This window comes from Gasterosteus aculeatus, chromosome 8 (assembly GCF_964276395.1).
Source record: "Gasterosteus aculeatus chromosome 8, fGasAcu3.hap1.1, whole genome shotgun sequence".
In the NCBI taxonomy this organism is placed as follows: Eukaryota; Metazoa; Chordata; class Actinopteri; order Perciformes; family Gasterosteidae; genus Gasterosteus; species Gasterosteus aculeatus.
In genome coordinates, this window is record NC_135695.1 from 14,901,303 (window position 1) to 15,188,163 (window position 286,861).

At 41.5% G+C, this 286,861-nt stretch overlaps 5 protein-coding genes across 6 annotated transcripts; all 5 read right to left on the bottom strand.

The window, feature by feature from the left end:
* Positions 1 to 22,581: 22,581 nt before the first annotated feature.
* On the bottom strand, positions 22,582 to 27,437 carry ptger3 (prostaglandin E receptor 3 (subtype EP3)). The gene is made up of 2 exons (XM_040184289.2): positions 25,803 to 27,437; positions 22,582 to 25,364 (listed from the first exon to the last, which is right to left on the bottom strand). The coding sequence occupies exons 1-2, from the start codon at positions 26,655 to 26,657 to the stop codon at positions 25,044 to 25,046; spliced, it is 1,176 nt and encodes a 391-aa protein (XP_040040223.2). The 5' UTR covers positions 26,658 to 27,437; the 3' UTR covers positions 22,582 to 25,043.
* zranb2 (zinc finger, RAN-binding domain containing 2) lies at positions 27,437 to 31,770 on the bottom strand. The gene is made up of 10 exons (XM_040184290.2): positions 31,531 to 31,770; positions 30,843 to 30,895; positions 30,638 to 30,746; positions 30,388 to 30,470; positions 30,213 to 30,289; positions 29,901 to 30,044; positions 29,644 to 29,810; positions 29,137 to 29,196; positions 28,441 to 28,590; positions 27,437 to 28,264 (listed from the first exon to the last, which is right to left on the bottom strand). Exons 1-10 carry the CDS (start codon positions 31,584 to 31,586, stop codon positions 28,207 to 28,209), a joined length of 957 nt encoding a protein of 318 aa, XP_040040224.2. The 5' UTR covers positions 31,587 to 31,770; the 3' UTR covers positions 27,437 to 28,206.
* Positions 31,771 to 77,006: 45,236 nt separating this feature from the next.
* Positions 77,007 to 191,067, bottom strand: negr1 (neuronal growth regulator 1). 2 transcript variants are annotated; one of them, XM_040184260.2, is made up of 8 exons: positions 190,420 to 191,042; positions 156,409 to 156,647; positions 138,415 to 138,540; positions 123,185 to 123,316; positions 111,201 to 111,321; positions 108,852 to 109,000; positions 101,973 to 102,014; positions 77,007 to 80,085 (listed from the first exon to the last, which is right to left on the bottom strand). In XM_040184260.2, the coding sequence occupies exons 1-8, from the start codon at positions 190,587 to 190,589 to the stop codon at positions 79,985 to 79,987; spliced, it is 1,080 nt and encodes a 359-aa protein (XP_040040194.2). In that variant the 5' UTR covers positions 190,590 to 191,042; the 3' UTR covers positions 77,007 to 79,984. The 2 variants fall into 2 exon arrangements, with proteins under 2 accessions (XP_040040194.2, XP_040040195.2); XM_040184261.2 differs by lacking the exon at positions 101,973 to 102,014 and having other exon boundaries at positions 190,420 to 191,067.
* Positions 191,068 to 224,310: 33,243 nt separating this feature from the next.
* Positions 224,311 to 233,513, bottom strand: vtg3 (vitellogenin 3, phosvitinless). Its single transcript, XM_040185348.2, has 27 exons — positions 233,397 to 233,513; positions 232,942 to 232,962; positions 232,688 to 232,839; positions 231,989 to 232,240; positions 231,744 to 231,905; positions 231,511 to 231,659; positions 231,277 to 231,427; positions 230,879 to 231,036; positions 230,096 to 230,261; positions 229,789 to 229,914; positions 229,460 to 229,678; positions 228,845 to 229,062; positions 228,643 to 228,740; positions 228,443 to 228,567; positions 228,262 to 228,363; positions 228,057 to 228,176; positions 227,785 to 227,974; positions 227,596 to 227,683; positions 227,315 to 227,500; positions 226,778 to 226,907; positions 226,503 to 226,671; positions 226,064 to 226,164; positions 225,725 to 225,928; positions 225,388 to 225,533; positions 225,056 to 225,194; positions 224,847 to 224,955; positions 224,311 to 224,661 (listed from the first exon to the last, which is right to left on the bottom strand). Exons 1-26 carry the CDS (start codon positions 233,434 to 233,436, stop codon positions 224,854 to 224,856), a joined length of 3,714 nt encoding a protein of 1,237 aa, XP_040041282.2. The 5' UTR covers positions 233,437 to 233,513; the 3' UTR covers positions 224,311 to 224,661; positions 224,847 to 224,853.
* A 2,493-nt stretch (positions 233,514 to 236,006) lies between these two features.
* On the bottom strand, positions 236,007 to 248,480 carry adgrl4 (adhesion G protein-coupled receptor L4). Its single transcript, XM_040184431.2, has 16 exons — positions 248,098 to 248,480; positions 247,560 to 247,709; positions 244,650 to 244,799; positions 243,923 to 244,072; positions 243,501 to 243,571; positions 242,180 to 242,359; positions 241,654 to 241,837; positions 241,372 to 241,485; positions 240,819 to 241,018; positions 239,525 to 239,704; positions 238,718 to 238,921; positions 238,188 to 238,408; positions 237,577 to 237,643; positions 237,371 to 237,462; positions 237,029 to 237,197; positions 236,007 to 236,813 (listed from the first exon to the last, which is right to left on the bottom strand). Exons 1-16 carry the CDS (start codon positions 248,141 to 248,143, stop codon positions 236,751 to 236,753), a joined length of 2,241 nt encoding a protein of 746 aa, XP_040040365.2. The 5' UTR covers positions 248,144 to 248,480; the 3' UTR covers positions 236,007 to 236,750.
* Between the last annotated feature and the right edge of the window lie 38,381 nt (positions 248,481 to 286,861).

The following is a 286,861-nucleotide window of genomic DNA, read 5'->3' on the forward strand; positions in this document are numbered from 1 at the left end:
TTTCAAATTTTGGATGTTTTCCTGTAGTATTGTATGACTCAGTCAGTAGATGTCTGCTGAAATACTGCTGCCATTAAAAATAATGATGTTAAGACCGGAAAGGGAAAAACCATTAAGCGCCAGCAGAACAAAAAATATAATCAAATGTACCCAACAACACTGAAAATAAACGCTTTAATGTTTGAAAAACACCCCATTTCATCAAAAATAAAATTAGGTTAAAATGCCAGACAGATTGACTATCATCAGAAGAGGGCTGACAACCTTTCACTTTCTATCCTTGCTCCAGTAGGTATTGATCCCCGTAGCTTTCAATGTTGAAGCTCATGGAGCATGCTGGGGGGAGGCGGACCCTCAAGGGCAATGAAATTGTGCTTACGTACGCACTTGGAGGACTATGTCTGTATAGTGTATGAGTTCATTAATACTTGCCATGAGATGAATTTGCATTCAAAAGCAGCGGCAACTCAGGGAAAGTTGCCTTGTTTAATTTCCGCCTCCTCTCGCATTTTAGAACATCAGTGTATGACGTGAACAGAAGAATTGCCCTTAACACGTCATAAAAAGATTGTTCCACTGGACTCGTGCCATGAACACAGTAAACTAACCCACCTGAAGGCACCATATGCATAAGAAAACCAACAGACTGTGTTTTCTGCTGCAAGTCGACAATATGTTCTGAGCAGCGACGCACATGCGTCTGACCGCTATTCTATATGGATTGGAGACCTTTTGCACTTCTCACCATGTCAACTAAAAGTCATTACATACGTCATTACATATGCATGTTCCTTACTTGGGGCTAAAATCTGTTCATTTGCACGTCCAAATAAATGCTCCCAGATGTCATTAATACTCTATGTGTTTGCTCAGCCTCCTCATAGAGACAACAAGGTCCAACACAAGTCCATCAAATCATCCAGCAGAAAGAAGCACATTTCCAGTAAGGAAACAAGTTGTCCATGTTAACACGGACGAGATGAATTTTTCAACAGATTGAACTGGCGGGAATATTTCCGCTGCCCCGGACACTGTCGAAAGGAGGTTTTGTGTCAATTATTTATACTCCGAGGTGTGTCGAGTTGTCGAGAGAACATACAGAGCAGATTAGGTTTTCTCTCCGTCTCTATCTGCTGTTTCATTGGTCTCACAGAAGTGCTTGTCTTCTTTCTGTAGGAAATTCATTATGAAAATCATAAAAATAAAAACATCCCATTCGGCCCCACTAACAGTAAGAGTCAAACTGAGGCAAAGACACAATTAATGTTCTGTTGAATCGGAGGAAAACTCTGAGTGTCTCTAAAAAGGTGCAGTTAGCGAATATCAATAACTGTTGGACTGTTGGTTTATAATTCTCGAATGAGCTTTAGCTGTTTGTCATAAAAGGAGAATAAAAAGCACTGCATGGCATTCAAGCAAAGCACTTGAATTTCATGTTTTCAATTTTAAAATAGTTTCTGAGGTTGATTGTACACATTGATTGTACACATTCAGCACTGCCAGCGTGCACGGTAAAAAGGGTTACAAATGCTTCTTTATATTTCCCATTCATTGATAATAATACTGAGGGTTCCCGATGTACCTTAGCATTTTGCTTTACCAATCATTATTCTTTGTGCTTCAACGCTTGCCACTCTAATACAGCCTTTATTCTATTCTAAAGTAGGCTTAGGAACAGCACTTTTGGGTTTTTCTTGATGGTCTGTTTTTCACTGTGTTCATGTTTTATGCTTATGTTTATTCAGCATTGAACATAACAAGATTACCTTGTTCCTTCTTATTTAACCAGACCATGAGAGGATCTTTTGTTCTAATATGTCTCTAAAACATTTTGGTACTCCAAAGACACATTCTCCTTGGTGATGGTTTTGTGAAAGGATCCTGACGCTCAGCTTTGATGCACAAATTGTGTTCCCCAGACATTGGACAGACAATGAGTCCTGCATTTTAGGAATATGTAAAAATATGTGAGCTTTGTTCCATATCCGAGCAAGAACATAATCCCAGAGTCCCTTATTTTTGGTAAACAATGCACAAGGACAAAAATTGTTTTTTCACTACAAGCAAATTGCCGGACACGTCCATGTAAGAGCCCATCGCAGCACCTGAATCTGCAATCTCAGAAGACTACACTCAAAAGCTTCAACAGACTATTGATTCCTGCTGCAAGCATCATGGAAACATAGATCCAATGTGTGTTAACTATTTTGGACAATGGTAAACTGGTAAACTCTGACAGTTTTGGTTATAGTGTGCACATAAAATAATAATTACAACAAACATCAGCATTTGATAAAAATCAACGGATCTCAGAGGGTTTTCCTTAATTAATTGTAAGTGATTGCAGCATATCCAACATGGTGCACTTTGAAAGAAAATGTGGCGTCAACTGGATGCATCTGCAGAATAGATTCTGGATTCAAGGATTTTATTTGCCACATCGTCTAGTAAAATACCTAGAATACCACTAATAATACTATGCATGTGCAAAATGCTAGGGGGAAGTAAAAAATTCATAATAATTTGAATGAAAATAAAACTAGCCAGGTGTTACCAATTAGAGTGACTGGCACCTCAGTGCCACCGAGCCAAGAACCTAAAACAAGTACCAGGCCAGCAGGACCAATGCAACAGGCCCCTGTGCGTCACACTATGGTAACCATAATAGCCGGCTCTCACAAGCGGATAAGTCCAATTTAGATCAAACAGCACATTGTGCAGTGCACAGGTTTACATGCACACAAACCACTGCTCCCCCTGTTCCCTTCAATCTCTCCCATTGTGTCTCTTTACATCTGTGGCCTCTCTGTGCCCCTTCCTTAAGCCTTGGTTCACTGGTTGGTATCCTGTCTGGGATGAAACTTTACCTGCAGTTTTCCCTGAAAACTGGTTGGTGAGTAAAACAGGTAAAATTGTAAAAGCAAATAAATGATAACAGCTATTTTGGAAGTAGATCTTTGCAGTGTTTAATCTTCTTTTTCCTTATAATATAATGTCATATTGTAGTTGTACTTGACTGTGTCTGACTAAGGCACAGGGATATAACGTAGCTTGATATTGGTGTCTCCTGTCTGTGTGCTGAGGCGAATGCTCAGCACACTGGACACTTACTGATTGATTTTTCTGCCTTAAAGGACTTGTAAGAAGTTATTCATAAAACTTTTCCGGCTGGGCACAATTCCACATTCAGGGCTTCAATTTGAAAGAGCAAGTTCTAAAAATAGCCTTGCCTTTTCAGAACCGGGGGAGTTACACTCTACATGATTGAAACGATGATCCGTTCAGATTCCAGATTTTTAAAGCAGAACATATTTGTAGTCAAGATTTTAACTTCTGCACACTTAAGTAATGAAACCGACTCAATACAAAAGTAATCAAAGTTTATCACTACACTATCTACAGACATTATCCAAAATGAATCCTTTGTCTCTGTTTATCGACTTTCTGCACAAGTGACATTGAAAATGGGATCCGTTTGATGTTTGCAAGTCACTGGTCCTCCTGAAACATCTGTGTTGGCAGATAAGAAGTGTTCTGGAGGACATGAGACACACACCTGCTCTCACACTCTCAGGCCTGTCGCATTTCCATCTGCTGATGAGAGAGGCTGCAAATTTATTATGGCCTGAAGTCCTTTGAAGTGTTAGTACCCCATAAAATCTCTACGGGAAAAGACACACATAAACATTATCTAAGCCAAAGTAGATCAAAATGTTGGATGTTTGGTGTGAGGAAGCCGGAGAGGAAAAAACATCAAAGAATATGAGGTGATGGGATTTCTAATAGAGAGGAAGACAGAGCAGTGCTAACAAGGTGGAGGTGTGAATGTGTTCATTCGGATGTAAATATCATATGCACATTTCACAAATTCATTCAGACATGAATTCCATTATTTGTTTAAGTGACTGTGATCAGATATTGTGTTGTTAATTATTGCCTCATATTTACTTTGTAGTTATTACATCTATATTTAACATCTGCACTGCAACTGTACTGTTCAATTTTTCTGCACTCAGGTTTCTTTTACAATGAGACACTCGACCTTATTGAGTAAAGGTTGTATAAATGCATATGCAAGGCAGACGTACCATTTGAAGACGTGCACAAATTTCATGCAAACTGCAAACCCGGCCTTGTGTGTCCGTTTGACAAATCAAGTATTCAGCCAGTTATCCCTTGAAATAATCTTCATACTTGACAATTCTGCATCTCACGATTTACCAAAACTCTTTACCAATACAAGACGCGATGTGCACTTTTATGCAGCGAGGTGTCGAGTGTGTCTGACTTATTGGAAGAATTAAGTCGATGACCATTTCATTTTTGCATTTCCTTTTCTGTGTGCAGATACTTAAACGTAAGTTGACATTTAGAGTAGACAATTAAAAACGGCTGTGACAGGAGGGTGAAAGTGCCGCACTGAGGCTCCGGCTGCTTAGAATTGAGTCAGCAACATAAACCCAGATTATTTGACCGTATGAGTTATAAGGCTTTTTACTACAACAGACAGATCTGCACTGGTGTTGAATTTGTAAAAATGCTTTTGAATCTAGTTTTAGCACCTCTCTAGGTGAGATTTTGGATTCATATATTTACTTGATCATTTACTTCATCCCTTTTTTATCCCTTTATTCCGGCCTTTTATTTGAACCCACTGTTGACTGGGGACAAGCCTTCTAATTTAAAATAAAGTATATATCTTCGGTATAGAAGTCTGTAGTTCCAGTTGATCCCTAGTCTGTGCGTTGAGTATCTTTGGGTCACATCTACATCAACCTGATGTCGATCAATTTTAGTTTCATAAAGAGCTGTAGCTCATGCATTAGCATTATGAAAAAAAAAAAACGTATATGAAAAAATGTTACAACAATGAAAGATGCTTCATTAATTTTTAATTTGCATTACCGACAATCTTTGAAAACACATATGTACGATGTCATTAATAGTGATGCCATTACGCTACCGGCATGTGCATGAGCGGTGCAAAGGCGGAGAGTTTGTCATGGTACAAATCAGCCGATTGTTCATGGCAATTTTTTTGTCAAAAGATCTGAGGAAAGGGGAGCACATTATCATAATCAAGTATTGCATGTTCCTTCTTAATTAATTAGTCTTAGTCTTCCTTCAATAAAACGTATTAAAAATTTAGATGAAGCCATCGTAGTCACCTTGATGCACTATTCTGTCCACGGTGTATTGTGTGTTAAAACATTTCTCAGTGGATGTGACATACAAGATAAAAGAAACAAAGACAATCACATGATCCTGAATGTTAAATTTAGCATCTTAAATCCTTGTAGTAGTTTAGACTTTGTAGTCATTTGATTTTGTCAAATACGCCTTTTTTTCTCAAATCAATCTTATTTCATTTTGCCTCAGATGTACAAATGCTGCAAAACCCAAACTGCGTACAGAGGTCCGACCTATGGTCCAATGAAAGACAAAGTCATCACCCGCGTACCCTTACCAGCTACCGAGGGTGTCCAGACAGCTGTGAGGCCCACGGTTAAGATCAATGACAAGGATCAAATATTAAGAACATGTTTGACTACATTATTTGCAGGCAGCTTTTAACTGAGCAAAAACACCCATCATCAGTGAAGCCAGTGAAACGTGCATGGCATTCATCTGGTCCTGGCTTGACTGATTGAAGCCATCTGGTAGAAATGGGTCAGGATGAGGAACATTGATATTGATGAGTTAATGAACGCGTCTGTGTAGCGAGTAGTCAAATATTCAAGGTTTCAGCCTTAGTCTAATGTGTTTAAACAAGACCTCTATTTTCCCCTGGCAGCAGTACCGCAACTCCATCTGTTGTGGTTGCAGGTTTTTTTATTCCTGGGGAAGAAGCATAAATCCCTACTACAGTCATTAGTGTCACCATTGATTATGGATCTGCAGCATGTGATTTGGACAGGCATCAACTTAACCAAGCAGTTAGTAAACCTCAAGGTCTCTACATGGTACAGTTAAAACAGAGCGTGAGCCATGCAAACACATGCAGCATTGTCCACCTAAAGACACGTGTCAATAAGAACAAAGCTGGAGGTTTGGTTAAAGAAACTGTGTGGACTGTCAAGACGGTTGGACATATGGGATAAAAGTTTCACAAATACCTTTTTAGAAGCACAGCTGATGTTTCATATATGTTAAAGGAGTATTTCACCAATACACATTTTTTCGTTTACCTTCATCCGTACAAATATCACAAGTATGATTTTAAGTTTCCCTTTAAGCCTCAATTAGAAAAATGTAATCCAAAACTATCAAAGAATTCTATTAAAATGCTGACAAAAAGAACTTCCTTTCTCTCTATTAGCTGTGAGTTAGTTTAGTTGTGATCTGTGATTTCTGACATTCTTGTTCTACCTTATCTACCTTGTACAAAGATGTTAATATGTGATCAACGCTACAAAATTATCATCTTCCGTCTTGTACATTTTTAGACACAATTGTTTGCTTTATAGCTATAGACAGATATAGAAGTAAATGTGTTTAACAGTTTCCCTGACCAAGAGACTAGAAGTCATTGCAGTGAACATTCTAGTTTCTGTTGGAAGTGTTCCAATGCATTCGGTCAAATGAAAGCACTCCTTGGTTTTACAGTATAGTACATAGTACATTCTGCTATTATCTGATTCAGCTGTGATTTGTAGAAGCTATTCCAGTCAGCTCCTATTTGGTTCAGTATAGGCTCATTGCAATTCAGTTCAGTCTCAGGTCGGGAGCATGAGACCTTTTACGGATTGACTTTAAATTCAGATATAACACAAGCCACCTTGAAATATCAAGAGCTACAAAAAATTAAGGATGAGAAGATTCACAATAGTTTATTTTACTGGTGGTTGCTGAGTGTACAGTGTGTACATGTTTCTGTGACGACTCAAAGAGACTGAAGATTAACTTCCTGTTTTATTTTTGTAACCACGGCACTTCCTGTATCTAGTTTCCCCCCCCAGCTGAGTTTAGTTTGTAATCACCCCCACCTGTATTTAAGCCTCAGTTCCCCACTTGTCTGTGTCAGGTTATCTTTTGTCGTTCCTAGAGGTACATGTTTGTTGTTAAATTCCCAGTGCTGTTTTTGTAATCTTGTTTCTACTTTGTTGCCAGGCTCTCTTCCTTTTTGTTTTCTACAAGAGCGTGTGGATTCCGCCTTTGCCTGTGCCCCCTTTGTTTTGCATTAGTTTACTCTCCTAGTAAAAAATTCCAAACCTGGAAAGAATTTTCTGTTGCCTTATTGCTCTGCACCTGAGTCGAAGTCCTGACCCCTCACAGTTTCTTAGCCGAGATGAGGCTTAAACATTTTGTTTTCACATGCCACTGTATAAAATCTATTGTACATGGTGCAGTTATACTGCTGCTTATTTATTTATTCTTCCGATGTATTTATTTATTTAGTATAGACGCCGACATCTTTGAGGGAATGAGATTGCTGAGGCAGCAACAGCAGGGGTTATATAGTAATAATAGTAACACAATAACCAAAGGCAATGCACCGAACTGGCCGTCTGTTTTAATGTAATTGGTTTATGATTTACTGAAACACGTGAGTAACTCACGGTCTTATACCGACCTGTAATCAAGCTGTGATCAGAAACCTGCCCTCTGGTCACAACGACAATCGACGCTAATGTGCAAAAGCCATTTTATTGCAATTCCGGAGCATAATTTATATACCGACCTGCATTTATTTATTGTTGTAGTTGCTCCAATGAATCCCATTCCATATGAATAGCCAAAATACGACATTCGGCTTAGACAAGCTGATGTAAATGTCCGTAAATAGTCCCACTTTTCTGATCTTCCTGCAGTAATTGGGTTAAGATTCCAGTCACGTTTTCCTACTCTGGAAAATATAATATTGAAACTGTTGAATTTTCCCACATAAAAAATCCTACAAAAACAGCTGAGCAGAGAAGATCATTCTCTCTGGAGGATTTCCAGTAAAAAAAACTACTTTTAGTTGTTCAGCGAGTAGCTGGCCATGGACCATGGCTTTTCTCCCTGCAAAGCAATCTAGGGCTTACGCAGTCCGGCACTTTGTGGTGTCAGGGCATTAGTGCTCTGCAGACATCTTCGGGACCGATGAAAGGTCTGTACTGATTAAAACTGATGCGAGGCGGTGGTTGGTTTATTTATTATTCTATCCATGGAGATTTGAAGAACATTTTTCTGTGACTGAGTATGAAAACAAAGATTTGACAACCAACTGTTTTCACCAGCCCCAAATACGTACCTCATGGATTAGAGAGGTGTGTTGGCTACCGGATTATTTACGATTTCAATCACCATGCTGGCTTGAAAAGCGGAAAGAAACATTTCTTGGCTGCTATACAATCTCACTGGTCAATTAACGTTCAGTCAGGAATGTTGGTCACGTTGAAGCCAGTTGGTTTTGTTCAGTTCAGACTCGTGTGTAGCTGATTCAATGTGAACCACTGCTTTTCCCCTTCACACAATGTCTCATTGTGGAATATTGATTATATGATCCTCTGCGGATCCCTGGAACAGATATTTCCTTTATTCCACCTCTCAGATGTCAGCCACAACTTCCAACTTCATGGTTTCAATGTTTTTGTCAAGGGTGCAAGACCAAAAACACACATACCAGCTGTTAAAATATAGTCTAATTATAACTGTATACTAAGTGTACAATTCATTACATGCTAGATTCAATTAAACAAATAGCCCCACAAAGCTCAAAGACAAAACAACCAAATAATATATCGTCATAAAATAGATGTTTCCCAATCATTCTAACCATTTACAATTGTTACATTGCAACATTGCCAAGAAATTAATTAAATATAGATATGTTTTCCAAGCAGTAATTACAATAACATTATATTTTGATAATACCTTAGTTCATGACTAAATACTTGGAGAACTAAAAATGCTAAATTAAGACGTTAAACACGTCGTCATAGTACATGTTAGCATTGCCATTTTGAGTAAATAAGCATGCAACTTTTGCATTTAGCAACTGTAAACGTTTTGCCACAGGAAATCTCTTTGCTCATGCTGCTCCTTAAACAATAAAACCAACAATTGAGATAACAGAAATTGTTTTGTTGCATGACCGGAGTCCATTTCCAAATGGATGGCAAGCCATTAGCTCATCAAAAAGCTGATTTATTGGATGTGTAATAAGTAACCATGTTTATAAAGCTGCTCGCTTCCGACTTGCCCTCCATCTGTCACAAACATCCAAATATCTTTTTGCATTTTGCTTTACACATTGTGGTCCTTTGTGTTATCCTCCTATTAATGTGCAGGTTCAGATAGCAACACATTTTTATTTCTACATTTCATGCTGACCTTTCTTGTCTGTCAGGAGAGAGCCAGCTGAGTGAAGTAGTAATTCACCATGTGAGCAATTGCCAACATTCTTCTGTGGTACCATGATGAGAGGAAAGTAGTTCAACAATTCAACAAGAACAGCAGGGTTCAATTCCCAGTGGCAAATATCCGCCCTCTTGAAGTGAGAGGTTTCACCCTGTGTGAATGCCGGTAATACATGTTTTTCATGACAAATGGTGTTACGTGAACAATAAAAAAGTGTGTTGTTAAATAAATAGCAGCATGAGATGACAGTGGGTTGACATTTATTTAAAAATAAAACGATTAAGCTTATAGTTCTAGGAAAATGTTATCAGTAAAATTATCAGTAAATTATTCTATTTGTAAAGTACAGTGTCGGACATTTGACATTTTTCATTTAGCTGAGGCTTTTATCCAAAGCTACTTACAACAGGTGCATTCAACCAAGAGGGCACAGATCCAGAACAACAAGAATCAAGAAAGCTTGACTATAAAGTAAGTTCCATCATCAAGTGTTGTAAGTAAAGGGCTTGTGTTGATGCTGTAGTGTGCAGTGAGGGACGTGACGGAGTTGTAATAGTCAGGTCGTTGGTGGGAGAGTCGGTCCCTGGAAGGAATCTAAGTATTGTCATCATTTTTATGATGGGAAATAAAATGTTGTTGTGCAAGTGTGTGGAAAACATGGATTAAATGATTTAAGTTAAGTAAGGTACGCAAGCGGAACAAGCTGAGAAACACGAGCAGGAACTGTTCTGTGAACTACCTACAGATTATAAAATAATAATATTAAGCTTTGATTCAAATGTAATGAACAAGTTACAAATATGTACACAAACATTATTTACAAGGAGAAAGCGTTCACATTTCCACATATCGGTCATGATTAAGTTAGTTTTACTTGATTACATTTATTTTGTCCTTGCTATTATTACTTATGTATTTAGTCCTTACTTGCAATGTAATCCATTTTATTTATTTTTAAGTAACTTAAACCAAATATTACATGCCACTTTGGTTATCATGTGTCCTGAATTGACTCATTTATGTTTGATGTGTCAACAGCTCATTTCACAGCACTAGTTGAGCTTGTCAACAGAACAACTCAGATAAAAACTATGAAAAGTGCTCAGAATCACAATTCATGACCTTGTTGCCTGTACAATGTAGACCTTTTGTCGTATCTCGGCACTTGCAGAGTTACAGCTGTGTTTATTTAACAGTTAGTGGCACTAAGTGTACAGAAATCATCAGTTTCCTGGATAATGTGTACCTTCATGCTTCCATTAGGGTTGGCTGTCTGCCTGTCCCTCTCCGACTAACCAGTGTCCGACTGCTTGTGAGGCAACTCTATAAATTATCAACATAGTCTGCCCACAGTTTGATATACAATTGTGCTCATGTATATCTGCGTTTCTCAAACTGTGGGTTGTAAATGGTATTGCAGTTGGCATTACCGGTGATCAGGTGACAGGATGAAGGAAAATAACTACATTGAGGACTTCCAATATTACAGGTGAAAGGCAGACAGAGTTGTTGCCTCTCACAAAACAAAATACTAGATCTAAGTTCATACCTGTATTCATTTTATTTTGACCAGGTTCAACATGTAAACACAGGTTGCACTTTATTGTTCATTGCAAAACGGGTTCATTGGAGCCACAATAAACTATTTTCCTGCAAAATATTTGTTATTTTTTGCAGATAGAACTTTATTTGCATTTTTCTAACAAGATGGTTGGACATGTTTTACTTGAAAGTGTAATTTTGTTTTCACTATTTGAAGAAGCATATGGAGGAGTCACTACATGTCATGTCAATCAACATTCAACATGTAGAACTTTGTTGGACATTTTTCTTCCTCTTTGAGAACCACTGATATATATTCTTATATCCCTATAGCACACATCTGTGTGAACCACAAATGAACTGTTTCTATATTTATAAGTAAGGTAGATGAGTGTTACTCCCTTCACACCCTAAAGAGTCCACAAGGGTTTTTTGGTTTTTATAAAACGTATCTCAACTGGTGTGAGACATTGATAAAAGCATTAGAGGAATATATGCAGTCCGTTGTCCTCACTGATGAGTGAAACGAGGGGATTTTATTTATTTTTGCAAAAGAGTAGTCATTTTAAAACAAGGTTCTTTCAGTGCAAAGTTTTGCACACAATCACCCTAACCTACCCTTCACACAATTATTCCACTTTCAATGCAGCTGCCTCTAAACCACTGCTTCATTTATCCTTATTATAGTTTTGTCCCAGACCAAGCTCAACAAAGGAAAATGCTGAACCAGATCCACAACAATCTCATGTGAAGAGAATATTGTCACAAGAATGTAATTAGATTCTTTATTACTGGTTTTGGTAAATGTCACTGTGTCAAAATATTGGCTATGATACACCTAAATCATGTCGCTCTTACGTGGTAATATTCCAGGACAAATCGAGCATCTGCTGAAAACATGTCAGCAGCTTGTGCTCGTCGGAAACAAGGGACGTCACAAGCATCAACATGCCTGAAAGACGTTTTTACATCATTCAGGCATGAATCTGTGACGGAATGTTCAGTTTGTGGTGTTACTCACTTTATGTATTATACTGTACGTTCAATAGATCATAAACGTGCTGAATGTAAATATATGTCCGTCGCTAAAACTATATTAAAATCTGTCAAACAACCACAAAATATGATCGGGATGCCAGGAAACTCAGAAAATTGTAAAATTATTGCTAAAACCTTAGTTATGACCAATAAACCTCTTAAATCTCAACAGATACATTGTGTCTATTGCTACGTCACTAAAAGCGATTTATTTTTATGTCAAACGTCAAATAAGAGTTAAGTCATCTTACTTTTGTTCAGGCCCCAGTTTATGTCAATGAAGTCGTGATCAGAAGAGGTTGAGGGATGTTGATGAGGGATGAGAGATTTGACCAAATATTTTCCTTGAGGTTTCAGTGTTTTGGAACCAGCATATGTGACCTGCATAGTCAAGGCAGCTCTTTCATAAACTAAATTTCATATTCTATCGCGCAACCCGCTATTTAAATGGAATTATTATACTCTGGCCCGGTTTGCTTTCATTAGAGTAGAGGCAATTTCTGTAATAAATACTCCTGGGAGCCATTATGCCCTTTTGGCAGTGATACATGTAATGAGAGATGTGGGCTTCCACCTTTGGTGCAGACCGCCGGAAAAAGAGGTGACTTCTGCTGCCTGAGATAAGATCGTTGTTTTTTGCTCGAAGGGAAACATTCAAACAGGATATGATAAACACGTCTCACATTAAGTGTTTTTCCCAATTCAAGGAAGTAATACAAATAAATAAAGGAGGACGTGCCGCTTTCGTCAAACAGGAGTCCAGACAAATATCATTAACAAAATAACACTTTCTTTGGCGGGAAATTGTCTGTATTGTGAGTTAATGTCCGCACACGAACGCAACAGCCAGAACCCGGAGGGACCAACTAAGAGATGAGTAGGATGAGCTCAACCTCCCTGGTGTCCTCTAAGAGCTCTACAATTGTCCATTAGATTAACATTAGTTTAACTTCTGTTCACGTGTTTGTGTTTGACAAATTGTAAATGTTGCGGCATCCATGATTTAACAGTTTTTCTTGGAAATGTCGTCGTGGCGCAGGGGTTAGAGAAGGTGTGCTGGGAAGCACAAGGTTGGTGGTTCAATTCCAAGCTGCCCCATGTTCCATGTTGAAGTGTCCCTGAGCAAGACACCTAACCCCTAATTGCTCCCCTGGCAAAATGTGAAAAAGCCATGGGTTTAAAGTGTAATGTAAGTCGCTTTGGATAAAAGCGTCTGCTAAATGACCTGTAATGTAATGTAATGAAATGCATGAATCAGTTTGAGCCTTTTTAGTCATAATACCAATGCATCAATAAACCCTTTGACAGGAATGTTTGTCATTGATTAGCTTGATTGTGTTTAAAAGATCGTTTGAATATGGCATCTATATAAAGATGGGGAGTAGGTTGGTTTGTTGCCACAGCGGAGCTGCTGTAATTGATCCCACTCTTTTATTTTCATATGTCTCCCAGGCAAAAACATTCATCAAGAAGATCAATTTTCCTATTCCCTCCGCTGAAACCACAGTCGAGTAATTCCTTTATGCAGAGGGTAATTCAATTTTAACAGCAGAAGAAAATTTGGTACACAACAATGAACATAACACATGGGTTGAACTGACAGAAGCTCAATGTCCCGCTATGCTGCAGCTGCTTGGTTTGTGTGCGCCTGCACCGACAAAACCTGAGAGCAGGAACTAACGCTATGAAGCCGCTAAATCTGCAGAAGGTCAGGTTGATTAAATCGTCAGCAAACGTTGGACTGAAAATGTGGGAGACTGCTGCTCATTTCACGCTTTCTAGACTTGCTCTTTGATTCTTTTAGCCTATGCTTTGTTCATCACATTATAACCATGTTGTTATTCCAACTCAAGCTGCAATCTCTCCTAAAACCAAGATGTTTCTGTGTTTGAATATGACAGAGATGTAACCATAGTGGCGTGGGATCAGAAATCGCACTGTGGTTGTTGCCTTATATCGCATTGGACTAAGGAGCTAATTTGTCGTTTCATTTGTTAACTTCTTGTTCGAATTATACGTTTCCCACCTGTGGTGCACTTCTGGCTACAACTCAGCTGGGGGTTGTCCCTCGCCGTCAGAGAAGTGACACACATGAAGGGTTTTGTCAGGGCCAGCTAAGCCTTCTCTGCTTTTAATGAATACACTATATGTATTGTAATTATTTTTTCTATTAGCTGGTTCTCGCATTTCACAGCTCCAGTCTTCTTTTGTTGCTCTGCTTCCAGCCTGCAGCGATACCTCCAGTGGAGCTTTGTTTTAAACAGAGCTTTTATCCAATCAGATTCAACAGATTGTCATTTTCTTCAGCCAATCAGGTCTTTAGTTGTGTGGCGCTTGTTCTTTCAGGTGCTAGTAGCACAGAGGTGGAATAGGGCTAATGGAGATATTAATAAATGTTTTTCTGGCATGATAAACAGGGTTAGAGAAAACACAGGATCGCGAAAGCCATTCGGGGGTTCTTTATTCCCTGAAGGTGATATTCATGGACATTTAAATCGGATGAGCGTCAAACAGCAGTTATATGGTGGGCTACTGGACAGCAGGCGCACTGCTCCTGTTCAATATTCTATTGTCGTACAACTTCATGGAAAAATATGACCTTAATTTGACCGTACTGGTCCAGCCTCTGCCTGTGTGTCTTGGAAAGTTGTTATCAATCCGTGCATTTTGCTGCCAGACAGTCTCAGTCTCGATAATACAAGCACATAAATAGTTGTGCTGTAAAACAAACTTTAGTTTCTGATTCCACCTGGAGTTGAATGAGTCGTGACGCGCCAATGAGCGGGTAAAGTGCCACGTAAAAAACATGCAGTGGAGCCTCCGTTGACATTTTGATACCTACGATACTTTTGTTCTATTGTAACTAACGAAACCGATGCCGAAAATTTGGTCGTTCTTATACCACAAACATGCACCACAAACATGCATTGAGGGCAGTTACATATAGTAAATACATGTTTGCCATCTTTATTGCTTTGAGGCTTTTTCTCTCCCCTTCTTTTAGCAGTGTCAGTTCTCATATTCAGTGACCTGTTTTTTGGAGATATAACAAGCCGTCATCAGAGCAGCACAGAGCTGTAAAATGTTTGAATGGAGTAGGATGGTTGAAAAATGGCTTTTACCATTGACAAACATTTGCTGACGTATTTGTTTGGAAATTTCCTTTGAAGTTCTTTTGAAAAACTGGATCCTTAATTCTTAAATCTTGCACTATGACTAATGGAAAATGTTCACAGACACGTGTCTTCTTCACGGGAAAACGAGCCTTGACCCTAACTTCTCCAGAAATCCTTCTTAAAACTCCACTGAGTGACAGGGAATGTCAACAAAGAATTGTAGGCTGACTAAAACTGCACCGGAAGAGGACATGAACTCCACAAGAAACCTTCTACGGCGGCTCAAATTGGCAGCAAACTCAACGGGTGAAAACGCGGGAGAGGCTCCGCTGTGTTCTTTAACAATCTCAGAGGAGAGAACTGTTTTGTACGTATGTGTGAGTAATTATAAATAATTGGAAGTAAAAAGTAGAAACAAAAAAATATATATTTCCCCTAGAAAAGAGTCAGATTATTCTCAGGATATGATTCTTGACATTGAATTCATTAGCTGAGCAAAGACGACATTCTCTGAGGAAGTCACACCGGGTAGAAGTGAGACAGCAGGCTTCACATCACACTCACTGCGGGAAGGATGACAAACACCTGATAGTCATTAGCAGGTGGTGATAAAAAGGACAGACGGTTACATTATTGTGGTTTCGATGAAGGATCGTTTCCTTAGGGGATGAAATGGAACATGTTATGAATCATGTATGATCAAAAAAACACGTTATTGAATGACGCTTTTCCTTTTATATAACATCCAAAGATGAAGCCAGGTGCTCAGTGTAAGTGTGATATTTCCTCTTTGTGTTTTGCTCACTCACAAGCAACAGGAGCTTGTTTTCACCATTGACGAGGATCAGACTCTCTTTTTGTGCCTTTTTTTCCACAGAGCGACGGAGAACTGTGTATATTTATTTATTTTTGCTGATGGTCTTTGGTGTCTGAATCATGAATCATGATCATAAATTGATGCGAAACGGCTCGTCCCCTCTACTTATTTCAAGACAAATATATTGGTATCAGCTCTTCTAACTAAGTTGCTTCATCTTCAACCGCTTAAAAAAGCGCCTCAGTCGCCAAGTGCTCATGAGTGATATTAAAGTTGCTGTGGAGTCAGTAAATGAATAAAGCAGTGAATCAGTGACCTCATGGCTGGCAAAAAGATTAATAATACTGGTTTATTGATATACGCTGATAGCGTGGATTATATATAAGAAGTGGACTTGGTCAACGTGACACCCCCCCAAAGATCCAACTTGAAGGTGGAGTTAAGTTCAGCCGCATCATCTGATCTAAATTGGACCATTGTTGCTGCTGTATTTAAAAAGACATAAAGCCAGCAACCGAGACTATAAAGTTATATTCACAATAATTAGGGGGGTTAGGGTTAGAGGTAGGGTGATTTTATTAAGTTAAGTTAAGTTCCAAACATATTTGCTATAATGTACGTTATAATGGCGCTTTGTTCTCATTTAAACATACACATTGTACAGTCTGATCTGACTAGTTACATCCCCGGATCAACACCGACATCTGTGCCATGACGCCATCCTCCCTGTTGAAGTGACTGAATTCTGAAAAAAAAATCAGCAGCCCGATACTAACAATAATCAGTGCATGTGTAATCTACAAAACTATTTTGTAATAATTGCTGTGAAACAGTAATCATCGTGGAAAAACTCTGTAGTTTCTGTTCTGCTGGAGGGTTTTGAGTACGTTGGCTTCAACTTTCTGGTACTTGTTTGTCTTGCTGAGTAAGAACAATGCACAGCTTCACACACCAAAAGAGCAGAAATGCATTTAGTGCTGAGAAAATGTGTTTTACTACTTTTCCACTGCAATCTCCCACGGAAAAACAAAAGTGGTGTTTTGTTTATTTCGGCTCACCAGGATTAAAACCATATAAGTAATAATTGAAACCCATTTCATAGTGGGGAAAAAGTTAATTATAGATGAGTTAAGTTAATAGCCCATGTAAAAATGATCAAACAGCCACGAATCAGCTTCCTCGCGTTCTGTCTACGTTATTTGTTAATACCAATTTAAATATATGCTTAACATTGGTGCCATGTCCGTCGAGAGATATTTAAACATTCACTCAGTAATTTATTGACTTCAAAATGAATGGAAGGGAGACGGGTTATCCGTAAATGAGCAAAGCGAGACTTGTATTTGCAATTTTCAAGGTTTCAGTTTTAAATTGATATATATATATATATATATATATATATATATGAGTTAATATTATTATTATTCAAGTTAATATTAATAGTTACTTTGCAAATATGTATGAAATATAACATCAGTTCCATACACACACTAGCAATTTTCTGGAAAATGTATATTTAGTCAGTATACATTAGTCATCAGTTTTAAAGCTTTTTGAATGATTACACTTTCATTCTGTGGTCAAAAAGATTGAGGAAAGAAGAAAAAACTAAACCTCTGACACGGCAGCAGAGCAGCCGAGGACGAGGAGGACAGAGTGCTTTAATAAAGATGTATTAGGTGCTCAGGCGGCGCCAGCAGAGCTCAGGATCCAAAGCACATCAGTTCCAAAGCCATTCATGCTGCAGATCAATATACCCAGCACCGGGGAAAGAAATCACATTTTTGTACCTTTTTGGCACACAATATTAACATCAGGGAGCTTGAAACAAGAGGAAACATTGAGAAGTTATGTTTTAGGAGCAGAGCTTAAGGGTCCAAATGGCAAAACGAGTTTCATCTCCAATACATATTTGAAGCTGCAATGTAGCAAAGAGGGATTAGTTTTACTTTTATATTAGTTATCGCTTTCTTTATTGCAGTGTTTGCCTGGAGAACATGTCTGCAGTAAAATGTAAGTCTATTAGGTTGCTTTCTCTTGCTGGATGTGTGTATAACGGACAACTGGGAGCGAATTCCACAGTGTTTTACAACGGTTCTACACGCTTTGTTACTAAAGCGTTAATTACTAAAGTTTCCCCAGCGTAAACATCAGTGTCACTGAGCCAAGTCCTCCTACAGATGACATCCTTGAAGACTTGGCACCCATTTGTTTGTACATTTAGTGTGTGTGTAGTTAGCGACAGGAAACAATGGATCTTTATACTTTCATACATCACATGCACATGAATATTCCTTTTTTATGTACGCCATGAAATCATTTTCTGCTATATAGCTTGGCACACACCTTGATGAAGACATTTATGGCTCCCTGGGGATGAATGTTAATATTATTGATGATCCCCAACCACAAGATTATTTTTTTTAACTTTGCAAGTTGCCCTCAATGACACTGACGGCCCACAAACACACGACTCGGTCCACAGTACTGTAGCCTGGTTACCATTTAAAGATATTAAACTTAATCTTTCAACTTTCTAACATTTCTCATGATTGTTAAGAGATTCATTGTATATAATTATAACATTTCCACTCATTAGGCCAATCTCTGAGGCTACATTAACAGGGTGGTAGCGTGTTTTTTAGGGGACATTTGACCCAAAAGTTAAGTTTGAACAGCCAAGAGCAACAGCGTCTGACTGAACAGTACAAACTGTTCAGGGTCTCGCAATTACTCACCACATTTTTTCCCATGCTAATGAAACACACACATATCAGATGTAAGATTGAGAATAAAACAGTCTTGCAATGAAATCGTGACCATAAATGAGTCTGTCATATATCAAATCATGAGGGAGGTTATTTAAAAATGTGTCGACATATTTTTGGACATTTTTGCTTATGTGTTCTCACTGAAAATCATACTTCATCCTCATTGTCAGTCTTTTTTTCTTCATCTTCACGTACCTTGCCGACCTCTATATTCGGGGCCATGATGTGTAATTGCCTGAGAACATAGTCCAAATATTTTCCACAGCAGCTGATGAGTTGCGTTCAGGGGCTGCTGGATCCTCTCCTGGTTGCTTATCTGACCTGAGCACACGTTGTACACGCACAAAGCCCAGCAGAATTGTCTCGCATTACTCTGCAAGACCTGTACCATACATTTAAAGTATACATTAAAAGCATAATCAGGCCAAAGTAGAAGCCCCCATTACCAACCTGATTAATTCCGTTAAAGTCATGCCGCTGCTCTTGCAAGAGAGGTCCTGGAGGAGCAATTATGTCATTTAGAAAGAACAGAGATTTATCTCTCTTAGCATAATGGTCTATGGCAGGAGAATATTAGATAAATAATAGCAGGAGTGGTCTCCTAACATTCTCCAATGCCACTATAGAAGTTCTGAGATAAATTCCCATTAAATGCAACCTTCAGGGATTGATGAGACAGATGTTTTATTGTGTGAGTGCTTTGCTGCTTAAGGACGTGAGAATGAATAAATAACGTAGACGGCGCTTCACATGGTGGTAATGGGGAAATGGCTGTGATAGTGAAGGCCTTGCACATGTGTTATATCAAAGACACTTCTGCCTTCACTAGAAACAAGAATCAATCAAGCTGACATTGGTAGAGCAAAACCGATATTTGTTCACCTGTGCAAGATCAGAAAATAGTTTTTTTTCCCTTTCCTGTAACTTTTACACACACACAAGTTGTGATTTTTATATATGTTACTAATATAAACACAAAAAAGCACTAAATGTTATTATATGAAAGTGCTTGCGTCTGTGCTTTCCCCATAATACATACACGTGCATCCTCAGTTTATTGAGCTTAACAGCAATAAATAATGGCAGGATCAGTCCTTTAAAGGGCCCAGCAGAATGTTCCAGATGCCGACAGTACCCTTACTCAGCAGTAAAATGACTACATGTTGTGCCAAGAGACTGAGCCTTTTGATTTACATTATTGATGACTAATTGACTTACAATTTCAAAATTTGTGACAGATGTCATCCACAGGACAATGGAAAGGTAATAAGCCTTTTATTTATGAATGCTATATTAAATGAGCACTTAATTTTCACCAGTTCACTGTGTAGCTTCTGAGAACGTCTGAAAACGTTGGGCTCATTAAAGTTTGCTTAAGGATTATATACTTTACAAATTAGACATTTTTAACTTGAGAACATCATCACACTTAAAACAGACACAAAATGTCCTTATGAAGAAGGCAAGCATTTAATGATACAGTTTTTTTTGTTTTTTACATTCATCACAGCCTTTTCTCAAAGTCCAGATAGGTGGCAGCAGGTGAAGGTCACAAAAGTCAGGCAGATTTATGCAGGTAATTCATTTTATGCAGAATGAGTTTACAGATCAGGAAGCCCAAAAACTCAGCAACAAGAGACAGGATACAAAAAAACCCTCCTTTCACCAAGGACGGAATTAAACCCTCGACTATGAGAGATGATAGCAGGCCGCAAGCCGATTGGTGGTAGAAACATTGTAACACAATACAGTTGAAAGGAGGCACGACCAAAAAGACAGAAAATCAAACAAACGAGGGACACGTGAAGAATGACATACAAAATAAAACAGGAAGTGAACGTTTTTTGTGATAATTAGCAAATCAAAAATAATGTGATGATGAAAAAGGCATTTCGGTTGTAGTACAATGTTTTATTGGATTAATGTTCAATACTTTTGATGTTTTGGTTTGTGCAAAGTATGATGATATCAATCACACTGTTCATCTGAGGAGACATTTTTACGTTGCCTAATCCATCCGTTTTAAACCAGGTAGGTTTAAATTAGAATGCAATATATAAAGCATAATGAGTATTATTTGTCTTTATCTGTCAATTTGTAACAAATTAAATGTGGTATGTATTTGTATATATATGAATTACACTAGCAAACCGATATCTTAATCTCATGCATCACACCTCTCAATTAAATAAATCCATGCAGTTTTTTTCACCACATTGTTCAATTCAATGTCTCATGTGACACACAGAAGTGGAGGTCAGCCAACAATAAACGTCTATAAATGCTTTTAAATTTTCAGCAGCAACGGGATTCACAGTGTCTGAAACATTCACCTGCGGTAATACATTCACATAAAAATCCGTTGGATGACATCCTCAAATGACAGGCAGCTTCGTTGTGAGTATTTCATACACAAGGAGAATTGTAAAAAAAAAACATTACAATCAACCAGTGAACGTAAGTCTTTTAGCTTAGACGCCCGCCATTCCCCTCTTTTTCATTTTATTTATTTAATTTTCAACCCACCGCTTGTGAAATTCTGTGCAATCTACCAGTATCAGCCATTGATTAATATGACTTGTATAAATATTTAATTAGAAAACATGCTTCAGCAGCCGCAAAAGCCCGACATGTATTGAAAAACATATTCCGTATTTCCTATAATGTAATTATAACTTTTCACCACCACATCAGACGAGCACACTGCTGCAAAATGAATCAAACGGGTGTGTTGAACTGACACTAGTTAAGTGGAGAGCAAAGATATAAAGTACCAGAAGGACACATTGATAGTCGGTTAGATTTGATCTTTTCTCAGCAACATGTTATGTAAAACTATCTGTGACAGATATCTGAAGGAGAAAAAGAGTTGCTAAATGCACCACATTCCTTACTGGAACGACAGTGTACAGAACAGAACGAGAGCATTGATAAGGAAACAATAGGAAGCCCTCATCTGAGGATCCTCTGAGAATGACAGTTAGGTTTGGAGATATTTCCTTTTTGAAGAGTGGTTTTTCAAAAAACTCAAAGCAAACGTGTAATGTGAACCAAACAAACAGAAAATGGACACGTTTTCACATTTATCAGTGGAGCCTTGGCTGGTGAGCCCAACCTGTTTCCACTGTACTTTGTGCACGTGTGATACCATCATGTGCTCCTTAAATAGACTTGAGAGACTGCTCAACAACCTCTGCAGGCCGATAGCTCGGTGGACGCTGCACATCGCAGCAAAGAGCCATCGCGTTCTTATCAGCGAGCTGCTCGTGCAACATGTTTACGAGCCGGCCCAGGTCTGGGACTTCTTGATACCGCCGAGTTAAGGAAGGAAAATACATATTTTACAGTTCTCTTTAGAAAGGACACTCTCTGGTAACGTCGTCTCCGTCATTTATTCCATGACAAACCATAAGCAACACGAGCATTTTAAAGGAGTTGGATGCGCTTCTGTTTTTGTTTAATTTGATATAGATAAAGAGGGGGAGGGCCATAATGTAATTATCTGAATATTATATAATTGTTTTTTAAATCATAAACAATCTCTTTGTGTCTTTAAATCTGGAGGCATCAAGTTACTCCTCATCTCATGAGGCAATTAGTGAATCACTTCCATGCATTAGTGATTTAAATGAGAGAGATGGTGCCAGCTGGCAACACCAGATTCTGCAGATCTTGTGAAGTCTTTTTCAAAGGCATCATTCACATGTTAATTATGAATTCAGAACTTGTCTTTAAAATCACCTGTTGAAGTAACTTGTTCCTTATAATAATTGACAGGATTAAAGCACGTGAGCAAACATTCACAATCCGTACAATCAAGCTTGCGATTCACGTGCAACAGCATGTATGGAGCAGAGAGCAAATTGAGTTCTGACAGAGCTCTCAATGAAGCTATCTTCTCTCATCTTTGATGAAGATTACACTGGGCGGATCAATACACCGCAATTTGTGGATTTTTTTTTTTTTCCTGTGCGTCTCCCCGGGTTCTCGTGAAATTGATATTCTGCAGAGCCGCGTTAACTTTCCCTTGTGAATACCGAGTGGAAATATATCGTGCTTTTCTATTTACAAAGAATAAATTGTTGCTCTGCCATTTTCTGTTCCCCGGTGGCAGTCGGATGCACTGGGGAACGGTTGGATGCAAAAAGATTTAACTCACTGGAAAATTCAAAACCAAACGTACGTCCATTTAGCTTCACAGGGATATTCCTTCGCATGATTATTCTGATGAGCGGGAAGCCTCAGAGTGTCCCGGGCAAGGAACTGAGATAATTACATGACGCAGATTCATGTGGAGGCTGATTGAGTCAATTTTAAACCGACTGCAGCTTGAAAACAAACGTAATCATTGTTTTAAATTCATGGATGAAACTCCATACGTTTCTGTCGAATAAGTGGAGCGTTCATGAAAATCCACAGTCGTCATAGTAGTGTCATAACGAATGAAACCCACGACTTGTTGAGAAGATACAGAGGTTTTCTGCGCGTTCATAGCTGATAATGAGCTTTACAATAATTATGAATTATGCCAAGTTCCTGATACGTGTGCAACAGATTCCGGAACAAATTTGTTTCCTTCTATATATTAGTTTTTGCTCATAACCAAAGGTAATGTTTTGAGTGGGTATCTAATGCAGATCAGCTTCTCAATAGACTTTTTTACACGTGACTTTTTCAGCTAACAATTTCCGTGAGGCTCATCATCACTGAGCTTATGTGTATTCTCCCATTTCAGAGACAAAGGCAGCTCCGCGCCAAACAAAGCGTACATTAATCTGATCTTGTTGGTTGATGTGGTGAGAAGGAAGTGCTGTTGCTGTGAATAAGTGTCTCATACCCCAAAGGTTACCATGGCAGCAAATGTGTCCATCCTTGAGATAACTTGAGTGAGATAGTGGATCCCTTCAAATACATTTACAGTGCAATACATGTCAAAGTTGCTAAAAATCAAAGATATTAGTTATATCACTGAAAGCAAATTGGATTTTCAATTGCACAAATAACATTCAATCACCTGGCACTAAAACCAAATCACCTTATTGAAAAGCAGCTTGATTTAATCTAGGACCTCTAGTGAATTGCGATGTGCCATTCAAAAGAAATGAACAATAAACATATACTTGGAGTTAGCATGAAGGCTACAAAGACCTCTTAATCAACAAGTCTGAGTCGTCACAGGATTAAAAGCATGAATTGTGCAACACCTAAAGAATATGTTAATGTAAATACAGCCACTGTTCAACGACACACAAAAATAACGGTCTGACCTTTTTTTAATTATGATTTGTACAGTTTGAACACGGCTTCCTTCGTTCCCTTTTTCTCTCCTTGTCAGCCAAGTATCCAAAGACCTCCCTTCTCTCCACGTCAATCTTTTTAACCGGTGAAAAGACTCCGTAAATATTGATTGTTTCTCTCCATAAACATTTGACTGGTGGAATTAGATACACTTGTCACTACACATTGTGTATTGACAAAACAAGAGTAACATTAATCCGATGACATACGTCAGAGTCAGGCCACTCTCCGATCCATAAGCTCATAACGTTCATCAACACAAATACAGTCATTTCCCTCAAACACTTCTTCACAAGACGGTAATCGAAGCTATAAATTACTGAGAAGCATATGCACAGAAACTTAACAGTGCACTCATGTTCAGGAGGCGGACTGGAGACTAATTGAAAGCTTCACATTTTATAGTCCTGGCTGCTTGCCGAGGAACACCACGTACTGTACATTTTACAATTTACATCAGCTGATACTCAGCAGGTAGCTCGGTCAGCACTCAGAAACAAGTTGATTCTTATTACTACAGACACAAATGAATAATCTTATTATCAACAACTGGCTTTAGTTTAGCATTAGCATTTTTCTTTTTTAGCGACCAATACATTTCATGTAGAATATGGCAACGCTATTTACAACTTGAAATGAGCACGTGTGATGTTTATTTCATAATTTACAGATATTTACAAAAAAAAGCCAGCCTTCCCCTTTACCTGGTTTATGGCTTCAAGTTGTTAAAAGTAAGCACTAACTAAACTAAACTAGAGCAGGAGATGCATATCTTCCATGTAAGCCAATTCAAACTCACCCATGTTCAGTTCTTGGGTCTTGCAGGTGAAAGGTAACTATGGGTCTATTCCCGCTCACCACGCGGCAGCCAAGTGCAGGAGGCGACACGGTCATGCATCCTTATGCTGGTTCACTGACTTTAAAATGGAATTTGTGCTCAGCGAAAAAAGAAAATACACTCAGAGCAGAGTTGGCCCGCTTCTCCTTAAGACTTTAACCTCCTCTCCCATTGTTCTGACATAAATGTTGCCCCCCTTGTTTTTCAAAAAACCCATCCAAGACAACAGTGTATCCATGCGTCCCAGCTTCAAAGTCAGACGACTGTCAAAAGTTGACTTAACCTGTTTTCTGAGGGTTGATGCCGTCTTGCTTCTGCTTATTGAGGACATCCAGGGCTGTCTGGGTCCCTTTCTGTTCCTCGATGGAGCAGTTGGACACTGCGTTAGCCACGATGCAGAACTTGCGGAGGAGGATCTCCCTGAGGAGCAGATAGACCCACGGGTCGAGGATCTGGTTGAGGGAGGCCAAGCGGATCGCTGTGAGAAAAAAGTTGCAATCCAACTGGACACCCCGGCCTGAGGTGCGATTGGAGGGCAACGTGGTTGAGCTGCAGTCGTGTGAGGATACCTGGTTGGATATCATCCTCAGCATGAGCACCTGCACGAGGAGAGAGACAGGCCAAAGTTATATGAGCCCATAGGATGCACTCTGTAATTCACAATAGTAATACTCAATGTTCCAAGTCGCCAGATAGTCCTGAGTACATACCGTAACAACTAGGATACTACCTGGTACCACTGTGCTGTGCTTTCTATTAATGTCCTGTGGCTATTAAATATGTATCTGACAGGACCTCACAGCACACAGAGCAGCCCCCCCCCCCCCCCCCCCAAAACAGGACTCGGCTAAGTGGATTGCTCCTTAATGGGAAATGGCAGCTACCGTCCATGGCAGAGGAATCATACATGACAGTGTCTACTTCTGCCAACAAGAGATGAAGCAACTCGACATCATGAAACCAATGTATCACGGAGGAGACAGTATGTCGAGAAATGATTTGGCCTCCTCAGTTCCATCCGTGCCATGGAAACGTACCAGCAGAGGAGACCAGCACACGAGCAGGACGCACATGATGCCCAGCAGCTGGATGACGGTCTCCGTGGTCAGCCGTTCCCACTGCTTTGAAGACTGAGACGTGCCGGACTTTGTTTTGCAGCGCACGATCAGGCCCCGGATGGTCACCACGTTGCAGAACAGTGTAACAAGGAGGGAGAAAATCCCGAGCACGGCGAAAGTGACGGCGAAGAACATATTGCCCGGGACTTTCCTGTCGCCCGTGCTGATGAAGCACCAGGTGCCCGGCCACTGGCGGGTGTATTCCCCGACCCCTGCGGTGGGCAGCAGCGCAAAGAGCAACACGAGACACCATATGACTGCCAAAGTCTGCTTTGTCACACTCGTCTTCATGTGATTGGAGTACCAGTGGGGGTTCGTTATCGCCAGAGCCCTTTCAATCGCCATGGCGCTGGCCAAGAAGAGAGAGCACAGGCCAAAAGTTGTCATGCACACACCGAAAAAAGCGCACAATTTGCCCGATGAGTCGATGCGCTCCCAGTTCAGGTCCGCCCGGTAGACTGATATCACTATTGGACTTGTCAAAAGCTGTCCAAACAGGTCGGTTAACGCCAAAGATCCGATGCAGAGCAAGAAAGACTTTTTTCTTTTATTTTCCTTTTTTTTGTAAGAGATATACACCAGCATAAGAGCCAATGAGTTGCCCACCATCCCAGTGATCATCATGGTTATGGGGAAACCAACTGATACCGATCCACAGCTGGAATTCTTGGTGATATTGCCTTCGCGCAATGGCTTGGAGAGGTTAAAGTCCAACATCTCTCCAATTTTGATTTGCAAATTATCCGGAGAATCACAGCGGTCCGTAGAGGTCATAATGAAAAGGATGCGTTTCTCTACAGCTGAAAGCCGGTGTGTGAGGGTCCGGCATCGTCTGCTTCAACTGAACGCAGTGCGTAAACTGCGCGTCGCGTCCTTTACGCGCTGGAGGCGGGACTGAGGATCGGGCTTCTTCTTGGCCCCACAGGAAGCGAACAAGGTTCTGGACACACTTTGACATTTTTAAAATACCGTGTGCGACTTCTGGGAAGTTAGGTTATGTTTAGAAGAGACTTTTAGTCATCACGGGTCACTTTCCTAGAGAGTATATTTTTAGTGATTACAAACCTGGCGGATTCATCCGAGATTAGGGAATGAAACAACCTGCTCTTCACCCGTGTCATGTTCTGTTAGACGTAAATGTTAACAGGTGTTTGGACTAAAAGTATTCCTTTCTGACTTTTCGGCGTTACAGCGGCAACAAGCGCCTCCTGCTGAGCAGAACGGGAACGGCAACACGCTGAGCTCATTCAGTATTTATCTACTGCGCACCAGTCGATTCCACTATAATGTGAATGTTTATTGATTGATCGGATGGTAATAGGACACTAACTGGATGTTAATTGTGAGCTAACAAACTCACATCAGTGGACAGCTGTATAACTTTATACAACTGTATTAGCATTACTCAAATCCCCACACTTAAAGAGAATGGCTGAATGTAGTAATAGTGGAATAAATCACACTTGGAACGATTATTAAAACAGCGTTCGCCTTGGCAGGCGTGACCGTTCCAGCCGTACCGTGGAAAAAAAACTTAAAGCCGTTGCAAGAAACCATTTCAACAGGTGTTTATTTACAAGTGTACATTTGTGTTGTTTCACCAATTAAGTAGTATTGCCACACTACTAGGGATCGGGATATACTGTACGGTGTTGGTTATTATGGGGGGTAGTAATCTGGAGCACTACTTTTTTTTTCTTCTCTATGTAAGTTTCCACCAAGTTACAAATTAAGAGGAATAACTGAATGGTAAAAAAATAAACAGTAATCACCTAAAAGAATGTTGAATTGTAGCCATTTAGTTAAAACAAGCAATATAAAGTAAAATACTTACCTTCAAAAAAAAAAGAAAAAAAAAAAGAAAATATTTATATTCAAGATGAAAATTCATTGCTATGACTGTTATTTTAAATGGATGCTTACGTACTTCACCTTTTATTTTATTAAAGAACGCTCTCAATACGAAAAAAAGGATAAAGAAAAGAAAACGAAATATATTTACTTGAATCGAGTTGAATAAAAACGTACTGCAATGAAGATATTGGTTTAAAATGGCATAGCAGGCTGGCTTCACAGTATATCTGTTGTTCTACGGGACCACACTTGTTTATTGGACAGCTGCGGTTGCGGCCACAGGAGTTGGTAATGATGGGGTAACGTCAGGGAGAAGCCCGGTCGCCTTTTTTTGAGGGAAATAAGACTTCTTTTTTTTTTTATTAGGAAAATGAACAGCATACTCAAAATGATGTAGTTGCATCCTTTAAACACAACATGCACTTTTCTACTAGGGTTCCTTTACTTGTGTTAAAAGGCTCTAATCAAGTTATTTCTTTTTTGAACTGGAGCCAGAATCGGATGATCCAGAGGACGGGGCACGGCACCTGGAATCACACAAACACCACGGGAAGAAGATCTAGGTCAGCGAGTTCAGCAAAAAGTACACAGTAAAAAAACAACAAAACAAAAAAAAGGCAAAATGTTTCTGTAAATCTGAATTCCCTTAAGCGAGGCGACAGTTGGCTAATATTAGACAGTGCCATTCCACAGAAACCCAAACCTTTCGGACGAATGTGATCTAGAACGCTTCCGCCTTTTCTCTCCAGATGAGGACCTGGAGCGACTGCGCTTCTGTCCCCTCTCGGGGGAGGAGGAAGGTGAGCGGGACCTCTTCTGGGGAGAGGAGCCCTTTCCAGACTTGGAACTGGATCTTTTGGGGGGGAAAACCAAGCACTGAGATCAGTAAAGTCGATACAGCGTCTCCACAGTGTGGGTACTTATCAAGCGTCTCTCCCATTAAGAGAACTTTATTAGAAACTAGTGGTACAGAGAACATCTTAACCAAGGCCAAAAGACCATTTTTAGCTTCCTCTGGATATAACGAAAGCCAGCACTGCTGTTAGATGCTTGATCAAGACCCTAGGCGTCTATTCAGATTTTTTGTAGTTACAAATTTTGGGTAGTACACATATTGGGTACTTTTTAAGCGCTTGGGCCTAATGGCGAACCCCAAAGAACCGTACATCAAAATGACTGGAAAACAAAAACAAAAAAACACATGAGGGTAATACAAGGATTTTCCTAATGACGTCAGCTCCAAATGATTATCTGAAGAATGACAAAGGAGGACCGCAGTGGAGTAAGCCAGATCCAGTCTGTGGTCAAACTTAAGCTAGGCAACAGGTCTGTCGTGGAGCTTCCAGTCAGCCCCATACATGCACTCTCTTAGCGAGAGAGTGCATGTCACCTCATTCACCTGGAGTGGGACCTCGAGCGAGATCCAGACCTGGAACTGGATGAGCTTCCAGAGCGGGACCTGAAAGACAAAAAGCAGACCCTTTCCAGTATTTCCTGAACAAGAACAAGTGTTTGCTGGTTCACATGGCAATACAGGCCGATGCTACACATTCAGAGTAAAACTATTTCTGCCTTAAAGCAAATATTCTGACTAAACGTTTAGGGGTGTTTGGAAAAATAAACCCAGAAAATAGAACTAAAACCTGGAGCGGTAAACAAGTGCAGACAGTAAACAAAAGTGCATTTCAAAACTACAGAAACAGAAATGGGCATTATCCAGAAAAATAATTAAATTCGAACAGCAAGTATCTAACACCACAGACAGGGAGGGGTTGAGAAAACAAAACAAAAAAACAACAAATTAGCAGAATACAACATGTAATTGATGTTTGGATCAGTAAACCAGAAGGAAGATTGGCTGATACTGACATTTTGCCTGGAGTTACCCGTGACCTGTACCCTTTACCTGGACCTCGACCGTGAACTGGAGCTGGAGGAGCGCGAAGATGAGCGGGACGAACCAGAGTGGCTGCCCTTTTTCTTAGCTGGTTTGTCCTCATCATCGCTGGCATCCAGGTCATATTTTGACACATCTCCTTCCTCCTCCTCATCATCATCGTCGTCGTCATCATCCTGAGGAGAAAGTGTGTAATATTCCATTGTTGTTGGCAAATATTACAGCACTTCTATTCATGAATTTCCAGCTCACGCCAAAACACTTACATCCAATTTGTATTTGGAAAGGTCACCATCTTCTTCATCCTCTTCATCCTCCTCATCCTCTGGAACCTTTGCTACTTCTTTCTTTTCACTTTCTTTGGAGGGCGGCGAGTTCCTTCCACGAAACTTTTTCTTTTTCCTACCAAACTTGGATATTAAAGAGAACACAACCATGTCAATGCAAATTACTTTAGACAAAGAAAATGTTTTAAGACACGTTTTTTGACCTAAACACTCATATGCTTATATGTTACAGTATGTCAGCTGCATTTTTTTTTAAATGATCAATGCAGTACATTTTCACGTAGAACTCACTTCATCATATTCACCATCGGATTCCTCCCGTTCAATGTATTCTACGTTCTCCCTTTCATTGAAACCGCCACCATAACCTGAAAGGCAAGTATCAGAAAAAAAGAAAAGGCAATCAATAACAGTCTCTCATTAGACGCACCAAAAAAACTGGAAAACTACTGAATTGTTGGGCTACCCGTTCTCTCTTCAAGCTTGGCATATTTTGGGGTGTTACACATGTTGCACTCTGACCTCCTAGCCCAATTGACATTTCCACATCTGTATGAAGACAGAAGGAAAATAAAAACAGTCAAAACTGAACATTGTCTCAACTGGCTAAAATATATACATTTCTCTCAGGAATTTCACCCATTTTGGAACATCTTTGTATTTACACCACACTCTGGATTAACGAAACATTTTTCATATTGCCTAAAAACACGTACGTTTTGCATTGCCAATCATTTGCACTGAAGAGGCCTCTGCTCTTCTCAGCCAGAGTTTTCCCGATCTCTGTGCCTCCAGCTTTCATCATCTTTGCCTCTGTGGTTTTCTCTGTGGAAGCAAAACAATGGCATTTAATATAGCTGCTTTTGGACAGTACGTATCAAGCGTCTTCCAAGACACATTAAATGGACATAAACGACTCACCCCTGCCACATCTGTTACAACTTGTTCTTCTAGCGAAGTTCACGTTTCCGCACCTGCAAAAAGCGTGCAGAATAAATAGATATACATCACCCCTTAGCCATGAACCGAGCGTGCTACACAAAAAGAGGAGTAGCTCAGAGCGGGTCTATTCATGGTGCATGTGCCTCAGCGTTAGCTTGTAGGCACTCACACGTCAGGTGGCCTGTGCACGGACGACCGGCAGCTGGCCTGTCATTCACGGACAGACATTTGGCTTTTAGTTGCACTGTGAAACTCACGACAACTTGACTCCTACGACGCTGTAAACACCGCCCACAACGCTGAGTGGGGACTCTCACCCGACCCTCAGAAGCTAACGATAGCTAGCTTGCTAACGTTGAAGTCTGCGCACACTGACAACTATTGTGGAGACCACGCCACGTAAATTGCAAACACAGCCCCTCAACCCGCAATGCTTGATTTATTCGCCGCGTTTATTTACCATTTAATAAAGCTAATAAAGTATAAAAACGATGTAATTGTTAGTTGCTAGTTTACTCCGCTAGTCGCCGTTAGCGTGAAACGCCAGAAGGCCTAATGTTGAGCTAACCACCGTTTGCATGTTAGCTGACAGCAGTTTAAACAAAAACTATAGTGCTGCATTTAACGATTGAGTACGTGAAATGTTCGAAAACAGAGGAGCACTCACTTCTTATCAGGACAAATCCAGTCCCCGTCGCTAACTCGAAAACTCTTCCCCGACATGCTCGTGGCTGTTGGCTAACACTGGCTGGCTCGTTGGTCGAGTGTGCTCGGACCGCTCTAGCAGCAGCTAACAGTTAGCCAGAGTCGGAGCCTCCGCCTCCTGATCCCTCCACTGATGCCTTCAGGTGCATATCTGGACAACTCTGAACTGCCCTATTATTTGGAAATTATGAGAAACTATCTGCGGGCAGTGTTTTCTTTCCGTAATATAAGTCAATATAATGTGGATGTATTGAAAAAAAAAAAAAAAATGCCACAAGTTCATAACAGAATTATAGCTGCAATAATTCTCCCCCAATTCTTCCGACCCCCACTGGAGACGCAAATGCAGCAATGATTTATTAGAATCGTAAAATAGTCTCCTTTATATGTGGTGGTGGTGTGGTATTCGCCTAATCGGGCTCTGCCAGTTTGATGTATAGGGTTATTAATAAAAGCTATATCCAAGAAATGTCTCAGGAACTTATCAGAAAATATGCATGTTCTTAGTAATACAGATTGCAAATTGGCTATAAAGAAGCAAAACATGTATGAAATAAAACTAACTTTACGTCCCTCCAGCTAACGTGTTAGCCGTTAAATTTAGTGTATTTTTTTCCTTTATTAAATACTTGTTATTTATGAAGGGGGAAATAGGGCAGGGAGTTGGAAATTCAATATTGTAATTTAAGAAAACGGAAAGTATGCAATGCCATTGTTGATTAGAGTAAAATAGGATGGAAGATACTGAGACTGAGACAGTGCATTTCCGTTTGGAATGATGAATATGTTGCACTCTTAATCCAAATTCTAGGAGTTTAAGAACTTGATCTTTCCAGTGTTGTTTTACTGCAATGCCAGTATTTGCCACTAGATGGCAATTAATGCCAACGTTTAAGACTGCACATTATAAAACTTAAGGTTTTGTTTTGTTCTGTCTTTCCTCCACCGATTGTCACCCATTTTGCTTGTTCATCTCAATCAGAGCAGTGTAAGGTGATGTGAAAATTAACTTTTAAGAGGGGCTATAGATTGTATGCTAACAGGTAGTTCTCTAAATTCAACATGCAAATGAATATCATGAATATATATTAGTCTTTTGCATGTTCAATATAGGATACATTATAATTACATTTTCATTCAAAATTATTTTGTGAGTTTTGCACAATATACTCTTCTTTTATTGTCACTTTCACAAAGAAAAATCAAGAGGATTACTGTTAACTTGCCAGGTGTATATTATGTATTTTATCTTGATAGGATATTACATATTTAAAATTATATTGTCATTAATTTCATATCCTATACATGTCTTGCAAAATGACTGACTTGACGTTGCATGAAAAGGGTCAGTGCAATGACAAAATACATTTCCTATTTCCTTGTGAGATAATTGTACCGCTCTTATTACCCGGTATTTAAGATTTAGAAAGTAAGATGCAATATGTTTAGGTGTGATTGAACAAAGGAAATGCTTTAGGTTGCACTGTGATAATATACAGCAGAGCTTAGGCTGCTCTAGAGGCGCCCCTGTCGCTCCAATCTGCAGTTGGTGAAAGTTAAAGACTCTCGGAGGTCACCGTCACAGCTGGTCCGTGAACCTGAGGCCACACAAGTTCCCATTTTCAGTGTTTCAACTGGAGTCTCCCACTTTCTTTCATTTACCGTCTGTTCCTGTTGCCTGTTTTTACAAGGCTGACATGTTTATTGGTGCATGTCTTTTATGTCTTGGACACGATGGGGTTTATGTAACGGAGTACACTCAAGATGAGCTGAACAAGACTTTTTAATCATACATAGCTTTAATCATCATGTTTCTGTTAGGGAGACGTGCCCTTGATTTATGAGCGCGACGCTGGGGCTTTTAGAACTATGGGGCCAGCAAAAATATGAACCCGAGGGGAGAAAGGGGAATTTGTGTTCAAGGAAATTACTCCTGGACCTTCATCGATATAATTTGCACACACAAGCCAAAAGTAAAATATTGCCCTCGTACACATGTTGTTGTTTGTTGTTCCCCTCCTCTGTTCTGAATTTTCTTTACTTCATTGAAGTATTTTTTTTGTTCGTTGAAGGAGACCACCGTTCCTCTCAGCGACGACGCATGAGACGTCCACACTTCCAGGTGTCAGCTGAGGATGTCCTTTCGGGCCTGCACAAAATCAGATTGAGCCAATAAGGAGACACTGCCAATGCTATGGAATGTTTGGGTGCAGCACAGAGTTTCATGAAAGATTCAGTGAGCAGTCCGGCAATTAAATAGCACTTAAGTAAACAACATCCAATTACTGTAAGTGGCCTCGCCAGGGGTAATGCTTTCTTAACTTCACTTTTTTTTTGTTTTTTTTTAACTTTGTGGCGATGTACAGCCCACCAGCTGATTATGTCCAGGGGTCAATAACACTACTAAGAGGGATTTCTCATTGTGTCAATGGGGCTTTGGCTTGGCTCACACTGTTTCCTTGCCCAGTGGTTGGTTTCGGGTGAAGGTTCCTGCACAGCAGTATCTGACAGAGAAAGGCAGCCATGTATAAAGGTTTGGAAAAACCTGGAGCAAGTCACAAGGGCTTTCCAACACCGACAGATGGCAGGGAGCAGTTAGGGAAAATGGGTGCTGTGAGGGTGTTGGAGGCCGGTGGACATTGGTGCACCCCACCCACCCCTCTTAACTCAGAATGATGATTCAGCATTAATCACAGGGACGACACGTATTTCCCGAGCGCCAAAACACAAGTCCCCTCTGGGGCTGTTTATTAAGTCAATTTCATTTGATTCCGTGCCCTCGTGAGGGCAGTCTGTATGTGTATTTGTTTCTGCACATTTGTCAGAGGGCTGTCAAACACAACTAGAGAGAGCTGGCCCCGTGTTCACACTGTAGCAGTGAACTGTGAGGTACCGGCGAACCCTATCAGAATTATATAACACAGACTACTGCGCAGTGAAACAGCTTGTGTTGGGAGATGCGCCGCTGCATTGTGCCGTATCTCACATCCTCTCATCCAGTCCTTATCACTAAACCACATTCATTTTTTGGAGCCAGAAAGCACACATTTTACAATCTAGTCTCACCACTTGATGTAAAAGCAATCTACGTGCGCAAAAAGTGATAAAAATAAATCCACTGTTTAGACGTAATAAAAGTAGTACCACTGGATCAGTTTTGATTGGGTTAGTGCATGTCGAGCATTTATCCATTTTTTGGTGTCAGATAATGCTAAAGTTCAGGGAAAAAAAGGAACCATGAACAACATTTTCCGAATCACAGGCTTGTAACAACCGTTCTTTGAGATAGCGGGTGGTCTTAAGGATTCCTCTCTGGCAATATTTTTGTGTTGTGTGCAGCTGATCCGCAGTGATCCGAATACTGGAAGAGTGATGCAGGCAAGTCTGGGAACTGACGTTGTTCTTCAAATGGAATCAGACAGACCCACATATGAAGTGTACAAAGTGGTGAGCAGGTATCTGCACCAAGAGCATTGTCTATACCGCTTGCTGCCATTAAGATGAGGCCTCTCAAAGGATTTTGTCAAGTCTGTCTTGCAAACTCTTTTTAAATTGCTGCACACTTCACATTTGGGGATCACTTGGAAGGGAATGAAATCAATGTCGCTCCTGCTCCAACCCAGGCGCAATCAAGTGAGTATCACTCAACATGGACCCGAACACTAGTGCCATATTAAAATATCTCGCAAGTCTTTTAACTGTAGCTCAATTGAGTGTATTTAGAATTATTGTAATAGGCTTATTGATTTTGTGACAAAGCAGTTTATATTCATTTGATTGTAATATAACCATGAAGATGCTTCACACTGAATCAGCCTTTAATCAATTAAGAGAAACGATTCATAAAACCATCTTCCCGTTCTCAGATTTGCACATATTTCACTCTCCACACACATTGTGTCGTTTTGTTGGCTGTTGTGTATTCTTGTTGCAGAAGAGAGAAAATTAAAATGAGATAGCGGCAGAGTGAGGGGAAATTGACAGATTGACAGAGAAAAAAAAGAGGGGGTGGTTTCACAGTAAACAATACTCTGCAGATAGACTGTAATTAAGTGACCTGACTTCAATTAGAAGCATTATGTGGGGAAATTGTTTTTCTGGTGTGACGCAGCCAACCGCGAATTTGATCCCACATCTCTTCTCCTGTTATCTTTAACCTCCCCCAATTCATTGCTTTTTATTCACTTCAAGTTTCCCATCCCAGCCTCACCGCCGGGCTGACAGTTACTGAGGAGCTAATCCGATTGCCATATAACAATGGCTAATGCGGGAAAATGGGAGGCGGCTTCGGCGCGGCCTTGGCCGACGCTTCATCTGGCTCTGCGTTTGGCAGTGCAACAGTTCCGGCGGTGGGGTGATTAATGTGATAGGTGGAATTTGTCTCGTTATGTTGACACCGGCTAATAAATGCCTTGTAAACAGCCGGTCGCAGCTGTTAATGCATCATCATAATCCGGGATTAGGAGGTGCCAGGCACGGCCAATAAATGCAATTAGGCTCTGACAAAATGAATTCGCCCATGCTGTGACTTTCCTGCGCCCTGTCCATTCTGGAGGGAACTCAAGAGTGTCGTGTGATTCTCCACAGGGTCGCGAGGGAATGAGCATCCTGTAAATCCCCCCATTGAATAAGGAATATCCAACTTTGCTTGTGTTAACTACAAGTTAGATTGAAATGAAAAAAAATCTATTGAGGAATTACGGAATTACAAACAAGGCGGTATGTGTGAAATTGATTTTCGAGCTAAAACTCATCAAAGACTGAATTTTGAATTTTGCTTGACCTTAGAGAGGTCATCAAGTCGCCCATCAATTTTCTGTCCCTCATCTGTGTCACGCCTCATTGGTGGAAGTCGTGATGCATTCCTTCATGTTTTTTACTCATCCCGCTGGGTTTTTTCCACACCTGGGACTTTGGTGTGATGTTTTTCTAGGGATTAAAATGTACTCCCCCCCCATCCGCCCCTCATAACCAGTCAGCCCATCCTATTACCAGAATGATGGTCAATTGAGATGATGAATTTGCATAATGGAGCATTAAATTGGGCCCATCACAACCCACCTCTCAGCAGCGCGCTTCCATGGAGGGCTCCCTGAAAGTGGCAATTGCTCTTGAAGGGGTGGCATGTGGCCTCCTTGCTGGAGTATTCCTCCACCGTGCAAGCTGGTGAATAGAGCAGCGGTCACTGAATAATGTAGGCCCTTATTCATGAGTAATGTTGTACCGGATTGAGAAGTTCATCCTAAAGAATGTAAGAATGACTTCAAATATTAAAGTAGAATCAAAGCTCTCCAAAAGAATTGAGTTTTCTTTTGCCATATTGTCCAATATGCTTTGCTACAAAAAACACACACACATTAATCATTTCCAACGTGCTCTTTCTCTTTTTTTTTCAAGGCAGCATTTCTTCAAATTGTCAAAAATGTTCCCCACCGCTGTGCCCATCCGTTCCCATTAGCTTAACGATATACTTAATTGCAACGTCCATCCTCATGCTGACCACTGGTGATGTCTTGGACACAGAGCAGATCATTTTGATTAACATCCACCAAGGAAATCTACGACCGTTGTCTGAGGCCGATTAGTTGAGCTTTTAAGAAGCATGTCAGAGCCTAAAGACCTGTGACGAATTGCATCCAAGGAGCCGTTCGGGTCTGAGGCCCGGCGGGCTGTGATTGATGTGTGAGCCGTGTGAGTGGCAGGTAGGAATGAGATAGAGCCGTCATGGCCTCCCTCTTCACTGCGTTGCCTTTGTTCGCTGGGTTTCCTCTGGGATGGGGGACTGCTGTCCAGTGAACAATATGGCAGAAGCTCCTTGGTGTGCAGGTTTTGTTAACTGGCCATTTGTAAATGCCCATTTGGCAAGGTGAGAACTAGTGGCTGGCAGCTAAAACGGATTGGACTCAGATGTTTAAACAGCCTCACACACATATCGCGTCTTTTCTTTTTTTTACACAAATTTCATTCAAACAATTAAATCAAAATAAAATAAGAAGCCATTAACTACATCTATGACGGGGCTCTTGGTGAACACGTGATTTGCTCATGCCTTGGAAATTTGAATTCCCATAGGTGAGTCTACCTTTCTCTGCCACGGGCATCCATCTGCGCAGACATGTGATTGACATTAAAAAACTATTTGATTCAGAGGTAATTGTGAGGCGTTGGTCGGGTTTGTTTATGAAAAGCTTTTGTCAGTGACACTTCTGTTTGTATCTGTCTTGTGGGTCTGTGTTTAGAGCCCCGTACAGCGCTGTTGGTGGGGGGATTAATTGGTAAGGCTCTGCATGCATGAGTGCTACCTAATTTACCTCCATCAGTTGACACACGACAGTAAAGGTTCCTAACAGGCACTGGTGAAATACATCTAAAGGTGTCATTGGCGTTCTGCGTCTGGTCTGGTTGGGATAAGTGTAACCTAGTGCCTCGACTCAAAGCTGTCAATGAGGCCAGAGCTAAAACATCCTGCTATCTGATTGGTATTGAGCCCTTTCTTCATTCCATTTTAAATGTCACGCCTGAAAGACAACATGGCCGAGTATTTGCTCCTGTATGCTCCAGATCCATACCATTTGCATAAATGGAGACTCAACTATTTCAAGCCTGATCGAGCTGATTATGCACAGACAATAAAAGGCACGAGGAAGAAGTCATAATTACAAGATGACCTTTTCTCGCCTTCCCACCACCACCAGTGTACCACCACAGTGTTGGTATTTCAAGGGGCGAGATGGTTATTAGAGCTGCTCGGAAAATGGGGGATGCAGAATGGTCCCTATTGCATATTCTTTTTACAAAATACTCGCATTGCAACATGGAGAGAGTCATTAACTTTTTACAACCATGGCCCTATACCCACTCAGCACGCAAACAAGACACAATCATCATAAGCAATGAAATGTTAACTCCTCAATCTGCATAAGATTTCCGAATTTAACTGATGTTAACTGTATTCGATTCATCATGTAACGGCACTTTGGATGATAACATCCAGCGAAGAGCTCCGTGGGCAGAGGAAAGCAATTCAAACGGCTGTATCTCCTGAGGCAGAGGTGCTGTGATGTGCCAGGCACTCAGCAGCACAGCGCACAACCAGCTAGTGCACGAGAGCGGGTCTTACCACTTCCATGTCATGCCTGTCAGAATGAGAGAGGAGGTAACAGAGAGGCAGACAGAGCGAGGGAGGAAAATACGTGTGAAGAGAAGGAGAGTGGGGGGGGGGGGGGGGGGCTACAAGGGTTATAGCTGCGCTGAATAAAAAAAACATCTCATGAAATCATCTCTGCTGGATGCCAGGGGAAATGTCACTGAGAGTAATATGAAAGAGCCACAGTGACTATTTGCTAAATGAGAATTGTGCCCAGATCTTTTTGGGGATTGATCAGGACCAGGAGCAGCTTCTGAGCCGTTGACCCTTCTTCTATGTATCAGCCCACAGCCCAGCCGATGCCTCAGCTGTGAATGAACGCTTTTTTAAGAGACCACCAAGCACCTGAGGCAGAATCACACTTTCAGCTTTTATTTTAAGATAACCCAAGCCTGGTGGGAAAAACACGGCCGATCCCACCGACTTACGAGGTATATTAGCTAAGATTTGAATTATTTACATTGCTCCTCTTTTGAGGCTGACGTTAAAGATTCGCCTCTCCGATTCGATCCACGTAATAATGTTGACGACATTAGTGCAAGCCAGCAGCAGGCATATCAGCGAGAGCAGGGATCAGTGTGAGATCAGACACAACTTTGTCATTTCCACTCTGCGGTCCCACCGCTTGCTTTGAAGGGCCTGGCTGCAAAGGCTGATGAGGATTGCAAGGTTATTTGGGATGACTTGGGTACCAGCACACACACACACACACACACACACACACACACACACACACACACACACACACACACACACACACACACACACACACACACACACACACACAGACGCATAGATGACAACACAGAGGAGAGGAATGGTTAGTCAAGGAGAAGAAAGTCAAAGCAAGGATTGTCTAGGTAATAGAATGGCGGAAACGTAGATATTGTGTAGAGAGTCAAGTAAAAAGAGCTGTATTATGACTGGGATTTGGCACGGTAACAACTGCAGGTCCAATGCTTGACTTTCATGAGAAAATAGGTCTGCTTGGCAACTGGTATCACTCTTGAATGAATGGGTGGATCCCACTGCGTGAAGGTAAATAGAAACAGCATACTGTAAGAGGAACACATAGTTAGTAATAAGATGATGTTCTTCTGTATTTTAACTGGTAGAGGTTTTGCAAAATAAGATTGGCGTGCTAGTTTTCTTGACGGACATAAGAATAAATATGATTTAATGGTGTAGAATCCAATTGTTGGGGACTTTCCTTGTTGGACATTTCAGTCCCAAACTTCCTTGCAAATCATGCCACATTGCTTCCATCTTTTGAGACAGCTGGGCACAATTGTGTCTGGCAGATGTCAAGGCATCCTGGCAAAGCAACACAAATCAGGGACAGTTGGAGTCAGATGGGCCCGTCTTCTGAATCCATACCTCCACAAGAGGACACTGTTGATGCATCAACTCGGACGCTGTTTATTAATATTGATGTCCCCACGTTATCGTTTGAAACTGCTTGAGTTTAAAATAACACGCTTTGGATGAGAAGGTAAGTGGGAATATGCTTTCATAAAGATTGGTAAACAGGGTTATTAAATAGTTGACAAGCCTCTTATTTCATATTCTATCTGAGAGTGGGTGTGTGCGTGGAACAGAGGGACGGACTACATGGCTAGCTTTTTCACTGTCTAATAACCACCGTTGAAATTAGAGGTTTGGGGATTGAGATAACAGCCGATTATCACTGCGATAAGAATGCAAAGAAAACGACTGCGAACGGCGGCCGTGGCCAATTACGAGTAGGGAAAATGTGTTGAGTCAAACCATATTCTTTTCACACTGCAACAGCCTGATACAAAAGATAACCAAAATTGTTTCCTGTCATGTTGATACAGATGTGGGTTTAGTTGAAGTCCATGGCTGTGGTAAGTTCTAAATATGGAAGTCTAATCACTAAACAAACACTAATAGGCAGCACTGCGCCATTTTCTTATTCCCATAAACATTCAGGTGTATTCACAGTCATTCACGCAGCATGAATGTCCATGAAGGAGTGTAATTATCAATGGAAATGATGGAGACAGAAAGTTCCTATTCATGCTGACACCTTGTCTCTCCCTATTGTACTCAAACACGTACAGAAGTGTGTAATGTCTTTTATTGGTGACATTATAGACATGTGATGGTGAAAATGATGAGTTATTCCCTGTATTTCCATAAATATCATATCATATTGTTACAAAATGAGGTTTAGTGTGCAACTGTGACAATTTTTCAATGTGGACACAAGTACAGCGTGTTTTTCCCAAAGTCCTGTTAACTCACACTTAAATACGTACATACAGCTTTAGTGGATATTTCAGTTTAATGTGGATTATCACTATGGACGGACAAACACGTTTTTTTCTCCCGGAATATCACACTCAGATTGATACTGAGCATGGACTTTTATTACTCTTGACTCAAATCAAAAGTTCAAAATCCAAACACTTTACTGTTACAACCAAGTGGAAAACTTGAGCAGCAAAACAATGAGCCTCCATTATTTTCAAAACACAGCTTTCAGGTTCATAATGAATATGTAAATACATAATAAATTACACAGACTATTAAACAAATTCTCTAAGAATAATGTTTCCATAATTAGTGTTGAATAATCTCTGTACTTAAATATATAAAATATATAATGATTGAAACAATGGAAGGTAACTGACGTATTGAGTCTCTGCGTGTTGACTGGCAACCAGGTGCTGACTGCAAGACTACAGAGTCACTCTGAAATATGCACTAGCAAATTCATTTAGTAAAACCACAACTACTTATATTTTTGCCCAATTGGAATCAATGAGTAATTACATGAATGATTTAATTATTTGGTGTTCACTAGGCACTGGTTTGCAGGTTAGCTGTTTCCTAATGCCTCCAGTCTTTGGGTATGTCTAAATTAACTGGCAGTGGAGATTCTAATCTTCTAAGTCTCAGGAAGAAAGTGAACAAGTCCATGTTCAAAAATATAAATTCAAATAACCAAGTAATTTACTTCAAAATTATTACATCCATCAACATAGAGTTGTTACCTGGGAATGAAACATCAGGAAACAAACACGCCTCAATTGAAATGCTCATGAACGGTAGTTATCTTCCATGTCATTGTACCTAACAACTAGTAAAATAATTACCTAAATAGAAACATAATGAATGGGTAAAATATCCCTGCATACACCTAAATTAGAAATCATGAATTTCATGATAAAAGATACAAAGAATGGTTTAGAATTTGCATTTACAGTACGTTTTCATTGCTTTTAAGTTAAAATTGTCTCTACACACTGCCATTTGAATTGAATTGATTAAAGATCGAACCTGACACTTTATCTTGCCTTTCGCTGTGTTGTCCAGTTTGTTATTTTCGGTTTGTGTGAGCGCATATTCAATGTGTGTGTCATCGCTGGCATGTCCTTTTGTGTTTGTGGTTTCAAGTACTTACATGTGTGTGTGTGTGTGTGTGTGTGTGTGTATCATAAAGCAACTGACATGGCTTTCATCTTGGCACAGACCCAGTAAACCACATCCGAACATCCGCAGCTGTTGCGACCGTCCTCTGTGGCAATCCTGACACACTTTCCTTCTGAAATATGCACTCGCAGTTTGTTCTGAATCCATTATGAGCTGCCTCCACGTCACGCCGGTTATATGGGGTAAGAGCAGGAAACGTCGGGCGTCGGCTTCTCCCATCTCCGTCTCATTACAATGCCTTTGATGAATTCATCACATCAGGGTTAGCTAATGAGTTTGAAAGGCGAGTGTCTGCTTTACTCGGAGCTTGCTGACAGCAATGAAAGCCTGCGAGCTCTCCGTGGTGATGCCTCAGATGTGGAGCGGCCTTGTCGGAGTTTGGCGGCCTTACGCGATCGAAAAGCCGCAGCGAATACCCCTCTTTGTTATGAATCAATCAATCCGAAACTGGTCATTCATTTATGGCTTCAGTCATTTCCGCTGGTCCGATGGCTCTGTTCTTACCGCTCTTCTCGTTGGTGCTGTGTATGTGTCATAGTAATTATAAAAACTCTCTTAATCCCTGCCACCCATTGTTTGTTCCCTTCTGTTTTGGGTCTATATGCTTACATTGTTTTCTATAATGTAAGGCTGGCAAAATATTCTCCACATCCTACATTACTGATTATCAAATACTGTCCATAAAACGTGTATTATCTTCAACTATTCTGATGAGACTAGTGCTGCGTGGTCTCCATTGCTTATCAGAAATATGTCACATGTCAAATGTGTCAGAGGTGTTTAGATCACTTTGACACATTTCAATCTGGGGCACTTGATTGCAGTATACCACGCGATCCCCATGGAAATAATCTAGGATTATCCCGGTGCAATGCTTATCCCCCGCATCTCCGAAATGGATTTCCTCAAGACATCAACAAGCACATCTCTGCAAAGTGCATAGACTCCACTGCCTGTCATCCGTGATGCCACCTTTGTACACGTGTGAGTGAGAGCTCAGACGATTGCTTTGTGCAACTAAAACACGACATAAACTTCTGCAAGTTTCCCTCAGACACTGGATCACGCAACGCAGATATTGCCAGTCAGTACTTCTGTTACTAGGAAGGATGCAAGTGTGCAACAGTTAAAGGATATTATTGTTGTTTGGAGCTCCAGATAACACAAAGCTGTAATACTAATAATAATATGTAAAATGCAATGGTTTATCTAGCAGGAAAGTGATTCTTAAACAATGTAAGTGGCATGTACAGATGGTATGGCTGTTTGGGCTGCTCCTTGAATGACAAGTCAGAGTAAGGCACCAGTATGAGCAGATGGATCGGGTTTGGCGGGGGCCCTGATGAACTCTGGCACCGTCTCAAGCCCCTACAGTGTTGCGTCGTCACGGCGGTCTCGTGGGGTTTGTTCGATGTGCGTCATTGGTTCCACATGGACCGAAAGGGGGCCAATAAAGTACTTAAAAGTCTCACCTTCGCTGGTTCTATCAGAGTAATTGTTGCTGTTTGCTGCCTCTCGCGTACCAGTTTGCAATGGGCCCCTTTTACAATCCCGCTGAGAGCATAAGGCCTCTCTGACACAGATGAGCTCTGGAGCACGGCCCGGGTTGTAGACGATGAAGACCAGCCTGGGGCCGTTGATGAGCAGCTCTTGCTCTCAGTTACCTCTTATTATATGCTTTCCATTTCCCCCCTCTCTCCCTCTCTGCTGTACACTCCTCCCTCCGTGTCTCCGAGGCTTGCTGCACCTGTCCCTGTACCAAAAATATCCAGGGATGCCTGCAACCCTGCAATCTGTCACCTCTGGGGGCTCACTGACATTTTTAAATCAGAAATTGATAGGATCACTGGTATAGACGATATTTACCCCCTTAGCAAGCGCGCTCCCCGTACTCAAGGCTTACCTAGGAGCGTGATTTGTGGGATTGTTGATGTGAGAGTGCTACACACTGGTTTTGTAAAGAGGTAACAAACACAGGAGCCATGTTTCCACCTGAAAGCTCTTTGTTTCTGTGCAGTCGGAGGGTTGGATGCAGCTTTGTGGTTACCGAGACAGAAATACATCAAAGGATACATGTGATGGCGCCCAATTATCCGAGGATCGGGATTAAGCCACAATGTAAAAGACACTTTGCACTTTCCTGCTGTGCAAGGATTTCCTCACCACAAAAAAGGTTGTTTTTACCGTATATATTAATATAACATTTGATACAGTAGTAATAAGACAATAGATTTTAGGCTCAATCAGGCTCCAACATTGTTAATGCGAGTACCAAAGACCTCACTGTGAAGCGTGATGAGAAATGTTTGGATGACACTTTGGATGTGCCAAAAAGTTTGTTTCTTCACTTTTGTAGTTTTGGAAAATGTGTACTGATGGCTCATCATGTCCCTGGCCCTCCCCGTAAAAAATGTGTGTTTGCATCATGGGACGCTGCAGCGTGGGGGAAAAAATAACAAACTGTCTCTGGAGCAAAGTATTCCAAATAAATCACAAATGGAAAATGCGTTTTTTTTTTTTAACTCAGCAATGCTAATGGTTAATTACTGCAAGAGTGAACAGGAAAATGTCCCATCCAGTCACTGTCAAGACCGTGCTGAGGAGAAGATTTGCACACAGGCAGATGTTACCTTGAGGCGACTGATCAACAACAGCATTTCTCTCTCCTCCCCTGTCTCCCCGTGAAGAATAAGAGGGAAAAATTATGAAATTGTCTCTGCATTGGTGAGAGGAACCGTGTGTGCGCCTTCATTAGTGCAGCTATGGGCTGTTGAGGCAGACAGGTGAACAGGGCAAGTAATCAAATAAGAAGTTCAAAAATCCACCAACCCCACCAGAAAGATAAGCGGCGCTCCCCCGTCGAACTTCGCTGCGGTATAATTAAGGGTTAGGGAGTGTCTCTCATCTCACTATTTTCTATTGCTCTTTGTCAAAGGCAGCCTATATAGTCTGCTGTGGATGTGTCCCATTTCCCAGATAAAAAATGGCTGGCTAAGGGAATGGCGGCCACCCCCTCTGTGGTTGAATAATGGTGTGATGTCCTTGCTCTGCAGCTCCTCGGGGATTATGTTTCAACAGTAACCCGCCAGAGTAAAGGTTGTGGCAGTAATTAAAACCAAATATTTAAGAGTTGGCCAATAGTCAAACCCGGAATTTTCAGATCAGTGTGGGCCAAGCCGAAGGACCTTGTTGCCTGCCCAGGGCTCCATGTGCCCCACAGAGAAAGTCAAACAGATTGAGTCAGCTGGAAGGCTCAGGCCTGCTGGGGCCTCTAGTTATAGAGCTGTATTACTTCTCTAAATGTTTACCAAGGAGAGGAATGGGATGCACTGCTGACCGCTCCGAGCACTCAGCATGCTCACTGTGCTCAGTTAAAAAAATATATATAACCTCAGCATCAGATGGGCTCTTTGTCTTGGAACAGCAAAATTGTCTAAAGCATCTTTGGATGTGTCTGAATATAAGAACTTTAAACACCGACTCCACTTCACCAAGAGATTAAGACGGACTTTTCTCACCACTCACACAAAACGGTGTTATCCCTCATCGTCCCAGGGAACAAAACAGTCACGTCTGCCTCAGCGGTTCCACTGTATTCACGCACGTTTACACTTAACATGGTAGAACTGGCATTTTCTTAGATGTCTTAATTTAGGTGCACGTCGGGTGCATGCCAACCGGCACTATACCCTCATTAACACGGATCTGACGGAAAAGGTCAATGACATTGGCTTCATGTTCTCCGATTCCGTCTAGAAGCTTTGCGTTTTCTCAACCAAAACAGAGCAACATCAAGGGGGCAGGAGCAGGGTAAAGCCCCCATTATGATGTGCCAGTTCAAACATATTAAACATACATGGTCATACATGCTCCAATTGAGCAGATGAAACTTTGTTAAAGGAAAAGTTACAGAAATGGTCAGAAACTGTTCAACCACCAGACAAGCACTTCTCTTTTACTGCACTGATGTGTTACCAAAGCAGGGATTGGAATTAACAGTTAAAACGCATGTTCAACACGCTTGCAGCTAAATTTCAGCCATGGACCTGAGTAGCATGAAAAGTTCCTTCTCTCTTCACTGTTGACTTTCCAATGAAAGCAAAAAAAATGCCAAATAATCATTAAAAGGAAAAATTCATCTCATAGAACTTGAAGAGCTGCAGGGCTACACTAATCCAGGTCTCGCAGTCCCTTTTGAATTGAGTCAGTCTTTTGATTCACTCACCTCACAGTCGGTAAGTAATTCAGAAACCAAAATCAGGAGTGCTGCCAACTCCGCTTCCTGGCAGCCTTCTCCTCGAGGCAGTTAGTGGGCTGGCAGTTAACATCCTTTGAGGATCACTGCATCCTCTTCTCTATTTCTTTTAGACAGTTCCCGCAGGCCAAAAACTCACAACTGAAACAATGGAAAAGGTTTTTTTTTTCAACAATTCATACCATCTGCATTCACACATGTCAACAGTTGAGTTACTGGAAATCAGCAATAACACACAAGTTCTGAACAATTTGTAAGGTTTTTAATATGTTGGTTACACCTATTCCATTTGGTTGCTCCACTGGTTTTAAGGTGAGATTATATTAATAATTATTGAAATGATTATTCTTATTTCTAAGAGGCACATCTGCAGTTTGAGTAAGGCATTTGCTGTTGGAAAACAAATGGTCCCTGAAAATGGTAGTTTTAAACGTAACATACGTGAATCATTGTGTAGGAGTGGATTTGTGGCAAGAAATGCCAACGATTAAAACTCCTTTGTTTGTGGAGAAGCTTATGAATCTTATTTTCAAAGTCCCCCCACTAAAGGAAGACCATACGTAGGCTTGCAGTTGAAACACAGCGGTGTGTGCTTACAATTACTTTATAGTAACAGCTACCGTTACATAGCCTTAGTTTTTTTGCAACTAGTCTTTTGATTCTTGTTATTAGGCTACAATTACAGTAACATAAAACCATATTAACGTAATTATTATTATTGTTTGCAGCAGTGAAAGATATGATTTAGTTTATACATCCTGGAAGCCGAATGCTTTTTCTTCAGCTACTGGATGGCTAACGCTCCATGTGATGTCTGACCTGATGGCCTTCAATTTTCTTCACATGTCAAATGGCAACTCGGTGTGTCTAGCAGAGATGCAAGGAAAGTGCTCCAACCAGGATCACACTGTACCTCCTGCTTCTCCGTGCACATGGAAGCTTTTATTTTGCAGGAGAGAGAGAGACTACCTTGCAAATGCGGGTTCTTCGAAATGTGTTTGTTCAGCTGGTCAAAGTCAGATGTTCCCCATCTATGCTGAATCCTGTGTACAAAAATGATTGCTGGTCCCTGTGTCATGTTGGTGTTTGCCAAAACCGTTCTGAGGGCGCCAAAGGGCACTCTCTCTGGCCTCTTCCCACACTAGAGCTTCTGCTTCCTTCAAAATAAGGGCAGTAATACGTGACACGTACGTCAAGAGTCCTTGTAAAAAAAGCAAGTGCTACAGCCAAACAGCCTTCACCGAATCCTCGGCAACAGGAGCCGTTCGGCTACTTTTATGCTTTTATATTTTGTCCAACCCGGTCAGCAACATTACTCACCATGTTAGCCATTGCATTTAGGGTCACTAAGTGGGCCCAAGGCCTAAAGACACAACACTACGCTTCCACTTAACATTAGCTGAGATTGAAACAACACAACGTTCATTATTACATTACAGGTCATTCAGCTGACGCTTTTATCCAAAGCGACTTACATTGCATTTTTAACCCATGGCTTTTACATTTCTTTGCCCAGGGAGCAATTAGGGGTTAGGTGTCTTGCTCAGCACCCGGAGCTCGAACCACCAACAGCCCTTCTCACGGGGGACCAGTGAACTTTTGCAATCCGTTCCTGGGAGGGGCCACGTTGACCTGATTTGTTTTCTATCTAATGGGAGCACTGGGGTGTATACACTCTCTGAGGGAAAGCGCCCAAAAAAGGGATTATTTTTCTACAGGTCTAGGCCATGGGCTCATTGTTTGTCATCAGGTCAAATGACAACGGCAATAAAGCAACTTGGAGGGATCAGCTGCTAAATCGGCACCTAAGCTGACTAGTGGGGCACTTAGTAGGGATAAAAATAAAGTGTGGGTCTAAGTGTCCAATCGAGGCACACAGATCAGGATTAAAGCAATGCTTTTATTGAACTCGAAACAGTAACGCCACTGAATCTGCAAATATAATAAACATTGTGCAATACCATCAAGTGTGTTTTCAGGGCATTGTGTACAGGGAGAGGCTAATTTTGTTACATGACATTATTAACACAAAATCTGGATCACTGTAATAAATATGGGGCAATTCATTGGTTTGCTTTTAGGTCTCCAAAAGCAGACCCCAAAAAAACGGATTTGTGTATATCCCCTGTGGCGACACAAAATAGACCATTTATCTATGTATTCATACAGCAAGCAGTGAAGATGAGGTCAACATAAATACTCTTTATACAATTAATCAGAATATGTTTTATGAATATGTTTTTTATGTACTGGACATAATAACATAATTAGTGATCCACAAGTAACAAAATATAATCCATGCTTAATTTCATTTTTGTAGGATAAAGTTTGTCACTTCTCTTTCTTTTTGTATCGCGACTTTGTTGTTGTTCACTTGTTTCACAGGATATTTAGAGCAATGTTTTGGCCAATGTTCAATTACAAACTGGTACCGCTACATGTCCTGCCTCGTGTATCCAATTTAAAGCTTGTAATTACTATATTGATCAGCCATTTGTGAGTATAGCATGTCAACATTTAGGCTGGTGCTGTGATTAAAGTAGTGCGGTTGTTAGATCACCTGTTCTTAATATTCATGTGTAAATGTTTTTGTGATCCAACAACTAAGGAATTGTATAAAATAAGAGTTTTGCTGTCAGAATAGTGCAGTCTCAGAAAAGATTGAATCACTTTATTAAACTGAGGACCATCACACCAGCCGCCAGGCCGAACGTCCACAAAAGAGAAGCAGAAAAAAAACATCTGGCAAAACAGTAAAAACCTCTTAAAGTAACAGCACCCAGGTACCCAGATGTTTTTGTAACCAAGTCATATTTTTGTATGATTCGTGTACCATCTAACATTAGAACATTAATTACTTGTATTACAATTTGGTTATTGCTTTGGTTAATCGCGTGGCCAAAGTTTTACCATCAGAATATGTTCGCTGCGAAATTACTGGATGCAAATGAAGTGAAGGCTTTATTGCTAATTGCTAACTCTGTTTATGTTGTCTATTTCCTCTCTCACAGAACTGATAACAGCTATCTTCTATTAGAAAAATAATGAGGGCTGTGAGTTGTGCGGAGGTTTCTGGAGGGGCGGGGGGGTAAGAGGAAGATAGAATGCGGGCTGTCTTGTGAATGCAAAGCCTGAGCCAACTAGGCACGAGGATATAAGTCTCGGGAGAGTTTATCGGCAGCTTATGTCACGCATGGAGGGTTACATGAAAGTAGCATAATTTGAAAAATGTGTGGGACAGGAGCACAGAGACAGGCTGCTAGCTTGCGTTTAATAAAAAAGGTTGAAAATTACACCCTTTCAAACTGAAATTTCTTTTAAAACATAATGATCCCAGCATTAAGTTATGATGCAATAACATAATTTTCATGTGACTTGATTTAAACATTTTCTTTTCTTTAGGTAGTTCCCAAACCTAAATACATTTAACTTTAAATACCCTCTCCAGGCTTGACAGGTGCTTATTAAATATTCTTAGCTTTGTAAAGATTTCAGTCATCTGGATTGAGTGTGATCCAACACTAACATATATTAACTTACAATACATTTTGTATATTAATGATCAATGTTGAGTCAATTTTTTTACAAGGAGTTTCCAACTATTTGTGTTCAAAAACGTGTTTTTCACGTCACAGGAAACATGCTCGGTCACCTGGAACCTGTCAACACTTTTCAGCCACTCGCTGTTCTCACGGCGTAGAACCTCACACACCTCAAGATAACTGAATTAAATTTCAACCAGATAACTTTTCTTTTAATTTTCTACAGTTTTAGTTTTGCCTTTTTTAATTTAACCAGAGAAGATTTAAAATTGCAAACTCCCCCGAAACTGGACCCCGAGGTGTAAATGCGCCCTGAGAAAAAAGCTAAACTGTCTTGAGGATGTAGTGAGACCTTTTCAAATGCCTTTTCAAAATAATATGACCAAAAAATAAAAGCTAAAATGCTCCTCCATACACTGCATTTCATTGTCTTGGCAAGTTGCAAAGTAACTATTAGCCGTTTGTTTTTCTTATAGCACTAAAGCTGCTTCCTTACTGTTTTCTGCAGTCTGGTCACTACACGCTCACTCTCTAGGAGTCACGAAACAAGCGCAAATCAGCACCTCAGCTGATGAATCAACAGGAGGGGACATCATGGCCTGATGCAACTTGGAAGAACCATTCATTTACTCAGTCATCAGAGTGACCTTGTCGCACCCTGCAATGATTGTTCCACATTAAGCCATACTTCCAAGAGAACATTCTTCTTTTTACCCATTTTTATTGTGGACTTTTGTTTGATAAATGCGATGCTTGGTGATTGCGGACTTGAAGAGGGCAGAGCTTTGACGCCACAGATTGATTGGAAAACATGCTGGGAGTGTTTTGTGATTCAGCAGCAGATTTCTGTCACATTGATTCGCTTAATTTAATAAGATACACCGGGACTAGAGGTGGATAACATGAATTGTGTTTAGATTAAATGCACAGGAGTCATACGGCTCAACGTTACTACGATGTTCTTTAGTCACTGCCAAGCTCTTTATGAAATTCCAGTTTTATTTCCAACTTTAGTTCATTTCTTTTTTCTTTTTACTGCTGTAGTGAAAATTACGACCTCCCCTAAGGTCAGTAAAATTATACCGTTTCATCCCACAGTTTTTGTTTGTGTGTTTGTGTCGAGTAGAACTGACTTTTGTGTTGCTGCTGCAGGAAGCAGAAATGTTTTATGTTTATGATCATTCAAATGAAGCAGATGTTTAGCAACATGGTTCATGAGAGAAATCTGCAGTGATAAAAATAGTACCGTGATTGATTTAAATCTGCACAGCTATTAGTTTTATTTGTTCTATTAAGCAATTGCCTATTTACACATCCAGTAGTTAAGGAGCTACATTATCATTTATCAAAGATGAATGACAAACATAACTCCGACACACACTCTCTTTCATCTCTGTTTTTGGTCTCAACCGACAGCTAAAGAAATGTCTGACTTCCTTAGATGCTAAATGCCCCCATGTGTCAGGCAGCTTGTTAACCTTTAATGACTGTCACTTGGTGCTGAGCAGTGCTAAAACAATGGATTTTTGGCTGAAAACAACTGCTTGGTGCAGAGAGAGAGCAATGAGAATGAAACAAAAGAGTAAAGTTTCAGTGTCGCCTGAAAAGTCATTTTATCCATAAATTGGAACAAATATCTGTTATCAGAAATACCCTGAAGATACACCTACAATCCCTGCAATCAAATTTGACTTAAAATGTTCTTAAACATCGTCAAACATGTTCACGGTATTAAAGATCTCTCAAAATGGCCTCCTCATGGCCAAAACAACACCAACGTGAGGACAAAAGCAACGCAAAACCTATGCAGTGGTCAGCACACTGCCAGTACACGTCAATACAGCAGTCAATACTACAACAATTTAACAAGAATTTGGATATGACAGTCCAAAGACTTGCTCTGGGAATTTGATTGCTTACTCTAAATTGCCCTTGTGTGAAGGAAAGGTGCCAGTTTGGTATTTTATAGGCCAATGGGATTCCCAATACCTTGATTGTTGCATTGTTAACCATCGCTGTTGAAATAGGGTTGTAATAGCTCGTTAACCAAGATTGCGCCCGGCACATACTCCCAATTATGCATCTAAAAATACCTGGGTTTGACAAGCCAGCAGGCTCGTCATACGCACCTTCAACGCGGTTTTACACAGGTTATAATTCCACCGAGGACACACCTGTTTCCTTCAGGCGGTTGTAGTGTTCAGTCTGCACGCGCCATCAAGATGAGAGGCAAAGTTGTTCCCGGGAAGCCTAACCTGATGTCATTATCCACATGCATTGTTCAACTGTCGTGTTTCTACCAGCTTTTCTTCAAGCCTTAAAATCCAATTGCTGTTCAGACAATTTGCCCTGTGAAAAGAAACATGGAAAGCTGTTTTTTTATATTGCAAGCAGTTGGCCAGGTTTTTCTTTTGAAAGTTTTTTCTTGAGTCTTTTCAAAAAAAATCTTTTCTTTCTTTAGACAAGAGTGAGTCATCTGGTCCCAAATGTAGTTTTCTTTAAATTTCTGCTCAAGTAAAGTCAAGTTCTAAATCGCGCTGTAGTTAAATATCCTGTGCGAGTCATCACTATTGTTTTAACGACAAATTTCACTCCTTCTTCAGGAAGTTAGCGCGACTTGCAACGTTACAATCAACCAATGAGATGCCTCTGTTGGCCCTGGACGCGCACCCACTCCTGCTCTGAAAGCTCACGTTGAAGGCCGACACTTATAGGTGCAGTTGGTCCAGTTCTGCCGGTCCCCACCAGCGGAAAACAGGAAATCAACATCGGGCACAAAGGCAAATTTACACACAACAAAGCGGTATTTTTAGAAGTCACTTCTCTCTACTACAGCACCCTCGGGTGGCGCCTAATGCTAAAACCCTGAAGAATGGCTTCTTTCAACATGTAAGACTATATCAAGCTATGCTATTATTATTATAGTTGAATTAACATGCCAGCAGCATTTTAATGTTATGTTAAAATTAAAGGAATTTAATCAACTACTTTGTATACTTTTAAGTCAGGAAATGTGGAACAATACATAATATTTTATAAAATAAAATCTTGTATGTCAAATCTGAATCCGCAATATTAACTATTAATTGTAGTTGTCAGATGAAGTGAGAGAGGTAAAAAGTGCAGTTGTTCCCTCCTTGAATTAGTATGTCTAAGTATGATTTGTTATAGAATGGACAAACTCAGTTAAAACTATTACTTTGAGGCTGATTTACTTACTTAAGTGCCATCCATCTAAACCGAAGCTGAATCCGCCCAATGAGTGTGACAGTGGCAGGAGACAATAGGGGTCCTATGCTCTCGCCCTTGCTCCCCGTCACCGACTCTGCAGAGCGGAGGGAGCAAGTGTGTCCTGTTGCTAGGATACGGAGAACGGCTCCTGACAGGGAGCAAGAAGAAAACAGAGAAGCAAATGATTCTCCCGACAAACGAAGCTGGCTTTTCAGGCAGTGCAAGGTTTTTTACTGATCAATGATACCGTCCACTCTCAAATGTGTGTCATCAATGCTGCTGGTGGCGGAGACATTACTCAGTTCATCTTAGGCCACAGGAGCAAATGATCCATTAAAATCAAGGAATTAATTTATAATTCAAAAGGCATCAGTTATATTGACACACAGGGCCTATCAGAAGCCCAACCATTAATTCTCCATTTTGTATTCTTTCATTGAATGCATTAAAAAAGCATTAACGCTTTGCCTCGGCGCATCAAGCAACACCCTGTGCGCTGCAGCCAGGTGAGTAAAGTTCAAGGCACTTTGTTAAAGTGACTTTTTCTTCCCATCAATCAGCAGCACTACTGACCCTAAAAGCCCACGTCGTAATTGCCTTCAGGATTAAAATGGATCGGAGCCTCCCCTGAAATCCGCATGCATTTTCCATTAGTTTTCACGAGCAGGAAGTCTGCAGATGCAGACTGAATGTAGGGAAGCAAGGAAAATCTTGGATTAGTTTTTCTTTTTTTTCATCTTTACAAATACTAAAAATACTTAAAGCTGTTTAACGGTGCACAATGCAACTGCAGTTTCTACAGTGCAAGTAGAAAAGATTCCGTCCAACCCCTTGCGATTTCTCACACGTAATTAATATTGTATTACAAGGATATATGATTGTTTTAGGCTTTGTGTGCAGGCAATAGATATAATGATATCAAACATTAAATTACATAACATTAGATTACAGCTCTGTCCCTATTATGAATACAGAGAAGGTCAAATGACTCACTAGATTGCCTGTAATACGATTACAGTTGAGTCAATGGAGGATAAGAATCCGTGAACGAAAAATTATGTTATCAAATGCATGTCACAGATGCAGTGACTCGTCTCTCTGTGTGCTGCAAACGCCAGCTTCAGATTTGTAAAAACAAGCAGCATCAAAAGACAGCGGCATTTGCATATTCACGACACAAAGCACCCTAAGAAAACTGTTCACACAGTAATTGGCTGAGTTACTTGGCCATAAACATAACACAAGAATGACACGCAGAAGCTGAACATATCTCTCTTACATTAATGAACGACTCGACTTATTCGTTTCCTCTCTCGCAGCGTAAAGCAAGTACTTGTGCAGCACTTGGAAGGCAACGTAACCTGCTCCCATTAGGAGACAATGATGTGCTGAGCTGTGTTCTCCTCCAGTGGAAGCTGCAGTTAACCTTGTGTGTGTGTGTTTGTGTGTGTGTGTGTGCGTGCATGCTCGTTACTGACGGGCTTTAGCACGTGCTATCGTTCACTGTGTGTGGATCTGCACTGGAAGAAAGCAGCAATGTGCCTCTATCCTGTACCATTATTTTTGACTTGTCCTCTAGGACCGTTCCCTCTTTTCTTGACATCTCCATCGGCCGCGCGGGATCGATAGATGCACGGGACCAGGAGGCACCACTTTCTTTTTAAGAGACAACAGCAAAATGCGTTCAAATAAAACGCTTGTTAGTCAAATGTTCCACCCTGTTCCCCTTTCCAGCTGATTCAGTCTTGTTTTTCTGTCGCCTTCACAGTTTTTTTCTCTTGCGTCTTGCATTAATTTCAGGCGAGATGAATCAATGTTCCTTCATTTCAGAGAAAAATCACATTCCTTTGTGGCGGAATATCTGAGCTCCACAAAGGGATATCTCGATTTCAACACTGAGTTGGGACCGCTCGTCCTTTTCCTAAATATTTGTTATTGAAATCAAACACAATGGCAAGCGTCTACTTCAATCCCCCTGCACGGAGAAGGGAAGATGTTTGATGCGTGTGTTGTGTCCAGCCAATCCCCGCTGGGCCCACTGAAGTCCCATCGGTAAAAGCTGCTTGATGAATAGCGTTTATGTATAAAAAAAAACGCTCAGTTCAGTGACCCAAACCAAGCAGCAGATTCTCTGCGCACGCCGCTGCTCGCTTGGTTCCCCACTGCGACCCGAAGCATGAGAATACATTTCTCGGCGGTAATCACATGGTTTGGTGTGATTGCACTATGGTGTGGTGTGTTTTTCGTTGTTGTTGCTGCCGGATGGATGGGTGTTGGTAAGGTGACAGGAACAAGAAGGCAATTTGATCCTGCTGTCAGTTAGCTGCATGCATATTGCTCCTGAGGGAAACTCCTGAAACTATTTGTTTCTGTAATATTGAGCGACGGCTGTAATGCCTCCATTTTGCTTCTTCGTTCAAGACTGAGATTTTATGTGTGCCAGTTAAAGAGCATATTGCTGATCCTACTTGTTTTTCATCCACAAAGCAGAGACGCAGCACATTTCCAACCCAAAGGGCTTTCCACAGTCAGCGTTGTTTTGTACCACTGTTAACCCCAGCAAAGACCAGCCACCATTGGTGTATAAGTGAGGTCCTGCGACATTCACAGGGCTGGTACGTCGATGCGGGAAGGTTGCATGTTTAGCTGTGCAGACGTAGAAGCAGGCCGGTTGGTACAGCAAAAAGCGTGAATCTAAGAAGCAGGCAGGTACCAGGAAACTCACGACAGAGACGAACTGTCTCTGTGGCGGAGGAATATGCAGCGTGTGACTGATGGGAAATGAGAACAGGCGAGCAGGAGGTGAGGCGTATGCAAGCCTAACGAGGGGCAGGGGAGACTAAACGGGGCGGCGCTGACATCCAAAGCACACGCACACAGACAATGTGAGTGGAGAGGACAGGTGAGAAGCCACGTGAAGGGGGAAACAAATGAAAGTAAAAGCTCAAGAGATTCTTTTATCATAAAAGTGCTTTCTTTTGCTGTCTAGCGTGGGCTTTCAGGCGGAATAAGTGTCCAAAACATTACATAAGGTTTGTAGTATAAGGTATTTCATGGTTGACGTGAGTCACAGTATAAATAGTAAATATCCCGATAAAAAACTTATCAAACTTAGCAGGGACATCCAGCATTGTGACTTTTTTTTTGTGTTCTTACTTTGAGAAATATAAAGGGCTTCAAAACCCTGTAGCACAACAATTCCATTTCTGTAATGGCCCAAGGCTGTCCCCAAAGTAACTCAAAGTGATGAGCTTACCTTTCACGTTCTGTACTGGCTGTGCACATACCAGTCAATACATCATACAATGACACACGGGCCGACTGTATAGGACAGCACACCTATTAGCGTGTCCCTAATGTGTCTAATCGATCACGCAGGATGCTGTGGACATTCAATTGTTTCTTCTGCTGCTGTAGAAAAGACCTTTAGTTATCCATTTGCTTTTCTTCTCCTTTGTCTTCTACCTTCACGTGTCTCGTTTAATCATTCTTGATGACAGTGGAGTTAATGTGGCAGATGCCGATTCACGCTTTCCTGGAAAACATAAAGGCAGGCAGCCAGGCAGGCCGGCAGCAGCTTTCGCAGTGGAATAATGTATGAAATGAGACAGAGTCGCAGGCGAGCGGTGTTAACTCTCAGCTCTGCCGGCTTCGACAGAGATCAATGCACCTAACCTCAATTCAAGAAAACATTCTTTAATGAATCCCCCCGGGATCCGCACACAGCCCCGTCCCTTCTCCACACTTATTTATTTATTTGAATCTTTTTCTTTTTTTCCCCTTTTTCGACTGTGTCACACACTTTTTAATTATCCGCCTGAGGATTACCAGGCCAGTGGGAGAGAGCAGGATTTTTTATCCAGTCACACAATGCTGTATTTACCACGTTTCTTTCATTCAGGGTCCATACTTGCCTCTCATTTGTATATATTAACGGTTTGCACGTTTATGGGAGTTTCATCTGACACCATGTTAAGGTTACACATTTTACTGCATTTTGCTTGACATCTTGTTTTAGCCTTGATGAAGTGGAAATAATACAAGGTCTGGTCATGTTTTGAGGAGATACAGTATTTTTGTGTCTATGTGTGTCATCACATTTGAGCATGTTGATGGTTTATTGTTTCATCTCATTTTCTTGTTTTAATGACCACTTTCTTCTCTAACCATCACGCATTTGTGCAAAACTGGACCGAAATCAGACTGTCTGTAAAAGTCTGTATCCCACATTCATGTTCCTATCACGGTTGGACATTTGCTTCCTCCAAACGCAGCAGCTCTTTTCGGGATGAGAAAATGCTATCATATGAGGATTGTTGCTGGTTTAGTGCTTGTCTAGTATAGTGACCCTGCAGCTGTTTTGGTGCCTCCAAGTTGTTGCACGGGAAGGCCTGCAGATAAGCAACATCGGAAAACGGTCATAGAAGAGCAAATAAATACTTGGACAAATGTGTCCCAATCTGATTGTACACAGAGAAACAAGTTTAGGGTAGGTGCTGTCTTACAGCTTACATCTACACATTTTGTCCTCAAGAGAGTTATCAATTATTCCGTCCCATTCAGGGAATAATGACGGGTCACATGGAGTATTGATCATAGTCACAACCAACTGGCTTGTCTCCTTGTCTCCTTCTTTCATCACCAAAGACATCCAAGACATCCAAATCCAAACACTTTTGACATTTACAACAATTAGACGGTTTGGTGTGTAAACGTCGGGTTGGAGAAGCAGTCACAACGTGACAATTTGGTCATTGTTTGACTCGGGATGTCTTTGGTTACAAAACCTCTGAACTCCAAAAGCAAATCACCTATTTATTTTTATTAACTGGCAAAAGTTTGATTAGGGCAGATTTTGAATCACACAAGGTGAAAAGGCCTTAGCATCCTCATTAACTTCATGACATGATGAAACAACATATGGACCGACTCATCAGTGGTCTCAAACTCACCATTGTACCGTTAATTGGCTCCATCTCTTATAGTCTTTGGGACTCGGCTGTGCGGTTGAATTACCTCAGACGGATGACATTATGCCCCAGCATAGCGCTTTCATCTTACTTTGTCTTGATTGGCTGCCGGGTTAGAAGGTGAAGGCTTGTATTGTCAATCGACTCAGCGGTTGCTTGTTAAAGTGACAGATTTTTCATGGAGACCATGTGTTTGTGACAGGGAAGGTGTTCCTTTCACACTCGGAGGAAAGTTTGTTTGTGGAGCTGTTTGGTGGTGGGTAGCGGTCAGCATCGGCAGGGTGGGAAACAGACGGCAAAGCTTGGTTACTCTGACATTATCGCCACTAATGGCCGTAAACATCATCAGCATTCTGCTGTTTTATTGTGAGACCAAATGCATGGCTCACATTTATTGTTGCCACTTGCTAATTAAATAAATATGTGAATGAAAACGGATGCCACAATGCCATGTTTTCAATGTTGTCATACACTAGTGTACAGTGGGTGTACAAATTTGACAGGGGAGAGAGAGGGGGGGAGGGGGTAGTAACAGATGTGACAAATCCTTTCGTGGATCTCTTCCTGTCACTGCAGTCACACATCATCCACTGGCCACAACACGCCATCCTGAGATGCGCTGATCAAAAGCCTGAGCTGCCTCCATAGCCTCGTATCCTCGTCCCTGCTTCCTCTCCTTCACAGTGGCTTTTGAAAAGGAAACCGAATCATTCCCTCCTCCTGCTTCCTTCCAATAACAATAATGCACGTAATTCATAATATTACGCCATTCATATCGTTTTTTTTAAACCTAAACCAAACACACGTGCATAAACCGTGAAAGAAAAAGAGGATGCCAGCGCGGCAATCACCCCAGCTCAGGAAAACTTAATTTGAACGACAATACCCATAATTCCATACAGGTAACGTCTCATTGCTTTTGTCAGATCCACCATCTGCAGAACAAATCATAAATGGCTGCTTTGTGCTGGCTGATTCTATTGTGGCTCAATTGTGATTTTCTGAATACCTTGATTACACCAATCTTGGCAGCAGAAGTATATGCCCCCTGCGCGTATCCATAATGGACTTTTATTACAGTACAACTGCATTTTCAGTTCAGCTTTTCTGTCTTTTTTAAAGGTTTTTCATCATACAGTAGGAATGGATAGAGAAGAATGGAAGTGACATCATGCTGTGCAAAAATTATGCAACTTTTGCAACAATTTGGATCATTTAACCAGAGACGATAGCTAAATCTCGTGAAAATACAAACATCTTCTCTTGTAGCGCAGCCCAGTGTCACTGTGAATTATGTTCATACCGCCTGGCTTTATAACAAATGCCATCGTTCAGCGCCAAAGCAAGAAGAAGGAGGAGGGGGTGTGGCAGTCATTTTGGTTGATGACCAAATATAACATTCAATTATTTCGTTAAAAAAGCAAGTTTGCGTTCCGTCACAGAGCCTGTACGTCACAAGGGATCAAACTGTCAATTCTACTTGACAGCAGAGATTTTAACGATTTCACCGGATCGAAAATACAACAATCAGAGCAGAGGAGTCTCTATAACGTTGCAGTTGTCAATCACTGCTAAGATGCACATGCATTGCAACGTGGACAATGACAAAGTTTGTTCAGGCACGTGGGCGGTTCTTGGTTTAAGGTTTTCAACTTGCCGGCGGGGTCACAAACCCTCTAATCTTAGTGCTAATGTGAAAATATTGATTCATATAAGCTGAGCTCCGGCTAGATTGACTGTTGGATTGGAGTTTATGAGACATGATTGGAGTTTGTGACCCTGAATTAGATCCAGTACTTCTCGGCTCTGATTGCTTTTCATTTAGAGTCTTGCCAACACCATTAGGAGCTCTAACATGAAGCGGATGAACCATATTTATTTTTTACAGATGATCTGTCTCACTGTCAGGATTCAGTGACAATTTGAGACACAAGGGAAAAGTTTGTGGAAGGTACCAACTTTTAGCTTTAATGCTGACTTTTTTAAACCTTACTAGTGTTTCTCTACCTTAACCTCTCCCTAATTACCATGCACATGTTTGACTTTTAATTAACAGCTTCCGCCCAGGCATGTTTGACTAGTTTTCATAGGCGAGGAGTGTGACGGTTCTTATAACTTGTAACTATAAGGGTTTGCTGTCACCTGGTTTTAAGGTCACAGTTAAGTATGTTTTTGGGAGAACAAAATAAATCTCAAACCAAGACACTAAGGTTGCTCCTGGAATAAGCAACAACCTCTTCAGTGTTTCATATTAATACGTCTAAATATAGTTTCTATTCGGTGAGGGAAGACAGAGAGGTGTTGAGAATAGTTACATTTTTACATGAATTAATATTGACCACAGTGCTCAGTTTATTGTAGCGTCAGGAATGTGAATTTGGAGTTTTCAGCTGATGACGTGCCAAACAAATACAAGCTTAAAAAATAAGGATAAAACACAGAGATCTGTGTGACAGCAGCCCTTTGACGCCTTGCGAACGTCACCTTGAGGCCCCCCATGACGAACATCTGGGAAACGTATCTAGACAGTCGTGCAGCATCAGGGGGCAATGTGCCAAACCATCTAGTCCATTTGTTTGTGCACTGTTATTCTTTTCATTCACACCCACAAACTATCCCCATTGTCCTCTGAGTTGTCCACTTGCCAGAGCTAAACCCATTATTATCGGCAGCTATGAATCATGCCGTCGGTCAGCAGCTTTCTGCCAGGTTCTTCAGGTCAGCCCACTCAGGGGTTAAATTACACCAGAGGAGAGCGAAAGAAAGAGAGTGGTTGGGCGCGATTAACTGCTTATTATGTAAAATTGCTGTGGAGGAGACCGAGGTGAGGTCAAGAGGTCATCATTTATTCCACGCATCCGCCCCGAAGTCATTAACGAGCCCCAGACCCTGCAGTTTGCGTGATAACAAACAAAGAAATAACAGTTGGCGTGAAATGGGAAGGGCAACCGTGAGCTCAGTGGTAACTATCCATTTAATTATGCATCTATCAAAGGATTCATTATTATTCTACTGAAAAAAAAGACGTGCCTTCACTGGTTCTGTTTCCACGTGTGCATTTAGAGCTCATAGAAAGCCTGTTAAACGTTCCTATCACAGTGAAATGACCTGTGAGTCCACTGCAGAGCGCAGTAGCTGGTAGTCATGACACAAGCTGAGCCGATGCCACAATTCCATGCTTCATCTGTCCGGCTGTTCTATCCCTGCGGCAAATGTGGAAACATCTGTTAAATGATCAGTTAGAGAGTGATTTTATCTGGAAAGCCTCCCAGTGTTAAAAAATGTCATTATTAACCATTCCATATAGTTGATCGTAAACTACATGCATCAACGAGTCATTTGCAAAAAGTGATCAGTGTGTTGTTGGTGTGACTCCATCTGTGGTTTAAAAGGAAAGATCCAGTCCAGGCAACCAAAGAAACATTTGGCAGAGTCAATGCTCAAAGCTTGGATCAGAGATTTTGACCTGAATGACAAAGGACTTTGGTGGGACATGTTGCGGAAAAATATTTTCCAAACTCGAGCAAATAGTTTATTCCTTTTAAACTGAGGCCGTACCTTGTATTATTCTCCCCAATTTTTGCATGAAAAAAAAACCAAGACATTGGTTGAACTGTAACGCTTGGATCTTCTCTCTAAAGTAGAATAGACAGGAAAGACGTTACCATACAAATACGCTTTGTTATGACTCAATGAGGAGTCTGAACGGAGGGAAGCCTTACACCAGCTCCAACAATAAAAATCCTTTTAGCCCAGCGATTGCTTCAGCCTCATAGTGTTACCATAACACTGGAGAATGGAAGCCTCCCATTGAATTGTAGTGCTTGAACTGTTTACCGTCTGATCAGGAACAAATCCTCCTCTTTGAACATTTGGTCACATGTGCAAGCTTTGTGGGTCATGAAGACACAGGAGGAGCACTATACATTATATTCTACTTAGAAATGATAATGCATGGAGTCCATAGGAGGAGTAGCTTAAGGAATGCATGGCGGGATGCTGCCAGCTGACACTCTTGCCTTGTAATTTAGTCTTTATTTGCTCCTGCAAAGTTTCTATTTTCACTCCTATCTTAACTGTATATGAAACAACATAAAGGTTCGTATTATCTCCTCTCTTCTTAATTAAAGCAAAGAAAAGAAGAGTCTTTGGGAATACCCAGGCTGAAGGTACCTTGGTGCTGATCCCCAATGACCTACATAAATTGGAGAAAAAAAAACCCTGACATAACTTTTTCACATAATTGACTTTATTTAGTTTGTTCTAGCAGGCTGCAGCAGAGAAGACAGCTTCTCTGTTTAAAATACCACTGAAAAAGGTGCCGGGTTTATATTTCCTATATGACCATAGCAGTTTCCTAGCAACATAATTTTAATTGAAGGGTGGCCAAACGTGTTTTCACTGATCACTTTTAACTTCATAATAATTATGAGTTTTTTTTAATAGATTACTATTATTAAAACCCTTCAAAGCATAACGACCAGCATAATACTTCTAATTCCTCACCTGACAAAGGAGTTTCTTCATGGTTTTCTCGATTGATACTGTAACCTTAACACCTCCTTGCCCCCGTGTAAACGTGCAAGCATGACGGACAAAGTAGTTTTAATTTGATCACCCCAGCAGAACCACTTTCTCTAAGAGACTTTCTGCACTTTGCCATTTTCCCTCGTGTATGTCCTTAGGGAGCGTTTGTCAAGACCGCCAATTCATCAGATAATAAAATAATGTATAATGTTAATTAGATGAATTCTCCTGATCATGACCCGTGCACTTTGAATGCCGATCACCATGTAAACACCATCTTTGCGTGATTTTCCGGGCTGATAGCTGCGTACACGCGTATCCCGAGGTGTGATGAAATCATGGCTTCAGCTGCTCGAGCACAGTCAAGTTGTACTTCCTACTTTTCATGCCACTGCACCACTAACAACAAGTCTCCTACCTGCTATGAAACATTGTCCGTCAATTATGCTGTAATTAAGAAATATCTAAGCTTCGGCTGCTTCGACCACATTACAGATTCTCCACAGCTGACGGATTTCAGAACAGTGAAAAGAAAATGCAAATAAGTATCCATTTTGCAAAAGGGATGTAGGCTAATTGAGTTGACCTTAAAATCGTCTTTTAGTAAAAATTACCAACTGAATGCAAAGCAGTGACTATTTTTGGTACATTTAGTAAATATGCAGTCACACTGCAATCAAGTCTTTCAACTTTGTTTTTTTCATTTCATGGCAAATAAAGCACATGAGTAGACTACAACTGACATAACATTTGTTGCTCTGTCATTTTTTGTTTGTGTCTTACAGCCCTGGCCTGATACTGAAAAATATCAACCTGAACAATTTATCTATGCAAATGCACATTTGTACAACACAGACTTCAAGTAGTGTGCGTATTATGGAAGTTGACAGCAAGTTTGCGAATGCACGGCTTGCTTGAGGATTGGTTTATCACCGTTGGCTGCAGAAACGTCTCTCCCCTTAATGCCGGAAAGCGAGCTCCACCCGAAGCAAGCAGGTGCATACACGCATGCCCCCCCCACCCGCTTCAACTTGGCTGTTTATGCATTTAATGCAAGCTACCGCTATACATGCAGCCAGCCATGAATAACCAAGGAGACTTTTGGGTTATATAAATCATTTATATTGTTAAGCTTTTGGGAGGAAGTCATTTATTCTCAGTTCAAGGAGACACGGGCGCCCTCAAGACGCTTGCCGGTGACGTGTTTAGAGATGAGACGTACGCCGTGTACCAAGACAGTGAGGAGCCAACACCTTCTTGCTTTTCTGGGCCACAAAGGGACACACACATACACACAGACAGACACACACATTTGCAATCAATGGAGATTGTGCCAGCACTCTCTCCTCCACCCTGCAGCCGCCATTCTAAATTATCACCTATCTCCAGTTTTGCACCCAAAGACCCGAATGGTAGCGCCTTCCATGTCAGCCAGTTATCAGTCCATTTCAAGAAGATGGATCAAAACATGAAAACAGTGACAGTCTGTTGTCTGAACAGAGATCACAGTTCGGAGAGGATGATTCGTTATACAAACCGCCAAATCTATAGCAGGCGCAATGCGTGTGTTGCAGACAGCTGTGGTCGGCATGCGACGTGACTGCTGTTAACACGCAGTAAGGCGTGTGTCCAGGTGGAGAGTTAAAACATGAGCACATCCACGCAGGCCTCAGATGAAAGTCACCGAGTAATTAAATGATGTTTTATCTTTAAACATATGGCTGTGTGTAGAGAAATTAGCCCCGACTCAGACGGACGTGTAACTACTAAGGATAGGAAGCTGGTGTAAAAAGCTGTGTCTGCAGGTAAGCTGCATGGTGAGTCATTTTGCATTGTGGGTGGCCTCTCTGATCGCCTTGTTTTTCTGAAGTTTCTCGAGAGGGAGAGTTGGCCCTGAGTTCTGAGATGGAAACAGCAGAGGGGGAGGACGCGCTATTCCCCCGTGGGATTGTTTTGTCTCTGTAGCGGTGGCAGGGAACCTTTCAGCGCACGGTTTCGACAAAGAGGAATACAGCGGAGTTCATGTGTGGGCTCGTCTTTGAGAAACGTTGAAACAATTCATAATATATTCATCATATTAAGGCGACATTTGCAGGAACATTTAACAAAAGGGGTTGTTCTTTGTGCATATTACTCTCAACCCTCTACAGTGTATTGTCTCTGCAACAAGTTCTCCTACCATTGGAACAAAAGCGTTCAGTGTCTTTGAAAATAATCCAAATGAAGCTAAAGCCAAAGTTCAGTCAGGAAGACGAGCCGTACCGTCCTGTTCATTCATCGGGTCGTGCCTCTCTCCCCGCGGTAACGCTTTCAGCTGGTAGGGGGGCGGGCATGTTAAATTAACCACCTCTAGTCTGTGACATTAAGGCAACTTCCTCCACCCCCCCCACCAGGGTCCGGTCTCCAGAGGGGGAAAATAACTGAATAAAGGAATAAAGACTTTGCACAATTCATATTTATGCATATTTAATAAGTTATTGTTCAATTCTAATGGAATCTCTGATTTAAATAAACCGTTGGGATTTATTTCTCTGCTCTTCCTATGGTTAAATTGTGATTAAGATTAGGTCGACTGTTGGTAACAGTAAAAAAAACAACTGATTATAGAACCTAACAAAGTATTAAACCATGTTTTGTTTGATATTTACAAAGCCCGATGAGTAGAAACTATGGTTTATCATTTCTGTATTTCTAAGGGTGTTTTAATTAAGGATGTTTTTCTAGGCTTGGAGCACTAACCTTCTGGAGAAGGAATGTACTACATTTACTCAGGAAAGCAAGTGGAGTTGCAGTTGATTCTGAAACAAGAAAAAAAGAAATTCTGGTTTTGGGTCACTCACATTGAACACTCCATTTGTGCACCTCATAAATCCTTTTTGTATCTTCTGCTGAATGTCTAGGATGTCACAAGGACAGCTCTTACGCAGAGAAATCCATTTGTGCTCTTTATCTGATGAAAGCAGGTAATGGATTTGTTCAGAAAGTGCCGTTCCATCCTATGCGTTCCATCCGATGCCGCTCTTTTCACGCATTGAACTGTTACATTCTCGTCCAGTTTGATACCATTAACGACCGCTAATAACTATTGAAAGGCGTGACCTTGGAAAAGAGGGAAACGCATACATCTAAAAAAGAGAAAAACAAAACTCCTTGCGTCAAACCTTTTTATGCCTTCTTTGTTTTGCTACTTTGAGCTATTATTCCTCTCTATCAACATGCCATTCATTTGGTTGCCATTTTCTTGTACAGAGAAGGACCTTGTTAACAAAGGGAGATGAAAAGCTATTGAAGCAAATTACTTTCTAATCGACAGAAAACTACCAACGCAGAGAGAAAAATGTTGTTCAGTGATACCATCTTAATCATCCACCAATTATCAGCATCACTTCCCTGGTGGCCGGTCGGTCCGTGTCGTTTGACATCTGAAGTCACGTTTTTACAAACTTTCATCGATTCATTTAAACTAGGGCAGTGAAAAGATAAGTCAATACAAAAAAACATCGAAGAGCAGACAATCACTCTATCAATGATGCCTCGGACGTTTACTTTCACTTTTCTGAAATCGAATCCTGTTGTTGTTTTGTTTTTGCCACAATGCTGTTATGGAAAGAAGAAAATCCTGACAGCGAGACTCGTGTTATCTCAGCAGGAGGTCGTGCAGCGAGCCTCCTCCTCTCTGTCGCATCTTGCCCTCAGACCAGAATGCTCAGTGGATCCCACTCAGTTCATCTCCATTTATAAAAATCTGGATGACGTAGTACGTCTCTGAGCCGTGCTATTTTCAATTCTTATGTGTAAACGTGAGATTATACATCAATGTCAAACCGGGAATCTGCGGCGGCGTATAGCTGGAAGCTGTTGCTAAATTACTTCTTCCATTTTCTATCTATTTTGAGGGGATAGATCACATGAAGGTGCATAACCGACTTAACATTATTATATATTCAACACTTTTGAGATTATATGAAGCTCAAGATCATACTTAAAGCATGGAGGCAGCGTGCGTGCAGTTCATCTAGTTATTTCCTTGTATGCTCCGTGTGACACTGTCGACAGATCTGAAGCTATTCAACACAGTCCGGCTTCTGGCTTTTGAGGACCAAAACAAGACTTGATTAGCGATGCCTCTGCGGGGATGCTGCCATGTACAGCTGTACAGTTTCCCTGACAGCTGAAGAATCAGCCACATTCAAGCCGTGGAGGGAAAAAACAAGTCATTTAAGAAAGCGATGAGCACCACGAGCATCTACCTCAGCTGCGGCCTTGTGCAGGCAACAGTTCTGCAGCCCCCCTGACAGCTATATTAGTGGTAATGACATGCTGTGTTGCTCCGGGGCACGGAAGCATCTGGGCTGCAGGACGGAACGACCACTCGATCAGCGTGATGTGTCGATACAGCGAGCATAATTAAGCCCTTTCAGAGGTAAAGTATATGGTAACAGTGCATCACCTTGTAATCAGTATAGATGGTCTGGAGCTCACGTGGTTGTAACTGTACCGAAACACGAGCAAGAAGTCCTCCAAGTGTTCTTAGAATGGATAATGTAAAATAGCTCCCTACAGTTTGGGGCCACGTTTACTTCCTGTCAGCTGATGCCGTTCCCATTCACTGCCCCCTATGAAAGGAGGGAGGGTCCTTGCATCATCGTGCCAGACTTGTAAACTCAACTCTCAATAGAGATTCTGCTACTTCGGTTCCTTTACCAAATGAAAATAAAGTGATATTTTAGTGAATATTTTGGCATCTAAATATCACCTGTAAATGAATGTATTCAAAATTCTAAATGTCACCAACTGAAGCCGAGCTGTAAAACCAACTGTAAATGTATTATTAGGACTAAACATGTGAATTAGTCATTGGATAGATTCATAGGACTTAGGTCTGTATAGGTCTGTACTCACAGAGGGGGATCATGTTAAGATGAAACACCAAATGTGCATCGTGTGTAGGCTGAATACGCATTCATTATATGCATGATTCATTTTGCAAGACACGTTAAGCTACGTTTTCATAGAAATAAAAAAACAGTAAATCCATTTTATTGGAGGCACAGGTTACAGCGCCCTCTCATCTTTCAGGTCAACTCCCGTTAATACTGGAGAGAACCAAAGAACTAATTTAGGCTTTAAAAAACAGGGATGTGTTGGAAATTTTGGAGTCGATTTGTAATACAGGGCAATTTACATGGCTCTATATTCATTAAGACCTACTGCCATGGTGCTCAAACACCTCTGACAAAAGGCATTTGGAGAAAAATGAAAACATTTCCATGAATAACACATTTATTCCATAAATGATAGGCTGTGAAATATGCTGCATACCACTTCACAGCAATCAAAAGGAAGCTTCGGGGAGAAACTGCATGAGGAGGTATTATCGGGCTTGTCAGCACGGCTTGTCTAAAATAAATACTATTTGCATCTTTCTTCTATTTATCATCTGTTGCATTATGCCTGCTGTCCTCTCTTGCTGCTGATTAAATTTCCATTAGCCATGCTTACTAGTTGTGCTGGGGAGAGAGCCTCCTGAAAAATGCTCTTTGATTGTGATTGCTCCGAGAGAGTTGGGTAATGACACGGTGGCGTGATCTTTTTTGGGGATACGCACCGTGGGACAGCGTGTCTTTTTCTACTGCATTTCTGGCTTCCGGCTTGGAGGTTGGCAGCAGGAGAATGGAAAAGCAAATGAGGAGACTGTAAAAGATTGAAGGGGTGGAAAAGAGACTAGATGGATGTTTCAATTGGATGGAACACATCCTTTTGCATATTCCATTCATATATTAAGATTAGAACCACTACTGGAGGTTGTTCAGGAAGAAGTAATCCCTCAGGAAACGAGTACCGGTTGCTGTGCATCTGCAGCGAAACATGAAGATTAAATAGACGCCAAAAGACTTGATGAAGATGTTGATTCGATGGCAACAGATCAATGAATCATTTACGTCTTCAACCTCAGACCATTGATAAATGAACATGTGTTCATTTTATGTGAACCCCATCCTCTGCTCACGAGGAGTTCTATGTGTTTTCAGCCCAAACAACACTTTGTCTCTACTAAAACAAAAAAAGAGGAAGATTTTTAATGGATGAAACTTAAATTCACCGGAAAAGCCTAAAGCTACATACGTGTTCAGGTGGATGTGTGTCACATCATAGCACCAATGTCCACCTCACAGGAACTAGAGACGACCACATAAGTTCCCAGCTGCAGGTCTCCTCGGGTCCCTTGATGGCGAGCCGGATTGATTAGTGCGGGGAGGACGGGCGAAGGCGCGTCCCGCTGCCTCATTACTCTCAGTTTGCAGGTGTTCCCGACGCTTGGCCGCCCCCTGCCGCCTTGGCGCAGAGAAGACGGAGGACAGAGACCGGACCCACCTCGTTCGTCTTGCACGCTGGGATGGAGGTCATGCAGGAAAGCGCTCCTGCTCAGAACAAGTCGCTGCGAGTGACAGATGGGAGTTGCAGAACGGGGTGGCGAATCGGCTCAGCCTCAAAGTGTTTCGTTTGTTTTCCATCTCAGGAAGGTTGCTGCAGGCACATCTTTGATGACATCACCCGCCAGGCTTACTTCTACGGTTATGTAAGACACCCAGGGCCTGTGTGTGTATGTTTGGATTTTACTACATCTTGATGTAACTGCAAAATGTGTGCCGATTGTGTGTTGATTGTACGGTTAGAGCAGCAAAAATATGTCTACGCTGTCGTATGTTTGGCAGAATGGCTCCCATGGCCAAAAAATGCAATTTTATCACGATGTATTGATGTATGTAGAGGAGTGCAAAATGTACACTCACATACTGGAGTCTTGAAATAGGATAAAAGGACAGAGTGGGTGAGGGAGGATTGGACAATTTAAGATATGCACATAAAGGGAATGAAAACACTTATGTAGTTGATAAGATGCATATAAAAACTGGAGTTAAATACATGGCCACACGTCTCTACATACACATACCTAGTCGTGCATCCTCTTGATCTACTGGTTAAACACATTCTAATAAAGCTATAATCTGGGATTACCTACTTGTACAATTGTTTTTGGGTTAGATTTGTGTTGAGTGGGGTCCGTCTGTATTGAAGGAAAAGGCCCTTTTAACTGTTTTTGATTACATAAGTAATATTGTTCATTCTTAATTCTTAATTTGATTGGTAGGTTTTGTAATCAGCAGAGACAATTTCACTCCAGTTAACAATACAAGTCTTTATATATATATATTTGACTATATATAAGGATATAGCATGTGGATATATGGTATTAAGAAGAACTTTGTGTTTCAAATCTTTTGGTCTCACCGTGTATGCGTTTCAGGCACTTTGCTTAGTTTTGAATACATTATAAAAGAGAAGCTTAATGTCAATGCGGCACAATGGTGAATGTCACATGCTATGGGGGTGGTGGTTGGAGGCAGGGTGGGGTCAGCTGCCACCAAGATGACTTCGGTAACAGAGGCACCGCACAGGAGAAGGATTTGGATTACGCTTCTTAACATTCCGTTGACAGCGGCCCGTCGTTATGTTGAGCGTTACGGTTTTTTTGCCTTCGGCTTCTCCGTGGGGCATTTGCATTGTTGTCCCAGTGTCTCCCCCGGCTGCTCCGGCGTCCTCGAGAACCGTCCTGCAGGATAGTTTAATTGGTGACTGTAAAATAGCCTGCGGGTGTGTGAACGGGGGTCTGTCTCTATGTCACACAGCGATTGACCACCTCGTCTCTCGCCCCGATGCCTCCAGCGACCCACTTAGGATAAGCTGAAGATTTTATCAAAGCGTGTTTGCTGCAGCACACCAGCATCCACCAGCAATCGCTGGGCAACAGGATTGTTAAAGAACCCGGTTAAAGGACTTCAGTGGAGATATTTAAAACAAATGCAAAATAAACATCTTTGTGTTCTTACCGGCTGCTTCGTCAGAATCGGAGGGCGTGACGCCCAAAAGGCCACGCGGCTTCTCACCGCCGTCCTAATTGGCGTGTTAGAGCAGGGATCCGCTCGGGAGGCAGGTCTCGTTATTTTCTATTTTATTTCACACATACTCACCGCGCATTCTTCCCTCCCGACTTCAGCTGCCGTTACTTGTTGTTCCGTCTCAGAGTACAGCAGTTCTGGATCATAAGTTCCATCTCCACACATTAGCATATCTTCCACAAAGCCTCAAAGTCTGCACTTGGCTCGCTCGTCTCCTCAGGTGAGGAGGGTAGACGGGCTGTGCCAATTGCAAAAACACTGCAATTAATCAGCGCGACCAGACGTGTTATCGGAGTCCCTTGAATTCACGCAGCTTATTGTTCTGCGATGCATTATCTTGACAATCTCAGTGGGCTTTAATTATTGGAACACTGAGAAGTGTGTTGTAGAGTTCAGCAGGGCTCTGTATCACTCAACGGAAAGAAATCCAGCCCAGTCGGTGGGCGGAGGGGAGAGGGGGGGAGGGGGGGCGCAATTAGAGTGTAGAGGAGCTTCCACTCAACTCTCGTCCCACAGGAATGCTGTCCTCACATTTTGGTTCCAGTCAATGATTCAGCCGCTGAATTGAACCATTTGTCCTGGTATGAAACTCCCCGTTGCCGATGGGACGGGCTTTTTACAGGAGCTGGAGGAAAAAGAGCAGCCCATAACTTTGATTGACCGGTTGGATAAAGCGGGAATATTGAACAGGATCACGGGTCAAAGAACGACGCCAGGTCAGCGGCCTCGAGCTCTAATCTACGACACTCGAGGTCTCCGTCTCGCGTTGGTGTAGGAAAGGTCAGGCAGTGTCCTTTCAAAGGAACTTCCTCTGTAGATTTGATAAGCTTTATCAAATAAGCTCATCACGTTTAGACTCAGCATACCAAAATTCTTCTACTGTGAGGCTTAATGAAAAGATTGTGGTTCGAGTTTAAATTAGTGAGTTTCCTCCTCATTAAATAAGTGGTTACATCATGTAAGTGGTGTTTGACGTTTGAAGGCAATTTAAAAAGAGAAAAGAAGTCAGCGTTTAGCTGGGAGAGTGGAAGAGATGACTTAATGCTTCAATATCAGATGCATTTTCATTTTCTTTAGATCTAAAGCCACTTTTGTCAGAACAGTGACTAAAAGTCTTGAATCTACTCCATCATCTGCAGGCACTCTGTTTTAAAATCCTTTTGTGGTTGTTGATCGCTAACGTGATAACTCACAACTGCTCAGGGTTACAAATGGAAACCAGAATGCTACCGACACACGGGAGCCGATTAGCTGTGATTCAGTCAAAAGGAATTTCCCTGCAATCTGTTTACTGATATGAATGATTACAATCACTCTAATGATCCATCATGACCAGTGATGGGCGGAGCCTAACCCACAGACACAAGCAGCATGTGGAGGAAGAGGATTTATTAGAGAACGGTGTGAGCGGTTGAGCAGAGAGCTGGACGGGCTGATGGCAGCGGGAGGCCGGCCGGTGCGATCACTCAACACCACGGCGAGGCCGAGCCAGAGGACAGTGGTGGAGACGCCAGCGCCCGAAAGCAAACCCCGATTGTCGCTGCGACAACTACTTGCGGCTGGCTGAGGGAGGAGCCGGGGCTGATGGAGCTCAATGGAAGGCAGGTGTACCGGTGGCCAGGGAGGAGCCATGAGCGGAGCCAGGGGAGGAGCCAGGGGAGGAGTTAGGAGAGGAGACAGGGGAGGAGCTAGGGGAGGAGCCAGGGGAGGAGCTAGGATAGGAGACGGGGGAGGAGCCAGGGGAGCAGCTAGGAGAGGAGCTAGGAGAGGAGACAGGGGAGGAGCTAGGGGAGGAGCCAGGGGAAGTGCCATGGGAGGAGCCAGGGGAGGGGCCAGGGGAGCAGCTAGGAGAGGAGCTAGGAGAGGAGGCAGGGGAGGAGCTAGGAGAGGAGACAGGGGAGGAGCCAGGGGAGGAGCTAGGAGAGGAGCCAGGGGAGGAGTGGCACGCCCACTTCACACACAGATAGACAAAGGGGAGAGAAACGAGGTGAGAAGGAAAAGCAGGAGCCACGGCTGAGGAACTAATGACATCCCCATCAGCCTCAGCTGTGTCCCACTTTGTGTTTAGCGGTTGAGGTGATTAGCAAATGATAGCATGCTGATGGTGAACGTTAAAGCTGCTTAGCATCAGCATGTTGACGGTCCCTAAAGCTGGGCTCAGAGGAGTTTTAAAAATCAGGTTTCGGTCAAACTTAGTTATGGAAAGATTGTGATAAACTGTTGGAAGGAAACAGGAAACTAACTGATCTCCTAAAAGCGGTAATTATATACAACGTGATACACCGGTAAGGCTCTGCTGGAGGAAAAGGGGTGCTAAAATGTGCTTTTAGTCCTTTCTGATTGTATTTGAGTCGTTTATTTCTTTGGAAAAAGGTTGTCTTTTCCTTTTCACACCTTTTTTTCTACTATATTGTTTTTTAAGTTTCCTTTTAAATCCGATGCCGTGGCTTTTGAAGAGTGTTATGTAAAGGTTTTAAATTTTCCCTGCCAGGTGAGGTATACATATTAGCTATTTGGCTTATCTTCTTTTGCTGTAGTGTTGCAGACAATATTTAATACTGTTTTATAATCAGCATTGAGTGTCAGGGATTTGAGTATTTACATTTAAAGATACAAATTAACAACAAAAAAAAACCTGACACATTTCCATTAAATTGCAAAACAAATCAATTAAAAGTATTTTTCACCAGAAACTGGGTTTCTGTTCATTAAATGGATGACTTGGATATTATGGGTGTAACAATGTTGTTATGAATAAATTATTCTATTCCACAGTGGCTCCAGAGTGACTGTGTTCAGTCAAATTCTGTCTCTTGAACACAAATCAAAACAGCAACGACCGTTTTTAGTGGTGAAGGTCACATCATTTCAACACAAACACAATCTACAATTCCATCATCAACTGCCATTTATTAGTATCAAACCACTGCTACAAAATTACATCAAACATGATGAAAATGGACTTGCATACGTGCTATACACAATGTAAGCTTTAAAATAATTAAAGTACATGAATCAATATATATTTATATATATTATATATATAGATATACCAATGCCACTTAAAGCCATATATATCATTCCAGTGATCTAGAGCCTATAAATGTACAACTACATCCCTGGTGGCTAACAGACCTTCATACACATTTGAGTAGACATTTCAATTCCAGACTGTTTCAGCATGACGATTTGCATAAAACAAACAAATAAAAGTCTGTGTAAAAAAAAAAAAAACCTTGGACGTTCCTGTTAACCTTTTATGATGATGAATCTCATTTATTTTTGTAGAAAGAGGAACAGAAATCAGCATAAGTACATATATTCAATTTGGCAAACCAACGAAATGCTGCACCTCGTTCCCTTGAACTCGAGGTCACTCCCATCTAAACAAATGTAACACCGAAGACAAAGATGATGAACTGGTGCTACAAAGAACCCATTTCTTGCGTCTTTCATTGTAAAAAAACCCACAATGTGTAATCTGCCTTTTGGGGCATGAAAACAAATGAAGTTGGATTACATTTACCGCCAGTCAAACGATGACATGTTCTCATTGGCAAACCTCTTCAATCCCTCATGAAAAGTGACAATTGCCCCAGAGGTTTACGTGGGAAACGCGTTGGCACTGCGGAGAGACGTGGCTTCCATAGCTTGCTTTAAGAAACCCGGGCATTATCTCACGCTCTGCATCGTTGGCTGGCAACTTATTTTCCACTTCAGTGGAAATAATGAGAGACAGGTTGACAAATACTTGCTGCAACTTCTTTTTAAACTAGCACGTCCCCCACAGTCACCATCAGACGGATTTCAAAGAAAATGCACTCGCCCCACTCAGACATTACTCAATATTTTTTTATACTGTGTTGAATTAGATGAGGCTGGGCACTGGTTATAGAGAAATATATGAATTGTGTTGTTCCCTTTCTGCCGATGTTTGACAGGCGCGGCAAACAAAATCTTGCAGACTGAATGCCAGCGGTCAAGAATCACCGACAGCTCGCAGTGAGCGGATCGGGGGGGTTAGACGTTGGATGGCCGTCAGCTCGGGTGTGACACAATCTCCCAGTCTAAACTGACAAAGGCACGGGAAGGGTTTCATTAACCGCAAGGTCAGGAGGAATCCCTCTCTCACAACATCCTCCGGCCCATCTCTCTGCTCGGCGCCAAACGGCACTTTGACAGCATGCTAATCGTTTCCGTAACCTTCCCGTGCATGCCGCCTCGGTTCAGCTGCCGGATGACGCTGTTTTGACCAACTTTGCAGAGGAACTGCCAACGATCCGGCATTGATTTTGAAATTCTATGTGAAAGATTATGTGTTGAGAAAACACAGATGCAGATGTTTGCATTATTTGACTTATTGGCTTTTATCGATTCGCGGCTCTTTTGGATGCCACATGCATTACATGTAATCAGCTCCCTACATCTGCTTTGCATCTGCAACACAATGGATGTTCTCCCATTGGAGCAGCAACACTCACAGCAGAATGTGCAGCTGTGTGACACCTCAACATCTGCAAAATAATTCTCGCTGTTTCTTTTAAACTCAAGTGTTTTCACTGCAGCTGGAACATTTCTGTATCGAGTACATTTTGTCAATCAGAGGGAAGATTAATCAACATTCCTTTCATATACGCACGTGCCCTTATTGAAGATGGTAAAACAACCTGATAAATAACACAATGAAGACAATTTGAATCCGGCTTACAGTGACTATAATAAACTATAATTAATCCTCATTATTTCAATGATGACATTTAACTTATTTGTAGTTATTTTTGTTACTTCAGGGTTCAGTGATCAGAATAACTGAATGTTTAGTAAATGTTATAAAAAGTCAATTTAGTGAAAACTATTAAGCAAACAATCAGCTGAGAGACTGGAGCATTACTGCTTAAATTAAGAGTTGGTTATGATTGATGAAATACTTCGAAGGCACATCCAGCACAGCATTTATCCCTCCACAACGCAGCTGTTTAATGAATCCAAACTGAATATGACGATACCGATGTAGCAGATTAGAGGTGGACGCTTTAAAATGGACAATTGGAAAGTTCAGGGTGGGGGACGTGGGCCCGAAATAATACGCACAAGGATGAATCTTTTAAATCCTCTTATCTTAAATTTAAAAAACGCCCCCCCCGCTGCTGTCAGCCGGGAGCACGAGGTGAGGCAGCGATCTCTGGGTGGCGGCGTGGCCTCTTTTCCGCTCGTACATCAACACGACTTCTTCAACGGCTCTTTCACGAGGTGGGTCACACAAGCGTGGATTTCTTGCTCAAGAGCGTATTCGGGTCAGAGGACTCTTGATGGCCTCGTGCTGTTGTGGGAAAAAAAAGAAGCTAAAACCCCCCCTTCTGGTGTGGGACTGAATGTGAATGTGATTTATGTTTGTAAATATCTCCAGAATATAAATACTGGGCAGCTCACTGCAGTCAGTGATGGAGATGCAGTGCAAATGGTGGTTAATCCGGTGGCTTGTGGCCATCTGGGCTCACAAGGATTTATGCAGTGTTTAATGGCAGAAGGGAGAGGATCAAATATGCATGATACAACAAAATGAAGATGACTCAATTACTCAGGCTACACTGTACAAACAGACAGATTTCTCCTCTCCCCCCCATGCCTCTCAAGCCTGGAGAAAAATTCCAGCATTTTTTTTTTTTTTTGCCCCCAAGGGTGTAACACGCCTGATCAGTGGCAGAATGTGGTCAAAGTACAACCACCTCCGGGGCAAACATAAAAAAAGTCTGTCTGCTGTGTTTCGTGTGAGTGTGACACTTGCTAATCAGTATTCAGCTCGAAGTCAGTCCCCCCCAAAAAAATAATTAAATCCCTGCAAAACTCCACCAACAGTTGCTCACATTCAGTTATAATTAGCAGCTACATTACTGTGACACCTAAAATAACTCATTATTCTTATCGTTATGAAAGAGCAGAATCGTATTTAGTGGTGATCCTGATTAAAGTGTGAATATATTATTAAATTACTGTCTGCTAGCTCGAGCTTTATTGTTGCAGCTGTATACTGCTGTCAAGTTCTACACTGGAATTTGATTATTTATGGATCAAAAGACTCATAAAGACATCATCCATGTCTTTTAAAAAAGCTAAATGGGACACAGTGGTGGTATTTTTCTGAACTACAGACGTTAACAGGCAACATTTCATGTTATAGATACGTTAACCAAAATGCAAAGCTTGCTAACAGCTCTGGACTTTAGAGGGGGGGGGGGGGGGTTGTTGAATGGAGACTGTATGGGATGGTTTACTTTTTTTGAAGTATTGATGATATTTTAGGTGATTAGAAACAACCCCTTTGAGTGTCCATAAACTCAGATGAGGGTTTATATTGTAACATGAAGACTTTTATTGCAAATAATAATGATTCAATAAAAGGGTCTTGTTAATAACATTATTCAAAAATAATCAACATCCAGTACATTTCATAAGTATGAATACTAGCATGTTCTTGACTGCTTAAGAAAAGCAACCAACAAACTCCACCATGTGCCACAATAATCAATATGACTCTGAAAAGCGGTTGATTTTTCAACAGAAGTTGATTCAAATAAATCACAAACAAACACAGCCGGCTCGTCTCTAACAGGTATGCGTTTTTAGACCAGGTTTGAGAACCAAATGTTTTGGAAAAAAAACTGCTTCCATTCATAAAAAGTATGAATATATGTAAAATGGCCACCTTAAAACCACAGGTTAACTTCGACATGCAGCACAACCATACTTTCTGCACATCGTCAAATACGCAAGTGTGTGAAAACTATGACTACACACTGGCTCTAAAGATCAAAAGGTATCCTATGTTCTCCAAATATACACACATTGATTCTGTTCTATAATACTGTTACTCTCTGTTTCAAAAAGTAGGTAATTTGATTGCAAACATTGTTCTTTTTAATGTACTCGTCTGACAAAAAATCAACAACAGTGATGGCATCTAAATGAACCCGACAACATTATAAACTATGCCATACTGTACCTCATTCAAATAATGTCACATATCCAGTTTTACACGTTTCAAATGTAATTTTTTATACATTGTTTTCATAAAGGAAGAGAATAAATATACTTCTGACCCATTTTCATTATACCGTAACATTTAAACAAGATCATATGGTGCAGTATTTTCAGAATTTGTAAAACAAGCTGATAACAATTTCAAAATAAGAAATGTTTAGCAGACATTAAAACAAATCACCACAAAACGTAAAAGTAATAACAGTGTTTGTGCTTTAAGTCTTTTAACTGCGATGGCTATTTCTCTATGGGTTTGCAGTTACAAGTTTTGTGTGAAAATACTGCGTGAACTGTTATTCCCTCGATCGCGCGGGGCAAAATATAACACAATCCAAGTCCAAACTAGACGCTGCAAACATGTCAACCTGTACGACAAATACTGCATTTTATCAGATGCAACTGGCTTATTCGAAAATACCTGCAGGAGCTGTGAGTTGATAATTTAGTTTAGTTTTGTGAGTATGATGCCTAATTAGAAACTGGTTCTCAAACATTCAATAAGGAGTACGGTATCTTATTGAGAGCTTCAGGAGGTGTCCTTCTAAAATGAGGTTCATTTGATGTCTATGGTGCTATTAAGGCATTGCAGTACAGTATCTGTCGACACCATGGATTGAAGATACTTGAGGATGAATATGCCGTGTCATAAAGCAAACCTTTACGATAACATTTAGCCTTCACATGGTTGATTTCAGTGAACGAAAAAGCCGTATTTTCTCATGTTACACGACCTCATGGTTTAATTTATTCTCTGCTGGACATTCGCAGAGTTTGTGGATACCGATCAGCTGTCTGAATATAAAAGGACTTTCATCTTGGGGGAGCTGTTAGCACCGTAGGCGTAGAGATGAGCATGTTCATAAGCTTCATTTGTATTCTGTGGTTTGTAATTGAAATGAGTAGGGCTCAAGTTAGACGCAAAGCATTTTTCCCTTATTTTTATGTCAAAGAACGTCGGGCTCTCTGGTTTCCCTTAACTTGCAATGACGTGAATATATGTACGGTAAAAGACTGTAATGTATTGAATCATTCGTCCAAAGAGGAGGCAGAGGAATATAGTACCGCGCTGCTTTCCCAGAGTCTGTTATTTAAGTATCGAGCCAAAAAAGTTGAAGCTTTAAGTGTTCAGCAGGGCGCCGCTGAGGGGTTTCAGCCAGCTGACGATCAGGAGGCGAAGTGCTCTGCTCAGACGCCCACCGTCAATTGTTGCAAGAAAGCTCGCAACAATTGAACTTGGGGCTCCACTTTTTCTTCTCAACTATAACAGAGTGTTGTGACATTCACGAACGTGGACTCTCCGGAAGAAAACGGTGTGGCGTATATATATATATATATATATATTTATATACTGTAGTATTCATATTTTGGAGAAAAATGTAAACATAGGGCAGCGATGTTCCTCCCTTCGTTCTATACAAAGTCATGAACTGTGTTAATGTTCTTGGTCAAATGAGAAAAGCTGGTCCCACTTTAAAACAAAAGCCCACTATATTAAAATATAAAGATACAATACAGTATACTTTGCTACTTTGACGGCTGCCAGATCCAATCTGTTAGGCAGGCATAGTAACTGAAGGATCCATTTCAGAATACAACAAAGCACACCTTCAACACTGTTCATCCATCTATTGAGTAATCATGACAATACAGTTCCTGAAAACACTCTTCCATTATAATTCTTTTGATTTTTTTTTTCCATTTTTTTTCCTCTATTTTTTAAGCACACTCCATAATCTGAATTTGTATTGTTAGGAATCTAAATGTATTTCCTTTGTTCAACAACCCATAATACATTCAACACAACATTGGTATGTTAATTCTGTGTACTGAGAGGCTTGGCACAATTGCTTCTTTTTAGCCATGTACAAAAATGGATGGAAATGTCAATTTTGCGCCATCGCCTCACAAAGAGAGAAAGGCATGAAAGTAATTCATTTGGGAAGTTGGAGGGGGGGGGGGGTGATATGATTGAAGGTGGGTTTGAGAGGGAAGTGAGGGGAGAAGGGGAGCACTGATTCACAAGGTGGTCCATCAATCAGAAAAGAAGAGAGGAAATAATAATAATTATAATAACAATAAAAAAACATCATAGTATTTACATAACATAAATTTAAAGAGCAACAAAAAATCAAAGGAAGAAAAGTCCCCCACACCAAGTAACGCTGATTATTTCCCCCCCCCCCGTCACGGCGTCTCAACAAACTGTACCGGATTGGATTCCAGCCCTCAGCAATGTCCAAAAGGATTCCTAAATGCTCTCGACAGTCATTGTGTCCGGACCCTCTGCTAGTACACGCTGATGAAGGAGGAGAGGGCCAGGATCAGGTACCGGCAGGCCAGCGGGACGTGCGCGCTTCCTGTGCTCCCATAGGGTGCAGTGTTGGGTGCTGTGGGCGGGAAACAAGAGAAGCGCTGATTAGTCCCGATTGCATGAGTCACCATTTGATAGAAAACGTTGGAGCGAAAAAGCACCATGTTATGTTAAGAAAACGCAATGGAGGAGACGTCTGAAGCAGCATTAAATGACATAAATAAGCAAAGTACGGGCGGCACGGTGGCGTGGTGGTTAGCACTGTCGCCTCACAGCAAGAAGGTCCTGGGTTCGATTCCGCCCAGTGGCCTTTCTGTGTGGAGTCTGCATGTTCTCCCCGTGTCTGCGTGGGTTCTCTCCGGGTTCTCCGGCTTCCTCCCACAGTCCAAAGACATGCTCTGGGGATTAGGTTAATTGGGGACTTTAAATTGCCCGTAGTTGTGTGAATGTGAGTGTGAATGGTTGTGTGTTTCTGTGTTGCCCTGCGATTGGCTGGCGACCAATCCAGGGTGTACCCTGTCTATCGCCCGAAGTTGGCTGGGATGGACTCCAGCCCCCCCGCGACCCTGTGTGCAGGATAAGCGGTTTGACAATGGATGGATGGATGGAAATAAGCAAAGTCCAGTGCTTGATGCTAATTAAAAAAAGAAATAATTCTGACCGATGGCAGAAGCTCACTACCTGATTATTAAATAACAAGATTAGAGTCTTGCACGCAGCGGCGCTGTGGTCAAAGTGCCCCACAAACGGCCCGAAAACGGCATAATAACAGTAATGAGATAATTACTGATGAGCAGGTCCACTCATCATTCATCATTCAGCACCAGCTGCAGCGCAGACAAGTCCCCAGTTCCCCAGCGTGGAGGAGTTAAGAGGCCGCGATGCTTCATGCATTGCTGTGGACACATTTTGTAGGTCAGCTGCTCGCCGGGTCTGTTCTGTCAGAGTGTATCACAGACAGAAAGCGTTTATGTTACTGTACGAACGGGGGGAGCGTAGCCAAGGGGAGCGCGTGTTACCTGCCGCCTGCTGAATAAGGCTCACTTAAGGTGGAATGACCTTTAAGGTGGACCAGCTATTCTCCTGATAGGATGCACCACAGAGGTCTGCGCAACTTTTTTTTTTTATTAGCATTAATTAACTGAGTGGTAATCAGTCAAAATACTTATTGTTGGTTAACGGTTAAATAGTGAATAACCCCAGAACACGGTGGTGTCCAAACCCTTCTCCGGGTTTCCTTTAAGTGGTACGAAAAAAGAAAAAAAGCCATCAGCAGAGAGAGAAGAATAAATGAGGCGGACAAAAGGTGCTTTTTTTTTCTTTTTCCTTCACAGTCCTGTCTGAGGCTGCTGTGTTTTGGGCTGTTTGTGTTTCTCTGACCGGTAGACAGCCACAGTAATATGAACAGGCGGAGGGGCTTCTAGGGCCTCTTTCAGTTTGTAGCTTAATAAAGCACAACTCACTGTTCACAAAACATGCTCTACCTCAGCACACACACACACACACACACACACACACACACACAACTGCATGCACGGGTCACATGCATGTCTGCGCAAGAACACGTGCACATGTGTACACACACACACACACACACACACACAGGAGCAGTGCAAACAGCCTGTGCTCTACCAGGGGAAATCATGTGGTGAACAGCCCATATCAGCAGGGTGCCTCTCTTTACACAGTCACATAATTAGTTCACAATGTAACTCCTCTGATGTGGACCTCGCGTTGCACAAACACACACAGGGCGAACAACAAAAATAACCACGTACACAAACTGTGCGTTAAAGTCTTTTTCTCCGTGTTTTCTGGAGGAAAAGAGGCGACTCGGAGTTACATGCTGGCGGATTGGCGGGTGTTTAGTCAGTAAGGTGGCGGTCGTTAGAGCGGTGTACTGTACGGCTGTTGGTGTGTTAAAATAAATACAATCATGCAGTGATTGATCCCAACATAATAGCTGGCGGGAGATGATTTTCACAGGGGGGGCAGGGAGGGGGACACTCACACACACATATGCCATTATCACCTGACACAGCAGCGCTTTCACCTGACATTTTCAAGCACCGTGTTTCTACCAAAGTTGTTTACCTATTAGAGTGAAAACTACTGATGGAAAAGCGTAAAAAAACGGCAAATAGAGGAGCACCAACGGGTGAGGCGGCGGGTGTTGGCTGCACGGCCCGGCCTGTGTGAACTGCGGCTCGCTCTTCTTCCTCCTTGTCTCTGCCTTTCTATCATTGTCTCCCCTTTCTACCTCACTCACTCTCTGTGTGTCCCTCCCCTCTCTCGCTCGTCCTCTCCAAAGTACAGGATAATGACACAGTTTTCCTGGGCTGTGAGAGCGAGCCGAGAGATGGTAACCATAGCAACTGCTCCTGTCCTGCTCTGCTGGCCCACAGTTGCCGGAGCTTTAAGCGCGCTGCATTGTCCTAGCCGCGGTAGCAACATTCATTTAGGTTGTGTGCGTGTCGATGGGTGGGGAAAGGCAGAAGCCACTATTTCCCTTCTACAGTTTCCATAGTTGTTTCTCAACAATCCTGCAGGGATCATGTTGATATCTGGAACACAACTGGTTTTCATGCAGGAGTTCAGGGAGCTCAGAAGGTTATTGGATCTCTGCTGTGAATTGTTGACTTTGATGGAGATTGGCACGATAAACTCTTTGGTCCTTCAAGAGGGGGAGTCTTGAAGGGGACATATTTTCAAAAGTCCACTGTTTAGTACTAATAAAACAAGTGGGAGTCTTGGCCCTCCCTCCACCCACCCCCTTAGCAGACGGACCTGGCTGACCGGGGGGGGGGGGGGACCCGACTCTGGTTCAAAGCGATATGGCTGTAGAGTATCTGACACGCAGTGATGTGCAGAGACTTTCATTCCCTTTGGGAAAATACACAAATTCTGTTGACAATACAAATAAATGGAATTATTGGAATCATACAATAATGAAATTTCTATTACAGATCAGTGGACAAAAATGGATTGATTCATTCTTAATCAGTTGTTCTTTACATTTCATGAAGACACAGGGGAGGCATGCCACGCATGTCATGCGTTTGGAGGGGACAGGAGGGAGGGGACAGGGTGGAAGTGTGGTAGAAGGGCAGAAAATGGCTCCTTTAAGTGGGATTGGGGGAGAGTCTGTGTAACTGGGTTCCTGCCTCTTCACAGTGTTTGATTTTGGGCTTGTTTAATATCTCCCTGTGTCGCCGTGAAAAGCAGCGGCCTCCATTGTTTTGACTGTGTGGGTTGTAACTTGGCATTTTAATTAACTCCCCAAACAGTAACTGGCTGCAACACCATTACCCGGCTTATTAACATGAAGGAAATAGAAAGAAGCGAGCGCAAATTAAAGACAGATACAGGGAGGGGGGAGTGGGGGTGGGGGGGAGAAGGGGGGAATCAAAAGGAAGACAGACCTGGGAAAAGCAGACGGTGATTGAAATGGCTGTAAGAGCGGAGCTGCAGCAGTGGACAGCAGAGCGAGGAAGAGGAGGGCGCTCTATCTCTTTTGGGTTTGAAATTAATTGCCATGTACATCAGCACCGAGTTGCAATGAAGTACCAGAATCCCAGACAATATATCACAGAGAAACCAACAGTGTCAAGATGCGCAAACGCCAGAAAGACGAGCGGCGCTCCGAAGGGAGCGGAGTAGAGGAGATAAGTGGAGATGAAAGCGATACGCTTCAATTACTGTTTTGCAACTGAATTTAAATGAAAAACTAAAGCCTCCCCAGCTCCAGCCAGAGCCATATGAAAATAACAATCCTTGGTTCTCTCTTCGGATTCTGGCCTGAAGCCATCCGCTTTAAATAGTCTGCACAGAGAATGAGCCCCCCCCCTCTCTCTGGCGTCCTGCCCCCCCCCTTCACACCCAAATCTCCATCGGCAGCAGTTTTGTCACCCACATATCATATGCACAACAAATGCTCAGGCCCTGAACCGCGGCCACTGTTGACACAGATGATGAATCATACTGAAATATGCAACAGTGACAGTCAATGCTGGGTGTGTTTTGAGCACCATCTCGAGTGCGTCGCACTGTACCGTAACTCACTGGAACATCTATTCAGCAACAGCGTGAGCTGCGTTCGCTGCCTCGCCTGAACCCTTCGGCTGTGTCACACGCACTCAGGTTTAAGTCAGGTTTGAGCTCCACTCAGAGATCCTCGATCTCGGGTTTTGCCTGTGTTCATTGTACCACCTGGAAGCACAGAAAGGAGAGGAGAGGAGAGGAGAGGAGAATCCGCTGTGTTTTCGAGTTGGGTTGAGACTCTTAAGTCGCTTGTTTGTTGTTTAGCGGATGACGCCTCCCTTGAGTTGGTGGTCTTCTGTCACGAGGGGCGTCCAGCCCGGCAGCATCCTGATTCCCCCGGGGGACGAGGCTTCAGAGATGGAGCTGGGAAGCAGGGGAGGGGTGCAGTGTCCTTCACCATCAATCAGTGGCCTTAGGTCCAACCCCCCCCCTGCCTCCAACTCCCCCAGGAGAGGCCACATGAGACACTCCAGAGCCAGGACTGATCCTGTGCACACCGAGCTGTAAATCGAGCTAAATCGCTCTACATGCAAAGGTCCACAGCAACCACCGAGGTCATAAACTAAAAGCAGCCTTTATTTATTTATTTCTCAGGTGGAACGGCGCCGGTGTTCGCTAAAGAGTATAAATGGAATGTCATACCACGCTCGTGACATTTGATGAGGGGGATCCGCGCCTTCAAAGAATGCGCCGCGCTCCGCCGTCTCTCCAATGCTCGCACGGCGAGGGCGCGCGGGCGTTTTTATAGAAGGCGATAAAGAGATTTTCCATGCTTTACCTCACTTCAATCCACTGACAGTGAAATACGCTCATCCCTATCCGCCGCTCGTCTCGTAACCTCTTGCCTGTAGCAGGCTGCCATATTGACTTGCTGCACAATTGACTTGCCGACCCATCAGCTCGCTCATCCATTTCTCTCTCTCTCTCTATTCCTACCGTCCTCATCCAGGCAAAATGTCCATCATGAGCAGATATGATGTTTCAAAACTCATCACCTTTCAGTCTCCCCCTCTGATCATCACATAGCGCCGCTCCACAGAGTCCTCGTTCACACGGACCTCCGAGCTCATTAGCCCCCCCCCCCAATCATTTGCATTAGTGCCCGTAATGAAAAGCCTCCATTAATAAGACGGCCTTCAGAGATCATTTACCGTCCTCCGCCTCCCAGCCCTGCTATAGCCTCCCCTCCCCGCCCCCCTACACCTCCTTTGCTCCACATCCTGGTACCTGTCGGTTATCAACACCCGGCAGAATGCTTTTTTCGAAAGGCTTGAGGTGGGCATCTAATAACTCCTCTCAACAAGTGTATCTCACTGGAGAGGGAATGCGTTGGAGGGACGGGTCACCTGATAGCTTGCTGAGTGAGCTGAGGGCTCTCGATTGCAGGCGGGCTTTGGCCTTCAGCTTGACTTAATCAACGCCTCAGTGGGATATCTGGACACATAAGAGAGCCCTCAGCGCAGTGGGAGCTCGGGGAAGGAATCCCAAAAGAGGAGATATTTCTGACGTTCTCCACACAGGCACGGTTTCTTTTCATTATTGAGCAACTTCTCACTTTAACAGTCGCTTTCATGTCATCCTTTTATTTGAACTGAGCAGTGGCGGTATGAGAATTCAGAGTGACCTACACCTGTGTTTATTGCACCTTTCAATTCAAGGACAAACTTTATGCAGGGAATCAATGAGCTTGCAAATGATGTACTTTATATGCACGCTTGATGGATGAATCTCCATTTTTCAAATGTTATATGAATTTTCCTTTGTAGGTTTATTTTCTTTTTTCTAAATTTAGAGTGTAAATCCACATCAGCACATTCTGGGAATAAGCAAAGAAACGCTGCAACGGCGCGGATTGATACTTTGAGCGAGCGTTTTTAATTACAGCATTTCCGAAAGCATAATTACTCCATGACTTTGGATGCTCCCGCTAAATCTGTTTAATGTTAGAGGCTTAATAAAATGCACAGGGACGCAAACAAATGGAGTCAGCATGTAGCGAATTCCTGCAGCCCCACTTCTCCTTTCTCTCCCTCTCCATCCATAATAAATTCCCTCTGATATTTGGATCCCTCACACCCGCTATCTCTAATAGCTCCTGTCTCTCTCTCTCTCTCTCTCTCTCTCTCTCTCTCTCACTTTTTAGTGCTCAGGGTTTTATTTTGGGGCTCAGTCCAAATATTCTGCCGAGTCAGCCGCTGCTCAGCCTCGGCGGCCTTGTGAGGACAGCGGCAGTGTGGCCCGTTGAGAGAAACGTCTCAGGACAAACCGACGCTGCTTGCATCTCTATGAGCCGCTCCATTAATACAGTCTGATAACATCTGATCTCCAACCAGGAAACTAACCTCTCTTCCTGCCCTTTTTTACTTCCCTTCTCCTTTGCCTGTGGCGTCCTAAAAAAGCAATTCACTGCTACGTACGTAGGATTATGATAAGACCGCTTTCTTTTTATCAATTTCCATTATGGTGCTGATAACACAGCAGGCCGAATGTTGAGGGTTAAGTGCATTTTCTTCCTGATGGATATAAGATAACTATAAAAGTTCACCTGGGGCTAGTCAAATATGACCGGGATTTGTTCACGCTGAGCAACTCTCTAAAAGCAAAAAGCCACAATTTGCTTAGCTGGTCAAACCGAACACAGGGCAATCCATATTTTTTGTTACATATTTACCTACCCTGAGCTGTAAATTGATTTCTCACAGATCAATTCAGTGGTTTACAGGAATTGCTCGACCAAAAGGGGCCAAATCAATTGGCGAGTGATTAGCATGTGCAGCAGATTGTTTCTTGCCGAGGTGCTGCATGAGACTCGAGGCTGCGAGAGGAGAAGAGGCCCAACTCGCCGTATGTTTACGTTAATTATTGCTGGCTCAGAAGTCTGCTTAGATAGTGTACGCCCATAGGCTGTGTGAGTGTCACGCATGAGATATTCCGTTATTACGCCGAGACAAAACCCGAGGCAGTGAATGCACTCCAGCACTCCCCACCTTGTTGCCGACTGCCTGTGGGAGGTGGAGATAAAAGCGCTATAGTCCTCAAGTGAGCTCCATTGATCCAGCAGGGTATTTTATACCGCAGTTTGAGACAGTGCAGGCCCTCTCTCTCACACACACACACACACACACACACTGTGAATCTGTTAAGTATTTAACATTTCAAAGTATAAGAACAAGATGTAAACATTCACAACCCTCGGGCACTTCCTGTCAGAATATATGCTGCAGCTTCATGGGCAATATTAACAGGAAAATACAAGAAAACTCATAATGGCAGTTAACTGTCGCTCTTTAAGTATGCAGCTTTGGCAGATTGCATTGTGGAATGGATGGAAACGGATGCCTTTTTTTCTGAAACTAGGAGACTAATTGCGGTGCTGATAAATAATTCCTGATTGCCTCTGTTTGCAGTCCTGGAGACGGGCTGCGATGAAACGGCAAACAAATAAGTCCCTTATGTCAGAAGCATTTAATGAGGATAACATATCTGAAGCAGAAATGAAGAGTGAGTCTGACGTGTATAAACATGCTCTACGGTACTGTGGGGTAGTTTGATCTACACAGTGCTTTTTGAAAAGTGTTAAGCCAAAGGGGTTTGAGGTTGTGAATTTATTGGATTTTCTAAGCTTACGATACGTTTAAATAAAAATGAACAAGGAAATACAGCTGTCAAAAAAATGCACCATTTTATTGGATTTGAAAGAAAAGTATGACGTGATCTAATTTGAGTGGGTTTCGGGCTTTAGACCACCATTTGGAAAGTGCTGAGTTGCTTGCACTCTGAACAATGACTAGATGTTGGAGTAAAATGTGTCAATTGCTGAAAAAAGGCCCATAACTCTCATAGGCTCCCCCCTCCTTCCTCCCTCCTTCGCCTGAATCCAGGTTCCTCTATAGGCTTTTCCTGCCAGTCATACTGACACTATCGACGTGTAACTGTTATGGCTGCATAAATAACAGAAGAGATGATGGTGACACGCGCCCTCTGCCTTTGATGTGGCTGCAGCCCTTAAGTCCGTCTGTAAGTACCACTCTCTCTCTCGTCCTTTGTGTTCCTGTTTTTCACACGAGGTCAAACATTATTGACTGGAATCACTGAGGGGAATGACTTTGCGCTTACTGACAAATTGGACCGGTGGATTGATTCCTGGTTGAAGTCACCTGGGTACCAGGAGTATAAATATCAATAGGTCTGGTAAAGCGCCCTTTTCCTTCTAATCCACAGTGGGGCTGCAGTTGACTTTGGTTTCTAACACTTCGCTCCTCTCTTACATGGACGCCCGTTCGCTGTGTCGGCTGTTGTTTCACTAGCTGGCTCTTCTTCTCCTTTGAGTCTTAGTGGCTTTTGGCAAAGCAGCAGAAGGATCTAAAATGGGCTTTGAACTGATATATCAAGGAAGTTCAAACTACGTTATTGGAATAGTCAGTAGCTTCCACAGCACAAAAGTGTTAATGCTAATTATCGATGTGCTAACATACATAATAATATTTCCACAGGTTCCTATGTAGACAACCTTGTTGAAAAAATCAATTTTCTTCCAATATCTGCACAACGAGTACAAACACTGCAAAACGTCAAACCGCTCAAAATCAACAAAATCACAATGAAAAAAACATTGATTTGCATGAAGATATGTAAAAAACGTCCTGGTGGTTTGGTTTTAGTTTTCTGGACTGCTTAGAAATGACTGTTCTTAACCTGCACTTCCTCTGCAATTCGCAGTGCATCTTTCTGTGTCGTGCTTCATTCCAGCTTCGTAGCTGATAACAGAGCAGACGGATTCACATTAAAACAAAGTATTAATCATCTAGTTGACCTGCTGCTCTTGCGAGAGTGAGCATGAACACCAGAGATGCAAGTTAAATTCTATTGCATTCAATTACACAAAGGGGATTATGGCATATTGTAAAAGGTCGGAGAGCAACCATATGATGGAGCTAATGCTATCTGTCTAGCAATAATAATCATAGTTACAACAGAATGTGTGAAATGGTTAATGGTAACTTAGTCTGAATCCATTCTATCATTGTTAATTAGTCCTGCATAATGTGTGAGGAAAAGAGTGAGCCAAGCGTAAAGTGAATCTGCACTTTAGCATCATGAGTACTTTCATTGTTTGAACAGTCTGTCCAAGTAAGGATGTTATAGTGTTCACGGCATACTGCAAAAAAAAGACATCACAAAGATTCACTCTCAATCTATAAAAATCACTTTTCTAGATGTAAGTGCATATTTGCTAAACCTACTGCAACAGTGTTCAACAGGCTTTCCTCGTGGGATTTGTGACTGCAGTCTGACAGCGTTCAGCTACATTTACAATGTAATGAAATAATAGTTTACACTGAAATAGCCAGCTCATTGTTATGGCTGGTGACAATTCCCCATAGAGACAACAATCTTCCATGAATGTATTAAATCCATAAAAAGTGGCTCAAAATATAATGTCGGATAATTTAAAATTTAAAAAGGTTAAATCATTTCCTTATTATATTTTATGGCAAACTTTCCTCAAAAAAAAATCAAAAACACATTTGTGTTGTCTGTGAGAATTTACAGCACTAGTAGTGATTGACTCAAATAAAATACAGTGTACACGTTGATTGTAATGAAGGAACATGTTGCACAGTCCAACTCTTTTTGTACAACAATGGAGCTCCAAAGAACAGTGGAATGGAATATATCCGGTGTTAGATGCAGAGAAGAGTCTAACACTTTATCGATGCATGTGTGTAGTGAAATTCCACGACAGGTTATATGTCGTATTCATACTAGAGATCTAACAAACCCTCTGTGAATCCCTCCTTTTTGTCTGCTTTGGTCTAACTTGTAACAACAAAAGGGGTTGTTAGTCATCTCCAAACCCATAACAATCAGTGAAACACCAAAAAAAAATAAATGCAAATGAACAACCATGGAAACGGGGACTATTTCTCTGATTCTGATTCATCCAATGGTTCCTTACTGTTCCGGTGAAAGGCACGTGGGCCCCATTTTTTTGTCTTTCTGAGCCGTTTCATGTTGGGATGCAGATCTGTGGCTGGAGGCCCACCGGGAGCCACCCACCATCACTAAGATCTCCCCATGCTAGACGGTATTAGGAATAACATTTGTAAAGCAAAATGGTCTTATCCGCTCGTCTCCTTTCAAATGTGCTCAGACAAAAGCGCCTGGGATTCTTCGGTGCTAATTAACAGTGTCAATGGTGACAGGACTCTAGCTCAGCCCATTGATCCTTTCAAACACGTTACAGTAATTCAGCAGAAAGGGGGAGGGTGGGGGGGGGTTGGATTAAAAAAAATGGCCGTTTATCACTTCCGAGACCTATAATGCCTCGGTGCATTGTGTCCCCGAGATTATTCAGCCAAAGGCATCTCTCGCCGCGTTCGTTGACCTTTCCTCGTCATTAGAGAATGTAAAGAGGGTGGATCTTTGTCAAAAGCCTTGAATAACTCATCGGCTGCGAGGGAGGGGGAAGACTAAAGGGTTAATGGTTTCTATTCGGGGCCTTCGAGGCTTTACCCTTAAGCACTCGCATTTCAATTCTTCAGTTGGATGAGAGGAGCTGAGGAGGGTGAAGCGCTGAACCGAGATAGCGGTGAGCTGCGCAGGATGCGTAAAAGTGTTTGTGCGTGTGCATGAGTGTGTGCGAGAAAAAGTGCATCATTATGTGTCAGCGGCAGCAGTGCGGCCAACAAGCACTAATGCACACCTCAGTAAAAACAGACACACACAACCAATATTCATACGCATGTAAGTGCTTATGAGTGTGTGTGTGTGTGTGTGACCATGGACTGCACTCTTTATTTTCCTCTGGGGGAGGGTATCACACGTGGCCAACCCGATCCAACTCAGCACTCAGAGCCTTCAGTATTAGATGGGAGCTGGCCTCTCTTAAGCAATGCCAAGGACGCCAAAGAGCTGGGAAATCGAACAGATAGAAGTAACCTTATTTAACGGCCAGACATCCAAGCCATTTCCCCAAAGAGAATGTCATTTCTGAATGTCACGACCTTTTCTAACCGCGTTTAAAAACCTCCAAGGTCTAAACGGTGTGGTTGGTCAATACAAAGATTTTGACTCGAGAGGCGCCGTTAAAAAAAAGGGAGAAAGGCGGCGCATATGCTCGGCTCTTTAAGACGCGGCTCATTGCAGATACTGTCGTCTGTCGTAGGGCTGAATGCAATGTTTTTCTTGAGGCTTGTGACAGATTGAAGCGCGTGTGTGTGTGTGTGTGTGTTAGATGAACGTAATTGCAGGACCACAGAGCTTTAATAGCATAAACACGAGACAAATGAAAAGAGAGAAAATGCTTCGGGGGTACCTGCGTGTGTCAGGATGATTTAGTGTGCATGGTTGTTTCATTTAGTGGGTGATGGGCGATGTTGACTGATTTAAGGTTCGGGGGAAATTGTCGTGAAGCGAAGCTCTTCTTGTCCAGCCGTCTCAGAGACAATTGTCTGGCAGAGTCACTGCTGCCCCCCCCTTCCACACCCCCGCGAAGAATTCCTCCCGAGAGGGCAAAAGGGGGCGACGACGAAGACATCGAACTCGACAAAAGAAGTAGAGAGCGTTTTGGAGAAAAGACGAGGGGAGGGTGGGCTGCGGTGTGATTTGAGAAGAACGTGGGGAAAAGCACATAATCGATATCAGACTGCTTTAAAAGGTGACGCAAGTGCAGTCAACAGGACTCGTCTATCTCTCTGGACAACGACTACTGAACAATACCGGCGGTGAGTCCCGCTGTCCCATTTCTTGGCCGGTATGATGTTGCATACAAAGCGGAGACGTGGTTTTGTGTCAGAGACGTTGGGATTCGGAGGAGCTCGAATTTGGTTTCAGCCCAAGCTGGATGAGATGCAAATCAGCAGTCAATGCATTTACGTGTCAGATGACTGACAGGTCCATGCAAGTGCTATAAGTGGGAGTTAAAGTTCAATCGATGGAGCGAGCTCAGGAGAGCTCAGTGCAAACCAGCCGACTGGACACCGTTAAACACATTATTGAATGCACCTTCATGCGTTTTTTACATTTGTGTTATAACTGATCCCAACCGGGTTTGGTTGTATGGATAATACTTCATTTTAAGTCCTGCTTCTGAGTATTTTATAAGAACATACAAAAATATCACAATCAGTTTATAATGCATGCACATGCGTATTAGTGCCAAGAGCTATTAGACACATACAGTAATAGAGATTTATATCTGGTTACAAGTACATTACACTGTTATAAACCACTGTAGGGGTTATATATGGCTTACATGTTAAGTAGGTGGTGTTAAAGTAAACTGCTTCATTTGTATAGCTTGTATAAAATTCATCACAATAAACAACTGAGGAAGGATTCTCGGGTGCTGATTACTGAGACAATACGGATAGAAACATTTATCATAATATAATTCCACATTGCAACATGGATATTTATTGCAAAAGGTTTTCTGGAAATTTTATTGGGAAACTGTTCATAGACGGATTTCTTCTACTATTTTTCAACAGCTAATTGACTTCAAAATTCATTTTTGTTGCATAATTGGGAGGTTAAAAGTTTTCTTTTGGAGTCAGTGGGCGCATTATGTTTATGCCTCAGCCATCTCCCACTCAATGTCAGTCAGGGCTTGTTTAGAATGGGCAAAGTAATTGCTGTGCAATTCCCAACACTTATCATGGAGTGACATGGAGGCACCCCGTGCCTCTAAGATTCACATACACAGGGAGAAGACATGTCATGGGTTTATGAGGTTCAAGTATTCAAGTATTTTGAGGATAGTTGGCAACAAAGACTCAACCCCTCTGGCACAATCACATGAAAGACCAGTAATCTGTTGGCAGCCAGCTGTCGTAAATGAATATATATGAAACCACACAAGAAGCTGCCTGACACCCCCGAGTCAGAAGGAGAAGTTTGCAGGAAATCGTTGGAAATACAAGAAGCTGTGTGATGAATGCTCAGTGTACGAACTAACATCACAGTACTGTGAGGCAGTGTTAATGGAAACTATAATTATATTTTCCACTCGACAGAAAATTAAAATGAAACGTTGTCCACGCATGGAAGTAAAACTTTTCAGATACAAGAATTAAGTTCATATACAACCACCCCTTCAAATTCTCCAAAAAAGTGTATCAGCAGGTATCAACCGCAAAAAAGTTACCGGCCAGAAAGATTTAGATTTGATTATATATTTATATTATGTGATAAACAGGTAATCAGGGCCTGTAACCGTAGCAACGCTGACTGATGGAGCTGCAGAATGATTGAAATTTAATGAAATTAAAAGCAAAAGCACAGTGAAAATGCAAATAGAATTGCGAACAATTATTATTAATGAAATGACAGAAATATGAATGATATGAATATGTATTATTATGACTCATTGAGATCTAGGAATGGCAGAACTTTGCACATTCTACCTGCGAGCCTGAATATGCAGTTCAGCTGATGTCTAAATGAAAGCTACCGCCTCAGCTCCTCGCGCCTCATGCGCCGAATACAAAACCTGAGAGTGATGTAGCGGAGAGCGTCCTAACAGCGGAGCCCGGCTTCAAGAGGGCAGCTACTGTATTTCCAAGGGCAATGACAACATGTCCACAGCTTTTTCTCCATTACCGCTAAAAGGGCTCTCCTTTTTTTTGCCTCAAAATTACACCCATTTAACTGTGCTGAAGAGTGCTCTCACCAGAGATGAGAGCGAGGGAGGACCTAAAGCACAGCAAAGTGTGAACCCATTGCAGATCTACAAGTTGGGCAGAAAGACATCTTTTATGATTTACTGCAGCCTCTTCTGTAAGTGTGTTGCTTTCTTCAATCATCCTCCTTAATGCACTGACCATTAGAGTCTGTCCGGAAAGAGAATATACCCTGGTGTGTCAATTATAGGCCGAGACTGAATCTCCACAGCAGCCATTCGTGGCCATAAAAGGAAATGACTATCCATTTTCTGCTCCAGAAAGTCTGATGTCGAGAGCACCAAAACTCATCTTTCCAGCTGAATTGTCTTATTAATCGGCCACACTGTCGTGGCGAGAGGGCCAATTAAAGTTGAAAAAAGAATTTGAATTGACAAAAAAAACACTTGTCCATTCAATGAAGATGTCCCTTTTGGGGGCTTTTTCTTCTTATTTGCAAAACTTTCAACTCAGGAGTAAGATTGCAGGGTTTGAAAACCATTTGTAAATGCAACATCAAAACTGGAGAAGGATGTCGCAGACCTGCAAGCACCAACACAATGCATAATGTGCTTTGATCTTCTGAGCACGGTAGATGTGTGAGATTTGATGATCGGCAAACTGAAAAGTTATGCCCGAGAAAAAGAAAATAAGTGACAGCAACAGGGATAAAAGCACACCGCCTGCAACGAGAGCTCAAAAAAGACGTCGGAATAAACTGATAAAAGAAAGAAGACTCTTTGGCACAATTTAAAAACGGCAAAGGCTCTGACAGGTCTCAGTTCTAAAACCCACCACCAGTATCATCCTTACAAATACTGAAAGACAAGCAAAAAAAAAAAAAGAAAAGTGTGAATTTGTTTTCTGGTTCTTCTGAAGACAGCTACTTTGTTTTCTGTGTTTCTTCTGTGTGCGCCTGGGACTGACAGCATGACCAGGTTTGCATTTAATGCCCGACACTCCTGAGGAGATGGGAGGTGGGAGAGATAATCAGAGGCAAAGAGGAGAGCGGTACATGTGGGAGCGAGGGAATGCTATAGAGCTGAAAACACAGAGCGGCTGAGGGACTGTGTGGTAAGCGTCTGCTGAAGGGACGGGGCGGCGCGGACATTTATACCTGAGGCCGACAAAGAGGTGAAAAGCACCACGGAAAGCAGGTCTTTGTGGAGACGGCTGATACGGAGAAAAACATGTTTATCCTATAAATATTAGAGGGAGGAGACTTTCAGACCGTAGTTTGTTGTGAATGGAATCAGAGAAATGTCAGGATATATTCCATTATTGCTAATCCAGTTGTCCTCCTAAAATCAGATTTACATGTGAGGATTAAACATTGGCCTCAGCTTGATTTAAATACCTGCCTGTGATGCAAACCAGGAAGTAAGTGAGTCCACAGTATTCTTTCATTTGAGACTCCAAGAGCATCAACTGGGAGGAGACTGTTTTATGATCTTCTCCTTATTGTTTGCAGTATTTTAGTTAACTATGTACCAATATGATTAAAACTATGCTTGATGGCCAATCAGTTTAATGGTAACAAATACATTGCATTAAGGATTCTAAGTATATTGTTGTACTAGTAACATAACAATATTTGGATTGTTTATTTTAATTAAAGAATTAAAGACCAATTACGCCTTCCTAGATTCACACTGAATGTTGCCATTAGCTGTGAAGTGAAAGATGCAAATCATCAAAAATGGACGTCATTCCTAGAAATGCTGCCCAGCTTCGGGTTTTGTGTATTGCAGCAATAGAACAATCAATACTAATCTCTGTGTTTTGGAGGCTTACATAAGTTTCATATCTTAATTGTTTCACAATTAATTAACCAAACCAAATAAACGGAAAAAGACATCACTCTGCTTTAACGCACTCGCACTAGCACAACAAAAGACAAAATCGATGTCATTCTCGGTATCTCCCACATTTAACTAATCAGTATCAGCACTCAGAATGTGTTTCAGGGCACGGTGATGAAAAGCTCAGGCAGCCACAGCAAAAGAAAAACTAACCCGTGATGACTAATATCACACTAATATAACACTGAGTACCAATCAGCCAGATAGCAAAAATAACACTTTCCTTGATTCATACTCATTAAAATGAATTACTGAGAGAAAACAGAAGATTGAACCGCAATCATATTCTGTGTTATTAGAATATCAAAATAATGGCTTCCATTGCATGAAAACATATATACTGTTACAAAAAAGCACATGTTCAAATACATTCATTCTAGAAATACTATGGTGCACTCAGGAGCACTATGAAGGTCATTAGTAGTCTTACATATCGCTGGAGAATTATATTGTCCTATTTATTTTACTTTTATTAGATGTTTAATACAGGGGCAAAGGTGAAAACACATTTTTGACAGGAGAAGCTCACGGCCTTCAGTTTCACAGGAGAAAAAAAACATCATATATTTACATTGTCCAGGGATCTGGGGGTCAAGGATGATAGATGACATGCCATCTGCTTATCAGGCCCTTCCAGCGATGAACGTTGGAGTTAACGCTTGGGAAAGTGAAGGTCAGCATATCGCCTTAAAACCAACTGTACGGGACAGGAGTTGGGGGCAGGAGGGCAGGGGGGGTGAGGGGACGGGGGGGGACGAGAGGTGGCTGTAGAAGGTTTGCACGGCTCTTGATCTGCCACCACATAACTGATAAGGCTGTTAGGAAATGCACTGCCAAAAAAGGATTATCTGTGGGTAGCTCGGTAAGTCTGATGCCAGGCATTCTGGGTAAGAGGAGGCAGGACTGTTGTCTAGACTCTTAGGATTTACACTGGCAGTCTTCTCAGAAATAGACCCCAGTGTTAGCTAATCAGTGGGCGATGTTCCATCCTATTGATTATTTCATAAGTTTGTTGTATTTATAATGTCATTAGCTGGGGGTGACTCAGCGTACATCAACAGTCACATTAGCAACTGCATTGTAATTGCCACTGGATTAGAGTCAACCGGCTTCCCTTTTACAATCTAGTTTGTGATTCTATTTGATTTACCTGGAGTGTCGGTCTGCTTATCTATTACCCTAAACAAGTCTGCAAAGAAAACAAATGGGATACGAGACAACTTTGGTTTGAAAAGAACTAAGGAACAGACGAGGATGGAAAAAAGGTGATGTGTTGCGATTGGCTTCACCTGGAGTGAAACAAAAGACTGCCAGATCTATTCAGCCCGTTCAATGACATCAATCTCAGAGCGTCAGTGTTCTCCGCTCCGCCGCCAGGAATACTCCGTATTATTAATTGAGGACGTACTGCGGCAGCAAAAACATATTACTGTGTATTAAACCACAAGTTAGTTTTTCCTTCAGTGATTTCTGTGAGTATTTTCCTTTTTACGGGGCACCGATTAATTCAGGATGACCTAGCATGCAGTAATAACTAGTGGTCCATGTGGACGTGTAGCATATGTTGGAGCAAATGTTGTATATGAATAAATTGCACATTGAACCTTGATGCACCACTGCGGGGCCCAACAGCAGGACCACTCTCTCACTAACCGGCAGTATTTTAGACAAATGAGCTCTCAGTTCAACATGTAAAATATATTGCAGCAAATAAATGAAAACCGGGGTTTTGTTTGATGAGACACCATATTGACAAACCGACAAAGTAAAGATGCTGTTTGAAACCAAAAGAAAAACAATGACCATTAAAAGCTTTTAATGGCGATGAGGCTTGGCTGTCTAGTATCCACAGGACGGGGGTGCCTCAGTTGAACTGGGCAAACATCTGAAAACTTTCATTTAAATATAAAATGCTACTTCAAACTGTTGTCACTGTTAATTCCCACTGAGGCCAATCAGGAAAGGAATTGCGATAAGAGGTATGTAAAATACTAAAACTTGAATACACACAGCTAAGATGCATAATGTATCAGGGCCAAAGTTAGAGAATGTTTCTGCAGTATTTTGAAAAACAGTCAGCTGCTGATTTAATCACTGAAGTAATGCATTACATGGTTTCAAAGACAGAAAGAAATGTGGAAATTTGGTCTTTTCCAGTAATAGTAAAAAGCCTTCGCACGGTGTAAGATCACCACAATGGGTCCGATCTGTACACTAGATAGCAAATCAAGGATTGAAAAAGGGTACCTGACCGAAAGTAATCTTCCAAAAAAGACATTACCCCAACTGTGTATACAAATGAGCTATTCTTTGATTAGAAGAAGCTTCACATGCTCCCTAATATAATTTCATTAACCCAGCTCCCTGAGCCTTGGGGAGCTGAGCGAGTGACTTTCCCATTTCGGATGACTTTGGAAGAATATTTAATAAGGTAGATTAACTTTGATGTTCTGCTCCGGACCTTGAATAAAGAAAGAGATATGACCTACTCTCATTCTAAATCAATCAGAAAATTGTCTTCATTAAGGTGTGGATTGTGATGCGATTTTCAAACAACACAACAAAGAGTAAAGAATTCTTGCTCCATCGTGTTGCTCTCAACACAAGTCGTTTCATATTCTCCACTAAGACGCCTTTATTAATCTCTCCTTCATAGCTCCTAGTGCTTCATGCTGGTTTGGGCTGGTTTCCGTCTCTGAAATTGTAGCAGGAGATGGATAAAACACATATAATTATAATGTCCTATGAGAAATGAGGGCTGGGAAGAGGGGGGCGAAATAGTGTGTCGATCATCCTCACTTAGCCACACTCAGGCTGCTTGAATTTTGTTTATTTGGGAGTTGACACGACACGTGGGAATCAGAGAGTCACACGCGTTATGTATAATGCATGTCATATCCCTTGAACCAGTGGCACTGTACACCACGCCTCGCAAAAGACAAGAAATTGGGCTAAAGAACATTGTTTTTCTACTGTCAAGTGATTTGCGGGAATAAACAGAAGTGAAAGCTCGTGGGAGCATATGCTATTATCACTGATCTACATTTCATCGGGACGGCAGGGTGGCATCCAGCCAGCTGCTTTGGAGCATTGGATTAGTGCTTTATATTTAGGTAAATGCAAACAAAAGCATATGCCAAAGATAAAAAAAAAAGGTCTAGAACTTAATTATCAACAAAAGAGGTGTAAACCATTAAAAAGAGAGAAATTTTCACTTTGTTTTGGCACAGGAGATTCCGTCGTGCAGCAACACCAGATGGCTTCTATTTCTGTCTTTGGTTCCCTGACAAGTGTGAACATATCTGGATGACATTGATGAGATAAGATAAGAAATCACTGGAGAGGATACGATTTTATTGACCCCCTGGACGGTGTCAGTCTTTACGAAGGAGTATATTGGAAAACATATACAGTATAATATCGGTGACCTGTTGGATGTCTGAAGGATATTATGCAAACATTTTCATTAAAAAAGTTTCATTATTCTTCGGATTATCTACGTTAAGAGTTGGCTGTAATTCATATGAATATTCAGATACAAGAAGGATGCACATCTTCTCATCTAAAATGTCGAGCCTTTCATTTAAATCAACTACTATGTTATCAGCAGTATCATTGAAATATGAATGAACAGATGAATATGAATAAATGAATGAGAACCGTTTTCCATATTTGTTATGACGTTTTAGTATTGTTCTTCAACAGATGTAGAAAAAGAACATTTTTTAAGTAGTCCGCATGTTGGAGCAATGAGGGATGTGAGCGGTGAGGCTGACGTGTCTTTCTGAGTGTGTGTGTGTGTGTGGGAGGTGGAGGGGGGGTCACAGCTGCCTTAGTGGTCACAAGTGAACGCGTGAAGCACAGCATCTTGCTCTTTGGTAGGATGAGCTGGTGCCTCAATGTGGTGTCCATCTGCCACAGTTCATCATCAAGGGAGTGGGAGTGGTTATTCAGGACGGCGTCCATCACGTCCGTCATCCTCCTCGCTGCTTCCGCCCCCAGACTGTGCTGGTCCAACTCGCACTCAGAACGTCCGGACCGGTTTTCATGCCGCCCCCCTAACACACGACAGCCAAGAACGGTGCACTGACCACGGCTGACTCTCAGCAGCGTGTTTCCACACCGAAGGATCTGCGTTTCCTCGGGTCCTTTTGACTCTTTTAGTTTGTCGATTAGAGCTTCTGGTTGCCGTTAGCGACTACTGAAGAGAAACTCATTTTTAACTTATGGTCAGAATTGAGTTGTCACTAGCCTGTTTTCTTGAATGCAAATCCAGTAAGGTTTATAATGTAGTGTGTGAGTTTTGTCACAACTTCAACTTCATACAGCCAAGAAAACAACCATTACATACGCACTTCTTGCTGTGAATATAAAAGAAATCCATTCTGGATACAGTGATACAGTTGTAGTCTAGTTTCAGTCAAGCGTCTCCTCCTGCTGTTAGCTGTTAGCACCGTTAGCTTGGGTCAGTACTCATTACTATTACCATGCGGGGAGCCAATGAGAAGGAGCCAAAAAGGTCCCAATCCCATATTATGCATCTTTAAGTCAATATTTATTTCAGTATGTAACTTCCTGAGTCTTATGTGTACTCCATCAGACTTGGTAAAAGGATGTCCATGGTTCTGTCTCAGAAAGATCAAAGTACACAAGAATCCAATATCTAGCATGCAAGTACGTTCTAATAAACGTACACATTATGATTTTAGCCACCCTAAACTGATTCTTACTGGTACAACATCAAGGTCAGAAACAAAAACAGAATGACTGATGTTGCCTGTTAATGTTGTTTTCTTTATGTCATTTGTCATTCCATCGACGGGCTGAAACATGCACTCCAAGTGCAGTGAAGGGTGAACAATGTTTCCACCCCAAAGATCCGATTTGCTTACTTCACTGTATGAATGTCATTCCTTAGTTTGGAAGCACATCTTCCCAAAGCCATTCACAGGGGGAATAAAAGCAGACTTCTTTTACTGATCAAATTAATTATTAACTTAATACACGAACGGTAGGGACGAAGAACCTTTTGAAATAATTCCCATTGGGTGGGGGAGGGGAGGGGGTTGCCATCAAAAAAATTAACTTGGAACTAAACAAGATCAGTGGGTCGCTCAGTGAGTTTATCTCCACGATTGAAGCCAGTGGTGTTCCTTTGGACCATGAAATTGTCAATTGTTCTGAAGGCGTTACATTAAACGAGAGTGCAGGGCCCTGCCAGGACCGCTGGTCGCCGCTGAGCTTATTTTAACTTGCTATCTGACAGAATCTCCATGGATAATTATATTTGGCTTACATAGACAGGTACAGAATGCAGGCGGACATGTGCTAACCCAGAGCAGTGTCTCCATAGAACGCGAGTGGAATAGGATAGCGGCCATCCACGGGCGCGGATGGATAGTCACAAACTCCCCCCCCCCCCCCCCCCTCCCCCATCATGCAGCCTGAATCGCCTCATGTGACCGAGCACGTTTGAATATTTCTGCATGTTTTCATTTCAGTACCTATTGTGCCACTGAAAGCTTTTCTGTGTTAGTGCACATGTTTATGTGCACGAGAACATTATCAAGCAATAAAAATTAATGTAACCGGCATGAGAGATTACATTCCGTGAAACCATTACAGAGAGAGAAAAGACAACCAGGCAGAGGGGATTACTCTGGGCTGGAATGTAGAAGCGGCAGAACACAGAAAGAGGGGATGGGGGGGCGGTGGGGGGGACAAGGGTGACATTGACAGTGTAGCACTGACAACAGCACTAGCAGGAGATCAGGTTAAATAGGGTGGCGGAGCGCCAGCTGATTGTTCTCGAAAGAGGGAAGAACAGACGGAAGAGAGAGAGAGAGAGAGATATAGGAAGATGAAGACAGAGAGCGAGTGATAAAAGTACAAAGAAAGCAGAGATTCCATCTCGCAAACAACAAACCAAGGGCCTTTGCCACCAACAGCTTCCTGCCATTGATGTGTACGTTATTTAGCCAGCACTAATGATCGGTGTTTGTGGTGAGAAAGCCAGAGAGAGAGAGAGAAGTAGAAGCCCTTATGAAAAGCATTAGACCCACAGGCCTATGGAACAGCCACTTTGATGACGCGACTGGGTGCTCCACGTGGGGGTGGTGGTTGCGTTTTAATGAAACAAAGGCAGGCTGTTGTGATGACATAGGCTGCAGGACGCATATGTAGCCAGGCTGTAGAAGCCAACCCCAAATAAACAGAAACAAAACAAGGAATGCAAATAAAAGAAATAAAAGGACATACAAGGAAGCCGTACACCCAGCAGGCATTCCAGCCAGCCAATTGAAAGAAATCAAGATGGAGGAAAAGATTTCAGCTCAGGTTAGTGCGAGGTAGCGGACCTCTTTGCTGATCCGGTGGACAGCATGGTGACATATACTGACCTGGGCTTGAGACAGCACTAGTGGTGGTGGGTTCAATAATTGCTACAGGGGAGGAGAAGGGGTAAAGGGGAGGGGAAGGGAAAGAGGACATTCACGTATTATTACCAGAATGGAGACGTAAAATGAAAGTAAAAATGCATGCAAGGACAAAAGGACAGGGGATGGAGGCAAGTCCTCTCCATGCATTAAGGACCGCTGTCTCTGTGGCAAGATGCAACCTCCACATGCTCATAAACAATACCCTTTATTCATCCAGTTGCCTTGCATTTTGCATGGGTCACTGATGACAAAAACATGAGGGGAACCAGGGGCCCAGCGGCAGACGGGCCTGTGGCCGTCGCCATTTGCTATTTACTCCCTCAAAAAGGCTCATGGATTTCATTTCCAGTAGCCGCCCATGACAAGATCACACGCCACGCATTCTTCATAAACAATATGAAACCAAAAGCAAATAATGAAAAGGCTCAATTGGAAGCTTAAATCGAGGTGGTGCTAAAAAACCAGCAGCAGGTGCTTTCCACAACCTCTGCCGATGGGAAACTGAAAAGAGGTCAGAGTTGAGGAGAGCCGCGGCGTTACATGTGGCGACGCCGCTCTGCCTTCCATCCCTCTGCGGGCGGAACTCGCTCTCATTACCTCATGAACTCGTTGCGGGCTGAGCCGCTGGTGGCATTTGGGAGATGGAATAATGTCACATCCACGAATGTTGAGTCCAGTCTGTTAACTACTTGAGCTAACGGACCTTCTTTACTTTTGAAGTGCGATGAGTAAAATGTCACACCGAGTCGGTCATTCTTAGTCATATTCATGGTTAGGATTTTCTTGGCAAAAGGAGCCACACGTGTTTAGTTAAGAATGGATTCTCTATTAATCGACTGATGAGACATGCGAAGAGGTAAATAAAGCCACATTTTTTGACGATGTTATTGTTACCAAGGAATCAAACAGGCCAATCCCTTCGATTTCTGACCCCTGAAGCTCAAAAGCTAAATCCACGCTGGTCCGCAGCATCAATTATTGAAAGTGGCTTTGGTGTACAGATATCACTGCAATGTAAAAAGCTAAAGTGAGAAATAAATAAATAAGCAGGGCTTTTTGTTATATAAACAAGGGTTAAGAATCTGGGATGTGTGGCAAAGCTGTTAATCGGAGCCTGACTCAAAGTGATGCACTGGTTCAACTCCCAGTTTGTCTTTTCTTGCAGCACGCAAACAGTGCAAGGTACACATTGGCAGTTAAAAAACTATTTATACTCCTCACAGAAAGTAACAACCACCTTGTTCCAGAAAGCGGAGCATTGTAGAGGAGGAGCCTGTCAGTCACAAGGAAGACCACGGCAGCCATAATTGCACCTCACGCACAAAGAAAGAAAGCTACTTTGTGTTGTTGCGGTGAGCTGCTGCATCTGGGCAGCGCAATACTACACAGGCGATCTTTGACTCTCAATTTTAATCCATTTACGAATGAAGCTCAACACGTCCATTTCAATCGGAGGGGTAGGGGGGGGCCAAAGGGTCCACTGTCATCCACACACCATGCCCTCGATAGGTGCTCTCTGTGTCACCTTCCAGAGGCACTTTGACAACTGTGTAATGACCGTGTCGCCAAATACAACGAGAAATGGGCTTTCTTTTCATTTCATCACTCATTTTTGATGGGTAAGTTGTGTAGTGAATCAGTACTCAAACTTGAAATGATATGCCTTTTCCCTTGGTACAGTGGTGGGGAAATTCATCTTTTCTTCAACAAATGTTTCCACTCTAAGTGCTTCTTGGGGAGCCCATATGTGAAGAGTTTCTTTTTAGTTCTTTCTTCCAACAGTCAGGCGGGCGCTATCTGATTAATACTTGAGGATGAATTCACCAGTGAATCATTTCATGAGCTCTGAGACACTCGTCCGTAACTGGAACATATCTTTTGACACGCCATCCCTCCCTCATAGCTCCACACTGACTTGGGCTCCTTCTCCTATTCAGCAGAGCAATGCATCATTTCACGCACTCGATATGGCGGTCGACCTTGCACATCCTGCTCACTTGCAAGATAAAATACATTAGTTTTCCCTGCTATTTCATTTCATGGATTCTTATTCTCCTTGTTCTCTCCAGACGGGATAATGCGAGAGAGATTTATAGGACATGATTTATAGGAATCTGTGTTCAAGTTCAACTCATCACCAGCATTAATGAGGAGGGAATACTAAAGCTGCGTTAGGCGGTGGTCCTTCACAGCCGTGTCCGGAGTTCATGATAGCAGAGGCGTAGTAGCGAGCGAATAAAACCAAAGATGAGCAGCGAAGGGAAAAATATTTTTCCATTTGTGGTGCATTTGAGCCCAAATGCAGCATCTCATAAAATAAATGTCAATAACATTGATCTTAATACTAGCAAACCCACGAGAGACAGAATATTGCCATTTTATGAAGTGTAATAAGTTACTTAGTATGCCTCAAAAGAATAGGTAGTGATATAATGCTCCAATTCTTCTTACTGCTCCATTTGAATGCATTCTAAAATCCTTGGTCATGCCTGGACACATTCCTTTTTTTAACTGTCCTCACTGGTCGGTGTTAAAGCCTGCGTTCATTTGTGAGCCAGCAAACCACTAATTCCTCCTGTGTCTTTTTTCTTTTTTTAACGCTGTCCGCAGAGCCGATCTTCCTGTGAGCGTCGGCTGGGCTCAGTCACTCAAGGATGAGCGTTCCTAGCGCCGCGCTTGGCCTCTACAGGAGTCAGTGAGGGAGGGGGGGGGGGCGGGGGTGAAGTCCATTACCCGCTGGGCTGCAGAACGAACACTCTGCAACAGCACCAAACCTTTCCTCATTGCAGGAAGACGGGGAAATGTTAATGGTTTTTATGATTGCTTATGTATGGAAATGCAGGCATTCAAATAAGAGAACGATTGTACAACCCTGAGGGCGGGGGGGGGGCACTGCACCATCACTATGTTAAATTAATTCAGTGTATTTTGATATGTTATGAGCCTTTTGGGTGAACGCCTAAAATCTATATTAAACAATGTTCTAAACTATAAGCTGAACACTGACTAACAACCAGAAAAGGAGGAAAGGTGCGAAGATCCAGGACATTTTGTCATCAATGAATAGAAAAAGTAGTTATTTAGAGCACAGACAAAATCAACAAGGCTAAAAGGTTCCTCACAACAACGGCAGTATTATTTCCCTGCATGTTGAGCTGCAATCAAACACACACACGCCCACCCACACTTTAGCCTCCATTTTCCTCCATCCTCCATCTCTTTTCCATGACGGAGGTACAATCCCACAGTGTGGGACACAAACATCATCAGCAACAATGGCAGATGAGGAGACATGTCGAAATGACACCTACACGTGCGGTGATTGATAAGCGTGACAAACGAACACGACGTTCATTAACCAGCTAGCCGGCGCCGTCTCTCCTGCCTGAGGGGGGCCGAGCAGCGACTGAGACAGAGAGAGAGGAACTCTTTTTCTCCCCCATCAGTCTCTCTCTTCCGATTACTGCTCAGGGAGGGGAGGAGGGGCGGAGGCAAAAAAGGAGGAAATGAGGGCGGAGGTATAGGCAGAGAAAATCTCCTCCGGGGCTAAGCCGAGGTGGGCCGGGGGATAAGAGCTTGACCAATTAAGCTGGAGGACTCCTCGGAAAATTGAAGTGAACTGCGCCAGTCTTTTCATCGAAGTTGGCTTCCATCTAGCACATGAAATGGAAAGTTGAAATGGGGATTGCCAGCTTGGTGATTGTTATACCTCAGCTAAAATCAGAAGGTGTGAGCGAATGTGTGGGGTGTGTATTTCTTACATGAGTACGCACAAAGGGAAAAACACAACCTAGTGTGGAAAACACTAGGTGTTGTTCAACGAACCTCTTGTTGGCAAACACATAATGTAATTGCTTTACTTTTTAAGAAAGATTGGAAACATCAATATGAACCAATGCAACTGATAACAGATGTATTCTCATTTGAACAAATTAAGCAAGACCTATTTGGATTAGGTAAACAATGCACGAGATGGTTAATAATGATATTTTTAATTATGTTTTAGGTCTTCACGAACAGATGGTTGTGTTGTTAGAACCTTGCGTGTAACAGAGATATATCTGAGGGATACAAACTGGGGTCACATCTGCAGTGCTATTGCTTATTAGCTCATTTAACTGGTTGATGATCATTAACAAAATATTATGTTGATGAACAATTAATGCAACACCCACGTTAGTAACTCTTTGTGTCTGAAGCATTTTATCTCCTCCCACCTGTAACACTTTGGGCTGTGCCTGCGATCTCTCCAAACTAAAAATAATTGTGTGTTTCAGGACATTTTTCAATGCAGTTACTTTTCTGTTGTACAGTGAAGTTATCAAGAGAAAACACAGACTTGTAAAAGCTGTGGTCCAGTTGGTATCTATTAAATACTCCATCTGCAATCATACGTAGAAGATATTTCTGATCATTTATATGTCATCAAATAGGCTTATCATCTAATTATTAGTGCTTTACTGCTTTATTATTTGTCTATTCGTAGATGACACTGATTGTTTTATTCAAAAAGCGACACACACACACACTCACACTCACACTCAGTACTCTTGACAGGTAGTGGCAAAAAGGTTGCATGCTTTCTTTCTGCTTCGAAGGACTCAGTTTGTGTTTCACCACAGCGTTAAACACACAGCTTAAAGTGGTGCCTGACTAATGGCTGAACAGCACAGAAATCCACATGGTCGGAAACAAAACTGGCACAATTGAATCCAGCACCCAGGGAGGACACGGCCATCCAACTCGTTTAAAAAATGCAGAAATTGGTTAAAACCAGCCATGTCAACATGTGCACACAGCCATGATGCTTTTCATCCAAGTTTCTTTTTAAACCAAACGGCTGTCTCCCAGTGGCAGCTTTGGTTGGAAGGTGTATGTGTTTGCTTTCCCTGGGACATTCAAATAAACTACTTTATTCCTCACATAATGTTTCCACTGAAAATTCACCTCAATGTATGATGCGCTATCAAATATGCATGCAATATGCATTCCCCCCTCTCCCCAACTTGCTCATCAATAGTATCGACTGGTTCTAATACAGCTTTCCAAAGTCACCCGTTGTGAAATCTAACCTCTGGGTTTTTGTTATTTGCATCGAGGTAGCGGCGAGAGTGTGCTGCGCCGATTGCTTGCCATTTCTCATTAAGAGCAAACAGCAGTATCGGCCTCTCTCCCATAAGTAGAGATCCCGAGAAAGAAAGGGCAGTGTGTGTGTGTGTGTGTGTGTGTGTGTGTGTGTGTGTGTGTGTGTGTGTGTGTGTGCGTGCATTAAAGAAGATGCCAGAGAGGAGGAAAGAGAGACAAGGGGGAGAAAGAGGACAAAAGACTGAGAGGGCACAAGAGTGAGATAAGAGAATCAGAGAGACAAAGCAACGATAGAAGCAGAAACAAAGAGATAAAGAGAGGGAAGGGAGGAGGGAGAAGTTGGGGGAGGCAGCGCAGGAAGCTGCCTCCTCTGAATATTCGGAGGGTTTCTTTGCCGCTCTGCCTTTGAGGCCTCGCTGGTGTCACATTAAGATCATCCATTGGAGGATCTGAGACGAGCCTTTGATGTTTTCGTGCATACACAAACAGGAGGAGTGGAGTGCTCCTTTGACAGTTGCCAACTCTACAGGAATATCTCTTTGTATTCTCAGTCTGTGGCCTGCTAGGGACAATGCTATTATCACAGGGCACAGCGCGAACTGCTGAATAATTTAATTCACCTGTTCATGTTTCATCACTGAATACATTAAGTGGATTTCTTTTGTCACCAACACTCCTTTTTAAAAGATCGAAGAAAATATGTTTTCCAACCCCTTCCTGTCTTTGCTTTTTCTGCTGGATGGCAGGTAGCAAGTGGAGAAAATAAATGAAATGTCTAACCGTGTAGGCTTCAGAAAAAGTTATTTTGAAAAAGTTGTGTGCGAATGTGGGGACACGGATGTTGTCAAATTCAAAACAACAATGAAAGTAGTTGAAATCCACTTCACATCAAAGGAGGGTACATGCAGCGAGTGGAGCTATGGGCTGGAGTGTGAACACCAGAATCCAAAGAACTACCGATTTCTTCTCTGTTGATTGACCTGGTGAAACACAATGATGAAAAGCCCTTACATGAGAGGACTATTAATGCATGCGTTAATGATGGGTTGCATATAAAATCTCATACTGCAATGTTTGGGTAGTGTCACCGGGTTTTGATCCAGTTTGGGCTTTTATTATGTTGTATTATTATTATGTGCTTCTGTGTGCACAATTCTGCCTCAGAAGAGTGGAATGTCTCACACAACATATACAGGCGCAAATGTCCCGAGTGGGGATTCAAAAAGTTTTCTTAACCGCGTTGAACAATTCTGCAGTCTATCACTGATGAACAAACAGTTTGGCCTTCGATTAGTTGGCCTCTTGATGCCTCGTGGTGTCTTGAAAAGCACACAAGGCCTCTTTAGAGTCCGAGTCAAGCTGCCTCTTTAAACATGCGCATTTATGGCAGCACGCCTGACCCGTGCAGCTACTTTTTGTAATTGATGCTCTTACCTCGGAGTAAAATGTGTTTTTCAGGTGGTGCTTTACACGTGCAGATGTAAACATTGACACAAACAACACACCCACTCACACGTACAGACTTTTCATCTGTATTAACAATTCACGTCCTCAAAAATGCTGAGTAGGAAATACGAGACCACCTCTTGAAGCACTGGGTTGAACTTTAGCTTTTCTCCTTCAGCAACAGCGCTGCAGCAAAAGTGGAAACCCTTCTGAGGACATTGAAACCCACACTGATCTCCACAACACTCTTTCAGCTCCTTCATTCTCCACCAGTCCAGTTCGCCACGAGCAGATAGGACGACAACTTACGGATGAGAGGCACACTGGCATTAACCGTCCCTAGCTTGTTGGTGGCGACACACGTGTAGTTCCCGTAACGATCCTCTGTCATGTTGTTCACTGTGAGCACTGATCTGGAGCTGAGACTTTTGATGTCGATGCCTTGGCCCTTGATAATCCTGAAAAACACAACGGAGTCACAAAATCAAGATTCGATTTCTCTCCCATGCACACGTTTTGAAGGACGGTACAATTGTTTGTTGTCCTTTAGTGGTCGTTCAGAAGGTACAGCACTTCATCACACTCTCCAACATGTCTATTTACCCCTTGTTCTCTGTCGGCTGCCTCGAAGGACGCTGCGAAGCGCTAAGAGAGAAGAGGAATGACCTAGAGACGAACCAGCTCGATGCCATTTGACACCTTGTTTGTTGTTGTGTTGCAGCTGCAGGGGGATCACAATGCATCCCGTAGCTGCCTGGGACATTTGCTGTTACATTTACACATGTTTCTTGTTTACGTCGGTGGTCATGTACCGAACATCCTCATCAAAATATGAACTAACAAACTTCTTTCCGAACAGCTGCTGCAACCCATTGGACATGTTCCCCCTCCCTATCTTGCCTCAGCAAGGACACTAGTTTGTCATGAAATGTATTATTATGCATAGAGGTACGCATATATTTATGCATAGGTTTCTCCGTCTTGACAACTGTGTCTATCAATGTCACGTTTTTTTTAGTTCATTCAGTATGGGTGATCAGGCTTAATGCATAAGCTGAGCTATATCATTTAACGTTTATAAATGTTTGGGTTTATGATTCATATTTCAGTTATTCATATTTGCAACATAATTTGATATAAACTAACTATTAATCATTAAAACCGCTACCAGCAATAACGCTAGTCACTGCGCTCTCTAATAGCCAGATTAACATTGTGGGAATCTCGTGGGAGTTAAAGCTTTGTTTGTTTTCATCAGTGTGGTTTGTGTTAAAACGCTCCACATTTGGGATTGTAAACCATACAAACCTCCAGAGGGAAGACATGTTTCTACCTTGGCCTTGCCGCGGCCCCCCCATGATGTTGAGCTTGGCTTGAGTTGTTCTGAGAGACACTGTGAGTGCAAACACCATGTGTGACCTTATGTCCACCAACTATCCAAAAATCTGTTGTTTGCCTCTCCCACTGCGGCCTCCTCAAATGTTTCACACGTCACTGATAATTTCAGCAGGAGTCTCGTCTCTTTGGCGTTTCAACATCAAACCAGTTGATGCTCCCCTCAATCATAGTGATAGAACCCCCCCCCCCCCTCCACCCCTCTCACACAAACATTCACCCACTTCCATTGACGAATGAAAGAAGTGACACATAAAGAGAACGATTTGGTTGTCCAAACTGTCACACGGGTCCCGACAGAGACGAGCAGGCAGCAGCACGGCGCTCCTGGTGTAGCTGCAGCGACCTCGTACCGAAATAAGAAGTGGACTTCATCACCCACACGCGGTGCCTGGGCGGTGGCGTAGTCACTGTCACTGGGGATGACGGGCAGACTAAGTAAGCTCAAGTATTTCTAATAATGTCCTTTTTGTAATGACAAGTACATGAAGAAACCAGCATTTAGCCGCGCAAGAAGTCACAAAAAAGAACAAGTCCTTGAATCAAGTAAAGACTAGAATCATGCCAACTCGCCTCCTTAGCAATTGGATAAATTGAATCCACCCCATAATTACAATTAGCACAGTGTGAGCTGATGATGGAAATTGTGCTCACCAGGAGTGGGTAAATGATGAGTAATGGGGGGTAATTTGGTTTCTAAATTCAAGAACTGACACTTGAAGCTAGACTGATTGATGTATGTGCTGAGAATGGTTTAAGCCGGTTGCCAGCAAACATTTTATTAGGAAGCGAGGTGAGGATAAGGCACAGACGACTCCTGCAGGAACGTATACGTGGGACCTCCTCAGAAGACAAACGCAGCCATTGTCATTGATGTGCTCAGTCTCACCTTACCTGTGACCGAAGCTCCTTGTTTGTGGTCTACGTTTATCTATTCCCTCATCTTGTGTATGCTGAGTCTATTTCAGCTGGAGCAGCTGTGAAACAAATTCACTTAATAATAAAAATTGCACTTCATTTTATATTGACAAAATGCTTGTTAGCACTGTTTAAAGCAGGTGAAGGAATTCTACATTTCTACTTTGCTAATTTCCATTTTCTGGAAACTACATCCGACCCCTAAAGGCGAATGAAGTATCTGTTACCGAAAGGATAAACTGAAGACATGTTTTCAATATTTTGTAAAAAAAAAAAAAAAAAAAAAAAATTCAATGTGCAAACAGATCTTTATCAGAACAGCCGATACCGTCACAATGGGCTCACCTCTTTTCACCCTTGTACCACTCGAACGTTGGAGAAGGCACAGCAGCCGCCTCGCACCTCAGCAGAGCCGTGCGTCCCAGGCCGACTCCATGGCTTTTCATCTCATGGATAGCTGGGGCAACTGGAGAAAACAGAGAGACGTTGGAGGGTCAGCCCAAATAAAGAAATGCATTATTACTCCCCCCTCACCCTGCCCTCCCGACCAAAGTTATAGAAAGACATAAATCACAAGGGGAAGTAGGGATGTTGAACTTGAATATGACAACCTCCGACATTGCACACATTATATAGCGCAAACAGTCTACAGGGGCGGTGCTGGGGAGGGAAGAAGGCATCCATCCTTGATGCCATAAAGAAAAATGAATTGCACTGCATGGGAATAAATGACTTAATAGAAGTTCACAGACTCAATGGCATGCGCGGGTTCAGTGAATGCAAAATGAGGCTCCTTTCATGTGCTGAAATGTGGTGTAAATCTCTTTGCCAGTGTCACAAAGGCAGCTTTTACATATGGACATTTTCTAAAGCGGCCCATTCCTTTGTACTTCAAATATGTATGCTGCTTCTATAAAGGTCTTGAAAGAAATTTAATTGATGAATTGAAGTTGTATAGACTCAGAAGAATGGCATATTGTTAAATACAGCATGTCGTTGGACAAGAAACATCCAGCATTCTTACCATTCCCATAGTCACACAATAAGTCACGTAATACACGTATTTCATTTATTCTTATTGTAAACTTGTCCACTGTCCACACGCAGTAATCCTGAACTGAAATACTGTGGACAAAAAAATGCTAATGTCCCTCTTCTAAGGTACTGTTGACTGCCCCTCACGGAAGTGAATGCATACAGGGCATCGTGCCCACTGGTATTATCATAAGTGGTTTCCTGTTTCTCCATCACAGCAATCAATAGAGGCTTAGGAGAAACAATCATAATCAGGCACAGGGCTCATCTGACATTGAATATTGTCTTGACAAGGCTCATCTCCCCGCGGCCCGTCAAATAACAAAACGGCTCATAACAGACAATCAGATATACAGTATCTGACAATACGAGCAAAATGACTTTGTGCCATTGAGAAAGAATAGGATTAGAAGCCAATGAAACGTAGAACAAGTTCATAGTCTTAGTTAGGATCCGTCCTGCAGCTCGTAGGGAACCTTCCAGCCAGGATCGAGAGGTAGGAAGTCAGATCTTTCAGTCTGTGCCTGTTTCCAAAAGGGGAGCTCAGCCAAACGCCTTCAAACCTTTCCTTCCAATTGCATTTTGGAGATGTTCCTAACGGACGGCCTCGGAGTGGACTGATTTATCTTCGGACAACACAACCCCTTTGGTGCTAACTGGCATTAATCCCCACCAACTGCAAATAGTGCCAAGTGTCTAAATAATGTATTCCTATTAAATAAGACTAACTTTTACTTAGAAGAAAGTGCTTGGCCACATGCTTCAATGAAGCACATATAGCATAGCATTTACTTAATACACATGACACACCTTCAAAACGTTGCACTGAAGTGGTGAGATGAAACAGTTCTCAGACACGTGTGAACATTTGTGTGTGGCGTGTGATGATGCAGGAGAGAAAATGCACTCTGAGATGACGGATGCACTTCCACCAAATTTCTTCTGATTACACAAGAACCTTCCGTATATAATGGGACTATATGGGACTCTGGTAATTAAAAATCAAACAGCCTTGAATCTTTCCAGTATTAATGAACTAGCTATTCAAGATTACAAATATTACAACTCATAATAGGGAAAATATGTATTTTCTATTTTGGGATGAGCTGTTTAATGGCAACAGCAGCATGACAGTAACCTGCCCAAAAGCTTCTTGGCAAAAACGTTTCTAGCATCATCTTTACAGAAGAGCTGTAAAACCTGCAATAGATAACAATAGAGTTACTAAAGCAGTTACTTTTACTTGAAGAAAAGGAAGAACAAGTAGAGCCAAGCACAGAAATTTAGGCCACTAACAAGTACGACAAAATCAATGCAGTCTGCTGACCGACGGAGGCTTGGAGAATCCTTACGATCCGCTGCTGGTGCCACTGTGCGGGGCCATTGATTATCGGGAGCTTCTGAAAGCACCAGGGTGACCTGGCTGTCCTACTGTACGTTGCTAGGACAGTGGACATGGCGGCCCAGGCAGGTGTGTCAATACTTGAAACATCACTCCATCGGCAAATGTCTTTTTATGTTACAACTGAAAACTTAACCTCCCCCAAACTGTCCTTTGGAAATTGCTCCTTTCATGTAGCCGAATTTCCTTTTTGAACTTGCAGAATTTTTATGCGTTTCCTTTAGTCAGCAACTGGATCGGCTGTATGTTGAAAATACATAGAGCTCAGAGGTTTTAAAATCAACTTGGATTATTGCGCTCTATTAGAGGTTGCTTCAAATTCTGGCAAGCAAAGTTACATTGAACAAAGGTATACCGTCACAGTCATTTTCTCATTGATTAACATACAGTGTGAGCACTCGGGGGGCCTCCCTACTAGTGATAAAGAAACCCTGGAGTCTCAACAGAATCGGCCCGATGTACTGACAAATCATCTTTCTTAACAACGGCACCTCTCATAAAAAATCAACAGCGATGGCTTTAAGAGGCAATTGCTTAGAATGAATATGTAGTTGGGGAGAAAGTAATCGTCCTTCTCGCTATTCAAGTCATTTAACTATTGCAACATGTCAGAGAGAAAAATGTCCCCCTAATCCTGGTGGGTGATCCAAAACACTGTTATATGCATATCAATAACATCAAGTCTTTCCAATTTAGATCCTGGCAATGGGATCCGTTAAGACAGATCACTGCCATAAAATCCAGTCCAATTCAATATTTCCAATTTCAACATGCTGGCACGTCCTACATCATCATATATTGTGCAATACACCATCAGGATTTGGAGAGTAATGCAAAGTAGTGCACTAAAAATCTTGAAGGCCCAATAATCCAGGTAATTTAGTGTCCAGAGCATGCTGTGGTGGTGCTGTAAATCATGCCTCAACTCGTGGTGATTCCACCAGATGGGGGTAAGGGGTTCGGTCCAGGAATAGCACAGGCATGGCAGAAAGATGGGTGCTGTTAGGCCCCGCCGGGTGACAAATGGCCAGATGTGGGTCCATGACAAACCGGCCTCCGTTACATCTGTGTTACGCGGCGCTTGTCATCAAAACAATGAGAACGTCTCAAATTGCACCGCTCTACATGAATAACTAACCTGCATGACATCTAAACAGGGTTTGTTCAGAGAGCAGGGCACCTCAATGTACAAGACCTCACCGAGTCGCCTGCCTTAAGCGATCTTCCTGCGACTGTTGATGATTAATCGGTGCGCTCTGGGCCTGAATATGATTTATTTAGCCACAAACTATTGTTTGCCAAGAGAACCAAGAGAACGCAAGCTTTTTAATTAAAAGATCAATTAATAACCCTACCTCTTCAGCCAGATTTGAAAATGAGTTTTCATTGCAATTAGAAGATGGACTCATCAGTGCATGACTTATCAGCTTACACACAGAGACACTGTTCCGCACTGCCATCTGTGGGCTTCATTGTCCTGGTTCTTGTCGAAGAGGAATGGTTCTGCTGCCAAGATTTATTAATTAATTAAGATTTCTATTCAGAACAGCTAGGGAACATTGTGTTCCCTCTTTTCATACAATGCAAGGGATATAAATAACCGGCTTAGTGTGCAGGACTGCGCGGGTTGACAGCGCCAGGGATCTATTGTCTTTGTTAAACACTAAATGGTTGAACGTACAGAAATGCCCACCTGTCTCGCTACGTTTACGCATTGGCTGTTGAGGCTGCTCTCATGAGGGACCACACCCCATACATATAGAAATATCATTCCCGCAGGAGACTTCACTAGGTCACCTCCAGCTGAGTAAGCACACACATCATTCATGCCACACAGAGTTTGATGCAAACCTGCCACGTTTAAGGCATTTGTCTTTTGTCAAGATTATGAAGCTGCGGACCGCGCTCAAAGAGTAGGTTGCTGTGCTTCTGTCTGTTTAGTCTACCTGTGTTCAAGAACATTTATTCTGTGCGCTCACGCAAAAAGCGAGGCAAATTTATTCGCACGAGTTCACTCGCCCGACTGTTGTAGTTAATTCGCCTTCATTTGGGCGGTAAAGACAGACGTTTCCGCTTCCCACCATGGAAATAAAGACTACAAATGCTCAAAAAATTACACAAACGTGGTAAACGCCCTCGTGTTTAGGTTCATGACATGTGCATCTGGGTGACTGCTGCTTCCAAAGCTACTTCAGGCTGACCAGCAGCCAGTCTGATGACATGTTGCCGTCGGATCGGTGCCAGGATCCCTCGGTTGGACACCAATAAACTTACAGGCGTTCAATCTGAGCTGCTGAGCGGCTGTGTGTGTGTGTGTGTGTCTATCTCCGGTGAGCGGCAGTTTCATAAACTATGTTCACGGTTGGCAGCAGGGCGGTGAGGTCAGGCGGAGGTTGGGCGGAGCATCTCGATGCCGATTGGCTTTCGCAAGACAGCGTCGGCCTGTCTTCGCTCAATTTGCGCTGCGTGTTTCGCGTTATTCGCGTTACTTGCACAAATAATTCTCTTCGCTTTTGGTGTGAACGCAGCATTATTCATGCCCCACATGCAGCAAGGACTCCTAATCGCAATCAAGACGAGAGCTTTGGAGAGATGTAGAGAGATGGATTTACATCCAAACAGCTCTAGGGTACTGGCTTTAACTCTACTTAGGACAGGATCAGAATCCAATTGTAGGAAGTATCCTACTTCGAATTGTAAGCCACATGATTTCAATGGATAGTCGACAAATGCTCAGCTGAGTCTCTGTGGCTGTGTGTTCAAATACTCACGATAATGAACATTTATTCTACTTTGTAACTACTAGCGCAATCAATCTGACTGAGTCGGGACAGGACACACACACACACCCTCAGGCACACACACACAGACCGTATGTAGGACACAGTAAAGTAAATGTCGTAAACAGCTATGTAAATGTTGTGTTGGGCCAATATTCTTACAGTTTTAATGGATGCTAATGCAGCGCAAACATGTTCGCATTCCACTAATAGCTGTTTACTTTCTTGTCATGACTTGACATTGTCATACAGTTAGGGTCGTGGAGATGGGTCTCCGGACCACAAGTAAACAGCCTCTTATCTATTGGAGACGCTCACGACTCCCCTGAACAACTCTGTCAGGGGAGCTGGAGGGGCATGTTGTGGGCGCGTCTGTCAGGGCAGGGCTTGAATTCCAAAAAGGCCCCGATGACGGGCGCTTTAGAGGAAGCCGTTGGCTCGGGGCAAACAGAAGAGAAGGCGGTGCGAAGAATTTGAGGTACATATCCGCAGTGTGCTGCTGCATTTCAATTATGTAAAGAAATCCAGCATACTACGGCCGTAATTGCTGAAAGCATTTGGATGCGCATGCTCATAATTCATAGAAAATGATCACAGTTTTGTTGGCATATGAATGTAGCAGGAGCAGAAGTGAGGTGCTCTCCTTTTTCTAAATGGCCACGGTGAACAGGTGAGCCACGTTCACAGCTGCGGGAGCCACTGGAGGAGGCGTACAAATGGCTGGCAAACACAACATACACTGGGCTCTGCAAAGCCACGTGGAGGCTCGTCTTGAAGGAGAACAAGTGATGTTGAAGGAGGGAGAGATGCCCGTATCGTGTCGACAAAGCAAAAAGTGTGGAAAAACAAACAAACACGGCTGTCAGTGTTAAAGGGAGCGGCATTTAACGTTGTGAACTTCGTTGAAGCGGCAAACAACGACTTGCTTTGAAAATAAATAGAGGGGCGCATCTACCTGAGCGGAGGACAAAGTGGCTCCTCCTCTGTGCGCGTTGTCATCAGAGCTTTTCTCACACGTTGTCAATGTCGTCGCCCTTTTGGTTCCCTCACGGCTGCTCTGCGCTACTGATGACTGATGACACGGCTCTCACGGGACTGACACGGGAACTTAACACCGTTAGTTTGCGCTGTTGGAACAGTTGGCTCGTTAGCTGTGAGGCCTCAGTTTGGCATTAACGACGAGAGGCAATCAGATGACTTCCAGTCTCGGGTCTTTCACCTTTAAGCTTCCAAATGTGTGCTGAAGACAAAGCGTTTGAATTGTATTGTAACTTCCTCAGGCTGTGACTTATATACGCAACACACATGCATGCTAAAAGAAGCCGGCGTTTTCCTATTAACTAATAAAAATCTAACATACCTCAACTCCTCTGTCTTCTTTACTTCTTTCTGTCTTTTCTTTAATTCTCTGCAAATTTGTGGCAGTTTTTTTTAATTACTACATGGCCAATCGATGAACATCTGGCGCTGTTGCGGGCGGCTTTAGTGGAAGCATCTGAAACAGCGACGAGCAAATCGAATAACACAACAAGACAGGTGGTTGTCTACTTTCCATGAGTGACTTCAGTTTGTGCAAACTGTCAAATGCCATTTTGCAACACGATGCTTAAACTGTGCACTGTCACTCATTCAATCTGAGGTGAGCTTTTACTTGTCTAAACTTCACAAGAAGGTCAGTCCACTTTGATTTCTCGACGTAAAAAAAGAGCGTTTTTACAATTGTTTTATCTGTATGTTCATTCTGCAGCAAGGGGGCTTGATTAATTAATCAAACACTGGCTTTTTGTCCCGCGGTTGTTTCCCTCTCATTCATCCCTCAGACTCAACCAACCTAGATGTGATATTTATGCCTTTGAGTCAAACTGTGCAGTGAGAATTCCAGCCAATAACGGCACCCACCTGCAGTGAAGATGAATATGTAAATATGAAAAGTAGGTCAGAGATCAGATTTCACCAGGTAAAGATCACCGCTGAAATATCCTTTTGCCAAGCGGGGCTTTTCAGCCAAACTGATTCCAGCATCCCCCCTCTGGATAACTGCCAGGTTCCAGGTTTAGCTCAAAAAGGCATTTAGTTGTCATTCATCCATCCCCTGATGTATTAAGACTTGACAAAAGGGCACGCTAGTCATTTAGTTAATGCAGTCTGATCAATGTAGTCTTTTGAGCCTCATTGAAATTCAAACGGAGGTCACATGGAGTGGACTTAGCCTGCAGAGCAGCAATGCCTGAAACCTGCTGCCGCTAACTCATCATATCGCAGAAGGCCAAATGGCCGGCTTGGTGTTATGGCGTGCCTATTGTTATTAAAACTCAAAACATTTTAAAGCTTTAATTTGTTTTCATTACTATGGTTTGCTTATTTTAATTAGTGGCCCTTAATCTGCAATTAGCCTCGAGGTCACCTAAACTCTTGAAAAAAGGAATTGTTTGGAAAAAAGGGGGAATTTGTTTCGACATGTATTTAATTAGATTATTGTTAACCCAGGAAATCTCAGTGACACTCACTCCTATGCTGTCTAATTAGAGCGATAAAAGAGAAACAGTGCCGGCACGACGGACTCATGTTTACAACTTAATTCAGTTTAACCGATCTCTAAAAACGACAGTTTGTCGTTGCTTTGGCAAAATTCTCAACTGGTATTGAACATTTTTTAAACGAGATGTACAAATCTTCAAACCACCGGGCACTTGTTGACAGTGTGAATTTATCATTCTTCTAAAGCAGCTTCTTCCCGAGTGTGGGGTCATTCGTCTGACTCACTATATGCATACATGGTCCTAACGGGCCCAGAAAGTGCTGACGAAGCCTCCTTCAGAGGAGGAGTCAAGGCTGCTTCCCCAACGACGCCTCTGGTCCGTATGACCAACACACACACACACACACACACACACACACAGACCTACACACACACACAGAGCCGCTTCATTCTCGTGGACATTGGACATTGCTTCTCTTGATCTGTACACAGAGATTGTTGTTTAACTGTAAGCTGTATTTTTACACCTGAATGAGTATGAAGTATTATTGTCTATAAGTTGCAATAACCAACTTACCAAATAATGAATATGGCTGATTATGGTCTCAGTCAAATAGGTTTACTCTTTAAATCATGTGTGAATTATTTAACCGTGTAGTCATCACACAGTCAAAAATAGGCTTTTTCATATACACAGTCTGTCAGGCATATACTAGGAATACGATCACAGTACTATAGATTTATTTTGCAAAAAGCTGCTTGTTACATCGACTGTATGGTAAAACCTGAACTTAATTAAAGGATGGAGAGGGTCTCATATATTACATCAACTAACTTTGCCTTCTGTCAATTTACTTGACAGGTGCTATTTATAAGTATGCATTTTGCCAAACACTAGAAGGTAAACAATGAATAGCGGCATATTCCTCCAGTGAGGATCGAAGGTGCAGAGTGTGAGGACAGCCCGATAGAAGAGAGTCACAGAGCTGTGGGCGATGCGATTAGGCGCCGGCTTACAATGAGTGCAGTCCTAATGTGAACCATGCTGCAGTCTACAGTACTCCCCAACGAAGACCATGCTGGAATAATTCATGTTACACAGCCCAAGGTTAAGCAATACAGTTCAATTTGAGTACAAAACTAATTCAGTAGAATAATGAGTCAATAAAAGTTAGAACAAAAGCCTGAAACTGAGGCGCACAGCAGAAGACAGCATTTTAACACATATAACCTGAAGGTCTAGACTACCGCGACTGCCTTGGTAGTGGTTAAAGTTTTCTAACCGCAACAAAAGCGAGTGAACTATGAATGCCTGCAGCTATGAAGGACGATGGCGTCTTAACAAATATCGACTCTGTCAGCATCTCCATGAGAGATCGTGTTGAAAAGACTCCAGAGGGCCATAAAACAAGTTTGCAAGGTGCTATTTGATAGAAACTGTGATGGGTAAACGCAGTGGGTAAAGCCGGCGTATGCGCTACACCTCGTATACTGTTCTGTAATACTGATTTTCTTTCATTATGACACACTACATATATGTATTTATAGTATAGGCCTGTTCATACCTACTGGGCTGTATCGCTATGGTTCTACCGTAAAAGAAGTGATTTGATAAGTTGTTAAGTGGGGAAATGTGACCTGACACTTTGCAGATCCCTCCAGAGATCTTATCCCTGAGAATGCCTTTGTAGCAACCGTGCGGTATAATGTCAATTTATACCATCCAAATGTCACCAGGATGTCCAACCTGATCTGGTTGCAATTTGCACCATAAAAGCCGACAGGCTGTTTTGGGTATTCCATCACACAATACTCCATGGAGCGGAAGTATGAGCAAAGGGGTTAAATACTATGCAGAAGTTGCCCTTTGAGAGTGCAGCGACAGTATGTACTTAAAAGTAAAATGTTTGTGATTTGGAAAGCGGCTTAAATGTGATGGATGTGAAGCCAGACAGAAGGCAGTCCTGCCACGACACGTGAGCAAATATGTCTGTATGTGCGCCCCCCCCCCCCCAAAACATTGTAAACCGAATTTTCTGCCATCGTTGTGTGTGGTGACTTAAAACTAACTATTTTTCTAAACATCTTTCCACGTGCACGTCGACGACAGACACACAAGTGAGTAACCTGACACGTCTCCCAGGAGAACGTCCATGAGGTCCACTGACTGCTCTTGTCAGCAGAGAAAAAAGCAGCTGTACAAACTAGAGCCCCTCCAGAGTAACATCTTTAATAACGTTCATTTGTTGCGTCTTGCTGTGTAATTAGTTCTTATTTGAGTTCCGGGTGTCAGCTAACGTCTTCATTTCAATTCAGCGCTTGGCATAGCGAGCCGCCATCACTAGCCCACACGCTCCCGGGGGCTCCGTGAATGCAGCTTGATGTGTGACAGTGAAGCCTGAACGATGCGGCGGTTTTGGCGCGTGGTCCAAATGCTCCTCTCTTCCTCTACTGGAGGAGGATTGCACCGGGGCGGAGAGGAATCAGTGAAGAGTGGCCACCAGCTGGCTTGCGCTCGCCCCGCTGTGGCCATATCGGCCGCTCCAGTGGACGACTGAGATTCGTTTATCCTCCACCATATCTTTGTAAATGAGCACGTGTCACGAGTCTACGTAGGAAGGACGGGGCACCTTTGAGGACAAAGTACAAAACGTATGCAGCAAACATTTGGAGAGCTGAAACACGGACTATATCAATGTGCAATGTGCCGCTCTGTTTTGTTTATTCGGTTCTTGCAGTTGCACAGCACATTGAATGCTAAACAGCTACAATACAACACGGAGCCCTTTGTGTGGACGGAAAAGTCAGACTATGACACTACACGTTATCCATACCTCGAACAGGACGTAGAGCATTATGAAACATTCATGAATTCAGTGGGAGGGAGCTTTGGCTTTTACATTTTGTTGGAGACACAGGCTGCAAAACCAATTACTGCAGACAGATTCTTTTAATGAGACGTGTCAGTAAGACGTGGCGCTGTATATGTAAGAAGGGAGTTCAGGTCCACCAGAGCTGCCTTTCGAAGCATGTACATAATCTCCATCTTTAGTAATAATCATTTACATGATGCTTTATGCGTTATAATATTGCCTAATCCCTCAGGGTTCATGCAATCATTTCAAAACCCATTGGGTTCTTTCAAAAACACATCGTCACCGACATTGTAACATGCAGTTTTGCTTAGTTCATGAAAAGAAGCATATGGATATTAAAGATAATAAGATATTAAGGGAAGATAACACTTTCCAATATTCAGTGTATTCCCTCAGGTTTGTGCTGCTTTTTTTTATACAATTATTCCAACATGTTTTTTTTATTATTTTATTCATTGAAATCAATCTGACCTGAGTTCAGATTGAATTTTGAGTTAGTGAATACCTGTGTTATGTTAAACATCCTATTAAACAGTTTTCATAAGTTAACATTACAAATGATTCCACAAGAAGAGTCCACAAACAATATCTGGAGAAGTCACATGTGTGTTCCACCCCAATAATACAGGATGAGTAACTGGTCAATGACAGGAACCGCTCTGTGACTGTAAGCTCCAGATAACTCTGTGCAGCGGGTAAAAACTGCCTTTACACTTGAACAACCACAGCACACTCCCTTCCAAAGCATCGCTCCGACGCTCATGCTGTTGTGACTTTGCCTGACAGTAAAATAAAGTCTTCCTCATCAATTGACAAAACCCACATAACCCTATGGGACATGGCTTTAAAATACGGCGTCTGACATGCCTTATCAATCATTGTGAATATATCCTTTGTTCGGCAGCATAAAAGGCCCTCCTAGTTGTCGGAGCACTTTTCATCCTTGATCCCATGCCTCAGCTAAGCTATAAATATCTGGCATCTAAAAGTCCTCTCAGACCCACCTCATTAGAATAGAAATAATGGCCACAGCACTTGGTTCTATAACCAGTGTATCTACTCAAGGAAATGCAGTTAAAGCATTTTTGGATTTCAATTTGTCAAAAAAAGTTAGCTAAATAAAAAAATAAAACTTGCATAATTAGCTTTCAAGATATGACTCAGTCGGTAACTGGGCCACGAGTGCTTTTTCTTTCACTCTTCCTTCTCCTCCGCCTTTGAGGCCGAATGCATGATGAGCTTTGCCAAAAGTGAAATATAGCACAGGGCATTTATGCAGAAACCCCTATAAATAACAGCAAAGTAAAGGTGCCCTCTTAAAACGAGAAGGAACGGTAGTAATTGTCAAGCACCCATCCTGGTGATTTCCATGTGACCGGCCCAGCTAAAGCCCAGTATCATTCATTAATGCCCCGGCTCCTCATTACTGCCTCCTCACTCTTTTGAAAGACTCATTACCTGCATAATGGAAGAGTGCTTAGAACAGTCAGACCTTTCCTTAGTGTGAATTAATCACCTACATGCACGGACAAAAAGGGAATTCTCACATTAAATATTAAGAAACTTCTCACTCTGGCTTTTTACTTTTTCAAAACTTCTAAAAGGTGTACTTCATTGCAAATTCAAGTGAACGGTCAGGGAGACTGCACTGGTGTCATTGAAGACCTAATGTCTTGTCTTGTCTCTGCAAGGGCAGGGGGCGGAGGGGGGGTGGGAGGGGGACGGGGAAGCAAGGAAGAAGAAAGAAACATACTTACAGTTGACTGTGACTTTTACTGTTTTGGTGTCAGGAGAGGCGATGTCATTTAAAGCGCTGCATTCGTAGTCTCCGGCCTGGTCCCTCGTGATGCCGGTAACGTTAAGATATTCGCCACTGTCGTACTTCCGGGCTGCAAATAGTACAAACGGAGGCAAATTACTGAATTAGAATATAGAAATACTGCACACACTCCGTCCGTCACACACGCACACTCATACAGCTGCGAGCTGTCTCTAACCTCTGGGCAGTGTGCGTAAAGCCTTCATTTGGAATAAATAGCTTCCGAGCTTAAGCCAGAGCAGAAGATGCAATGAGATTAGGTATTGTACAATAGCACAGGATGAGCAGTGCATTGATCCATACATATTGTTATGGTGGCAGGAAATGAAACAAAATTGGTGTATTCCCTGTCATCTACTCAATATTTGCTCCACACAATGAAGTTAGAGCTACTTCCTTGCAGACAGACAGACTGGATGGCTCAATGCACATGTCGGTGCCTTATAGTTAGCCAGCAGTGCCAAAGGCAGGAGCCGAAAAGCACCACCAACAGAATATCGGCTGCAGGGGGGGGCCAGTCCACACAATCACGTCTGCTCCGATCGAAAGAAACAGTAGAAAATAGTGTGAACACAATATAATTGAAAAGAATGCACTAAAGTGATAAAGTGTGGTTTTAGGAGAGGATAATCAGGCCAAAACATACAAGGGAAGTCATTTCAAGTAAAGTCTTTGCAATGAAAGAGAATAATCTACCCCCACCACTGACAGATGGATAAATGGGGAGACAGACAGATAGAGAGACACATATAGAGAGACGGATGGATGCGAAGTTAAAGAATACTAATGAAAGAAAACCAATATGACTTGATGTGTTTTTATAATAAATGGTCTCAGTGGGAAGAACTGTGAATGTGTTTCCAACACTAAGTGATACTCATTGTGAAAATCTATTCATATCCAACCTTTCAAGGGGGTGGTAATGGTGGTTCTTTTGCATGAAATATGTGTGCAGGCACGGGAATCAAAGTGAACGCACAACCGAGCTAAACCGAGCTCAACATACTGCTGAATCAGCAATATCTCACAAAGGACTAGCTGAAATCAAGACAATCCGTGCTTTAGGAGTGGAACTGCTTCCATTCTGTGCAGCCACCCTCCCCTGAAAGTGAGCGGAATTCTTATATATTCCCACTTTCCCTTTGTGCGGCCGCGGAAGCTGTTTATCTGCTCGCTAGTATGTCATAAAACTTGAAACCGAAGGCGTTGTTGATAATGAGCTTTACTGTCTCTTGTCACACAACAATTGAGTCCAAGAGTCTTGGCAAAGATATTGGTGGCTTCACAAACAACAGCAAAAAGAGGAGGAAGAAGAAAAAAAAAAAACGTTGATCCATAAACAAGCACCGGATGTCTGTGGAAAACAGAACCAGTGATATGCCAAGAGCACAGGGATGGAAACATAACAGAAAGGGCTCTATTTCTGTGCCGGTGCACAGCTCATAGCTTGGCTTTTCACCAGTGAAGAAATGTTCATGGGGATTTTGGAAAACTTTATTTTTTCAGGGGAGGGGGGGTTGAGCATTACAGAATGTCAGAATAGTAATCAAAGTGTGGAGCGCAGACTTGGTGTAAAAAAAGACGGATTGGAGGGATTATACAAACATGGTTAACATGGTGCAACTCCCCGTCAGCCTCCAGCTTGCATCTTTACCTCTGATATGTGTGCCGAAATAGCCATACCTTTACTTTTTCTGCATGCTATGCTGGGGAATTGGACTTTGGTAAATAGCGTGCAGAATATAGATATGAGATAGTATGTTGCCGTCTGGGATCTCTGCAGTAGAACGGCGATCGCGATCCACCATCACGTGTTTAACTTCCCTGTACCGAATGGGGTCTTTTTTTTTTCAGCACTGAATCTAATCAAAAATAAATTAACACACCAGAGTTAAAATCAACTTAAACGGTTTGGCTGTTGCGAGAGTTGTTCGTCCCGTAGCTTCAGTGCAAGTCAGCGCCTGCGCGGTGGCTCTGCACATGCATTTGGCCTCGACAATAATACCTAGAATTGAAAGCTGTGATTTATTCAGAAGGACTGGATATTATCTGTTTCACTGAATAAGTAGGTCTCCTGCTAAGCTAGGCTACAGCCTCAGCCGGCACCTCTGTGCTCAATGCAATACATCACAGCCTCATAAACAATCTGCAAAACGATTGTTTGTGATTAAGACTGGACGGAAAAGCGGTTGCTTATTTTACCGAGTAGCCGTCTTTCCCACAACAATGCAGCTTAATAATACTGTTAAAACACAACATTATCTAATTTTCATTTGTTCATGAGAGGAACATCTTGTTTTGGTTGATTTGCATTCTGTGATTACATATTTGTTTGATTTGAACAAACACCGCATTGTTATCAAAATCAAATACAACTTAAGAGCTTTTATTGCTGATTTATTGATTAACTGTTGATTAGACCTGCATTATGACACACTGTGATAAAACGCTGTGACAATGGCACAGAGCGAGTGCGATCGGTTTGCTCTCCTTATGGTAGAGATGCGTAATACAATTGTTGGTGAGATTTAAATTAGCCTCATATGTATATCTCTACATTAGATAGTATCAACACACATTATGATGGAGGCAGAGTTGGAGTAAAGCACAGGTTGCATCATCACTCGGGGACAAATTAAGCATCACTTAGTCCTGACTGAGACTAACCACACACTAGTCTAAATGACAAAGCAAACTATTACATAGTCATTTTAATGAATGTTTAAATATAGGAAACACTGCTTTTATGACTACGCGTGAACCAATGGTGGTTCCAACTTCCCGTCTCGCTTGTTCACTGCAGAAATAATCCCAGAGCCCACGCGGCACGGCTATGCTTTTATACTGTGAGGCACTTTGTGACGCCAACGCTCGCTAACTACCCTTTATTTGTCTAAAAGACGTTATGTCTCAGAGCCGTGTGTATACTCCCCACGTCCTCACAACAAGTAGTTAACATGGTTGACCTACATGCTTCCTTTAGAGCACAGCTGCAGTGTTTTTGACTGTAATGGGGAATTATGGCAGGCGGGATCTGAAAAATCCACCGTGCGCACTAGTGTCTTTTACTGGGGCAATGAAATGAAAAGCAGTGACCCACGAGGTTCAGTGTGCCAGACGCGTCCAGTGGCACTTATGGCTAAATCAAAGGCAGAGGATTCCGCAGGGGAGCACAAAAAACCTTTTTCTTGTCACTGCGTGTGGGAAACAATTAATCCCTATTTTGCAATAGAGGTCTGCTGGTGGGAGGCAGTAGAAAGGCACATCAGAGCAATCGGCGTACAAAAAGAGAAATACATGTTGAATAGAAAGAAAAAGAAACGGAAGTTGTGTTTCTGTGAGATGGTGAAGTGAGGCGCTGTATCATGAGCAGGGTGAGAACACAGACGGGCTTTTCCCCCTTCAGTCTCAGTCCAAATATTTCCTTTGGCAACAGGAGCTTGGATTTGATTGACAACGATTTTGAAAAGGCAACAATATCATTTCTTCGGCTCTACTCTGCACTCTGTTTGGCCTGAAACGGAGGAGTCACTCCACCTGCTCAGAAGAAAAGTAATTGAAGGAAGGCATGTTCAAAACCCCAACTCCTCTCATGTTTGATAGGGGTTATGCCATTTTGGATTTCTAGCATTTGAATGTGGTGTAAAGTCTACACTGCCATTCTTAACAATGGTGTCCTCCAACCCAGGATGTAGGATTTTTATGATTCTTGCTTTTCAGTTCATCGAATAAGGCTACACATAAGGCAATGTTTCTATTGTAAGGAAGCGTATGTGTTTGATATAAAACCCATCAATAGACACACAATCTGTTCAACGATAGCCCAACAACCAAAGGCCTTTCATAAAAATGTCATCCCTGCACGACACTGTAAATCAAAGAGTTCTCCAACAATTGTAGCTTTCATAAATAAAAGAAACAGTAAAACAGCATATAGTGCTGACTATTTGGTGCCTCCAGCTACCTCACATGTAATTGAAAACCCAGCATTGGATTGAACATGAATACTTCTGAAACAGGTGGATGGATAAACCAAAGACTTGGGCAAGTGTCTATCAAGTTCAAACAGCAGGACAATTTAACACGTTCCCTCAAAGGTGGAATCAACCAGTTTGAACAAATGGGAAGAAGAATTGTCTGACTGCATCTTTAATGGTATTTCAGAAATATACAAATGTTACAATTAAGAGCTGCAACAACGAATCGATAAAATTGATTAAAATCGATTATTAAAAGCGTTGGCAACAAATTTCATTATCGATTCGTTGTGTCGCGCGATTATTACGTCACTCAATGAGTTTCGGAGATGTGCGCGGAGTAAAAATAAAAATAAAGACGAGCCGACGTAGAGGAAAGAGCAGCCGGCAGTTGTTGGTGAGTCACATGACGCAGGTAGAGACGTCTGTCGTCTTGACAGAGACTAGTCGTCTAAGGTGTGCAAGCGTGGGGGGTCCCGGTCCACGTTGTCCCGTTTTGACGTGAGGGACGTAACAAGCCTCCTGTTTACTCGTCATCCAGCTGATCAAGCTAGCGTTAGCTCGCTAACAACAGCAGTAAAGCAGTTAGCAAGACTAAGACACGTTTTTATTTACTCGCCTCTTTTGGACCATTAATTTTTCAATGTGTTGTCTGATATTTTGTGCTTTGTCCCATATCGGTTATTGTTGACAAATATATTTGTGTGTGTTGTACCTTTTAATGCTGTCATATATGGTAGTCCAGTGCGCTTGCGCATATACTGTGGGTTATACGGTAGTTGATGTTATGCCTGTAAAGGGAGACACATGGTGATCCATTAAATCAACTAAGAAGCCTCTAATGCATTTATTTACAAATGCCGTTTTAAATTCATCTCATAGCACTTGGTTGTTTTTTTAGCTGATGCACTTAACTTGCACTACAATGACGGTAATAATTTAATGAATATGCTTCAAGTGAACATGAGGGTGTGTTTGTGAGTGTAGTATAGAAAACTAGTTCTGACGAATTTGAGGTTCTGTTTTGGAATAAATGTTTTTTCTTAAATCCGCTTCATCGATTAATCGAAGAAATAATCGAACGATAATCGATTATCAAAATAATCGTTAGTTGCAGCCCTAGTTACAATGGAAAATACACTTTTCACATTTCCACTTTGTCGTATGCAGGTGAAGCACAGAGATAATTAATGTAATTCACGATGTCTCCACTCTTTTAAGGTCTCGCAGTAACTTTGCATACACTGCAATGCAGCTCTTATTGATGTTATCAAAATGTGTGCTCGCACAATTCATAGACTATAAATGTAATTCTCAATGTAACTTGCACAAGCATGTAGAATAGGTGAGAGTAACAAAGGCTCCCACATCCAACTGTGCTTTTTAGTGACATCGTCAGGAGGCCTGTAGGCTCCTAATGAAAGTATGCTATATATTACAGTTTGCTTAACCTCACCAACATAAAAACGATCGTGGAGAGATCACATCTTTCAGATGGTCAGATAAAGTGAGAAGATAAGCTAGGCCTTCAAGGTGAGTTCAAACAAATGAAGTACAGCAGGAAATACAACGTCACCATGATCGTGATCGAGTTTTTACAAGAACGCCACAAAGCGTTGTCAAAATGCTGTTTTGCTCTTACAGCCAAAAACTATTGCTCATTTAACGTTTCCTTTGATACACTCGTCTCCTTCTCAGCTGTGCAGAAGCATGTTTGTCTACTCCAGCAATAATGAATGAAAGCTTCAAAAGAAGAATCAAACAACAACTTTTCCGGTAACCACTATGTAGGGCAACACTTTTGTGCATGAAACATCTGTTTAACAGCAAAATCCCTCCAGAACCGGAGAAAACTGTTACCTGTTTTCCCTGCCAGGCCTAAACCTGTGTTCAAGTGTGTGTGTGTGTGTGTGTGTGTGTGTGTGTGTGTGTGTGTGTGTGTGTGTGTGTGTGTGTGGATGCAGCCGTGACCGAGATAGCGTACACCTGGTGACTCCCTCTCGACCGCTGCTCCAAGACCCGCTTGGACGTTGTGTTTGGCTAACTGCTAACAGCCGTCAGGATCCGCTGCCGCTAAACAATGAGACGGCTCGCTGGGTTCACCTCGGGGTTTTGGCACAGTTATGTAAAGGTGAATTATACGACTTTGAGCCCAATGCTTTTATAACACCACATCGCCGCATGCTTTTGATCTCCAATGAAGTCGGTTCCATTAAATCAGATGGACGTTGCCAACCCACTGGGTGGGGATTTAAACTGTACTGAGTGCACCTTTCTACTGTAATTACATTTTGTCTCAAATAATAGTTCATTCAGCCTATAGTCTCAATGGTGAGTTCGGTACGGTTGAAGTTGAAGTGGTAGGTGACATTTGATAACCATTACCATTATTTGTCTTTTCCTTTGTCATTAAACATATTCTATCATGACTTGAGAGATGATGGCAATACACTCTTTGTCTACGAGGACAAATTCTGTTAATAAAGACATCCAAAAATGATCCCTGTTAAATAGTCCCGGTTGCTCATTGGCAAAACTATTGGATAAGAGTGGAATCCAAATAAATGGACAATATTGCAATGCTTAGGAAACTCGGGTGGGGGGGGGGGCATAGGTGCTAGTATTTATTTCTGAATAAGTAATTTGCTGATGGATTTATATCTCCGTTACAATTCTTATCTTATAAAAAACAAGAATAGATTTTGTAAACGTATTGGATTTACAGTAGAAATATTATGAAATGCCATTGTAAAGTGCAATAAAACTACAAGATATTATATTGTACCTATGTAAACGAATGAATTGTGGCTTATGACGATGTATCTCATAATTGACTTATTTCCTAAGTATTTGATCTATGCACTCCTGTTTGGACGAAGACAAAAATACATACAATTCCGAAACAAATGGACAAATTTCCATTAGAAAAAATCCAATTAGGCCACAGTCTTTCTTGATAAATGAAAGCCAATATATTTAGTTGGATCAGCCTGCCCAGGTTGCAAATGGTATTCCCATCGATTACAGTGGAAGGCGAGCTTTGCAAAGGTCATAGAAACCATTAAACAAGAATCACATCCTTGATAAAGGCCCATACTTTAAAAAACATTATAAGTTGAGTGCTCAACCTCGACATTACAGCAAAAAAACAAACCGACATGGCATTATAAATCCTGTATTTAAAATGAAGAATAATCCACTGTTGATTCTTGTAACATTAAACCACCAACAGACCTAACGTGAGTTGCGTATGAGTACATGCTGAGATATTTCAGAGACTTACAGAGGCCCTTCTCACCTGAGGGAGATGTCACTCCAAGCAAATTAAAGAAATCATAGCGAGGTTAATTTAACATTCAGCGCCAATGCTCGCTAAGTCCCGTTGCAGTAAGCAATTTCCCACATTGTGTAGGGGAGCTGTGAGTACACTTCCTTCAGGGCTGCAATACGCAGATAGGGCAGGCATCGCTAAGAATCCATTATAGCACAGAGCAGCATTTTCTACATCAATTTATCCTTTTAACTCCTGAAAATGGAGAACAACCCACGCGGCTACATTGTGTGCCGCTGCCTTCTGGCCCCAACTCAAGGTGTGGGCAAGAAGCAGGGGTAGAATCGCACAATGTGCCGGGCCGCTTGGGGAATATATGCTGTGAGTTTGCCTTGATACACACTGTAACCCCTTCGCTGCTCCCTGGCTGTCAATCCGAGGCCACCACAATCCAGAGAGGGAAAACGGGCCAAAGGAGCCACAAGTCGTGTGTGATTGCATCTGTGCATTCATCTCAGTGACCCGCACAATTTTCTAACTGCTACTTTCTTATAGAGGAAACACAAATTCAGATGCTGTATGTTGAGATGGAAGTGTTTGTGTGGCTGTGAGATTACAAAAATATCTTGGACAAGGCATAGGCCAAGTTTCTTCATGTAGCAAATAAAACTGTATCTGTCAGTGTCCTTAACAAATCCTTTCTTGCATTTGAACGTAATACAGGACAATGATTGCTGTCCAAGTTAGTTCATTTAAAAGTGTGAGTGGTTGATCAGGAAATATGTAGTGCTGCAACAATGAATCGATCAAATTCGATTATTAAAAGCGTTGGCAACAAATTTCATTATGTTGTCTTGTATATATTTTGTGCTTTGTCCCATATCGGTTATTGTTGACAATATATTTGTGTGTATAGTACTTTTTAATGCTGTCATTTACGGTAGTCCGGTGCGCATATACTGTGGGTTTTACGGTAGTTGATGTTATGCCTCGAATGCATTTATTTACAAATGTCATTTTAAATTCATCTCATAGCACTTGGTTGTTTTTTAGCTATATGCATTTGCTTAACTTGTACTACAATGATGGTAATAATTTAATGAATACGCTTCAAGTGAAAATGGGTGTGTGTTTGTGAGTGTGGGAGTTTGTGAGTGTAGTAGAGAGAACTAGTTCTGACGTTAAAACAAATCCTGTTAAAAATTCTGAATAAATTATTTTTTATAAATTATTATGTACAACGAGCAACCTGTACATTCTGAAGTTTTTTTGCAATGCGAATTTGCAGTTCTGTTTTAGAATAAATGGCTGGAAATTAAAGCTTTTTATTGCCGTTTTTTAAATCTGATTCATCGATTAATCGAAGAAATAATCAACCGATTAATCGATTATCAAATCAATCGTTAGTTGCAGCCCTAGAAATATGTAGTTAATAATAACTTAACATAGCAACATGATGGTAGCTAAATCCAAATAGGAAACGGGTTAAAACATATACAATTAGATGATAAGTTTATGTTATTGAATTGAATGCCCTGACCACCAAAGTGCATGGACCCGCATCCATCTCTGGAACTTGGCCAAGGCATCAATACTTAACACACTGCACTATAACCTATATTTAACCTTGTATGTACTCAGAATGAGGGTCTTCTACCAGACACGTTAACACATTGTAACAAGAATGGAACAAAACCAAAATATAATAGTATTGTGGTGACAGGGATATACTTTGGGAGTCAACTCAACCAATCATAAATTCAAAACATTTTTTACTGCACTTTCTATCCTAGGGAAGAAAACGCTACGAGAACTAGAGCAGAATATTAATACAATGCAGAGTACACAAAAATATTTTATTTCGCTGACTTGTGATCGGGTAGCCTAAAAATGAAATGGATTCTTTCTAAATGTCCCCTTATCTATTATCTTGCATGCAATCACGTGATGCAATCCCGTGGGGCAATCCGATTAGGTATGCGGATAGCGTGCAGACGAACACCAACAGCAATCGGATTTCGAGTTTACTCACTTTGGACCCCCGATTCGAGGGAGTGCGGATACAGTGTGCGGATACAGTGTGTTCGTCTGCACGATAGGGCTATCCGGAGACGGGGTTCACCGGGTTCAGGTAAACTAGAGTCCGTCTGCACGGGGTCTTATGTGGACCTTGATCAACTACATATTTGCAAAGCTAATGTTGGTTCACGGTATGTATATATTATTTAAATTAATTTCCTTCAAAAGTGGTGCGGTTGTTTTTTTTGTGGTTTGTTTTTAAGTCGCTGACTGGGTGTAAATGATTTATGGCTGCAAGCTTCCAATAAATAATGCAGGGAGGCACTAACGCAGTGTTAATTTTCGATAAAAAAAGCTTTACTTTTCATCATGATACTAACACTCCATTAAAGCATGTGCCAATTGAACACCTCTTCAGTCCCCAGAACCCAGCTTGACAGCTGGAAGAGGAAGCGTTACACAAGGCCCCTGCTGTTGATATCTGAAAAATGTAAAATGCAGCGCCTAACTCTTTATCTTTCAACCTCCCATCGTGTTTAAAGCGGGCTCAAGTGTCAGCCCTTGAACTGCGCCGCAGTTCATTGCAAACTATGAGAAAAGGAATCCGGTGCTGAATGAGAGATTCCCGGCGAACAGGCGGCCAGAAATTCGCTTAGCATCTCATAAAGAGCTGCCAAATTCCAGTGAGACACGGCAGCCCACAACTCAAGGTCTGTAGTAGTGATGTAAAGTCATTGTGAATAATGCATTGCACGATTCACATTGTAACCGGCTGAGCCGCCGCACTCATGCACTCGCTGGTGGCGTTTAGTTCTGTTGGATCGGGCTTTGAGTGAGCTAATGTACACATACTTACTCGTCAGTTCAAACAGATGCCGCTGTATGTTTCCTGGGGAAATGTTTTGGGGAAGAGTTGCGTCTTGCATTTAAATGAAGAGGCACCATAACGGGAAAAAAATACAGTGTGCAGAGGCCTCGGGTCCTTCACACTGTATGCCTTATGTGTGTTAGTTAAAATACGATAAAGACCATGACGATGGATTTACTCCAAACTGTCAAAAGCAAGAGGAAGCTTTGTGCTCACAGATTGAGAAAAATAAAAATGACAAATTGATGATCTGATTGATGCACCAGGATATTTTTTTTATTTAAAAAAAAGTTTGAAGGTTGTTACTAATATTATGGTTAAAAAAATCTCAAGAAACATTTAACTTTCCCTCGAAACGGTAAATCTACCCTCTTTTCCTCCTGTACTTAACATTTTTTGGGATAGTAATTCACTTTCCGTTTTTTTATATTTATATGAAATAGTTGTAATAGTTGTATATTTGTATTTGTATTATTTTCATATTGTTTTATTGATTTGATGTATCCATTATATTATAAACAGTATACTTGCCACAAATGAGTCATCATAGATGGTGACCAGTATGTTCAAATGCATTATAAATAATTAATGTTTAGCAGACGTTAAACGGATATTTAGTTCTTTAAGGAGCCTCGAGGGACCAAGCTCTTTGGTGCATGCGTTTAAAATACAGAGTAATGTTCATCTCATGATGAGAAAAAGGAGGATCTGTCATGGACAAACCAGCAAATGTGATGAAATGTGTTTGGTATTTTAAGAGGCATTGGAGTATTTTACACTTGGGAGGCCTTTTGTGAAAAGGCTTTCACTAAACCTCGGGGTTTAAACAAAGTTGTGTCTCCTCTAAAATGACGCGATTACCCTTTATTCTGTATGTGGGAGACACCATAGGAAATGGAGTATTATTTATACTAGTGTTATGCTATGACTGCTTCCATGCATATGAGCTTTGCCAAGATCTTCTCTGACATCAGACTTGTTTATATTATAAGGAAGGAAAACTAAGGCTCATCGAGTTATTCTTAATTAATTTAAGTGATTGACCTTAACTTTTAAGTAAGTGAGAAAAAGTCGGCCCCAGCTGAGTCCCATCACAGGAAACAATTGAGCACATTTTCTGGTATAGTAGTCAGCCCTTTCGAAAGGTCACACTGCTATCCAATGGATTCAAATCTCAAGTGAAAAAGGTCATCAGAGAATTTAGCCCAGACACCCAGCCAACCAATCTGAAACAAACTTTATCAAGGACAGTTTTAGCCCCCTCCCTATGACCTGAAGACTGGTGAGGAACCAAGTCATAGTGTTTATGAGATACTCCGAAAGGCTGACGTGTCATATAAGCTAACCGCTAAAGTATTATCGCCATAGTCCTTCTATTGGTATCTCTCTATCCAGCTTGTTTTTAACCAAACAAGCAGTTTGAGAAGATCATAAATCCTTAAGTAGAAGCTGCAGGATCCAAAATGATCGCATTGATAAACACAAACTTTCAGGCTTCCCAGGAATTCTTTCTAACTGGTGACAGCTGCAGCACTGGAGCAGCCGGGGGTGGAATCCTTGCTCAAGGGCAAAAATGTTAAATGAGAACTAGTGAGAGAAAGTTTTCCTTTGCACGTCCAGATCTCACCGGCTGATAAAGGGACTCTCGCAGGCTTTCCAGTCATGAGCAACCTTATCACGCAGCAATCACCCCAAACTCCGGAGGACTTCACTGCCAAGCACAATTTCTACATGGGTAATTAAACTGTGCAACCATACTTCGTCAAGCCAACTGAGCTCCAGACATATGCTGACACCCTTTCTTCTCCTAGTGGAATGTCAACAAAGATGATCTATGTGTTACGAGTGCTTGCCTCAGTTTGCATCCCTCCGACTGAAGACTATTTATTGACTTAATATGCACACATCCCAGGCCAGAAATACCATCTCAATAAACAGTTCACGGCCACACTTCACTGGAGGCACAAAGTTCATTTTTGGTTGGCAGGAAGCGGAAAGAAGGAAAAAAAGCAAACACAAAACAGTCGGAGGGGGGAATAGGCACTTGACAGTCAGTCAAGGCAATTTATCACCCTGTCAAACTTCCCCGACTGCTGCAGCAGTCAAAATAGCCCCACTTCCACCTAGAATGGATGGCTTGCCATTTGGACCTATTTGTGACTTTATAGCCACATCACCTGCTTGGCCTCATGTCAATGAAAGTAGTTGTTCCAACCGAGTAAAGGTAGCACGAATAATGTGCTGGAGAGTGCTGATACGATTCATCAAACAAAAATCATGGTTTCTATACAAATTCACAATACAAAATGTTTGACTGAAAATACCAAATGAACCCCAGTAAGCTAATAGGGGGGCGGGAGGGGAGTACAGTAAATAAGCAAATAAATCTACTTGTGTTCATTTCTTCAAATAAAAGTTTGTCCTATAGATTGTGTCCACAGAACACAACGGGTCAATAATAATTGAGGATTTCCATTGTGTTTAACTCAAAGTATTTGTGTATTTGCTTATATTTTCTGTAATAGCATGGCAGTGTTTCCCCTACCAATGAACAAGGGGGGGGCTCCCTTCCCACCAAGAAAGTCTGAAATTTATGAAAATAAATAAAAAAATAATGATTTGTACTGAAATAATGATTTTGTACACGGCAGTTCCGCCCCAACACGTGCGTGCATGCAGATGCATATATGCGGACATACACAGCGCGTGCACAGTGTAATACAACGGTCTCCAAACTTTTGTCAGCCGCAAAACTTTAATTAACAAAGCAAATTTTGGTAATGCCAGTTTTGGGATCGAGACCTCATTCTAGTAGTCATTGGATTTTCACCTAAAACTCTCCATCTGTACACATTTTAAGTTTAGCAGGGTTTACAATTTTCTTGAGATGACCGGTATTATGACCATTTACAACATGTTGTCATTTTTCCAATGGTGAAAAGCAACCTGCAGTTCCATTTTCCCTTAACGGTAGCTTAAGTAGTTCAGTTGGGGGTGTCTGCTTTTATTGAAGTGACATTCATAACTGACATGACTGTGTCCATATGCTTCGCCTCCACATTCAGCTTCCCACGTGCACTCACTGGCTGGAGCAGTTTTGCACATCCAACATTTGTAATTGAATTCCATCGATAGGTAATTAGCCTATTACAACCTTTCAGTTGTACCATGTCCTTTGGACAAATGGCCCTTACAACAATAAGCACCTCAAAGATCCCACGGCAAATGGCTTCCTTTCTGATGTGCTGGGAGACGGCCTGTGATTACATTTTGTCCCGGGCCCCTTTCATTTGACCAGCATATCATTTATTTCCCGGCGTACTTCAAAGTGCGGACACTTCAAAGAAGAAAGAGTGACTGCCACTCGGACTCTGAGGATGGCTCTTTTGATCATCTTCTGAAAACTCCCCTAACGCAATCAGGGCCAGCACACCAGAGAGGAGGATTTGACAGCCATAAGATAAATGCAGTCATCCTCACCGCTATCAGATAAGCACAGCGTGCTCTAATCCATTAATATGAAAATGAGGGTGAAGTAGAAGGGTGGGGGGCAGCAACAGTTAAAGGCATTTCAAAGGGGGGATTCAGGACTCCGAGCACTTAATAGGAGCCACCAAAATAAATTATAATGGTAATAAAAACTCTTTGTTAATTCACCGTAAATGCCAGAGCAAATGGGAGGGTCCTCGGCAGTGATGAGAGATGAATTTGTTATGGCAGAACTACTTAATAAAGAACGGCTTGTTTGATTTTTTGGAGTGAATGTGCTCTGGCTTTTTATTCGTTAACCACTGAGGTGAGAAGTAGGAACGTTCCAGGGGATATTTCACATTTTTTAAATATTAATACTTACGCAACACATTTTCCCAGGATAGCTACATTCAATTTAAAAAAAGGGTAATCTTTTCCTTGTGCAGATTTCATGCACATGAAGGTAAAACCCTATAGGGGTCCTTTAGATAAGGTCATTAACAGCCATAGATGAAGCCATAGATGTATTAATATAGACTAATAGAGTGGTTAATAACAGGTCAAATAGTGGTCTAACTGTTTCCCTCTATGCCAGGTGTGAAGAGTAGTCACAAGGTTGATCATTTGATTACTTTAAATCAAGTAAAACATGGATTGTCAACTAACTTATGGTTCAATGATTCAATAAACTCAAAACATGACTTCCAGAAAAAGTACACAAATCCTGTGAAATACAATCGCACCAAGACAATTAGCTGTTGACTAGCTTTCACTGATTAGCCAATTGTCATTATTAACCTGTAGGTGGCTGCTCAGGTCACCTGCAGTGGACGAGGTTGGACGGCTGCCTGACAAACAGCCGTATACTCTGCATTTCTGCACATTTCTGTTCTGCTCGCCGGCCGAATGTTTTGACAAATTGCTGGTATTACCTCCTTTCCTTTGGCGGGTTTTATGTCATTTGTGACAATGAGAGATCTCCACATCCATCGGAGTGAAATGTAGCCACCCTTTCTCTGCCGTGACGTGTGTCTGAGCTGGAGTCGCTATACGTCGAAGTAAAGAACTTATTATATAAGGTGCATCGCTAATCTTGCACATTGTCCTTTTATATTATAATCAATAAATTATCAGATTAAAATGAACATTCAGGCTCCCTCATGTCGGTTAACAGTGTTTTTCAGATATCACAAATCTTTAATTAAAAAAATATATACTGGATTTTTTTTCTGCTGTCACTAAAAAATTCCATACTAATGTAAGTAGGTACATTGTATCTCGACAAATGTTTATAGGTAAAGCGGTAACTGATATTGGGTGGAATCTATTTCATAACTGAAAAATAATTGTCCTTAAATATTGCATCATCACGTGTGTTTGTTGCCGTGAATCTTTCCAACCTCAACCTTGCTTCCTCCTTTCCATCTCTTCATCCACAGCCTAACTACCAGTCCTCTCCCCCCATTAGTCCATCACTTATTGATCCTGTCCATGCTTCCTCGTTTCCTCTCTCAATCCACCCGTCCATTAGCATAGGTATGTGAGACGGAGAGTGAACTCACCTAATGGGGTTATGTGTCTCCAGGAAATGCTCGGCTCGGGTTTCCCACTGGCCGTACAGATGAGCGACACGTTGTTGCCCTCGTTTACCGTGATGTCGGAGGAAATGTCATATATCTTGGGAGGAACTACAAAAAAAGAAAAAGAAAACAGAAATACACAGGATCAGCACTCCAAATCTGTGATGCACGGCTCCTTCGCCAACATCACCTTTAAGTGATATTACATTCGACAGTGAGGTATGTTAGATATCTTGTCCGGTGACAGGTGGGTTTTTCAGTGAGGGGTCATTCAAGCACAGAACGAGCTGTACTAAAATGACCTCTCACTTTGTGTTAAATCACACTGGGCACCTTATACGCAGACTAGATCATGAAGTTTGACTATTATTGTTGAAACATTACTTGTTGGGTTGTTTTGACATAACATACAAAGACCACCGACTGGGCTTCCTGGGTTCCCCAAGAATAAACCACTGTAGGAAATAAGCATCACAGCAAAATGTTAACTTAGTTCTTGAAAAAATGAATAAATGTCACAGTTCATTTCCATATTGCATTAATTGTGGATGTGAAATATCTATGTCCACTGCATTTGTTTCAGTCTGACAGTGTGTGGTGTACTTTAAAACCGGACCAATAGGAAGAATGTAATCTATTCAATCTATTTTTGCCTATTAACACTTCATAAGCTAAAATTGGTTTGAAATTAATAATTCAAAATGCAAAAATGTTTTTGGACATCGCCTGAATGCTTCACCGTGCACTTGTAGCCGGGCTTTAGTTATTTGGGCCCTCTATTAGTTGCTAACATGTCAGCTAACATAGCTTGATAGCCTGTGTCTGCTCACAGGGAATGAGAAACTCAACTTTTTTCTTCATAGGTATAATTCCTTTTGTGTTCGGGCTCAGGCATGTCGACATATTGTGAGCAGTGATGACGTAACCGTAACTTTGTTTAATATTTTGTGACAGACCTTGGCAGTCAGTCAGTTCCACACACAAAAGGCTTCAATGGGGTCAGTCATTCCCAAACCGCTATGCACAAGAACAAAACCAGACCAGTGAGTCACGGGTCTGCTACCAGGCTTCACTTCAGCCAGCCTGGAAGCTGTGCATCATAAATCAAAGCCCTTTAAAAGCATATTTTCATAAAAGAAAAAGAGAAGTTCTTTTTCTACTGAGGAAACGTCATCAGCAGTCCCTGCTGGACATCGCTTACAATCATAATTGACAAGATTCTAAGCACTTAAATCCTCTTGAAGCTTTGATGTTAAAAGCTCCGGTATTTAGGCTGCTTCAAACACACACAGACACACATGCAGCCGCCCACAAAGGCGTTTAAATACATTTAACTGAGCGCACACACGCAGGCACGCGGGTGGACGTGCACACGAATATAGGCTTATGAGACACTCTTTTAATCTGCAAGATTTGAATCTGTGAGGGAGTGTTTCTGCAGTGGTCTGTGCTATACAGTAATGGCTTCTGAGTCGTCCGTGGCTTCCAACTATTCTGGACCCTCTGATCCCTCCTGAACGCTGCTATAAAAAACAACAAAAGAAAAGTTGATTCCACAATTTCCAGAGTTCCTCTGAAGACCCGGCATCACTTTTTGGAGTCATGTGTTCTCTTTTGTCATTGAGAGCTGTACTGTGTAGAGAAGCAGACACACAATTCTTGGTTTGGACCCACTGCTGCACCGCTAGTCACTAACAATGCCCGTAAACTTGCCCCCATAAACCCAATGCAATGACTGAACGAGCACCATAAAGAGTAGGGAGCCTCCACTTAAATAAAGGATAGTGCATCTTTACGAGCATCAACACTCGTATACCTACAGTCTTTATGGCAAAAGGAAATACAACAGCTACGATTCACAAATCACTGCTTACCCTCTATTATATAGACCGCATGTTTTTTTAAATATTATAAAGTTGAATTCCTCCCAGGTGGGCACACACCGATATGACATGTATGCACAGGTTTTTTACACAGGTAAGAGCGCATGTCGCAAAAATCCAGACCTCAGTGACATGAGAGACAATCACTGGCGTTTCTGTTTTGCGGGGGAATAGGCGTCGTTTTTGATCAGTCGATGTAGATCTAAATGAGATGAAAGTGGCGGACCTTCAATGGGAGAGGACCGGAGGCGATGTTGAATCTAGGTTATTGCTTGTCAGACTCCTGTGTTTACTTACTGTTGACACATCTCCTCAGTGTCTGATAGCACAAAATTGAAAATGTTGGGGGTTGTCTACTGATCCTATCTCTCCCAGGCAGGGACTGAGAAGTTTTAAAGGGTTCTGATGAAGAGCTGTCAGCTTTTTGGCTCAAAACTACTGTTGCTCAGTTGCTTTACTGGATGACACTGTTTGCGCCAGCAGAGAATAGCAAAATTCCAAGGGAACAGAATAAAAGATCAGTAGAAATTAGTCAAACTTTAGACACGTGGCGGGAATGTCTGTGAAGAACAGAATATTCATTTATTCACCAGACAACAACCCGTGCTTTTGTTTCATGTCTTCAAAAACTATTTGTGGGTTTACTGCATCGAACCGTTTAAACCTAAACCGCTTCAGAAAGTAGGGCTGCAGTTACATTTGCCTTTTTAATGCAATCGTGTTATCATGCCAGGACGCGTTAACTGACGAGTACATGAGCTCCGAGATCGGACCTTCTTTCGCATTGGGACTGGATCAGTAAGAACAGAAGAGCCCCAGGTAGGATGGCTAGCGGATCTCGGCGAGGTGCGAACAGCATGTGGGCAAAATCCAAAATAATTCATCAAACGCAGGTCTTGCATTATCTTGCCCCGACACACGAGCGAGAGCATTGGGGAGAGGGGAGGAAAAGTGGGCCAGAACACAGCTGAGATCAGGTGTCCAAGTTGGCCAAGTTACTACTGATGGAAACCAAAAATATCTTGTTTCTGCCGCTTCAAAATAAAAGGGCCTTTTATTATAAGGAATTCATAGGAAAATGTTTTATGACCAAATTAGCAGAGTTGTGTTAGTGGCTATTCAACTAAAGCGGTTTATGTTGCCAGAAGTTTAAGCGGTTTGATCCACTAAAACCACAAATAGTTTTTGAAAAAAATCTACCCTAATAACACTGAATGAAAGAAGAGTATGGAGCAAATATAAAGAATTTAAGATATGACATTTGTTCACTATTTCATCATCCAGGTCACAAAATGTCAACAACTTGTATGAGTCCAAAATCTATATTTACTGCCTACAGTTACATATGAACTATTCATTCTGTAGGAGATGGTGAATCACTAATAGAGGGAATTTGGACACAGCTAAGGCATGCGCAAAATAGCAGTCTGCCATCTGTTGTACCTCATTAAAAAATACCCTAAACAAGATCTTATGTAAGCAAGAGTCTTGTTGCTAGGTTACAGTGCTGAGACATTGCAAGCATTGATGTTGAAGGGCCACAATATGGAGACTTGATATTGAGGTCTGAAGGGGTTTTCTATTTGGCAAACACACATTCCTAATTTTTAATTACTAATAATAAAATAAAGTTACCAAGTGTTCGGTTTATTTGCACTTCATGTGCATATTATTTATAAGTGCATTGTTTTATTATGAATTGACATAGAACATGGTTGAGGTATTAAAACTGTTATCCAGTGTAGAGTATTTGCATCAAAGACCCTGCCAATGAGGTATCACTGATCTGACATCTGTGAAACCAGTTGTATATGGACCCAAATATAACACAAAAAATTCCAGAGAGTCTTATCTTTTACTATAAACTTCCAGAAACAGCAGGCAGAGTTGAACAGCCAGGATCAGAAGGCTGGTGGGTTTACCGGCAGTCAGGCAAGGCGGGAAGAACGGGGATGGTCACAGGAGATCAGTCTGTGAGCGAGCGCTCAGCTCTGCCATGGAAAACCCAAGAACAACGTGGCAATGTGTGTCTGGGAGGCAGGCGTCTAAATAGTGGCTTGATTAATAATCAGTGGCAGGTGAGTGAACAGGTGAAGGGAAGTGACTGACAAGTAGAGTGGGGGGGGCTGGACTGTTACAATGTGGGCAAGTTAAGTAGCCAAACCCAGAGATGATCAATTATCAATGGGCTTAAGTCTCTTTCATAATGAGACAATATATTTTATCTATTTCAAAAGCATGTCTTTATTGAGTGTATTTATTCACTTTCTGTAGATTCAACAATAATGGTACGTGAGTTCCAAAATCTGGCTACCAGCACATACTCAACATAACCAGAGAGTAAAAATTAAGAATCCCCTTTTTTCATGAGGTTTTACACTGTGCTTTTCCTCTGATCAGTAGCCTGGCTAAAGACCACGGTAAGTAACTTCTTCCACCAGGCATGAAAGAGGAAATTATTTGATTGGTGTCCGTCCCTTCTGTGAAATGCTTTTGGGACATTGTTGCAGGCTTTCCGACTGGCTTATTTATTGGTTCAGACATTAGCTTGAAAAGCCTGCAAAGACTAAAACCTTAAGTTCTAGGGTGCATCTCGCTTATTGCCACATTTCCCCCTTTTTTACATCTACTCCAACAGAACAGTCAGAAACGAACGTAACCGCGCTGTCCCTAAAACTGTAATCAGTTTAACTCCTCTCTCACCTACAGACACAGCATGTTGTTTTATTTAAGTGTCAATCCAGTAACAATGCTATGATTGTCGTGTTTGCCCATTTCCCTCTAATTGTCCCTTCTCCAACCCTGCGGGAGGTGCTGAGAGTGAGCTACAACAGCTGATCTGGGCGGTGTCATCTTCCCCCAGGCACACACCTCGGGTGAATAAATGAGCTCCTAATGACGCCACCTTGAATTGAACGAAATGCTTACAGCTGCATTATTAAAATGCGGGGGTTTTCATCTGAGGCTGCAAAGTGGGACGCACACAACTACGCCCTTGTAGAAATTCTGACAAGTCTCTCCAGAAGGACTTCTGCAACCAAATTGCAGGACCCCATTACTGGCTAAACCTACTGCTATCCAGCTTTCCAATTAGAGGACAGAGGGAAAGCCCGGCCGCTCGTCGTAATGGATGGCAGAACACGCTGAGGAGTCAGAGAGGTAGGTAGAGAAAATAAAGAGAAATTACGGCTTCATTTTCTGTAATTCATATCCTTCATTTGTCCAGTGTCATCCCAAACACAAAGGATGCCGTTAATGCCCAAAGCATCTCCTGTCCAAATACAATACAGTAATGGCCTTATTAAAATGTGGATGCTTACTGATCTGAGGACTGATCATGCTTAATCAACAACGTTAAGTACTTTGAAACATATTTAATTTCAAAATTTCAGCTTTTCTTGACACAGGGAACAAATCCTGAGGCCATCTTTGAATAGCTTCATGCAATTCTAAACTAACTACAAAGCTTCCATAAACCACAAGGTGTTTTATATACTTTTATATTGACGGATCATAATATAAAGCAGTAAAATATACATGTGATTTCAGGGCATAATATAAACCTCAGCAATGAGACTACACTGCTATTCCTAAAGGTTTTCAATTCCCTTTCCTCACTGCGAGCAGTGAGATGGAACCAACTTCCAGCCGTTTAATTAGTTGTCAAACAAGGAAACTAAACATAAACAGTGACAGATTGTATTCCTCAAAGGGATTACCTATCTGTGCCATGTCATGAAGAAGGCACAGATCATTTGAATACTTCACTTTGGGAAAAGTTCATCAAGTAGAAAAATACATTTTGCAAGGTTTTTCAATGTACCATGGCCCTCCTTAGCAAGTTTACTGTAAAGACAGATGCCTTTGTCTTGAATTCAAAGCCCTGAGGCTTTACGATTTAGGTATTAGAACAAAAAACTTGAATGGGGATGCACAGATAACTATACAGATATCAGGTATCTGCCCAATACTCTGCACACATATTAATACTTGGAATGGAACTACTCCAATAAAAAACCATCCAGACACCACTAGCACCGGTGCGTCTAATGAAGAACTCATATCATCAGTCATATGGACTTGATATTAATAAAAATGAAAAATTGTCGGCCTAATTATAAAGAAACAAGTGGATTTTTTTTATATATATATATAAACATGTCAATGTGCTGGCAGTGTGTACTTTCAAATAAAAGACATCTAGCAGTTGTCTCCAAGCCCATGAACCTCTAAAGTGTTCACCTCTAATGACACCTGCTGCTCTCTCATAGCATTATTAAACATATCAATCTCAATCATTTCCAACAGAACACACAACCACACTCCAATAATAAAAAAGTAATAAAAATGTTCAGAAAAAGGGATGTTTTCTTTCTCTTTCCATTTATTTGAGCCCAGCAGCAAAAGAAGAAGTGGACTAAGTGCTAAATGGCAGGGCCAAGACATAAAACCTCATCAGCCTTTATTGCTTGTCTTGTTTTGGCATCTCTTATATTCTAAAATCTCCTTGTGGCTAAGATGTTGGGTAGATTAATAAGAAATAAGAATTGAAATATGAGGGGTTGCAGGAGACAGCAAACTGCTGAAGACACAAATAGATTCCCAGCAAGTGCACATTAGATGATGAACATTATTCCATAATAGTATCATTATCTATGATGAATCCAGTGATTCCCATATTAATGTACTGCATAAATTCGCCAGAGGGGCCAATGAATGGTGTGTGATTGCGGGAATGTATGATGATCACTGTATAGTTCCAACTTCAACAGATACATTTTTGATCTAACAATTTCTCTAATATAGTGCACTTTCAAAGTGTTGTGTTAAACATCGGATTCCTCTGTAATAGTCTTTTTTCATGTTGGTGTGACCTGGTAAGTATTATTGCTCCATTTCCATAAGCGCACCCAACTATTACACTGTTATGTGTTATAGTAGGTGCACCAGGCATATATTCTTTCAGAATAACATACACCCTTTTTCAGCCAACTTCATAATTGCAGCTAAATGTTAAAAGCCGAACAAAGGAAAGACCGAAGACAACCCTAACCCACCTCAGGGTATTAAAATTCAGCTGGCTGTGTTGGGTGTTTCCCTTACCATTCTAACAGGGGGGCAATATTACATCAGACAAATGCAATATTAAGCTGCAGATGGCTGGCTACTGACCTAACTTGCTAATTTAGCCATGCTTTACACCAGTTACAACTAACAGCCAACTCTAGAGATGGAAGAGCTAGCTCGCTAACTTGCCAGAACCGAAGCCCATAAGCATATCGGTCCTGAAAGTTAATATTACCTTTAGCACCCAAAAACAACATAAACCATTATTTTAAAAAGAGCCATCTAAACTGTCTAGGCAGCGTTGACTAATATGTGCTGTGACTAAATCCACTTCTAACTATGCTATGAACATGAAAATGGCCAACAGTGAAGCAGATCTTACCATTCTAAAGTTCTGGTAAAATAGTTGACCATTAAGCAGGCTTCTTGTAGAAATTCAAAGAAACTATGAACGCCATTTCTGTTCAACTGGTAATTAACCATTCATTTATGATATGCCTGTCATGACCTAATGGGGCAAAAATAACATGCTTCCGCAGTGTCACAACCAATACATGTGATGAGTAATTGCCAATGAAGTTAACGATGCAGAAAGCATGATTATGGAGAGCTTGTTACCAATTTCATGCACTTCTGGGGGATTCATGAATTAAGGGAAATCTATTGATGAAAATGAACTTTTCGAAATACCTTGTGAGAGGCAATTAATCTTCAATGGGTGAGCTGCACTGGGCATGTAATTCAAAGATAAGCTATCACCCACTTATTGAAATAGTTTTTAATTTATTCATGCTAATCAGTGTCTTTCAGCCTTAGCATCTTGCTTATGATAAACAAAGTTTCCCAGCATGGGCCACTCTGCTTTTGCTTTCAAGGATGATCACTGGTTTTTCAATTAGCTGCATGGCAACCAAGTCTTTGATTTGCACCGCCATGCAAAAGGCTCATTTCTAATAGTTTATTGTAGAACACTGAGACTCCCAGAGGGCAAGCTGCTCTCCAACAACGAAATATCAGCCGGTGACCAAACGACCGTTGCTATGGGTGATCCTCCGTGCATCTCCGCTCCCGGCACGTTTGCGCGCGTGTGTGTGTGTGTGTGAGAAATGGATGATCTGATGTGAGCACACAAAGCTCTGTCTCCATCTGCCATTGAGACTTGATACAGCGATGAAGGTCAGAGTTCAAACTTTAGAACCCGGTTTGTGATTAATGGGGAGAGAGCAGTTGGCAGCTAACAGACGCGCAGCACACCCAGTCTTAGAGAAGTAGCTTGGCTGTGGGCAGCTTACGATATACCATGTGCTGGCACCGTGTACTGGCTTACAGTATAACCTAATTAATGACTTGATGTATAAAAGGATCACCTATATACAAGACTAACTTGCATTAGCGCAACAGAAACGGTCAACTGTCGTAGTTGTCCTTGGCCGTTATGAGTGTCCTTTGAAATATCAGAGCTTGGGCTTAATCGAGGGTCCCTTATCATTGAAGAAATGCAAAATGCTCTGTATTCCATCCATTTGAAATAACAAAGCTCTCACCTTGAAATATGATTGTATATCTGATTTGTTCATCTGGTTTGCTAAAATTCCACGAAAGGGAAGTGGCAAGTTTTGGGAGAAAAGCGTCTTAGCACATTAATGCATTGTTTGTCAAACTCTCTGTTCTTCTATCTCTCTCTCTGTCCTGATTTATTCCCCTCATTGGGGAGTTGTACAAGTCCATGATGAATAGCACTGACTGCCAAACAATTCAAGGTTTGAGTGCTGAAAAGGATCAGTGATTAGTGATTCTCAGAGCGTGTGTGCAGAAACATGTGTGGTATGTGTACCTGTGCACACCCACAACTATCGACTGTTTTTTTTTGTTTTTTTCACGGTCTGCCCCTTGGGCTGGAGGGACAATATTTGGAGTAAACATTGTGTAGGTGATCAGGGGATATTCACACCCACTGAGAGCTTCGGGAAAGGCCAAAGTCATGACTATTTAATAAATTGCTCATTATCAAAACCCTGATAGAGATGTCTCTTCTTGCCGTTCTTTCACAGTGTGAATCCAGACAAGATCCCCCATTGTCATATATAATGGACATACAGAACATTAGCGCTAATTTTAATTAAGAAGGTCTCTTATCTGCTTTGCCTGGTTGCTGTGTCTTTGATAATACACCCTCTGACACTCTGTAAATAAAGCTGACCATTAGATTCGCTAACAAAGCGGGAGGGCTTCTTCAACTGCACACTAATACAGCCACAAGTGACGGAGGCCGAGTGATGGAGGAAACGTCTTGCTGCTCTTTAATTGCACTTTTAGGCACTGGATGAATTTCAGCGATGAGACCGGAGGGAAGCGCTCCACTGCTGGTAGCCAGTCCGCATTCAGGGTGATGTATGCAGGGGTGCTGTAGTGCCAGGGAGCGCAGCCTGTGATATTTATCTGCCCAATTAAGGCCAGTGTGTTCCAGGGACGCCCACCAATGTGTCACCCCCAGCCAATCTGCTTCACAGCTATCTTGTCGATTGAAGGTGGTTTTGTATGATAAACATTGCAGAGATGTACAAGTTTGGATCTAACCAGAAGTGATAGAACCTACTTCTGTGTTCGGATTTGCACCTTTTGTTTCGTCCTCCATGGCTTTCCCCCGATTGGTGCGGATATCCAGAATTCAATAAAAATCATATCGGACAGTAAATACTACTCGTTACATTTTCTCAAGGTTTTAATTGCATAACATTTACAAGAGAAGAAGGGCTAAAGAAAGCTTTCATTCATGTCCACTAGTCATCTGTCCCACTAAAATGAGCATTATTAAAACTAACACTTACACCTGCCTAAATTGATGAAGGCGTGCGACAAAAAGACTGTGACAAGGAGACATTTGTGCCGGCAATAACTGATTACAGATAGTTAACGTATGGATATTTTTTTTTTAATTGTCGTGACATTGAATCTGATACTGATGTAAGCAAGACATTGCGGTTAATGTTAGACTAGAACGACTATATATATATATATATATATATATATATATATATATATATATATATATATATATATATATACATACATACATATATACACACATACATATATACACACACACATATATACATACATATACATACATACATACATATATATACATACATACATACATATATATACATACATACATACATACATATATACATATATGTATGTATGTATTTTCATACACCAACGAGTGCCGGCGCCCGAGCGAGTGGCAGCCTTCCTAGTAGCTCGTCCGTTCTTGAATTTCCCCTCGGGGATCAATAAAGTACTTCTGTTCTATTCTATTCTATATATGAGGGATATTTAGGCTTTTTAACTTTTAATCAATAGTTGCATGGCAGCAAGCGTGTGAGTAACGGCTTGGTCAGCTTGGTTCCACATGTCTGCCCACATGTACTATTACCTGGGTTTACGCTCAGTCAAATAGAGACCAGTCAGCACTTGGCGGGTGGAAACCTGTAATACAGATTGGCCCATTGGCTTATCAATTCAAAAAGCACCGTTACCACTTGTGTGTGTTTCACTTAGTATGCGCAGCAGTGAGTGAACACAGATGTGAACATGTCCTGCCCGTTAATCTAATGTTTCCATAAGTACAGCCATGTGGAGAATGAGTTGAAAAAGGAAACCTAATTAAAATGGGAGAGTTTCCAAGAAATTTCTCAGGGAGTGAGTCTTGGTTTTCTGCTTTGCACAAACTCCATTATGCCATTTGGAAGAATCATCACAATGAGTCTGATGTACAATTCTGATGAACCTCAAAGTACAAAGAGTACAAAAACATCACTTCACAATTCACGGTGAGTAAAGTTGGTCCAAAATCACCATGCAGAGTGGTAAATCTTTCCATAATGGGTCCCTGGGAATCTGAGATGAAGAAAACTCAACATTTTGGCTGGTTAAAGGAAATGCAGTGGAATAATTGTGTGACAGTCACACATTATGTGATAGTGTGTTACCCAAATAAAAAATGCCTCAGTTACTCTCCACTCATGTTGCACCTATTCCCTCTCTAGAGAAGAGATACGTGAGAGCCGAGCGGCTGACCTCTGCCCTTATTCGTTTTAATTAATCATGGCTAATACCAGCCATTTCCATGATGAGGACTCACATTAGTGCGAGTGCACAAACACACAATCCCCTATTGACGAATGCACAAAAAAAGCACACGCGTCATTGGCATGCAGATGCAAACACATAATGGAGAAAGATCTACAGGTTCTCAGATAGGAATTCAAAACCACGCACACACGTGACATTGATTAGTGGCTAACTAAATGTCAGGGGCCATGGGGGCAAATCTGTTCCTTTTAGACACACTCCTATTCTCTTTACACTTTCCCTGCAATATTAATGGAAGGCCGCTTTGTTTAAACGCATTATTATTCCACTCTTGATACAGTTACTGCAGCTGTGGACAGTGACACCGATTCACTAGCCTCTTCTCACAGCCCTCACAACACATGAGGTACTATTGCTACAGTGTGTTGCTTTACTTCAGTACCAAACAAGTGTAAATATAATAACATCTTTCAGCAAATAATTGGGATTGGAATAATGTCACGCGCAGTTACCTCGACTGATATTGCAATTGTGTGATTGGTGAAATACCTATTTAACACATATTCAAATTGTCCTTGAAAAACGAATGAAAATGTTTTTCTGTTATTTTTCTGAAGTTCCGTACCAAACAAAGACGTCTGTGGAATAGGATCTGCAGGCGAGGACATCTTCCCTTCTCCCGGCTTTAAATGATGCGTTTGTGCCTGGTGAGCCGGCGCACGGACCAATCATCGCCCTTCGAGGAGCTGCTGGGAGGTAGCGGGATGTCACAGAGAAGTGGCCGTTTGTTCAAAAATAACAATGTGGGCTTCTTTGTTGCCCTCTTGACTTGTTTTGGCAAGCATTTGATTGATACGCACATCCAATCACTTGCTGAGAAATTTTCCTGTTTCTTGGCTAGTTCTCCGAGGACTGACTCTTACTGGTGAACATCTGCAGCACAACAATGTTAAATATAAAATCCTATTTTGACATTTTGTACATTTATATAAGATTGCCCCCTTCGTTGATTCGCATTTAGCCATACTGCAAATACAGTAAATGCTGTTTAATTGTGCAGCCCTATAAGGACAGAAAGGGATGAAGAATTTTGAGCTTAATTACTGACGTGTTGAATCTTTGGATTAATTCAAAGACCTGTGTTACAGTGTGGTTGTCAGCACTGTACTTTCGGGCCACGGTCATGAGAAAATGTAATCTTTTTTTGAATGCACCCGGCAACTAATGAGAGTGACGGACTCATTGCACATTTGGAATAAACAGAGATTTGCTGGGCCTTATTCTGTCGTGCTCTGTAATTCCTCTCCATCTCTGTGCTGACATCAAAGAGAGGAGCGACGACTTGGAGGTTTAACCCTCCGCTTCACTTCTCACCGAGAAACACTCCTCACACACTGACTCACTCCACGGGTGTGGGCGCCCAGTTTTCACTGTGGAGCCGCTCTGATCCACATTAATGTCCAAAGCATTTTCATCACACAGGATTATGTCTCACTTTTTCTTTTTTTTTAAATTGTTAACTCTATAAAGAACTACCACACACTGAGGGGCCTGTAAAGTCTTACATAAAATCCTTATCGGATATACTGCTGTTCATTTCGATAGTGCGTGATCCTGGGACAGTTTGGTAGCAAGGCATGCTGGTAACATGCACTTTGCATTCATTACAACTGACGCACACTACAATATGTCAGCAAGCGTCCTCAGAGAGAATGCTTTAGCTCAACATCCAGGCCAACTGATGGAAGCTTGAAACACATTACCGGTGCCCGTGTAAGCAGTCACTGCCGAAGGGAAGTCTGCCTCCTTCCACCCTCCTCGCTGTGACAAGATATTCTTAGATGAGAGGTGCGGTGCATATTTAATACATTATCACATCCACAATCTTAATTAACAGAGGGCGAGGAAAAGGAATGGCTGCTAAGGATGGGGGGGCTGTCATGTAATGTGTGGAAGATGATACCGATCCGTCATTCCTCTGTATCCTACCATCAGATAGTGGTCAGGACTACAGACTGTAAATAGGTCGGTGTACGCGTGGTGGAGATGCAGATATGCAGATGAAGATCAGCGGTGCAGTGGGGTAGAAAAGCAAAAGAGTGGCCGGGAGACTGTAATGGTCACAGCTCTGAGGGTTGTCTGGGATGTCACTGATGTCCCAGTTTGACGCCGTAACCAGTGCAGGGCCACAAGGCAGAACCCTCTTAGGCTAATCTCGTTAAGTCAAGCATTCAAAGGGAGGGTTAAACTGCTCGCCAGCTACATGAACCAAATGTACCTGCTGGAAAACATGGACCTTTTCAGAAGTTCCTCAGCCCCCAATGGCCCTGATGATCATTGCCTAGTCTGACTCTGGTGGATCTCAAGCTGTTCCATCCTTCACTTCCCAAATTATTCCACAGTTTTGCAATTTTTATGTAATAAAAGTAAATATTTGCATCACTGTGGAAAAACATTACATTACATATATTCTATTTTACAGCAACAATGAAGAACAAAAATACAGTGGGTTTTGAATTCCATAATTCTCTCACTTCTCACAGGGTTGCAATAAAGCTATGCCGGTGGGGGGGTGGCTTGAATGCAAAAGTCTAATTTGTTGAAGTGACACAAGGTCTTTGAGGGGGGTAAGTGTCACGTAGAGATGAAATGATTGTGAGAGACGCGTGTGCGGGCACACTCATCTCCAACCTCCTGCCTCTAATGCAGCTGCACGCGATTCATGTGTTAAGAAGTGTGACGATCACTAAAAATTCCTGCTGCTGTAAACTGTTGTCATGCTCAGGTAAACAGAAACCCCATGGGATGTGATTACAAAGAAATGTTCTTGGTTGCAGTGGCAAAATGAATGCCTAATTTCCCAATGTCATTAATAGCTAAGAGGTTTTTGCTGATAGAGCGCGGACAAAGCAAAGAAAAAAATTGAATCATTATGGGAAAAAATAAAGAAAGTTGTAGAACTTTAAATTAGTTTCCAAACGACAAAATGATCCCAGATCAAAAACTTAGGGGAGTATATTTCTATTTGCCTCATCAGTGTCAGAAATTGTTGACTGAAATGTATGAATTGGATGGATATTGATGACATGACCAAACAGAAGCAAGCCCTGCGGCTGTGTGGGAACAGACGTACATGTCAGCATAATTACTCGGAGGATGAGCTGGTCAAGTATCCTTTTACGCACCGGAAATGGGTTGAGACCGTTGCGCATTTCCATACATATACTTACATATACAGTAATCCCTTCCTGCTCCCGTTTGCTCTGTTTCCCCTCGTGTTGCACCGTCTGGTAAAAGCTTAAAAGTCCCAAAAACCCAATGCCTTGAAATCATTTTACTTCAACTGTAACATTCGTGTTACAGCATTAATAAATGTTGTATGCTTGGACTGAAAAGCCCAGATTAAAGTGCCCAGCGTTTTTCTTCCATTTCCTTTCAGCAGATGAAAGAACAGCGTGCTCCCAGAAGCCTCCCCAACGTGACAGAGCTGCTCCCTCGCTCCATCTCATCTGTAAAGAAATCCCTGTGTTCTCCATGAGTGGGCTTAAGCATGTGTACACAAGTATCGCACAGTGACAGGTAAGGATTCACAACGCCCGGGGCAAATAAACAGACTAACCATATGGTTTCGCCGGTACGGAGGAGCCTTGAGAGCTCACATGCGTGGATACGTATATGAATAAAGAAGGGAGAGAGGCTGACAGTATAGATTATATAATGAACCACATCTTGACTACCATGAGAGCCCAATCAGGGATATGACCGTCACCATTCATCAGCCGGAGTGAGTCATCTGTATTATAACATTCCTGCTGCCTGCAGCTCACACTCTGATTCACAGCTCCGTCTCACAGGCTGGCAACCCATTTGCCTGATGACTCCGCGGTAGATTTAGATAACACAATCATAACACCATCAACAGTCAAAGAAAGCAAGCATATGAGACCGTGTTCAACTTTTTTACACTGTTATATTCCATAATCCTCATCTCAGTTACTTTTGATATTTTTGCTTTCCTGTATCACTGTCCAATTATTATCTTGCTTCAAGACGCTTGCTTTTATATGTCTTGTGAAGTATGCTGCTGGTTAGGTGTTATTTATAAGCTTTGTTTGACAAAATAAAGCTTCTGTTTGCGGAATACAAATGGCTGCCTCGGTGTGTAAGTGATGCCTCTCACTGAATTACCGACGTGTCACATTTTGTGAACCGGAGTGCAACAATTGGTATTTGTCGGTCAAAACGTTGCCAAATTTCAGCCACGAGGTCAAATCCATCAGGAATTCTGGGCATCGCAAACCGTATTATAAAGCCAACAGCTGGCACATTAGCTTGGGTTTGATTGTGGCCATATGGCCAGTGGTGAGGAGCTGCCACGACCCGGAAACACCCCTGGTAAGATTCCCATTACCCAATGTACTTCAGAAAGGCTACATCTAGAAGAACCCCGTGGGCCTATAGCGACCATTACTGCCTGCCAAGCAGCGGACTGCAGCTCGTCCCATGTATACCGAGAGGCACGCGCGCCCCAGAATGACGCTGAAGCGGAGGCTAGTTTAAGTAGCACAGCTAAAAGCTAGACAGATTGCTTGAGTAAAATTTGTTATCTGCAAAAGTTATACAACATATTACGTCAGATTTATACGACTAAGACGGATTTAAAATGTCACTTACTTACAACATATTTAAGTGAGCAGTTACTCCTTAAATGTACAACGTCACACATACACACACACACACCTTTGGGATGCAGCACCTTTGATTATCAAGGTTTAAGCAGGGGTCAGTCCCTGGACGCATCAAGTGTGAGTTCCCAGGGTCCTTTCAAGCTGCAATGCCTCGGGTCTCACTCCTGGACTTTTAACCTTTTAACCGCCTTAGTTTCAAGGTTAACACCATCCGGGGTTACGCCATTAGAAGCGTTTCTCCCCTGGTCCCTAAACAAAACGGTTGTTGCCAAACGCTTATACGATGCCAGAGCTCTATATTTTTGTTTTACAGACCTTCTCCTTGATGTATCTTTGTTAAACGTGATACAATCTTAAGCTGCTTTTTCCATTCATTGTTTCAGAAAAAGTGCAAAAGAAAACGCTTCTGCTGTAGAGGAAGGGGCTGCTTGCTTGAAGCATCACTAACAAGATGTATAATGATCGACACTGGCAGTTGAAGAGATTGCCCCTCTGACCTTTGGTCTATAGGACAGCCACTGTAACTGAAAATGCAAATTGGCATTTGCTATTTTTAGGCACTGAGCTAATGTGCATCCACATCAACAAACTGCAAGCGAGTCTATAAACATTCAGCGCCTTACTGAGCGATCACCTCAAACCACAGACAGGTTTTAATCCTGTGACCCTCTGATAAGGGACAGAATTGTTAACCTCACCTCCTGTAAGGGGAGGGGCAAGGGCTGCACCCTTGGCGTCGGCGCGTGCTCCTGACCAACCAAAAGGTAATCAGGCCTGTAGACACAAAACCACAGCGCCATCCAACACCCACGGCGTACATTGCTAGAGGTTGGAGGTTGACACACGATAGCCAGCCGCTTACAAAATACGGAGGCACAAACTGCGCTGAGGCCCCCCTGCCTTCGGGGTTGTCTCCCATAGCGTTCTGTTTCTGTTTCTTTCTGTTTTCCTAACAGGTGTGAACACCTGAGGATGTAAATGGTGATTTGTTTTGACAACTGTGTACATCCCTAATGAAATCTGCAACCTCGCAGGATAACAGTTTTCTAAAAACACTGTCCAGGATGTTTGTGTATTGATGTGACTTTTCCTTCCTTCTGCTTGTGTTCCAGGGTTTAAAGTGATGTTTTAGTACAAAAAAAAAACTGCATTCATACTCACACCCCCTTGAATCGTTTTCCTACACCAAGTCCATATGTTATAACTGTAATACCAGCTGGAGAGCCGTTTCCACTTGCATATTTCACATATCACACTTCTGCGAGCAGTTAGTCTGACCCTTAACTCTTCTATAAATACGATGCTGTCTGTGTGAAAGTATGCAAATTCCAACAATATGTTCCTTTGAAATCCAAACCACGGTTTGGACCGAATGAGAATCATTTGGTATGCATATGTTTAGATCTGATAACTGATCAAGGGTGTTAACAGCCCAAACAAGATTAGAGCCAAGTGGAACCTTTGCATCAACCGATTAAAGAAATATGGCACTTGGAAGATGGAAGATGGGTTTTTACTGAGGCTGCTAATTGTCAGTCAGAGGTACCAGCCTACAAACTCAGCCGCCAGCCTCTTACCCCAACAAGAGATGCTGTTGTTGATTAGCTCTCTGTGCCCACAACAGCCTTCCTAATGTCCCATAAAACCCAAATACACCTATTGACCTTGTTAAACACAGAGATTTGCAAGATGGAGCCCGATTTGAACAGCCTCTCAAATGCTCAGTTTAACTTTATTATGTCGAGGGCTGAAATCCAAAGCTTCAACGCGAAAGCAGTGACACACATAGCACATCGATAACTATACCAAATCCTTCAGATTCACATCTTATTTGTTACCTGCTGTGACCAAACCCCAGATAAGCTTGATTAAAGCTACACAGTCCGCCTTCAGTCATTTAAAACAACAAGCTTTTTCTATCTGTGTTTCAATGCCCACAGGCATCCAACGCTGCAATGTCAGTTTGCCTCCAGAAAGTTATCTGCTGAAAAGATGTAGTTTTATCATTTCATACAGAAAAAGCTTGTGCTCTTGTTTTTACTCCAACTACAAGAGAATGACTGATGGCGCCGGATAGAAAGGGACCAACAAGACATTGTTGGATTAAGGATGGAATGTATGTTAAGTAAATGGTCCGTGTAATAAGTAACAAAGTGACAAAGTTAGATGATAGTAAGGCAGAGGACATGTACTATATATGTATATACACCGGTCTATTACCTGTTCATACACCTACGTACCTTTTACGATCAGGTTGAGGATCTTTGGCTGAGGGTTGCGCTCACTCTGAATGGAGCACGTGTACTGGCCGTCGTCAGATACGTCCACTTTCTGAATCTGAAGGCTGTACTCGTGTTTATCCCCAACGCTGGACACAATGGAGACACGTGGGTCCACAGACCACTTGTCGTTCCCTGCGAATATGATGCCGGAGCGGTTCAGCCAGGCTCCTTTAGAGATCCCATCCAACAGGTAGCACCTACAATGACAAGAGACATTTCAGTCGGATCAGGACAAATACTTTGGCAAGACTTACAAAAAAAATAAAATCGCAATGAATAATCTCTCGGTTAGCACAGGATTGTGCTTTCTTAAATGATATTGATTTTTTTGTTTATTGCAAGACCACAGTGCGGAACATATGGACCAAATTACGTATCAAATTTCAGTTATGGCCATAAAATACGGAATTCACGGTGTGACTAAAAGACCAGATTTAACTAGCAGCTGTGGCCTGGCTGTTTTATTCTTAAGCACGGCTGCTGTTGGGTCTTCTGAATGGGTAAAGACATTTAGCAAAGGTGGCACATTATTTTCATTTAGAAGTCCAAAAGGTGTTGTTGACTAAACTTAATTTAGATTGGGTCTTGGCTGGCTTCACAACAATGGAGGTTCGTTATTGAAAAAGGGTTTTAGTTTTTGCATTCTAATCCGATGAATAGAATGCAAGAAATGACTTTGCTCCACTTTTAACTGTGTTCTGTCAAAGTTCTGTGGATGTTCACTTTTCAGGTTAAAAGCTTGGTTCTTAGGTTTATTGACCTATTTTCAACTGCCTTTAACCTTTTAGTCTGTTAAAAGTTACGTTATGTCAGACCAAAGTTGCAAAGAAAAAGGAAAGAGTGGACTGTAAATACATTTTTAATTAATTGCAGCGGTTTTTATTTTTCACTTTACTGACTTTACGTTATCATCAATCATCAAAAGGTAACATCCTTTGGACCAGCCACACATAATCAAACATCCCTGGCTCTAAAAAAAAGACTTGTATTCTAGGATTAGACTCAACAAAGTCAGTAACTTGTAAGACATGAGGATGAGGTCGCCATTACCATCCGCCTGGCACTGTTAAAAGTCTAGACATAAGAAATCCCATCACATTGTGTGACAAATACTGTAGTAATGAGTAGGAAAAGAGGCAATCAAGTTTGTCCCTTTCTAGCTGTTGTCAAGCTGCCGTGCCGACATCCAGCACCAGTTCTAAAGCCACCGAGGAAATCACTTTGGCATTCGCCGCAGAGCTCTTCATCCGCTCTGCCAGGGAAGTGTGGGACAGGAACGCGGGTGTGGGACTTATGGTCTCGTCCGGGCCGGTTTCCCCTTAAGAAGTTGCCATAGAGGCAGCGGATCAAAGAAAGAAGTGTACGTCCTATGGGTGTTGGTTAGTTTGCCCATTCTCCTTCCTGGCCCTCAGGCAAGATCTGCTGAAGGAGCCTCAAGGCAAGCATCGTATCTTTACTGCTTAAACATGTAGCTCTCCTGATTTGTAAAACTTGACCTTTGTAAAAATGTATTAAAATGGCATTAATAATGCAGCTAATTTGAAAAAGCTTCTCTGCCTTTGAGGGAAACATCTTTAAAGAGTACAGAAGCTTGAAAGCCACCTGAGCAAATGAGCGCCTTCGGTGACTAATCATTTAAGACACTTTAGTGGGACCGCTGAGATCGCCGAATTAAGCCTGAAACATTAATGCACAATGCAACTCTGCTCCGCCACTGATGTGAACAACTTGTCAACCACTTGCCGGGCTTTCATCATTACAGCCCCCCCTTGTACCAGGGTAACCACAAAAAGAGGTTTTCTCCGCTGCAGCTGCTATTGTAGTGTGTTTTCTTACACTATAATTGTGCTTTCAGAATTAAATATTCACTCCATGTAGGCTTAGAGGTGGCTGTTAAAAAAAAGATAAATCTTTCAAAAGGGATCCGAGGCTGTGAAAAAAGGGTCCCTTTAAGGGCAACCTTGTGAGGATGTACTTGGGATTTGAAAAGCCGGTGGGCCAGATGTACGGCGGAAGGACACTTCACACCGACAACATTGGACTTTTGGCCTTTTCCTTCAGTGAAAAGAATCCTCATGTTCTTTCCCTTTTTTCGGCAGTTAGCTTAAGACTGTTGATGTCTTTGCACTCGCTTTTCTGAAACCATTATTTTTATTTTGGCTTCTTTGTGATCTCACACCAAAGTAGTGGTAAAGATGCCTGCATCCAAACACCTCCACACAGCTGTGTCAAAACAGGACATTTTTACATTCGCACATTGTCTGAGGTGTTGTTGTTTACTGTGGCTGATTCCTACCCATCACAAGTCTTGACATGTGGAAGACTTGTGATGGGTGGAGTGAGAACAGCGGCCGCTGAAAATGCAAAGCAGTGATGAACTGGAAGTCAAGATGTCATAACTTCTTCATAATTGTCATTACTATTCTGTAACTTCTTCACAATACGAAGCATTTGGATACGACCACATCATGTGATGTGAAGAAACCGTGACCTTTAATAAGCACATTTTAACCAGTTCAACCTCTATTTGCAGGTGGATGTTTGTGCCACATTTGAAAAAATTTGCCCAAGGTGTTCACCAGAAGGAGACAGATGTGTGTTCTCAGCGACATTGACCTTTGACCTCCTAAATGGATTCGCCCTTGAGTCCAGGCGGGAGTTTATGCCAAATTTGATGAAATCCCCTCCAGGCGTTCTTGAGATATCACATCATGTTAAAGCCGTCAGATGAGGATCCCTGCTGAGGCAAATTTGTGATTTCTGATAATAGACTTTCCAAATAAATTGAATAAAAATCAGTTATATCAACTCAATATGCCTTAAATCCCCGCAAATGCAATAGTGGTTTACTGGAGTATGTAGCCTGCGGATTATGACAAATAAATCCTCATCTTGCTTGTGTTTCTCTAGATGGAGAGGAGCGAGATCCCCAGGATAATTTAGCTCGGACTGTTTCCTTCTCGTATTTACAGATGAACGTAAGCCGGGACCGATCCTGCTTAATGCCGATTTTACCAATTACGTCCCTCCATTGTACTTAAAGCAGTTGGATTTAGTACGTATGTGAGCTTTAGTATTCCTCTCCTTCCACGGTTTGACACTTTCCGTCCAAATTCATTTTAAGAATGCACTTTGGGAAAAAAAAAAGCGTTACAAACATGCTAATCATATGCTAAAACCTTGAGCATAAACTCAAAAACCCATCGCAGAGTCATGTTATCAGCTAGGTCTTTCTTCTGCCACATTTCCCTTTAGTCCCTCAGTCAGGCGTAGCTGCAGAACACTGACACCTAAGGTGGGCTTTGCTTTCATCAAGCCCCTTTTCTGTGGCAGCCCACCAGGATGCAGACTTCCCATGGTTCATACAAAGCAGAGGTAATTATTGCACAGACCTCACAGCAGCTACTCCGAACAGATTTGACATCTAAAACATGCACTAATTGATACTTCTATTTTTCCCTGCTTCTGACGGGTGACTGCAGAGGAACCGGGCTTTTTACAAGCTCACTTCTTTTCTTGTGTTTTGGCTCGCAAATTACAGTTCAATTCAGACCGCAGTGATTAGGCACGATGTGCATAGAGGGAAAGTGATAAACTGTTGTTTGAGCACCTCACATGAATAGAGAATGATGATAAACTATTCATTGCGCTGCGGCAGCTGGTAAGAGAAGCAGATCATAATCCGTTTAGTCAAACATCAGAGCATCATTCTGACTCTGATTATTATTTGCTTCACAAAATTGTTTACTAGGTTCCCTTCCTGTAAATATTTCGTCACGGTACTAACTCCCCAGGTCTTAGCTTGCAAACATATAGCTATGTTTTACAGTGTAGCAGTTTTTTTTAAATATCGCTGTCAGAGTCCCTGTGGTCTGAGATTTGTTGTTATGTAACTGTTATATAAACAGCAAGCCATGCAACCCATGTAAGTGCAGCTTTAAAGCTGTACCGATTTCCCCTAAAACATACATTAGAAGAGATTTTTTCTCAGTTCTTACATTGTTTTCTATTGTTGTCATTGGTCCAAATGAATTTAAAAAGAAATGTAGCATAAGTAGAATAAAACAGCCATAAATGTTTTGGATGCATTTCTTTTTATGTATTTCTTTATTTCATACATTTGGTGGTTGGTGTTTATCGAGCAGACATGGATCAGAATTAGCATCCTAAAAGCCACGAGGTTAATGGAGGGGTCACACTGAACCCAACCGTAAAGTTGAAAGGCTGCACAACTAGCTGATCAAATTCTGCGTCCCTCACTATAAGCGACCAATTTCACACTACATGAATTCTTAATTCATTATTAATAACAATATTGATCTGTGCAGCTTTGAATGAAAAACATGTAATTGGCATTTTAAGCGGGCCGTACAAATTGCAACTTGACAGAACTTCACCACAAGATGACAGGGTGACACAGAGTTCATTGTTTCCATGGCAACTAAAGGCCAAGCCCTGCTGACGTTACTGCAAGAATCAATACCGGCTCACAATGAGCTGATACATTGCATCACTTTGAAAAAGCGTCACATTCTAGGGAGGTGAAAGGAAAAAGAAAAACAAAGAATCCTGCTTCCAATCACAGCTTGTCTGACACAGATGATCACATCCGTGATTGTTGAGAAAAAGAAACACTCGACTCTATCAAAACCGTAAGCCGTGGATCACTTCTGTCCTGCAGCATGTTGAATGGCACTTAATCACTGAAGTGTGAATCAAACTACAGCACCGGAGACAACCACCTGGACTATTTCATTTTCCAGTCCGCGCTGAACCCGAATACGTCAGAAAAAGTGCGCGTGTGCGCAGTGTCGCTGTATTGTGGCGAAACATCTGCTAAAAGACAATGCTTTTGTGTTTCTGCTAATGGCGGCACCCACTTAACTGGCGTGAATGAAGCGAGGGTATTGAAGAGGATAATGAGAGGCGGTGATGCAGCCATGAAGATTGCAAGAGGAAAAGCCTTTAAACGTGGGGACGGCTGTTTCCTTTCACATAAAGAGAGAGAGAGAGAGAGAGAGAGAGAGAGAGGGAGAGGGGTGCAGTAATGACAGTCGCCGCACTGTAAGCTTGACAACCGTTACAACGACTCGGTGCCCTCAGCGGAGCGTAACTGTCCACTGAATCCTCAAATGAGAAAATGCATTCCACACTGACTGGCTGGACCAAGAAGGACTAGCGAAAGGTGGCAAGGTGTGAGAACGTCCCAGGTCACATCAGCTGTGAAAACGTAGCGTCTCCTTTTAATTATTTCTTTGCTGCTACTATTCCAGTAATGACAAATAAATAAAACTAATTTAAAAAGTCTTACACCTTCGAAGTAATCATGTCATTTTCCATTAGTCGTCAGCCAATCCAAATCTTTTTACAACATTTTTTTACATTAACGAAGCTGAAACTGTTCTTTTTTATTTTGTGCATTTTGACACTTGAATCCTAACTAAACATCCCTTATCATCGTATTAGCCAAAAAGATCCTGATTACAATAAATTAAAGTATTATGTTCTCAGGCGCGTGAATCTGTAATACATCTGTAGCCCACAGATGCTTTGTAGAATATGAAAAGTTTCTCCGTCACTTCATTAAATCCCTGCAATCATCTGAAGGCAGCAGCACAGATAAGTTGATAAGCCTCTGATTTGAGAAATGTCGCTCGAGAGCTCAGCGCCGTTACACACGATGTCAACAACGCAGCCGGCAACCTGAATCCGAGAGTAGCCGATGCCTCATTCATGAGCCGCTGTGATCAGGCGTCCCCGTCTTTGGCTCGGTGGTTCCATGAGAGATGGAGCCAGAGATCAGACGGATTTAATCATATTCACCATCACCCAGTCCTTTTGCACTTTTGCATGCTCCTCGACGCGCGCGGCCCGAAATAGCAGGTGCGCTCGGAGACGCCTTCGCAGGCCGCGCACTGCGAGGCCTCTGCACGTCGTCCTTGATTGAAAGGAAACTACCCGGGAGCTATGTTCTTCAATTGTGAGGATTTGCTGTTGTTGTGCATCTAGCAGGAATGTCCATCATTCAAATAACCGTTCAGCACAGGGGGCCCGGTTTGTGTCTCGTTACGGGTGGTCAAGTATTTTAGAGATTTATAGAGGTGTTGTGGGACTGCGGGAGAACGAGGACATGCCGTACTGCTGTGCAGTCGAGGTACGGAGCACCATCCTCTTAATCCCTAAAATAATCCTGTCGACTGTGGCCAGTGGGACACATCTGAAGCCTTGCAGCTATAATCCACACAGATCCAACACCCAACAACGCAGACACAGAGAGCAGCGTGAAAAACGCTCTCAAAGCTGGCAGAAACTCCCAAATCTCACCTCAAGTGTGGAGACTTAAGAGTTGATTTATATTCCAAATGTTTTTCTTTTCCGTTGCAGTAACATTTTTTGTATGAAAGGACACTGAGAGGGACGACCACATATTAAAGCCAAATGTTATAACAACAAACCGGGTACAGCGTCACCTTGTCCCCTCCGACTTGGTGTCCCCTCAAGGTGCACTTGCCATTCTCACTTCCAGTGCATCCAAAGGACGACACACCCGTGCATGATTGTTTTGGTCTTGGTCTTGTTTCGCATGCGTGCACGCAGCTGAGTCAAAGCCCTCAATGATATAAAACAAGAAAAAAGACAGTTCTCGTGTGACAAAAAGATACTTTGTCCTCTCACATATTTCAATTATCATCATAGATCAGAAGCAGTCGTCCTAATTCATGTTCATAAAAGAGGTCAAAGCTCCACAAGAGTCATTTCTGGAATCTCTGGTTTTTCTTCATGAAGTGATATTGACTGACTGAATTTAAGTTCCAGTGAATGACAATTATTGGGGCCCACAAATTAGGGGTTGAATCAAAAATGGAGAGCTGATGAACAGTAGCCTTTGTTGAGGCATAATAGGCCAGCATTTTTCCACCCCAGTTATTTCCTGCTTCCTCCCTTTATAAATATGTGAATGAGCTCTGTGTTTCATATTCACATCAAAACAGAATCCGCTGCAGGGCTCGATACCACTAAATGTCACATTCAAAATTCACAGCGCTTCTGCACCATTACCTGTTAAAACAATTCTGTATGCTAATACTGTATGGTGAGATGGCACGTCTATGAACACACAATTGGACCACTACGTTGACTATTGTCAGGTTTACTACACACAGTGACCTGAACTGCATCAATTAGTCTTACCTTCAGCCATTGAAAAAAAGGGTCCAAACTAAGGGCGGGGAACAGATTCACTGGTAAACAATTCCCATTTCACACAACTTCCTGCAGCATTGACTCACAGTGGCAAACACTGAGGAGATGAATTAGTCCGGGTCCCTTCCATGAAACCGAAACATGCTTGGGGCTTAAATCACTGCAGTTATCTCAGTCCGCTGCGAGCATCCTGCGGTGGAGCTGTAGCATTTCATGAATGAAACAAATCTACTTCTTCGTAGGAAGCTCTTCTCATTCCAGAAGCAGACTAAACTTTTTAAATGTAAAACGGGCCCTGAGTTCCTCTGCAGCAGAGTGAGCTAAGTGATGCCCGACAGTGGTGTACACAGCCTAGTTGGTCCGTACGCAGCTCATGGTTGTTTTCGCAGAAACACTACACTGACTGTGTAAGTACTGTGACTACGACCCATATTACAGAACTAGAAATTTCATTTTCATTTCAATTTTTTTCAAATATTCAATTCAAATATAATTTTATTGAATTCAATTTACAGCCCTTTTCTGTTAATCTGAAGTGAGACCTTTTCCGATCTGTTACACCGAGTAGGTCTGGTAAGGAGCCTCAGTGGTCATTCTGTCCATTCATGTCTTTTCAGATTAAATTCATCGTTTCCTGACGCTTAACCATGTTAACCGAGATATGTCATGTCAGTCAACATAGAGTGAGGCCTTTACACCCACGATTAACGGGACGCGATAGCCTTGTAGTGCAGCCTTGAGGGCTCCTGGCGGTTCGTACCCATCACGAATATGGACGAGCAGCATAGAATAGCGAACTAAACAGCTTTGTCCCTCGAGGTATTCTTCAAGTGACTGTAATTACTCGTGGATGCAGAGACCACCAACAACGCATCTACGGAACGGAATTAACTTGTCACTTCACAAGCGACGGTCTGACGCTGCACACTGCCACTTCCCTGCAGTTCCGGCTTGAAGACAGACTGACAACTCAGCCAGTCATTTTTTCGTAAAGTTATAAAACATGTCACAAGAAGAGGCATGTTTGAGTCATCCTCAAATCTCAACTGATGGCCACCAGGAAACACAGAGCGAGGCATTGACAGCCGCACGTCTTTGCCATTTCTTATTAATGCACCAATTGTGAGCCTGTGATGACTGACTGGCATTTGACATTCACCATGAATACAAGTCTGTCCTTCTTTCCATAAGGAAGGGAGATTATATGCAATAACTGGGGAGGGGAGGAGAATATAAATATGGCATATAGCTGCTTTTCTGCTGTGTATTAAAGACCCCAAGATCAAACTGAGGGAAGCAGTGGGTGGTTGACAAACTCCAGACAAGCACACAAAGCACACACGAGTTTAGAGTGCTATTCTATTGCTTGGCCCCAGGAAGCCTTTTTAATTATAATTCATTTCATTTCAAATATGGTATCATGTGTTGAGAACAACAGCAGATAACTTATCATGGGGTTTCTCTCTCTAACACATGAGGGGCACATTCATCAGAGGACGCCAACGACTATTTCCCATTTGCATTAATAAATTGAATGGAATTGTTTTCCGTGTTAAACCCATTAATCCTTTGTTTTTTTCTCAAAGATAAGATCACAGCAGATGAACAGAAAGCCGAGGCATGAGAAGCCAACACCAAGTACGGTCAGAAACCACAATGTCGGGAGTTGGAGAGGTGAAGGGAAAAAAGAATCTCATCATCACAAGCTGTTATGTTTGGCCAGAAGGAGCAGAGCGCATAACAGGAGCAGTGACGGCGAAAGCCCGTCACACCACAAAGAACGACTCAATGTGTTGACCGAGGGTTGATGAAGACCATTGCTGTACTGGACCACTACAGCCAGTAGGAGGTGAAGTTTCCAGAAATCCTCAGTGCTTTACTTAATTCAATTAAAAAGTAGCCGTATTGCCAAAACGTCCATCGCAACGTGCTGATGACGTCTTATGTAACGACACGAGTGCCGGGTGCTTTATTAAAATGCCGACTTGCTCACAAGACAAAACACAACATTCCAATCAAGACAATTTCATCCCAAAAGTACCCCCCCTTACCCCCCCCCTACTCTTTTTTTGTGCACGTTCTGTCAGAATTTGTTTTAATTCTGCGGAGCGTTAGTGTTTTCTCCGTGACGTACTGGTACTGTACTAGTGACACACCCGAGCGTGGAACGCATTTTTTAGCATCTGCTTTCCCAAATCCAGCCACCCGTTCTGAGGTAGCCTACTTGCTCTGCATACTTCTGTTGCAGCTTCTGAGCTGGCAGGGACTACCCTGAACAGCTCAGCGGGGACATCTGCCTCCCAGAACCATCTGTGCTCAGGTCCTCCTAATCCCCCCCCTCGCCCTGCCCCTCTCTCTCTTTGTCAACCGTCCTCTCTCCTTTCTCAGTCTTCTCGCTCTGGTTTGCACAGCCAATTCTTCACATACAAAGAGTTTCAAATCAGTTATCAATGACGAATGGATAAATGACGGATGAAATGTAGAAAAGTGGGTCAACACGCTGTGGCTTTAAAAGAGTGTGATGTTTCATTGAGGTGAGAACGAGATGCGCATAAGGTTAAACGGGAGAAACGGGAGACTTTGATACGACGAAAAGACCATGAATGAAGACGTGTTTGAATATCTCTGATTAATGGCACACTTTGAAGGGTTCCTTTTCTCAACAGTCTGATCATTATTCTGGTCCACTCCGCTATCCCACTTGTTTGTGCTTTGAACTGTGTGTTTGTGAGGTGATGCTGTTCATCAGTGCCGTTTGTGCCTGGTTGGGCATTCTGCTGCCGAGTGGTTTACCCACAAACACTCGGCGCCCAAGTGACAGTTCAGGCTCGGCAATGCACCAGGAGGAGGTGGGAGTGGGGGGGGGGGGGGGGCAGGGACGCTGAGTTGAGGGGTTGTTTAGGCTCGGAGGTGGGCTGCGCTCACGGGTGGCCATGTCTGCTTGGCTCACAGGAACACAAAGGTATAGGACGGTGGGCGCGGCGCCGACTGCTCTGCCGATTCTCTCTTCGACGTCTCGGACTTTCCGGCTTCCTCTAGCGCCGGTGTTCTCTGCGGGACGGTACCGACCCCAATGGAAGAAATGGAGCATTCAACGGAGCTACGAGCATGGAGTATTGTATTATGTTTAGTGTTTTTATTGATTATCTGTACCAATAACTGCTTCCTTCTGAACTTTTAGAAGGATTACTAAGTTGGCTTTTTGCCTTGTTTTCAATGAATCTTTCAATCAAGTAAATCCAGCTGTGGAGGGATTGGTTTTGTTCTCTCATTCACAGCTTTGGTACGCAATTCCATTCACTTGAAATATGTACACCCCTTGACTTTGATCAAAAAATCATGAAGGCAAATGCATGCAGAACAAAGGAAGTGATATATCATTCATTGTTTTATAGAAAAACAATTACTAGACATCCTCTGACACACTTTGCTAAAAGTATCCCATCTTTCCTCATTTTTTGTGGTTTCATTTTACAGTATGTTACAGTAAAATGAGAATAAGAAGCATCTTTCTAGAAACCACATCATTGTGCGCCTGCACACAGTCGCTGGTCACCAAGCTGGCACTGACGGACAGAGCAACTTAGGTCTGGCGCGCAGAGCGAGATGAGGCAGTAAGGGTCCAACAGACAAGTTCTTGTAGCTCATTGTGTCCAGTCCAAAAATAAAAGCACATATTAAAATTCCTCTTTTTATTGTATTCAATACAAAACAATACATGCCAGCCATTCATTCAATGACTGGCAGCCCTTTTAAGTGTCATCTTTGCTTATTATTTCTATTTCCTAGAAGCCATTATGATGTGTGTCAGGATCTGATTGATGGGCGGGTCAGCCTATATAGGGTAGGAACCTTTGGGGGCTCGGCAGGTGTTTCCAGCCGGGATAGGAAAAACAGTTTTTGACCGCACGCTGGGTAGTGTCATGTAACGCTCCAGGTGGATGTATGGTAAACGTGTGACAGGAGTAAAGTTGGCAAATAAATGGACTCGTTTTAAAGAAACGCAAAGGCTACAGGACTCTCATTCATCCGTATAACCCCTAATTGCTCCCCGGGCAAAATGTAAAGGACATGGCTTAAAAATGTAATGTAAGTCGCTTTGGATAAAAGCGTCAGCTAAATGACCAGTAATGTAAATCGGAATATTTCTACCAGGCGATTCATGCAAATTTAGAATTCGGATGAATGAAATATCCTGTAAGGTGACTCCAAACATTGTATTTTTTAGTTGATGGCATTCAATTATTTAGTTATCCACTGCATACTACATTGTTTAAAAGGCTGATATTTACCCAAAATGGATGAAATCTGTATAGTTTTGTTCTCATCAAGAGAAATGGCAGGCGATGGCAGGTCTTCAATACTTGCAAATGACATGAAAAATGAAACGCTTTAGAATCCTGCAGTCGAAAACGACGGCGGTAACAAGAGAGGGTTTGTTATTGCTTTCCTGGAGCGCTTTACCCTCCTTTCTGATGCGCTCTGTCCATGGCACAAATGGACAATCCTTCATTGTCAGAGGGCATTGGAACCCATGCATGGACCGATAGGTGCGACCACATTCATCATCCTGACAAAGGGAAATAAGCAATTGCCACAGCACTTAACTGCTTTCAGTCATCTGCAAATATTGGAATAAATACATCACCTGCTGGGCATAGTCATATTTTACATGCCCTCTATGTGCTTACTTGCTCGATTTAAGGACAGTCCCCTTTTCTCTTCGATACATTCATGTAGTACACGCACGTCTCACTCTCTCTAATTTAGACTATAGAACAGTTTCAGCATTCTGCTTTCACCACGGAACATTAGGAAGCACTTTCCCAGAGATACCTTCTTATATCAGAATTATGAAGCATAGATGCGAGGTGTTTGAGGGAATGCCTGTAGCTAATGGTGTAAATCGGTACTTGAATCTAAACTTTCAATTACCTTGGCAGCATTTCTTGCCAGGAAAGACTGCATTGTGTCAACTTGTATATGTATATTACTCAAAAGCAGTGCTGTGAATATCAAGGAATATTAATAAATGAATAGTTGAGAATTCATATTTTTCTTTGTGTGAATATGCGTGCATGCGAACCCGTTTGCATGGGAGGAGGAGGAGGAGGAGGCAGAAGCTTGGATGAATACAGAAATCCAATGAATACTCCTCTGCTTGAGATGCAGAGCCTGTGTGCTGGCAGGGACCAACAAGTCCTTAGTTAATCGCCGGTCCATTTGGCAAAGGATTATGCTCAGCTCAGGGTTCGGCTCGCAACAAGGTCTCTGATTCATAACAGTGATTTGAGTAAGTCATTATTATTGATGGAGCAAATACTCCATTCTGAGATTGCCTTAATCACTGTAAGGTCTCCAAAGGAATACATCAGCACGAGTGAAATACCATTACCCCAATTAAAGACATCAATACGCCTCAAAGGGTGTGGGGGATCTATCTGGGTTGTCTTAAGGACATAGAGAAAAGGATTGAGTCAGACAAAGCCAGAAAGAGTCTTATCTTTACTTACTGATGAAAACCAACAGGGGGCACTACACTGGTTGAAGAGGCACTTATTTACCTCACTTCACGTGGCCTCAAAGGCTGTTGCACTTAACTCGCCGTAGCGGTGGTCAGCAGGGTGAAAAACAATCCTCGGTAGATTCTTCCGGGAGGGTCCACACTGGTGTACAGTTTTAAAGTGGCAGCCAAAGAATCCAAAGCTCTGGCTGCTGCGTGCGAGGTGAGCCGGGACAAACGATTTGTGTTTAATGATCAACAGACAACAGTGTTAAAAGTTCTCTGCTTCCTCTTTGAGATTTTCCTCTATTTGACCGACCAACTGACTAAATGTCAGAGAGCAGTGTTGGATGACGCTGTGCCTTGTAGTTGGCAGGTATCTGGGAGAACCCGGTTAGTTCCTCTCATGGGACGAGAGAGCGATGGACGAACAAGGACGTTTGGTGGTGAACTTTGGCTTTCCTGCATGTCGTATTTGGTTGGTCCTCATCGAAGGATGATGGAGGCCGGCTCATAGTAAAGTATGTACCGTATGCTTGAATTTGAGTGACCATTTACAAGTCAAAACGCTGATATGTATTCTGAGATATAAAGAAACTGGACCAGTGATGCTGCCCAGTGCAAATGAGTGGAATATCTCACTGCACTGATTGTTATTATACATCTGTTTCTATATTGGTGAGTTGAAATATGTCTCAACATGTAAACTATTGCCTAAAGACTTTTGATTACATGTTCTTCATTGTAAAATAAAAAGAAAAAACAAATCACCAAAACAGTATGTTTTAACAGCATCTTGATCCACTTTTATCTGCTTTATATAAAAATGCCCTGACAATATCACTTAAGGGAAAAACGATGATGTGTGAAACTTTAATCCGGAGGAAATGATGGCGATAGAGACGTATGTATCGTTAAGTGGCCACAATGCGTAGGCAGTAAGCTCCGTTTCTAGATACTACTCTCTACAACGACTCTTTTACTGTCTCGCCGGCGCTGACTGTCACACTTATGTTGTGTCGCTTTTGCAAAGACCCAGATGATTATGTTTTTTCGGATGACTGTGACAGGAGCTTCGGTCCGGATGGTCTTTGGGGATGGAGCTGGTGGTTGAATAATGTGTTTTGTTGAGATGGGGGTTTTAAGATGGGAGTGCAGATTTGTGATGCTTCCATCTTTAGGGCTGACTTGTTTATCGCACAGTTTACAAAACACTTATGCGTACAGGCTCCCCCTTTTCTTCTGGTATATGGAATAAGAGGTATATATAGTTATATTGCATAGGTATTGCATAGGTATAGGTATATTGCATAAGAGGTGCATTTGCATTGCTTTTGCTAACGTGAGCAGGCATCTTGCTACATGGGCTATATGGTTAATCACTCAGGCTGTGCCAAATAGGGGGGGGGGGGGGGGGGGGGGGCAAAAACCGTTGAGAATGAGCAGGAAACCAAATTATACAATAAGTTTAGCATTAGTAGCAATCATCTTGCAACTTATTAAAATACTGAAAATGAATCCAAGTCCAGCTGCACACATCAAAATTTGGTTGAATTCAATAACGTGCCAGAGTTCTGATCAATGTCTAATCTCTCCCTTCATTTCTTGATGACAAAACTAATCAGAAATGCGAGCGAAAATTGCTCCTCTTGCTTAGCACATCCAATCAATTAAATAAAGTCATTGTTACTTGCAGGGGCAACAGCAGTGCCAAATTGGCAGAAAAACAAATTAGCCGTCATCATGATGTTGAGCTTATTAAATGGTGGATTTGGGCCTGAATCTCTACCCATGTGCCAGCGGTGAAAGGGAAGAGCAACACAATTAATGTCTAAGCTAAAAAGGTACATTAAGCCCACATAAACTGCTGCTGCATCCAGGAGTTTAGTGTCTTGGCACGCGGGCTAATAATGGTGAAAGAGGAACTCCCGGCAGAGGATCCATCTCATCTCTTCCTGGGGCATTATCATGCCTCACCCGATCTGGCTGTTCATTACCAGCATCGCACACATTCAAATGAGCCCATGGCAAATCAGCATGCACACACACACACACACACACACACACAGACTGACTGACTGTACTGTCTGCCGAGTTTGAGGGGACGCGCTGATGATTCTGAACAAGATCCAACGCGCTCACCTAATCAAAACATTGAAAAGAAACACAACACATTACTGGTTTGGTGATTTGAACTCAGTCCCGTTCACGGAGCGGCTGACTTGTATGCACCAAACGTAGCCCACACAAACCCTGTTGGAAGACCATCTTATTTCGGCTGCAGGTAAAACGGATGGAAGGAGGTGAAGTCCAGTAAGCTCTCAAATCAGATGGTCACAGACATGCAGGAATGTATGGGCTGGACCGGTGTGATTTCTCCTTATCCGTGTAGGAAACATGCAATTAGTTGAAGATGCCCACGAGGTTTACTGAATAACCCCATTAAGGAGAACAGTGTTAAATAGGAAAAACGCCTAAAGACAAATGTAATGGGTTTTTCCACTGACATGCTTTTTTGTGATGGGGAGAGAATACTTTCTTTTCTCTCGATGGAAAGCTCGTACACTTCTAGGTGCACAAAGTATGATTATCATACGTAAGCGCTAGGACACGATCAAACTACTGTGTGCCTTCATCGATGAACTCTGAACATCTGGAAGCAAGTGTGTAAACCCCTGGAGCGAATCTAACTGGCCTTTAGGGTGTGATTGGAGAAAATGCTCACAAAGACTTATTGCAAGCACTCACCCTATACGTTGGGAGGCCAATCATATCAACAGCACTGTGGAAATCAGGATTTAATGGAATCTATTTTTACACACAGCTTCCCAGAGCGTGGCTGAACAGGACTCTGGGTGCTTTTCGCTTCCATTATCCTGAGGTTTGGTCACGTTGTGAACTAGTCCTTAACAGTTCAGATGTCCTTCCTGTGACAACATGCATGATACAGATTCTGAATGACTTCCAAGGGACATTCATCCCCAGTTCAACATACGCCACCCCCGTCCATGTATTCCAAGGATAGTGTGCTCAAAGATACACTCATTGATTGTATTGTAACTCTGAATACAGCTCTGATTTCTGCCTCAGCTCGGTACAATAAATACATGGCTTCAGAGCATGTAATACACACACAATACACACCTACCGTGGCGGTTGAGCTCAAGCAAGTGTCAATGATTTTACTTAACAATCAGAATAAAGTTGCGCTGTAAGATAAGTACAATCAAAAACAATGGTTTCAAACTGCCGAAACTCCGAGAACTGGTAAGAATTAATAGGAGACTGTGTTCAGCAAGTCCATCCCAGCAGATATATTTGCGACACAATACGCCTCACATAAACACTGTGACTTCATCACATGTGCTTGATGATGCTTCTTCTCCGGTAAATTGTTGTGCGTGTGTGTGCGTCCACTCCTCCCAGATTGTTTACCGAGTAAGCAAAAAGAAAAGCAGGTGCAGTCGGGGAGAGAAACACTAACGGTTGGTTGCACCACCCGGATGGAAAGCAATCAGGAATCAGGAAACATTTATTGACATAATATGTCTGACATACAAGGAATTTGACTTGGCAGTTGGTGCAACATCTGGATGAGCTTGAGCCAACTTGTATTGGTTCCTCTCGTAATGATGTCCATATTGCCGCGCAATAGAGGTGGAATAGAAGATGAACACGTAGGGGTGGAAAAGGTGACTTGTGTTTCATGCGATCTTTTCATTTCTGGCAGTGCAGCGTGGATCCAAGTGGAAGACAAAGCAGGAGTAGGATTGCTGAGGGCACACTGGCTTTGGCAAACCAGCCTGGCAGTGAAAAGAATAGAAACTGCTGAATTATGAACAATAATCGCATCGGCCCATGAGATTCAAAGTAGCTGTAGCAGTGATGCCGGAAGCCATTCAACCAAACGGAGATCGGCAGGTTTGCTGAGAAAATTCTAACTGCGCAGAAATGGGAAAAAAAAGGAGAAAAAAAGAGGCAGCATGGCCTGTGAGAATAAGCCCACGGGGGAATTGAAAAAAGCAGGGTGAGGCAAATAAAGAAATACCTCATGATTATTTAGGTTAGCTCTTTAAGTCCAGACCTTTTTGCCAACTGCTGATGGTCGTTTTGACAGATGCTCAACTGATTTGATCTCATACAAGCCGAGCAGCTTCAGAGAAAACAAGCAGCATTTCATATTTTCTAAGTGCCCGACTAAATGCGGGCTAATGGTGCCTTTGATCCCGCAGCTGAGGGATTCCTCAATAAGTGAGTTGTGCCATCTAAACTATGTTATATGCTCATTTCTGGTGGTGTCCATTTTAGTATTAAAGCCTGCAAACTGTTATCAACTCCTCGCGGACTAATGGGCGGGGCTAATTCGCTGGCTCAACATTAGTCCCAATCAGGCCGTAACCAAGCTGCCATGTGACTGGAACGCTCACAGGCCCGCACAGGGCTGCATTTCTTCTCAATAAATAAACAAAGGGAATAATCCCAGTCTCATTCAGTTTATGTTGACCACAATTAATCCCACACTTGTGATCGCGTAGAGTCCACATTTGAGAAGCTTTTCAGAGTCCGATTTGGCCATTGGAGGCTTCCTCCTTCCACCTCACTGAATCTGACCTTTGATACGATAGATGTTGGATGGGATAAAGGGTGCATTTCAGTAAGCCCACTAGGTTGCCTTTCTGTCATAGAGCCAGTAACCACTGACCTTGACAGCCAGATAAGACAGCCTCCATACTAAAGGCGAGATTCTGATAACAATGTCATCCATCATAGTGGCACTGAACCAAACACGCAGGTCACAAACCCTCAAGTTGGTAGTAAATTCTCCGCCACACGCTGTGCTTAGCGCAGTCACATAAACATGCCGACACAGACACGGGCTTACAATAGCAAAAGAAGTCGGTATGGTCTTTTCGCCCTCAAAGGGTTCAGCAGAATGTTCCTTTCTGTCTGCGATTAATGATGTATGGAGCACCACAGTGTTGTGGGAGATCAGGCCGTTGGTCTGCCGTCTCTCTCGCACAAACAAGCACTGATACACGCGTGCACAACGACGCAAACACATCGCACAAGCACAGATGCGCCCAGGCGCACACATGGGCTTTTATTTTTCTTAGGCCTAGCTTAGCGTGCAGCTTCAACGTTTCACCTCCTGACAGAAAAGAGCTCCATTTCCCGCCAGCACTCACTAACAAGACAGCCAGAATCCTCCTTTACAGCATGTAGGTCAGCCCTGCCTTTTGAGACTGTTGGTTTTAAGGAGAGGTCATTACCAGCAGATCGGACTCACCCACAGACAGCACGCTCCTCCGACGTGGAGCTCATGCTGCTGTGGCGTAAACAGCCATTCAACTCTGACCTTAAAGACGTAAAGAAAAAGAAAAAATGCCTCGCCTCAGCGATGTGGTGGTATCACACCATTTTGCCGGTCGCTAATGAAGCGATATCTTCAGTGATGCAGTAACGTTTTAAAGCCCTGGCTAGTGAGAGTGCTACAGTCATCATGGATGCCATATGGACATTAACATTAAGATAATGTTGTTGGGGATAATTTGCCAGTGATGAAATATTGCTCTAATCGAGGGATGAAACTTAATTACACAATTCAGCTAATGTTGATGAGTGTTTTATGAAGGTTGGATGTCAGACAGTAAGCCACAGGCTATATCATGCTTGCAAACCTGGCCCTGATGTTGCTGTGCAGGATGACCCATTTTAGCATCCAAGTATTTGGAAAGGTTGAACTGAGCCATAACTGCAAACGCATCATCATCATCATCATCATCTGGCTAAATTCTCTCCATCACAACCTTCGTCTCACTGCTCCATGTGAGGTCAGCCTTAGTTATATCATGTAGGATATCAATGAACACCTCCCCAAGGAGGGGTTATCTGAAAGCGTTTACAGCGAAGGGCATGAAATGAATAAAAAGGACTTGTGAGGGGAAATATAACCATGATTTGAATTTAAAAGTGTGGGGCTTTCAGAGGGTTCATACATGATAAAATACCTCAAAGATAATGTTCAGAGAAGATTTCTTAGGCTTTCATTAGCCGGCGCCGACACTGTGGAGACTGTGACAAAGCAGTGGGCAGACTCAGTAAATGAGAGGCATTTTATATGATGATTAATGTCATTATCATTATACCCTGCATACAGAGTTTAAGTACCTCTTTTTAGAAACGCTACAAAAACCTGAGCCCGTGTCACACTATGTGTCAGTGTGAAAGCCAAGTAGGGAACAGTTGGTTTGAACACGGGTGACACAAGGGGGAGGCCAGAGAGTGTAAACATACAACGGATTTACTGCGATGTACCTGCCGGGTCATGATGCACAACGTTGGATACTGGCAGTGTTTGGTGATTGGCGATCAATGACACCACAGATATCTACACAATAAATCATATGAAAGATGTGCCACGATCTGCCACATTCATTCCTTTCTCAGTTAAACAGCGTTGGTAGTGATTCATGGATTTCCTTTGTTACACTACAGATGGCAGCAGCCAGGGAACAACTCTGCGTCCCGTGTCTTGATAAACAAACAGCTGAGCCGGGGATCAAACCGCCAACTGTAGGTTCACTTTTGGGGATGCCTGCCTCTACCTCATGAGCCGCACATGCTCCCACTATAGCTAAATAACATTGTATTAAATCTGTAGAGAAACCCTTATTAAATACAGCATTTGTTGCTATACATTTTTTAAAAATATCATTATATCAGGCTTTGACAAAACAGGCCATATTAGTCAGTGAGTTGTCGGTTTTGGTCTTTCGTGGCACTAGTGACTTGCCCCTTATCCCCTACATTGTGTCTATTTCTGAGTATATAACACAACAAATACGTGTACATGCACACTACTATTCCGTGTTTTTCCTTATGTTGAAAAATTCAAACTGACACACAGCCACCTTTCATTCCTTCAACCGCCTTCTTGAAAAAGTCGATATGTGTGCTTACTTTCCCAATGTTTGAAAGTAGGTGTGATATGTGGGCTTTTCTTCTGGGCATCCATTCCTGCAAACGATTGCTGGTTGCCTGTACCACAAGAGGGCTGGCAGTAATCTGGGAAGAAGCCTTCTGTGTCACAAACTAAGCCTGACTAACTAACCTCCATTCAGATAAATGTCGAAATAATGCTCCTGAAACCGTATTGTCAACATTATCAGTACACCAGTACATCTCATATCGTAATCAGAAAATGCTCCATTTGGATTAAAGCCTAATTCCGATGCAAATCCAAACGGAATATGCCGTTCACGTGATTGACATCGAAACCTAAAGCTGAATGTTTGATTGCATGTGAAATGAGTACAGTTTCTGATCAAAATAAATACATGCCCTGTACTGATACCCAAAGCTATAGGCTTTGATGTGGCCAGTGCCAGTCAGTTGTCACTCCTGGAATTGGCTGACCACTCTCATTCTCTCCTCTCCGTCTTCCTCCTTCTGCCTGATAGGGAAGCGGGCTGGAACAAGCCTGAGGCCAGAGTGATGATTGATGAAGCGCCTCCTCTGGTGCACACTTCCCTGCTGACGCACTGCCACACTTTTCAGCACTAATTGGGCGAACCCGACGAGCTCCCCTCTCCGAGTATGTGGGGTCTGGCTCTAAGCAAACCACCCACTCAGAGAAGTGTCTGAGCCACACTGCTCTGAGGAAGCGCCGCCAACGGACCCGAAGCATGTCGGCAGCACGCAGCGATCCTGTTTACTGCGTGCGGCACATTTGCTGTACGCTGAGGCAGCCACCATGAGGCCAGGATATTGACAGGAGATGAGGAAATACTGGTAACAGTGGAACTAGTTATTTCGACACGGCAGATGCCGAAAAAAAGGAGCCTCTATGCCCTTAAAGAATGCATCGTGACGCCAAGCAATGACAAGGCAACGCGGTCCGCACAGCAGCCACCTGCTATTGCCCTGGACTGGGCTGTTGTCACGTTGTTTTGGTGCTGCCGGCTTCATCCAGGGTGACTTGCATAACCTGTGAGATGCGGGTAATGCGTTTATGAAGATGGATATTAACTGACAGAACGCAGATTAAGTGCCTCGCTCAAGGACACATCAGCAGTATCCTCGGCGCCGCCGTTTAAACTGACAACCCGGGCATCGTTAATCCATTTAGAGCTTGGAGGGTTGCAGCAGAGTAAACAGAAGGCCGGCGTCCTTTAGAGCTGTTTGTTAAACAGCGCAGCATGTTTAGATCATGAATTTATCCAAAATGTTCTGTAGCGCGGCCCGGCCAATTATTAAGCTCACAAAACATATGGTGGGAAAACATCTAATAACAGTCTGCCGCCGCTACTGGTTTTCACTGAAGGGCAAAGGTTCGGCTTATGAGTGGAGAAAATTGTTGGTGCGCACTGAGGCGTGACTGATCTGTGCGATTGGTGAACACAAAAGGGTATTATGTAAAAAAAAAAAGAAAGGATAAATATGCACGATGTGCCTAAACCTGATTATGATACTGAAACAAGTCAAAAGAACTATTGCTGTCATGTTGCTCCCCTCTTCAACTTAGTTTGTTGCTTCCTTTAGCAGCATTTTGACTTTAGTTTTTTGCTATTTATTTATTTTTTCCTGTGTAATTTTCTCTCTTGCCCTTTTCATCTCTTCTTCTCATTCCTTTCCTTTTAAATGCTGCTTTTAGCTCTACATAATTGTTCATGTTTAAGTGTTTCTTGTCACCCCCCTCTCCCCCAACGACTGCACAATTAGGCCCCGTCACTTCCTTTGGCGGCAGAATAAACCGGCAGAAGATTGACTGTCTCACGTTCAAGGGAAAATCTGAAGATCTGTATATTGGGGAGGAGGTGGAGAATTTATTCCCCGGCTGGCTCTCAGCTGGGCTTAAGCAGCCACTTCTAAGGACGAACTCGCAACGTAAGGTAGCTGCCTCGCCTTAGACGGCCTCGCCGGTTGATTAGCGGCTCCTAAATCCATTTATGCAGGTTTACAGCATGACTTATTCTTATTCTGTTTTTAATCTCTACAAAGGAATGCCTACATGAATAATTCATGCAGCTGTATACAGTAGCCTAACCCCGTATTATTCACTTTGAGATGAAAAATATATCTATCTGTGGAATAATTTGGCTGGCAAAGCAGCAGCTGAGTTGACACACATGGAGTGCTGATTCGAGCTGATTGCGGAAAGAAAATATGAAATTACAGGAAGTGGAAAGTGTCCATGTGAAGTGCTCCAGTCGTTGGCTTGCAGTGAAGGTGTCCTTGCTGACAGAATGTCACTGCATCGATATATACGGCGTAAAATAAACCAACTGCACAGTATAAGCTTTTGCTCACACACTTGACAGACAATGTTTTTAGATCACTCAAGGCTGCGTTAGACTGTTTCCCAATTCTTTTGATATTTAAAAGCTTAAAAACTAAAATGTTCATTGCCGCGGCATCTGAAAAATCATAAATAATAAACGGCATGTAATAAATAGCTGTGAACCCGGGCAAAGTTTTCCTTATGGACAGTATGAGATGTTTATATGTGCTGTAGCCCACTCACTCCATCCATAAGTAATGAACTACTGATAAAGATCAATTATTTGTAACATCAATAAAATAGATTGCTATTTTTAGAAGGAGAGTTTCGCAGACGGGTTTGAAATCAGGGCAAATGAAACTCCTACGCAGAACAAGGCTTTCCCTCAGCACATGCTTCAACAAAGTCGAACCGGATTCCCAGAATAAGGGACTGACTGACTATCTTATCTTTCGTTCATCTAATTCTCAGCCCGTTGTCCTCTCACATTTTAGACTATTATACAATAAAATTCTTAGATATGTATTACGTTAAGTATTGGCCACAATTTTTTTCAGCTGGAGATGAATTAAAACATAGATAAACAGAGAGTAGAAAGAGGATACAGACTGTGATTTAATAAACAAATGTCCGAAACCAAACTTATTGGCCGGCTGAGCAACTAAATATCCTGGAGGCGGGAGGACATGAAACAGGACCGGGTAAATCACAAACATGTGCACAACGGATGATACAATAACAGGAACAGCCGGCAGACCAAAGAGAGGACTATTGATACACAATAAACTAATCAGACAACAACAGCTACATGTGGGCGGGCGCTCGGTGGAAGAAACACAAGGGAACAGAGCAAGAATGACGAGACTCAAACAACACAGGTGATCACGGGGAAAAGGAGGGAACGCCACGGGAGGCAGGGAATCTCAGAACAAAACAGGAAACAGACTAAGAGTCACAGAATCTCTTATCATATTTCTTTTTATGTGTCTTGTACTGCCTCATGTCTCCTGCACATTCAGATGCTTGGTTTATTAAAGCGGCCAGTAAAAAATTTGACCGGTATTTGACTTAACTTTTGACTGCTGTATATCGATAAAAGGCCTAAAGGCATAAAATCCACTGCAAAGTAGGAAAAAAAAAAAGTGAATCTTTATTTCTACCACCTTCACTGCGCAGTGAATGCTGTTTTCTGTTTCCTAGCCCTGAGACATCTCTCATGTTGACCTTTTTTAACTACAGCATATTCAGTGTTTCCCTTACCATTAAATCCAGCCCCCCCCCCCCTTCCCCCACTCCCCCCACCCTGAAGTTACCTTCCACGGGGAAAAAAATAATAATATTCCACACCTTTTCAGGACGGGGCCCCTTCCTGAAAAGGTGTGGAATATTTTTTTCTTACTATATGTGGCAGTTCCACACCGTGGTCTGTATAGCGCTCACAGCAGAGAGCACTAGCGCAATGACTACCCCCCCGCCCCATTTGCCCGCCTACTACCCCCCCCTTCTGAAGTTGTAAACCTAGGAGAAACGCTGATATTGTTTCTCCTAGGTCTCGTACAGTCCCCGGAGTTTGTGTTGTATCGTTGTCTACTTTAATTCCACCTTTGAATTTCATGTGTGCATTAGAGACCGGGTTTCCCATAAAAAAAGACAAAACTGCCTCACTCATATTTCTTTACTTTCACTCTAGGTGTGTGAGAAAAAAGATCTCATCGCCCGGATCTCACTTTGTGTCAGACCTTTCTTGTCTTGGGACGAGTGGAGGAAGCCTCTGTTCTGCTTTTAGCATAAACTCATCCGATTCTAGAGTTTTTTTCTTGCGATGATCTGAACAACATTTTCTCATTACGTGCACAAGCCGCCCTCCTCCAACAATCAAATCCACCAGCGCCGCCTCAATGTGAATCGTTTTGTTCCCAAGAAAGAAATAACCAGCCAATGCTGTAGGGCGAAGATCAGAAAGAATTTGTGGCATCCACGGAGACTGTAAACGTAATCATCTTTGAACAGCCACATTGGCCTGTCGGGGAGAATATAGCTGTTTATCCGGTTGTTCTTTCCCATGTCAACACATCTGACCAAAGAATTGGAAAACAAGCATAAATTGATTGTGAAGGCTGGTTCCACCGTAGAAGAACCAAGAACCACCTCCCGCCCCTGCACTTTTGCGTTGTGGTGCAGTGGCGTCAGCTTTAACACAACTAAACAAAGCACCCGGCCCAGTTTCCATTGAGTGAGCGGTGAGCCACTGAAGTCCACAGCACAACGGCTGTTTTCCACATACAGCCCTGCTCGTGACGGCAGACATTGGAACACGCGTGGAGCGATCCTTAACCAACACCCCGCTGCAGAAGCTTTCTTTTGAACTTGTCGAATGGATTGTCCTTAACGCTTTGAAAAAACGACCCATTAGCGACCGCAGCGGGCAAAAACAAGGCTGGATTTTTTTTTTAATGAAAGTGACACTCACGCAGTGCAGAGAGGCATTGTGTTGGAATCAAAGACGGTGGCTGGATTGAGGTTGTGCAGAAGAAAGACGTGGCCCACACACTTCCACGGAACACCACTGTCTGTTTTACACGTTGCAGAATGCAGTGTATGAGAGCTGCAAACAGATTGTGTGCCCGAGGGAACTTCTGTTGTTGTACAGTCTTTTGTCTCACAAAATACAGTAAGATGAAACGGTGTGTGATCAATCTGACAATTTGCATGAATATTTTAACATCACAGAGGTACGCTAGCTGCATACACTGTATTATCTACAAAAACATTTCATTTGTAGCTCATAGCTCGTAGGCTGAATGCTAATTAGCTGGGAGCTGTAATCCACATGCTTATAAAGTTAACAGGGTACAACAACGAGGAAAAACTGAGAATCTCGCAGAGATTAATTCCATGTTGTTCTGTAAAGCTTGCATGTACGTTTGATGGGTAGTTAAAATATCTTCTGAGAGAAGTACATTCCTTTATTGTGGTCCCAAATCATCTGAATTATTTGCATTGTTTTAATGCTGCCAAGCTCATATTCATATACACGTGAGCTTCAGGCACTGTCAAAACAGCGATGTTGAATCTGCTGTTAGGGAACTGCTGGTTGGAAGGGACGCGACTAACGATCATTTTTATTGGGGATTACTTTGAAGATTACATTGGAGATTAATCTTAAATGTAAAAGATTTTAGAAAAAATGTGAATATATGCATAGCAATTTGTCTTAGCGCAAGATCAAATTTTGTCTGAAAAGACGACACATAGCTGGAGCACATAGCTGGAAAAAGCCACAATCATCACCATAGAAGCCATTAAGGGACTCAAAGGATTAATCGATTGCAAAAATAATTGCTGATTAATTAATTTGGTAAAATCTGTTAATTTCTGTGATCCACTTATGTGTTAAGTGACTAATTGTTTCCACTTGAGACATTTTTGCTAACAAAACAATGTGTCTTACAAAATATTAATCAAACATACATTATCAAACCATAATAAATTCCACGAGGTTCAGAGGAAAACAGTAATTGTTTTGAAGCTACTAAAGATTTTGGGTCGACAGTACACTGCACTGCTAATTCTAGTCTTTGGTAAAGAAACTCAATGAGCTCAAAATAGAGAGAGAAACCGCCTCCGTGATGGCAACACCTTTTACCGTGCACGCCGTGCCCACGCCACAGATTCAGATTAAATACTTTGTAGCAGTCAGTACTACCTATTAATTAAAAATTGAACGGAGGATCCAGAGTAAAGGGATGTACTTCATAAAAAGGCTGAGATACTTAAAACACCACGTGTCAAAATTGCATTGCATTGCAAGATGTTGGTTTTATTCCTACATCTCTATCATAATGGTGAATAGTGTTATTAGGCTTTATACACTCGGTCTCAAATGTAATAATTGATTATCATTCATTGACACAGGCATTGGCTGTAGTTTATTCTTCTTATTTCCAATCTCAGATAAACTGTGATTCGTTAAGCCCAACGAGTCGACTACTGAATGTCACACAGAAACTAACAGGGCAAAGCTAATAAGCCGAATACAAACCAAACACTGAAGACAGAACGAACCCTGGAGTTCTTACTGAGGATCCAATACTGGCTACTAACTGATCATGACCACATTTGACTTAGCTCCTTCCTTTATATTCAATTAGTCATGAGAAACAGAGAGAGTTGTATAGAGCTCAGAGGAAAGTATGAGCGAGATGGGTAGGATTCAGAAAAAAAGACTGAACTGCAAAAAGCCTCGGCGAGTCTAAAATTAGAACGCTAATGAGTGGCAGTCTCACAGATCAGTTGATGAATTCGCTGTGTAACATTAGCCCAGATTGAGTCAGTGGTTGGGACAAAGCCGGACACCCTACGGATGTCAAAGTTCTTCCTCTCTGTTTGGATTAAATCCTTATTGTTTCAGGAGCTTTAGTCAAAGGTGGACGAGATTTTTTTCCTCATTAAATAAGTGAATGCTGATCGGAGGACATTGTTGACCCGGAATGTGAGAACACATTGCTGAATACTCCATGAATACAATGGGGTTGGAGTTCTTTTCAATAACACAGCAGCGACCTGTGCGAGCGGCGACAGTGTTCGGTGCTGAACGCGAGTTAAGTGCTGAGGGGACTGTTTAAAGTACACTTGAGCAACACCATATTTTTGTTCAGTTTAACCGGATTACGCTGCGGTAACAAACAATCGCACCATCTGTGCAAAGAGTTCATACGTAGTCATGAATCCACAATCAAGCACTAAGTATCCGATCCACTTTTCCTCGCCTGCTTTAATCTACCACATGACTAAACCTGTGAGATGAGCTTCACGAGTTCAACAATACTGCAACGCTGTGTGGAATAATAGGTATACACTTACTGTTCAAATTGTCTGCACAATTGTTATGAGTCGTCCTCACAAATGAGGCTTTTATTCATCTCCCCGGGCAGCGAGACACTTTGGTTACCTTAACTCCTGACCCCACTGGAAACAATAGGTAGCACTCTTATTGATTGGCTCCACTGCTTCTCTCTCCATTTACTAATAATTACCATTGCACACTCTCCAATTACTCGGCTCCAACAAACATTTTACAGCGGTCTGAAATCCACACACTCATTATGCAGATGACAGAGGGAGAAATAAGCCAAAACTGAAAAACCTGCTCAGAGCAACTGCAATTAAAATTCTTTGGCCCTGCCAACACAGAGCCAAATTAATTATGACAATATGTATCTCCTTTAGCTGCTGCAGTTCCTCACCAATTGTGAGGGACCGCCATCGTGAACATGTGGGTGAGCTGACTGAAGGGCTTAAAAAGAAATTCGTTCTTCATTTGGAGAATTTTCTTGACTGACCGTGAAAACACTGACGACGTAATTATATAGATTACCTAGTGGGGAAATATGTTGCATTCATTACAAACCGATTTCTTTTTAGGAGGAACTAAGGCAAACAGAAAATAAATAGAAGAAAGGCTGCTTGTCAGGGATTCAACGTATAACATTATTATTTGATTGCTTCAAAAAGCAGTCATGAACAACACATTCATTTATTTACACTGTCCACAAGCAGCGTGGACCGCATGCCAGCCAATATACAAGCCTAATGTTTAATTTCATTAAAGGGACAAGAAAATACCCTCTGCGAGAGCTGAAATCCCTCTAGATTGTCGAAGGACACCGCTAAAACAACAACCAAGTCAACACATGTGAATTATTATACCTGTGGGATCAGACAGATGTTTAGCTGAGGTCGCTCCAGCCTCCAACCGTGCTCACACATACATATCTTACGTTAAAGAGAATGACATCAAGCACTGTATCCTACGGGAATATCTCCCATGACAATGATTCAGTCTCTCCTCTACAACCAACGCTCACTGGAAATCCACTCAAAACTTTCAGAGAAACAAATACTTTTAAAATATGATTTGGGCTCCAATCTGCATGAGGAGGGCGTCGCTGGATGATTGGAAACTGAGCTAAACACGGGGATCCACCATCACGCCTCCTGCAGAAGTTCTTTCCAAAGGTTGCTCGGCACGCCGTATGCCTGCACGCTTCCTTTCAAAGCTGCAAACTGTGATGTCAGCGAGTTTTGTTTATAACCTGCTGACACGAGACGCATAGCGAGACCCGCCGCTTTATAACAGAGTTGGACTGAGGAGGCCCAGATGAGATTACTCAATGTTGTCAGAGTTGCACAGCTAATTATCATGAAACACAAGGAGATGCTAACTGATTGATTAAGGATTCTAATTGAAGGGGCTCTAAGGAATCGTTTCAGCGCTCCGTGATGAAAGACTCGAAGTGTTGGCGCACTGTAGGATTTGGAGGCAGAACAGTTTGTACGCAACTCTTCAACAAAAGAGCTGGTGAACAGGACGTTACTCTGGAATAGCTGTCAGTGCGAGAAGCTTAATCTTCTAAACAAAGAGACGATAGATAGAACATGAAAAGGAAACGAATCCATCTCAAGTGCACGTGTTAGCTATGTAAAAATACTCACCACCCTTTGGTAAAAAGACTCATACTCATGTACTGATCACACTTGGAAATAATAGATGGGCAAATCCCGGTCCAGTGCTCAATTTAAATACTAAGCTGTTTCCAAAACACACTCTTTCATGGGTGTTCAAAAAAGGGACACGTCTCCTAACACCGACATGAGCTTGTGAAAAATTCAGTTTCAAGTAACGGAACTTTTAAATTGCCAAGGGGATAACCTGTTATTGCCTGTCCAGTCTGTGTCAAGTTTAATTTCCAGGCTTATAGCTTTCTCACAAAACAAAAACACAGAGGTTTTTCTGTAGAGTTATTGCAATTACGCGAATTCTTGCACCCGAGTACCGGCGAAAGCTCCATTTCCTACACCTAATCATTTCCCATATGCCCTATAATTGTAGCGATTATTCCAATATTAGAAGGATGCTTTAAAACCTAGCATAGAATCTATTCCCCGGGACGGATTTACCTTGGGAAAGCATTTCCATTTAGGCTTTAATTCACCGGGGCACTCAATCACTTCAGTGCTAATTGAAACATATGAGAAATAGAAATGCTTTATTTTCAGAAGGTACAACGGATTCTCTTGCCTGACACATGATGACTATAAATGCATTCTGAAATGGTTTAAAAATGTGCTTTTATTTTGCATTTAATATATGTTAACCACACTACATGGCTACAAAACAAGGACATAAATCATGCGATGTAACTAAAAAGCCTCCTAGAATGATTAATTTGGACATCTTCACATCTTCACACACTTGTGTATACTAAAGTACACAATTATGTATTGTAAAGTATTGTTATCTCTCCCTCTGCCTGTGGACATTTCATATTCTTGTAAAGTGTTGTAATGTCCAACATACTTGATAAATTCTATGATAAAATCTGATTCTGATACTGATTCTTTTCTGAAGAGAAAAGTCATCTGTCTAACCTAGATTGGCTTTAAGTATAACTTTTTCTTAAAGGGATGAATGCACCTTAAAAAATGGATTATGAATAGTTATTTAGGTCCATCTGTAAATCTCATGACTACCGTATTTCTTTGTCTTTGAATATACGATACTTCACTTAATGAATTGAAAAATAAGATTAAGAAGATACCCATGTCCTGTCTCAGTTCAGAGAAGATGCTGCTTTTGTTAAGAAGCTGAATGAAACGCGAAAGATTCACGAGGATGCTTTGGTAGAGTTTAGTTTCTTTTCTTAGCCACTGCGAGCTAACGTGTCACCTGGTTGGATGATTTCCATCTGTACTGGAAACACATCTGCTGCAAACGGCTGCCTTCCCTTAGGTATTTTGACTCGACTGCTCAAAAGGGCTGAAATTATGAAGTTCTCGCCATTTGAGCCTGAGCCCCCCCCCCACCCCCCCGTGGAAGTCCCTCCATAACAACAGCCCCCCCGTGCACCTTGTTTTGCATTAAAATAACAGTGTCCATTCACTTAAAATAAGAAAGTGGTCACATTATTGCCGTACGCTTGATTGCTGAATTGTGTGCGCCACGATGAGCGTGCAGACCGTGGTAGAGAGTCACATTGTGCTGACGGCAACAACAAACATGCGGCGCACAAAACAAGCGAGGGGATTTGGGCGTAATTAACAGTGACAGACTCAGGTGTGCCCACAGAGGTGTCAGAAAAATGTAAAACCAGGTTTCCCCCCAAATGAGCGCAAGAAGCTGCAGACATTTGACAGTGAACTGACGTGCTCACTATATCTGCTCTACCTCCAGCCAAGCTGTTGGAGAAGATGTAGCCTTTTTTATACTTTGTAACAGAACTGGCCAATTAAAATGTTGATGAAATGCAGAAAGTAGGGATGGTGCTCCTCAGTTAAGGATATAGTCGGCTCAGTCCTGTGGAGTTTAAACTGTCACATAATATGCCCCCGCTCCATCCTACCAGCAGCTGTGCTAGGACGGGGACACCAAGCCATTTTCAACTAGATGTTGTCTCTGGCACAAGTGCTCATAGTAAATGTCAAGACCTTTCAGGGCCATAATAATGACACAGTTGAGAAAAAAACATAGGGCACCGTTTGTCCTGGATGGAGCTCCAGTGCAATCATGTAGAGCCAGACAGAATTTTCATCAACTGGTCTGTTGACATGAGGGAGTGATTTTAGATTTACAGGACTACCACACTTTCAAACTGCTGACAGGTCAATTCTTCACCTTTACAGAGATATGGGCCCTCGGTGCTCGCCTTTCTATGTGGCTGGGGGCCTACTGTCAGACAGAATGACCCAAATGAGCTAGGATGATGGTCTTCATGTGTACCGTCTCACTCCAATTCTTTCACCTGGTGATGATTTCCTGCGTTCCAATAATGTCAAATGTAGCTTTTAAAGCATGATCAGTGTACCTTTTTGTTGTAGCTCTCATCCTATCACATATATTGGGACGAAAATAACGTCCGAAAGGCGTACATATCTTAAAAATCTCAATATTGTAGCAGCCAATGTGTAAAACCTCAGTCTAGATTTACAGATCCTCCCTCTTGCAGTTGATTACAACTGCTTATCCATGTGGAAGAGGCTGACACCGATACTTTGTGTTTCCTGACAGCATGGGGGACTCTCTTTATCTGGCTGGCTTCCTCAAATTCCTAGCTTTCACTTACTGGGGAGAGTAACTCTTTTCTTCAATGGGATCCAAATGACGTGAAACCTGCTATGTGTAGAGATGGATGTGTAGCTCTTCCAAAACAATGTGCTCCCTGTGGAAGCTCATAGATTTATGTGAAAAAGAATGCAGCATACATTCAGAACTTAACTGTAGACGCTGCAGGACAAGAATAAAAGGGCCTTTGTTAGAGACTGAAAATGACTGAGCTTTTAAGCAATCACAAAAAGATGTAAAGGGTGACAATACACATGCAGGGCATTCCTTAGCTTCAAAGAGCTCAAATCTTTTAATTGATGTGGACCCACTGTCCGACGCCAAACAGGGCAGCGGTAATGCACTGCTCGGAATTAAAGAGGTGCGGGAAATGAACATGCGACAGCAGACGCACCTCTGGGGAACTACTCTATAATCCAGAGGCAGTGAAGCACTAATTGCGTGCTTCTGGGTTTGCCAGTTTTGGAGAATGCTCACAGTTTTTAGCCAGTTCGGGGTCTTGACATTGCAGTAACTCAACAAACAGGGACTGTTTTCTGTGCCGAGTTTCTAAAAGAAATGCGTCATGGGAGGATGTCTGACTCTTAAGACCAGCAGGGGGAAAAGAAAATCCTTGTGGTGTAAGGGAATATCTCTACCAAGACAGAGTAGGCCTTCATCACTACTTTGGTGGATTTTCCAACTAGATACGATCCAACGAGGCAAGAAGATCTCTTTAATAGGTTTACAATCGCTCCTGGGTCAACAGGTGCAAGCTGGGAAAAGTTAAAACTTCAGCGCAGTGGCATTTAAGAGAGTGGGAAAGAGGGAAAAGGTTTTCCCAAACCATTTCCTAGATGCCATTTACTGAAGCAATGAACCACTAATAGCAAGTCTGACTTATTCAGGGGTGGGAGGAGACTTGTTTATTGAGCTGAATTACAGCTCAGGGATAATCTTTGGTCTAATAAACCACTGGGATTCAGGCAAAGCTTCAGCCACGGATCACAGCCAAACCAGATTATTGACGGGAATCATACGCCCTCAATGAAGAAACAGCCAGAGGTGTAAGTCTCATTTTAGGGAAGTCTCTTAAGGACATGGTAGGTAACAGGGGGAAATGTAATGTGTACTCCTTAGCCGTTGCCAAAAACCACCTACACATTTAAGTCACACTCAATACTCAGGTATCTGTGGAGCCAAATCCAGGCCAAAGGTTTTGACCATTTTAAAAACAAATGTGAACGTGCAGATTTTTGTATTTCCAAATTCTTATATTTTCAAGTTTCAGATATTTCTTCATCTGAAAGTGGAAAATTTTGAAATTTGAATCTGAAAATATAAAATCTGCAACCGAAAAATACAATACTGCCATTATAAAAATATATAGATGGGAAGAACGAAGAAGGATATTGTATTTTAAAAAATAAATAAATAAAAAACTGAGTCAAAACTATATTCAACCCAAATGTTGTGTGTTTTTCAATGTTCAAGACTAAACTTTCAGGCTCACATTTGTTTTTCAAATGATCCAAACTTTTGGCCTTTTGACTCGTGATGACCTTACACTACAGAAACAATTCGGCTCTTCCTCAGTCAAGTAGGAGGCAACAATGACAAAAAGGCAAGCCGAGTGGAACTTTAGACGGTTTGCTGCTCTGTATTCAGGTCCTCGGCGAGCATCTCTCGATCAACACAGAATTCATATTGAAATGGGGCAGGCCGGCCCCCTCAGCCTCAGTGCCATCGCAACGGATATTTGATATCGGCAGGACAAGATATTATCACAGCCCTCCAAAGATTTGCATCACTCATTTCTGTGTTTTGAGAAGAGGTTCGAATTTTCGGAAAAAACAACATTGACAACATTTTTTCAATATAGCACGGAAAGAAAGCTGTGAGAGTGGTCACTTGGACGCTATAGAACAAACGTAGCATTAGTATTTAACTATTTGGACAAGGTTTGAAAATATATATATATATATTTAAAAATGTTGATATATATGAACTCGAATATGTTATAAAAAATAACCTCTTCAGAGCCTTGGTCCAAGCCACGCCCACTCCCACTTAATTTAGTCCTTAACGAGCAGCTACCCATCTACAGCTGGCATCGTAGCGTACGTGATGGGGGGAGGATGGGAGAGAGTTCGCGTCACTGAATCACTCGATTCTGATAAACAGCGACCGACCACAAATGCCCTCTTGAGCCTCGTTTCTAAACTGCGACATCACATTATACATTTAGCCGAAGTGACAGCGTGGTACGCCTCGTGCGTGTTTTCAGCTCGTCATTTAGTCCCGATAGCATTTGAAACCGTGGGATATAGAACGACATAATGCCATCCCGTGATATATGCGATAGGCAGAGGTGGGCTAGTTTTTGGTTCCTCCGTGCAGCGTCGTCGTACCACCTTCGCGCTGCGACGAAATCACACGACCCCCCACATGTTAAGTGAAGCGCGTCGTCACCTTTAACAGCGAGCGTTGACGAAGGGAAAGTGCGTTCGAAAACTTTACCGGAACCAACCGTTAACGCTTGTCGCAAGAGCGGCGTCCTGTGTAGCTGCCGCTGCTGTGTCCGCCCCCCACACTCCCACCAACCTCCACCCCCCCCCCCCCGCCAGGCGCAAACAGGGACGGGACGGAGGGAAAACGGGCTATTGTGTACGTTCTGTTCGAGGCCCCGTGTAAAAGTTGCTAACGGTTTTAAACCGAATGGCGGCGTCGATAAGTGTGTGAGGTCACGCGTTTCGGAGAAGTCCCGGCAGCGAGGGTGTGTGTGTGTGTGTGTGTGTGTGTGTGTGTGTGTGTGTGTGTGTGTGTGTGTGTGTTTGAGCGGGAGAAAGTGAAGTTGCGTTAGCTTATTATTATTTTTTTTACCTCAGAAGCGCCGTGTCGCCCTGTCTGCTGACCACACTTTCAACCGGGGAATAGTCCACAGTTTGTCCAGCGGGCAAACATGACGGCAGAACGCAGCACAGGCTGAGAATGATGGCAGTAAGCCACTGACCAGAGACACAAGCATCCTGCACCGCAATCATTATGTCCATCGCTGATGTGTTTCCCGGTGGCGCTTTTCCCCAAGTCTTCCTTTTTTGGGGGGATTAAAAATAAAAATTTAGAAAAAGACGAAAGAGTTAGCTTTAAAAAAAAAAGCCTAACGCGAACGACGCTTTATTTCCACACTTTTCCTCCTTCGGAGCTCCGTGAAGAAACGGTCCGCCGCTGAGTTTCCCGGGTTTGTTTTGCTGAACGCGGAGCCCTCTGTGCGGGGAAGTGTGCTCTCCAGTGGCGCGCACACCATCTAGTGAGGAAATGCGATGTAAAATGGGAGCAGACCTAGAAGCAGACAACCCCCAGGCTCTGATCCTGTTGCCATGCGGCCGTTTCCCGGGCAACCCGTTCCCAGTGGCTCGTGATGGAGCAGTAAAACCGGTAGGTATTGATACGGCCCGGGAACAATTAAAGATATCGACGGGAGAAACACCCGATGTGAGGAAATGAACAATCCGAGCATTTGGTGAAAGCGTCCTCGTGCTGACGCAGGTGTATCCTATAGGAAAAGTCCCCCTAATAAATAAAAACATACATTCATATAATGATATTATAAGGTGCAATTTTATGCATAATAATTTTTCCTACGAGTATAATGTCTCATTTTATGTGACTCCCCCCCCCCCTCCAAAACAAATACAATTAAGACATTCTATATCCCTGTTGGGATATTTAAGAATATTACAATGCTATATCATGATGCCAGAAACACGGCAACAATCTGCTCACACTCACACACAGTCATCACAAAGAGAGAGAGAGACACACATGGGACAAACAAAGTTAGTTTTAGTGCCGTAGTTGTCTGCATTATGCTGCTCTAAGCCTTTTGACTTAGCCTACATAATACTTAACAGACTGTACAGCCGTAACCATGGAAATGACACACATTTCTCTGAAGTGACATGTTGGCGTCGCGCCTCAATTTCGTGCAGACGGGTTTATTGTTATTGGTATGAACATAATATTAACTAAATGTCCTTATGGGTGTTTCATAAAAGAAGAAACGCAAATCAAGCAAACAGCTTATATCATTCCTAGCATGTGCTTTAAATTGAATGAGATTAAGACTTTACTAATTTACTACACAAAATGAACTGTGGGCTTATTGTAAATTGGTGCTGTAACCGCTTTACAAATAGCATCTTCCGATGCAGCAATTCTGTGATGTTTTTTCAGCTCGTTCATTTGTTGTTTTGTTGTCAATATCATATTCCAGGTTAAATGTTGGCTTTTATTTTCCTCCGCATTCTATATAATACTCTTACTTTATTAAGCGTTTCCTTTTTTTTTTAAATACATTTTCTCCAAGAAAGTCAATATAGTTTCATGATACGTTATCTTAACTTCTTATCTGACAGACTACAGATGCACGATTGCTGTTTGTGATGTTATCAAGATGTGCTGTCTGGAGCTGCTCCATTGAAATTAGATGGGGTGAGTGGATCTGAACTTCTGAACGTTTTGCTTCAGTTTTTACACTGAAACTAGAATATTGCCTCGCCTTTAAAACCTGAAAATGAATCCTGATCCTCCATAAATTCATTCTGTGTGCCTGGAGCGTTGCATTTTTTTTCCATCTTTGGTTATTCTTCATCCGGGGAGATAAATTGTTTATCGCAGTGGTATGTGAGAGTGGGAGTTTGGACACATTTCTCTGTGAAGGCCTGGTTGTGACAGAGAGCCAAGGAGCTTGTTTCCAGAGGTTACAAGGGACGTTTCGCTGTGTTGGAAATGAGTCAACAACCAATGCTCCATGACAAGCAGCATTGAGCAACAGGGGGAGTGAAAAGTTCATCTTATTATCACACACACAATTCCAATTTGAATAGCTGAAGCTCCCTCTACTGTTAATAGCTGTGATAATGCCATCAATAACAACCCTTTAACTCTAGTTTTGAAATAGAGGCAGTTTGGGCTGGACCGGTAAGACAATTTGCATCTTTCTCTTGTCAGTCACAAAATGGGCTTTTTTTTCTTCTTTTTTTTTTATTGCCGAGCCTTTCAAGTTACCTCAGAAAATGAACCTTCCCATGCATGAAAGCTATAATTACAATAACTCCATTTTGTGTTAGTGCACTGTGCAGAGGGGAGAGAAGACTGGCAGCCTCTAATATTCAACTCATAATATCCTCAGGAATTATGAACAAGATGAAAGAGATCAGGCACCGGACTATCACAACGTCTCAGCCGTTCTGAGTAATGGATACCTCAGACATTTCCTCACAGTTTTCATAAGCAACAGTCTTTTCAAAGCCAGTGTGAAATCAATGCATGCAATTTGCCTTAATACGGAGTGAATGAAGTGACACCGAAAGAAATTGGCTATTTTTCTCAGGATGACAATTTTCACAAGTTTATACTACTTCACGTTGTTATCAGCGTCTTTAAAAGCGAGCCATGAACCCCGAGAACAATGGCCCAGTTTGCGCGTTTGGATGTGGTTATTGAGATGGTCTGCAGCATTAAAAAAGTGGTTATTGTCTTACTTATATGCTAATGATGTGGCAAAAAAAACGTTACTTTGACTGTTCTGAGTGAATGATTAGCTCGAACCAAAAAGTATCAGCACAAATTATTTTTTGCTCATTTTCCTGTCTTATTGCATGTTGTCATACTGTTTCATTTAGGTATGTTTGGTGTTTCCAAGACTCATTTATTAACCTGATTGATGGAGCACGATGAAAGCTATTGTTTCCTAAAGTTGATAAGTGCATGGTCATTTTTCTGTTATAGGGATTTGGTTGGCAATTATGATAATGAATGACATCCTGCAGGGGAATGTGCCAATCGATCACAACACCCACCTTTGAATGCCGAGCAGTTTTATTAAATGCCCCCCTGCAGCCTTGCTGTGTGGGACAGAAGAAAGATCCAAGAGTAAGAAATGTAAGGATAACCGTAGTGGCTGGTGGGATATTTATTTGTTGACAAGCAGTTCGAGTGTGTAGGTGGATAACTTCTAATAGAATCCAACCAAACATATAACGATTTAATATCAACAATGAATTGATCTTTGAGACCATCTAGGGCTTAGATGGTCTCAAAGATTCTAATTTAAATTCATTAAATTAAATTAATAGATTCTAGGCTCTGACACAGCTTCAAAAAGAGGCCGACCTGACTTTCTTGGTAACACAAAATAAGGAAACCTTGATGCCTTTGCTTTTGTGTTGAGTTCTTCACATAAAGAAATCCATTATGGTATGAATCAGCAAACGCAGATTGTTGGGCTAGAAAGTAATGTATTATACTTCAGTATCTTACTGAATACACCACATAGAGGTCGTGAACAAAACCCATTTTGAATGAACTGTGGCGTTTGATACATGTACCCCTGCAGCAGTGATTTATTTTTGAGCCGCTCCTTTCTTTGCTCTTCCTGCACTGCCCACGTGGGACGAAACCTACAACACTCATGAGTCATGACTGATTTGTTTCGCTCAGACAGCATCTACCATACACCTCACACGAGGTGGAATACTTCAAAAAGCCTCTCAGTCATTAGATATTGCTGAAAACAGATCATTCACCCCCCCAAGAGTGGTGATCACCGTGAACCTTCTCCAGTATCTGGAGCGCAGCCTGATAAGTAAAATGAAAGCGGGGTGAAATGTTCAACTCGTCACAAAATATATAGAGAGTAGTCAAAGCAGAGACACTGAATACAGTGATACTGATACTGAAATCTTTATAGTGTGTAGTATAGTTTCTTGTTCATTTTCAATGCTTCATGTGGAACATCTGTCTGCAGCAGTTAGGGGCCCAGTTGGCTGGACGCACAGTGGTCCGTGGTGTGTATTCCCGTGGTGTATTAGTTATGCTCCAGGCTACTTAATAATGAGACGCTTGGAACAAACAGAGGGATGAGACCATCACAACACAGAGGTGACAATTGACCCTTTGCTCGGCCCACCCTCTCGCTGCCAATCCATCAGGCTGTCAGAGCTGCCACACTGTCACTAACCGCATCCACTGCCTGAATGTGATGTTCTTGTTGAACAAACAGTCAGGAGAGAAGCATACAGGGGGGTATAATATGCGTTGGAAGGACAAATCCAAGATGTCAAACTGCTTCAGCATACAGGCTAAAACGATAAAGATAGAAGATACAGGCTACACATCACAGCTTAAAAATGAACTACACATCCACTGGCAATCAAGATAGAAGACAATGCATTGATGGAACAACACGGTTTGCAGGTAGCTCTTTGTTCACTGTTGCTATCAGTAAAAAGCTAAAAGAAGCATGTTTATACATTCGCTGTACTCTGCTGATTTTAGTCCCACACATTTGCCTTTCTGCCAAGTTTAACAACTAAACGTATACTTGTGTAGGTCATGGAAATTTACATTAGAAAGCTGTATTAATGGGATGAAGATAATACACAGCAAAATACATGACATTGAATAAATAAAATACATCAGATGCTAAATCTACGCTATGATTGACAAGCTTTTGATTGGGGTCTATGGGGCAAAGGGTACATTTGTAGTTACACTTGTAATTGAATTAGTCTCAAAGGAACAAGAATGATTTAATAATGTTCAACTGTATGAGAGACATAAATCTAAAGATCTCCAGTGATCGATGGGGTTTAATTACGTACATTGATTAATAGGCAGTGAAATAAAATGGTTCTTCCATGTATTCGTTTCAAACAACCTTGAACAGCAGGTCCACCACGCGGATTGATTGTTCCAGGAATTCAGACTAAAGACTGAAGGGAAAGTCATCCCTTGTGTTTGAGGCCTTGTTTAAAGCTATGATAATGCAAATGTTGCCACTGGCATGCGCCGAGGAGAAAATAGAAAACTGAACTTCTTCTTAAAAATCAATCTGACCCTTTTTCCCCTGCTCCTTTATGTTCTAGTCACTAGATCATCCATGTCCTGTGGAGCACGTATTTTGCAGTGGGTTTATCACGCTTTACTTTGTTGCAAACAGCTGGCTGCTACAGCTGGAAAAAAGGTTTACGGGAGTGAAGGCTGATCCGAAATAGGCTGCAATTTGGTAAGACATTCATCACTGCAAGCGGTACTTTTCACATTACTGTAGTCCCTTATTTCATTGTTGCTGGAAAGATATTTATCAGCTAAACTTATTTTTGATCCACGGTGTACTGACTGACAGGTTGAGTCATCCTATATAATGAATTTAAATTTGTATATCCATGTAATCCTCATCTTTACTCTTCAGAAAACCAACATTTTGTTATTTTATTCATATTGTCTCACTGAATTTATTTTTCTTTGTTTGCGAAGCCGTCTAAACCATCTAAGAATCTCATTGTGTGGAAAAGAAAGTGTAACGCAGCCTTTCTGCTCCCAAGGTTTTGTGTCTTCTTCCTTTCTGCTCAAACAGCAGCCACAGGCGAAGCAGCAGCACCTGTTTGTTTTCTTTGATTGTGTGAGTTTGCATGCAAAGGCCCCTTCTGTATGTACTAAAAAGGGTTAGTTACACAGGGTAAATGTTTCGTGTCTTTGCCCGGATTGCACACAGGATGAAAGCTTTGTGTGCATCACTTTGAAGAGATCATCTTAAGTTCAAGTCACATAAAAATCCTATAGAAAGTTTTTAAACTAGTTTGATACCAAATCTGAAATAACCTGAAGCAACTCTTAAGGGCTAAAAATGTTCTGCTCCCCAATTAATCGTCCTTTATATGTTGCCGATCCTCAGTATCTCTGAATGGATCACAATGAACTTTAGGAGTAAATTTAAACAACATACATACATATATATATATACTGCACGTACTCAACAGTGTTTGTAGTGTACCTTTTTTGCTATCATCTTTGACACAATAGCATGACTCAAGGTCTTCTCAGGTTCTATCGCCAAATTAAGCTTCAAGGCTGGAAGCATGGTGCATCTTATGAAAAAACAGGGAGGGGTTATATATCATCTTTGGCTGTATGAGATTTTCTGTAGCTTCTTTGCAGACTCACTAAAATACACTTTTTTTTATGGCAAATCAGTGTGCCGGCAAAAAGTTAGATATTGAGTTTCAAGTCAATACCAAACAACATTGGCCATAAATCCATTTATGAATATCAGAGATGGACTGTAGTGTGCATGAGCCTTTTTATCCAAACTGTATCCCATTAATGCATCTTAGTAAGAGTGAACATGCAAAGTGGATCTTTGGCAGGAGCTGTGCACCTGAGTTGATTTGATTGTCACTCACCAGGCTTTAATCTTCATTCTTCATTATCATCTCAATTTTGAACACATTCTTGCACCTGTCTGTGAGCATAACACACACCATCACAATCACCTTCATTGATGCTTTGGGCCCCCGCAGAGGTTTCTTTGACTGAAGCTTGTTGAGCCTGGAGACAGTGTTTATATTGCATATTGCAAACCTAGCAACAGTTGATTCCTTAATGGAAAAAAAGTTTCTACCAAAACAGTTTTCCTCTCTCTTTTTGACACCTTAGTTCTGCTTCCTTCTTTTTGACTTTACTCAAACTCTAGATGCAGTGGTGAACATTTACTAGTAGTTAATAACAGGAGAATTGACTCTTTGGAAAACCAATCTAAACATAATCGAAAGATCTGTGAAGTAAACCACACACTCTAAAAAATTTCACTGTAATGTTGTTGTATATTGGATTAGTTTGTTACCATACGATTACTGTTTTTGTGTTATAAATACCAGAATGTTACCGTTTACTTATAACTGTATACTTTTGCATTTAATTCCCCACAAATTAAAGAAAGACAACTAAACTCATTTCGTCATAGTGGTTGGAGTTTATTCGATGCCTTTAAGACAAAAATGTTAGACATTTGTAACCAAGATCAAAACATAAAATATGCCGCATGTATACAATAATAAAAAAAAAAATCATAAAATCATTAGGAACAAGGTAAACTAACTGCAACATTACGCTATGGAACACTTTCAATTGACCGCAGCAAAGGGCTGGCGTCCTTAATCCAGTGCCTCTGTAAAACAAACCAAAATGAAATATTTAGAAACACTGTCATTGGTAAAATATTAAAATTACAAAGTTGAGGAAGACAACAAGATGTAAGGAAGGAGAACGTTAATCATGCTAGGCAAATAACACTTACCAACGTTACTTGGAGAGACGAGGCAATGAGAAACTCCTCCAATGTTGAACTGCACAGGTCTTCTGGATGAACTGAGATTACACGTCTGACGTCACATTCAGGAGCAGTCGGTCACGATTAACACTCAAATGACTTTTAGGCAATGAACACTTTGAATAATACAAACATTTATAATCTTTACATTCCAGCCACTGAAACGACAGCGAAGGCGGCGCATGGGATAGGGAGAGTGTGCTGTGCAGCGCAAGGTCGGCGGTTCGAATCCTGGCTGCTCCCTGTGCCAAGTTGAAGTGTCCCTGAGCAAGACACCTAACCCCCAATTACTCCACGTAAATTATGTCAAACCATGGGCGTTTGGATAAAAGTGACAGCTGCATGTATAGTAATGCCCTGTAAGTCAAAGTCATCATCGTATCTCATGAGATACTATCTCATTATGATGACTTACAGGACCTGTTTATCAGTGGCTGACATGGACTTCCATACATTAACCTACAAAAGATGTAGATGGATTGTGATTCACTGCACTTGTACATGTAGTTCCACCACTTCATAAAATATATGTAACATGCAGTTGAATTATGGTAGTCTGCTATTATTGTAAATTGACAGCTTTAACTGTTTATTCAAGACATTGGCCGTTCATTTACAAGCAAGTGTAGGGGTACACCCAGAGTGTGGACATATTTATTTATATGATGGAAATTTAACTGTATGTTACAGTTATTATGACATACTGTAAGATACCGTTAGAAATGCACCGTAAATTTACAGAAATTTGTTACAGTGCAGACAGTATGAAATGAATGCATGAATTCACCTAGAGTTTTTTCAAGCGGTTGTAAAGCTCGAGGTGTGTGGCTCGGGGCGTTTACCGTCTCGTCAGTGACGACATGGAACTCTAAAATGGGCATAGAGGTTGCTTGTTGCGGGGGCTGAGGTGTCCATCCGTCAATTTAATTATCTATTCATCCCAACAGGTAGTTATAGCTGTCAGGATTAATATAAGGATGATGGTGTTTTAAGGTATTCCAAATAACAACCAAGGTTGCTGAAGATAATCACTCGAAATTGTTTCATCTTTTATGGTGACATCAAGTTTAAGGTGGAATCGTGTACCATCTAAAGTTAAAACGGTTGTCTTAGGCTCTGGACTTATTTCCATATGGACATTATTATCTATTTAAAGATCTATACCTTCAAAACAAATAAGGCAGGCTGATATTAAGAAGAAGAAGAGGGGCTGAGTTTGAATACAGTGAAATAGGAGAGAGAAAATATTATTAACACATTAATCTCATTCAATATCAGACAGCAAAAGATCCTGCGTAATAAAGCTCAAGTTGATGACCAAAACTCAAAGTTTATCAGCGGCTTGTTTTAGATTTAATCCTTAATGATTGCGACATGCAAATGTACAGTTTCATAATTCACTTCAAGCCGAATGGCCTTTAAATGCGGCCCTTGAAAAAATGCATTGGTTAAAATCAAAGTGCTTCAAGCGACTGCTCTTTTTGGGCCAAAAGCGTGACCTTCAAACTAAAAAATGGGAAGTTAATTTTTACATCTCATTGATAGTTCAGTTTTAGAGGTGTGCGGCTCCCCTGCAGACAGCTGTCATGAAAAACTGGGATCTTCATAGCAGGGTTTAATCTGTCTGACCTTCTGGCAGAGAGAAATAGATTACCTAGCACGCCTCCAGAGCCTCCGCTCTGACTACCTGCGCAGCCTCATGCATACCGAAAAGGACATCAGACTGGTTGCTCATTAGTGGCTTTGTGTACATCATTAGAGGCATTCTGTTTTTGTATCAATAGGAGAAACAATGAAGTCCATATGTGTTCTTTAAAAACATGTCTGCCTGGTTACTGGATGAACAATCGCTAATCACTCGAAAAGTAGCCCAGAAACTCTGGGCTAATTTGTATTTTAAAAAAGATAACTGAGCCAAACAGCATCACCAGGTGTACCCAAAATGACAAATCAGCTTCCTGCTCATAACAGATGGACGAATGTACAGGGCTTTAGAGAGGGAGGAAACAAATAATGTGAATGAATAGCTCAGGAAACAACAGGTAATGCTTTGATTTGTTTCGCGTTCTCCTAGCCAGTGTATGTCACACGTTCAACCTCAGGAGAACAACGGACGGGTCGTATTTCACCGCAAATTGGCTCAATTGAAAGATTCAACAAGAAATAATAAGAAGTGATATGCCGAAGCTTTGCCGTAGACGAAAAGCCGGAGGGTGTCGTGAAGTAGTCTCTAGATTGGATGAACCGTATATTCACAGCAACTATAAAAAAATCCAATTCATTTGACTGCAACCGGCCCTGATGTGTGCTTTATTGGAAGGCTGACCCTGACTTGACCAAAGACAAACACGTTTCACCTCTAGCATCTGTAAATACCCTAAAGGGTGATATAATTCCACTGGCTATTTTGAAGCAAAATGGAGAGACAGACGAGGGACACTAACCTACAACAACATGTTTCCAAACTGGAGAAATCCAAGCGATTTTGTTCCTAGCTTGGCTCTGTGGTCTCAAATCTAGTTTTCACATTGCTTCTACTTTGGCAGAAGCTCGAGTTCATTTTTTCATTTCCCCAAGGCTGACAACCCCAACAACCCTCAGCGGGATGGTGAAGATAGAGGTGAACGTGTCACTGTGAAATGAAATGCTCTCCATCTCCCGGGAAGGAGGGGGGGGTGAGGTGTCCCTGCTCTATGTGGCCCACCACACGTGGAGAAGTAACATTGCCCTGTATACGGATTCGTGAGGCGAACACGGACATTTGACTGAGAAGTGAAACTGTGTCGGTGCGCATGGGGGAAAAGATCGGGGGGGAAATCTGCTCAAGTTTAGTTAACTAATCGTTCCATCTGTCTCTCTGTGTGATTGAATGCCAGATTGGATCGCTAATCCCTGATCACCGATCAGGAGATGAGGCCCAACCCGTGGAGAATGTGGTTGAGATGTACCGTGTCAACATATTTGCGGGGTACAATGTTTGGCAGGCTCCTAAAATGAGTGTCAAGCTCCACCTGGTAAAGAAACGATTGAAATCATCGCCCCCCGGTGACAAACAAGTTTATTTTTTCATATGATACATAGCAGCTTTCAGTCCTGATTCTTGAATATTCATGTTCAGAGCCTCGAGATATTCTTATTTACTGAGTCAAAGTGGCTGCAAAATGTGTCTAACATGCGACAAACACTGTAAGGTGGCCATTAGTGAGTTACATCTACCGCTGTGCCCATTAAACTTTACATTCATTCCCTTTACAATGTCAAAGTCCGTCTCTCCGTCACATGGTCCTTCATTGCTGGAGGGGCTGTTAGACTCATCGTCGGCCAGATTTAGCAAGCTAGCTAACTAACCTCCTGTCCGCTAGCTAGCCGGATTTCTAGCTCAGCCATGATTTAAAGCTACACTGGTTACAGAAAAATTAGCAAAACAAAGTTGTCACTCATCTGCCGATAGAAATGAGCCGTCTACTCACAGAGAGTGGAATTCTGCTCTACTCAGGCTCCGTGAGTTTTGTGATGCTCCTTTTAGTCTTAGACTCCACCACATTCACCGTGTCACTGGTATACACAAATATGGCGTATTGCTGCTTTGACCGTCCTGCGTTTATTTCAACTGCAATTTACTCCTATTCCATTTGAATAGCCCACCCATCTACACCTGTTCCTACCTCCCTCATCCACTCTCCTTTTACATGAACCTGGACCTCTGGTCTGCCTGTAAGCGCCTCACATTGGGCCCAATCCTGTATTTGGACCCAAATGCAAAATGCAAAGGTCCAGTGCCCGTCCCTCAGAGCCTTAAAGCCCGACCCTTACTGCCCAGAGCCCTAAAGCTTCTTTATAAGTTAGTTTATTAATGTGAGGACCTTCGGTCTACATCAATACAACCACTTGGTGAGCAGCAGATCGAATAAGCGGCTCTCGAGACATGCAAAGAACACAGGGAAACTTGCTTTATAGATATGTGTGTTAAAGCTTTCACACTGAAATTACTCAGTCAGGATTCCCAATTTCATTATTCAACTGGACAGTTACAGAGCTACAGTTTTGCAGTTCAATCACACAGATTTCTTCTGAATTAAAGAGTGTCCTTATCTGAAAGCTCACACTGGTTCTGGGTACCATTACTTCAAGTCTTTCTCTCCCACTGTTAGTTTTTTTTGTTGCCTAAGGCAATTATATCTTTAATTGAACCTGTTCAGTGTTTAATTGGACACCTTTTCCTCATCATATAATATTATTCATAATTTAAAAAATAGTTGAACTCTTTCACGCACATAAAGACCGCCTGCATGGAAATGTGGCAGCAGCATAATCTAGCTTTTGAGAAGTCATTTTTAAAATAATGAAACTAAATATGGTTTTAATGCAAGTATCTGTTGTGGTCTGTTTTAATGACAATGGATTCTACGGTTATTACATTTCTTGTCAATCAATTGGAATCATTTTTCCCTGCCAAAAACACACTTTTAGAAAGTTTGAAAGAGTCCATTCAGAATTAGTCAGAGTCATTAAATGTGTACCAATAACAAGGAACGAGGTGATCCGGCAAACAGTGCAGAGATTTTTGATTCTCTAATTTCTCTATAATGGTCTTTTCACAGTAAGTTCGGAGTTCAGCTCAGGAATAGCTTCTATGGAGGTGGTAAAATTTAAACCCTGGTGCTTTTGTTGCCTCACTTACAACAATTTACTACCCTGAAGTACGTGCCATTTACTACAGGAATTGTGAGAATAAATCCTCTTTTTACCTTTGTCAGGAATCCCCCCTCTCTTAACCTCGTCTGTGTCCTTCATCCTTCAATGTTCTATCTATAAATGACACTAACATCATCTGACTTATATAAATATATATTATGTTGTAGAGAACACATACTGGCTGGCGAGTGTAGGCGCTCAGAAGTAAATAAAACACTTTCATTAGCAATAGAGATGTTGATACCCATTTTAGCGTTACGTTCATTTACTTTAATGATAGCGAAGAGAAACAAAGCAATGGCAGCGTTGTTTTGAGCAAAATAAAAGCTTAATTTGATTGGCAGTAAAAATCAATGACAGAACAACATTACGTTACATAGATTAAATAGAGATTAAAAGAATAACACAATAAATAATAAATCAGAGAAAGATTAACTTAATAGTATGTCTACGAATCAGTTTCTTTTGTTCTCGCCAACCTTTTACATATTATTTTCATGTCCTATTCTGAGAATCTATAAACCGTATTAAAACTAGATATTTTTACTCTCCATATGAGCAATACGTGTATGCCTCTGATGAATTGTTCAATGATTTTTTCTTCAAGTTATGCTTCAGTGTGTATTTGCAGTAAAAGTTGTTACCGAGCAATGCGTGTTTATTAAGTCAAAGAATGATTCATGGTCATGAAATTTCATTATTTCTATTACTGTTTGGCAGTTGAATTTTTCCATGGTCACAATACTAGAAACCATAAATCTTGACGGTACATATTGACAGGTTATGCTTAAAACAACACCTTGCAAAACCCCAAACCCCAACCAAATCCAGGTACCTTTGAATCCAAACTTGTAGAAGACCTCACCGTGACAGAGGAAGTTTGGTTGTTAATGCTGTGATTTTAGATTCTAATAAAGTCAGCATTAAGGAATTTGGAGAAAAGGAAACATTGATAACTCTTAAATCCAGTGTAGCAGCAAAGTGCCTTTCCCTCAGCAGGACTCTTGCAAGAAGCAAGGTAGCAATATTTAGAAAAGAACAGCGTGATAAAAAGATTAATGAAGCAATATACATACATTTTCGTAATATTGCTTTAAATATGAGCTATGGTACAAATTAAACCAGAAAAAATGTGTCAGGTTCACAAACTAGCTTTGAAATGAATAAAAACCACCTCTTACTTGACACCTTGAATGAAACAATGAACATTTACAGGTGAATAACCAACACTATCACCCTCCCGTTTTTCTTCCTCTTCCGTTCCAACTCGAGTTGTATCTCACTCGAAGCGCAATTCCTCTCAAGATAGCGGAAAAGACAACTCAACCAGTGGTTTGTTAAGCTTGCGCATGCCACGCTGTGATGGATCAAAACATATCAGGTCTGGAATTAATCTGCAGATGCTCCGGTTCAAAATGAGACCAAACCTTTTTAGCCTCGTAGAAGGCAAAAGTATGGACGGTAACAGACTGGATAAGGTTTGTTTTAAGCATATAGCCAATTGCCTTTTTGCCACATAAGTAATTGAAAAGCAAATTGATACATTTTGAAGCCAGTCAATGTCGGCATAAAGAAGTCAAAAAAGTATTTTCTTCAATAATGGTAAATCATCACTACAATGAGAGGTCCTTGAGCAGACATGAATGAGCACGGAAGAATGTCTGCTAACAGGTTCAGCAGTTACCGATAATAGCTGCAGAAAGACAGGCAATCCGCTTTGGATTTTAACATCCAAGAAAATACAACATTAAACTGACAAATAATGACAAATAAAAATAACGTCAAAGAATTTGGCAGCTGATCTTCATATATTCACAAATTGAAAGTTAGAATTAATATTTTCGTATTCAGGAGGAGGGCTAAAAAACATTATACTGCAGGATTACACCTTGCCTCGGAGAATTAGATTTTAGTGTATCTATTAGGCCATTAACCCCGGGGAACATAAGGGCTACGACTCAAACATCAGTGGGGATTCTCATCACAGCTACTTATTGTTTATTCACTGCAAAAAGCAATTTGAACCAAGTACGCATCTAATAAACAATTGTGGAGTGGCCTGTGCTGTGGCCATATCCCCATGATATGAAAGCAATTTGGACTGAAGGGATTCAAGACAAAGTGAGGCCAGAGGAAATCAATAAAAAGGCAGAGCCTAATGATGGAGCTCCTAAAAACACCGCTGTCCCTCTTAACTATGTGAGACGCCGACATGCGAAATACAAAGCTCCATTTGTATTCTGTGATTCAATCACCTTTTCCGAATCAGTGTAGATCATACTGATGATTAATGTCATATCTTGTTGCGACATACTTATTTTAGTTCGTGGGCCAAAAAATGAAAAATTGCAGTTTTTTCTTTTTTTCGGTTTGTGTTTATTCATGGTTTCATCTTGGTAACGTATCCAGGGCAGGCGTGACCGATGTCCCCTCGTAAACCAGGCGGTAGGTGCAATTTATCCCCTCCAGATGATCCTCACAACTGCTATTTTTCCACTGAAACGTGATTTGGCAGCAGGGAGAACTTTCCTGATGTGGAACAAAAAAATCGGCACACATATATATTACACACTTGTTTATATGTAAAAACTCATCTGGGTTAAATGGTTTTTGATGAGGAGCTCATCGCTGAAGCTTGGAGTAATACTCTTTACATTTCAACATTTTCCTTCTTCCTTCTTTGCATGTTGTGCGGGTTTGTTGTTTGTTGTATTTTTCCTGGTTTCTCATTATTCATTCATGCTCAGTCTGTTTCCTGTTTTATTATGAAGGTTCGCTGTTTGGTTTTGCCTTTGTGTGTGTTTACCGCGTCATTGATTATCGCACCTGCCCTCAATTACTCACCCGCCTCTGACTTTTACATTCGTCTACCATGTTTACTTACGCCCCTTAGTTCTCCCCGCTTCCCCCTGCTAGATTGTCTATGTTCTACCCACTTTCAATGGAGCGCTTTCCACCAATTCTAGTTTTCTATGCTCCCTGTTTTTGGAATTTTCTCCTGTACCTCTACGGATTCTTTTGCTTCTCTTGGACTGGTTGGGAATGTAAGACCCCTTTTTGCTACTAAGCCAGAACTATAACACAAATACTAAAGAGTCAGAGCCTTTAGGAGAGCACTTGACAATTAGGGAATTTCAAGGATACATTACACTCTTTTTAATTAAATGGAGGAATCAGTTGAATAAAGTCAATACATATAATCTGGCCCGGGAAATCAAATGAGGCAACATTTCATTAAACAAATGACAGTAAACGAAATAAGCAGACAAAGGAAATAAAATGGAACTGCAGGTTTTTGATGGAGTTACTTTCTTTTCTTTCCCTCTATTTAGCACAAAATCTGAACTAGAAAATGTGCCTTGATTAGTAACAAAAGAGCTTTATCAAGATGGACAAACATGCAATAGATGTCAGGTGTATAAATGAATAAAAAATGTATTATAATTTATACATTCTCACATTGTCTCCCAATCTGCCCGTGTGCCGTGTGTCGCCTGATGAAGTGGGCTCACATGGCAGCTCGCAGCCGGAGCAACGTTAGCCACGCATTCACCTAGCAGACGGAGGGGGAGAGCTGGGCCGAGGGGGGAGAAGACGGAGTGCGGGTCCTCCCTCTCTGTCTCGGGATAACAGGGCTTCTCCCCCACACCTTCACATTCGTCTAATGAGGTGATAAAGTGAATGAATGAGGCATGAAAGGAGACATGCTGCTGAGGCCAACATGTTCCCAAGACGCCACTCCTCACCTTGCAACCTTTTGCGTCTCTGTCTTTTGCGGTTGAGGACAGTAAGAGAAAAAGCTCTCAGGAGGATGAGGCAATTTCTGCAATGTGTCTGCGAGCATCGGGGGCCGGGGTGATGTGCATACAGCCGACGTGTGATTTGTGTTTACTGCAATTGAGCTGTGCGACAGGAGCGAGGTTCATCGGGGAGTGGAGATTGTAAAATACCTCAAACCAAAGCTTCCCTCATTGTGGTTGCAAAGCCGGTTTGAGTTGAATCGCTACAAAAGGGAGACGATTGAGCTTTCCAGTCCTCCCAGAAACACTATTGTTCAGCCGACTTAACTCTGCAGAAGTTCATCAAAAGAACTTGGCAAATATTACGGAGAAAGCTAAAGAGTCCCTTTCACTTTGACTGTTCGGCCGTGTAAATGTTTCAGATTTGGCCAATTCTTTGTCATGCAAAAGAACACTCTCAAAGCCTTTTCGCCGTGCATGTGCAATCACTCAGAGAGTTAACGACAGACTATGCCAAGCAGATTTATTAGGTGAAATTTAATTCAGATAACTTATTCAAGGAAACACTGAGAGAAAATGACTTCTTTCAAAAGAAGCACAGAAGAACACCGGGTATTTTTTAAATGGGATGTTTTTTTTATTACCTTTTTAAGATCGTAGGTTGTTGGTAAGTTTCAGTCTGCTTATCTCGCAGAGCAAATTTAAAAGTGATTTAAAAGCATTTATTATGTTTTCACAAAGACTGCTATTAATCAGCAGCTTTGGATCCAAACAAACTTAACATTGAAGTATTTTAGAGAGGAGAAATCGTGATCAGGAATCAGGAATCAGGAATCAGGTTGATGAGCCCTTGTCCTTGGCTGTGGCTGCAGGTGATGGAGGAGCAGAGGATGGACTCGATGATGGCCGTGTAGAAGTGGACCATCATCGTCTTTGGCAGGTTGAGTTTCTTCAGCTGCCTCAGGAAGAACAACCTCTGCTGAGCCTTCTTGGTGATGGGGCTGATGTTCAGCTCCCACTTGAGGTCCTGGTGTGATGATGGAGCCCAGGAAACGGAAGGAGTCCACAATAGTGACGGGGGAGTCACACAGGGTGATGGGGGAGGGTGGGGCTCTGTTCCGCCGGAAATCCACAACCATCTCCACTGTCTTTAGAGCGTTGAGCTCCAGGTTGTTCTGACTGCACCACGACACCAGATGGTCAGACTCGCACCTGTAGGCGGACTCATCCCCACCAGAGATCAGTCCAATGAGGGTGGTGTCATCCGCAAACTTCAGGAGCTTGACGGACTGGTGACTGGAGGTGCAGCTGTTGGTGTACAGGGAGAAGAGCAGAGGGGAAAGAACGCAGCCTTGGGGGGAACTGGTGCTGATGGTCCGAGAGGCTGAGACATGTTTCCCCAGCTTCACATGCTGCTTCCTGTCAGACAGGAAGTCAGTGATCCACTTGCAGGTGGAGTCGGGCACGTGCACCTGGGATAGTTTGTCCTGCAGCAGAGACGGGATGATGGTGTTGAAGGCAGAGCTGAAGTCTACCACCAGGATCATGGCGTGGGTTCCTGGGGAGTCCAGATGCTGGAGGATGCAGTGGAGGGCCATGTTGACAGCATCGTCCACAGACCTGTTGGCTCTGAAGGCGAACTGCAGGGGGTCCAGGAGGGGGTCGGTGAGGGACTTCAGGTGGGTCAGGACTAGCCGATCAAAAGACTTCATGATATTATCTGATTAGCTAATAAAAGCGCTAAAAAAAACAAAAGCGGTTCATCAGCCCCTCTCTCACAAAAAGACAGGAGGTATTAAGGTACCAATAGAGACACCTGTCTGAAAGATGTGATTCGCATTCAGATAACGCTGCAATCATTCATAATGTGAATTCTGAAACAATATCCTGTGCCCGGAGGGTAAGTAAAGGTCTTGCTTCCGGACAGCTACTGCCGATTAGTGTGCTTTCTGCGAGTAATTACTTCCTGCTAACAATCTAATCTGTCAGTCCAAACACTGGGAGAAGCTCTGTGTGTTTCACTTTCCAGTGAACAGGTTGGCGGATCGTCTGCAGGCAGGATGGACAGTAGATCATATCCTCGTGTTGGCGCTCGGGCATATTAATCGAATCCTCACATTAATGCAAACTAACACGGAGTGATCGCGGCAAACGACAATACCAAGAACACGGGCGGGGATTTCTGATCTGCTCCCCTTTTGAGTTGAGGAAATATAAGGCTCTCACAAAATAGCCGCATGCAGTGTTTGCGTGGTGTCTGCTTAAATGGTGAATAAATAACTCCCACTGAGCCTCAACTTGGAGATAACACTCTACCCGGGGAGCAGCAGTGCAAGTGCTCAGCCCGGGAGGAAGACCTGGGAGCAGGAAGGCGGGAGAGCTCAATTGGTATTCCTGCTTGAGCTGCATCACAGAAGGCCAGCTCTCATAAATAATATGATAATGCTGTATTTCCAGTTATGCTGAGGTTAGCTGTATGGCAGGGGAGGAACAAAGCACAGAGGTACGTGGGTGACCCGGGGTGAGCGGCGGGGATCGGCGGCCGCGGGTGCATCCTGCGGTGATTGCCTTCAACACCGGTCGGAAGCCGAGGAGAAGAAAGGGTGTTGACAAGTTTAATCAAACTGTGTCGAGCTTGACAAGTGCTAGATTGGAAGCGTAAAAAAAAAAAAAAAAATGGCAGACAGGGGCCCGTGTTTATGCAGACAGCACACGGCACTGCCGGAACGGATCATTTACCCGGGGTCCGGTGTCCGTCTGAAGCACGCTCGTGCCCTTTGTTTGAGCCGAGTGGGTTCCGCGCCCGTCTTGACCCAATCTCTCAAAACAAACCCTGCTCCCGCCAGGCAGGGTGCGAGAGCGGAAACATTGAATTTAACACTGCCATAGGGTGCATTGATGGGAAAGTAGAGGTTCGGTTTCTCCTCGCAGCTGCAGCGCAAAGAAGTCACTGCTCCCTGGAATCAGCGGTACACAGAGGCTTTTGAGGGGAGTGTAACTGCTCGTCTCAGTGTTTCTGAGATCAGCCAGAGCAGCACATTCTGGCATTCGTCTATTTATGCAGAAAAGATTCCTACTGTAATAGCGTTCCATCTCCGGGTTCACTGCAAAAATGATATTGACAGTTATTATAGTACAGTGAATGTACAGTTATTATGCTTAAAGACAGGTTTTTTTTTAATCTCCCTGTCTCTCTCTCGCTTTCTCCCTCCCTTTTAGCTGCCTGTCTTTTTTTCCCACAAGTCACATACAGTGATATTTTTAGCTCAAGTGTTTGCATTGGCTGTCAGGATTTGTTTTCAACATGTCCTCCCGGCACACCATAGTGGAACCACTTAGATGCAAGCAATATTTGTTGCGTGAGATGGCAGGTATAGATGGAATTTAATACGGTAGAATGCTTTCATACTTCACTGCAACGAATATGCTTTATATAGAGATATCATTTCACTATTATTTGGCTGTTTTATGATTATTTTTGTTACTCACATGTGAAAAGGTTTATTATATGTTAATGAAAAAAATAAATATGCCATATTTGAAGTTATTGTGCTCTGAAATATACTGTGGGGTGCTCTCTCTAAACAACAAGCCCGACACATTGTCATGATGATTGAGCCAGTAATATCTGAGTTACCTCAAGATCACCCAAACTAATTTCAAGTTTCACAGGCTTATTTTGAACAACATTTCAGAGCCGAGAAGGTACATTGCGAATGTACATTTCCACGTTACCATATCAATATTCTTTTTTTTTTTCAGGGATATGGACGTGTTATTGTTTTATGTCCCAAAAGAGCATTTAGTAAATCCTTCCACAAAAACGAGTTGTCTCTTGAGAAATTTCACAGTGTGTCACAAAATAGGACAAGTAGTAGTTTTTGTGACAGTAGAGCTTTTGCTTGAGGATTATTCATGACTTTTACACAATTCTCAAAACAATTTCCAGAGCATTAATATAACAGTAAAACAACTATAACCCATGTAACTATTGTAAGGTCATGGGCGGTCAATGCCCTGAGACCCCATGAGCGTGGTTTTAAACAAAAAAAAACATTATTTTCTCCTCGCCCTCTGTGGTAACTTGTGTCAAATAAAAAACACAGATCCAACAAAAACCATACCTAACTTAAAGCATCCCGGAGGAGAAAACGATTCCTTATTTAAACAAAAGTTAACCGGTTCCTTTCCACCAGTCCCTTCTTGGGCCGGAACATGAGGCCTTCTGGGAGCTGTAGTTCCCTCTGCAGCCCCTTAAAGGTTTAAGTAGCACCCATCCACCACTTGGCCCCGTGTGATGCCACATTATATAGCTTCATTCTGAGCAAAGAGAGAAGCTGTTCTCCCTCTGAGCTTCCCTGTACTCTGCTTACTTTGCCCGGCGGCGTGGTCATTCCCCACTGGGCGCGCCGCACTAGCTAGCTCGTGACCGCCGCTCTGCACTTGGCTTATGCAGCGGTATCAGACATTAGTGGCGTCTCGGCAGTCGCCGTCGTCACAGGAGCACAACACCACCTTCCGATTCACCTTAGGGGCAACACTGTTTGCAGCGTCGGCACTCTTGCCCGAGTCTGCACTGTTAAGGCTGGAAGCCCCATTAGCTGCGAGGCCACCGACGCGTCGTTGTCTCGTTGAATGCTGTGTGGAGTAAATATAAAAAAGTATTCATCAAGTAGGCTTTGAGTTTTCGATTGATTTCGATTTAATTTATCCCGTCAGATAAGCGTTCGGAATATTTTTTCCTCTTTCAGACTTCCTATAAAAGGAAACCTTTTTATGCCTTTTCAGTTGGTAAAAGACCAAGAAACTTACACCCGAGCCAAAATTGATCTACCACAAGTCATTCTTTTCCCGCCCTTGGAACCAGAAGCAAAGACATCCTTTCTCCCTCTCCCCACCCACACAGGCTTGTATGTATTTGTAGCAGTTAAAGGTACATTAAGTCAGGTTTATACCACCCCACAAGAGAAAATGACTATTATAAGCAACATATCTGCAGGGGTTTAATAGTGTTGTGATTCATCTCAGGCACAGAGCAGTCTGCTGTTCAAAACTTACATCATGACCTTTGGCTCTTTTTCATGGATGAAAGTAAGAAGTCCTACAAGGAACATTCAGTGCTGCAGAAGGAAGGATTCTATTATCATATAAATATTCTCACTTGTAATATATTGGATTATTTATTTCAATTGCTGAACCTCTCCACTGCCAGAAGTGTCTGTTAGTTGTATGTGTTGTAGGTTGGAAATGCTACACGTTAGTTGTTATTAAAACAACTCCACCCCCTTTTTCCTTGTTAATAAATGCACTCTTTAAGACGTTATATTAAGATATTACACAATCACGTCAGTAGAGGCGCTGTGGTGCTGCTATGGAGACATTGGAGAGAACGTAGCTACAGGCTCCGCTCATGCGCAGCTCAGAATAAAACTAGCTCTGGCTTGAGCATGACGCTAACGTGTGTCCTCTCTTCATATTAATCCACAGTGCTTCCTAGCCAGTGTAACCTTTGCTGCCGGTCCAGATTACCCCTAGGTCTGGTGCCGGTAACATATGACCCAACAAAAAGGTCCTGGGTTTGAAAGACACGCTCTCCCCGTGTCAGGTACTTTATACGACATGCTCTGGGGGTTACGTTAATTGTCAACTCTTATTTGCCCGTATCTGTTTGAATGGGTGACTGTGGGTGAGTGGGGAGCACGGTCGTCCTCCAATCAGAGGGTTGTCAGTTCGATCCCAGCTAACCCGGATGTTGTTGTGTCCTTGGGCAAGACACTTAACCCAACATTGCTCCTGTAGCTGCAACTACAGTGTGTGAAATGTAGTTACTGATGGGAGGTGTCACTGTGTATGGTTCTCCTGTTATCAGTTTATGAATGGGTGTGAATGGTTGGATGATGTCATGAATGATGTAGTGTTAAAGCGCTTTGAGTGGTCGGAAGACTAGAAAAGCGCTATACAAGTTCAGGCCATTTACCATTCTCTATGTCGGGCCTGCGATTGACTCATGTGCAATCCACAGTGTTTTTTCTAAATAAAGACATAAACTTGAGCTGTTTAAAAGCTATTTTTAGCCTAAATTCAACCACACGTGAAAGGATTTCCAACTGCGTATGAGCTTCAAGGCCCTTTAACATCAGGGCCTCAGTACGTGTGAACTTTTCATTTGAATTTGTTTACCTCACGTCTTGTAATCCTGTCCTAAGGACGTCCTTGTGCCAAAAACATCATCAGATTTGTACTTTCATGTTTGTATCTGATCAAATCAACACATAGAAAGTCTGCAGCGGTCTACTCTTCAGGCATAGAAAGGCAGTACAGATGGTACAGAAAGTGGAGGAATGTTACTCAAAATGGGTAGTTATCTTTTTTCTGCATAGTCAGCAAACTAACACTTTCTGGCCTAACAATGACGTAATCACCGAAACACAGCTGGCAAAACCCCCGAGGCTTCATACTGGAAGTGATACAAAGCTGGTCTCCTCACAGGTTACATTTTAATGATCTACTATAAAATGTAATTCTTTCCTTTGAGGCTGTAGAGCATAACAAGGCTACGCTGTGCTGAATTGTGAGTTCAGTATTTGAGTATTGGACACGTTTCCAGGTGCTCTTCTCTCAATTCAGGTCAGTGCCAATGTGGGACGGCGTGGAGGCATTGGCGCGAGAACACTTGAATGTCCATCAATATGCTTGAGTTACTTGAGAGACGTGTTGAAAGATTCCTGTAGAACCACAGAAAATAGGAGTGTGGGGAAGGGAGAGAGAGAGGGGTGGGGGCGTAGTGTGTTATCGCAGAAGAAAAAAGCCTACTGTGTGAATGACGAGCCCCGGGGAGGCAGGAGGACATTGCTTTGCCACACTGACATTCACTCGGTGGTAGGGAGCTTGCTGCCAAAGATATGGCAAACCCTGTGGTGTTTTCACAGTGTGCAGCAAACACACACACACGCACACACGCACACACACAGGTGGGCTTCAAAGCGCTTGTCAAGCCACTTTAACCTCAACCTTCTCCACTTGTAAACCTTAACCCTACCCTTTTTTTCTTTTTCCTCCCCCCCGAATTTCCTTGCGTCCGCTGCCACGCCAGGTATCGGCAATTTGCCCCCGTGAGCCCCGTGGGCAGGAGGAGCTGCCGCCGACCTGTAGGTGTGATGTGGCAGATGGAAGGAGGGCGAAAGTAGACGAGGTGAATCTTCCAGTCCTAAGACCAAGTCCCCTGGGTTGCAAGTGGAAAGTGAACGCTGTAATTAATCCATTTTTACCACTTTTTTTTCCTACACCCTCTAAAATATTGAGCCGATTTTTTGTTGTTGCTCTCTTCAGGTGTGTTGAGAGAAAGAGGGGGCAAGGTTTTAGTAGAGCTGCAAGGTAATGTGCAGTAACTGCATAGAGACATGTTGAGAAAAATCCAAACGTTTCATTGCACTGTTCAAGTTACGCTGTAACGCATCAAAGACTAAGAGACTTAAGGAAGGATAATCTTCCTAGACAACATCAGAATATTGGATTGATGTGATGGATTTCGCATTATGCATCATGTCTTTAACCAAGCTTGAACCTTTTGTTGCATTCATTGTGAAGGGTTTAAATGTGCAACCTTTTGGAGCACACATTCCTCCGTCTTTTTTATACCCACAAGCACTTTTACATCCCATCACAGAGAAACCAGAAATTGGTCGAAATAATCATATTTTCCTCTCCCTCCTGGCGATTCCCCTTATGAAATCTGTTCAGATCTCAGAGGTTGCACAGAAATTTCCATGTTGCATCATAATGAAAACATTAGATCAAAGGAAGGAACTCTCTCAAATCTGCCTCCGTAGATTAGCAATGTAACGGCAAGTGTTCATTCAGCGAGAACAAAAGGAGTGGTGCGCTGTACGAGGTGTGTACAAGACACAGAATTAAGCTCGCTGAAGGCCAGGTGCACAGCTAAGTAACTCAAGCACACACATACAGAAAAAAAACATCTTAATTACATCAATTTTCAGGAGCAGTAAGGAAAAGATGTGCTTTAGCACTGTGTTATCATCCCTTTAAGGAAACTTAGCGCCAGTAAACAGGAGCCAACCGAGCAAAGGTTAATGCAGTAAACAAGAAATGCCCTGGGGTTTGGAGGAGATTCAGCTAAAAAATATGGAATTTCTATTTCGACCTAAGATTGATCTACTCCCTTACAAAATTGTCTGGAATATGAAAACCTATTTAAGTCTTTCTTTTTGAAGGATGCACTCCTGTGAAATCCCTTTAGAGAAAAAAAGCGAGTACATCAAGAATCTTTGCAGGAAAACGTAGAAATAAATTGAAAAATTAGAGCATTGATACATACGTATGAATCAGTATAGTGTGAGCCGGGCATGAAGTTGCTCTACCTGTGTGGCTTTGTAATAACGCTTCTCTTGACCACGTTGCTGATCACCCCCGCCTGCATTCCAGCGTACGTGAGTCCCTCTGTTGGGCCCCTCCGGCTGGCTCATGTGGCAAACCAGACCCCCTTAGTCTTTGCGGACGCATAGCGTCCACCCTTTGGATCTTCCCCAGTCAGCACTGTTGTCACATTTGTTAGCAGCGAGCCGCATGCACAGCAATCTGTCCATCGCCATGGGGAGGCAACACACATTGTCTGTATTCCGTAGCGTGACTGCGCCAACAACGGGTCTAATTCAGACTAATAGAGTCTTTAAAGCGGCTAACAGAGTTCGAAAGACATCGGCATCATTAACAACACAAAAAAAAAACTGCATCACCCGTTCATGTCAAAGATTAACATGCGATACATTTTGACATTACAAATGTCTAAAAGGAGAGATCCAAGCACCGAGCCCCAGATCTCTGAGGATAAAAAGAAACCTTTGAAGCAAAGCATCAAACTAAATCTGTCATCAGTTACAAACCAGAGCTTGAGCTGATGACTCAATGCCAAGTAATCTCCGTTAGAGAATAGTCAGATGCTATTACAAGTTCTGGACTGATCTATGAATGGGAAGCAGTAATTACCTGTGAATTCTGTAAATGTCAGCTAGGCGGGCTTTGTGAAACATTGAACTTGAACAGCTATGACATTAGGGGCAGCATTGAAATTTTACACTATATGTAGACGTTGAATTTTCATATGCATCTAATAGGGGTTTCTTTTAAATTGTATAGTTTATTTCCCTCTGCTTGAGGGACCTAAGCTGTGGAGTTTGTAAAACTGACTGATATTGAACAACACTCTAAAATAGATAATGTCTGGCAGCCACTTAATTCTCTAATGGAAAAAAATACTGTGCATTATATTGCCAGGAATGGAAAACTGCAAAGATAATATTATCACTGATACTCACTAATTGTTAACTAGTCAGAGATATAATATGCATAGTTTTGACTAATGTGCTGCTTATTTAATCGACTAAATATACAGTAAATATTTGCTAGAAATTCCCAATCAGCATCTTCAGCGATGCACTGTTCCCTTAGAGGATGATGGAAGATATGGCAGGCATTTAAAGTCGTTGTATTATTTGATTCAAGCCGTTGAGATAGTTCTCATTTCGCTCAAAACAACAAGTGTGAACCTAATGTGACGCAAGATGAAAAGCAAGGGGGTTGCCAAAGCCGGATGGATTTATCTTGTGTGCAAACCTTGGAAAAACTGAAACGGATTGGAAATCAACTAAATCCTTCAGAGTAATCTTCTGAAGATGTGCCTGTTTGTACAAACTGCATGGCAATGCATTCAAACGTACGATTTGTTTAGTCTGTTAATGACGGGCCGACAGCACGGCTATAGGCCATTGAGCTGAATGTCTAGTGCGTGTCCTGAGGATAACACTCAAGCAAAGGGACTGGAAGTGGAATGTGTGTGGATTTGTGGTGCTCATTTCAAATCACTGAACTGTATGTTCGTTTTTTCTCACCCTGCAATTTAATAGTAGAGAAGAATGTACAAACACAACAGATCCATCCGCATGCCACCGCAGGAGCAGCTGCCTTAAATTATGATGACGGTAACATAAGTGCTGAAAGCATGAAATCGTACCCCCTATTTACTGTATATATGACACCCTCGGTTTATAAGGTATTCGTTCAATTATTTGTTAAGGCTTGCACATACATACTAATTATAAGATCTTGGAGGATTATGTTTGCCTGAAGGTGTTATACATGAAGGCATGCAGGGAAGCTTTATCGCCAACACCATTAGTATCAAGCCCATTAATCCTGGACATGGATGCACAACATCATTGTAGCCATCTAGTTACTCTTAAATCTTCCTTTTTTTCTTTTGCACTGTTGACATGAAGTACTTACAATGTCTTTGGTAACTGGAGGCTTAAGAACGGTGCGGTGAGGTAGCCCGACAAATTAGTCCCATCACTGATGTCTGGTTTGTTGTTGGAACTTTCTTTGTCCTGTGCCAACAAACAAATCCATTTTAATCCAACCAAACGTCGCTGTTCGCATGTTTACTTGTTTGCCGCAAGGCGCTTGAGCCTCGAGATCTCCAATTGTTTCACTTTCACAGTGGATTTCTTTGTGGCAACGCTTGAAAACAGAACTGAAGCGTGCCGTTTTAATTGTTGGACGTGTTGACTTTGCGCGGCTATCCGAGGAAGATGTTAGATGCTAAATGCTAATGAAATAACGCTAACTTGCTCAAAGAAATGAATCACAAAAGCTGCTGTTAGGCAGGTCTTCTGTTCACCCTGATTAACATATTGGTTCAGCCCTTTAGCTCATTAGCAGTAAACAAAACACCGAGGCTTACGGTAAAGCCATTCGTTACGCAGGTATTAGGTCATAAACCAACGTGCGGACAGTGCGCTTATTATCTGACATTTGTTTTGGCTTCATATCTGAGAATCAACAGAGCTAACACTATTTATTCTGTGGGGCACAAAACATTTTATAGCAACTAATCCGATAATTGGATTTCAAATGTTGAAAAAGTCAGGCGGTCAGTGAAGCCAGTCCAACGGACAATTGTTACATGTTTTAACCCTCTCTATCGCACCATGTCTACGCTGTCATCTTTTTAATTTAAAGGTAAGAATGTATTATTTTTTGAAAATAGTGTTTTTAATAAAGATCTGTAGAAAAGGTTACCTCTTTTATTTTATTCTGGACCAAAGTGGTGGACCGACACACTTGAGTGGCTACCAGCTGCTTCTATTTTACGGACTAATGCGGAGTTACACATGACAAGAATGTCCTCTGAATTCTGTCATTTCAATAAAGGGAGCGGTTGACAGATGAAATGATCTCTCTGAATCCTTGACACTCACATAACACAGACGTTCGACGCAGTGATGCAGCCGGTAGCTCGGCTTTGTCACTCCGGGGATTCAGAACCTCAGTGTAAAATGTGTAAGGTGAGAAAAGCTGCCTGTCGGCAAAAAAAAAAAACAGTGAACAAGAGCTCTCTGAACCACGAGAAATTGTCTCTGGCGCTCGATGGTGTTCCGTTGGACCTGTGTCATTGTCACAGTTATCGTGGCCGATTATGATGTTCGTCTTTGCGCTCATTTGTGTGCCTTGTGTTTCGATAGAGACCCTGCGGTGTGTGTTTTTCAGATTACACCTATTTATGTCTCAAGGCTGTGCAGCCACAGTCAACTTGTCAAGTTGCTTTGCTAAATGTTACTTTAATCATTCTGCTCCACTGAGAGCAGACATGGCAGCAGTAGTGCAGTAAAATGCCAAGTGCAATGCAGATTAGGCACATCTTTTAACAGCGCGTCTCAAAATGTTTGATAGTTGCAAAATTGAAATTCTCTCAGTTATTTTAGGTGGTGACACCGTCATTTATTATGCTACTTCTTATTAACAGTGTGTTAAATCAAGTTGACGGGAAGAGCACATTTGTAGCTTCATCACATCACAATATTGTGTCTGACGTCTCACATTTTATAAAAGGCAAACACATTGTATCATGCCTGCTTGCTCAATTTAGATATGTGTTGAAATTATTCAGATATACAACCTGAAGACAGGAAATATTATCCCCGTATGGGGTAACATAGTACATGCACCGTCAATGACTCTCACACAAAGAATATAATGGGCATATTAGCAAAGAGAAAGCAAAACAACAATTTTAAGCAGTTTAAATGCTCTAATTTCTGGCTATTGCCGTTGGATGGGACATTAGCAAAAGCATGAATGCCGTGCTTTCACAAAGACCACATTAGCTACGTTTCATATTATAGGTAATTGATGCAAGACAAGAAAAGAAGAATTTCATTTGGTCTAAAAATCTTTTATAGGGAAAAGGTTACTTCACCGCACAGGTTTTAAAAAATCACTTGGGCATCTCACTCCTTTATGGGGTGTTTCTGCTGCATGGTACAGCCCTATAGATTCCACCCGGCTGGGATGTCTTTTGGTGAAAAGTCCCTTTCTTTGTCGCGTGTCACCTCAAAGAAGGCAAGCTTCTCAGCTGACCAGCGAGGAACGTGACATTCTCGTTATATCAATTCAACAGGACACTTGCTCACCTTATTTCACAGAAACCAAACAGTGGAAACCCTGCATGTAGTATATAAGGTGGACATTGTTGTTTTTTATGTTTATGTTTGTCATGTATGATTATTCACAGGCTACATGGGGCTAAAAAATCCCCCCTGTTTGTGGCAATGCCCACCCATTAGCCTGAAAGTTAGATTCTTTAACAAATATGTTTTTAGATAATTTATTATATTAAATTACAAAAAAGAACAAGATAGTCACATTGTTAAGTTGACTTTATTTACGTTGCCAGAGTACATAAGCTAAGCCTAGGATGAAGACTGGAAACAGAATATTGTATCCTGGTAAAAATAATTAAGCTTACCACTAAAGCTCATTAATTAAGATAGATAGATAGATTGATACTTTATTGATCCCAAAGAGGGAAATGTTGGTATCACAGCAGCATGTACAGGGAACAAAACAGAATTAAAAGATACACATTATATACAATATAACAGGATACAAAAAATTAAATTATTGAATAAAATAAAATAAACTAAACTAAAACAAAAGAATAACCTTCAAGACAGTGCAATAATAATAATTTGTAAAAGAGGAAGAGGAAGAGCCGCAACATCACAGAAGTACAGGGTTGTTATCGTCGTTATTTAGCCAGAGATGATTTATTGTAAAGTGTCATTGCACTGGGCAGGAATGATCTCCTGTATCAGCCCTTGTGACAGCGGAGCTGAAGGAGTCTGTTGGCTTAAACCATTTGTTTCTTCTTTATTTAATCCATACACAAACATGTGTACTATTCATTCACTGCAGTGTCTCTTCTGGTTATTGTTATGCTCCAAGAAATAATTGCAGCACACGAGTCCTTATTTTGCTACATCTCTAAGGATTACCAAACATCATCAAGTTACTTAATAAGGAAGCATTTTATGTTCTCCTATTTGATATTTTTTTTATTTCTTTACTTTGAACAGCGCCAGGCTTCCACTGCCTCTCCATCTCTTCTAAAACATTAACCCTAATTGCATCACAGCTGCATGTTTTCAGTATAGTTCTGATGTTCTTTCTCCACTGAGAATATTCAGTAAACTAAGAGCAGATCAAGTTCTACCAAATTTCCTTGCTCCATTTCTAATTCCAAAGGCTACATGGAGGATTTGTTCCTGATGGGTTAACCATTCCTGTTGTAGAAACTCTTAATTGCATCTCGTTACTGTGTGGTTGAATGAACCGCACCGTCAGTGTATTACACAGTGTAAATTCTGGTCTTTGCAGGGATCAAACCTGATCAAACCTGCGAGCCTCCAGTCATGCAGCTAATCTCTAATCACCGTGTTGCCCTGCCATATGCTCACCTCAGTATGCACACGTTTACTAACTATAATAAAATCTGCCCGCTAGATGCTTTCATACCACATAACATGTTCAAAGATCCAAACTTGAGACTAATCTCACCTGATAACAGTTTTTTTTATGTGTGTGTTTTCATATTATTCTAAACCACATGCACGAGCACCACATCAGTGAACTCCCCTTGTCTTTATCGCCTAGAATCTTGATCAACTGGGTGGTTGCCATGGCGACCACTCTTTCACTGTTTTCACTGAATGGCGCCTCCTTTCACCGTAAATTCTGAGCCTATAGGACTGCACATGAAGAATTAGTGTAGTCACGGCTGCTGAACAGTTACCTCAGCGCTGCTCTTTCACGGGGCGGCGGATGTGGCTCAATCGTCTCGTGTCGTCACTTTGATTCAGAGGAGGAGAAGGGGAACTGAGTTACGTACTTTGGCAGTGGGGCAGATTTTCAGATTGTATTCTTCGTCGGTTATGTAAAGTTTATTTGGGGTGTGGTGGGGAGGAGGAAAGGGTTCTTAATAATGCAAGAACTGTGTTATCAGGTCTCTGACACTCCACGCACAAACAATGGATGTTGTGATAAAAGGGATGCCTCTCATGATATTGTACATCGTCCCCATGTGCATAAAGTGTAATTCCAAGATTCACTCTCTGACATGCCACTTTGATGTGTGCATCTGCATTTGTGGTTCAAGTAGGACAAGAAAAAGAGAAAGAACAGCACTGATCTGAATAGGAAGACATTACATCTTATAGAAAAGAAGGCTCCTTGTGTCACTTGTAAGATCAACAGTGCCCCCCCCTGGATGATTGACTGCACATAATGTCCTTAATTCAAAACTTCTCCGAAATAGTTATTTGGGAAATTGAATGAAATCTACATGTTACAGTAGCAGTCCACCTCCTCATTGAATCCAAACTTTGGACTCGTACTGCACATTGTGTTCATCTGCAATAATGGTGATCAGGTCTGATCAGTGAGAAGGCCGCCTAACAGATATTTAACCATGGATGTGTTTGGCCTGCTCTGCTATCAGACAGAATTACGGCGTTGGAGGATCAAAGATTATGATTTGAAAAAAAAAAAAAAAATCTGCGGTTTTAGCCACTGCTAAATTCTCCACTATGCTCACCAGCTACAGTGCGTGTGTGTGCGCATTTCCTTTAAAGACCATTATTGTTAGGGGTTTAAGTCCGGGTGGGCTTATTCAGGTTGGTGGCAAGGAGCTTCACTGCAACTATAAGCCACTGGCACGCTTTTTGAGTTTTTAATGTGCTTTTTTAGACATCTCAGAGAAATTGAAAAGATATGACCTCAGTAAAGGGACCTTGGTACTTGCTCTGCGTACATATATAAGATCGTCCAGACGTACAGCATAGCTTTAAAACACCATCCTATTGTACACACGGTCAATATATTATTCAGCCTGTACACACCAACAACGTCTCCATAGTAAGGTACTGCAGCAATTAGGTTCTATGAAACACTATTCCAACACAAATCAACATGTATACAAGATAACGGTTGATCTTATCTTAAATCTTAAAAATGCACTAGGCAATAACAATTAAGCTCATCCCGACCTTTGTTCCAACAAAACTGTGATCTAGTTTCTGTTTTGTTCTGTTTAACCCATTACTCAAAGGAGTAGACTTCTCTTCACTATAAGCACCTTCCACTGCCCCTCAGAGGCGGAATGGTGGCTATAAACTGTCCTCTACAAAATAATCGGTGTCTTTCCTGCAGGCCAAGCCTTTAACGAATTAAACCCCTCTCGACTGTATAATAATGGAAGCATTACATTACCTAAAATTAGAATCACAGCCTGCAGAAAAACAAGTCTTGTTTAATTTGAGAAGCCTCAAACATTTATAATTACTTTTTGGGTAAACGAACTTAGTGTATTATCTGATCTACAAAGCATGGTTTGAAATACATCAGTTATGTGCTAATATTAAAATAAAATCCACGCATTATCTATCCACTTTCTATATAAATTGTCCTGTTCAGGATCACGCAAAGCCGGAGTCTATTTCAACATGCAATTAAAACTTCAAAAACAGTGCAGTTGTTGCAACTTTGGCAGCTTGGGGCAAACCACTAATTCTAAAAATGCACTTAGGAACAGTTTTCACTTAAAAATAACCCCCCAAGTTGAATTAACTGGTAACAAAAAGGATTTTTTTTAAAACTCCATCCCAACAACTCTTTTCTCAACGAAGACAACTACGTAATCCCCTGTACCTGCTATCGAAAAGAAAGAGAATTAACCATAATTAGCACATTTGAATAAATAAGCAAGGATACATCGTAATTCTGCGGTAATTACATGTTTATACAATATTAACAAAACAATCTACTCATGAGCCTCCACTCATCGCCGACTTGTTCCAGTGCACCTCCGATTAGAAGGCTGATGAGAGAGGGGGGAGGGGGGGGGGGGGGGTCGTATCAGATCAGTGCTGGTGGAAAAAAAACAATCCAGGTCACGGTTCATCCAAATTACCCGATTTATCATTCGATAATGCTCGTCTTCACGCGACGGCAAACCAGCTCCCCTTGGTCCTAAAAATTCAGTTGGAACTATGATATGAGAGTGCCCATGCAACCAACCTGTTAAGCGATAACAGCGCGATGAAAACACTGTGGTTTGCTGTTCATTAACATAACACGAATAGTCAGAAACTATTTTAATAGTATTCTTCTGTTTGAATATAACATGTGCCCTCTATTTGACCATGCCAAGACATATATTTACTTACCCTCAAAATGTCAACACCCACTGCATAGCTTTCTCTGTGAACTGAGCAAATAGTGGGGCCAGGCAGATTTTTTTTTAATGGTTGGTAAACACTGTCCTCTAGTGCTCACACTCGTGCGCTCTCACACATGCATACAGGACACAGGATTATGCCTGTTGTCAATGTCAAAAGACGGGACTTCTTCAAGAGGTCGAAGTCACAGCATCTTTTGAAAGCACAATGGTTATTGGTTATGGTTAAAGTACACTACCACACTGTTCAAAGTGAACACGTTTTACTCTTTCTTAGTGGGTTTTTAGAATTGAATCCTTTTGTGCCTCCAACATGGAATAATTGTCCAATTGCACAAAAACGTCTGTAACCATGGTTTTATTATCAGCTACTCTCAGATGGCTTTTAGCCGGGCTGGCATAGTCTGACTAATGAGGCAAGTCACAATCACACAGTGAGCCGCAGTAAAAAGGAAGGGATGGCCTATCACACCTCCCCCCGAAATGACCTGATCAATCATTCCGTAATGCTTTCTAAGCAGCTGATTTCAACTGTCAACACAAGGTCAGGGTGTCCTGGTCCTTGAGATGACGGGAGGTGATGTGAATCTTGACGTAGGAAAAACAGATTCGCAATCAGCCTGTCAACCTCGCACTTGAAAGCCTCGCAGGATATTATAGATGTAAATGGAACATAATGGCGCCATAATAATTGTGCTCATCCTGTTCAGACTCTCATGGCAACGTCTTTTCTCTTTGACTCGACGCCATCTGGCTAAATCAGCGCAGGCGGGAGAAGCGGAGCCAGGAGCAGTTAGGACGACCCAGTCTTTGGTTAGAATGCAATCATCTTTCGGCTAGTGACACATGCCATTTGTTCTGACCCAAAGTTGAGGAGGCAGTAATTAAAATCTTTCATCCAAGTCATATCTCTTCTTTCAGATCTCTGAATATTAAGACAAATTTAAGTTCAACTGTCCAGTGAGCCTCTGGCATGTTTCACCGAAGGGCACTGAGTGCTTTGTGTGGCAGAGGCAGTGAACTTTAAGCGCATGCAGTGTGACATTGTGTGCCGCTATCTGCAAACAGCTGTGTTCTGTCGAGTTGACCAAACCAACAGAGCAGGTCGTACGGACCTTGTAAACATCCGTCTCTTCCAGAAAGAAAAAAAAAGGTCAGTTATCATCCAGTTCGCTGAATCCAAAGCTCAGTCACAAGCATTTTGACAATCAAATGGGATATTTAGAGAATAACAGGAGCTGTTAACAAAGAACGTTTTGTTGCCAAATTGGCTGTTAAAGCAGAAAAACCTGCCAACCGTTTTGTGTTTTGTGCAGTTTCCACTTCATCTCTTACATATTGTAGGAGAATTGTAATTGGCAAATACTGTGCAAAATGTTGGTTGGATGGTTTCTTTCTTTTTCTTAGAAGAAGCAAAGCTGTAAACTCAACATGACAAAAAATTAAAACTTAAAAAATAGGAGATTTTTTTATGCCTTAGTCTGGGTTTTCCATGGATTTCATCAGTACTTTTCATCAGAACAACTGGATATTTTGATATTTATTAACGAGCAAAGATCAAACCCCAGTTACAATAATACCGTACATCAATCATTTATTTCTGAATACACATACATACAGATTTAGATTTAAATAGATAGAATCCAAATAAAAGAACTGGCTAAAACAAGTTTGAGTGAGTCAATTATGAAGATAAAATATTTTGCAACACAAGCATGAATTTACACAATATTCTAAATAGGATTCCCAAAATATGACCATGCTTTATAATGAATTACTCATGACCTTTACAGGTTATTTCCAAACTGATGACATCTGACGGATCACTGATGCCTCTTTTATGATTCCCACTTTCATCACAGTTGGTTGCAGCGTTATCACTGTGAATAGAGGCATCTGGCTCCCATCTGGGCTTTGTTGGCTTTTTGCTGCACAAAACGTATTTTAAAAAAGCAATTATGAATTGTGCAACTCGTTGCTTGTTTCGGGGTATCTGCTTTGCATAGAAACACAATCCCCACATACAAACACATGCATGAGAATCTTGAAAAAGACAGAGAAATTTAGTATGAACATAAAATTGAGCTTAAAATAACACTTTCATGTAGCTCACATGTTTTTTATGCACGTCCAAAGCTGTCCATTGTTGTGTTGTCATGTTCAAACTCCTGAAAGATGACTGGTGGCATTGGAAATGAAATGGCTTGGCGGAAGATCGTGTACTAATGACAAGACGAAGAAGAAGTTACACACTAATCTAAATACTGCAATCAATACAAGCTTTCCAGCTAAGTGTAGTTGGTGCATTCTATCTTTTAATACCTCTGGTAATTGAATCCTCACATCAATGCTGTCTGCTGAGCTGGCGATTACTGATGCGGAAATCTCCTGCCCGGCATTTTTCTCTTGTTTTTGGTAGAAGTTGAGAAGCAGAGCCATACCTGGAATGTAGCTTTCAAGTCTGGGAGATCAGAGATCAGAAATAATAATAGTTAACAAAAAAGATAATCTTCTTTAACAACACACGTCAGACATTATGTGAGCATGTAAAGCAAAGTGAGTGAATCAAAGTCATTCTTCGGCCCGATCTCCTCTTCCTCCTCACATTTGATATTTCTTGATACACACTTCACCTGGATTCCTCGGAGGCTCACCTTGAGCAAGCCTGTGTCACCTTCTCTGGCATCCTGCTCCAGTGTATTTTGGCCTTGATTGTCGGCAAGGTGCCAGGCAGATGCGCAGTTTCAGATGTTATTGACATTTCATAGGACTGACATTCCGCTCCCCATTTAATGTTTGCCTGAATCAAAGACAAGAGACCTGGCTTCATCATACGAAGGAGTACGACTTTAAATGTATAAATAACATTGAATCTGAAGAGATTTATTTGGCTAAATATGCAGTATGCAGATGCTACACTGTCATGGTCACTTCCGATGCTGCCATAACAATGATATTAATGTACATATGTTATTAGTTAAATTTCTTTACCTTTGCACCGACAAGGGCCTTCACAGAGGTATCGATGCATATCTTCCAGTTGCTGTTTTCTTTAACATGAGACACAACCAGCTGGGTTTTTTTCACTTCTTCGGTGGTGTAGTAGAAGACTGCATTGTAACCCTCTGGCTTCTTGGCGCCACTCACGGCAAATGCATTGACATTGAACACGGCTTCAAATGTTGAATTTCCCATCTGTTGAGTGAGATAGAAAGCAGTCCAGTTGATTCTTGTGTGTCCAGCGTTTACTTCATTTCCTGTGTGAACTTAAAACAAACTGCATCTGCTCCATGTTTTAGAATTTGGGTAATTTCAAGGCTGGCGAAATACCTGAGAAAGAGACTCAAGCAGTTCCTGTGCGCTGGCTGGATGGCTGCTCGGGCCGGCATTAATCTCAAAGTGGATTTTGTCAACAGCATTGATGGCTTGGGCTGGTAAAATTGCACAGGTACATTGGCAAAGAGTAAAGAAAAGAATGTCTAAAGGCTATTTAATTTTACTTTAAAAATCAAACACAACCCCAAAAATTTGTAAAAAACAGAAAATAAAGTGTAACACCTCACTCAAAATCTTGTTTTTGCAGTCCAGTGGTTTAATTTGGTGACTAGCTCTTATTGTGTGTCTTGTAAGTTCAGCAGTGTGAAACCAGTTGTCTGCCTGAGCCGCTAAATATTTGTTGCGTTCTCTTAAACATTGTGTGAGTGTATGATGTTGTTTTTTGGACAGCACGGTACTGTATGATGCAAAATGCTGTACCTGTTAAACATACCTGGTAGTACTTTGACTGCCACGTGGGTGTATCCCAGGAAATAGTACAGGGGATATTCGTCATGATAAAATTCCCTCCTTAAGTCATACTCCACGCAGACACCGGCTCCATAAATGTTACTCTCAACACACATTTTGTCTTTTTGTGTCCAGTTGCCTTGTGTCAGGATCTGTCGGATTGGTTGAAAATCACAAAGACGTCCATCTGTTTTGAGTTCTGAAAAGTGTTAATTAGTTCAACTCTAACAGCAATCTGACAAATCATTTTGACTGTACCTGATCTGTCTGAGCCGTCTCAACTGTTGGGCCTTTCTGGAAGACTTCATCGTTGGAGTCTGGAATCATTGGAGTCCTTTTATCCAAATCTGGCTCTTCGATGTTCCTGCTGACTGCATACACGTTGGAGCTGTCCGGTGGAAAGAAAGATAAGAACTAGTACACTTTGCAAACTGGCTGGATTGTTTACAAGGGTTAATAGGGAGAAATTGAATATACTTTGATACCTTCATTTTCATTCGCCTATAGTCTCCCGGCACCAAGAATCATTGTGTTTTTGTGTCCTTTATACGAGCCGTCCAAATCCCCCCATTAGAGCATCATGGTAACATAACACTATGCCTACTATGCATAGCGTTGATTTGGATTCATTGGAAGAAGGAATGAACTAATTCAGAGTCATGAATCTAACATGAAACGCTATAGTAACTATCTTGTAGCAGTTTATCTAGTGAGCTGCAAAGCGGGAGCTCAAACCCCGCTGCTGGATTCAGCGTCAGGGAGACCTCATAGATGACTAGACGAAATAATACATACCTCAATGAGAGGAGGTTAAACTCTTTTTTACATGGAGGGAAGTTGAGTTCAAACTTCTTCTTTGCAATGTTGATCTTGGCAGAAAACTTCCATGGGATTGCAATAGGTGTTTTGGCTTTAAACTCAGAACCGCATTGGAACAGCTCTGTATTGATACCGTAGTAAAGCCAGAAATCCTTTGTATAACTAAAAGACAAGAGGTTGATTTAGTGGGGGTAATACAACATAATTAGTATCGATAGCGCTAGAAGTTGAAATCAAATCAACAGTAAGTATTTTACCCAATGAAACCGTCAGTCTCCAGCGAAATGTCAGACGTAAACAGTTGTCCAAGACGTTCAGTCAGTGGGGGATTGATCGAGGCTGTGGCTGTGTTAAGAAAATATGAAATGACATACACTCTTTTAGTGATCGATATACACAGATATGAGGTGAACGGTGTCGTGTGCAGTCAGATTTGACTCACTCACCATTTACACTGATTCCATTGATGGTCTCATAATATTTGCTTATCTCCAATGGGAGACCAAGGATAGTAGCTTGGAAGTAGCGAACCTCAACGATCAGGAAGGGCTTGGTACGGTGCCACGACACTCCCTTCTGTAGATTCTCAATCGCGGCCCACAGGAAACTCCCTTTGCTTGCAGATTGACGGAAGAACTGCAACACAAAAGAACATCGTGTAGCAGGCTTTATACCCAAGTAGTCTGTTCTGTTGACTGTTTTCCACTTATTCTCCCACCTTGACGATGTTCTGGATGGTTTCTTTCTTAAGATCAGCGAAGAACCACTCTTGTCCGGAGGCCCGTGAATATGCGCTCAGGACAGGCTTGTCATTGGGCAGAACCTCCCAGTTTTTAAGCTGAAAATGATACAGCGCGGTGGTCACACAAGCGAATGAGGCGGACGCATTAAAGTGCGGTTGATGACGCTGTTGTTAAACTCACCACATTGAGAACGGCCTGAAAGTCACTGAAACCAAGATCTCCTTTAAAACCAGGGATGCCGTTTGCAAACAGCTCCTTGAGCCCATCGGCACGGATACCCAACTGCAACGTAAGAAAAATAACAGATGAGTACCGGTCGACACTTCATCTTCAACGAAACCTTCAATGTGGAACACTGTACCTCCATCAGCTGCAGAATTCTACCGATAAAATAAAATTCTCCTTTCATCAGGATTTCAGTTGGAAAGATGTTTGTTGCACTTCTCAGCATGAATACTTCAGTGGCCGTGCCAATTAAGAAATCATCTGCATCGGGGAAAAAAAACAATTGTCATGTGTCTTATTTCAGGGAAATCCTATAAAGTCTATATTTGAGCATACCATTAAACCAGTCCATGTGTATCGCTTTGCTGTAGTGATAGCTGAGACGGCTGTATCTGGGGCCCAGGATTTTCACCGCTACGTTGCAGGCGGTTGAGCTATTTTAGAAAACACAAAAAAATGAATGTTGAAAGCTGGAGTATATCGGAAGTAACGTGATTCCAACGATCACGGCCAATTGTTTTGGTGTTGTTTTACTCACAGGAAGTGGTTGTTTGGGGTGCTGGATCTGGAAACGCTTTTCAAGTACGAGTATGCAAAACTAATAACATGGAGGTTTTTTTCCTCCTGCAGATGTACAGTCACAATGGACACCACGGCCATTGACGGTTTAGTGTCAAACAGGATCATGAATGCTAGCATGCGAATCTCGGTGGGATTGTTTTTCTGCAGGAACAGACTCATGGTGATGTCCTGAACCTGAACACACAAGTATAATAACAATTAGGATTTCAGAAAGATTTCACATTCAATGACCCGCTGTTCTGAAATTCTTTTCAGGTTCCAACAGTCTTTTCACATTATTTTTGAACGTTTATGAACTTTAAAAAGGCCGATTACTGTAATTGTTGTAGGTATAGTCAGTGAAAAGATTTAAAAAATACCAAAATGTAACTATGATGTAACATGTAGCATGAATCACCTGCCATTTTCACCTAATTGCTGAGCCTAATCTTACCTGCCACAATGGATTATTATAGACTGTGGCATTTTCTTCTTGACTACGGAGGACAGCTCCTGTAATTACCAGGAACACGATTTGTATAAAAGCCTGGCACATAATAAGCTCTTATTCCTGCGTATTCTGTATAGTTACACTGAGAGGGTCTCTGGCAGCTATGAGCCTCATAGACTGCACGGCGGCGCTCAGCACACGAGGCGGCAGATCCACGGGCGTGGCAGCAACTCCGGGGAGAAAGCGCATGATGGTTTTAAGGCTGCTTGGATGACCCGCGTTCCCCAGGGCTTTCAGAGCGAGGACCATGTCGTCGTGGTTACGGATCCTCAAACTTTCCACGGCCATGTCCAGCAGTGGCTACAACAGATGTTCAACATTATGATTTTACTCACTGAATACCAGACAGCCTTGTTCTCATAACCTACCAAATGACTTTATAGTACAAAGGTCAAAAGTCATTTGATCACCTGAACAGTAGCTGCCGGACACGGTGTAGCATAGGCACAGTGCTTGTAGACCAGGGAGCCATAGGAAAGCACCACAGTGTGCCACAACTCCACATCGGATTTGCAGAAGGGCATGTCCAGGAACATCTGTGAAGAAGAGAAATGTTTTGAAATGGTCTGTAATCATTGTGTGGTATTGTCACAGGTGGGTAATGAGACAATGTCCCCCCTGGACACAGACATACAACCCCCCCCTCCCCCATACATGGAGACACAGACAAGATGTTGAGCCTCTTTTGGATGTTTGGTGTCTTTAGCCTTAACTCACTTTAGCCATCTCAACCAAGTTAGCATCAGTCTGGAGATGGTTGAACGCCAGCAGCAGGGTCTGCCAAGCTTCACTCGCGGTCACGTCTCTCGCCTGGAACCTCGCTTGCAGGAACTTCAGGATTCTGGCATCGTTGATTTCCACGATCATGTCTAAGAACCAACGTCTAATTGATTGAGAAGGGGGAGAAAATGGGAATCATAGAGCACTAAAGATGAGAATGATCTGTAAAGAGAAATAAAGTAATTGTTTAATTGCACTTTTACAGGATGAAAAACAAGGCGTCGAGTACGACCTTAATCTTAACGAGTGAGGAAAGCGGTCTGTCAGTCATCACCTTTCTGTCACCAAGCCTCACACAATAAGGAATCATGCATGTAATGTCATGTTGGAGTAACTGAAATCATTTTGTCGAGTTTAGTGAAGGATAACATCTCTAAAGCTCTGTGCACCACCCAACCTTCACAGCATGACCCTGTGTTGTACTGTGTGACCTACACAAAGCTTCCTGTGTATTCTGGACAGATTTATATTTTGTCATTAATAGTCACATGTGAAAGAGAATCCGACAGACAGTTGGTTGTTCACAAGAAACAGAAAGTCAGTTTCAAGGACACTAAGACTAAATTGTTTTAATATTATTCTACTTTCATAATATCCGAATGTCATATTTTGAATTTCCATTTGAAATCATGTATCTTATGTATTAATATTTGAAATGCTTATTGAGCATATTTTGGTTTTGTTTATCCATTGCTGGCAAGCCACTGACCAACTTCTCACCTTTGTTCTTCATTTCCTGCAAATTGCTTCCACAAAATGTCCAATCCTTCATAGGGCATCGCTCGCAGCAGTTGATACAGCTTTATCGTGTCCTCAGATGTCGTGCTATCAATGTGATAACGGTTAGCCTCAGCCAGATGCTTGATCAACTCAGCAGCCTTCAAGGAACACGATGATTGATGATTAGTTAGTAAATGTCGCCCTACAATTAGGTCCTCTGTGGACAGGTTATTGAAATTCTTTAGATTTACTTCACGGTTATGAAAGTTAATGCTTTTGATGCAAGTTGATTTCTCAACAAGATTTCTTGTCCTCATTCAATTGTTTTCCTAGTTTTGACAGGTTTCCCTGCAGCCTTCTAGCGATATCTTCACGTCACAGCAGCGTGTCCTTATTACCTTTGTTATCGGGTCTTCGAGGTTCTGCATCACAATGGGGAGGTTGATTTCTGCATCGGTAAACATAAAAACCAGGTTGCCCTTGCTTTCCATCGGCCCGGGCTCCACGGCTCCCACCGTGTCATTCACGCTGAGCAGCACCATCTCATTCCTGTAGACCAGGTCAAGCAAAACAGACCATTTACATTGGCGGACAGGCATCGCAGGGGGAGCGCGCGCGCGACATTTCCTTACACTGCTTCCATCTTGAAGTTGCCGCCCTTCACGTTGAAGGGACTGAAGTTCTGCTGCTCGTGGCCGTGGGCCCTGGTGATGAGACCCCCATCTGCCGTCGGCTTGACCGTGTAAACACACCTCACGGTGGAAACGATAGATTCCCCTCTCTGGATCGGGAGGACAACACGAACAAATGTGACACTTCATTTCATTCGCGACTGTGGGAACGTTCGCGGGTGAGACGGACAGACCTGTTTGCCGACGTCGTCGAGCACGGCGGTGGCCATTCCCTTGTAGATGGCTGCCTTCTCTCTGCAGTTACTGATATCCACAACCTGGATGACGGCCATGTCCTTTGTTTCTTCGTTCACCTCAGTGGCGTAATGGCTCGGACACACGCCATGGATGCTAGACTACAAACACAATCAAACATGTTTTTTTTTGTTTATTATTTCTTATTTGCAGAGATGAGCTTACTTGTCAGAAGAAACCTTACCTCTTCAAGCTCATAGATCCTCTGTGTGGTCTTCACGGTCACGTGGAACAGACCCAGTATTCCTCTCACAAGGTTGACGATAGTGTCAGAAGTCTTCGCAGAGGTACGGATGTTACTAACGTGTCCACCGACATAGTCAAACATGAAGGGTTTGACGAGCTGCGAGGCGATGCGCTCGGTGAGCTTTGGCACAGCGGTGAAGCGGTTTCTTCCCTTAACGCCATTGAAATCTTCGAAGGCAAAATCTGAAACCTTTTAACCCGAGATAAAATTGTGTTATTTGTAGCAAGTCAGTGGGAAATCTGTCTTATTCTATGTCAGATAAAAAACTGGTGGCATCAGTAGCCCACCAGAAAATGACAAAAACATGTCTGCACTACCCTGCTGAAAAAAAGGTGATGCAAGATGAGGATTCTTTATTAATCTGTTGATACGCAAACATTTGTAGCTGACCTGACTTTTAAGTTGTTTACGAACAACTACTTTACACCGCAAAGTTATTTCCCAACCAATTTTTTTTTTTTAATTGGCCTCTAAAAAACTAATGACACTTCAATGATTGATAAATGATGCATTTGTTTAACTTGGTTAATGAATCAGACATGAATCGAGCTGATTAGCATGTCATTGTCTCTGTGACTCAGTAACACGTTTAAACAACACATTCTGACAAGGTTTGCACTCTGTTGTCAATCTCACCTGAAGGATGAAGGTTTGCTGAGACGCACCGACGATTTTGATGTTGCATGAGATTCTCGTAGCAGACTCAGCGAGGTTGGGTTTACCGAGTCCAAAATTCACGTCTCCCACATATTTGTACTTATATGTTTTCTTCGGGCTCAGACCAGGCTCTGAAATTTGTTTCCAACATGAAATGTCATTTCACTGCTTCAGTACAGAAGGTTTTGGTTAAATAGTATTTTTACTTTGATGATGAATAATTAAGGACTCACCATAATGGACACTTTGACTTGCTGAAGGAAAAAAAGTCAAAACACTTCATCAGCATCTTTGTGACTATAAGAGCAGATTTTTTATCTTAGTTACCTTATTACATGTCACAGAATTATATCCAGAGATATTTAATGTCAGGCACAAGACATCAGAGAAGAAAATGTCAACAGTACTATTGTAAAAAGAAAAAACAATTTTAAAACATTCAACAAACCTATAGAAGTTAGTCATGATTGACCCACTGCAATTACAATAATTTATTTCCTTTCCTGGTTTCCACTTTTAAAAGTTTGTCATTGAATGATGGAATGAATCATGGTTGCAAAAATGAACTCAATCAACTTCGGTATTTTCGGTCATTTTCAAAAATGATACCAAACAAAAAAATTTACATGGCTGGATTTTGAAATCCTGCAGCAAGTAAATAAAGATGAATGAATCAATGAAAACTTACCGGCCAGAGCCACAAGGCAGAAGAGCAGGAGGCCCTGCATGTTGAAACTGAGCAGGTGAAGGCAATATTTCCGATGTGTCCTGTATATATATGCCGCCCACTATTCAGGTTGTGGGAGCTTGTGGTTTATAGGTTGAAACACAGCGATTGTTGACCTGCGACATTGTCACAGTGACACGCGTGTTACATCACTGTTTGTTGTGTGTAATTGTGTGAGTAAGCGATGACAAATGTTACACAACATCCAAAGGTAAAAATGAACAATATATTGTTTAGGTGATAGTTCATGCATCAAACTTTTTGACTGTGCTTTAATATGTTTAAAAGGGACACATTTACATTCTGCTTCTTCCTCATAAAAAACAAAAAAGTGGTGAAAGAAGCATCCAGATCCTTTGAAGTACTAATTTCACTAAGTAAACTTACTATAAAAAGAAGAAAGTATTTAAACGTATGAAAAGTAAAAGTGCTTTATGTGTCTGTGTTGTACTATTAATGATGTGTTAAGATGAATTAGTACTAAATGAATGTGTTTGCAGCATTTAGTTTGAGTTGTTCTCATTTTCCCGACGTTATGTCCCGTCTAGTCTCCACACTGTGCATCATCCTCTTTAAGTTCACCATGTGTTTGCAGCTTTTCACATTTTATTTCCAGGCTATTCCAAGACGTTTTAAATACTTTATTTAGCTCAAGAAGCAGAAAAGTAAACATCACCACATTTTGAGATATCTGGTTTTCACTGAAAATGTAATGAGACAAGTAAAATATGGAGACATGGATTACAAATAGTAAGTTGTATAACGTGAATACTAATACTAATAAAAAGCACCTTGAATGTGTATTTCAGTGAATTAACAGTCACATCTCACCACCACATAGAACTTAAATAACAAACTTGAAACCTCATTTTGTAATCAGTCAGAAAATGCAATAAACAAGTCATTCACAGCTGAATGAAGGGATAAACGCGGGGAGTTCTGGATCTATTTCCTCAGAGGAGTGAAGGCAGAGCAGATGAAGGCTGGTTTATTATTTAACTGAATATCTGGAGAAACTCCCGGTATTGAAATATAAAACCATCCCCAGGCATCACAAACATCTCCTCCTGGACGCTGCAACGTCAGAAGTGTGCTAAATCACTGCCCTTCGTGCCAATTATTCGCAGCCTAAAGGTCTCCTTTATGTGTTCAGTTTGAGGGTGACGACACCGAGAGGCAATCTATTTTTGTTGTACTTTGGCTTTATGTTTGGATTGCACATCACAGGAGTCCCTGGTGTAATCTGAATCCAGCCGTCCTACCCCTTTCCTCCCGAGGCCTCCCTGACCAGCTGCTATTCTTTACAAACAGCCAGTAGAGGTCACCAACACCACGTCTTTACCTTCAAATTAAAACAAGAAGCCTGTTTCGGAGGAGAACAGAGAAAGCATTATTAATGCCTCTGAAGATCGGCTGGGTTTAGTCGTGTCATGATGGGCGTTTCTGTGGCATCTTTGTCAGCCAAATGTAGTTATTTCAAGTGAGGCGGGATTTTGGGATCCGGGGGATCTCGTTAATTAGGGGAAGACGGCGGAGGAAGTGGGAACAGGTGTGCTGGTGAGAGGTGAGAAAAGGGCGAGCTTGATGGGGGTTCACTTCCTGTAGATCTTTCCTTTGTTCTTGTTTGAGTCACACATGAAGATCTAGTGTGAGATACACGCGGCACAAGGACACTTGGGAAAGCGTTGAACCCCAAGTTGATTCTTGATATGTAAGTATATGAATGAATGGAAATGAGTTTAGGGTTTAGATGTGCAGATGGCACCTCACACAGTGGCCTCTGTTCTGTGAATGTGTTAATAGGAGAAGGATGCGAATGGAAGTATTAAAAGTTCCTATAGGTCCATTATTCAGTATTTTCCCTCTTGACATTTGTCTAAAAATCAGAGGATGTAGAAAAGGAAATATTTTGCATTAAAGATATGTTTTGTTTGTAGTTTAAGCTGCCTGTTTTTAAATATTTGTAGGATTATAACTGGTTCATCTGCTGGGTGTGGACGCATTAAGCGTATTGAGAAGTGTATTTGTTGCAGTGATCCTACTTCTGATGATGTCTTTAATGCCACACTGCCTGCACAACTGCCTTCTCTTCCTTAAGACCAGGAGGAGGAATTTCAGATCTATTTGAATAAAACAACTTGTAATGGCGCTAGAGCAGGATGTTGTACTGCATATACTATTTGCAAGGATACATTTTTGCACAGGCATGAAAGACATTGGTGCACAAGAAATCTAAGAACAAGCCGAAACAAGGCAGAGATTCATTTTCGATATTTGTGACTGCTCTTTTTTTATCCAGTGTAACACCTCTCATGTGTTTGATTACACCGATTGATTGAATTTATCGACTAGAGTTGGCTGGTTTAAATTCTCATAAAACCAAAAACAAGCGTTTGTTGTTGTACCATACTTTGGTTTGGTTTAATTCATTGGAAAGAGATTCAGCAACACATTTACTGGAGGTATTTTTTTTAATAATTGTGTTTGTTGTTCAGCACATGGCTTCTTACCCTGCAGCAGAGAACAATGCTCTGTGATTGGAGCAATAAGGAAAAAACAATACAGAAAAAATAAAGGATCAACCATAAACATTTATTTTTTAACAGCCCAGTATCACAAGTCCTTTAAAGGGCTACAACACAAGTCATACGGACCAACATGCTACAAACACGAACAAATACACAAAGAGGAGCTAGTGCAGAGAATGCATGTGGGTATAATAATCAGTGCTGCCAGCTCTTTGTGTGTCATATATGACTCCTCGTTGTGTCCACTAGATGGGGCCGTCGACCTTCCTTACGACCATCGGGACACAATCCTGACAATTCAACTCAAATGCACTGTACACTGTGTGATCTTAAGAATGCATTGAACAACACTTTGTTTTGCACATAAAACATGTTTTAATCTGCCACATTAATTTTTCATAATTAAAAAATCAATTTCAAACACCAGAAAGGAACAGAGACAACGGGAGTGTAGGATCTTTGCTGTGTAATGGAAATAACTGGTCAAATTAAAATGGAAAACATGTTTGCATCACTCTCAGGTGTATGGAATATATGAACACGTTGATACAGAAGGCTATTGCCATTGTATGTAAAACAAACATGATGCATAGTGCAGTCTTTAAAAGGGGAAACTTGTATGTTAACAAACTATAAGTGATGCGTATTCTCATCTGCCGGACATCTGTTCTAAATTTCCCCCATATTATTTTTCAAAACTGAAAACACGAGTCATAGGACATGGCAAAAGCTGCAGTGTCGACTATTATTGTACAAGTGCAAGCTATCAGGCTTTATTGGTGATGTTTCATCTCAGGCATTCGAAACAACACGGCACGTTTTTGAAAAGTCTGTAGTACTCCTCCTGGATCTGGAATGACACATTCAAAAAGGTCAGAATTGGATCAAAACAAATATAGTATTTAACTACGGTTAGTATTGACAAGTTAATAATCGATAAAAACTTGTGTTTTTTTTTTTTTTTCTGCTCAAACTATAATGATACACCATGATGCTCTTTAGCGGCTCATTTAACTTCCACTGTCCTGATGTGAACTATAGTTCACTATAAGACGAGCTTCTTACCTTTCTGGACAGGACGCAGAGGAAGATGAATATGAACATGCCCTGGAAGGCGTTTGCCAGGGTGAACAGGTAGGCAGTGAGGGTGGTCTCGTTGAGGATGTGCAGCACTCCTAAAGTCCAGGTGGCTCCCAGCACAAAGAGCAGAGCGAAGGCACCACGGGCACAGGACCTGAGGGCGAGGACACTCACTTTAACCGAAATATCTTTGTTTTGAGTTGCCAAACAGCTGATTGCACCAACATGCTACATGGACAACACACGAAACCGCTTTGATCCACCAGATGAGGAAATTACAGCTTGATTTTGATTATTCTTTGACCTCAAGAGCACATGTAATCCTACCTGATATTTTGATAGTGGCTAATTTCCGGCCTTTTCACGGCAGTATGCCGGTACACTTTGTAGATGATTACTCCAAAAGCCAAGAGATTAACCTTTGGTGGACGCAGAGCAAAACAAACGTCATAAGAAACGGGCAGGATCAACTTGATATCAATCGATGCAACAATCCCTATTTGACGATTCCAACAGTTATTCTTCGATCCTACCAGAATGATCAAACATGCCGGCCCAATGAAACTCCATATGAAGTGGTTTTCTGTGCTCAGCCAACACCTGCAACACAAATCAATGTGTTATTCAACAAACACTTCCATTAGATGCAATAATCCCCCATTGTGCAGCAGGAATGCCCTCTGTCAATGGAATTCAGTCTAATCCAGCCTGATCTTAATTATGGCAATACCGTATGGGCTGATACACAGCGTTATCTTACCAACACCAAAACAATCGGGTGGAAAAAGCTGCGCCTGCTCGCGGTAATGAACAACCAGCACTTATTTTTTGCATTACCTCAATCTTTTAATTGTATTTTACATTAATAAACAAAAGATTTACTTTCATATAGATTACTATTCAATGTATGATCTGACCAACCTGAAACCTCTCGGAAATTTCTTTTCCACTAATTATTACTTTACGAGGCGTCCAAGCGTCTTCTACTTCCTGGATGTCCCCGCAGGCCAAAACGAATCTCTGTCCCCGTCTATTTATAATTAATGTAATTTGTTTATCTTTCTTCTGTGAAAACCGCTGAACGACATTAGAAAATAGGGGTTTGTATCAAAACGTTTGTCTCGCCACCTCTCTTTGTACTTACACTTTATCGGTGCCATAATACTTGGAGCCCAGTGTTGCCGAGATGGCCACCACCACAGCAGGGCTCCCGTAGCCGAAGATGTAAAAGTTGCGGTGCAGGAAGCCTTTGTTGTAGATGACGCCAACTACGATCAAGTACAGATGGATGCCCTCGATGCACATCCAGGAAAAGGCTGCGAGGAAGAAATAGTGCAGCAGCCCTGCAATAACTGAGCAGAAAAGCTGCCGAGAGACAGACAAAAAAATGAAGAGATGGAGAGAGATTTGGACAATTTTTAATAATGTGTAAAAGCCCAGATATTTAAATCCCTATAATTAAGAATTGTCATATGGGTTTGTTTATCCTAATTCACGAGATGTATTGCTAAAGTCTAAGCCTTGCCATGTCAAAGAGATAAACAGAAATAATACTGTTGTTGTTCTGATAATTAGAAAAACAAACAAAAGCATTAAACGAAATGAGAAAGCTGTGCCTCTCACACACTCAAACCCAGTCAGGGGATTTTCCTGTGAGTTCGTCATGAAGCTCACCTTGTGAGTGTTCATGTTGATCCCCACCAGGAAGATGAACTCGGCCATGAAGAGGCTGCAGCACAGGTTCTTGTGGATGGTGGTTCTGGTGCTCTGGATCTCACTGAAGAACCAGAAGGTGAAGATGCACATGGACAGACAGATGAGGGAGATGATCATGCCCAGCTGGGTGATCCGGGTCAGGGTGGTGTTGTGGGCCGCCAGCTGAGAAGCAAATGGAAAGTGAGGTGTTTCATTCAGGGTTTTACGGTATGCTGAAGTAGTAATTTCTTGTGTTTTCTGCTTGAAAGCGTCCAATATAACACGGGTGGCTACAGGCTGCGGTTACACCAATATGTTGGGTTGCACACAATATCTGTTGATATGATACAAAAAAGGCGTATAAGTCTATATTTATAAATGCACCCTCTGTTTGTTGAAGCAGTGCTTTTCATTCTTACAAAATAGGAATGTAGCTACATTGTTTTGGGGTTTTTACCTTTTGTGTTGCATGAAACGATGTCTTGCAACTCATTACGTTTACTACCCTGATTTAGAAATCAATACTTATTACACAAGTATTGGTGTAAAAGAAAAAAGTAACTTTTTTTATCAGACGCCGGTTCAGTCTTGTCGAAAATCGGCACATTTTAACAAAAAATATATGTATATATATAAATTATGTTTCATAGAACAATCTTAACATCTGCACAGTGAATCTTTTTCCTCCAATACTTTGTTGAATAATATAAAGCCACAGTGGAGTTATGTGAACCCCCCCCCCCCCCCCCACATGCACAGCAGTGTTTTTAATGTACGATAACTCACATCCGCTCGCCCAGAGGACATAAGGATGGCAAAGTGTGTGAGGTGATCGCAGGAGCAGGTGGTCGCATTGCTGCTGACGTGGACCGTCTTACAGCCATGAGTGGCCCAGTGGCCCCGAAAGCTGCCCGGCTCGTACTCCCAGAAAGCACACGTGGTCCCATCAGCCGCGGCGTTCACGGGCTTTAGGGGACACAGAGGAAAACACAGGCGCTGTAAACCGTCCGTCGTGTCCTGTCAATTTGTTTTTTGTTCTACGCTGCCGGGTGATACCACACGCCGTGCAGGTCTCATCCTTAAAATTAATCAATATACAAAAGTGTGAGTGCATAAGAGATGGTATTTAAAAAGGTCACATCCGTGTCCTCTTTGCGATTGAACTTTTTTTTTTTTTATTCTCATTCTCTTGTCATTTAATGACTTATTGTTAGAATATTATAATGTCATATCATGCAGGACATTTGAGTTCACTAACTTTGCGGGAAAAGAAATTACAGTTGCCACAATTGACATGGACGTCTTAAGAGCGGAGGTCAACATATTTCCATAAATTGTAATTTGTAAGTTGAATGAGAAAACAATGATTACTAAGCAACTACATTTACTTTAAAAATAATAAAAACTATCATTAATAAATTAAAAAGATGTAAATGTAGTTTAATTTCAGTATCTTCAGGCTGAGATGTATTCTCTAAATCTTTAGCATTCCAGTAAACTAGTATAAGCAGTTTGTGTAGCATTCATATTTATTCATTAACAATTAGTTTTCTTAAATCACTAAATCCTTCAATCAAGTGAACAGGCTTAAGAACGAAAAACACCACAAGCAGAAGGAATCGGCATAAAAATGAAGCACAAAATTATTGATTGTTGCTGTTTAAAGGCAATTTACAGACAATTTTCATTACCCAACATAAATCATCATCTCCTTTGTCGGGTCTAAGCCTCCAGGGTGCAACAAAAATAATGATTTCACTTTCTCAAACAGTTTAATTATCTTTAAAAGAAAAAAATACCAGTACATTAATTTTTAGGGTTATTCCTTTCATTACTCTGCCTTCATCCATCATCTGTTCACCTTTCCTCTTAAATCTCCCCTGAACTGTCATTGGAAGAAATGTATAAAAATTGCACAAAAATCTTTCACAAAGCGCTAAATACTACTACTGAGTTTGTTTGAATTTGACTGTATTTGGGAATAAGTCAAATATATTCAGGAACACATTCAGAAGGTCAGAATAAAGAGAGCAGCGGCGGAACACAGTGCGGCCGGCATCAGCACTTGTGTAGTCTTTACCTGGTTGTGTTTCAGAACGAAGGTGACATGGTCAAGTTGGTAAACGTCAGCGGGTTTGACGGCGGCCGCGATGACTTGGGAGTTGACAGTGATTTCCCCGGCCTCTGCGCGGCGAGAGTAGTCTGTGACACCCGGGTCGCCGCTCGGCTTCAGGATGTCAGCGATGCTGTCGTATCGCACAAACAACACCGACACGCTTCCTGATGGAGCAGAAACAAGGGAGGGAGTCTGAATTACTTACTAGATTTTTTTTTTTTTTGTCAAGCTTAAAACTTTGATCACGCAGAGAAGAAAGCGGTATGAGAAATATGAGTAATTAGTTGTATGATCTGACCAACCTGTAAAAGGGTTTAATTCAAACAATTTACTGTCAGTAACTTAAATGTCATATCAAGGTGGGTGTTTGAATTACAGCAAATTCTAACGCTTGCACCTAAAGGCTTCCGCAATAAAGAAAAATGAGAATAAGACATAAGTGGCATTTAGCAACACGTGGCAAAACAGTATGCATGACACGGGTACGGGGATGACCATGCACACCAAACTACTTTACCATTCCTGTCCCCTTGTGGTCTCAGTTTGGGAGTTAGATTTATATGATCTCCCCCCATCGACGCAGACAGTGTGGCTTTCATGTGACGGACATCAAAGGTAAAGACTTTCAGTTCTGTGGTTGAGGGGGGAAATAAAAAGACACCGATTAAAACAAATTTAAAGTGTCCAAATTACAATTCTCTGAAACTTCCCTTTCCGCACACAGGTGGTAATGACTGGCAGGATCATTTAATATAATTGGAATGCCTGTGAGAGCGCCATTTGTTGATAAATATCTCACCCATTTCTGATGCTTTGATTTCAATCTCAGCTGGAGTTTTGTAGTTGTTAGCCAGAGTCAGAGCCCTTTCTTCTACGCTGTGCAGCAGCTTGGTGATGGTGTGTTCCCGACGATCTTCTTTCATCCGGCTCCAAGCCACCAGCTCGTCCTTCTCAACCAAGTTGTTTACTGCTTTCACCAGTTTCTGATGAAAAGCCGATTCATTGGTGTGAAATGTGTGTGATAGTTCAGCATGTATCATGTGCTGTTACAGCGAGGTGTTTTTAATCAAGGTAAGAACATTATGTCTATCCAGGTTTGTCTCTGATGATGATATTTACTCCATAAGGCTTTTATTAATTAACACTTATCATTACTCTACAATTCCATCCCATGAGAGAAAGATTTAAATCTTTCAGATACAATTCAAAAGATTGCACATATATTGGCACAAAAGACTTTTTAGTTTTTTCTAGTTTCCATTTAACCAGCTCAAAGCGAAACGCTAAATTTTGACCGGGAAGCAAGAATGGTAAACAAAGATTACTGTAAGAGTTGAGTTGATAACCGAGGGTTTGACAGCGTAATCCTTTTCTTCGGCAGCCAGCGTTGATGCGGATCGACACAAGGCCTCAACGTACGCGATCACTTCCACCGAGGTGAGTTCGCCCGATGTCTGCTTGGCAATTTCATCCAGCAGACTCTGGGGCTCCGTGAGGTTGCTCATCTGGGATGGGCGGAGAAGTGAAAGAGCATGAGTATTTAGAGGCATGGCATTCCTGCAACATATCACATCCCGTCCTTCATGGTTTATTAAGAAGTATTGATGTATTTGTGTCGGATGCAGACTTTGAAATGCCCTTCACTGATCACGGCTCTCTTTTTGTTGACTGTATTGGTATGTAGCTCATGCAAACTCAACAAAGTGCACACAGATATTTGGTGAGTTGGATATTCCCCACAGTAGGAGCTGTTTGGCAACAGATTTGGCCGCCACTACATCAGAGGTAACGTTTTTATTTTCTTCAGCTGCTATTTTAGGCTCTAAATTTGTTTGTTATATGAGATAAAAGTGGTCGATCATTTTCATACAATAAAACTAAAGATCACCTTTCTTTACATGCGATTGGATTTTCTTTTTTTCTTTTTATTCTAAACATTTATGAACTGATTTAACCATTCAGTTCTTTGAATTAGTTTAGTTGTCACTAGACAGAGTATTTGAAACCCTTCCCTCCATGAAACCTGAAATACACACTTTACGATACATACGTCCACAATGCAGCCGAGGTCCAGCCCATAACCCGATCCCAACGTCCCCCAAAGCCTCAAACTATGAACCCCGAGGGACTTACTGACGTCACCTGGTAAAACATTGCGTGTGAGCGAGTGTCACCTTGCCGCATCGTATCACGTTACCATGGCAACGTGTGCTTTACAATCGTGGGTATTTATTTTCTAATTTTGAATCCCTGGTTTGAACGTCATCCAGTCTCCTTCCTTACAAGATGAGAGGCCATTTCGAATCATCTACTTCCTCCTTTTCTGCCTTTCAGAAAGGCAGAAAGCCGTTTTGACAAAAAGGAATGAAAAAAATAATTTGAAATGACTTCTCATCTTATCAGAAAAAAACCTGAAGACGCTCAAACCAGGGAATAAAAAATAAACACCCTTCCATACTTCATCATCATATGTTTTTTTAATTTGTCATGATACGTTGCACCATTTCAAGTTTTGGGCCCTCGTGACTTTATTCACCTCATCAGCCTTTTTTAGTTCACGCTCAACTTGTCTGTCTCCAACAGAGGGCACTGTCATCATGTCATTTTTTACCATATTTGGCTGAAATCCCGAAGAGAAGTACTTACATATTCAAGTGTTTTGTTGACAGTCTGTGTGATGCACCCGATGTTGTCATGGCAGTATTTTTGGGGATGCTCTGAAAAAACAACAGTTACCCTCGGCATCTCTTTGATTGCTGCATTCATTCCCGGTATTTCACCAGTTTAAAGCACGTTACACTCACGTATAATAAATTGTATAAAATCTGCACAGACACATCAGATGGCCCTCTTTGTGATCACCATACCTTAAAATATCAGTTAATTATTTTCACTGTTAACCTGATTTTTTGCACAATAGATTCCCCAATAAAAAAAAAAAATGTATCCAGCTCTTTGTTGTGTGTGTGCATGTGTGACAGGGAAAGAGGAAAAAAGGAGATGAAGAAGGATGCACGTCCTTGGGTGTGTGTGTGTGGGCTGGTGAGCTCTTCCATTCTCATACCGACCTTTACATCGTACACCGCTCTCTGGATGAAAGTGCTTAGTGCCTGAAGTCTGGATGTAATCACGCTGACAGGTGCAATAGAAAGATCCATTCGTATTATGGCAGTGTGCGTTTGGTCCACACTCCTGTCCTGCCTTGCATTCATCAATATCTGAAAGTTGCAAATGAACGGTTCAGCCCCAATTAAAGACACACACGTTAGGATTCGAGTCACTCCCTGAACATAACATGACATACTGTGAACTAATGAATACAGACATCAACAGACATTATTTTATGTGTGGGATGTGTCCACCCCAAATATTTGCAAAAGTGATCTTCCCACAAATATTGACTGTGGCATAAATATTTCAATTCATTACACTTAATACACTGCACGATTTGATTTTTGAAGAGAAGCAGCAAATCTTGCATGTATATTACACATCTAAATATTCATGAATCAGCTTCTATAATTGGAGAAGCTACATGCTTCTGCGTTGCATGAAATGGTGTCTGTCACCCAGTTGGATATGTGGATGAATACTTTGCCCCACAACATTTGATAACAGTGTTCTTCCTCTGCAAATGGAGCAAAAGATCTCGGGTGGTCGCTCAGTAGAGCAGATGGGAAGGAAGTGAGAGAGAAAAGCGCTCCACACACTCTGGTATGTCCTCTGTCAGTATGTGTGAACGTCCCTGCATTTAACGGAGTACATTATGTGGCGAGCCGGGGAGTCGTACATTACCGATGCATTCGGTGCCGTCGTTGGGCTGGAACTTGGCCACTCCTGTTGATGTGTATCCAGAGACACACGTACAGTAGTAGCTGCCCACTGTGTTGGTGCAGTTCCCCCTGTCCCCGCAGATATTAGTCACGTTCCGGCACTCATTGTCATCTGTGGGGAAAAGATCAGGTGGGAACGTGACCTGTGTTAGTTGCTGTAGAGAAAACAAGAATAAGTGCGCTGAGTACTTCGATAAATTGTCATTCTTGGCTCAAATACAGTATATGATACCTTTTCTATTTTGGATCTAAAAAAATCTATAAAAATCCACTATTTTTTATCCCTGGACACTATATCATCGCTTTATTATATTTAAATGCATTATCTGCCGGCTGCTCTTCAATGAATTGCCTTGTAATGGTTTCTTTTTTGCACCACGTCTCGACCCTCCTGCTGCTACATTTTCCATAAGGCAATTAAGCATACTCAGGGGAAATGCCCTGACGTGCTGCATTGACTCGCTCTGTTCATTTCGAATGGAGATATCTGGAGATAATTGCAGTTGAGTAATGACAAAGAATCAGTGCAGGTTTATCAAAAGTGGCTTGAGGGCAGCAGCAGGGCAGCTCAGTCCAATGAGGGAGCTGGAGGATAACCGGTAATACCGAGCTCAGGGTGGACTGGTGGCTGGAGATGAGCCGGTTCAACCCCTCGGCACTTTCTATATCACATGTGTGTTTGTTATTTAAGAAAATAGAAGAGAAAATAAACAATTTCCTCCAAGTAGACATACAAAGATAATACTTTTCATATTATTATATCAATCTTAAACAAAATGCTTCAAGTTATTTGACAGAATTCCACTGTGTTCATTGTAGAACGATTTAAACATCGCTCCTCTGCTCTCATTCAACAATCAATTTTTGTCTTTAGCTGCGGAGCATTATGAAAAACGGCATGTAAATAAATAAATTTCTGCTCGAGGAAAAGGAAAACACTGCCAACAGTAGAGCATGAATTTTTTGGATCGCGGTGGCATTTTTTAAACTTAGACAGCAGCCCACTGGAGCTCCTAATGCCTTTTGCCAGAATTAGGATTTGGTCAAATTATTTCGAGGGCAAAAGTAACCCCATACAATCACCGAGCAGTAAATTAAATATTGTTTGGCTTTGCATTTATGTGCACAAAAATATTGTCATCATGCAACCTCCACAATTATATTACTGTTGAAAGCCCTTTGCTGTAAACCTGATCCTGGTGCTTAACCAGATGACGCTCTGTTGCGGTCTTGGCTCAGGCTAGTCTTGATTAAAGCTCTGGCCGTCACTAATTTCTCTGCAATTTGTACTGTTGACATTTGGGATTTGCTGAGCAGTCGTGTGCCTTTTTGATATGTGTGGAAAGTCCAATCAGTTGAGATGTTTCAGCTTGGATGCCCAGGTTCAGAGAGCATCACACACAGAGCAGTTTGCTGCAGATTCTACTTTACACACATTATAGAAAGTGCTCTTCCAGTTTTACCCTGAAGCGCATCCTCTGTCTCTGCTTGCTCAGTTTATTGGAAATGACCTGGGAAGACTTCCCGTTGATGTTTTCACTTGTCTGTGATGGACGCTTTGCACTTCCTCTCCTCTGTACCTTTTGCACAAAAAGCTGTCCGGTGGAGGAAATCCTCTGCTTAGATGAGAGCGGTGACAATACTCCAAAGGGAAATACCTCCATAACACGCAGGACCCTTGAGATGTCACTGCTGCATAAACACTGGAACCACATATTTTATGATTTACTTTGATGTCTTTGTGTGATCTGGGACAGTTGGGATTTATGTTGTCACTTTGTATCACAAATAAATGGAAGTTAAAACATTAAAAAGAAGAAAAAAAATCTCTAAATTACTTTTTGGCAATCTTTTCAACTTTTACACAACTGATTTATGTTCTTGACAATTTAACAATCTAACTACAAAAAATATTCCTGGATTGTTTGGCTTTGAACAACCCACACCCCAAATAAATCCATGATAGTACACAAGTACTCCATTAACCTTAAACCTCATTGTGCGTTTCAAAATCCTTCGGCACAGTCTTTGTTTTACTCAGTTTCATTTACTTTCGGCCCTTGAAATATGTCAGCTGTACTCTGATTGTGATCACGTTGGGCAAGGAAACCCAGGAATTCTAAACAGCCAAGAAACAAAACCGAAGGAACAATGCTGCCTGAGACTATGCTGACCATTAAACATGTCACTAATAGAGTCCTATCACGGAGACGTCTTCTCACTTTGCCGGTTTTATCTGCAATAAACTGTCAATGCGGTGAGCCACCAGTTAGCTGGTGAGGAAGACAAATCTAAAGATGGCAAAGAAAAACCTGGTGTCTTCATGCATCGGACATTCAGCTGATTCACATGATGACCACTGTTTTATTTATTATTTATCATTTTTTTGCAAGTTTCCTTGCACATTAAAAAGTAGTTTCATTCCATTTGTGGACTAAAAGAAGCAACACACCTTACCAATGTTTCTCAATAAAGTGTTGTATTGGGACTTAACCTCAGTTTTATTTAGATTAAAAGAGACACACTGTTAAAGAACAGCAATATAATACTAAACATGGTGAGTGTGTGTAGAACTCTTTTCTTTTCTTTTTTTGCTGTAACACTACTAATGCCTGATGTGCTTTTAACCGCATACTTTTTACAAGTTTTTTTTTACTGCACAGTCAACTGCCATGTGCTAAAAATGTTAAATTAACCAACATTTACACAAATGTGGGCCTGGTGCTTCTGCCTGCTCAAGAAGAGGAGGCTCAAACAACAAAGGCTTTACTAAAATAGTCACGGCTTCAATGAGAGCTCAACACAAGGTTGTAAGCGTGCTTCATACCAAATACTCAGCCACCTGTGGGTGGCTTTGTGCGTTTGTATTCACCTTCGCAAAATGTAGTTCCATCTCCAGTGTATCCCTGGTTGCAAAAGCAGGCTGGGTTCGACCCGTTCTGGGCCTTGCAAGCTGCAAGTGGGTGACATTGGTGGCAATTGTTGGAGAGGCTGCATGGATCCATCAGACTGGAGAGCCATGCTGCGTAGACACAGAACACCACAGTCTTTACGTTTCACTTATAGCATGACACAAACCAAACCCAAAGTCCTTTAGTGACACTCCTGCTTCCTTCAGCCTGTGTGTAGTAAAATGTAATTCTCCCCTGTGTTTTTCTGGTTTACCTAAAACTCCTAACCGCATGACATCCACTGCAATGATCAAGTACACCGCAGGATGTACAGGTTTTAAATACAGTTTATGTCAATCTCTTGTTAATGAAAAGACAATCATGAAGCAAACAAACAAATTGTACATCAAACACAATTGTTGCCCCATCACATTCTGGCTAACATGAAGACCCTGTGAGCACGGGAACGTCCACAACTGTCTCACCATACCACAATAGAGGATCGATAAGTTCACGTACCTGTCAAAAGTATGAGTTTCATCGGTGACTTGAGCATAGACTCCATTCTTGCGCTGGGGTCTCGGTTCTACTTTTAGCCTGGACCGTGGTGGGCAGGCTGGTGACGTGGTCCACTTCCTTGCATCGGTTTTCCTGTTTCCCTGAGCGTGGCCCTTCCTGTCCTGATCTTTAATCTGCTTTCCAAAAAATGCAGCCTGGCCCCTCCGGTAGAACCACCCCAACACGCAGCACCCAACACACTTTCTTGACTTTGGGTCACTGTACACCGGATTAAAAAAAAATAAAAAAGTTTTAGCCGCATTCAGTCCGCTTTTTTTTGTTTGCTTCGTGGATGACACTGTGACTCATGTCGCCATTTTGGAAGCCTGTTACCCATTGTTCTCACTTGCACACTTGCAGCAGGCTGTGTAAACACAGGAGAAAACAACACCAACTAACTTGATGGAAGGACGACCGCCTCCCTTCCGCAAATCTCTGTACACTAATTCACACGCACTTTCCAGTGCTGTGTGTCAGTGACCATAGCAGTGGTCCTTAGAAGGATGCTGATGAATCTGTGAGCCTTCCCAGATGTATTAACAAACAGGTGATACAGGACCTCATATTTCAGTTTATATACTGAGTAATGTAATGCAGACACTGTAGTTCGTGTTTAATGTGTAGAGTTACTCGCTGATGTACGAAATATCCACAACAACTTACTGTAATGCAGGATCTAATATACAGGATCTATAAATCCCACATTGTTTAAATTAAATATCTTTCTCTTCTTTATTTTTGATCTATGGTCTTAACAAAAGCTAAACTCTCAATTTGACATTTTCTTTTCTCTCTGGTTGCAGGCACATTTCCTCTAAATTGGTAATATGTTGAAGAAATTGTACAAATCTGGTTGTCCAAACAGCATTTGAAGGCATTTGAGTGTTAAGGAGTTGAACCGATCATATTCTTTTTGTTTCTTTGATGGCTGCAACAAGTAATGAGCCCATTCTCTGTAGGGGAAACAAGGACTTTTTTTTGCTGATGAGTTACTGACCTACACAAAACCAAATTTGTATGGGCTAGATTTCAATTTTCGTTTCAAAGCATCACATCCATCTCAAGTGCATATATTTACAGGATCATTTTGACAACGCACCACGCCCATGAATGTCAATACGCTAAATTGTTTTCTTAAAGCAGAATTTAACTTGCAGGGCATTTGGGAAACCGGTGAATTCAAATGTAAAACAGTGACAAGAAAAGGAGAAATAGCCATTCAGGCTTTTCAAACTACCTTCTAATTTGGGAAACAAACACATTCATTGATGAATAGTTTTTCTTGGAAGATAAGTTCTTTGTTGACTGTATTGCAATCTGTGGAGGCGGTTTGAATTGCTTAGGCAAGGCGTTCAGGTTATTGCTGAGAAAAGCAGCTGCTTTGAATGACACCATTAGAATTGCACAGCATTACTGTCCTGGGAAAGTGCTGGATAAAAAGCCCATCTGAATGTCTTGCTCTGACACTCTGCCTAAGGAAGGAAGTGATGCTGTCTAGAACAAACCTGGACTGATTGCACCCTTCCTTCTTTTGCTTTTCTGTCTTCTCAGGAAACCTCATTTAATGAGAAATGTGTAATGCTCACAGGAGCTCACTTGCTTCACAATGACATTGTAAAAACGACATCTAAGAGAAAAGATCTCTTCAACTGTGTGGAGGCGGTCTTGTATAGATGTTTCCTCTTTCCTTTCCTCTCTCATGGATATGGAAATTTTAATCTGCAGTAGTAAAATCTGGCGTGGGTTACCGTGCATGTGAGCAATTGAAGCGTGGTGTTTATGTTATTCAGACGATATTGAGATTTGCAAAAAATAATATAGCGCATTCTCACACATATATCTGTTTGGATGTTGGCCCTATGTTCAGCCATGACGGGAGGACTGAACGGTGGAGCACAGATGGCACCAACTGTCTCATAATCTTGGAGCTCTTGAATATTTCACTACACAAGGTCCAAGACACAAAGTGGGCTCTCTGTGCAGGTCCAGAGATGACAGCTGCCATGTGAGGGTAGAACGCTACAATATTTACGTTACACACAAGTGCAGATAGCCCTGGTTTAACAAAACTGTTCATTCAGAGGAATTATCCGGCAAAATAATAGCTGAGGAGCATTACAAGAGTGAAAGGCAGTAACTTCAATTTTGGTTGAAATGTCACTTTTGTTTGACATTGTTAGATGTTGGAAACGTCAGGTTCTTAAACGTGAAGCCAAGCGAAAGTGACTTAGTCTTGCATTCTGTATAATAGCCACCAGGGGGGCGACTCCACTGCTTGCAAAGAGGAGTCCAACAATTTCAATAACACTAAATACAACAATTTCAATACCACAAAATAACACTGGAGTCAAGAATTTATTTTAATCTTTTCCTTCTGTTTCACTATCAAATCATTTAAGGCTACCATATCTGCCTAAAACATACATTTCTTGATAAACAAACTATTTATACGTTATTTTACAAATGTTTTTAAATGAAAACTATTCCCGAAGGCAGTCTCATTCAATAAGGTGAACTGAAAAACACTGAACTGAAATGAAACAGTGCAGATATACAGAACCGACTCTGCATTTGGACTTGAATTTTGAAGAAGGAGACATTTCTCAAACGATGGGGTGCAATTTACAAATGAATTTCCTTCACGCTCGACTGCTTCATAAAAGAATTTGTACTGACTCAAATTGAACACAGTTGAATGATCCTATACATATTCCAAAGTTCTTTACAAGACAGGGTTTTCCATTTTCTCCAACTCGGAAGTCAAAAATTTCCATGTTCTCAGGTGCAACAAGTGTTACTGATTGGGCCTTTTTTTTCTGTCACCAACCTCTTGTTAGGTTACTGACTGGAACAAAAACACAGTGGAAAGAACCCGTGCTCTTTCAAGGATAAAGGAGACCCTATTGAGGTGACAAATCTTTACACAGCTTTTCAAAACTGCAGGAAAGAAACTGATCTATTTATCAATACCAAATGCAGAGAACGTTTTTTTACTTTAAATAATATAAGATATAAGATTCTGTTCATTAATCTATTATTATTTTTCTCATTCATTGATTTTACGAAATACATGCCGCTGAAAAAAAGAAAAGTTTCTATCAAAAAGAAAGCTTCTTTTTTTGTACCCCTATGGTATTCATTTTAAAATTGTATGAAACAGAAAATTAAAAAAGGGAATTGAATGAACACGTTGACCACATTTTATTAGATGATGGTACCAGAACAGCATTTGTAATTCATAAAAGACTTGCTTTGTTTATACTCAGTTTTTGCAGCCATTTAGTCTTCATGCGCTTTGCGTTGCCAAAGGGCGTACAAACAAAATGAACTGTCAAAAAGACGAGTGCAAGCCTTAAATATGCCCAAAGAGTGTAGGTGTAACTGGCAAAAAGCCATAAACTAACCTCCACAATGCAGAGGAGGGATTCTAATTATTAACTCATATCTCATATTCATGGGCTATTGTTTGCCTTTGTACAAGCCCTGTGGATAAACTAATCAAGTATTAAATGCATTGGGAAAGATTGGAAGGTGGAATATTTTTGGCTGGCAGAATATGTACTCAAATTAACATTTTTAGACTACAGGTTTAGTCTTTTATATTGTGTAAATAGGGTTTTTAGCACTATATGTGGCGGCGCTCCACAAAAGTAATATAAACTAGGCTTCACATAATAAATACATTCCTAAAATGGATTTTTGAGTGACTAATAATAAAAAATAAATAAAATGAAAGGACATATATAAATTGCACAAACATTGCATAGTGTTATTTATTCCACTTTTTTATTCTTAAATACAAATACAGTAATCATTGTGTGCATACATAAAGGGACACAAACCTTTTCCCATATGACACCTGCCATTCACACTTCCAGAATGACGACATGTTATGTTAAAAACTGCATTGATACATCCTGGCATGATGTGTTCTAACCTTTGATGCAATTGATTTATTCAAAGCTAAAGGTGAAGCCATTAGTTTCTGGTATGAGATCGCTCTGTGAGGCCGATTCTGAATTTATAAAATTTCAAGGAGCTCTGATAATTTAATTTAGAGTGCCCTTTTATAGGTTAGGTCACCTGCAGTGCGCACTGCAAATTGAATAAAGAACAGTAATAGAAAACAGGATGTCAGGTGGGCTCCCTGCTTATAAAATCATTAACAACAGTGTGTCTTTTCTCATAAAGGAGCCCATTTAGTCCGAGGACAAAATGTTATGAAAGTGTAAGGACCAACTCAATTTATTTTTCATCAGGAATTAACTCAGGAGAATCACTGAGAGGGTTAATAGTTATATATGGACATCAACAACGTGAACTAATAGGTCTGACGACTGCTGTACTGTACATTTGTTTAAAATAATTTGCTCACTTAATGTGCCTTTTAAAGTAAGATGCAGTGACTGTATGAGAACACTACATTAGTTACAGCATTGAATTACTATTTTTTGGGAGTTAATTGTTCACCTAATACATTTTTCAAGTTATTGCATCTGAGCATTACTGAGATTATCTTGTAAATGATGTCTATATATTCATCATAAAGCAGGAGGATAAGAGACACAGACTACCCCCCTGTTCTGGTCCCATGCTGCTGGCTTTGTTTGGGTCATATCAGAATAATGCAGCAGCTAGGTTAAATCCTCTCCTCACTCACCAGACTTCCACAGAGCTCCTGGTGCTCCCAGCATGACTCAGGCCGTGTACCGCAGGAGGTAAAAACCTTGCCTAATCCCTTCAGTGCTTTTACAAATATATATATATCTCCCCACAAAGGAGATCTGAAGATTACTGCAGCAGCACATGTGTCTGTGGACAATGTGTTATTATTGTCCCCACATGGTGGTTTTTCAAAGGCCCAGCAATCTATCTCATGGTACAAGTTGCTTTTTGACACAGATCTTGGAAATACAGTAGGCCACGTGTTGCAGCAGCTGTGAGTCTCAAAGTGGTTTGTGTTTTTGGTTTAAGAGTACATATTGGCTACTGTTTGGCCAAACACCATAAGCAATATGTTCTCTTTACTCTGAAGTATATTGTTGAACCTTTTAAAACGGGGATATTGAAATATTGAATAAAGAGTAGAACTTTTTTTCTTCTTTTAAGAACAAGTTTGGGGGCAGGATTTGGGGTTTAGGGAATTTGCCGAAACCGTAGTAGTATAATGTTAGGGTTTCAAAACCGAAAGAATTGTAGAACGTTTGGTTTTTTATTTTTTCTTTACTCCTGCATAGTTGCCATGTGAAAATGAGTGGGACACGTTTGTTTGTGTGTGCGCAGCGGAATCTCCTCTCGTGTTAGTCATGCAACACTTCTGTCTGTGTGTTGAGAGAGTTTTGCCCCTCACCTGAAGAGTAGTAAGTGTAAAATATCAGAGAGAACCGACTTTCCATCCTTTTCACACACCATAAAGATGCCTTAAAACGCCAATATATAAGCTTTTTAGATGTATATACAATATACGTAATAATCGTGTAAGTAACCTAACATACCGTGAATGATTTTTCTGCCGATTTGACTGCTGTAAATAATTTAACACAGTAAAATATGTAGTTGTAATACATCATTTAGTTTATTAGCTGTAGGGATGTTTTTAATATTCCAATTTAGAATTGGGAATTTTTTATAGTTCCCATTAATAATTGTTAAATCAAATTATAATTTCTTGACAACCCTATGTTAGGAATATTATTTCTGCGGTTACAACTTATAATGTTTTACAAAGCGGTTCCGCATTTGTATATAGCAATTTATGTTAATAATTTGCAATATATCAGCAATCCCCTAATAATGTTACTAAGTTATTGGTTGGACTTTATTTAAAATGATGATCAAATTCTCATTGACAAACTTGTTTTGTCTGTTGAATAGACAATGATATGTTCTGAAGCGCAGGTTATATGATCAATACATATGAACAAAGCTTCTTTAAAATGTCAAAAAGAAAGAGGTGCAATTGAATTAGTCGTTTGACAACCATTTTAGGTTGATTCATATATATATCGAGTATAATGATTGGATGTTTCTCGTTTTCATGTAATAATATATTATTGGGTTTTTGAGTGATCACAAGCTCTTTTTGAGGTGAATAAAATCAATAAATGATCATTGTCACAATAATCAGAAATAAACATTTTGGTTAATGGATTCCTAAAAAAAGAAATTACAATGTTGTCACTTGAACACAGTGATATGGCCTTAATCTGTCCACTGTTTACATTATTTATTCAAGTAGCCCATCTAAACTAAGGGGTTAATACATAATGCCTGGCTTTATTTCCTCTGCCTCTAACATAGCCGTTGAAAAAAGTTTAAGATTTAAAACAGATTTAAACATATTTAACAGTGTCATCTGCATACATTTGGATATTGATTACAGTTAAACCCACTACTCCCCCGAGTTAATGTATTTTTTCTTTGGATATTGTGCAATGGTAGATGCTCCTAAGGCAAGATTGGGCTCTCTTTGTACACATATGGGTTATTCATGAAGGTTGTGTATTAATTAGCCTCTATGGTGCGTTTCGTTAGGGTCGGGCCGTTTGAAGTGTTTCTTTACCGGCAGAGGATGCTCATGGCTTTACAGCCATCTCTGAAAAAGAAGAGCCTCTCTTCCATTTTTCATGGAAGTTCACCCACCAGGGACGCTCTCTTAATAAGTTTCTTTGGCTAAATTCAACCTGTTTTCTGCCTCATTTACTGAGAGATTGAGTGAAGTAAAGCTGTATTTGTTCTTGTGGACATTTTACTAGAGTCGTTTTTAATATTCTGCTTCTCATTTCTTTTAATGTAGATTTGTATCATTTCACATAAAAGAAACATTATGAGGCAGAAATGGATTAAATAAGCACGGTCTTTTGCGATCGCTGTACTTGGTTTCCCCACCAACTCACAGTGGTGAATAAGGATTCAATAAATTGCCTCTACAGGGGCTGAGCCATTACTCGTCATATTTCCACAGCTTAAATCTGAAATGGAAATGAGAAGCAATTATAATATTTTTAATATCACCATTATTTCTCTGTGACTCTTTATTTCACACTGTTTGCACACACACGTGGGTTAAAGTAGGAGTGTTAAAAGTCACACAGGCTTTTGTTTTTCTTTCCTCGTGAAAGAGGGACTCATCTTCTCGCCGTTGACCTCTCAGCGGTTCTTTGCGTGTTCACTTTACTATCTTTTGTCGCAGTGTCTGACTATCCAGGAACAGAAATCCTATCTGACCTGCGGAAAGAGGAAAAGGTTTTTTACAGGCTTCTGTGTTTTCTCGAGGATGAATCACAACCTGAAGAAAGAAAAGTTGACCCCTAACCACAGATTCATTCAAATGCAATAGTAGCGGTCCAACTTTTCCAACGAATTGACATATTTGGACCGAAAAGAGCCTCTTCGATCACTGGAAGGTGTCCACGTGTTTGTGAAGGTATCACCTTCAACAGATCAAATACAGTCGGCTCATCACTTATGCATTGGTGCAAGGTGAGGTATTTCGTTGAAGTCGGGCAGCAAGGCATAGCTACCCCCTTATTCTGAAGTAATGACTTCCTATTGACAGAGTGCTCCAAGTCAAATACAGAGGCAATGCTTTGTGTCCTTTTGGCTTTGTTTTGCGCAAAAGGTCACAACTTGAGAACCTGAGAAATAGTAGCAGTACTGTATTTTCTCTTTCCAAAACTTTAAAATGTAATATCATTAAATGCATATTGTCTATCTAGAAAATAATTGTGTCACCATATTCGCCCTATCCAATAGTTTAGGATGAGTGAATATATCATAGTCAAGAATTCAGAAAATAAGAGGCACCAATATAAAGTCCTAATGTTGGAAATAACATCTTCCATATTGTGATGATTCTCACACACATAGAGACAACACAGTGGTGAGCCTGAGGCTACTCTTTTGCTCCTCTTTACTCTGAGGCCTAAGGCAACAACCCTGGTCCAAACATTTCCACAGCTTTTAATATCTGATGGGAGATATATGTGTCCCTTGTCTTGATTTATTGATTGTCTTCACTGTTACATTATCTCTTAAAGCAATGGCTAATGCTCATGTCAGACGTCTAACATGTACTCCTGGAAATAAGAATATAAGTGCTCTCGCATACCATTTTGTTTGTCTCAGCAGTTCGAACTGAACCGTAATCAGAAGAACTGCATCACTTTAAACACATTTTTCTGCAGATCTAAGCAATTTGCTAACTAAGAAATATTTTCACTCAAAGGTCAACCAGGATAAGTGGGGCGGAGGAGGTACACCTCGTCACTTTTTGAAGGACTAAGTGTTCTGTTCTGAAATGGACCATAGGGAGACTCAAATGACTCAAAAGGCTATATCAGCCAGCACTTGTGGTCTACGTTATTTATTTATTAATTTGAGGCCTGTCTACTGACACATCTGAGTGGTCTAATTGCTGCGAATTGACACCAGTTACTGTCCATAATGGGAGCTTGGGAGTCTTTGGTAACCGCGGTTCATTCAGCCGCCCCTCGCTGCAGCTTAACTGCCCTAAAAATGTCTGATTGCAACACGGGAGCTGTGGGGCGAGACAGGATTATCAGTCTTTGTTGTGTGACTGTGTCTATTATCCTGACCTCTATTCACAGTGGGCCCTTAGGAGTGTCGCTTACAGCCACACAGCAAACTACCCCGTCCCCGACAAACAACATGTGAACCGGAGATCTCCCTCTGTCCCAATGCACTAGACACTTACATCTCCTACACTGGGCAAAGCACTCCACTGCAGGTAAGGCCATCAGATCCCTATTGATTTAATAAAGATAAATTGGAGGCACTTCCTTCCAATGTTATTGCAGCAGACGCGATTGATTGTTTGTGTTGACTGGTGATGTTGTCGCCAAGCTGGGTGCCGGCTCTTAGTTTAGGAAGTTCATTACTACTGAGCTTCTGGTGGTCTCTCAGAAGGAGATGAAATGCAGCCAGGATGTTGGGGCTGCTGTGGAGGGGCGCTTTTTTTGGGAGAAGAGTCCATGCATTTGTTATCCCGTATGTTGTTTTTTTTTGGCATTTATTAATCGTGTAGTATATTTTCTAATAAGGTTAATCAGGAAAATGAAATTGAAAGTGCAACCTTTTTCGGTTGGGGATGCCGGATGCCATTTTATTTCATATAATAACTAAGTTAAATTGTTTTAGAACAATTATAATGGCTATTTAAATGCAAAGTCTACATCCTAATAAACACATAAAGATACACATCTCTGGATAGCAAAACCTTATTTGTGTTAAACTTTCAGTTATAGCTAAAATGAAAAGATTTTTAAAAAATATGTTTGGTAAAAACAGTATTTAATTTGATGTGAGGATTATAAAGTTGACAGTTTACCTCAGTTGGAGACAAAAGAAAAACTACAGCAGGAAATTAACTTACTATCTCTACAATTTCCTAAAATAAGTATTATGTGTGCTATCTTTGTAGAAACCTTTAATATAGTTATTTTGCTGGATGAAAACTAGGTTGCTGGGCAGAAAAAATCCAAAGCCTTTTCTGTTTTTTGCCACTGACATAATGTTAAAATAGTGATGAACAATGCCTGGAGCAACAATTAAGGAAACCCGTGGCGGCTCCCAGAGGTTTGTGGATTGACATCTAACGCAAGCTTTGGGATACAGTTCTGAACTCTTACCGATTAAAGCTCATCTTATTTATTTTCATGGTGGATGTCATGTAGTCTATACATAAACTCTCCGTAATCATAATGTCAAGGAGCCAAACGTTTTGAGGGCTTCTGCTCCATATTTTCAGTATTATTTGTTAATTTTATATATAGTATATTTGTTTGATAAATGGTGGAAGACCATGGATTTCTTCCCTTGCATTTGCTTTTACTATTCGCAGTCCATTTGAAATGTCTATGCTGTCATGGTTGCCAATGAATTTAACAAAATTATTCAATAAATCTAAATGTTAGTGCTTTCCTTTCGAAATACAATGATAGCATTTATTCTTCTACTTCCATCTACATTTCAATCACAGCAAGTGTAAATTCAATCTATTTCTGGCTGCCTTGATTCCCCATAAATTGCTTAATGGCTTGAAACTCTCTCCTGACGGCACCTTTTGAGACTCGTACAAAGATAATTATCCGTGAGGGCCATTAGAGATGTTCTGTTCTTTATGCATTTCTTTTTTGCTGAAGAGTATTGAAATGGCGTAGCCTAAAAATACGCTGTAAGAAATCCAAAACCACTTAAAGCCAAAATACTACTTACACATAAACCTTTTTGGAGATAAATGCCAAATCAATAGACCAGGTAGGGGCGCTTTTTAACCTCAGACATACATAGTGAGTAATTTGAGCAGTTTATTAGGGAAAACTAAATGTTTTCCTTAACAACTCTTCTTGTTTCGAACTAAAAACAAGATGGCATCAACGTCATTAAACACTATACGGACCAACATGGCAGGAAAAACGTATTTTTCGTTAACAAAATACAATATTATATTATATATAGTATTGGACACTACTATTGACTGTTATATTTAATACAGTGCTTAGAGTTGACGATGACAACAGTGCTCGGGAGAAAGACAGAGGCGATATCTATTCAAGAATACATATTCTATATAAATTAAGCACTTCTAAAAGTATCATTGACTAATCAGAAGTTACTCTAACATAGTTAGCGTTGTCATTGATCAACATAACAATAAAACACGTGTGCAGTATATGGTTGACTAAATATGTTTAAATAAATCAAAAATCAAATTTTCCACATGACTTGCACCAGTCAACACAATCGACTGAAGAATCACTAAATCACAGAGAATTTCCAAATATTCTCGAGGAGGTATTTGTAATGTTTTGGCGTGCGATGGTTGCAGAAAATAGCTGTTAAAACTTGATAGATTGCTACCGCTGAAGTTATCTCAAACTTGTACCTCTGACAAGCAGGGTTGGGCTCACTTATCCTCCTCAGCCCACTACATCAGATGGGGATGATTGCAGCCTTGAAATCAATGAAACCACAAACCTTCCTGATAATATTCCCTCTTGGGGTGCAGTGGCAGTTAAAGCTGAGGCACTATTTATCCGTCCAGTTTCAACTGGAGACATTTGAAGGCTGTGTCTCTTTTTTCTTAATGATTTGATGCCTAAATCTGCACGTTTAACAAAACTGCTAAAAGTGATTGAGCGGCACAGACATCATTTTATTGAGAAATAATAATTTCATAACATCTAAACAATTACTCAATGTATTATTGATGGTAGCATAAACAATCAAACATACATTAACAGTATATAGATGATGATGAAACACTACATGATGACACTTTTGTTCCCCCCACACCCAGGAGGAGCATCCCCAGATCTCTAAAAAAGTCCTAAAAAACCCTATAAAAGTCTCTCAAGCCCTCCAATCAATCATTGCTTCCTTGTGCTTTATTCCCCAAACAATAAAAAAAAGACCATACCAGATTAATATACAGTCTGTTCTTGGCAGGATTTTATTCCTGCGGGGCGGCCAACAGATCCTTGTCTGAAGCCACCAAGCAGTACGAAGGATTTGGTTGACAGGGCACAGTGGACTCTGAGATGTCTCTGCATTTGAGGTGGGATAGCAAAGTTATCTAAAGCCCTAGTTTGCGTCGACCCCCCCTCACTCACCCCCCGCCCCAATCCCAGAATGGATGTCAGAGATTAGTGGTGCATCCATCCGCCGTGACCTCTAGGAGCTAAAGCGATGCTGCGTCGCCATCTTGTGACGTGTCAAACAATGCAAGGGCAAGACTGTCACTCCAATGCCATGCTACGCCACCGGATGGCCCTTTTGTTAAACGCTTTATAATGGTGGCCATTCATGTAATTTCAGCCAGTACGCATTACCACGGCCATCCCCCCTACCCACCACCTGAAGTATCTTAAAAGGACGAAGGCCTATACTTCAGTAGGAGGAATGCACTTAAGTTACGGGTGGAAAGTCTTAAAATGGGCACATGACAATCTTATGAAAGTCTCTTTTCAGATGAAGTGATTTTGAAGAAAATGTAGTTGTGATCTACCCATTTAGTAATCCGTTTCTTCATCTTAGTTGTTTAAAAATGTAATTTCTCCTCTCTGATGTCTGAAGTTTACAAAAAGAAGCCTCATACTGCCTCAATTAAATTGTCGACTCATCCCAACAAAGAGTCAATTATAATCATACAGAACATTGCTATTATGGACAATTCTGTCATTTTTGCGTAATTGGTTATTTGATAAAGGTCCATAGTGTTATAATTAATTGACAGACCTTCGCGCATGATCAACCGCTTTTTTGATATTCAGGCTTGAGATCCCAGCATCTTTCTCACTTTGATTGACAGCACCGTGGTGGAAATGGACAAAACTAATGGAAGTTGTGTCAAAATGTCAAGCAGACCATCTCCGAGAGCATCAACAAAACGTCTGTATTGAATCTCTCTAAGGCCTCAGTATTCCCTGACCCAAACCACAGAACTCAATAAAACCAGAAAATTGGCATAAAAACCTCAGTCAGATATCTGACATTCCCACTTCTAGGCTGTCAGGCCTTCTTCTAGTTCAGCCGTTATATGATGTGTAAATCCTCCCCTTAAGGAAGTGGAGTTACTCCAAACTGCACAGATTGCATCCACCATGTTTGACTAGAACACGTCAGACTTTACCAAGAAGTATCTTTTAAAATATCAAATGAAAAGGCTGCTGATATGTATTACGGTGGATATTTACTGTTGAAGGTTAAAACATTATTTAAAAAAAAGTATTATTGAGAATTTTCTAAATGAGGTAAAAACAGTATGAATTCACTGTCACAAAACAAAGAACAGTAGAAAGCTAAATTCATTTTCTGAATGCTATCCCTCCAAATGCTTCCACTGAAAAAATGTATTAAGAAAACGGCTATTGAAGTTGACTATTGCCATATCCAGATAGATGTCTTATGCTTTAATTATATTGTTGTGTGTCAGATTCTGAATAAACATATGTGAACTATTCTGTATTATTAATGGGATGTCCAGCACATAGCGTAGCTGGCCCAATGTTAAACTCATTGTTAATAGCTAAACAATTGTTTCATACAAATTTGAAACAGTGTATACTTAATCAGAATTATTATCTGCATTCTTTCTCTTCATCTTGATCTGAATGATGTAACACAGGACTCCGAAATGTCTATCTATTTTGCAGAGTTATTACTTCATGTTGACTACTTCCTTCAGCAAGTAATCGGTATCTGGGTTAATTTAACAGCTGCGTCTTTCCAAATTTTTGTCGAAATATTGTATGCACAGTAGTATATGTTTCAAAGAGTAATTGGCAACTTATAACTATCTTTGTCGAAGGATGTGGAATAGAAGAACAGCTTGAGAGCGTGCTATGGTACATATTCTGGGGTCAAGGTAAATAGGAGTTACTTTTCATTACGTCCTGCATGCTAGTGTTTATTCTAAAAGTGTCAGCGGGTGCACACAGACACACTGGACCGGTGTAATAACCATATAATTTGAGTTGTCAGCCCCTTTCCACAATGCAACCTGGAGAAGGAGCTGTCCATCAAGTGCTGCAGCTTTCCTTATAAATTACCCTTTTCAAGTGATACTAGGCGCTCGGGCACTTGCATTCCAGCTTCATGCATGGCACTCTCATTACGTTACAATTTTAAGAGCACTTTGAGGCCTGTTTAAGCAGTGTTTAAAAGGAAACCATTCGTATCACTCTTAACTGAGCGGAACAGGCGGTCAGGAAGTGAGTCATGCCACCAATGATATGTCCATGGCTCAATAAGGGCTTTAACAATATGCCTGGAAGTCAGGAGTTAATGACGAGTATTGGAAGGGAAGACATTATCTGCTCAGTGTTCGTCTCCAATACTGCTGCCACGTAATGTACTACCTGGGCCTAAGGCAGAACCAGTGTTGGTACCTAGATAGGACCCCAGCTGCGTGTTCCACTGAGATAGCAAACCACGAAAGGAGCCATGACCAAAACGCTGATAATGGAATCTATGACATTTGATGTCAGTTTAATCCCCGCACTTTGAGACTCACTCACTTTATTTATCAATTCATTTTGTGGATTTGCTTCACCTTGGCTGAGAGGGCTTTGGATTTTGTGGCTGAAGGAAGACTTTTGATGGATTCATGTGTTATTCATATAACACATTCACTTGATTCACTGTGTGTAACTATTCTGCCCTCAAGGAAAAGGATTGACATTTAACATTTTATTCGTTTGGAACTTTAAACAAATATATTTTCTAACCATTTTTTTGTGTCCAAAATGTTCATGATCATCTGAAAAGAGGAAAATAGGACAGAAAGGGTCATTCCCATTCTTTGTGGGAAATAAATAAAAAGATACCCTCAAATGTAATTAACTTACCTATTTTGAAATAAGTCACACAAACAACATGATGGTTTGCATGAAGTGGTACACTACCTATCCACCAATTGAATATGTCAATTGTTGTCTTTTTGAGAGCATTGAAGGATTGAAATTAGTCATTTAATGGGTTTTTCTTTTATGTTTTCTCCAAAAGGATAATCCTACTGTATAAAAATATAGGTCTGAGGTTTCTCTTCATATGAAGGTCAACCTCTTTTGGTCGAAGGTCGAAATAATGTTAAAATGTCCCATCATCATTATTATCATTGTTATTAGTGATTGTGCAGCATAGGGAACAGCTAACAAGCTAGCATTAAGAGATCAATTTGGAGACATTTTGTACATCCTACTGCCAGCCGTCATTTATCATTATAAAATAACGCCATGATGAACATATAACTACACTACAGACTTTAATGATGAGACAAGGAGCCACAACAATTAAAGAAGATTCTAATTCAATATAAAAGCCCAATAATCATAGGTTGCTACTGTGCATGCTTTATGGACTTATTTGAGCTGCATGACATTACTATGCAAGAACAGTGGGCTTTCTTCCTTGAATTGACTTCAGAGCAAACTGTTTTCAGATACCTCTCCAAGTTCTACCACATGACATGATTAATTCACTTGTAATGTATGTTAATGTATGTTAATCTGTGTCAGTGATATGCTAATTAATACCCAACTCCCAGAATCCAACTTGTCCGCCGCGGCAACACATACTCGTTGAAAGAGGTGGCAGGTTGAAATTCGGAGGAAAGATTGTTTATTAAAAGAATAACATACAGTAGGCATGTACTGCTTGGGGAGATTTGCATTGCACACCGGAGGCTTGTCCTGAATATCGTCCGATATTTCCTCAAAATTATAAAGTGAAAGCGCCACATTATTACTGCGAGAGTAACGTGATATTAAAGATCTCTGTGTTAATTAAGTTGTTGGCGGATTTATCTAGTCTTTTTTTGTCTGTCTTGGTTTAAAATTGATCATACAGAATAAGAATGGCAATGATGTTGAAAAAATGGGGATCCCATGTTGTGTGTAAATGGATACAGTAAATAAAAGAAGGCTAAACATATGTTAAAATCGTACATGCCCTATTCAGATTCTTTTTTTTTTTTTAATGCACAACATCCCCAAGCAAGATTATCTTGATGTAAACAGTAGGTGGCACCAAGTCATCGTGATTTAATGTGTGGGAATTAACTAAAGCTATTCCTTTGAAACAAAATTTGTATTTACGTTATTGGGAAAATAGTTTTAGTCTTTCTGTATTTTGGTATTTTAAGCTTCCATGTTTAGAAATAAATACATGATACCACTGCAGTTCTTAATTAATTTGGGCTAAGAGTTCATCATTTGTGTTGCTGCATTGGTTTCTTTGCTTTAAATGCCTGTTTAAAGGATTGCAAGGGTGCTAACAACTACAAAACAATTTATTCACTGTAAAATATGCTGCTAAAAGAAATGTCCACGACAGACAGATGGTCTGGTCTGTAGATAACTCTTTGAACTTTGACCTGAAAGCGTCCTTGCTGCTGTTACTCGCTGTAGCTTAAAAGCCTTAATGTGCCAGTTCCACATTCCTCCACTGTAAAGCGTTTTTTATGTTGCAATAAAAAAAAACTATGACATGATTCTTCTAATGGACTTTATATTTGTGGTTTCGTACCTTAAAGTTCATGATTAAGTTGCCTCGTTCCTACAAGGAGACCTGCATCCAAGTCATAATGACTTTGAAGTTAAGTTAATAACTATCAGGCAGTTGACAGTTGAGTGAATATTTTATGATTCTATTCCACTGTATTTGTCTTGTTTTGGGACAATCAAGTCATTGGAAAACAGTTATCAATTATTCACATTTGCTCAACAGGCTCATCAGAAATTAATCTGGGTGGTCAAATGACAAAAGACCTACTAATTTTGCAAAAAGATGTTGAACATTCCCGTTTTCATAATTGACTTTTCAAAGACATTGTGAAAACAATTAATGAGGACATGATACAAGGTGTCTGACAATAAGGTTGCAATGAGCAAGGGCGATATTATGATAGAGTGAGTTGTTTATGAAAAAGATTGAACTATATTACACAATCATGCTTTTATAACACTTATTCTCTACTTTTTATTTCCTGTTGTAATAGAGCATGCGTTTATTGATTTATTTTTTAACTTTCGTTCCAGTACAGCATTTCTTGGGCATTATCAAAAATAATAAGTGTTCACAGATTTCATCTTAACTTTAACAGAAGCTCTTCGCAAAATAGATGGTATCCACCTGTAAGTATGGACGTTCTTTGTTGAGTTTTGAGTTTTATTTCTCTTTATTTTTCTTTGCAAACTATTAATGATCAGAAAAATGCAGATTACATTCCTACTGATAAACAAACTCTGGCCATTTGCGTAGTCAATGTCGTAAAAGATAATGACATGTTGAAAGTAAATGAGCCCACTCATAATCATGCCTAATCTGCCATTGCAGCCCTTTTTGTGACAGACATTAATCACGTCTGCATCCAGTGAGACATTTTATTTGCGATGCCTGAGGATAGGTAAGTGAACGTAGACACTTCAGCGCGTGTTGAGTTGCGATGACGATAATACAATGACCACTAATTGCCATCTATGAAATCCTCTGATCAGTCGAAGCAGACCAAGTGTCCCATTATTGTTTATCCCTCATTATGTTGAACTCGGTGCTAATGATTCTATTTTATTCACAGCACATACACTAAATGATTTACCTACCGGCTCTGTGCTGGATACAGTCCCCGGTAGGTCAATACTCCACACAAACAAAGCTTTAAAAGAAGTGTTTTCAACTGCGCCATTTCATTGTCTTAATTGAATTTAAACGATTGTTTGCTTAAAGGGCCATAAAGACCCTCAACAAAATGTCTCCAGAATCGAGCCATAACATGAAATTAAGTCTTTAAAACAGTCAAGGAAACATAACAACAAATCTCTGAACAGCTCAACTGTAAAAACTAATTGTTATTGTTTTTGGGAAAACTCTTGCACAAAGCAATTCTGCGTTGAATCATGGCAAGATTTAAGCAAATATTTGTAATCGAATTTCACAGCTTAGCTTTGTATCTGCAATCCCCAAATGATCACCCTCCGGGTAGACAAAAAATTGCAACGCAGCAGGGCTACTAATGCCTCTAATAGTTTTGGCGTTGTGAAAATACTGCTCAGCAACCAGCACTGATCATGCTATCTGATATTTTCAACACACAGCCCACGCAATTACTGCGTATCGATGTTTTAATACCCGGAGTTTCATAGCAAGTCGCTCCTACATTCTTTTTTGAGGGGGCTGGGACTTAACCAATACAGTATATTGCCCTCCTAGGGCCAACTCATCAGCACTTCTGCTGCAAAACAGCACTAATGACTCCTCAAATTGTCATCAATTTCCTTCAGACGATCAGTTTGTTGCCCATTACGCATTACAGGTTAATATAAAAGTCATTCAATATTTTTAGATATAGACAAGGCAATACCATCAATGTGAGTGGGAGCTACATCTCACTCAGTCGGCCCTTAAAGTCTGTTCACATCAATCTTGAATTTGCAATTTTGAGAAATCATGTCTGTGAGTCACCGGCCGACAATCTTGAAGTACCCACGCAAGGCTGTGCCGTAAATATGAAGGAAATTTTATAAATTATCCTTCATGAAGCAATAAATCTGCTACTTTGAATCCGCCGATGTCTCTCCAATCGACTGTCAATACATGTGTATGTAGTTACATTTGGGACATTTTCACTTGTAATGATCAGGTGATATCTTTCATCTATCATATGAGCTTCAGCTCGTTTATTAAAGTGGGACACCCCTGCACAGCCTGCCGCTTTGCTATGCAGTGTTATTGTAAAGCACGAGAGGCATGACGTGACAGGAATTACGATTTGTTCTAAGTGGCAACTTCTTTTTAGGCATATTTCCTCATGCTCGTGTATGTGGTTTTAGTGCATTTTCCAAAGGAAACTGCTTCAGGTCATATCTTTTCTTAATAAGAGGAGGTGATAACTAATATGAACTCAAATAAAAAAAAAAAAAAAGAAAGAACAAGATCAACATGTGATCCACTGTGCTACCGAGCGAACAGGTTCATTGGCGTTGCTCAACATGAAAAACTTGGTTGTGAAATATATCCCGGTCTCATAAGTATGTGCTGTAAAAAATCCTTGATCCTATAGATCATTACACTTTAGGTAGTGTGTTGTGTGTGTCAATCTGATATGATTGACAGTGGCATAAGCAAACAACACCGAGAAAACACATCAAATATAAAAAAAAATCTGAAATCTCCCACCAGAAATGAAATAATCTTGGCGGATGAAAGTTTGACGTTGTACATCACTCTGTGTGAGAAAATAGGCTGTCGGGGCATTTAAAGGTTGGAACGAGTGGTCAAAGGGCTGAAGGTGCATGTTTGTCCATTTTAATATTCCACACAGTTCCCTCTCTGAGCGTTAATACCTCCGCAATGCTTAAAGTCTGCTGAAAGCCGGATCAAATCATGACGTTTCCATGTCTGAATTTGGATTAAATTGGGTGCAAAATTCAATTAAAAGAAACATTTCTTCAGAGCTTCTGTGTGATAAACGTTGGATGATCACTTCCGAAGTACATACCAAAGCTACAGTATGCAACCCCTCCAACAACCTCTGGGTTTGTCTCAATCAAATGATTATTGTCACCAAATGAAGCACATTTAAATGCTGGGGAGTTGATTTTTGTTTCACCCTTTGCTTTTGAGTGTGCATTCAACTACACATTGTCAGTATTAGGGAATCTTTGGTGTCACAGAAATACATCTAGCATCAGCTGTCATGGTGGAGTCAGAGAGCACACTACACTCAAGTCCAGCATTCTCAGTATTTTCCATTTAATTCCATCAATTACTTTGCATGTTTGCAACAGTAATAATTTCCGTGAAAAAACCTTCTGCTGGGATCTCTCATGTGACGTGATTAAAAGGATGTTTTTTCTGTTTTAAAAGTTCTGAGTAGTTTTCCAGAATACTTTCTTATTGACAGAAAAATGATCTCCATTTGTCTGATCCTGACACAACGAGGCTATATTTTACTTGACATTTACAACACAGTGAGATACAGCGTCTCATATCATCCAGCCATCCATATTTTCATTTTTTACATAACTGCTTCAGGGTAAAGAATGGAGAGCAGAATTTAATTTGCAGTTTTTTAGGTTTTCATCATTTTGTTTTGTCGAGAAGAGTCATTTCTTTTTTTATATCAAGTTTGTAATGGCTATAATTTGAATTCCTGCCATCAGCTAAACTATTGTATCCTAAAACACATCTGTTCACATCTATTCTTATTCATTTCCGACATCCCAATTATCTTTGTATCAATCATTAAAATCTATTAACAATTCATGGCTTTTTATGGATTATCATATGCCACAGTTCTGCTCCCAATGTAGATTTTTTTCCGACTGAATAAAACATCTACCGCTCATTACATTTGATTCTGTGTTACTATACAGGGTCAACATCCATATGTACTCATACGCATGTCCTCTTAATCTTGATTGTAGCCTTGTCTTTTGCAAATTGTCAATTCATGCTTTTGTACAAGTTAGAAGACAAAGTTATTTCTTGTCTGAAGCTTGTAAGGTTTAAAATATACAGTCCATATAAAGTACAACTTCATGTGGACTGTATATGTGTGTATTACTAAAAACAAATTATTTGTGGGCATAGCTAATTACCTGAGCAAATCAACACCATGTATTCATTCTTGGCAGGTCAAAAAGTTTACAATTTAGGTAAACTGCAAAAAATAATTTATTGTTGTCGCATCGCAGAATATTTGCCATTTTCTGTATTAAAAACAACTTAATGAACCTACCCATAAAGTAAACATGTTGAAATGTTATTGTTGCTACATGTATATGCATTTGTGACACTGTGCCAAATATCCTGGAACATTTAATGAACTTACAGGTCGACTCATTTCATTTCACTTCCATGCACTGTGGGATTTACCAGACACATCCATGCTATTGCGTGAAGCTGTCTCTTTGGGTTACTACCCAAAGAAAGCCCAAGGTAGGATTCATTACAGCCAGGAAGGGATCGGTGCTGAATAACTTGCTCACGATGGCTTTTAAAGGCCTCCAACCTCCGCAACAACAGGAACCTGAAACTCTACACCATCTCCATTAAGTGCATAACTTCGGGTGGACAACACCTCAACTGAATGGAACTGAAACTGAAACGATTATATTTGTCAGCAGAGGATTGGTGTCAGGGATGGACTTGGGTCCAGTTTCCAGTATCGTGTCGGTTATGAGGTTAGAGGTAAATTAGCCAACTGTGTGCAGTTGTGATTCCAACCCGGAAAGGGCGGTAAAGATTTGAAAAATGTGAATCCTTGTAACGTTTATAAGTCACTAGATATTCAAACGGTAAAAAAACAATGTGGCAGATGACTTTTAAGACATGATACTACCACTGGAATATAACCAAATATAATGCCGGTTGTACTTTAAAACATTACATTACATTACAGGTCATTTAGCAGACGCTTTTATCCAAAGCGACGTACATTACACTTTTAACCCATGGCTTTTTCACATTTTTGCCCAGGGAGCAATTAGGGGTTAGGTGTCTTGCTCAGGGACACTTCGACATGGTAGATGGGGCAGCCTGGAATCGAACCACCAACCTTGTGCTTCCCAGCACACCTTCTCTAACCCCTGCGCCACGACGACCCCTCGACCCCTAAAAGAAGTAATTTATGTAAAAGAATAGACCCGAGAAAGGGTCTCGACATGGCAATGGTTGAGCTGTAAGAAGAACAGTAACAATGCTGACATGCTAAACGTGTTGTTCAAGCTTGGCACCGCAGCGCGAGCCTCCACATACTGAGGCAAAGCTCGGAGCATGCGAAGAGGCGTTCATATTGCCTGCACGGTTGCCCAAAAATCCAGAGGTTAAACAAATGAATTCAAATTTAAGAATCCAAAAGACAAAGGGTATAACATAGACTGCAGGGCGTAACCGTTAAAAAGCCATAAATGAAGCTCCACAAAGCCGAGGAGGGATTGTAATCACGTGTAGACTCATATCTCATATTCATGGACTGCTTTATGGCTTTCGTACAATTAAGTCAAGTATTCATGATAAAGAATTAGATTTAGCTTCCAAATATACACCCAAATGAAAATAGTGACGGTCACCTGCTTCCACGTTGTCTAAAAAGGAACTGGCCCATTTTATAGAATCCCCAAACACGTGAGTGCTCTCATCAGCCAGCTATTTGTGACATTCACGTGTGCACGGCCGCGCACGACAGGTCAAAGAAACTCACGGGCGAAAACAACGGAGTGCCGCGACCTCTAAAAACGACCCCTCGCCGGCCCGGGAAATACGTCATTGGACGTCAAGGAACTTTATCTGCTCGTGTTGTATTTGTTCACTGCAGGATTTCAACTTCAGGAATGGAACGCTACTATTGACATTACTGCATGACACCACTGTTCCTTTTAAGAAATAGCTTTTGTTTTGTTTTAAGTACAAGTGGGTGATTTGATCACTTTCCGCTGTCATTTTCTCCCATACATACTTTCCACACCTAACGGAGTGTATCAAAGAAAAGCCACAAAGGAGTCTAAGCAACATCTGAGGAAGGAAGTGTAGCTTTTCACAGATTCTGAGATTCTAAAACTAATTTACAAATAAAATGAATCCGAAGGAAAGAATATCCATGGGAAAATTACGCATGCACTGTACTATTGCTCATGTTATCAAAAACAACTTGGCTTGGTGCCAGTCAAAGAGATTGATTTCCTTGTTCACAGGAGGGGTCAGCCTTCATATCGAAGACGCTGTGATGTGATTTTGATTATGACTGCCACCCAACTGAGATAATGTTTTTGGTTGCTGTCTCAGACGTTTGAATTCACTTAACAAAATGAACAGCAAGACAGAATGACATTCAAGAAAGCAGATGAGTAAAGGCAATGTCTTTAATGGCAACTTCTCAATTGTTACTTGAGTAGGTAAGTAGTTCTATGGCATTCAGAGTTTGAAAGAAAGGTCTCACGTCAATGTCGACCAATAGTAATGTTTTTAGTAATAATGAAAGGTCAGTGGTATTCTTAGTTTCCTTTTCTGTATTGCGACAGAGACTTCTCAATGCTACAGCAAAGACATCTGATATGTCGACCTTTGAGCTGGAGGTTACTTGTTTTTCAAATGATATATTTATGGTCAAATGTCTGTCAATGGCAATACAGCTCTTTCACAGCGTTCGGTTAAGTGATTTGCTTTGTATGTATAACTTCAAATAATGGCATGATTATATCTGAGTATTTATTTCCTTTACTGTTATGGACGTTCAGTTTGGTCTGGTTTGGCAATCTAATACTTTGATGAAAAACTAGATGCTAATTTCATTTGGATGTTTTGGGGTCCAATGAGATGAGCTGATTCAGCGTTTTGCTTTCTATGGTGGCCAGTGAGATCACAGTAAATGTGAAATCCCCAACTACACAAGCATCATCTCAAATTGCATTCATGGTGATGAAGTCTTTGTGAGATTGATCATTTAAAGAAGTAAGGTCACTGTAAATCAGTGGAGCACTTAGAAATATCTCAGTTATAATGGTTATGGTTAAATAGGGCCGGTGCTCCAACAGTAAACTGATCGACATTTGGTCTGCGAATGCTTTACACCTTGTATGAATTAGTTCAGCTTTGCCTCCATGCCTGTAATTACTGCCCCCATCTGAATGGGCTTAGCAGGCGAGTGTGAAGGAGTCCCAGTGGGGCCCAGCGTGGGTCCTTTCAGCTTTGTATACTCCAGCCGTGCCTTTTCAAAAAAATGTATTACCGCCTTGCAGCTCTGGTAAATGTCATGCCATTCTCTCTGTGTGGGAGGAATTGCAGCATGGCGGTGGTCAAAGAGCCCCAGCCCTGGAACCAACAGGAGGGTGGGCATTTTCAGAATTGGGAATACATGAGCAAACTATTTTATTTATATATATTGTTAAATGAGAGGGGGAGAGAGTTGAATGGATGTAACATATTTCATGCACCTATGTATGCATGAATGTGGTCCTCTTTGAAGAGGTTTTACTTTTGTGAAGACGTATCTACGTAGTTCTGTAAACGTCTCCTACAAAACAGAATGCACTGCCGTCACAGACAAAATGCAACGTATTATATTATTGTGATTTAGGAAGGGTATAAAGGGCAGGATGGTTCCATTTTCAACAAATATCCCAATCTTTAATTCAGTGTTTAACTTTCACAAAGAGTTTTTGTGTTTTGGTTGCTATAATCATACAATGTTTTGTTATGCCATCCAGAGAAAAACATGAAATATGTAATCTTAAAAGCTTTCACAGATATCAATCAATGATGAATCACAGCGTTCTTTTCATTAAATACACACAGCACCGGTCCAAACGTCTGACTGGTACTGTGTGTTAATGTTATCAGTTGCTTGTGATTGATGGATGGTGCCTCTTTTCCAATACCTATTTAAGAAGACCATTGAAACAAACAGCTTTAGTTTACTCTTAGATTAGTAGTCTTTGTGTACTATTAATCTAAAGAGCAGGTAATCCACATGTCTAAATAGCTTTAGTTTTTAAAATGGTTCATTAAATATTTTGCCAGAACATGAAGACCACATTTCTTTATATAGTCAGATCGGCACAAACTTTCACTCGCCTGTCAGACTCATGGAAGCAGTCGAGATAATTTGTCAGTAAGCATTTTTATTTCCAGTTCATGAGCTCCTCATCCATTTTTGACATTTCGCGGTAGTTTAAATGATGATTTGATCCCTTGTTAATGTCTGCTTTAAAGACGTCAAAAACTATTTTTTACTTTCTACTGGAATGTATTCCCTCCAAAGCATGTTAAACGAGCCGTCGTGGTCCTGTTGGTTACCCTTTAGCCAAACATTCTCCGGCCTGACTGAATTGCTTTTTTTTTTTTTTGGTAATCTATTTCATTAATACATTTTTACAAGAAATTGTTTTTCGAATTGTACCAAATTAAAAAGAGACTCATCTCACAATAATTCAATCTAATGTTGGGATCTCCTGCTGCCTATTTTGAGCTTGAGTTGTCTGGACTTCCCGAGCTTCAGCGCATTGAGCGACCCCTCGCAGAGTGTGCCTGTGTCCTGACTTTGAGTTCCAATAGATCTGGTAACGGACACGGATGCTGTTTGCCTCCCTGGCTGAGGGTGGTGCTGTACCTTTTGCTTGTGTTTTTATTTCATTGAGTTGCGGGTAATTGGATGGCGGACTGATAAGGCTTGAGGTAGAAAGGTGGCTCTCCCTCTCTCCGGTTCCCAAGCCGGTCGTGCTTCAATGCCGGAGGGGGTCGCTGATTTACCCCAAGGGCCTTGGCCCCATAGTAGATTATAGCATAAAGGCTGTCTGGGCAGTTGCAGAGGGTGAGAAGCCCTTTTTGTCCATTTTTTTTGTCTCGTGTTATCTGTCAGGGAGGTAGGAAAGCTACCTATATTTTCTTTTATTGTTTTGGGCCAGGCGCTTATTTTCAGCACTATAGTAACAAAAAAATAAATATGATGATCTGGTCTTTATTGGGAGTTGGGGAGAGACGGCGATCCGCTGTCATGCTGCCAGGCTCAACAGTCCGTTTCAGTCGATAGCTCATATGGAGGGTGAAACAAAGGTTATTGAGGCTCTTCAATATTTTACATGGGGAACCCCTCCCTTGCCATAATTAGACAGATTACCTGTAAGCCACGCTCCTGTGAGCAGAAATGTTTTGAACAGATCTCTCCTCCAGGCAAATGGAACGGAAAGTCAAAAAGAATTACACGCTGTCCGAGCAACAGTGTACGGGCTATTAATTCAATGCAGCCACACCAAAGAAGAAAAAAAAAATAAAAAACTCATGGTGAGTAGTGATTAATTTTTAACTGGTTTGGAGTACAAAAGGTTTGGTTAAAAATTTAAAGGCCTTGTGGCTGACAGTGGCAGTCAGATTTCAAGACAGTTCAATCCCTACTACGCATGCTGTTTGTGTGCTGTAGCTCCGCACGGGGCTCACAAATACGGTTAATCATTTACATCTGTAGTACGACGCAATGTAATAAAAACAGGCATGGGTCTTGTTTTTCACTCATAATTCTATGTTAGGTCAGAGTCACATGACTCTTTGCAAACAGCCGTGGCCTAAGGCATCAGGTTTTTTGGTTCTCTGTCACCCATTTATCCTCTAATCCTCGTAGGTGCAATATCTCCAACAACATCATTGCACTCAATGATAACCTGACTTCATTTCAGTTGTCAAAGTTGTAGGTCGCTGGGACCTCAAGTTCGTCCCGTCCTCGTGGCAGCAATATCTCAGGGAAAGCTTGAGGGATTTTTTTTGAATTTGGAACAAACACCCACTCGTACTCGAGGACAAAGTGACAGAGGTCACTGTGACTTCAAGCAAAATGTTTTTCGCCAAAACTCTAGTTTATATAATTTTGACCATTTTACACATAATAATATAAATGTGTTATTTAAGTTGACAGCCATGGATGTGAACTACAACTTGGACGCTAGAGGTGGAACATTTAGGGGGAATTTAGGAATTAACTAAGGTAAACCTAAAGGGGAATAAAACTGTATATATGAGTAAAAGTAGTCCTTCCGAATCGTTCGGTACTTTAGAGATTGTTGCTTTTCTGTTGCTGTATGTGGATTATAACATTTGAACGATTTACATAAATACTTTCCGCTTCTCAATAGTTAATAAATTGAGATGAGCTGCTGTTTTCAACCTTCAAGCTCAAAAGCATGTTTTTTCTCTACCCAAGTCACTTGAAAGACAACAGTCGGAACTTGCAGCTGCACTTCTTTTTTGCCGGAGACTGAGATGAAGGAGAAACAACAGAACTGTAAAGTCCTCTGGCTGCCCTAAAGTTGCCCGCTGTGGCAACATTTCACCTTCCCTGTGACCGATGTAGACAACAAACAACATACAGTTTGTATGCTCCATAAAAGCTGTGTGCAGCAACCAATGTAAAGCACACACGCCCCCCCCCCCCCCCCCTCAATAAAGAAGATAGAGAGTTTTCCCAAGGCTCCACTACATACTCTTACAATTGATGACGCATCTACATGGCTTTGAATGTGAAAGTGTGTGACAGCGTACAGTAAGGTCTGAACTTCTCACCTTAATGTTTGAGTGATGGTTGTGTGGTAATGCAGCTTCAATAACACTTGTCTTGATTTGAGAAAGATAAAATCACGTCTCTTAGATTCATGAGCTTTTCCTCATTGACTGCACAGCATCTGAAGAGAAAGCACATTCACAAAGCTTCTAAATGAGTTGTACAGATACTCATTAATTATGTTCACCTGCAAGGTGCATTCGAATAGTCCATACAATCTTTAGTTACGTTTTTTTTCCTTTTTCGTTAAGTTGATTTAAGTGTACAATCTGTACCAAAGTTGACATCTGTCATTTTTATAACCATTCTCTTTGAGCAGTGGGGAATGAGGTCATTATTAGGTTCACCTTTCTTAAAATGTTCAATAAATACCATCTAATATACTTTATTGCATAAAATGAAACATATTTTTTATGCCCTCATGCTGCAGTAATTAATTGCTCCCTACTTCTCCCATATAATCACTTAAGCTATGTTTAAACTGAGTACTGTCTGTATAATGTTTCACTTGCGGACAGCATGACCATCTGTGTGGCGTTTCTTTCTTTTTGTTTTCATGGTCCGACACCAGTGCTTCAGTTACACAATGTTGCTAAACTTGGCTCGATGCAATTTCGTAGCCTCTCTCGTGTTTTTCATTTCACAAGATCTTCTTGTTCCCAGAGTTTGAGCACTCACTGTACCTCACATTAGGTCAGATGGGGATTGTGAGGCCCAGTAGCCAAATTAATTTGTGTCCATATTGTTGAAGTTTCTAAAAATGTGTGTCCCTCTGTGGCAGTATTTTTGCATTGTGGTTGTGATGTTGTGATGGAGGATGATTCTCCCTTGCAGAGCCAGGAGGGGTTGTGAAGGGAAAAGGTCACATGAGTGCAAAAAAAAAAGAAACGTTGTCGCATTCTGCAGTTAAAATACGGAAATTAGGAGACGATTTATTTGCTGACAATACGAGAATGGAAAAAAAATAACTAATCTAATTTTAGAGACATTAGTTGGCCAAGTTCAGACATCTTTCTTACATCTTGCCTAAGCCCTTAAATACCCTCTGTGATTCAAAATGACAAAAACATACAAGATGAGCAGTTCTTAGTGTGAGACTTTCTGAACGTGTCTGTTGCTCTGTGTACAAGTGCTCTTCATTTAACATAATTGAGTTTTAATCTCTAATGCTGCTGGTCTGCTGCAGCGGGGGCAAATTAACCCTTGCCAATTAGACTTAGTACAGATAAGCCTCAGAATTTAATCTTATGCCCATCAATCACTGACACCAGGCCCCTGCCTTTGATTGAATTTATGGAGGTCAATTATTAATGGCAGTAGGGGTTTTAAAAATAAAAGTATGAGTGAAATCCTGATGTAATATTTCATCTGGCAGAAGCCAGAAAAAGCCAAATGAAAAGCGAATGCATCACTGTACACTGTGCTGCTTGAATGGCATCTGCACGCCTCCACACTTAGTCCATCAGTATGCAAAGCATCGGACAAGAGCCTCTGGAATCACAAACCTTATGGGACTCACCACAAAAAGTTTGAGGACATGCAAGCACCTTTCTCACACTTAACTAAACCAGTTGTTTTCTCACAGCGCGGAGAAAAGGGGAATTGAGTACAGAGATGTAAAAAGATCCGAGGAAAGGCAACGAAATATGCAAAGTCACTGCCAGGAGATTGTCGGGAGACTTTCAGTTTAATCAAAGGCCCCCGTCTACAATGTCCACCCGAGCCCGTTCATTTGCAGCGGCCTTCCCAGAGTTGCGAAAACAGCTAGTTTACTGAAAGCTGTTGCTTTCGCCCTGCTGCAATTCTCCGTAGATCATCTTTGATTGACCCAATTACGCAAGTCCACCGGGTGATGCTTGCTGCTTATTAGTGTTTCACATGGGCCTAATCACTGAATGCAGTACGTGAATGAGGTGCAGAGCAACGTTGCAGAGGGTTGACACGGGCCTCCTTTCAAGTGCAAATTAAACCAAATGATGGTAACCTGTGGTAACTCCAACAGCTGCTTGGAGTGCATAATAAAACCGCTCTTAATACAATCAAGTGCGTTTTCAAAACCAGTCTTAATAGAATTTAGTCAGTGAGGGGAATGTTCAAGAAATCTTAAAGTGCAGTTGTGCCATGACGTTCATTACATTAAATCCCAAGCAGGCCAATCTTGCTTTCTCCCCAGTGACAGTTTAAGCGTTTGTCATCTTCACATTTTTAAGAAATTTGCCGCATTTGTGACATTCTTTTAAGCCATAATGAAGCAATATTGTATGCGATGAGCTGCAGCGTAGTGGGACGTGAAGAAAGCGAGCAGCAGAGCATTGTGCTGTGGATGCAGGTGAACTCCCTCGTGTGACGGATGGAGGGGAAAAGGTAATTTGTGAAGAGACCTACCTGCCAAGATGATGAAGAGTTTCCCTTTGTTGATTTTCCCAAAAGGGTCTCCCAGTCAGGAGTCGTAAGAGAGCAAAGCTTACAGTGACACCTTGACTGGCAATCAGGGAGAGCTGGTCCATTCTTGAAGCTTTGTGTGTTTAAAATAAAGGATGTTATGAAGTTTTGATAGTTTTCTCTCATTTGCAAAGGAATAAAGTTATGTTTATGTATTTTATAACCCTATTCTGATCATTTGGATGATTTCACTGTAGTTTAGGTTGGTGTTATTTTTGGTGGTTGGGGATATGTCTAAAATTGTATGTAAAATGTATTTGGTCACCACATATGTTCATTTAATTGAATTTGATTGCCGTTGCCCATGGCGTTTGTGTGCCGTACAGAGAGAAAGAAAAAAAAAATAACTACTAAAAGATATCTGTTGTGGCGTGTGTGGCTCCCAATGAGCCTGCAGAAGGTAAATTCTCGATTTTCCTCTGTGGACATTCTTTTTGCAATTTTACCAGAAGCTTGCAGAGCCCAACAGTCTAAATAAATCTAAAACAATATCTTCTATTAATCATTAGGAATGTTGATTTGCATGTTGCAGTTTTATAATTGTTTGAAGAGCTTTTTATTTAGGTCACTCTAAGGTATCTCTTATCTTTGTATTGTATATTCTGTATATAGGGAACTAATTTGCTCTAAATTTGACCTCATCTGATACCATTCTATACAAGCTGGTATGTATTACATTTTGAAAGTGGAGCTTTTTGCAGTTTGATTCAGAATTAAATTACCCTCACGTAGAGGTACTTAAACATTTCACGCAGAGAGAGATGCAGACAGGTGTTGTTTAAACAAACAGCATGCGCCTGAGCACATCCCTTAAATGAAAGGCAGTCGGAAACCCATCGGGATCCCCGTCTGTCGTAAAGCGACGGAAGCCGGCCCACCGAAACTCACACGGGTGGGCTCAGTAAAATCAATAAAAGTGCTCTCCACAATGGGCTGTTAAACTTCCCAATCACATTTACTTAAAAGTTGCAAAGGCTTGAAGATGCACCTCCATTAAGCGATCTGATAAGAGCCTGCAAAGGCTAAGTTAATGTTACTTTATGGTTTAGTCTATGACTTTTATTGTAGTTAATTCATATAATGTTTTGCCTTATTCTGTTCAGCGATGACTGTCAGGAAAAAGTAGACGAATTGAGAAAATTCCTGGGAAGTTAACGTATTGTTTTATAGTTATGTTACAATAATGGGCTTTGTGTCAGACATAACTGCGCCATTCTCATATCTATCTTTATACAAGCTGGATTCATCACAAATGAAATTAACATCTTGTGGAGTGGAGCGATTGTCAGCACCATTCATTCAGGAACCGGGTCCCATTCTACATCTAGAGATGTTTGATTTAGAATCTTAGAAATGTATACTTTATAGAAGTATTGACAAGTAGGAAATACAGTACCAGTTTTTATTGTAACCACGAAGAGAAATTGTAATTAATGGGGAAATTCTTTCTCACCAGCTGGAGTTCTGTCCTAAAGGTTCTTTTGGAAATAAATAAATTGATTGATTGATTTTGCTGCACTAATGGTTATATAGAAACAGTTTATACATACAATATATCTTTCATAGGTTTACTTTTAAACTATCTAATCAGATTATGGTAATATTGTTTTAAAAATGCACAATTGGTAATTTGTTGTTGTTCTAAAACACCTCTAATTTGTTACCCATAATGCCGTTTGTCAGAGGGGTGACGCCCTCTCACAGTTGTCACAAGTGCTCTGTCTCGCGTCTCCCCTTGGACTGCATTAGTGTCAGCACGCGCTCTGCTCGTCTCATTGTGTGTAATCATTGCTTTGTCTCATGCGCCCCCCGACACACACCTCACTGCATGCAACTTCCGCCGTCTCACCGGTCCCCCCGAACACCGAATGTTCCTTCCGTCCCGTGCGCCACTGAGCTGCATTCTCCTCGCGCCTAAAGGGATTTCTGTCACGTTGGAAAGGCCACACTCGCCATGCCTGACAACATGCGTGTTTGTTCACAGCGATGCAAAATGTTTCCCCACTGGTATTGTTTTGTCACTTAATGGTGACCCTCACTGGGGCGCCATTAAGAGCTCGGCATTCCTCAGTCTCACAGAGACAAGGCATTTCTGTAAATTGTCCCCACAGGACATTTTGTAATACTTGTCCATCTTATTATCTACGCGCTATTGTGTGCGGCACAAACCCATTTTCTCCTTTACTCGTCCCCTGCTGTTGCTGGGAGCTGGGTGGGGGGGGTCGTCGGGGGGAGTTGACAAGAGACTCACAACTTTCGGTCTGAAAACTTTCTGCTTTTGTCCATGTTCTTATTTCTTTGTTAAAATGACACCTGCGAATAATCGTGTGGTTTTTTTTTGACACGGATGGAATTTAAATTAACCAACTTTTACAACGTGGTCCCCAACAATTTCCCCTCTCCCACTCTCGTATTATAATAAAGGAACTTTGAACTAAAGCTGTTAAATGGAATTTAGATGGCAGCAAAATGCTCTACAAAATAAATACATTTTCTGATAAAAAAAATGGAAGTTGAACTACTGTACTTCTTTGTAGCCCCAATTATTCTGAATTTGCAAACTTAATATAAATGTGACCCCAAAAAAACATCAGTAAAAAGTTAGATCGCATTTGAAACAATTTGTGTTGAATACATCAGGTAATAAATCAGGCATGCTACTTTCTAATGCAGTGTGCAAGGTATGAGCATATGGTCCCACATAAGGGATTGGCTTGTCGCCATGGTGCACAAAGTTTACTCTGTAACCTGTCACCACCTTAGCTTTGAGAAAGTTTGCAGCAGCAATCACTGTCACAAGTCACAAGGTTTTGGATGCATTTTAGTGGTTAAACTTTGAGCCTTTCACTTCTCTCAGAAGTGTGCAGGCAAAGCCCTTTTAAGTTTTATGTTGGAAACAATCATTGGCTGAGAATGGCCTTCCTTTTTACATCATTATTGTAGTTTACTGAATGTTGACAACCACACCAAGATACCACAGCATTGGGAAGAGTCGTAAATAAAAACTCGTCCTTGACATTCTGATACCAATGCAGCGATCTCCAATGGTTTCGTCCACCTTTTTTTGATTGCTGACTTCAAGTGTGTGAAAAGCAGGGTTAAGCAAGGTATTGTCGTCATCTTGTAAAACGTTCTTGAAAGGTCAGAAAGATTAATTGAATTTATTACACTTTTCCATACGAATACATTTGGAGGTTTGTCTCCATTGTATGCAAAAGTGGTGGATCTGCCAAGGGAAGAAAAAGTATGCTGTCTGTTGAAATCTAGCCGCTTTCAAGGACATACACAACGCATAGATACCTGGGGGGATTCGTTTTTCCCTTAACGGTACTTTTTTTTTTTTTTTTTTTTAGTATATAGAATGAAGTGCACCCTGTTTCATCTGCTTTTTAATTAATTGTGAAGACTATGATACATGCATATTTACGCGGACGCAGTTTCTAAATAGGTAGAGGGTAGAAGAGGAGCCATATGGTGTTGTCTGACATGAAGAAATTAGGCCACCAATGCTGTCTGTTCATTGTCATCAACCCGGCCACCTGCTTCGCTTCTGCAGCGGGTAAACGAGCGCAGGCCCCCGCCCATCGCCGCCTCCGCAGCCCAACCTGATACATCTTTATAAAGATTTAACAGGAAAACTTAACCCTCTCCGGGGCATGTCAAATTTTGCTACAAATTTTGCTACAAGCTAGAGAGGCCAGCGAAGGTTGATTTGCGTTCCTCCAGCGAGTTCAGTAGTTTTTCTAACACTGAAAGTAGACAGATATGGTTATTTGTGGCTTGAACGTGACGATACAGATGGTTAGATTGGCCTCTGCCATATCCTCTTAGGTTGTGTCCTTGACGTAGTGATTCTTGGTGTAGGTGCCAGAACACTCACACAGAGCAGCCTTACTTTTAAACGGTCGTCCAACAAGCTCCTTTTTTTTTGTTTTGTTACTTCACTATAGTAAACAGGACATTTTCCTAAGTGCTTTACTGCTACGAACCAATTCACATGCATGCATTCAAGACATTTTCATTTTTTGGGTCACCTTTCTACTCTTTTACTTGTAGTGTGATCATTTACTTGAATTCATTGGTGAGAAAACATATGGTGCGAAAAGAGCTGGTCGGTCCGCAGACAGTTACTTAGGTCGCATTACAAGCTGCTGGGTTCCACTCAGAATAGACACATTTAATGCAGACCTCAATGCCGGGAGGAGACCCTCTGGGGACAGACTACACACTCTTCCCGAGGCACTTCATTTTTTTTTTTTTTGGTGTCTGAATTAATTTTTCATCACCGCGCTCTAGACTCAGCGAGGCTCCGTGGTTTCACCGCTCTAAAGTGACGCGGGCCGTCGTATCCTTTGGCAACAACTCACAGGCTACACCCAGCTGCTATGTTTGTGGCTTCGGTACGGTGATACAGATCGTTGTTTAGATTGTCCTCCATCGTGTCAGCTTAGTCTGTGTCCTTGACTCTTGGATGCTGAGGAAGAAGTGCCAAAGCCCACACAACACCAGGTAGCTTTAGTTTTAATACTCCTTCCAACTAATTCTTAACTCTTTGCTGCCAACACTGAATCTCATTACAGTTTATTGAGTTTTGCTTTTAATATTAAAACTGTACTATGATTTGTTTACCAATTCACAACATTATCAACACTGTTTACAGTTGAATTTTCCCGTATGATGAATACACGTACTCTTTCGGATTCTTTTACCTCCTTTGAAGAACGTAACCGAGGCTAAATGCACAGTGCACGCTTGTGCCTTGTGTGAAAACTGTGTAAAGTATTATTTCTCTAATCCGCCACAAAGCTCTGAAGATGCTTACTTAAAACCTTTGGTGCGGAAAGAAGACGGGTATTGGCACATGTCTCGGTCACTGGGTAGAAGGAGATTAAAGGTCACCTCAGTCGATTTGGCCCATCAACTCTTTAAGGCCTTTGCTTAAACCTGACGCGTGTTGGATTCCGGCCTCTTTCTGGTTTTGCAAGGGAGGTTTTTGCTCTCTGCAAAGCCTGAGGAAGGATTAAAGATTGATGAGAGCTCTCAGAATCAGTTTATTGCTCCAGAGATCCTCGCATGTGTTATGAGTGGGAAGATTGTGTTGCTGTTTTGCCTCCTACAAGTTCATGAGGCTGCCGCAGCACCGAAGTGGTTGACAATCAAGGTTAGATGGTTTTTCTTTCTTTCTTTTCTCAAGCCTTTGCATTGCCAGAGAGCTGCGAGTAGGCAGCAGCAGTTACATTCTGATGTAAAATGTGATGAAATGCTCGTGCTATCAGGAAGTGAAGTGTTCTGTTTCCTCAGACTCGTGTGCATTTTGCCTGGCTTCAAAGTTGATGAGGGCCACGCTCACTCACTGTTTCGGGTTAATCCCAGGACAATCTTGAATAAATTCTCAATTTTGCCCCTTTGCTACAATGCATCTGTTTGAAAAGAACATGAAACGTATCAGTGAGGAATATAATTCATTTTCAATACAGCTGTATTCCAAGGAGCTCTTGTTGGGTCTCAGTGCTGTTTATGAATTCTCTTATCTGCCTCCAGTGATCAGCACCTCACCACAGCCTTTGGTAGGCGTTGTTTTACCAGTACTCTTATGAGAATATGCGGTACATAGAGAAGTTGGTAAGCCCCCTGACAGTTGAAAGAACATGAAAAAACCTCAGAGGGAACAAACCAACTCGGAATGTTGTAGAAAATCACTTGGTTTCGTTGAAAAAGTTGGTTTATTGATAAAAGCAAAATTCAATCATCCTACAAACAGAAGAGACCAAACATTGGTTGGGTGAAAGCTTCACATCTTCTTGTAACAAAGAAAGTACACTACATTCCTTCAATTGTTACAAACATACAGTACTATATATGCTAGTTTCAATCACATGACACACATTGCTTTGGTTTGTTTGAGGTTTAACTGTGGCTCTTTTCATTACGTCGCAAAAATGTAAATGGCTACCGGCAGGAAAATGGTCCAATTGCTTTTTCTTGCTTGTTCGGCACCTGCCATATATTGAATATTAGCACAAATGACTGTCTTCAACCTCAATTTGAATATGTCTGCAAAACGTCAATTATAAAGCCTTAAAGAATGCATTTGAATCAAAGCTGAAACATTGATAGAAATCTCTCGGGACAAATAACATTTTTACATCACATCCATTTTTGAGTGCTGAGTTTAATTTTTCTTCCATGTGCTGTAGACTCAGCATGGCTCCGTAGTTTCACTGATGAAGAGTGGATCAAACTGTCACTTTTATTTGGCTGCTCACAAGCAACACCCAGCTGCATCCTACACATGAGGTGTGAGGGGAAGGGAGGGTTGCTAACAACACAGGATTTTATTACCTGGAAAATTAATGATCTGAGAGACTAAGATGTAATGGCTGAACCATCTGCAAGAAATCATCCTAGAGAGGATCCACTTTTATCCACTTTCCTATCTGTATCTGTCTATTCAGCCATAATGCTCTGCAGGAGCATAAATCAGTGAGCTAATTTATAGCGTAAAGCTGAAGACATCACATTAAGCAAACACAATCCAATGATTGATTACCTACAATTAAGTAAGTTGGGTGATGTTTTGATAATTTTTTTTAGGCTGCTTATGGTCGCTCCTTTTAAAATATAAATTGAAATCCAATCTTAAATTAGAAGTGTACGCCCCAACAATTTTCTTGTTAATTTTGTTTACCGTCTTGATCATTTTTTGACATAATACATGAGATGCTCCCGAACCGTCCTTTTTTCGAAAAAAAAATCTGTATTATATTGTGTTGTGAATTACTACGAGAAGACTTGTGCTCCATGACGTTGTGCATTGATGCAATTACTGGTGCAGGCCTGGTTTCTATGGAATGATTGAGCTGGGCCATTGGTGATTGGCTCCCAGGCCTTTGGAGAGGGCCAATGGGATCACTATGCTCCATATGTCGAGCGTGCACACACCAATAGTGAGTGAAGAAGCCCCCCCCCCCCCCCGTCGCACTGTTTGAGGATTTACCCTCCTCTCCTGGCTCCGTCTTCCGCACTAGAGGGGCAGGCTCGTCCACAGTTTTTTTTTCTTTTTTACAGATTATAACCTCTGTAACAATACCACGAGGCCTGAGCAGTAGGCTACTCAAACAGAGATTTTCTCTATAAACCCTGAGGGTCCTGGAGCTGGATTTTGTTGCACTGCTACTGTATATATTTATCATCTATTCAGTGACGTTGGCATTGTGAGCTCTTGTCGGGAGAAAAGACCTGATGAAAATTAGGCATTTGCGCCACGGCTGTAAAAAAAAAAAGAAAAAAGAAAGAAGCCTTAGCCTTTCACTGTGACATTTGATGGGATTATGCAGATGATCACACTATTGTTTAGCAATGGAGGCTGTCACCAGACATTCTCCAACTCCATTAATTGCCACCATGGTCCATGCTGTTTTTGCAGAATTTGATACCTAAAAACCAAGCCGTTGAACAATGTGATATTGACCAGATAAAAAAAATGATTGACTAACTATATAAAGACTAACTACATTTGCCTGTCTGACTTGAACAAATAATACCGTCTTCTTTTGGTAGTATTTAATCTCTTTCACCAGCAATATCTTGATTCGTTTTTCAGTATTTACACATCTCAGAATCTCACATGATGAAAATATCTCCTGTAGCCCCCTGTAGACCTGTCAAAATCCCTTTCACAACCCACAAATGTCTCCCCAGTGGCTAATCATATCCTCCAGACCTTCCACACCTCTGTTAGTGAGACCATGTTGGAGCTGATGTTTGTCACATGTCTCGAGAACACATCCTCACCTAGACACCCATGTCCTTTTTTAATTGAGTAGTAAGCCAGACTGCCATTCAGGATTATATACTGTACACGTCCCCTCAGCTGACAGGGTGCGGAACCAGGAGGTTCCTCATATGAAAAGCTCTGACCTTTCTTTTGTGGTGCAATCAAATGGGGCTGCCTTGGTCCTTGGCTCTGAATAATTAATTCCTCCCCTCAGTAGGAGTGTTTGCTAAACAGTGGGGTCCTCTGCAGTTCACTTTTTCTGCACCACTGCCACTGCACCCTGGGGGAGAGATGAGTGTACGCTTTAGTCAGACGTAAGATGTGCCTTTCAGAGAAAAGAGAGACAGTCAGGAGATATTTTCCTTTTTCTCTATGGAGAAAAGATAACTGCATTGAAAGGAGCACAGGAGGGAAACTTTGCCTAGTCTTTTGCTCCATCTAATTCTATTTACAACAGTGGGACTATTTGTCGTCAAAATAAGTTAAAAATGGGAGTCATCACACTTGTTTTATTTTAAAAATGAAGTTTCTCATCAGAGCAGTTAACACTGCTGATTAAATGCATTGCTGTCAGCTTACTTGCTAACCAGTCTATGAAAATATGCTAATTTTACTTTAGAGTCCAAAGGTAATGGTCAGCCCGTGTGCGGCCCACTGGATTGGTTTGCAGGGCAGCCCAGACCCTCAAACCAATCCCTTGTGTGGGGGCCTAGTGTAACGGCCCCCACTGCAGCGTAACGGCATAATCACAACCCCTGGTATACACGCTTTCATCATCCATAGAGGAATAATATATTGCAGGGAGATGCTCCTGAACCGTCCTCCACCGGCAGTGTGTGACAGCCACTTTGATCTCAATGTGAGAGGCTCAACCTCCAGGAGAAATCATCAGCAAGATGGGGCAAGAGAGACGAACAGAAAAAGAGACCACGTGCTAGCAACGGTGTAAGGTGGAGTGTTGCGAGTGTGTGTGTGTGTGTGTGTGTGTGTGTGTTGGGGTGTGAAAAATCTCCCGTCCAGTTAAAAATGTATATTTATTATTTAGTGCCCAGAGCTTATGGAAAAATTAAAATGTGTCACAGCATTTATTAGGTATTCAGGGTTCTTAAATCATGGACAGCCCAAGTTGTTTGGCAATTTATCATATTCCTTGGCGCATTGCCAACATCTGGCTCAGCGAATGCAAGGGGGCCGTACAGGACCTTAGTCAGTCATCTTACCGCTCTTTCTTTCAGGGTCGCTTATCCTTAGAGCGCCGCTGGGGGGCTGGAGTCGATTCCAGCTAGTTTTCAAACAACTGTTCACGCTCACATTCACACACCTACGGGCCATTTAGAGTCACCAATTAACCTGAACCCCAGAGCAATGTCTTTGGATTGTGGGGGAGGAAGCGGTATTACAGAACCCGGAGAGAACCCACCCAGACACACGGGGAGAACATGCAAACTCCACCCTGAAAGGCCGCTGGGTGAGGGGACAGTGCCAAACCCCACACCAAAAATATAATACAGAAATAATAATAACCTAACCTACTTTTCACTTGCAAATATCTGGTGTTTAAATATAATTCTAGCAAACAACAGTGTATTTGTGGAGTATTTGTCATTAAGAAATGTTGTGGTGAAGAGGCCATCCTTGTTTATTCATTCATATTCATAAAAATGGACCTGTTTGTCCAGTTTTATATTTTGACATATTTCAATTTTAACATACTTCTGGTTGGTGTAATGGATTATATCCGCACGGATTGTGAGCCATCCTCTTAGAACTTGATCAAATAAAAGAGAAAGTAAACCAAATTTAAAATAAGACATTAAATTTAAATAGTTGAGGGTGAAAATGAATTGTCCTTGAAAAAAGTACTACACTCAGGCTACAAAACAGCTGCACTTTAAGTAAATTATTTTGGCAAACTGTTCAAATGTAAATCTACACACACA

What these genes read in the sequence shown, in the direction of transcription:
- zranb2 (XM_040184290.2), bottom strand. Translation starts at nt 31,586, where the DNA reads ATGTCGGGGAAGAGTTTTCGAGTTAGCGACGGGGACTGGATTTGTCCT. An exon ending in AATGATTGGCAATGCAAAAC is followed by an intron (nt 30,471 to 30,637) that starts GTACGTGTTTTT and finishes GTCTTCATACAG; the next exon opens with ATGTGGAAATGTCAATTGGG. An exon ending in CCGATGGTGAATATGATGAA is followed by an intron (nt 30,045 to 30,212) that starts GTGAGTTCTACG and finishes TTAATATCCAAG; the next exon opens with TTTGGTAGGAAAAAGAAAAA.
- ptger3 (XM_040184289.2), bottom strand. Translation starts at nt 26,657, where the DNA reads ATGACCTCTACGGACCGCTGTGATTCTCCGGATAATTTGCAAATCAAA. An exon ending in TGTGCTGGTCTCCTCTGCTG is followed by an intron (nt 25,365 to 25,802) that starts GTACGTTTCCAT and finishes CTCCTCGTGCAG; the next exon opens with GTGCTCATGCTGAGGATGAT.
- negr1 (XM_040184260.2), bottom strand. Translation starts at nt 190,589, where the DNA reads ATGGACATAATGATTGCGGTGCAGGATGCTTGTGTCTCTGGTCAGTGG. An exon ending in GGCGACACGGCGCTTCTGAG is followed by an intron (nt 156,648 to 190,419) that starts GTAAAAAAAATA and finishes TTGTCATTGTAG; the next exon opens with GTGCTACCTGTTGGATGGGA. An exon ending in CCTCAACCTGATCGTAAAAG is followed by an intron (nt 138,541 to 156,408) that starts GTACGTAGGTGT and finishes CTTTTTTTGTAG; the next exon opens with TTCCTCCCAAGATATATGAC.
- vtg3 (XM_040185348.2), bottom strand. Translation starts at nt 233,436, where the DNA reads ATGCAGGGCCTCCTGCTCTTCTGCCTTGTGGCTCTGGCCG. An exon ending in CCATCCAGAACATCGTCAAG is followed by an intron (nt 227,975 to 228,056) that starts GTGGGAGAATAA and finishes TTTGTGTTGCAG; the next exon opens with TTCTTCCGTCAATCTGCAAG. An exon ending in GGCAGTCAAAGTACTACCAG is followed by an intron (nt 226,165 to 226,502) that starts GTATGTTTAACA and finishes CAATTTTACCAG; the next exon opens with CCCAAGCCATCAATGCTGTT.
- adgrl4 (XM_040184431.2), bottom strand. Translation starts at nt 248,143, where the DNA reads ATGGAGTCTATGCTCAAGTCACCGATGAAACTCATACTTTTGACAG. An exon ending in GAAACTCATACTTTTGACAG is followed by an intron (nt 247,710 to 248,097) that starts GTACGTGAACTT and finishes GTGTCTACGCAG; the next exon opens with CATGGCTCTCCAGTCTGATG. An exon ending in TGGAACTACATTTTGCGAAG is followed by an intron (nt 244,800 to 247,559) that starts GTGAATACAAAC and finishes TTTTCCCCACAG; the next exon opens with ATGACAATGAGTGCCGGAAC.